This window comes from Castor canadensis, chromosome 16 (genome assembly GCF_047511655.1).
Source record: "Castor canadensis chromosome 16, mCasCan1.hap1v2, whole genome shotgun sequence".
In the NCBI taxonomy this organism is placed as follows: Eukaryota; Metazoa; Chordata; class Mammalia; order Rodentia; family Castoridae; genus Castor; species Castor canadensis.
This window is the reverse complement of record NC_133401.1, coordinates 75,840,422-76,128,779: the sequence shown is the minus strand read 5'-3', so window position 1 is coordinate 76,128,779 and position 288,358 is coordinate 75,840,422. Positions and strand designations below refer to the sequence as shown.

Sequence of the window (288,358 nt, the reverse complement as noted above, 5' to 3'; positions counted from 1 at the left end):
TGTCGGACAATGAGCAGTAAAGGAGATCAGTCTTCCATGTGGCAGACACACAAAGAGAAAGTAGAGAATAGAGAATATAAGAAATGTGGGTGGGGTGGGGGGAGATGGAGGAGAGAGAGAGGGAGATTTTCTGATATTGTTCTAATTCCACGAGGTCTTGTAATAGCTCCGTATGTAGCTTTCTTTAGCATTCCCTGTATCCTTCCATCAAACTTGAATTTCTGCTTGAACTGGCCAGAACAGCCTCTGTTTCTGGCAATTAGCCAATCCTTAATTAAGACAAAAGACTTAATGAAATAAGTCGTGGCACCATCTACCCTGAAAGGGCTCACTCTTCTCTTTATTCACCCAGCTGGCATTCCTTACCCGGGTGTGGCAGCACCGTGGGTCTAGCACAAGGGACAGAGGGATGAACAAATATTTATGGATTTGAAGTGTTTTCAAGTGTGAAACGGTCAAAGGGTTGGCTCGGTGAGGAAACAGCGCAACGATTGTCACTGGGTGTTTGAAAGGTGGTGATAAGCAAGAGGAATTAGACTTGCTTTCTCTCTTGCCAGAGGGCATAAGAGGGCTTATGGGTAGAAATGAGAAGGGGGCAGATTGAGCCTCAACATTGGGAAGGAACTTTCCAGCAACTTGACACTGTGTAAAGATGGAACAGTGCTATAGTTTGGATATTGTTGGGTGTTCCTCACAGTTCCTGTGTTCAAAACCTGGTCCCCTTTGTAGTGTGGGAGATACTATGGAACCTTTAAGAGGTGGAGTCTTGTTCCCACTAGGTCCTTAGGTCAGGTGTGTGTGTGTGTGCGTGTTGCCCTTTAAAGGGAATATTTGTTCCTGAAGTGTGATCTCTGGAAAGCCTGAGTGGCCTTACTCAACTTTTGCTTCTTGATGGCTTTGTGTCCACTTGCTCACACCATTGCCCTCATCACACATGACTCATGACTCAGCTGAGAGGCCCTCACCAGAGCTGAGCCAAAGCAACTATGTCCTGGGAGCGCCTCTCCCCAAAACTGTGAGTTAAATAAACCTCTGCTTTTCATAAGTAGCCTGCCTCAGGCATTCCGTCATAGGAACACACAGCTGACTAATACCAACAGCTTGTCTTGAGAGATGAGTTTCTCCTAACCACAGGCCAAATAACCAGTTTTCGTGGGTTTTGTGGTGTAGATGTAAGCATTAGATTAAGGTTTAGTTAGATGGTCTCTAAGGTTCTGGCCCCAATTCCTGGACTCAGATCTCACTTTGGATGCTCATGGTCTGCATTGTTTTAAACAGGTTATTTAGCATCACTGGAACTGGTTTCTCATCTGTGAAAACTGGGATAAGAGACTTTCCTGCTGTGCTGCAGTGAGGAGTAAATTATGCAGCTTAGTAAGTGTCTGGCGCAGAGAAGGGACTTGGTAAATGAATATTCTCTGTTCCTCTCTGTTTCACGTGAGGCTTTTCAAGGCTGCTGCTGGGAATTTATTTGCTTTAAGCAACTGTAGTCTGTGAACATGACAGAGCTTGGGTCTTATTCACCTGGCTTAACATAGATCAGTGCCCAGAGAAGGGCCTCAAAAACAGAGGTTTAATGGAAGTGTTAGCTAGCAGGTTCCAAGCTGAGCCCTCACAAGAATTATCTCTACTCCACCAGTTAAAATTAACACCACTCACAAGTAGACACACGTCCACACAGGCACTGACTGTACCTAGGTGAACGCACTTAGTACGCAACACTTCCCTCCCCGCAGAAACACTCGCTCCCATCCCAACAATTAAGAAGAAGATGGATGAAGAGCCGGCTTGTGGGATGAGTCACCCAGGCGGCTGGATTGAAGGGCAGGATTCAGCATCCTTGGGGAATCTTTATTTATAGCTCTGGCTGCTGGAGAGGGGGGCTGAAATCATTCCTGAGGAGTCTCAGCAATGGAGAGCGATCAGATAACCCGAAGATGTCATTCCCACCATCGTGGTCTTTTCCAGGCCGGCGCCTGTTGCTGCTGGAGCTGGAGCCTGGAGAAGCGCTGTGTCACTCCGGGGCTGCGGTCCACGGGGAGGACTTGAGCGGACTGTGTTCCAGCTGCTCCTTCTGCAGCTGCTGGGCCCATTGGTCCCCAGTGTGCAGGCAATCTCTATGCTAATCCTTGCAAATCCTCCCAGCCCAGAACAAACAGAAACCTCTCTGACCGACAGAGGCCACTGATCATGGAGGATGTAGTTTAGATTCAAAATGATACAGTCTAATCCGCCGATCCAACGGCTTTGCTTCTGTCTTGGTTTCTGTAATGAGCAGAACGAATGGCCTGGGGAATGAGCATCAGGGGACCTGACCTGTCATCTTGAGGGCAGGAGTAGGGGTTGGAGGAGGTCAATGCCTCTGAGCTGGGCTTAGAAGGATAACAGGAAGATCAAAGGGGAGTGGCTGGGCAGTGAGTTCCTTGTGTCCAGGCTTTTGGGTCTCATCCATAGTGGCTTCTGTAGCATCCACCATACGTACATTGATACATATATTGATCTCTGCAACTTCTCAGTGTATGAGGTAAGACACATGCCAGGGAGGAAAGAATATTCTCTTGAGAGCCAGACAGCCCAGGGCTCTGATACTGCCCTTTCTCTAAAAGACCTTGGACAGGCCATCTAATCCAGCAATCCTCAGTTTACTCATCTGTAAAATGGAGACCCGCTGATACCTATGGTGTTTTGAGGGCCATGGTAAAAATTAGAAATGGTACACGTGCCACCTGCAGGGAATGAGATGTTGCCGTCAGCCAATCCCACTTTAGTTGAATTAATTGGCCAGATGGCACCTGTCAGGGAAAGCGCACCCAGGACTGTCTGGATCTGTTTGGTCTATTGGTGGCTTATTTCCCAGTCCTCTTCTTGGCCTGGAGCCCTTCTCTGGGTACAAGTTCTCCTCAGCTCTTTTTGCTTTCTGTTGGCACAGTTGTGTGCCTGGACTTTGTTCCTAGTTGAGATGAGACCCGTGGACGAACAGCAGCTGCCCAGTGCAAACCCAGTGCTCTGCCCCTCCCAAGCTCTTCCTCTTGGGTCTTTGACCTTGACCTTAGCTCCTGGCCAAGAACACGGGTTAGGTAACACTTACTGCTCACTCTAGACTCTATTGATTCCATTGGTGGTCCTGACCTCCCAGACTATTAGGGTCACCTGAGGATGCCCTGGCATTTGGTCTTGTCTGATAGTTTCTTCCTTTGATTCTTGGGCCTAATTTAGTCCTGGAGTGCTGAAGGTACCAAGCTAATGACATGTAAATCTGCTCTTCTAGGTAACAGAACAAATTTCAGCCTTTGAACCTAGAGGAGGTCAGAGAGCATGGGAGAGCAGAAAGCGAGAGCAGAAAGGAGAATCAGGAGGTGGAGACTATCATATACCTTAATGGTATGATGTTCGTCCTCTATCCTCAGGATTTTAAGAACACTCCAGTTCTACCACAGAGTCACCCCAGACACAGAGAAAAATGCAGTGGGTGTTAAGAGCCCAGGCTTTTGCACTGGACAGATCTGAGTTTGAAACCTGGGTTTGTCAATTGCTGCCTGGTCAAACCCTGTGCTCTCTCCCTCCTATGCTTTTCCTCTTGACCTTTGACCTTGACCTTGGCCCCTGGTCATGAACATGGCTTAGGTAACACTTGCTACTCATTCTGGACTCTATTGATTCCAGACTTGGGCAAGTTGTACCATCTTCCTGAGCTTTGTGTTTCTTTCTTGCAAATAACAGAACCCACTTACGGGACTGTTGAGAACATTAGATAGTGGATATAAGAGCTTAGCTGAGTGCCTGGTGCACAGTAGGGAGTAAATGAAACAGTAGCTATGATGACTGTGATTTGATGGTATCTGTGGCCCCAGTGGCTACTCAGAGTCATCTGGAGGTTCTGATGAAATAAGGGATTTGAATGTGGTTACAAGCTGGAGAGCATGATGTCAACACAGAGGATTAAAATAATTATCTTCTCAGGTTTTGAAATCTGACAGTAGATTTGCTATTGGACATAGCTTGGGTGCCTAGCAGCCAGACAGCATGGAGGACTCTCCCGGACCTGGGTTCTGCTATGACATTTCATTCCGCTGCTGTGGAGGAAGGGAGCTCAGACAAAGTCCTCCTATTGTCCCAGGGCCTCCAGGGACATCAGCTTTACTCAACGCCCCATGCTTAGTAAGGTGGCTTAATAAGAAGGGTGTAACAGACTGGACCAGGAGCTAAAGCCGTGTTCGATAACTGTGTCTCAGAGTCCATGGCGCTGAGGCTGCCAGGGGCTGAGTGAGCATGAGAGGTGACAAGGGGACAAATGACAAGCCTAGTTTATGACTTGAGGCTCCCATTCCAGAAACCACACCATCAGTCCCTGAAGGAAAGAGCTCGAACCAGATAAGCTGCTCCTCTGATTGTAGGACCGAGTCCTACTTCCAAAGGCAATGTCTTCCTACACATCTCTTCGGGGAAGAAAATGCAGAGAAAGTTCTGGAACTGGGCTGGGAATCTGCTCTCTACTGACCAGAAAATGCCTGAAACACAAGCTCCAGACCTTATTGGTGAAAGGGAGGTGTGGTAGAATCTTAGTTCAGCTGGCCATTCACAGAGTTTGGTAGAAGAGACGAACAGTCCTTGATTTTGTGTATTCATACGGTATCTCTCAGCCCTTGTAGACACCACAGTAACCGACTCCACTCCACCATATGCCATGTCCCCAGCATCCCATTATAGCAGAATCTCAAGATGCCCTGTGGAATCTAACACACCTTTCATAAATGGTGGGCATTATAAACACCTATATTCTCCCCATTTTCTGTTTTTATTAGAACTGTATGCATAGCAGAGGTGTTAGAGCAGACCCCTCTGCTGCATCCAGATGAACCAGGTTTGGTCTCACTCAAACACAATTTCCATTCTTATTTGCTAGTGATTGGTTTAGGGAGGGTCATGTGGCTCAATTCTGGCCAATGGGATCTCGGTCAATGTCTTCCAGAATCTTCTGGAAAGATGCTGCTCTCTGATAAGAGAAAAACACTGGAGGAGAAATTCTGGTCTTTCTCTTCTTTTATCCGTCGTCTTGGGAGGATGTGGGGCTTGGAGTCATGGTAGCCATGTTGCCACTATGAGGAGAAAGTCAAAACACTGTAGAGAAGCCTTGACGCTGTTAAGTCATATTCTTACCCTGGAACTGTCAACTTATAGACTTGTTTAGTAAAATAATAAAATTCCTTATTGCTTAAGCAACTTTTAGTCAGGTCTACCTGTGACATACATCTCGAAGCATCTGAAAATCTTCCTCACGTGACCCTCTTTCCTTCTCCTTTCTCTGCCTTAATGGAGAAGACTCAAGCCTGCATGTCTACAGGAGTCAGGGTAGTATATGGTATCTTTTTCTTGGTGGTGATGGTTCTGGGGTTTGAACTCAGGACCTCACTCTTGCTAGGCAGGCACTCCACCAGTCTTATGGTAGCAAAATGTAAAACTGGCCTGACTTAAGGGAGGTGAATTGAAGGTTGTGAGGTCCTCTTAAAGGACTTGGTGCTGGCTACTCAGCTCCAGCTGGAGGATTCCATGCTGCAAAACCACCTACCATGGTGTGGCCAGAGCTTTCATTGTTTGAAAGAAATCAGAATTTTCAGGTGGAATATTTCAATTTTAAGATGTACATTTAAACTACAAAGAAAGATACTGTCTGGAACAAACCAAACGTCCATGCACTGTGTTAGTCTAAGGGTTACACATTTGTACTTGGCTTTCACTGCAGAGTTCTAGTTCTTCTTAGACTTCACTCTCAAATGTGAGCTGTCAGTCACTTTAGATTTTGCTGATGGGTAAGGCTGTGGTTGTAGGCTTGTGTCATTTTGGAGTAGGGCTGGAGGATGGCGGAAGAGAGATAAGAGGCTATTATTAAGGTGGAACATTTGAGAGACAACAAACCATTTCCCTCTTAGCATAGGACTTGTGTGTGGTTTTGCTATGATGGTCACTTTTGCTTTCTCTATCATGAGTCCTGTTACTAGAGCCCCCATTTTTACCCGAGCATCAGGATGGTTCAGGCTCTAAGAATTGTGCAGTAGTTTAGATCTTAAGACCTATGTGTTAAAGGCTTGATTGGCAGCCCATGTGCTATTGGGAGGTGGTGGAACCTTTAGGAGGTGGGGCCTAGCTGGAGGAAGTTAGGTCATGGGGGTGTGCCCCTGAAAGGGCTCTTGGAACCCCAGCCCTTTCCTCTCTCTTTTAGCTCCTGGCTGCCATAAGGTGAACAAGCCTTCTCCTCCATGTGCTCCTGCCATGATGTTTTGTGCCTCTACAGGCCCAAAGCAACAGGGTCAAGAGATCATGGACTAAACCCCCTGAAACCATGAACCTAAATAAACCTTTTCTCTTTTTAAGTTGATTAGCTTAGGTGTTTTATCATAGTGATGGAAAGCTGACTAACACAAATGGGTTGGAGGGAACGTATCCTGCTAAACTGCCATGAACCTAGGAAGTTGGATCCAACTCCAATTCCCATTTAACCCAGTAAGCACTCAGTTCTGTTCCGCAAACTAAAAATATCCCATGGGAAATCCAAGAACACTCTCTACAGAAAGAGACTTGCACTAAAGTGTCATCCATGCTAGTGGCATTTAGGTAAGTTTAAACAGGTCCTTCTTGGGAAGGCCTGGATGCTTTGGACACTTCAGACCTTTGCTACACTAATGTTCCATGGCCTGGGAATCTGGCTCCTGGGGGCAAGTCCAGAGTTTTTGGACTCTGTGTGAGCCAGGAAGGTTGTCTAATTTAATCTTGCAGACTATAAAAATTGGAAACCTTGTTTGCCTCTAGGCCATCATAATAAAAGTTTCAGAGCACCTTTGATGAAAGACATCAGAGAGCAACTAACACGCTCTTCATCCACTGCATTGTGTACAGCCCAATGTTGTCCCTTGATGACAAGAGAGGATGAGTCACCACTAGCTTCAAGGATTTGCAAGAAATGTCAATGAAACCATGAATAATAGGTACAGTTCTGACACCTCAGAAGGTTAAGGGCAGGAATTAGTTGGCAGGGAGGAAAACATTGTGTGGGAGAGCAGCCTCAGTTCCACAGTGTGTCTGCAGCTGGTTTTCATCTGATGGGAGGTCAGTGAGCTAAAATAGCCAAGAAAATGGGGAGGCTCTCTCATGTGCAAGGAAGAATATGGGCGAGAGATGGTGGTGATCCTTCTTGAGGGCAGAGAGACAGATGTGATGATTTCTGGAAGCCTTGCCAAGTCCTCTGGGCTCTTTTCATGGCCATGGGTGCTGGCAGTTAGCAATCAGCAAATCTGAGCCCTTCTGCAAGCATTCTGGGATCATCGGATCGGACATTCTACAGAAGGCAGAGCTATGTCTAGAGGGCAGACTCCAGCAGGCCAGACTTGCTAAGGAATGTTAGAACATGTTTGCGTTAGTCATTTTTTGTTGCTGAGACAAAATAGCTGAGAAACAACTTAAGGGAGGAAGGATTTATTTGGGTTCATAGTTTTAGATGCTTCAGTGCATGGTCACTTGGTTCCATTGCTTCTGGGCTCATGCATGGTGAGGCAGAACACCATGGCTGGAAGCACATGATGCAGAAAAGTGATTGCTTAGCTTGTGGGAACAGGAGGTAGAGAGACAGAGAGGGGCCTGGGACAAGATATATCCTTCAAACTCATGCCCCCTGGGGACCTACTTCCTCCACCTAGGTCCTACCTCCTAATAGTTCCTTCAGCAATGAACTCACCAATGGATTAACCTACTGATGAAGTTACTGCCTTCATGATCTAATCACCTCTCAATAATGCCACCAACTGGGGACCAAGCCATTAAACTATGAGCCTTTGAGGCCATCCCAACCACAACCATGTTCTGGTCCAGCTATCCTTGAGACAGTAAGAGATTCGGACACAACCTGCCTTCTACCTATAAAGCAAGGGATGAGCTTACAGAGTGGATGGTTGTGTTTCTGCAAACCTTCCAATCAATACTTTCCTAGTGATTTTTGAGGGGGGGTGGCCAGCAGAGGATGATCACCAAGAAAATGACCAAATATCACACTATCCAATAATGTCGCCACTCATCTAAATTAGCCAGAAACATCTCTGTGAGTGCAGGCCTGCAGACTGTCCAGAGACCAAAGGGGTGAAAATGCCTTCATGGTGGTCATCACCAATGCTGCCACCCCTGTTGCTGATATTTACAACTCTGTGTGGATTGACGGGTTACATGCTAAGACAAGAATGATAACAACACCAAAGCCTGCCATGGGTGGGCTTTAGCATTAGAGATGGACACCTGGGTTGGGGGAGGAGAGGAAGCAGGCCTGGGCACAGGAAGAAGTTGAATTATTGTGCTCACTAGAGTTGTTTCCCAGGGGGTCCCAATGGCTGAGCACTTGCCAGTTATTGGATATGTGCTCTGGGGAAGGGATCCATCCTGGGCAAGGTCTTGTCTGCAGCTGAGAAGGCCAAGTTCAAGCTGACAGCCAGAGTGTCTGCTGACAGCACTTGCAGCAGCAGACTCAATGAGTTCTTCTCTGAGAAGGGCTCTAAGTGGTGCATCTCCAGGACAGTCACAAAAATCTAGATCTTGAATTCAGAGAAGGTCCTCCTGTTAATCTGATAGCCATGAAATAGCCTCTCAGAAACCCAGGCTCTCTCCTGACCATGGCTGCTGGACAAAGCCAGCACAATTATCATGATGTTAGTGACAGCGGAGCATGCAAGACATCAGAGTTCAGATTCAGACCTGTTTTCAAAGTCCACACTAGCCATGTGACTTGGAGCAATTATATTACTTTCTCTGAGCTTCATGACCCACTCTTTATATTGGGGATAGTAATAGTGAGCTAGCCTTGGCCCCACTTGTCCTCAAATGCCTTTCTTTTCCCCCTCTGGGTTGTATCCTAGGGGGCTGATCTCTATAAGCTATAACTCCCAGGCTCCTATGTCAGCTGGCATCTAGATGGGTTCAGCCAATAATCTAAGGACATGAAGATTGGGCTGGCCAGGGCAGTTCTCCCTCCCCACCTGCTTTAATAAGTTCTGCAGCAACAGCTGCATCTTCACAAATGAATCTCTATGAATATGATCGATGCTAAGGGCTACATGTATAGGTTCTAACACAATGTGGACAAGCCAGTGCCTTGATAGAGATTATTTTAACTGATTAACCATCCTTCACATACAGCATGGGATATGGGAAGGGAATTTTGATTATGACATGGAGAAATAAATGTTGAACTATGTCAAGGCTTCTTATACCCTGATGCATACCCAAACTGGGGGAGGAGGGCTTCAGGGATGTCAGAAAGGGACAGTAAAGCAAAGGAGGAGACCCTGTAGAGAGGTGTTTATATAGCTGTGGAAATAAATTTGCCACTGTCACACCTCTGCAGAGAACTAGACCTTCAAAGTCATTTGAAACTTGCATTCAAATGTTAAAACAGGGCTCAATCCACTTTTACTGCTATTTCTTAGGCTTTGTAGAGGTTGGGTTGAATAGAGGATTCCCCAAAAGATAAGTCTAAGTCATAACCCCTAGGACCTGTGACTGTGGCCTTATTGGAGATGGAGTATTTGAAAATGTTATTTTAAGTATCTTTTTTTTTTTTTTTGGTGGGACCGGGGTTTGAACTCAGGGCTTAACATTTGCAAAGCAGGTGCTCTACCACTTGAGCCACAGGTCAAGCCTTTTTGCTTTGGTTATTTTTAGAGATGGAGTCTTGTGAACTATTTGCCTGGGATGACCTTGAACTGAAATCCTCTTGATCTCAGCCTCCCAAGTAGCTATGATTACAGGGATGAGTCACTCACACCCAGCAAGGATCTTGAGACGAGATTATGCTCAATTTAGGGTGGGCCCTAAATTCAATGTTGGTGTCCTTATAAGAGAAAGGAGAGGGTGATTGAGACACAGAGACTAAAGAGCCACCTGGAAGGAGCCAGGTGAAGATGGAGGCAGAGATCAGAGCTATGCTGCCACCAAACCAAGGAATGCTGGAGCCAACAGAAGCTAGAAGAGGCAAAAGAATGGAATCTTAGGAGAGGGAGAATATAGCTCTGCCAAACTTGAACTTGGGCGTCTGCTTTCTAAAACTGTTAAAGAATAAATTTCTGTTGAAATAACCATCAAGTTAGCAGTGCTTTGTCATAGTGGCCCAATGGACCAATACTGATCTCCCCAACTTCCAGCTATGTTGTCCCTAAGACCAGCTCTTTGCTGACCTAGGATCTTTGGCTAAGTTACTCTGGACACATATCATATTAATATTTAATAAATGCAAGCCTAGATATTTAGTTGGCAAAATAAAAACAGGGACAGATTGATCACAAGAGCATGGACGAGAGCCAGAGAAAGCTGAAAGTTGAGCAGCCTCTGTCCACTGAGTGGTGATCCTGCAGTACAGGATGTAGGAGGTAGAGCCAGGGCATCTGGCCATACTACGTGTGAGACCCATGGTAAACATTCATAGCTTCTACACACCATGGCCCCTCAAGACAGGCTCACAAATCCATCTGATGCACAACTGAAGCGACAGCAATTGATTTTAGAACTAGAGGAAACAGTGGCTCTATTGGATGTCTTTTGAGCGATAGGAGTCATTCTCCAATGTGGTCCCTCATTAAGGGATTTTCAAGGGTACTTTGCACTGTCATTTTCATTGCTATGCATTGATTCAAGAACCCAAATACTTGTAAAGACTGATTCCTTTGAATTCATTTTTCCCAGAATCCCCTGGCATGCTGCCCCACGACACCTTTTCCAAACAGTGCTGTCTTTATCCTTTTGTCTGTGTTGAATTTCTAGCTTCTCCAAATATTCATCCATTTCCTTCCGTCTCTCCCATGAGTCCTTGCTTATAGGAACCTGTGCACTGATCAGCCTCCCTTCCAGAGTTCTTGGATGGATGGATGAATGGATGGGTAGATGGTTAGCTCTATGTAGGATGGGTGGATGGATGGATAGGTAGACTGACAGCTAATAAATTCCTGAGATTAACCAGATGGAATCTAATGGCCAAGACGAAGAGAGGCTGTCTGTCTCACACTGCCTACTGAGAGGCCTTCATGCACAAAATGGAGAGCAGGTTGTCAGGTAACTCTGTACCCTTGCAGATAGCTGGCTTGCTTTCTCTGTGCTTTTAAAATAAAGTCAGACATGGGAGTCCCCTGCTGAGATGAGGACATATCTGTCCTGCACCTTTAATGTCTGTCCCTCAAAGAATCCTTCCTTACACCTCCCAGTCAACATGAGCACCCTCTTCTCTGCTATGGGCCATCATGGCTTCCTCTTTTTTCCTTCATACCCATTGTCACAGTTTGAAATCATATTTCTATTTTTGTTCAATGTCTTTTATGCCGCCTTACCTCCCGACTGACTTACAACTCATGAAAGTTGGATTCATGTCTATTTTCTTAATCTTGGTGATGTACTTGCAAAAGACTTTTCATAAATCACCTTTTTTCATCTTCACAATAATTTATGTAGCAGAGACTGTGATGACTCCTGTTTTACAGGTAAAAGAGCTGGGAGTGTAGGTCAGTGATGCGTGACTTCCCAGGATGCGTGAGGCCCTGGATTGGACCCTCATCACTGTGAAAAAAAACCTTTTTATAGATAAGAAAACATATACAGAGAACTGACATGCTCAAGGTCTCACAGCTAGCAAGTACAAGAGTTGAGGTTGAAAGGCAGGCATGTTGGTTCTGAAATCAGGAGGCACTTGCAAAATATTTGATGGATAAATGACAAATGTTACTTCCCTATCAGGGGACTTGGGGTTGACAGAACTGAGTGACACTTACATACATCTGGGTTAACCTCTTAGGCCAGTGCAGCTATTCTGAGTGTTAGTTCTACAGATCCTCTCAGAGTCCTGGCAATGGGAATTTGCCAACATTTCCTACTGGGAAACTCTGTTGGATGTTATTCTTACATGAGGCTGAGATCCACTTCTGTGACATCTGTGGGCACTTGTTCTGCCTCTCTAGTCCCTCCTTTGTAGGTGTGATAACACCTCTAACCCAGCAGGATCTCCAGCTTCTACCCAGACCACATTGCACTGTTTCCCTATTAATCTGTGGGGCCCACATCTGGAAGCATGGTTTTCCTAACAAGATTTTTCCAGGGTGGAGCAGAGTGAGGTTATTCATCTCTGTATCCCTGGGGACTGAAGTGTTACTTGTTGAGTTGAAATGGAATGACTTTATAGTGGTAATAATAACCTCTTCATTTTATAGTTAAGAAGTTACACAATACTTTTCTGAGCTTGATTTCAGTTGATTTTCTCTGCAATCTCATTTGAACTGTGTTACTTTTCTGTCCCGAGACTTGAGGCTATCAGAGCTGTAAGCATGAGAGGCTCTGAGGTCTGGAGAGGTTGAATGACTTGCTTAGGGTCAAGCTAAGTTTCCTGTTAAAATCAATATTTTCTGGAAACTATGTCCTTCTTACTATGACCTTCCATAAAACTGGTGAGTTTCCCAACCTCTGGTTCTTTTCAATAAGTTAATTGTAGCTAAAATGCATTGGCAATGAACTTCCTGACATTGGAGGTATACAGACCTATATGTAGATGGCTTTTGGACACAGATGATGAACTACAGTTGAGATATCTGATGACTTGGTCTAAACGATCTTTCAAATAATGAAACATCCAGTCTTAGAATTCTTTGCTCCCCATGGACTGCACAAAGTCAGGCAGAGTTTGTCATAAAGCTTTGAAGACTTCTATCAACCAAGTCATTTCTGAATGCAGCAACCCTGCCTCTAACTGTACATGGTAGGAGATAAGACCATCATTTCTCAAGGCTGAAACTACCAGAAATGGACAGCTCTTCAACATCGATAGTCTCTCCTTGTAGGACCTTCCCAAAACCCTTCTGCAAGGCTTCTAGGAAGCCTTGCTCAATCCTCTCAACACAAACCTTTCCCTTCCCTATATTTCTCACTCTCCACGAAACTTATCAAAGTCGGCCTCGTGTTATGTATGTTTTTCTGTATTATTCTGTAATCAGCATTGATTTATCTACTTCATGTCATCTCTTATTATTGTTAAGTACATGCACAGCTGAGTACTGGTCATATTTGTACCTTTTAAAAATTTTTGGTTTGGTTTTACCTTATTTATTCTTTCAATCAGTTTGTGAGGTAAGCATTTATAACATCACTATTTTACAGAACAGGGTTGTCATTTTCCTAGGATTATGCTAAAAATTGGTGCCAGAACTGGGCTTGTGAGTTCTTGAAGAACAGAGAACATGGTTATTTTAAATTTTTTAAGTTACTTCTTTTTTTGATGGTAGTAGGCTTTGAACTCAGGGCCTCACAATTGCTAGGCAGGTACTCTACCACTTGAGCCACTCCACCAGCCCTTTTTTTGTGTTAGGTATTTTCAAGGTAGGGTCTCACAAACTATTTTTCCAGGCTGGCTTCGAACTATAATTCTTCTGATCTCTGTTTTCTGAGTAGCTAAGATTACAGACATGAGCCACTGGATCTGGGCCAATTAATTTTTTTTTGAGACAGTGTTGCCCAGTCTGGCTTCAAACTCATTATGTAGCTCCAACTGTCTTAGAAATTGCCTTGATCTCCAAAGTACTGGGACTACAGGTGTGTACCACCTTACATAGTTTTTTTGCTGCTGAGAAGAGAATCTTATTTTGTTTTGTCCAGGTTGGCCTGGAACCGTGATCCTTCCCATCTCAGCTTTGCTGGGCTGCACCATCACACCCAGCTGTTGGTTGAGATGGAGTCTCATAAACTTTTTATCTGAGCTGGTCTTCCCAATCTCAGCTTCCCAAGTAGCTATGATTATTTATGAGCCACTAGTGCCTGACAACTTTTAACATTCCTTTCTTTCTGTTTTTTCAGTACTGGGGCTTCAACTCAAGGCCTACACTTTGAGCCACTCCACCAGCCCTTTTTTGTGAAGGTTTTTTTTTTTTTTGAGATGGAGTCTTGCAAACTTATTTGCCTGGGCTGGCTTTAAACTGCAATTCTCTTGAGTAGTAGCTAGGATGAACGGCGTGAGCCACCGGTGCCCAGCTACCATTCTACTGCTAGTTGCTATGGATCAAATGTTTAGATCCCACATGCAAGTGAGATCATCTTAGTTTGTCTTTCTGTGCCTGGCTTACTTCACTTAGCATCATGTCCTTAAGGTCCAAATCACGAGGCTTAATGGTCTTTTTCTGTTTTTTTGGAGCTGTGATTCTTCACTCTTCCCAATCCCTAGCATAGTACTTTGTGCTCAGTGGAGATCTAATTTTTTTTTTTTCTATTTCTTTTGCCACAGTTTTAGAACACATCAGACCACAGTCAGCATATAGAAAACCTGTGGTGCCAGAAAATGAAAGCCACAGGAATCTGCCGGGCATTGACTGGGCACAAAGCAATCTTTCGGTTGAGCAAAGAGAGCATCAAGGAGCTATGCAGTGACAGGAACCATCTTTAATCATGTGACCAAAGAAATACTAAGAATAATGAGCAGTGTTCACATCTTTGATCCCAGACTTGGGTGGAATGAAAGGTGGACATTTTGCATTGTCTTAGGAGCTGGTCAGAGAATTCTTTCTGAGGAGCGAGCTATCATAGTGGGGGGAAAAACTCTCGATAAATCTAATGGTAGAAGCCAAGACTCTGTGTATACAGTTGAGCTGCACCTTAGCAAAGGCAGCTAAGAAGAATGGATTTGCGCCTGGGAAAGGGAGAGAGAATTTTGAGAGAGGGAGATGGAAAGGATGGTAGAACCACAAGAGGGGAATTGGCTGTGGAGGGCTGCACACCACGTAATCATTCTCAGAGCTGTATGATCTTAGTGAATTCTTAAGTGCTTAGCAAAGATTCTGCACAAGTAGACTTCATATGGAAAGCAGAGAAAGGACTGTTTCTTGGGACACAGCGGTGAAATGAACCAAGTGATAAACATTTATAACACCTGGAAAAAGCAAAGATCTTAAGGACCATTTAAAGTCCCCATATGGTAGAACTGGGGCTCAAGGTATTATCACTGACATCTCTAGGGTTTTGAGGGAGCAACTCTCTGTCATTGGTAATGTCCCCTCCAGAGATCATGTAACTAGTCTGAACACAAGTGAATCAAGAATAAGTGCGCATTTCTTGAACACCTGCCCGATACCAGACACTGTGCTGGGTTAGATGTCATCTCAGGGCTGCGGGGACAAATGACAAAGTTAACCCATGGGATCACCTTTCCCATTCGTTCTGCTGATTCTTGGTTCTGCTGGCTGCTCACTAGTTCCTGTAGTAATCAACTTGTTATCCCTCCAACAATGGAACCTCAGTGTGGGGCTTTCTTTTCTTCACTTTGCATAAAACTTGCCCATATACAAAAAAGCAACAGGATTTCTTTAAGAGCATTCTGAACTTGAATTTAGGGGACCTGGGAGGAAATCCCTGGTTCCAGAACTTCCCAGGTGTTTGAGACAATGCCCTTAACTTTTAGGAGCTACTGTCATTTTGGTTTATGTCTAATGGTTTTTGTGTGCCTGTCACCCCATACACTGCAAAAGGCACAGGAGTAGGTGGCAGGTTATCTTTCACACAATAGCATGGTGCCCAACAGTCCATAAAATTTGTGGTAGGAATGAATGAATGAATGATTGAACACAAACCCGTTCTCATTACTTCTGCTAAGCTTGGAAGAATCAATGAAAATGAAAGGTTTTTAAAAAGGTAATTTATCTATTTGTTGACCACATCATCACAGGTACCTGCCACCTTAGAGATAATTCAGGTAAACCAACTGTATTTAAGAGTTCACATTTGAGAGTTTGAGGGTTACCTCTGCCGGGGATGACTTGTATTTTGCTGTGTGGGTTTTGAAGAAAAGTATTGTGTTTTACAAAGGGAGTTTAACTAACCCAGAAGACTCACATCCCCCCCACCCCCCACTGACAACCATATTGAAAATGGGATTTTTGGAGAAAGTATGGGATTTCTGGGTTTCTTCAAGCATGGAAAAGCTTCAATTGTCCCTGGAAATGTCAAGACTATAGCATATTTTCTAAGACTTCTGGACAAATGTGGTGTTGTGGTGACAGATTGTATCTTTAACTTACTCTCCAGGTAAAACCAAACACAAGGAAGCAAAAAGAACAAATGAGCAATCCACATAGTAATTGTAGGAATTAGTGAGCGACATGGGCTACGAACCACCCAAGTTACACGAAACTTCTCCCATTTCATCCCAAGTTGTGTCTGATTTCTATAGTAATCTTGTTTTTCTCAGAGCACCATGAATGATTTATGATTTTTTTGACACTGCATCCCACAATATTACATAAGGAGCAGACAAAAACAAGTGATTGAGCCAAACTTAAAAAACAAAAAAGCTAAACATTTTCAAAAAGCGAGTTTTATCTTGGCTTTAGTCAGCTGACAGTTTTGTACTTACCAAAAGTATTACTTCATTCCAAAGTACGCCCCGTTTCTGCAAGGGTCCTTCACATCGTCTTTCCTTAAGTCCAACCTAAGGGTACATCTGCCAATCATGTCCAGGAATGTCCTGCCCCGAGTCCTCCCCAATTTCCGGAAAGTGACCTTTGCAGCTGGATTTCAAAAACAGCCATTGATTTGGTTAATGTTTGGACAAAGGCATCAGTGGGTGTAATATCTGCCAGGGTAGTCATTTCTTCAACCATAGAATAATTGAATTTTTTCAGAGTTCCCAAGGATCTGGGGTCTCCTAGTTCTACCTGTTATTTGATAGATGAAGTAGTAATGACCAGAGAGGGAAAATGATTCACCTAAAGCCACACAGCTTTATCTGTCCCTCTCACAGAGGGGCGGACTTCACCTGACTGCAGACGAGTGTATTCTGTGCTTATTTCTCAATGCATTCTCATCTCCTTGTTTAAGAAGTGATAATATTGGATGCTATTTTTCAGCTATAGGGATTTCGGCACTTATAGGATGGGATTTCTTACTGCTAGTTTCTTAAGCCTGAGCCAGTCCAGGGAGGAAGTATGGCTGGGAGAAATGGCAGTGGCTTGTAAGGTGAGAGCTTGGGTTGAAGATTAGAGTGGTGGGCAGCAGGTTGGATAGGTGAGGGGTCCAAGTCACGGGGATGGAGTTTTGTTTGAAACCAGTCTGCCTCAGTGGCTTGCCTAAGTACCTGGTTTGTGGGGTTGGTGTGAGATGACAAAACTGACAACGAGCCTGAGGTCAGGTCAGGAGTCACAGAGGGCAAGGTGGCTGAGATCCATGGTCAGGGTGTAAGCTGTGATTAAGTGGGGGGCGGGGCAGATGGAGAAGATGCTGCATGTTGGTTTAACGCGGTGAGGTTGGACCATGTGGTCTCAACCTTAAAGGTAGGAAATGAAGAAAATAAGTCACTGTCACCATTTTGATAAGCATTCTTCCTTCCACTTCCTTGATTTTATCACCTCAAATTTTAACCTCATCGTGGTGCTTCTACCCCCCTACAACTACTTGACTTGGAGTAATGAGGCTAAGGCTTTTTTCTTACCTCACTTAATTCACGACCTTCACCTATGACAAAAACAGACAAATGACAGAACGATGCAGATGGGCTGAGTCCGTGTCCTCATAAATCTGTGTCAGCCCGTGGAGCGTAGGGCATCACGTATGTTCTTAACCACATGGACTTACAACTCAGAACCTCAGCTTCGCTTCTTGGCTCTGCCTTCTCTCAGCTGTAACACTCTGGGAAAGTCACCTTGCATACCATGGGGTTCTCAACCACAGAATAAAGCTACTGATGAACTGTAAAGGACTGAGATAATGTGGATAAGTCCCCGAGCCCTGTGTCTGGCACTTTTTAGACTTTGTCTTTGAAAATAAACTAAATCTGGATTTGAAACCTGGCTCTGTTATGTTAGCTTGTGGGATCTCAGGCAGGTCTCAAATTCTGTGACCCTCAGTTTCCCATCTATAAAATGGGGAACTAAATTAGGGGACTCAAAACGTATTTAAAGACAGGCAGTACCAGGGGCCTGGAAGCACCAGGAAGTTAAAATTTGGGGTGATAAAACTCAGAGAAGTGAAAGGAAGGATGCCCATAAAAATGTTGTCAGTGACTTTTATTTTCTTCTTTGGTAGCTGTCTGTGTTGTTTGAAAAACTTGTGCTTACTCTGAGGCTGTTTTATTGAAAAGAAAAAATGACTAATAAAAAACAAAATCTCAATGAACACAGATAAAACCTCCTGCTCATTTCATAATTTGAGGGCCATACATCAGAAGGGAAAGTGGAGGGTGACATCCTCAGGCCACAATGGAGACACCCAATGTCTGGAGACGCCTTCTTAGGTACAAATCACTGTGGTAACTTTAGACCCAAATCACCAGGTGGCTTTTTTTTTTTTTGATGGTGGCACTGGAATTTGAACTCAGGGCCTCTCACTTGCTAGGCAGGTGCTCTACTGCTTGAGCCACTCTGCCAGCCAAATAACTGGTTTTTATACATCACCCGATCATACTAACTGTTTTGAGGTGTAGACATGATCATAGAAGCAGGGATATCCAGATTTTAAGTCAATTGCACCAAATTACAGAATTCTGGAACTGGGTGCATTTCAGTCTCCCACCTGGCAAACTTTCTTTCTTTTTTGGGTGGGCGGGACTGGGGTTTGAACTCAGGGCTTCGAGCTTGCAAAGCAGGCACTCTACTGCTTGAGCCACATGGCCAGTCCATTGTGGTCTGGTCACTTTGGATATGGGGGTCTCAAAACTATTTCCTGGGGCTGACCTTGAACTATGATCCTCCTGATCTCAGCCTCCCAAGTAGCCAGGATTATAGGCAATAAGCCACTGATAACCTGCTCACCCTGCCTTGGACCATGGGGAGGGGGTCAAAGAACGATTTGTAGAGGGGTTACCCAATTGTCTCCCAACTGCTACACTGGTGCTCATGACCCTGACCACTCTCCATGCAGCAGCTACTTTTTTTTAATCAAGAGTACAGCTGGCTTGTCACCACACTTATGTGTGTATTGACTGTAAGATTTCTCAAGACTGAAAGACAGGTTTTCCAACAAAACTTCCAGGTTCTGTCAGAGGATGGATTCATCTAGATATTTACACTACCCTCATTCCACAAATACTGAATGAGAATCTATGAGCGAGGCATAGAGTTAAATAAAGAAGGAAGAAAAGAAAAGAAACAAAGAAAGAAAGAAGAGAAAATGCAGGGCATAAGCAAAGGGAAAAAAAAGAGTAGAATTTTATTTAAAATTTACAAAAGAAAAAGGGTTGGGAAAGGGACAAACTGGCATCTTTGAGATCTTTCATTCAATAGCCATGTGGTCTTAGGCAGTCTCTTCCCCTTTGGGCCTCAAATTTCATTTGTAAATTAAGGAGTTTGGGCACTTTGTGGTGGTTGGAATGATCCATTAATTTTCCTTTTTGGAGACAAGAAAAGGACAGAGTGCTAATTTCTACCTTGGTTCAACTCACGCAATTTTTTTTTGTTTTTTATTTTTCTTTTTAAGTCTTTCATTGAGGCATATTTGTCCATTGTTACTGCATACATTATGCTTTGTGGATGCATCTTTTTTGTCAGTGGAGGGATTACAAGAATGTTGCAGAGAGGCCAAAGAAGAGGGATTTTTTTTCTCCTTGCTTCATAAAACCAGTAGGCAGACTTGGCTGTCTCATGGTCTTCAAACTGATGTCAAACCTGGAAGGGAGGCAGCTGGTCTGGGCCTTTTCAGTGTTGGCGCAAACAGGGCTGCATCAAAGGGATGGGTGCTGTACTTGTGATTCTGATGCTGCCACAGAAAATCCAAAAGCTCCTGGAAGATGGGGCTGACTCTTTCTTTCCACATCTCTTTCCCTTTCTTTCTGTCCAGATCAATCATTACAGTTTAGTGACCTCAAACTTGGCTTCCTCTCACAAGCTTGTGTTTTTAAGTTCTCCAGGATTTTCTCTCTTGGGTACACCCTCAACACGTGTTGGGTGAGGGGATCCAGTTCCGCATGGGTGTACTGAGTTTGTCTGTTCAAGATGACACCCCCTCTGGCAGCCGTGCAAAGAAAATTCAGAGATGGTGACAATGGAGGGTGCTGACATCTCCCCTGGCTGCTAACATTTGGAGCACAAATGACAATGGACTTAGTCACTTGTGTTCTTGGAGAAGGTGGAGGTGTCATAAGTTTGCAGTAAAGCTTCTCTTCCCACAGCCTTGGACAGAGGCATCCGGGACTCAGTCAGGGCTCCCAGGTCTTGGGGAGGGTGGGAGGAAGGCTTCCGTTGTGTCTGAGCCAAGGCTTAGGTATGGCGTCCACCCTCCTTGACCCACTCTCCTGGGCTGCCTTTATACCCAACACTGACTCATGTCGTCACCAGAGAGCTGGCACTCAATTGTCCTGTTTGTAAAAAGAGAGGATGAATTAGACCAGGGCTGCCCCTGTGCTCTGACATTCCCTGTGTGTTCCTCACAGGTGTCTGTGTGTGGTGAGGGAAGGCGATTGGGCTTTGGTCTTTAAATCAGGAAACTCCTCATTAATCTCTACTACAAACTTGGAACATAAGATTTCCCTTGAAGAAAGTGATCTCTCTCTCTCTCTCTCTCTTTTTTTTAAAGAATGTTTTATAAAACCAATGGAATAAAAACATTCACTTATCCACCTTGTTTTTGTCACCAGCTGTGGGCCAGATTCTTCTATGACACTGTAAGTTCCAAGGGCATCTGTGGCCCCTTGAGGCTCTGCTCTGACCCCCGAACTCTTCACTCCTTTTCTCAACTCTATTGCCCGACCCCGGACTCTGCCTCAGCAGCCTTGGGCTGCAGCCAGGAGTTCAGCCAATGCCCAGGTCTGTCTGGAAGTGCTGGGGATGGACTTCTGTAGGTGTCGCCTGCAAGCAGCAGAAGGGAGTCAGTAGGAAATGTGCCTTGGTGGGGAAAGCTGGAGGCTGTGCTATATGGTTTCCCAGAAGTCCCACTGGGAGTACCACTCAGCTGCACGTTAGCACATCAGGTTTTGGCTGCCTTTCTCTCCATCTTCCCTTCCAAATCCCCTACTGGTGCTTTCTGGGATCACCTCCCAGATGAACTTCAGACTTGCACTTGACTCTTTGGCTCAGGGGGGCTGCCCTGGAAAGGGATGGGGGATCCTAATAAGTCCTGTGGACTTGTGTTCATTATTAGGAAATGGCCAAGGTCCCCTTCAATCCTAGCCTAACCAAGGGAGGAGAGCCAAGACCTGAGGCTGCCTTTGGCTGGGGCAGGTTCTGGTCAGTCTTTTAACCAACCTCCTGATTAAGTGGCCAAATATTTACTGAGTGCCAGCTGTGAGCCAGTGCTGTCCTCGGATCTGAGACTGGAAAATGGACCTTTACGTTCCCACCTCTAGGATCCACTGGTGTTCTCTAGATTTGGGGATACAAGGGATAGACCCAGCCTTGTGAGTATAATCCTGTAAGAGAAGAAAAGACTAAGCTATAAAACAAAGTTCTTAGGTTGCATTACAGCCCACAGGTATAAGATATATAATCTGTGTTTGTATCTTCATAGATATATCATTATTTACATACATACAGTCACACACACACACACACACCCCTTGATTACTTCCTAAAACTGGCATGTACCAGGAACAAGTGGGTACCCTCCTCAGCTTTTGGGGAGTGGGGTCTTGCTCTTGAGCCTCAGCTAAGTAGGCTGGTAGACAGGGTAGCTCCCTGGTTATGGGCAGAGGGACCCTCTTCAGTGTGCAGATCGTAGAAATCAGTGGATGTCGTATCACAAGATGCAACAGAAGTAGCAGAAGGAGTACATCTAGAAGCATCTGTTTCTAGATCCTTCACTTTACAAGTGAGATTCCCCTAGGGGAGGATCTAAGCACTGTAACAGGGTCCAGCCCCTAAGGGAACTGCTTTCCACTGAGTTCCACGGGCCTGGGACCTGTGACCCACAGAGACTTTCTCCTGCAGCAATCACGTTGACTCAGGGCCCTGGGCAATTCAGCTGCAGGTTTCATCAGCCTGGGGCAGCCACGCAAAGCTGTTATTTGAGAAACTTTGCTATGCTACAGCAGAATCTGAAGGCTACGTTGCCTGGCACTGAAACAATTGGTCCATTTGTTTGAATAAAACGGGTCAATTCGTTTAAAGAAAACAAAGATGATGTGGTTGGTTGGTTGACTAGATGAAGACCAAAACCACTGATTGAGGAGGAAGTGCTCAGGTGTCACCAGGCGGCCCTGTGGTGTGCAGTCTCAGCCTCTCTGTAGCTACCCTTGGTTGATTTTTTCTTTTTGATTGTTAATAAAATAATCTCTGGATTCCACAGCTCAGATCAAAGATGGCCGGGAAGGCTCTCTTTCTGGTCTTGGCTCCTAGCACACTCCTCTGGCACTGAGTCATGAATTATCAACTGATCCGTTGTTGGAACCGGAGAGGGGAGGCTACTTGGGTGGACAGGGGTGGCAGCCTGTTTTTGTTTTCTTAACTCTGTGTCTGAGCTTCAGCCCAGCTGTGCCTGCGCCTCCAGTCCAAGGAGCTGTTCTTTCTATCCCCACATCAGACCATGAAGAAACTCAGAGGAGGCACATGGGGTTCCTGGGAAGGGTTTGAGGTTTGTGGGTAAATCCCATGTGTCTGAATGTCCCAATGGCTTGGACAGTCCCCTGGTAGAGTTCAACTTGGTTTAACCCAGTTTCCACAGCTTTCAGAGACCAGACTGAAATACATAAGAGCTCCATCCTCACCTTCTTCTAGGGGACGATAAGGAGGTGTCACCCTCCAGTTGGTGGCAGAGTAAGGGTCAGGAGCTGGCTCTCCTGGCTTCCCCTCAGGCTCCCCTTTAGTCTGGAGACAGAAGGCACAACTTTCAAGGGAGGTGATCTCTAGGTGAGCAGATAGGGAGAAAAGTGGGGCGTGGTTCAAGCTCCCCTGCATGTCCCTCTGAAAGTCTGGCTCGTTCTTGTTGGAGATGGGTGGAGTCAGACTAGCTGTTTATCTCCTGATATTGGGCCAGATTGTCACTGCTTCTCAGAGCCTCAGATAGGGTAGCTGGCTCACATTTAGACAGGGTGGAAAAGGAAAAGTGTGTCTTTGAACTCTAGAGTTGCTGTCTTTATGCAGTGGTGGTGATGCTATGAAAAACATATGGCCAGGATGGATCACATGTCTCCGGCCTGGCCCTCGTCCTGGGATGATGGCCCATGGGTGGAAGTGCAGCTAGGACATATCCTGCTAGCTTGTTTGGTTTGCTTGTTTGAAGAGACCTAACTGAGTCTGTGTAAGGTACGTGCAGCTGCAGGGTTCAGTTTGGATCTTAAATGTTCCCCAAAGACCCACAGTGTTATTGAGAGGTGGTGGACTTTCAACAGAAGGCCAAGTGGGAGCTTCTAGCTTATTGGGGGGCATGCCCTTAAACAGGACTGTGGGGCCCTGGTCTTCTCCTTCCCACCCTCTTCCCTTTTATAGGGCAAACAGTCCTCCCCCACTACATACTCCTGCCATGATGTACTGTGCTGCCACAGGCCAAAGCAATGAGGCCAAGCAGTTATAGACTGAAACCTTCAAAACTGTGAGCCAAAAGTAACTTTTCTTCTTTTTAAGTCAATTATCTCAGGCAGTTTGTTATAGTAATGGAAAGCTGACTAACACTATGATTAAGAGCAGGAGTTCTAAAGGTTAGATCAAAAAGAATTAACCTAGAAGGTAACACCCACGCACAGGAAATCAATGTGAGTCAATGCCCTGTATAGCTATCCTTACCTCAACCAGCAAAACCCCTTGTTCCTTCCTATTATTGCTTATACTCTCTCTACAACAAAATTAGAGATAAGGGAAAAATAGTTTCTGCTGGGTATTGAGGGGGGGAGCGGGAGGGGGTAGAGTGGGTGGTAAGGGAGGGGGTGGGGGCAGGGGGGAGAAATAAACCAAGCCTTGTATGCACATATGAATAATAAAAGAAAAATGAAAAAAAAAAAAAAAAAAAGAGCAAGAGTTCTAGAGTCACACTGAAGAGATTGTAAATTTTAGCTCTGACTCTTTCTTGGGACCTTGTGTTACTCACTTAATTCTCTCTGTATGTCTTTCCTTATCTGAAAAATCAGATTAACAGCACTTGCCTTGTAGTGTTCTTGAGGAATTTACATGAGAAGGCATGTAAACATGTGTTAAGTAGCCCAACTCAGATAAATACTCAATTGATGGACAGTCAGTGACTGACAGGTCTGAGGGTTGTGTGAGGATTGACCATAAAAATGTAATGTTTCCTGGGAGTCAATAGTGTACATTTATAGAACCCTTCTAACTTGGGATGTCATGGGTTTTCCTACTCCCTTGTTTACTCCTAGTTTCCTTCAATTTGGCTTAGTTTTTTTTTTTTAATTAACCAGTTTGAATATTAAAGCAAAAACAAGGCAATCAATTGTGGAAGTTCTTGGGTTGTACAGCAGGTCTTGGGAAAGGTACACACGATGTCAGAGCTTTTCCATCTCTCCGGGTGTGGCATATGTCTTTTTTAGCCCCTGTCTCAAAGGAGTGTAACATGGATCTAACCAAGATAGAAAAAGTTGCATTGGGATATTAATTATCTAATATCTAATAATTTAGACTCATTATTATTTATGTTTAGTAAGTGTTTGAAAGCATAAAAGGCAGTCTTAGGGCCAGGTGCTGTGGCCCATGCCTGTAATCTCAAATTCTTGGGAAGTAGAGTTAGGAAGATCAGAGTTAGAGGCCAGCCAGAGCAAAAATGTTAGCAAAACCCTGTCTCAAAGAATAAATGGGGCATGGTGGTGAACACTTGTAATCTCAGCTACATGGGAGGTGGAGACAAGAGGTCACTGTCTGAAACCAGCCTCGGGAAAAAACACCAGACTCTATCTGAAAAATAAACTAGAGCCAAAAGAGCTGGGGGCATGGCTCAAGCGGTAGAGCATCTGCCTAGCAAGTGTGAGGCCTTGAGTTCAAACCCCATTGCTCCTAAAAAAATACACAATCCCCTCACAGCCCCCAAAACCCCAGACATATTTGCAGTGTATGCTTGGGCAAGTTACTCCTCTCTGGGTCTGGGCTTCTATGTTTGTACAATGAAGAGGATGAATTATTTTTACTAATGAAATCTGTTTATCCAGCAAAATCCTCCCCAATCCCTTACTCCAGTCAAACAGACAACAGCAATGACGACAAACCAAACCAAACCAAAACAGATCAAAGTGGAGCTATTCTGGTTGAAGGGCTCATGGATGGCCTAGCACTTTCTAAGTTGGGGTCCTCTTTGCATCCCCAAAGGAAAGACCTTCAAGATACTCTCTGAACCCCCTAAAATCCACCTCTGACAGTCGAGAATCTTGCAGATCTCTGCAAGAAAGGGACCAGACCTAAGATGAAATTCTGAAGTGACGGTGGAAGTGGTTTCTTAGCTACTATTTTTGGACTGCTATCTGAGAGAGCAGCAATTATTTAGTATCTTTCTAAGATGCTAATCCTAACAACCTTTTTTTGTCCTTGGGGAAACTGAGACTCAGAGAGGTTCAGTAAGCAGCCCAGGGTGACCCACCTGTGTCCAGAGCTCAGTTCTTCACCATTTATCTATCTTCCAGTTGCTGAGGTCCAGGAGAGAAATCCTCAACAGGTTTAAGGATGCTTGCTCAATTTTATTGCCTCATCCCCTAACGGTTTGGAAGTGGCTTCCAGATGTAATTTTTGTTAATGGATCTGTGTAAACTTCAACGTTATGCACGCAAATAATTCACACCTTGGATGAGCTTGATTGATGGCACGCCTGATCATCAGCACAGAGGCCCTGGAAGAATTGTGACATGTGCACTGTTGTGACAGTGAGCTTCATGGGTGACCAGTCGTCCTCTGGGGGATGGGTCAGGCTGCTTTCTCTTTTGGCTCCTGTCTTAGCCTTCTCCGGGCACTGGTCAAGTTCAGGAGCTTCTCCCCACCCAGTCGTCTCATCAGCTTAGTCAGAGGTAAATGTCAGACTGGCCATCGGCACCTGTGAATCAGGGTGACTCCAGCCAAGGGCCGAGGCCACAGCTGCTTTGACACATTAAAAGATGAAAGCGGCCCAGGAAGCATGATGGCCCTGCACTGCCCTTCTGACTCACCATCCTCTCTGTGCCTTGAATTTCTTGTCACTCGCATCCCATTTTGGGGTGTTTTTTGTTTACAAAGCATTTAAAAATACATTCTGTTATTTGATCCCCCAGTCACTTCTGGGAGTTAGGTAATCCTGGTCCTAGTTTCCAGATAGAGAACTCAGTACTCAATCGAATTCATGATTTGCCCCAAATCTCATGGCTTATTAGTAATTAGCAGAGCAACGATTCAAATCCACGTTTTCTGTCTTCAAATGATAGGTCTCAACTCTGACTCAGACTATGGGATTTCAAATCCTCTGCCTGTCTGGACTGCTACTTTATAAACTCCACTGTCTCCAACTCCTTTCTATTTCAGTGGTTGACGATTTTTTGCCTATGACCGCCCTTCCCATGGACAGCACTGTGACTCCTTTGACTTTCCAGTCTGTTCCTTCATTGTGTCATTTGGCCACAAACATTTAGTAAGCACCTGCTGTGTAGCAGGCACTGAGTTCAGGACGGGCGCTAAAGAAAGACTAAGCTTATTCTGACTTTTCACAAGCTGAGTGCTCTCAGCTAAGTTTCTTTCCTTTCATTCCTTCATTGGCTTCTCCTTCTTCTGTGCCTTAAATCTTGGTCTCAAAATTAAAATAATCCAAAACTAGGAAGAGAGCTTGAGCTGTGAAGCGTGGATCTAGGGTTCTGTAGGGCCAGGCTGGCGTGGGAACTGGGGATCAGGAGAGGGTCAGACTTGGTGCCGGAAGCTGAGAAAGGAGTGACTGCACAGGGCCATGGAGAGAACCGAGGTGCCCAGTCACACCGATTTACATATCTACACTTCCGGCTTCTCTCTCTTGCTTTTTTTTTTTTTGGCAGTACTGGGGTTTGAACTCAGGGCCTCATGTTTGCTAGGCAGTGCTCTACCACTTGAGCCCCTCTTGGCACCGACTTGGCTTCTCTTTAATGGTGAAAATATCTGGCAATCTTGGGCCTAGGTCATCAGGAGACGGTGGTTGGAGCTGAGTTGCTACCACCCCTTTGGGAGAGGGACACAGCCTTCAGATCCCCACTGTCCCCACCAGACCTGCTCTGCTGGCTCCTACTTCCTGTCTGGCCACCGAAGACTTTGGGTTTGCAGTCCTCATATTGAGAGGTGGATGGAAGGGACCCTGGAAACCGTCCCATGCCAGGGATGTCGTAGCCCTGGGTTGACCCACTTTTTCCTGGTTTTGTCAGGAATTTTTCCTCTTTGCCCAGCTCCCATTCATCAGACCTGAGTTCCCTTGGCCTTCTGGGGCAGGTGTGGGATCAGGGTGCTGTTCTGTGTCCCTGATGGCATCACGCCCACTCCCTGCTGTCCAGCAGTAATCCATGCCTGAGGAAAAGTGGAAATGAAGAGGCCTCTGGTCCCACCTGCTAAAGAGAAATGACAGCCAGTTTTGGCACCTGGATTTTAGCGTTTGCAGCCTGTCACCACTCAGACCAGGACTGGAGGACAATTTGTTGGTTGCTTTGCAATTGCCACTAGACTGACTTTACCCTGTGATGTGATCTTGTTCTGCTGAGAGCTGAACAAGGTCTTACACTTGGACCACGTAAATTCATTCTTTGTTCTCCGACGAGACGACTGCTTTCTGCCTGCCCTTTTTGCTTTTATGAAAAGTCACCACAGTCTTTTCTACTTTAGCCTGAATATGCTTTTGTGCAAGAAAAAGTTAGTCCATATCCTGCAGATGCTCCAAAGAAAACAGTATCCTGGGTTCTGAGTTGTTTTTGTGCCCTGCCCGAATTCTTTGAGAACTTTGAAAATGGTATTATTTTCCTTATTTATTTATTTAATTGTTTTGTGAGCAACGTGGCTCGTTATGGCTGAGGACTTCCATAATGCCTCAGTTCCCTGGGGCTTCCAAGGGGCAGCCACTCACTTCAAGGGGTGCTTTTTCATTTGTCCTTTCGCTGACCTTATCAACCTAGTGACCTGAACCAGTGCGTAGGGTAAAATACTGAGCTGGTGGGTTCTAGAACCACTTACTTGCTAGCTTGCTGTGTGGCCTGGGGGAAGTCCCTTTCCCTCTCTGAGCAGAGGTCTTCCCATGTAAAATGAATAGATTGGATTAGATAAGGCTTCCCAAACCTGTTAGTCAGTCAAGTATCATTTTCATGTCTTACTGAGCCCTCCCTCCATTATCTGTGCTATTGTTGACACACTATCTTTGGCTAACTTTGAAGTTCATGTCTTTTACAAATATATCTGACTTTGTTATTAAAAATGGAAAACCGGTATCATGTTCCCTAAGTAGAAATGAGTACAAAGAGAATCAAGCTATTTATGACATTCCAGGCAGATACTGTGGGCCCAATAATGGTGACTCACAGCAGCTGAGTACCAAATCTGTGTCCTATGAGGGTCTCATTTAATTCCCATGGTTACTCTCTAAAAGGAAGACTGTTATTAGACGCACTCAGTTTGCCATCAGACAAACTGAGCCACAGAGAGGTTTATTAACTCGCTAGAGGTCACACAGTCCAGTGTTCTTAGCTGGGTTTTCACCCCAGTAGGCTGTGCTATATTCCTTCTAGGCTTGGGTTTATTCTTTCTGTGGGGCCAAGGAGCTTATCTTGTGTCATGGTGTGAAAGACTCACCAGTAGTAAAAGAATTTTCAAGGGGTGCAATTAGAGATGAGGCGGGGATAGGGTGCTCACTCGTGCCTCAACGTCCCCTAGCCCTTAGCTCATCCTGTGCGTCCATTGTGTCTAAGGTCCATCCACCTGGCTGCATACCCCGCTGTACTGAACTCTTATCTCACTCATACCATGTTGCGCCCTAAGCTATTTTTCTTAAGCTAAAATTTAGAAAAAAGACACAAAATGGGATTTTTTACAGGAGGCATCCGTTCCATTAGGAGCACAAAAGGAGTGTGAGATTAGCTCAATCAACTGGGTCCTCCCAAGGCTGCAGTAATGACTTGGAATATCTTTTAATAGCGGTTCATGAATCCTGGAGGGCCAGTGTGCAAAGCGGTAATTGTCACTCGTGTCACTCAACATCTCTCTTCCATCCTGGGTTCCTTGGGGATTCGGTAGAAACTGGGAACAGCTGGTAGCAGGAAGGGGACAGGGGAGGAGGAGGTAAGGGACACAGCCCAATGTGGCCTCCCAGCCTCTCTGGCGCTGAGATGGAGCAGCAAGTGTGACTCACGGCAGGCCTCCGGCCAGACTCATGAAAATGTTTGTGTGGAGCACTTCCCCGAGGTGCCATAAAGGGCCCCAAAATGTGACACGTTTGTTGAGAGCAGCGGTGTGAACAGGCAGGCTGGCAGGTGTGGTGGCCTGGAGCTGCCTGCTGCAGAGTGGCTGCCGAGAGAGGGCTGACCTCACACTGGGGGGCTGCCCCTTCTTACTTTCTCCCTGGTACTCGGACCCGGGGCAGCTTATGGGCCAGGCACTCATCCTTCAGTCCACATTTCATCCTCCCAGCAGGGCCACGCAATTTCCCCAGGCTTCAGATGAGAACCCTGAGCAGTGACGTTCCTAGGAAGGCCTGGAGCCAAGAGCTGAAGCCAGGCAGTCTGGCCTCAGAGCCAAGGCTTTCAGCCCTGTGATCTGAGGTTGTTGGACAGAGCTGAGGGCTCACAGAATGGAGGGAGAGGAATTTCCAGTGGCCCGATGTTTCTTCAGGCCATTTGGTTGAGTGACTCAGCGCTCACCAGGCTTCAGGAGTGGGTGATGCGTTAGGGGCTGCTTTTCTGCTCCGCGCTTGGGAGGGGAAGCTGATCACAGACTGTGCCATGTTTTAATATCCTCTGCTCTGGGTTCAGCTCTGATCTTGGAGGTATTAGGACAGTGTGCTGTGTGACCTTGGGCAAATAATGCAACCTCTCTGAACCTTCGTTTCTTATCTGTGAAATAGGGACAAGAACAGTACCTAGCAGATAGAGATGTTGCAGGTGTTCTATGAGGAAATCTTTGCCAAGCATTTAGATTTGTGCCTGACACTTGGCAAGTCCCCTGGACTACTGTTAACAGTTCTGGGGATCCAGAGCCCTCTTATGAGGCTCACCTCTCTCTGTGGGCCAGCCTTACTTGACAAATGTGACCACATGGCCTGCATAGGCCTCTGGAGACCCTTGCTACTCAAAAAGTGTGGTCTGTGGACTGCCAGCCGCACTGTCACCTGGTGACAGTGGAGCTCGTCTGATGTATAGGAGAAACCCAGTCGTCCCCCCCCAGTGCCACCTCCCCCGCCAAGCATCCAAAGCAGACTCCGTATTTCCTAAGGTCAAGTTTGACAAGCACAGCCGTCCAGCTCTTAAAAGCAAGCAAGGGAAGAAAGGAAATGTGTGTGGAACCTCCTTCTCGTGGAGAGCGAGACGACAGTGTGTGTACAGGTCACAGGTGCTTGGTGGTGTGGCTCGAGTTCCTCCCATCCACGCTTTCCTCGCCTTGCAGTACCTCCTGTGAGGTCTGCAGGGCAGCCAACGTTACGTACACTTTACGGATGTGGAAAGACGATGTCCCTGGTTCCAGCCTCAGCTAAGTTCTCGTGAGGATCACCTTAGTTATTGTGCACTTGGGGTTTGAACTCGGGGCTTTGTGCTTGCTAGGCAGGTGCTCTACCACTTGAGCCACTCCACCAGCCCTTTTTTGCATTAGTTATTTTTCAGGCAGGGTCTTGCATTTTTGCCTGGGCTGGCCTTGAACCATGATCTTCCTACCCATGGCTCCCATTGTAGCTGAGATTATAGATGGGAACCACTGTACCTGGCTCTTATTCATTTCCTGTTGTGCTCAGGAGAGAGCCATCTCCATGCAGGCAGGGGCTTCCTGGTGACAGTTGTCTTGGTACAGTGACAACCACAGAGTAGGCACTTGGTAAGTGGCTATTGAATGAACACAGCTATGCTAGTTTGATTTCTTCCCGTAGGCTGTGATCCCATATGGGGATTATCCAAAATGAGTTCTGTATCCTCCAGAATTGCTCCAATCATTCTAGAATGCTGTGCAGTTAAGATCTGGCGTTCTGAAGCCACGCGTTCCCCTTAATTGTTCATTTAAGCAGTCAAGTCTTCACTGACAGCCGATCCAGCCATTGCTGTTTAGTCCCTTGGGGCTCTTATCACTGGGTGGGGCAAGCCCAGGCCCTTGCTCCTAACCTCCATCTCACCACCAGGGTCTGGCTGGAGGTTTCTGAGCAATCTGGGTCTGAGGTAAGGAGATGCTGAGTCCAGATGACACCATGGACTGACCTCCACTTCCGTGTCATTTTAGCTCCTTTGTCTACAGCCTGCTCCTGGCTCATGAGCCTGGCAGAGGCCTACAGGAGGCCAGAGCCTGTCCCTTCCCGGGACCCTTGGCACAAAGCAGTGCCAAGAAACTAGAGGAGGAATTTGTGCCTTTGAGGCACGTGCCAGCTGGGCTGTTGCTACAGATTGACTAAGAAAAGAAGTCATCCGGCCTCCTGCGGTGCACCCAAGGGCAGCCAGCAGAAGGGGGGCCCCTCAGGGGAGATCTTCCTGGGCAGGCTGAGAGCTGCCAGAGGTAATGGCTGAGCTCAGGTGAGATCTTTCTGGACAGGAAACCTAGACTTGAGATTGTGCAACTATTACTCTGGTGGTCAGGCACAGTCCTGGTGGGGGTGTTTATGTAACCCTATGTGCTGTATGGGGTGAGAAAACCCTTCTGGCTGATTAGTTGTGAGGAGCCTGCCATGGTACTTTCTGGTATCCAGTCCTGGGTGGGCTTCTTCTCCCCACCCCTCAGCACCACTCCTTGCAAGAGTCCTGCTCTTGACCCCTCATTCTCATTGCTATGGTTTGGATAGGGTTTGCCATTAAAGGTTCAAATGCTGAAAGCTTGGTCCCCAGTGCAGTAGGTCTGAGGTGGTGGAATGTTTAAGGGAGGGGCCCAGCAGAAGGTAATAGGTTGTGGGAGCATCACCCTCATTATGGGTCAGAGCTGTCTTGCAGGGGTGGGTCAGGTCTCATGGGATTAGATCAGGTCCCAGGAGGGTGGTTGTTAGAGAAGAGACCACTTGGCCCCTACACAATCTTTTGCTTCTGCTTCTTCTCTCTTGCAGTGCTCTTGTCATCTGTCATTGTTGTGACATAGCCAGAAATCCTTCACCAGAGGATGAGCAGATAGGGCCATCCAACTTTGGACTTTCAACCTCCAGAACTGTGAGGCAAATGAACCTCTTTTCTTTATAAAGTATTCAGCCTCAGGTAATTTTGTTATAGCAACAGAAAATGGACCAAGACACTCATCACCATCCAACTAATCGAATTCCCAGGAGATGTAAATAACTCTACTCTCAAGAGCTCAGCAAAGATACTTAAAACAGTACAGGCTGGGAAGGGGGCGGTCATGATTGTGAGGAGGACAGTCTCTGAGTGCAGCCTTGAGAAATGTCCCTCGGATGGTCACTTCCTGTCTCTCAATCTTTCCTCACTGGTTTGTTCTCTCTCCCTCTGGTCCTCCTTCTCTCCCATTTCCTTCAGAACCTCTTGCAAATGGCAGTGGCTTTGGCTCAGGCAGGAAGCGAGGCAAACCAGGCATCAAAATGACTTGTGAGGAAAGATGGTTTATTGGAATTTTAATTAGTTCTTGAGCTCCTTCACTTCTCTCCTCCGTCCCCATGTTAAGCAGGTGGCTTGGCCCTTTTGGGTGTCTTGGTTCAGGGATTCCTGACAGCAGAGGCAGCCTCCGGCCCACAGTTTACCTGCATCTTTTGAGGAGATGCTTTTAAGAGTTTGGGGGTTGGAGAAAGGAGAGGCAGCCAGCGAAGATCCTCTGCAATGGAAAGGAAAATGGGGGTCTGTGCTGAGGGGAGACAGGGAGAAACCAGGGCATGCATCTCCTAGGAACATTCCAGAAGAGTGGTACTTTCTGACCCACGTAGAAGTCTCTTGGGCCATGTGAACCATGTGCATTTGTGGGGTAGATCCTTAAGGAGTAAGGAGAACCTAGGGGATGGATATTGGGGTCCCCAAAGGTAGAGCCCTGGGACTGGGCTTCTGCCCCACACAGGCCGGGGAAAGGCAGTAGGGCCACTTGTGCTTCCAGTGGTCACTGAGGATGCTGGACTTGGAAGAAACCAGCAGTGTCCATGTCAGAGGCTTGTCCTGGTTCTGGAGTGTCACCTGACCGTCCTGTGTTCTTGGATGGATGGATGCTCAGTAAAGGTCTTTACCTCTCCTTTTCCAGCCTGGTTTCTTGAGACTCAGAGTAGGAAATCAGTCGATTTTAAAAACTAAAGAAAGTGATACCCCTTTCACACTTGAGTTTGGTGTTGGTAATTGGCACTTACCCTCCCAATTTCAGAGTGGAGACTCATTTGTGGGGGATAGCCGTCTTTTCCTTTGACAATATGTCCTGGAGCACTCACACAAATTCCCTGTGGTGTTTCCAAATACTCACTCATTTATGAACATTAATTGTGGCCCCCTATTTGATAGTTTCTGGGTTGAGAAGGGAGGAAACAGCGGTGCACAGAGCAGGCCTCTGTCCCCCTCGGGTCTTACAGTCTCACGGGGAAGAAAGAGATCCATCAAAGAATTCTGCAGAAACTGCTATGCGTATCTGCGCTTTGGGATGCAACAACTTAGAGAAAAATTTCCAGGGGTCGGAAGAGAGTGAGTAGTAACCCATCTGAAATAGTCTGGAGTGTGGCTGGAAGTGGAGAGGGTCAGGAAAAACAGGAAGGGCTGTCTGAGCCAAGCTTTCAAGGTGAGATGAGGTATGCAGATCTGTGTGTGTGTGTGTGTGTGTGTGTGAATGCATGAGCAAATGTGAGCATGCATGCGTGTATATATGCACATATGTGACGTGTGCACACAGGTTTATGCATATGCGTGTATAAAGAGTACTTCAATGAGAAGAGAGAACATTCTAGAAGGCACTGAAGTTGGGGAAAGAGTCTGGATGCTTCAGGGAACTAAAAGAAGCCTGTGTGGCTACACAGAGGTGAGGCCCAGGAAGGAGTGAGGAGTAAGGTCACCTGAGGCCTTGGCCATGGCGTTGGGCAGTTTGACCTTTACAGTAAGAGTCGTGGGAGGCCATTGAGGGTTTTCAAGGCCGGAGGTAATAGGATCAACTTACATTTGTAAAAATGCCCCTGACTGCTGTGTTCTGCATAGATGATAGAGGACACGAGGGAGCTCTGGCAGGGAGGCCAGAGTGTCTGTAACCACCGGGAAGATGTCCACACATTCCTAAGTGAAACACAAAACAAACACAAGTCACAGAACCACACAAGATATTACACTTTTAAAAATGCTATGAGTATATAGGCAGAATCCAGAGAGGCAAACCAGAGAGGTTTGTGCACGCTAGGCTTCTTCTCCACCCTCAGCTATTATTGACACTTCACTAAGAATGGGTGTTGTCTTGGGTGTGTGAGCCACACGTGTGAGCTGCGGTATTCACTGGCTTTGGGCATGTCTTTTAGCTTCTTGATGCCTCTGTTTTCTCATCTCTAAGATGGGAACATTGGATCAGATGAGCTCTAAACATGAAATCTTCTGGCTTTTGGATTCCTGGGCAGGAGGACTGTGAGTGTGGGAGTCTGCCTGTGAAAGTTATTCAGGCAAGTCACACACCCCAGCTCCGTTTCCACACTGCAGAGCTTAGGTGACATTCTAGAATAGTTGCAGCAGGACAGCTGGGAGTAAGAACATCTCCCGAGGTGGCCTGATGACAGGAGGAGCAGGCAGCTGTCTCTGGCCATGATTTGCCACCTGCCTGGACCAAAATAGCCCCATCCCCTGGTCTGCATCGGGAAACTCCTTCCTGATGACCATGGAATTAACTTAATCCAGCACTCACTGGATTGAGAGCTGCATCAAGCCATTCCCCTTCAGGACCCTGTGAGCCCAGGGGAAGGAGTCACATGACAGAAATGAAGAAGACCTGAGAAAGGCAGGACTCAGATTCAGTCGGTTCTAAAAGTCCTCTGTGACTGTTCTGACTGGAGTGAGGGTGTAAGTACTCATAGACAGGAGTGCAGTGCTGTTTCCATAAAGCTGACTGTGTAGGGGCCAGGCTCTCTCTTCTCTAACAACCACCCTCCTGGGACCTGATCCAATCCCATGAGACCTGACCCACCCCTGCAAGACAGCTCTGACCCATAATGAGGGTGATGCTCCCACAGCCTATTACCTTCTGCTGGGTCCCCTCTCTTAAACATTCCACCACCTCAATCCTACCGCACTGGGGACCAAGCTTCCAGCACTTGAACCTTTAATGGCAAACCCTATCCAAACCATAGCAATGAGAATGAGGGGTCAAGAGCAGGACTCTTGCAAGGGGTGGTGCTGAGGGGTGGGGAGAAGAAGCCCACCCAGGACTGGATACCAGAAAGTACCATGGCAGGCTCCTCACAACTAATCAGCCAGAAGGGTTTTCTCACCCCATACAGCACATAGGGTTACATAAACACCCCCACCAGGACTGTGCCTGACCACCAGAGTAATAGTTGCACAATCTCAAGTCTAGGTTTCCTGTCCAGAAAGATCTCACCTGAGCTCAGCCATTACCTCTGGCAGCTCTCAGCCTGCCCAGGAAGATCTCCCCTGAGGGGCCCCCCTTCTGCTGGCTGCCCTTGGGTGCACCGCAGGAGGCCATATGTTTGACTGTGAGGAAAGGGTCCTGGGTGCTGCTTCCACACCAACCTAGCACCTACGATTGTGATAGATCTGTGGTGGGTCCGTGATGGTTACAGAACTGAAAACTTCCAAACCTACTTTGTCTAGTTTAGCCCTGTGGCCAGAGTCGCACTTAGATGTCTACGTTCTTGTGTCACTCTTAGTTCCTAGTGCATGGGTCTTCCATTAATATCGGTAGAGTGAGCATAACAGCTTCAGTAGAATGGTTTCCTCACGAACTTCAAACGCTTTTCCTTTGTTCCCTGATGAAATGCCAGTGTGCATCCAGTGAAGGGCAAGTGAAACGGAGACCTAAACTCAAGGTGTTCGGATAACCAGTAAATGTCTGGTCAACCATCTGAAGTCTTGAGGCCTTGGTTTCCTTGTATTTGAAGGCAGAGTGTGGACTATGTACCAGTCAGCTTTGCAGTATAAACAAATGACCCCTGACTCTCCCTGGCTGACAGCGACAAAGGTCTATTTCTTGCTCATGTTACATGCTGGCCACAGGTCAGCTGCCTTTCTGCACTGACAATTGGGGATTTGCATTCTGGGCTCAGGTTTGAGATAAGGTCTTGTGTTTTGCCCAGGCTGGCCTCGACCATAATGGCTCTATTTTATGCTTCCTGTCATCACAGGGATGACAGGTGTCCACCACTGCACCCAGCTTTTCCCATTGACATGGGTTCTCATGAACATTTTTGCCTGGCCTGACCTGGTTCTGTGCTTATTCTGAGTAGCTAGGATTACAGGGATGAGCCGCAGTGCCTGGCTCTTAAAGTTTCTGCTTTGACAGGGCCACCTCATGTCCACTTATATCCCATTGCCCAAAGCAAGGACAGCACAGGAACGATTCCCTGCCCTGGAAGGTCACTGAAGGTCACATGACACTGGTAAAGACGGCCAGTCCCTTTACTGAGAGCCATCGTGAATACAGACACAACTACCACAGACTAGATGATATTTAAGCTGTTTCTGCTCTCGCTTTAGTATTTCTGTTTTTCTGCTAGGATGAATCTACCCTTGATGGAAAATTTTGCAAGGCTGGTTTTTAGTGGAGCTCAATGAATGGTGGTTTCCCACTTGTTGACAGCTGACAGCAAAATTGAAGAATGAGTATTTCCAGAGATGAGCAATTGGATTAAGGAGTGGTTGTGTGATTCAGCTCTGTTCTCTAAAAATCGTGCTGCATCTGTACAGCTCATTTGCTTTGCAAGGGGTTCTGAGACTGGTGACTTTGGTGAATGATGTCATGAGTATGGGTTGCAGCAGAACTGTGGTAGCATTTCTTTGGTAGGTGAGATATGTGACTGGGAAGGCTCATTGTTTCCAGGTGACCAGCTGGATCTGGCATGAGAAAGTGGAGAGCTGGTAGGGTGCCTCAGGACCCTGCACTAGAGAACCCCACTTGCTCCAAACCATTTTGTAACATCTGTGTTGATCCATAGTGCGTCAGCTCTGTCCCTCACACTCACCGGGAAACTGTCATGAATGCCTGAGGAGATAGAACTGGGGTTCCCAAGTGATCTAGGTAGGAATCATGAGCAAAATTAGTAAGATGAGGGCTGGTGGAGTGGCTTAGGTGGTAAGAGTGCTTGCCTAGCAAGTGTGAGGACCTGAGTTCAAACCCCAGTGATGCCAAAAAAAAAAAAATATATATATATATATATAAGCAAGATGAAATGAACAGGAGTGGATTTTAAAAGTGAATATTTAGGTTCCAAAAACTGATGACACAGAGTGTTAGAGAGATCTGTCTGGATAATTGCCCTACTGCTAAAAGATTATAAACTGTGGAAGTTTGGTTAAAAGTAAGCTTAATATAAGCTAATATAAAATGACTGCTAAAAATGTAGTGTGGAGCCAGGCATGGTGGCTTAAGTCTGTAATCCTAGCTACATGGAAGGAGGAGATTGGGATTGTGGTTGGAGGCCAACCCAAGAAGAAAGATCATGAGACCCCATCTCAACCAATAGCTGGGTGTGGTTGTGCATGCCTGTCATCCCATCTACATGGGGAAGCACAAATATGAGGATGGCAGTAAAATAATCAATGCAAAAATAAAAAAGAAGGATTGATGGAGTGGTTCAAGTGGTAAAATGCAAGGCCCTGAGTTCAACTCCCAGTACTACCAAAAACAGTTTAGTGTGGATAATACTTTTAGATTTTATTAATAAAGTCTTATTTGTAGGCTATAGGCTTGGAAGCAAGGGAGAAATATTGAGAGACAGAGAGGCCTAGAGAAAGACAGAGACAGACAGCAGCAGAGAGTTGGAAGTCCTCGGCGCCTTCCCCTCCCTGCCACACTGTGCCTGAGCCTGAGGTTGGGAAGAGCTGCGATTGGTTACTCTTCTCTCTGCTTTGCTGGGATCATTCCTTTGGTGTTGTCCTAAGTATGAGCACTTCCCTGCACTGAGCTGGACTCTGCTGTAGACAGATGCATACTTCAAGGTCAAGTTTAAAGTGCTTCCGAGAGGCAAGCAACTGCTGGTGCGACCCAGCAAAGAGCAGTGATCTATCCCAGCCTTGGAGGAAATCTGGAGGTGTTGAATTTCTTGAGTGGTGCCTCTCTTCCATGGTAACTTAGGCAACACCTGGCTTTTACTTAATGTGCTGACGGTAGAATCTATTTTTCACCTGAGATCTGGGGATTGATGAGGTGCTGCTTCTGCATTACAGGAATGCTGACAAGTCCAGTGCCTAAGGAGTGGGTTTTAATGTCAGTAGGACAGTTGAGGGACCTGGATGACCTGCCTGTAGAATGGAAGCTTGAGAGAGTTATGACAAGTGTCTGATTATCTGAGGGATATACTCCTTCTGTATTGTTGAGAACAGTTAGAGATAGTTTGTGGAAGCTCACATGGCCAAACATAAGAAAGGGTTTTCTAGTAATTTAGCACAAAAATGGAGGAGATAGCTTTCACAAGGTAGTGAGCTCCCTGTCCCTGGAGGTGACTTAGTACAAGCTGAATGACCATGTGTCTGAGATGTGCACAGAGGACTTTTGTTTTTCATCAAACATTCATTCTGTTTTTGGCTATCGTGCTTGATTTTCCTGTAAGAATTCTTGGTAAACACTCTACTCACAACTTGTGTGTGTTTCAAGAGAAGTTGTCAACTCCAATCTTGGCTTCAGGGATGAGCCTGTGAGATTTGGGTCTGCCGTCTCATCCTTCTAGCTGAAGTGATTGGTCAGGGAGGGACATGTGGCCCAGTGCTGGCTAATGAAATCTGTAGAGCACAAAGCATGGCTTTCTTTTCCACTAGGTTTGAACAGGAAGGATGCTCAAGTCAAGAGAAGGTGACTGTGACACCATGAAGAGCATGAGAAGGGAGGACAGAGCTAAGAGATGGAGAAGGAGCAGGTCCTGATGAGCTGTACTCACGCCTGGAGTTAGCACTCCTGCAGGGCCCATCAGGCCTAGGAGCCAACACATGTCCGTTGAGGAAGGTCAGTCTGAGGAGAGGTTTCAATACCTTCAAACTAGAGTCCTTGATAGTTACAACGTGTCATGAGGTTAAGTCTGTGCTTCATAACTGTGGCAAGTTACGACCTGCTTATCTCTTGGATGTGTCAAAGGAGGAGCCAAAAGCCAGTGCCAGCCTCCTAAGCAAGTAACCCATTGCAGATGGCTGGAGCCATTTCTCTTAAATGCTTCTGAAAGATCCCCTCTTATACCAGAGATGGGAAAAGCGGTTGCAAAAAGAAAAGGGGAACATTTAATTTCAGCATCCTTGGGTATTGACAAAGTCACTTAAAAGTCTTTGTTCACATTTATTCCTTTAGCCAGAAGTGACCTAGGTTAGCATATGTGACCCTGTAAGTGCTGTCGATGGTGGTGGCAGAATCAGCTCTGATGTGAGGGTGGTAATTGCATCAGAGAAACTTCATAAACCCAGATGTAGCAAACAGCAGGGGACAAAGACGTTAGGGAGTCATCAAAACTCAGAGATATAAAAACCCACCTTCATGAATTCCAGGCTTGGGTGACTTTTAGAGTGAGCTGAGTACACTGAGAACTGTGGGGTGAGTTCATGGCTTTAACTCCAAGGTCTTGGTCCCTTCTCTTTCATCTCTTTTATTCAGAGTGGTTGTGTATTCACTCAATAAATACTCCAGATGCAGCCTGAGAGGGTTTCAGGGCGGGAATACTTCTGGGAACAAGGTGAGGATTCTTTGGGGAAGGGCAGATATTAGTAAGTACTATGTTTTAGTTTCCTGTTGTTACTGGAATAGTCACCACAAACCTAGTGGCTCAGAAAAGTACAAGTGTATGACCTTATAGACCTGGGAAGCTAGCAGCCCAAGGTGGGCCTCACTGGGTTGAAATCAAGGTGTCAGTGGAGCAATGATCCTTCAGGAGGTTCTAGGAGAGAGACCCTGTGCCTGTGCCTTAACTCATCCTTGCTCCCATCACAGAGACCTCTGCACTCATTTTCATAGCAACTCTGATTCTGGTCTTCCTGCCTCCCTCTTATAAAGACTCGTTGATTACATTGGGCCAGAAAAATGTCCCTGTATCAAGATTCTTAACTTAAACACAGCTACAAAGTCCCTTTTCCAGGTAAGGTAACAAATTCACACAATCCGGAGTTTAGGATGTGGACATCTTTGGGAAACATTGCTCAGTCTACTGCAGTTCTTTAGTGTTGTGACGGAAAACAGCAAGCTGAAGGAAGAGTGAGTAAAGTGGGGTGGAGGACCATCTGTGGTGGTAACATTTGTGTTGCACATGAAGAGTTGCACAAGCCATGGAAACATGGCGGGGGAGGGGCTTTCAGGCAGAGGGACCAGGAGGTGGCAATCAGCTTGGGATGATTGTAGGGTAGAAAGAGGGACTTGGTACTTAAGCAGAGTGGGCAGGAAGAGTGGAGGACAATAAGATAGACAAGACAGACTGGGGCTTCATTGCTCCCACTGGGTGATTTTGTTCCAAGTCAATGAAGGGGTATTGATTGAGAAAACAGCGTGGTCTTATTTAATGATGGAGAGGTTCCTCTCTGGACTAAGGAAGCCAGGGTAAGGATAGGAGTCAAGGGACAAGCTGAGAGGCTTCTGGAGTTGTGCAGGGGACAGATGATAGCATGAGCTATGGTGTAGGATGGAGGTGGTGAAGAGTGGCCAAATTGGAGTAGATATTGATGTTAGGGCCAATAGGAATTACTGATAGACAGAATATGGAGTGGGAAGGAAAGCCATGTGTCCAGGCTGTCCAGGCTGGCACAGTGTCAGTTGATGCTACAATGGAAAACACCAGGGAGGAGTAGATTTTTCTTTTAATGGAGCCAGAGAGGGAAAGCAAAGATTTTGCTTTGGACATACTACGTTTGAGCTGCTTAAAAGACTTTTAAGCAGTGATGTTGAATGAGAAGTTAGATAATCCAAGCCTAGAGTTAGCTCCAAGGGAATGCTGGAGAAGAAGGAGGGAGCCTACGATTATTATTGAAATCCATGGGGCTGGATGACATCATCAAGAGAGTAAGGACACAAGTTGATGAGAAGAGGACCCTGGGCAGAAGAAGAGAGTCCAGGTGCTCCCCCACCCCGCCTCAATATCTAGAGGTCAGGATGAAATTGAGAGGCAGTTCAAAGAGTTGATAGAAAAGCCAACAAATGGAGGTATCACACCACCTGATTTCAAATTATACTATAGAGCCATGTAACAAAAAAGTATGATTCTGGCCCCAAAACAGACATGGAATAGAACGGTGGACCTAGAAATAAGCCCAAGTAGCTATGGCCACTTGATTCTCAATGAAGGTACCAAGAAGAGACATTGGAGAAAAGACTGCATCTTCTACAAATGGTGCTGGAAAAACTGGATATCTACATGAAGAAGATGAAACTAGATTCCCATCTCTCACCCTGTACAAAAATCAATCCAGAATGGGTTAAAGACCTCAATGTAAGACCTGAAACTTTGAAATTACTACGGGAAAACACTTCAAGATATGGACACAGGCAGGAACTCCAATAACTCAGGAAACAGTAGCACGAATTGACAAGTGGGATGATTGCATTGAATTAAAAAGCTTCTGCATAGCAAAGGAAACAATTACCAGAGTGAGGCAGCCTATAATATGGAAGAAACTCTTTATCATTTATTCATCTGACAGGGGATTAGCATTGGAATATATAAAGAGCTCAAAAAAATTAAACACCAAGAACACCTAAATAATCCAATCACTGAACATACAAATTGAACAGATAACAAAGTACAAATGGCCAATAAATACATGAAAAAGTCTCCAATATCCTAACCACATTTAGATTTCATCTCACCCCAGTCACAATGTGATGAAGAAAACACGTTACAACAAATGCTGGTGAGGATGTGGAGAGAAAGGAACTCTTACACACTGCTGGTAGGAGTGTAAATAGGGCATCCACTATGGGAATTTATATGGACATTCCTCAGAAAACAAGAACAAGAACTACCGTATAATTCAGTTACACCACCTCTGCACGCACACCCGACACAGTCAAGGTCAAGTGTATAGCAGAGATAGCTGCACATTCACGTTTATGCAGCACCATTCACAGTAGCCGAGCTGTGCAATCAGCCTAGGTGTCCATCACTTGATGGATGGATAAAGAAAATGTGGTGTATGTAGCCAACGGAGTATTATTCAGCCACAATGAAAAACGAAATTATGTCATCTGGAGGAAAAGGGATGGAGCTAGAGACCGTCAGGTCAAGCAAAATAAGCCAGCCTCAAAAAGATACATTTTCTCTCATATGTGGAATCTAGATTTAAAAAAAAAGACTTGAAAGTCAACTTGGGAAAAGAAGGGGGACCACTGGGAAGGGGGGTGAATATGATCTAAGTACTTATATACATGTATGAAGATGTCGTAAGACTCATTATTTTGTACAATTAATACGTGATAATTAACAACAGCGAAAAGACAAACCAGCAGAGGGGTAACCCCAAGTGCTGAGTGAAGACAGCATTGTGAGGAAAAGAGGTGCCCATCTGTGCCAGATGCTGCCAGTGGAGCACGTGGGAGCTATGGAGGCCGAGGCTGGCCACTTCCTGGCTGGGGACCTGGAGATGCCTGGGAGCCATAAGCAGAGTTGTTCATGTAGACTGATGGGTGGGAAGGATGTCAAAGTCCATGCTTGGGGAGGGGATGACAGTGGCAAGTGCCTTCGAGAATGTCATGGAGGTCTGTAGGTGCCAGGGAGACAGACGGAAGAGGGTAAGAATGCTAGGTGATGGGAAGGACATATCACACCTGGTCCCCAGGCCTCAGGGATGGCACTGCCCAGAAGGCAATGCTGTTCGCATGGAAGAGCGCACAGAGAAATACATCAGCAGTGTCCCCGAGTGGGAGGGAAGCAATGGGGTTCTTCACACACATGGGGGTGTTGTCTCTAGGCAGTCAGCAGTGGGAATTTGAGATTTGTGGCCTCAGAGTTAAAGGAGACTGGCCACCCTTGCTGTGTTTTCTTCCCCAACCACCATGAGCTGCTTGAGTTGTAGGAAGTGGAATTTCTCAGGACTGGGTTTTTGCCTTTCCAGAAGAGGAGGGCACAGTGGGAGAGGGGAAGAGAGTATCTACAGAGAGCAGGGTGGGAAAGCCATGTAGACTCCCGAGTAAGTGTCCATACTCCTGGCCTGCTTCTGGCTCTGGTCCTGAGTCTCACTGCCCCAGCTCACATAGGGCACTCTTTACCAGTGACAAAGGAATACCTGGCACTGTTCAAAGGCCCCACCGCCAGCTTACCGAACCCAAATCTTTGGGGATGGGATGATTGTCAGCATTTGAAGCTAGGCCCCGTTGTTCCGGCCTCGCTGGTCCAAGAATCAGTGCTTTCAGAGTATCAATTTGCTTTTTTATTTTTATTATTATTTTTTTGGTGGTATGGGGTTTTGAACTTAGGGCCTGGAGCTTGCTAGGCAGGTGGTTTACTACTTGAGCCAAGTCCTCAGATCCTTTTGTTTTAGTTATTTTTAGGTAGAGTCTCCTGTTTTTTACTGTGGCCAGCCTGGACCGTGAGTCTTTTACCAGTGCCTTCCACGCAGTTGGGATCATAGGAGCCCACTACTATGCCCAGCTTGCCAGCTTGCTTATTGAGATGGGGAAACTTTCTGTCCAGGCTGGCCTTAAATCATGATCTTATCAATTTCCACCTCCCAATCAATTTGCTTTTTTTTTTTTTGGTGGTGGTATTGGGGTTTGAAATCAGGACTTCACACTTGCTAGGCAGGCACTCTACTGCTTAGGCCATGCCTCCACTCCTTTTTGCTGTGGTTATTTTGGAGATGGGGTCTCGCTTTTGCCTGGGCTGGCCTAGACTGATCCTCCTATCTATGCTTCCTGCTACAGCTGGGATGGCAAGTGGGCACCATTGTACCCAGCCTTTTTCCACTGAGATAGGTTTTTGTGAACCTTTTGCCTGGCTGGCCTGGAACCTTGATCTTCCTGCACAGCTTGAGATGATAGGCTGGTGCCACCGTGCCCAACTATTGGTTGAGATGAGGTCTCACAAACTCTTTGCCCAGACTGGCCTGGAACCGTAGTCCTCCCAATCTTAGCCTTCCAAGTAGCCAAGGTTTAAGGCACGGCACGAGCCACTGCACCTGGCTTCAATTTGCTTTTAAAAGGAACACGTGCTAAGTCTCTGCTCTAGGTCACCCAAGCTATTCGGTTTGAAGAAAGCCCCAGGAAATCCCAATACTCCTCTCATTCTTCCTTCTCATCAGCACTATAACTTTCCCTTTTTTCTTCCCTCTTTCCTGTTTAGATTTTTACTTCCCTTTTGTCTGACAAGCTGCTACTGAGTCCTGACCACCCAGTGGAAATTCCTTAACAATGCTAATATTTGGTACTGGAGGCTCCCAGGGTGTGGGGTGTTTCGCTGAGACAGCAGAGCTTTGTCGTCATGAATAAACTCAAAGGATGTATTCTTCTCTCCTTGAACCTTATTTCCCAGCGGGAAAACCATGTTTTTCCACCACCACCCAAAGTTCCACAGTCTGAGAAAGCTTGTCAGCCTCTTCCTTTTGGCCATGAACATGTACTGTTTGGCATTACAAAAGGTTTTCTCGTGGCAGATGTACGTGATCAAAATGAAGGCTGGTGGGTCACATGCTCAAGTAGATTTGATGCCCCTGCTGGGTCCTGTGAGAATAAGTTTTTGCTCCATTGATGTCACAGGTATACTGGTCAACTTTTAGCTTATTCTTCTGACCAGACTTGTACCTGCCCCAGGGACTTTACATATGCCACTTTGTCTATCTGTAACCAGACACCCTCATTTCAATTGGCTGGCTCCTTTCCATTCTCCAGCCATTCTTCTACCCCCTCGCCAGAGGGGCTTCCCTGACCACTGTGTCTGCTTAGGTCTTGCTTCTCTCAATGTATGTTTATCTGATTCATTGCTCTTGTTAAGTTTGCAATTATTTTAGTATTACCTATATCTTCCATTAGATTGTAAGCAGCAAGAGGGCAGAACAGAACCTCATTTGTTTTGCTCATTTTGTCCCTAGTGCCTGGCATACTCTGGTCTCTCGATGTGTTGATTGAATAAGCCCAGCATAGGAAATAGTGGTACTATAATTCACAATACTCTTTGGTTCATATTCCTTCTGTACAAGCTAGGATTGGGTTCCAGTGACAGGTGACCCAAAACTAGAAACAACAGAGGCTTGAACAAGACAGAACTTTCCTTCTTCAGTAGTGAATGGTTTAGTGACAGTTGGGGAATCAGATTCGTCCCAGCCTTTAGCTCTGTAAAGCACAGGGTAGGGCCAATGTACTCAAGGTCCAAGGTGGCAGCAAGAACTCAAGCCATCACATCCATATTCTAGGCAGAAATTTAGTGGAAGAAACAAAATATGATAGAAAAAAAAAAGCCTATGTTAGCTGCCTTTTAAGAAAATTTCCCACAAGGCAAAACAGGTCCTGTCTAGGGATGGATATTAGTGGGGTAGGGGGGGTAAACAGAGACAGTAAAGGAGGAGAATATGGTTGATATTCTTTGCACACATGTATAAAAATGGAACAATGAAACCTGTTGAAATTGTTCTAAGAAGGGGGGAGAGGGAATGAAAGAGAATGATGGAGTCCGATTAAGACACATCGTAAGCACATATGTAAATGTCACAACGAAGCCCCCCTAACTAATATATGCTAATAAAAATGCAAAAGAAAAGGAAGAAAATCCCCCAGAAGCTGCTGGCACACTACTGCTTTCCTCTCATTGACTAGTACTTAGTCATATGGCCACATCTGTCTGCAAAGGATCCTGGGAAATGAAGTTCTTCTGGGAGAACACATCTGCTCTACATAAGATTAGCGGTTTTGCTAATGAGGATGATGGAGAACATAGATACTTCCACAGGCAACTGTCAGTCTCCACCACAGGTTTCCTGCTCAAAAGTGGATGGTTCCCCAGTACTTATGCCTGGGTTTCTTAATACGGTTGTACATCTAAAACATTTTGGAAACTTTCAAAAGCACATGCTTGGGCTTCAACATCTGTAACTCAGTAGATCTGGGGAGGAGTTTGTTGGCACTTCAGGAAGCCAATGCTAAATTCCACGCCTTCCTCAAGCCTGGGTTCTGCACCTTTGAGGAAAAACAAGAGTCAGGAAGCAAGGAACCAACATTCTCTTGTTCTTCCTGAGGCTGTTTGGAGAATACAGCTTCTCGGTGTACTGGGCAAGCAGGTGTTTCAATACTTCCACACCTGAGCTAGACACGCTCACCTGGCAGAGTGAGACCACCATGTGCTTCCTGGGAGCAGGGAGGGGAAGACCTTTGCCTTAGATGCCATGGCATTCAAGGACACAGGTGCCCTCAGCAGCAGGTCCACACCCACTTCCTCCTCCCAAACTCATCCATTGGATGAGGCTTACCTGTTCCCCACCCTTCCCAAAGGAGGAGCATTAAGGCAAGGGGTAAGAGGCCATGGGGGTTGTTCTGGGGTAGCTAAGGAGTGGGGAGCAGTGGGAGATCCCCAAACTACATCATAAAGCCCTTGATCCTCTGCAGGGCTTCTGCGCTCCTTTGAGATCTTCTTGGGATCTGTGGCTTCAGCCTTATTTCTTCTGTCTCCATGTTCCTTGTTCTCCAATATTTCCTCTTTCAGTGTTTTGCTCACTTGTTTTCCTACTTGAAGGGCCCTTCCTTTTAAGGAAGCCTCCACCAATTCCATCATAACAAATCCATTTTTCTCTGCTTGCCCTATATTCCTCTGACACCTTGTCCACACCCCATACACTATCTCCTCATTATTTACACTCTCCATGAAGGCGGTCACCACCCATTGCTCATCAGGAAAACAGCAGAAGAGAGACTTGTGTGGAAGGAGTGGGGCAGGCTGCTGTGTTTGGAGCTGTGTGATGGTCACTCCCTCAGATTAGACATGCAGTTGCTGGTCACCATAGGTCTCATCACACTTGGCATTTCTTGCACTGGGTCCATCTGTGATAGCTCCATTACTTGTCTGGCCCTTGTTGATGCTTGGCCCTGTCACCTGTGCTCCCAGGGAAGTGGGTGAGCCCCTTCAGAGACAAATGTTCTCCCTGGGTCAGCCCATGGCCATGGCCTTGCTAGCCCTTTCACACTTCTTTCTATAACTTGCAGGCCATGTCTCTGTCCTGTCTCTTGGGGTCACTGGGATTATGCTGACTGTCTGTACAAGACATCTTCTGACATTGCATCACTATTGTTTTGATCTGCTCTCAAGAGCAAGCATCCAATAGCAGTTGTTTTTATAAATGACATCACTAATGGGATGGGTGACTACTAAATACCAGCTATGAGCATTTTAGCAAATGAAGACAATTTTGGACAGCAAAAAAGATCAGAATGTCAGAGTTTGATGGGCATTTTAGAAATCTTTAGTCTAGGACAACAGAAAGGCTCATACATTCGTTTTGATCAGTGGACTGGGCCTGTTTGAGGACAATGTTGATTCTCAGGCCACATCTGGGCTCACTGGGAAAGGATGCAGAGATGAATCAACGATGGTTGTCAGCAGAAGGAAAGAGAGGATAGTAGGAGGGATGCTAGCCACTTGCCATCCCATTAGCTAAGTTCAAAGGCCAGTTGATAGGCTGGGTTCCATCTGGAGAAAGGTGAACATGGGATATAACACTCTTGATGTCTATTCTTAAGTTTTAAGGCTTTTGACCAAAATGCTTCACTGCTGTTGAAATCCAGTTGCCAAGACTTTCGCAGCTTATCTGTGTTTTGTTCTCTCATTTTCTTACCTCTTAGCTGCCTCAGCTCCCCTCCGAAGCTGACTTCCACGTTAATCTGCCTGTGCATCTCTTTCCTTAGTTAAAGAAAAGGGAATTACCTTGCTTCTTCTGCTGCCATTTCTTTTTGGAAAGCACAGTAATCAGTCTTTAATGAGCTTGTGACTCTGAACTGAGGTATAATAATTTCGGTGACTCTGCAGCTTCCATTGATGGCACTACATTTATTTTAGAATCTGATGACCTGTAGGAAAAGACTATTATTCTAAATATCATGATGAGGTCATGGGAGCTGATGGAGGCCTTGGGGGAAGAAGTAAGGGGAAGAAAAACAGTGAAATTAGAATTGCATACGAATGAAAATGGGCTGCTTTCTATTCTGAGCAAGAGATCCTTGTTTGTGATTTTTTTAGGGATGCTGGGGCAAAGTGTACAGAGATGGGAGACATTTCTGGAGGCTGGGTTAACCCTTTGCCCAGAGTGCCATCTGGTGACATGAGGGAAGGTGGGAGTGGGCAGCCTTAGGTCCTAAGATGGAAAACTAAAGGGTGTCAGAAATGATGTGGTTGTTGGTGATCACGATTCACTTTGTGCCTTAGCCTTGATCCTATGCTGAAATTTTACATGCAGCACACTCTTTTTACTCATAAAAGAGAAGCAAGAAACAAGTGAATAAACTAAAGTGCATAGTTATCTTAATCCCCAGCCCTCAGTCGTTGACATTCAGCAGAAACCCATATATACATGTGTGCACACGTATTCTGTGAGCGGGAGTTTAGTATAATATTCTTTTTTTTTAATCTCATTTTTTTAACTATATAGTATGTTGTGATCATCTTTCTTGGTAAACAAATATAGATCTGATGTAGTATTAGGTGTTTACTGGTTGTCTTGTAAACCACTGTTCCTTCCTCCTCATTTCTTAATAGAACCTAATCTATCCAAGCCAGGTGGTTTGAGTGAGTCATCCTACTGCCAGCTCCGGACACATTTTGATTATTAACTTGACCAATCAGCTTATCTTATTACACAGACCTTGGTGATTGGCTCAGAGATGGACTTGACCCAGTTTGGAGCAAAGAGGATGCTTTTGCTGAGGACTTCTGAGAATGGAAAGTTTCTCTCTTTCATGGAGGATTGTGAAGTTGATGCTTTCTCTTACCTTGGGTGGTACAGCGTAAGAAGGTGCTGGCAAGTTCAGTGGCCATTGTTCTAGCAGAGTGGGGAGGAAGGTGAGAATGATGCTATACAGAGTAAACCGGGAATGGCAGAAAGTATGAGTATCCAGACTCTATCAGGAACCTCTGGATCAAACCACACCTGTGGTCTTTTTCAAATCAACTGTGCCTCAACATAGAGATTAGGGTCCAGTGGAAAGAGTGATTCTGAAGGATGGGGCCACATGGCCAGGCTGACAGTAAGGATGTGAAAGAGTGAGTCAGTTGCATCCTGAATTTGAAGTCTAAGATATAAGGCACGAAAAGGGTTAGAGATTAGAGTAGCAGTTCTCCAACTGTAGACTAAGAACACCTTTTCTGGAGGTTTGTGGGATCAAAATTATTTTTATGTGATGTTAAAATGGTATTTGCCTTTTCATTCTCATTCCCTACAAGTGGAAAGTGGGCATTGTCCAGGCTACACAATGTGTGATACTCGGTACACTGAACGCAGAAGGTAATCTGAGAATCTGCTGTCTTCTATAAAGCCAGACACTGGGACTGGAGGTATGGCTCAAGTGGTAGAGTGCCTGCTTTGCAAGGGCAAAACCCTGAGTTCAAACCCCAATCTCACCAAAAATATAGTAAAAAAGAATATTGATGATAATAATAATCTAGGAATAAAAGGGAAATTCCCTAATATGAAGGAAACATAATATTGAAATAAAAACTTTAAAAAGAAAAAAAAGGCCAGACACTGAAGGGATTTGAAGAAAGGACAAACAATTCCAGTCTTCTTGTTATGGATAGGTACAAGCCATTTACAAAAGCTAGATGAATCCTCAGTATTTTCAAGAGTATAAAAGCATTCTGGGGGGATAAAGGAGAATGAATGGGTGGAGGGGGTGAGTTCAAGTATGATATATTTGATACCTTGTGAGAAGTTTTGTAAATGCCACAGTGTACCCCACCCAGCACGACAATTGAAAAAAAGGCATTCTGAGACCACACATATTGAGAACCATTAGATTAAAGGATAAGTATGATTTTCAATTAAATGAAATCTTTCAGAAGAGCAAGTCTAGTTTCCTTTTGGCTTCTGACAACTGGACCAGGTACGAATTCCCAGTGATGGATAATATAACAGCATGACTTAAACTAATCTGTACAACTTTGGTTGAAAGTTCAGTTTGGGGTAAAAATGAACTTGCTCTGTATGTTGGTGAAGTTGATCAGAAACTCATAACTACCCATTACTGTAGTCTGTAAGCACACAAAGCCACTGGAGCTGGGTACTGAGAGGTAGCTGTGTTACCGCATGTGGTAGTCAGGGTTTCTGGTGGCACGCAACAGAAACTGAGTAGCTGATTGGGCAGAGAAGAGTTTATGAAAAAGATATTAGGAGATTTCAGCATTGTTAGAGAAATGCACACCTAGTGCGTCCTGAAGCCTAGCTTCTGAGAACTATGAAAGTATCACTCCACAGACTTGGAGGGTGGGAGTGGGGGACTGCTGTCCCTTCTGTGGTCTCCTCACCAAGCCTAGAAGAAGCCACCGCTGCCTCGATGCTAAGACTTCAGCCTTGCAAACACTGTCACTGCAGAAGTTGGATTCTTTGCCACCATCTTTACCAGCCGAGTAAGTCCCCCAAAAGCCTCTTTGCTTCAGGGCTGTCTTCAGAATCAGTCTTTTAGGGGTGATCTGAATGCCAGCACCTTGGACACATGCCTTCATCTGAGCTGCAAGGGAGGCTCAGGTCGATTTGTGCCTTGGGGAGATGGGTGGGATGCACAGGGCTGAAGCCCCCTGGAACATAGCAAGAGACTTTAACAGGAACCAAGAAGCCAGAAAACAGGAGAGACCTCTACAACAAAGGCCACTGGGAACCCTAGAGTTGTGGCTTTATGGAAAGGCCAGGCAGCTCTGGGTTTGGATTCTGACTCTGTTGTGGCCAGGAGATCTGAGCTGAGGCACTTCAACTCTCAAAACCTCCACAAGTTCACTTGTCTCCTTGGGTAGTTAATTTCCTGGATATGGAGAGTATGGAATATAATATTGTGTGCACTAAGTAGGCACCCAATGGTAGCCATTAATCTGACCAATTTTCAGGCTTTCCCATAGACATTTTCTTCGTAACAGGGCAACGGGGAGCTGGGGCAGCATAAAATTTTAGCAATGAACTCCAGGACATGCTCTTGAACTCTGATTCTGGGTCCAGCTCCTGACATACTTCTTAAGCCTTATATTCTCCTCGTGAAATTACAAGGTGGAAGATGTCATGAAGCAATAAAGAAGTAATCTCATGGGGCTGCGTGTGGTGGCTCTATCTGTAATCCTGGCTACTTGGGAGGTAGGGATGGGGAAGATGGTGGTTTGAGGTCAGTCCAGGCAAAAAGTTGGCAAGACTCCATTTCAATAAACAAGCTGGGTATAGTGGCTTGTACTTATAATCCCAGCTACTTAGGCATAGGTTGGAGGACAATGTACAAGACCCTTTCTGAACATAACCTAAAACATAAATGGCTGGAGGCATGGCTCAAGTGGTAGAGTGTCTGCCTAACAAATTCCAGTATTGCTCTCCCCTGCCCCCCAAAAAAAGAATCTTAAATTAGCTCATTACATCAAGGTGGAAAGACAAGGTGAGTTATACTTGCCTTTCTTATTCTTTCTGTGTTGTTCAAAAATTTACTAATGAGTACATAGTATTAAAAATAATTAAAAACAAATAGAAAATAGCAATAAGCTGTTTTCATCCTGAGGAGCATGGATCTGTCTCAGTCTGCATTCCCCTTGATATTGAGCCTGAGATGAGGATTTGGGAGCAGGACATTCATGTAGCAGGTGACCTAAGTCTCAATCCAGGTTTTCTAATGGACACCAAAGGGGAAAATCTACAGGAAGGCTTTCCAAGTGAGCACCACTGGCCATAAGTGCGACCCAAATGACAGGTTCGGTGGTGAGAGGAGCTTGGGAGATGGTGGGATACGACCTTCTTACTGTTCGACTTCTTGGGGTGTCCCCCCGCTCATGCTCACTGGGACTCTCTGAGAGGGACATGCAGAACCAGTGCCCATCTTATCCCAGGAGGACTCTGGGGATTAATATTCTGTGGCGCACACTTCAGGAATGCTGGATGATCTCAGAGGCCACTTCAAGCTATACATTTGCTGTTTTCTATGATCTCATTTAATCTTTCCCCTCAAGTAAGCAAGGTACGGAACTATGGTCAGGTCACTCGTCAAAATCAAATAGCCTGCTAGGTGTGGTGGAGAGTGCTGGTGTAATTCCAGCACTGGGGAGACTGAGCCAGAAGGATCACCAGTTTGAAGAGAATCTGAACTATGTAGGAAGACCCCATCTTAAACAAACAAACCACGTCATCAAAAACAATCAAAAACCCAAATAGCCAGTTATTGGCATTACTGGAAATCAAATTCACTTTTTTTTTTGTCAGCACTGGGGTTTGAACTCAGGGCCTCAAGCTTGCTAGGCAGGCTCTCTCTTTCATATCTCCAGTCCCAAATTCATATCTTTTAAGCCCCCCATTTTCCCCTCTATACACACAGGATGAGGAGAGCAGGTGTTAAGTTGAATGTATCCCCCCACAAATATATGCTGACGTTCTAGTCCCCAGGATCCCAGAATGCAATCTTACTTGGAAATAACACCTTTATAGAGGTGATCAAGTTAAAATGACATCATTAGATGTCATTAGATTGGGCCCTAATCCAAAGTAATTGGTGTCCTTATCAAAAAAGGAAAATTCGGATGCAGAGATAGACACAGGGGAAGACAGGGAGTAGCCACGTGAAGAAAGGGGCAGAGATTGAGTGTTGCTGCCACCAGCCAGTGACCATCTGGGTCTCCCAGAAGCTGGAAGAGAAGGATGGATCCCCTGCAGGTTTCAGAGGGAGTGTGGCCCTGATGACACACGTTGATCTTGGATTTCTGGACCCCAGAACTGTGAGATAATACATTTGGGTTGTTGCATGGCACTGTCTGGGGTACTTTGCCACAGTAGTCCTAGGAAATGGAGGTGGCAGGTGTGACACAGCCCTGGAATGTTGTTTCCAGTCTCTCTTCAAGCCAGGCCTAGGTCTGAGGTCAAGACAGAGCTGTCACAGCTCGCCTGTAGGGAAAGCCACTGGCCTCAGCCCTGGGTTGGCAGTGCTTTGTTTAACAGTAAGGAACATAGGGCTTCTCCACCCTTGTCTTTGGCCCAGCGCCTCTCCTCCTTCCTCTTCTCACCTCAACAGCAAGCAAGAGAACTTGGAGGCCCACAAACCTTTTAAAAACAAACAGAGCCCCTGGTGCTCACTTTTCCTGTGTCTGGGCAGGGCTGCTGCTTTGTGCTGGGCTGCCAGGTCATGGAATATGACCTCTCTCTGTGGAAAGAGCCAAGAGTGAGATTAACCAGCACAGTTGGCAGGTACCAAGCTGCCCTGGGCGCAGACACCTGTTGCTCCGGTCTATTTTTGGAGACCTCCTGGGTGCTCACTGTCCCAGGCCTCCCGACTGTGTGTTACCTCTGCACTGTGGTGCTAAGATTATTGGATCACACGTCCATCCCAGTTCCTAAGGACCTAGAGGCACATAAATGTCCTGTGAGATAGAGAACTGAGAAAACTGAGGCTCAAAGTGTTGAAGGAACTTTTCCTGGGGTCATAGAATTAATTTGCAGCAGAGTTGAGACTGTTCCCCCAAACCAGCTGCATATGGAACAAGCTAGGGGCTCACTTGAGAAAATAGAGGAGTGAACAGTGGGTACCTGAGGGGCAGAGGAAGAGGTGCTGAGAAGTGAGAGTGGAGGGAGCTGGAGCTCCAGCTGTGGAGTCAGAACTGCATTTGAATCTAGGCTCTGCTAAATATTGCCTGTAGGAATAGGAAAGCTGTTCTCTGTGCCTCAGTTTGTCTGATTCCTGAAGAAAATAATTCTACCTATTTCACAAGGTTGCCTATTAGACAGGAGACAAGTGTGTTGAAGCTGTATGTTTGTTGTGCAGGAATCATTCAAAGAATCACAGGTTGTTGTGGTGGCTATCAGCAGCCTTAGACCACCCTGTGCCTTCCCTGGAGTTGACGCTATGTATGCTGACCACTCTGTGCCAGGAGGGAGCAGGTTTGGAAAGAAGACAATGTCCTTGAAGAGGGTGACTGGCCAGGGAAACAGCTCGTGGGAGTGGGGAGTGACCGGCTACCAAGCCCTCAGAGGTGACTTCTCAGTTGACTTTAAGGGCCTGTGAAGAAAACAAGATAAAATCTGGTACGTCCAAACTCATGTCAAGTGTTGCCAAGCCTGGAGAGGTTGGTAAAGGCTGAGGCCCTTGGGGGAAAGAATCCATCTTGAGCAACAGAGCAATGGAAGGACAGGCTCATCTCCCCAAGGTGCTCTCTCTTGTGCTCCTCACGGTGAGTTGCACAAACTGGAGAAGAAATAGGGATGGGAGAGAATGCAGGTTCAGGAGGTCAGCTCCACCATGGAAGGTGACTGTTAATCCCACAGCCCTGCAGGATTGAACAGGAGGGCAAAGTTTCCACTGTTCTTTCTTCTTACCCAGAAGCTTCCATTCCCTGCCTGACCCCCCAATGTAGACTGACAGTGACTCTTCCTTGCTTATGTTCCTATGGCAGGAAGTTGAAACTCCTCAGCCTGGTAGGTCCTCAAGAATCTGACCTTGGTCCATCTCTATAGCCTGTCCTATGTTGGGCTCTGTGTGAGCTCACAGACCAGGACTTGAAGTTAGTACACAGTGCAACCGTGCTGTGTCCATGGGTAAGAACAGTCAGGACACAGTAGGTGTCCCATCCATATCTGCTGAATTGAATCATACTCTCTTTTTTCTTCCTGACATCTTTAAAAACACACACACAATAAAAATAAAGACCTAGTCAAGCATGGCTGTGAAAACCTACCTTACACAGGAACGGTGGAAATAAATTCCAGATGTAGCAGGTCCATCCTGAGTCACGATCACATAGGCTCATGCTAACATCACAAGGAGCGAATGACAGCTGTTGCCCTGACCCTTGACTGGTAGCAAACAGCCTGGAATGAAATATCCACCACTATCACCAGACCACCAGTATTTGCCTCCACCCTCCACTTGTTACTCAAGCCAAAACAAGGGCACTACAAAAGGAGTCTGGAATGCCAGAGACCACGAAGACAAAACAACATTTTGTCTTTTCCTCACCTGGGGACCGATTCATGCTACATCCAATTTTGGATGTAGGATTCTCTCTTTTTTGAGGTACTTAGGCAAGCACTCCACTAGATGAGTCACACCCTCAGTCTTCACTCAACATTTGAATCCTGGACTGGAAGCCTCCAGAATGGAGAGAAATATATCTCTGTTGTTTCAGCCACCCAGTCTATGGTATTTTGGTATGACCACCTGAGCTAAGTAACACAGCCTTTCTGATTTTTATTTGGCCCCTTGTACTCCCTTTCTTACACAATAGCCAGAGTCTTCAAATTATAAATTTAACTTTTATCTACTAGTTTTCCATACCATGTTGAGTTGCATTCAAACTCCTTATTCTGACCCATGAGACAACAAACCATCTGGCTCCTACTCATCTGGTGACCTGATCTATAAACTTGTTTGTCATTTCCTCTCCTGAAACTATAGTGCATACTTAAAGTATTCTGCCTCAGGACCTTTGTTCCTGCTTCCTGCCTGAGATGCCCTTCTCCAGATCACCCATGACTCAGGTGGAGCCTCCTCAGAGATACCTTTCCTGTCCGTCTTATAGTGATTCTATGATAATCACCTCATTTAAGGTCCTTCATAGCTCTTAGCAATGTCTGAAATCGTTATGTATTTATGCACTTGTCTATGGCCACTACCAGCAAGTAAGTGCTATGAGGAACAGGACAGGGCTCCTGCTGGTCTTGCTAACATCTGTAACCCACGACATAGGGCAATGACAGACATAACATGTCTTTCTATCAAAGGTTGCAACCTCGGATATCTATAGGGGCCAGCAGGGAATATAAATGGTACCTTGTCCCTGGTGGGGTGGTGTGGACTGAGGGCAAGTCCACGTCCACAGGGCTCAAGGAACAAATGCTGCCCCATCCCAAACTTGAAGAGCTATAACCTCTGTGTTTTAAGGGAAGCCATCAATATGATTTTCTTTTTCTGTTTTTTAACTCTTTTGAGTTTTCAAATTTTTAAAATTTTGGATTTTATTTTACTCTTTTGATTTCAAAATGTTAAAGCACTCTGGCCAGAAATCAAAACAGAACCAGTTTCATCCTTAGTGAATGGATGAAAGGCTGAGGATGGTGTTCTTTCCTGCTCACCTGCATCTGTTGAAAGCACGTTCAACCTCCTACCTGTCGAAACCCCACCTCTTTTTTTGTCAACTCCTTGCATTTCCTAATGCTAATAGACTTTGGTCTCCCTCTGGCCTGAGGCTAGATTCTGTGGAAACTGTATGAAACTCCCTGTCCTGGTTATAATCTCCTTGAAGACAAGGACTGGGCTCATGCAAGCTGTCTAAATATTAGTTGGTGACTGTTGCATTGACCCATTTTGATTGTCACTCCCAGTGTTCACAGGGAGCTTGTCCTCTGACATCTTCAGGGCAGCAATGCAGTTTTTAGCAGATTAGATTTCACATCTAGTGAATTCTCAAGCAGACGAATGATCGTTCAGGCAAGAGACTGTGGAGTCAGGCTATTGTCGAGCATGTATGAGTGTGTATTCTCAGCAGAACCAAAGGAATTATGAAAGAATAAGTAGAAAGCTGCAGGAGTTGCAAAACTCCATGCTACCAATGAAGTGTGGTTTCTGATCTTCACTCAGTTGCGCTTCTAAACTAGGCTTGAACAATGTTCTGGGATGGCCTTTTGCTAGAATAATTCCACCCAAGAACAGAAAGCATAAAATTCAAGAGCTAGAAGGCAAATAACTCACCTGACTCTCCTTACTAAGAAAGAAGGAATCTGAGGCTTGTAGAGCAGTTGTCTTCCATACCACGCAACAGTCAGGGACAAATATGGCACACCCATCAGGCTTCCTGACCCTTGCTTAGCTGTTTTTTCCCCAAAGTTAGTCCCTTCCTTCCAGCAGCTCTTCTGATGCAGTTACATAGCATGTTTCTACCTGCAAACAACAGTTTCCAACTGTTCGTGTACCCTGGCTATGGAATGGGGGCCTTCTTCCATGGCTTGACCTCAAGCACATGGAAGAATAAAAGCTTCCCCTCCTCCTACCTGCTCCAGACTCCCACTTTCACCTGTCACTCGTGCCTGGAATGACACCACTGCCACAAGCTACTTTGCGTTTGGACATAATCTGTCTTTAAACCAAAGGTTGCCACCTCAGATGCCTATAGGGGCCAGCAGGGATTATAAATGGTACCTTGTCTCAGGTGCAGCAGTGTGGACTGAAGGACAAGGCCACGTCCACAGGGCTCACAGGAGTAACTGCTGCTCCTCCACAGTCTTGAGAGGTCATATCGTCTGTGTTGCAAGGGAAGCCAGCACTGTGATTTTCTTAAATAAAACTCTTGTGAGTTTGAAACATGGGCAATGAATTAAAAAAAAGTAAATCTGTCTCTGGCCAAAAATCAAAACCAAACCAAGCAAGCCTCTGCAAATGAGATTGATCTTTTATGTAAGTGTTCGGCCATTTATATACAGATTCTTTGGAATGATGATTTAGGACTAGGGAAGGAATCAAAGTAACAGCATGTTCCTGAGTGGGAAGTCAGGCCTGGGGGTGGGGGAGGGGCAACGCACAGGACTTAAACTAGGGTGAGGTGAGTGAGATGGCCATGGTGCAAAAATAAACGTTCATTTTCATGGTAGACCCCAAACTTGACCCACAGGGTGAGAACTTGTTTAAATTTCGCCACCCAGGTGCCTCCCTGGCCTCTCCCTACTCCCCACCCAGAGTGTGAGAGTAGGTAGGGCAGGGAGGAGGACCAGGCAATCTTGGCTGAAGGTCAAGGTGGACTGAGAAGCCTATAGGTGGTGCGGTGGTGAGAAGGTGAAGGAAGGCCAGTTCTGCAGACTGCGTGATTCCGTTCTGGCTTCCCTGCCTCTGAGGGAGCTGGGCACGGCATGTCCTGTTCTTATAGCCCTACTGTTTGCTTCCCTGATATCGCCACACCCTCTGGAAGTCTTGCTTCAGTCCTGCCCCAAGTGACCTCAGGGAAAAGTGGGAGAAAGCCAGGAGCAGTAATTGTTTTTATCCCCAAACCGAGCAAGGAAAACAGTTGTAGACATAGTGCCTGGCTAAAGGGCTCCTACTCTCCTGCCTGTCCAGGATCCCCAAAGCCTGAGAAGGGGAGGGTGGAGGTGTCAGTTCACTCAGAGGCCCCAGCAGTGCAGAGGGCCCAAGGGAGGAGGTCAGGCTGATTGTCCTTGAGGTACCATTCTGATTAATTCTGACAAGGGGGAGTCTAGGCCTTACAGGAACACAGCTCCCCTCCCCTGACCTCCAACAGAGCTCAGTAGGGATCTGGGGGCTCAAGACTCCAGCATCTCCTCCTGCTTCCTCTTTGGCTCTCCAGCCAAGTGTCTGTGGTTTCAGCCTAGCACTGGGGACAGATGGGTTTGTTTTGGTGTTCAAACAAGGGGGAGGGACATGATTTTTAACATCGAAAAAATAAATTGCTTTCAAGAGGGAGAGGGAGAAGGCTTCCAGCAGGAGCCCTGAAGGCTGCTTCTAATCCTGCCTGCTCTGTCCCGGAATAAAGGCTGATTGGAACCACCACTTAGCAGGCAGCCCTGGTAAATTAAAAAGCAGTGAGGTGGGAGTGGGACCACTTAGCTCCAACACACTGGAGGGTCCACAGTACCTCAGGAGGGGTTCCCAGGGCCCCCTCTTTCACATAGATGCTTGTTGCACACTGTCTGCTGTTTGAGATTCCTGCAGCAAGTGTCTGGGCCTCCAAGTCCTGTAGGGCTGCTACTTGGGGTGGGAGCGCAGGACTCTGGGTGACAGAAAAGATATGACAGCTGTGTGCAAATGTTGGACGCTGAGGAAGTGGTCATTGCCAAGGAAAGGCAATAGACGTTTCTGGAAATCCAGGATATATAATTAGGACCAGGGAATAGCACTAAAGGCAACATGTTTTCCTGATAATGCGAGCAAAATAAACAAGAAATTAACAATCAGGACTGCTCTGCAGTGGTGTCTCAGGTCTCAGTCACCTCTTCAGTGCCAGCTTCCACCAGCTTTCCCCTTCCCTAGTTATTCTGTCTCATTAATCTGTTTCTTTCTTGCAAATTACTTATCAAAGTCTGTAAATATCACTTACTGCCTGTTTTTGTTTATTTTCTGTAGGGAATCCTGACTAATGAGCTTTGTGAAGGCAAATATCTTAGTGCCCTGTTTAACATTGCTTTCCCAGTGCCTGGTTCACAGTAGCATCTCCATAAATGTTCGCTGATTGAACATCTGAGGAATGAATGAGTACTCCAGAAGGAAACAATTGTCCCACCACTGGGAGGATTTCGGCACAAGTTCAATGGCCAGTACTCAGAAAGCCTGCCTACTCCTTGCATTGGCTAAAGTTATGCTAGCTGCTGTGACAAATGAACCCACACTTTATAATAGGGCCATCATGACTTTTGCTCCTGTGGACTCCTAGCCAGATGTTTCTGATGCCAGCTGTCCCCAAGGTTGGGGACTTGGGTTCCTTTTATCTTGAGACTCTGTTGTTTTTAGCTCACCATGCTCAGTTGCATGAGGCAGATTAGAAGGGGAGGAGGGGCTGCAGCCTGGGGAAGGAGCACATCCTTCCCACACACCCCATTGGCTAGCACTCCCACCTATCTAATCACCAGACTTGGGTCATGGCCCAGGAGGAAGAGGAGACTCGTTTGGTTTCTCACCTGTGGGACTCTGGCATGCCTGCATCGGGCAGGAGGTAGGACCAGATGGCTTCTGGGAAGCTCTCCAATTCCCAGCATCTGTGATGGGTTTCCCTTTTGCAACCACTCAGCACTTAGTAAGTGTCCTTGTCACCTCTCTTTCTTCTCTTTTGCTCAAGAATTCCCTTAGGTGTTTTTGCTGTGTCATTATGGACAGTGAGATTTTGCTTAGGCAACCACAAAAGACAGACAGACCTGTCTAGGAATCCTGGCTCCATCACTCCCTAGGTAAGCGGCTTGGGGACATCACCCTTTGCTTCTCAGGAAAAGAGGGTTGTAACGGTGAAGATACCTATTTCATTACACTGCCAGCTTAAAAGAACAGGAAAGAAAGAATGCCGGGTGCCATTTATGGTGTATTTATTCCAGTTTGCTGTCTTTAGTGTTTTATTTTCGTTCTCTTATTAGTCTTCGTTTTATAGACAAGAACATGGAGTCACTGAGAAATTAAGCTGCTTGCTTGAAGTTGTGCAGTTAATAGGTTGGAAATCAGGACTTGAAGGAAGTCATCCAGCTCCAAAGCCCACAGGTGCGTATAGATGTAGCCATCAGGAGTGGGAAAGGATGGCTTTTTTGTTATTATTTGCTCTGGAGGCTGAGCCAGTCCTAAACTTACTTAGCCTATCAGTAACGATTTGTAAAGCATTTCACAGTCCGTGATGTGTCTAGTTTTGCACAGCAATTTTAAAGTAGGTTCACTGCTGTACAACTTCTATAGGGGATAAAAACGAACCCCACAAGACACAAGTTCACTGGTCAAGGTCACACAGCCAGGAACTGGTGGAGTTGGCAGTCAAGTGACTTTTGATAAGGGCATTGCTCTGGTTAAATTCAAGTTAATATTACTTGAGTACTTAGAATGCATAGTAAGCATGATATAAGTGTTTACTAAAAAATAAATTCAGTAAATATCATGCCCCATTGCGCTCTTCAACAAATATTTGATGTTACCATCTGTGAAGGGACTAGCACCCTTGCATCCCCAGTGTCCTTAGGTTGCCTCTGAGCTGGGCTGGTTTGCTTCACCATCTTCCCTCACTTTGACTGGCTCTTCTTGGCTACTTCTTAAGATCTGGGCTCCTCCCATAGTCAAACAAACATGGCTGTTGTTGTTTCTGTTCTTCAGTCCCTTGCTTGCTATAGTCTGAGAGAACTCTTTTCTAGAATGGCATTGCTAACAACAGTGACCTGATGTGTCACAGCACCCACTCAGATTGCTTATTTTCCTTCTAACAGTGGCTTTGATTAACCTAAAGGAAGGATTAGTGGCAGAATTTCAGGCACGTGCGCAGCCCTGGGAGACAAGGATGAGAAGGCTTGAAGTCACACCGAGGTTCTAGGAAGGATGGAAGGCCAAGCCGGCTCAGGGTTGCACGTGGAGTCCTTCTGGCCGGGAGCACTTCTCTTTCACTCCACCCCTCTCACAAAAGCGCTGTTGGGGTACTTTAACTTGCAGCCCACCTAGCCTAGAAATCAGCTATAACTGGCATGACCCTTGGGTAACCTCGTGAAGAGGAAGATAGCCTTGAAACAGGGTTGTAAAACATGGTAAACTGTCAATTAAAAGCTGTAACCTCGGACAGAGCTGTGAGGAATTGCCCATTAGAGCCATGCAAAAGTTCAGGACCGAGATGAAAGGCACCATGCAGAGATAAGCACCCATTCCTGCCTTTCTTTGTCTCCACTTGTAAATAAACTTTCCAAAGCAGGACTCCCCTGCTGTTCTTATCTAAACCTTAGGTTTCTATTCCACTACTAGCCCCTAATTTATGGGAGAACGCATTCCTTGTAACCTGATAAGGAAGCCTCTGGTGTTTCCCCAGTTCCCAATAAATAATATTACCCCACCACCAGGATGTGGGCAAGATCAGGAAAATGTGACCCCAGGGGCATGAGGAATTCCTATGTGAGGATGATTGATGCTTTAAAGAGTATAAGACCTGCTTAAACTTTGCTCTCAGGGTCCTTGTTGAAACCTGCTGCATCAGGCGGATGCTCGGACCCTAGCCGGCTAGAAATAAACCTCGCCGTGTGACCTCCTTTGTCTCGAGTGTCCTTTGTCCTCTCAGAAGGTGGCCGGCCTCAAACCCTAACAACGCTTCCTTAAGTTATTTTGAGAAGGTTCCTAACATTTCTTATCAAATTGGACCCAAATTATTTCTATCTTGTGCTTTTGGGTCTGTTCAGATCCAGAAGCTCCCAAGCAAGGAGGAAATTGATGCGAGAAATACCTACAGATGTCTTCAAGTCTCATTGAGCCTCTGCTATGTGTCAGAAGGTGTTTGGATATGGAGGAGGTAAACATGACCAAGTCAGCCATGGCCTCTTGTCTTCATTCATTGAGACTGGTATCATAGCCAAACCACAAATAAGGTGGAATATAACCCACAAACTTTTCTCACACTTCTGGAGGCTGGGAAGTCCAAGATCAAGGTGTGGAAGATTTGATGTCCGCTGAGGATCTATTCCTTGTAGGTAATACCTTATAGCTGTGTCCTCACATGGTAAAAGGGAAAATGAGCTATTTAATCTTATTATGTTATGGCCTAAAACTCTATATTGCCCAGGCTGGCCTCAAACCCTCATCCTCCTGCCTCAATCTCCCTCATGCTAGGATTACTGGCACACACCACGAGGTCCAGCTAACTCCCTTATTTTATAAAGGCATTAATTCCTTTCATGAGGGCACTGCATTCATGACATAATCTTCTCCCAAACGGCCCTACTTTTTACTGCCATCACTTTGGGGGTTATGTTTGAAGGGTGGGGAACATAAATATTCAGATTATAGCATTCTACCTCGTTCCCCCACAAAAACGCATTCCCTCCTTGCATGCAAATTATATTCATTACATCGCAATAGCTCCCAAACTCTTAACTCATTCCAGCATCAAATTTAAAGTCTCAGTCCAAAGTCTCACTTAAAGAGCATCTAAGTCAGATATGGGTGAGACACAGGCAACAATTCATCTGTAGGAAAATTACTCTCTTAGTTGTGAACCTGAAATCAAATGCCGTGAGCTTCCAAAATGCAGCAGTAGGGTGGTCACAGGCTACATGTACACATTCCAAGGAAGAGAAATGGGAGAGAAGGAACAAAGTCTCAGACCTTAAGCTTGACTCCAGTCTCTCCTCCACATCCACTGGGGAAGAGGGAGCTTGCCTCTGAAGCTTTTCTGGACAGGGGTTTAACCTCAGGCCAGGCTTGCCCCATAGCTCTCACTCCCACTCACTCTGGTGGCTGCGCTGGCCTGGGATCTCAGGGGTGTCCTATACCCTTGAATCTGATGGGTGTTACCCTAGTGGAGGCCCCTGCACTGGCTCTGTGTCTGGGCCCCATGGCTCCTAGGACGTTTTTAGAAATGGAGGTGGAGTTGGCCAACCCTACAGCTCGTGAGCCAGCAGAGATGGCATATCACAGATACGCCTGTAGCCTGGTTAGGGTAGGGGTGGCAGCCACTGCTGCTCCTACAGCCCAGAGGAGCCAAACCTAAGGTACCTCGGGGGCACAACCACCCAGGAGAGCAAGTTTTGAAATTATTCTGTCCCCTGGTCCTGGCACTCTTGGTCTGTGATGGAAGTGGCAGCTCCTTAATCTCCAAAATGCTATTGGGTGTTATTCTTATTTTTCATTCTTAAGTTTTTGGTGGAACTGGGGTTTGATTTTAGGGTCTTGCACTTGCTAGGCAGGTGCTCTACCACTTGAGCCACACCCCCAGTTCTTTTCACTTTCATTAGTTTTCAAGTAGGGTCTTGCATTTATGCCTGGGCATGCCTGGACCCAAATCATCCTGTTTATGCTTCTGGTGTAGCAGGGATGACAGGATGCACCATCACACCCCACCCAGCTTCCTTGAACAGCACCTGGTTTCCATTCATATCACCAGGTTGCTTGACATGTGCTTTCTTCCAAACGGACTTTCTCATTTTTTCCAAAATGGATAGGCTGAGAATCCACAGTTTAAAAAAGTTTCTGCTTCTCTTTAGACTAACAGTTCTGTCTTTGTTCCTCTCTTCTTGCATCTTGCTAACGTACTCAAGAAAGTCAGGTTGTACCTTCAACACTTTGCTTGGAAATAACTTCAGCTCAATATCCAGTTTCACCACTCACAGGTTCAAACACTAAGAGAGGAACACAATTCAGACAAGTTCTTTTGTCATTTTACAACTGGATTGCCTTGCTTCTTTGTCAGCAAACATGGTCCTCCTCCTTTCTGTTTCACACCTCATCCAAATGACCTTTTCCACACACATTTCTGTTATCATTTTGTTCACAACCACTTAGATGGTCTACCGACTCCTTCCTTTCTTTCTGAACCTCATCACAAATGCCCTTAAAAGTTTATTTAAAGCCACGTACACTCTATATAGCATTCTTCAGCAGTACCCATTCCTCTTATCTAAAGATGCTCACACGTTTTTAGATCTTTGTATAGCAGCACCGCCATTATTTCTCATAGTCTAGAGGCTGGGAAATTCAAAATCAAGATGCCTGCTGACTCAGGTAGTGCTATGGCCATTCAGAGTCTGTGTATACGAAAATTCTTCCTAGACAATGCCTTCTCATTCTGTCCACATGTCACATGAACTGCCGTGGGTCTATTTTATAGGGCACTAGCTCTGCCCTCATGACAAAAATTACTTTCCAAATGACCCCACATTTTCATACCATCACTTTGGGGGTTAGGTTACATTATATGACATTGGCGGGGTGAGGGGGGGTGAACATGCACAAACATTTGAACCATCGCACATGCCCCAAGTGAGACAGCTTGTAATATGTGATTCCACCTTTCAAGCCGAAAATAGGAGCCACTGGTGGAGTGGCTCAAGTGGTAGAACACCTGACTAGCAAGTATGAGGCCCTGAGTTCAAACCTCAGTACTGACAATAAAAGTAAATGTGAAAGTAGGAGCTGCTCCAAGTGACCTCCTGTCTATGTGGTTTCAAGAGCTCTGCTAACCTGACATACTTATTGCAATTAAAATGATAGAAAACTTACTGTTTTGCTAGTTTTGAAATCTCCTTTCTTCTATAAGTAAAGCATCTATGAAAACGGTTGTGTCCAAGACTTCCCCATTCTCCTATTCTAATAGGACCCCTGATTTATAGCTGAACACTGAATCACAGAGAGTGAAGAATGTATTTCCTATTCTTTTATTGAGCTGGGAGTGGCCATGTGACTCAATTCTGACCAATGAAATGTGAACAGAAATGTGTGTGTAACTTCTTGTCTTAAATCTTAAAGGGACAGGACATGCCCTTCCCCATACTTACTCTTCTTACTCCAGGAGTGAGGACGTGATGTTAGGCCACTGGGGAGTGAAGATAAGAGTAATACCCTGGGGACAGTGGAGCACCAAGATAGAAGGAAGAGGTAAATAGCTGTTTTTTTTGGTCTTAAACCACTGACATTTGGTGTCTACTATAGCCCCCAGTTCATTTTTTCAGCTAATGCAAAAGCAGACTTAAAATTTACTACTATAATTTTTGATTTGTTTTTGTTTGTGACAGTTTAATGATTATTCTTTCCCATTTTCTGACCTTCATGATTTCTCATAAAGAATCTCACGATTTCTTGAGTCCTTTGTCTCCTCTAGGTAATGTGTTTTACATTGGCTTCTTTCAAGATTTTTCTCTTTATTTTTTCAGTAATATAACTACAATGTGTTTGGCATATTTTTTAGCCTCTGCTTGGGGTCAGCTGGGTGTTCTGAATCTATACATTTGTGTCTTTCATCAAATGTGTAGAGTTTTTCTTATTTCTTTCCTTTTTTTCTACTTTCTTCTTTCTCTTTCTGGGAACCTTTCATTTATGTTAGACCATTGATACTGTTTTTCACAGTTCTATGAGACAATTCTTATTTTTAAAACCTTCTTTTCTTTTTTAGATTACTTAATTTCTATTTTTTGTCTTTGGTTTGCTGATCTTCCATGTCATCTCAATTCTGCTATTAAACCATGCAATGATGTTTAGATGAAAAAATCTGGACACACTCTTTCAGTGTTCAGTTTCCATCAAACTTAAAATGTTTTCCATTTATCTGACTAGATTTCCTGCTTTTAATCCATTTCAAGTGCATTTGCTTTTTATTTCATTTAGGGTGGTTATACTTGCTGTTTTTAAGACCTTGTGTGATAATTTCAACCCTGCATGGTCTTACAGCACAGTCGTCCCTAGAAAATGATTCATGTTTTTCTGGTTCTTCATATTTGAGTAATTTTGAGTTGTATCCTGGATGTCACAATTGCCACATTGTAGAGTCTGAATTCTGTTATAGTCCCTGAATGAGGGCTAATTTGTTGTTGTTGTTTTTTTTTTTTTTTTGGCAATTAACTTGGCTAGACTTAAAATATAAACTCTTGACTGTGATGCCTGGCATCTCAAATCTTGGGTCCATTTTAGCTGTAAGAAGCTATTCACCTGCTTTGTATCTTCAAGGTGTAAGGGTCAGCCAGAGACTTGGGCAGATTTTTCACAAAGTCAGGGGCCACCAGTTTGACTCTCTTTTCTGGGATTTTTTTTTTTCTTCCTGTCCAGACAGCTTTGCTAGTCTCTGTCCTCTAGTTCCTAGAAAGATGGTGGCTTTTCTTTGGTGTTTTATATGTTTCAGGTTGTACCACCCCTGTGGATTCACATACGGCTCTAAAAACTGGAAACTCACTCTGTACTCATACCCCCTTTCATGATTTTATTTTCCTAGAAAATATGCCTGCTGTTTTGTTAATTTTTTTTCTGAATAAATTTTGATAGTTTGTTTTTTTGCATGTTCTCCAGAATTTATAGTTACTACGTACAAAAGAGTCATTCTGTTAGGAGTTCAATTTGCCATAACAGAAATGAAACTCTGAATGTTTGAACTCTTTACACAGATATCTCAAACTATTTGAAAGAATCTAAAAGTCCTGAATATATATGTATAGGGCATCAATTTTATGTCATATAATGCATTCATTAAAAGCAATTAAGATTAAGTAGAAAGGAAGAAACATTTACGATTAATAAATGAAATTTGCATGGTATAAATTCATATCTTCACTTTGATTTTAGCTCTGTAACAGTTTGTGAATACATATAAACAAGACTCTTAAACTGAAAAAAGTTATTTTTAACATAGTTTCTATCCTTTATCTTAAGAAAAGCAGTTTCATTATTTGTGCAATAAATTTCAACACTGTTAAAAACAATTCAGAGAAAAGTATTTCCTCCTAACCCATAGGTCACCTTTCCATTTTGCTGATTTTTTTTTCCCCAGGCAGAAGCTTTTTCGTTGTGTGTGTTTGTTTTTGCTTTTGTTGTCTGAGCTTTTGATGAAATAGCCAAAAAACATAACTTCCAATTTTTTCTTTTATGTTTTCTTCTGGGAGTTTTACCATTTCAGGTCTTATCTTTAAATCTTTAGTCCATTCTGAATGTATATTTGTGTGTGATGTAAGATAAAGATCTAATTTCATTTTCCTTTTTACATGTGGATATCTTGTTCTCTTAACACTGTTATTGAAGGGATTATCCTTTCTCTATTATGTATTCTTAGTGCCCTTTTTCATATATAGTTGATCTTCTATACTTCAATTTACTACTGGGCTCTCTCTTCTATTCGATTGATCTATGTGTCTCTTTCTATGTCAGTTCCATACTGTTTTCTTATTATAGCTTTGTAATATAATTTGAAATTAGACAGTGTGTTATCTGGAAGCAAAAATAGGAATCTCCCTTTGTAGCTATCCTTACCTCAACTAGCAAAAACCCCTGGTCCTCCTAATTAATGTTTATACTCGCTCTTCAACAAAATTAGAGATAAGGACAAAACAGTATCTGCTTGGAAGCAAGGGGGTGGGGGGAAGCGGGAAGGGGTGGGGGTAGGAGGGGGTGAGGGGAAAGGGAGGGGGCAGGAGAAATGACCCAATCATTGTATGCACATATGAATAAAGGAAATAAAAAAAAAAGAAAGTCTGTTGTCTCCAATTTCGTTCTTTTTTTTCTTTTATTCATTTATGCATACAATGTTTGGGTCGTTTCTCCCCCCGCCCCCCCTCCCATACCCCCGCCCCCTCCGTCTCCCCTCCACCCCCTCGCTATCAGGCAGAAACTATTTTGCCCTTATCTCTAATTTTGTTGAAGAGAGAGTATAAGCAATAATAGGAAGGACCAAGGGTTTTTGCTAGTTGAGATAAGGATAGCTATACAGGGAGTTGACTCACATGGATTTCCTGAGCATGTGTGTTACCTTCTAGGTTAATTCTTCTTGATCTAACATTTTCTCTAGTTTCTGGTCCCCTTTTCCTATTGGCCTCATTGCTTTAAAGTATCTGCTTTAGTTTCTCTTCATTAAGGGCAACAAATGCTAGCTAATTTTTTAGGTGTCTTACCTATCTTCACCCCTCCCTTGTGTGCTAAAGCTTTTATCATGTGCTCAAAGTCCAATCCCCTTGTTGTGTTTGCCCTTGATCTAATGTCCGCATATGAAGGAGAACATATGATTTTTGGTCTTTTGGGCCAGGCTAACCTCACTCAGAATGATGTTCTCCAATTCCATCCATTTACCAGTGAATGATAACATCTCATTCTTCTTCATGGCTGCATAAAATTCCATTGTGTATAGATACCACATTTTCTTAATCCATTCGTCAGTGGTGGGGCATCTTGGTTGTTTCCATAACTTGGCTATTGTGAATAGTGCCGCAGTAAACATGGGTGTGCAGGTGCCTCTGGAATAACCTGTGTCACAGTCTTTTGGGTATATCCCCAAGAATGGTATTGCTGGATCACATGGTAGATCTATGTTTAGATTTTTAAGAAGCCTCCAAATTTTTTTTCAGAGTGGTTGTACTAGTTTGTATTCCCATCAGCAGTGTAAAAGGGTTCCTTTTTCCCCACATCCTCACCAACATCTGTCCAACTTTGTTCTTTATTAAGATTGCTTCTACTGTTTGTGGCCCTTTATTATTTCATATGAAGTTTAAAACTTCTGTTTTGTTTTTGTGAGAAACACCTTTGAAATTTCAATAGGATTGCATTGAATCTGCATATCACTTTGGCTGGTATAGGGATTTAAACAATATTCTTCCATGAACATGGGATATCTTCCAGTTTATTTTTTCTTCTACATTTTCTTTCACCAATACATTCTACTTTTTAATGCATATGTTTTCTGTCTCTTTGGTTAGACTTATCTCTGGGTATTTTATTCTTTTTTGGTGCTAATAAAAATGGGATTGTTTTACTCATGTACTTTTTGTATAGTTCATTGTTGGTGTAAAGACTGCTGAGTTTTTAAATGTTAATATTCTATCTTGCTAATTTACTGAATTCATTTATTAGTTCTCATAGTTTTTGTGGAGTCTGGGGTTTTGTACATAGAGTACAGTGTTTTCTGCAAAGAAGAATAGCTTTATATCTTCCTTTCTGATTTGGATATTTTTAAATTTTATTTTCCTGTCTTGTTCTTACAATTAGGTTCAAATACTACTAAACTGAATTTTGGGCAGAAAGGGAAATGAAACAGCATTTGATTCTGGGCATTGAGAGAAATGTCAGTGAACTGAGGCTTCCAGTAGAAGAATGGGAAGCAGACAGCAGCCAGGTTTGGAAACCACATGCACTTTGTGGCTTGTCACTTGGAACATACCCCTTCCCTCTGAGGACCAAGTCCTTCACTCTTATGGGAAATTAACTTCCTGTTTTAAAGACAAGTAGCTCACAGCAATTCCAAAGGTCTTGTTCTTCAGATGGCCCTCCAAACCATGGTGACAAGTTTGAGGACACGAATCAGAAACATATGGAATAGATTTTGCCTGAAATCACACGGAGACTTTAATAGACAGAGAAGAACATTCTCAAGAGAACAAGCACATTTTGACATTCCTTACCCATATCCCACATACTTGAGAGATGCTTTGCCCAGCCTCTTACAAAACAAATGAAAAAAACAAAAAACCCTTTCAAATTTCAGAACTTGAAAAGTAAGCTTTCCCTAACTTTTCTTTCCATATAGCAGAGTATCTTCCTAGTATGATAGTCTCTCAGAAGAGACATGAGACATGAAGGGGTGGAGTGGGGAGGAAACACAGCCTGTATTCAAGATCTCTTTCTTAAGGGGGCTAAGGTAGAGAGAAGAAAAATAGAGGAGATGAACCAATTCATGTATATAATACATATAAACATGGAGTGTCTCAGGGAAACTCCCTGTGTAGCTATCTTAAATAAACAAAAATGTCATTTTATTTTTCTTTTACAAAATTGAAGAACAGGAGGGCAGATCAGGTCCTGTCTGGGGGGGGGGGTGAGGTGCCGGTGCAAGGGGGAGGATATGGGGAAATACTGTGCACACATGTATGTAAATGGAAAAATGAGAACTGTTGAAACTATTCCAGGAATGGGGGACAAGGAGGATAAAGGAGAATGATGGAGGTGATGAATTCAACTATGATATACATGATGTATTATAAGAACTTTTGTAAATACCACAATGTACCCCGACCCAGCACAATAATAAAAAAGGAGGAAAAAATAAAACATCTCTCTTTTGTCATCTACCATCTCTGAGAACCAAGGGAGACTATTTTAATTGCCATAACTTAGCTCCCCATATGTCAGGTGGGGCTGTTATATGTACTTTGTGGAATCATAGATAAAGGACAACACCTAAAATGCCACTGTATACAATTTCTGGCACATAGACAGTCCTCGATAAGGCCCAGCAATAGTTATTGTTATAGTGATTCATAATTCTGCCCATGCATCGTAGAGATTTTCTTGCTCCTCTGCACATAGATGTAATTTTAATAGTTAAATTAGTATTTAATTTATCATGTGTGTTAACTGGATAACTGATTTATGTTGTTTTTATGTCACCAGATCTGGGCTAAATTTTGCCATTACTGTTCATTAGCTATACATCTTTGTCAAGGCAAAAAGCTTCTCCAAGTCTTCCTTTTTTGGCCTGTAAAAAGGAAGCAATAATGATATTGATCTCTCAGTGTTCTTGTGAACATGAAATGCAAGTCACATAAAATGTGTGACACAGCACACACATGTAATAATGGATTAAAAAATGGCATCTAATATCCTCATTGTAAATGACATATTTTAATTATTCCTCCCAATATTCTCCAAATCATCATTTAAAATAAAATGTTCCGCATACAAATGCTGGACACTTGACTTCTTTCCTTCTCTTCTTGGGTCAACTCTACTGAACAGTACTCTTCAAATTTACCCCCAGGAAGCATTTTCAACTACATATTTCTGGGAAAGATAATGTCTAGCCATGAGATCATATCAGTGAAATTCATTACCATCATGGAAGGCAAAGTGTGGATGTCGTAGTGGATGGTCATTGAATGAATCCATTTCATGCTTCTTAACTTGATGCCTGGGATTCTTCTACCATGGTTCTAAGATAGGAGCAAGAACTCTAGGTACAAATGTACTTTCTGCATTTCTGTGAGGGAGGAGAGTTTGTCAGAAGCAGTCATAGCATATGTAAAATACAACCATTGACCTTAGCGCAGTCACAACCCAAGTAGAGAATTCAAAGCTACTAAAGGCAATATTTCCCCAAAAAATAATATTTCAGACAGGGGACATAGTTTCACTTGGTCAAGGGAATAAAGGAGAGGAAAAGCTAGCGAGGCTTCACACGAGTTATCTTATTTTGTTCTCACACTGTCTTGTGACTCATACACATTATCATCTCCATTTAACAGATGAAGAAACCAAGACCCAGAAAGGTGATATAATGTCTTATGGTTTAAAAATAAAAGAATAAATGGATTCCATGATTGTCCTGAAAGTTAGACTTGTACAGAATGAAAATGATCCTTCTAGTAGAGAGCTGCAAAATGAGTTAATATCTACTATCAAGGAACAAAGTGAGATCCTTTATGGGAAATATGTTATTTCTGACTAGAATACTAAAAGATGTTACAATTCATACTGATTTCTTAAGCTTTTCCCTCTTCTTTGACAACTTCCTTAAATCAAATGGGTTTCTAAAAGAGTGTTCTTGGATATACTGAAGCATCAACCCACTTCACACAATAATACATCATCCAGTCCACGTGAGATCAGTCTTCCAATAATGTTATTAGTGACAAAAATCAACAAGTTTCTTGTCGGAACATCTTGATCATTAAAAATGCATTAACAACTCATTATTCAAGATGCTGTACTAATTCTGCTCATTTCCTATTGAAGCTTATTAAATACTGAGAGCCTAATCAACAAGAAATAGTGTTCAGTGGCCACAAAGAACGAGTTCCATTAAAGAAAAAAAAGAATCATGACCAAAGTGTTAATTATAATGCATTGTATTTATCTTGTCCTGAGATCCTGTAATGGTTTGAATGGCTTTGAAATTCATATAGAAGAGGGTTGAGGATGCAATTTGTTTGTAAAATTAAAAGGATGTTTGTGTGGGTGTGGGTGTGTCTGTGTGTGTATGGTGACCAGCCATGAGCTGTTAAAGGCTTTCCAGAATTCTCCAGAAAAGAGAGTGAGAAAGGTACTTCTGCAATGGATTTTTAAAAATATTTTAATATCTACATATGTAGATTATCAGAGCCAACTCTTGTCACTTACCCAGAATTCTCCACTCTGCTAATTAGCCATATGACTTTAGACATTTTTAATATTTTGACTCTGAGCATGTAGATCATATTTTAAATATTTTCTGGGTATCAGTATAATTATATTAAAATCATTTATCCTGCTTTGTATGGGTTGTACTAAGACTTAAGAATAATGACATGAGGGCTGAAGATGTGGCTCAAGTGGTAGAGAGACTGCCTAGCAAGCTCAAGCCCTGAGTTCAAACCTCAGTACTGCCAAAAAAAATTGATTAGCATATATGGAATACAGGCACATAGTAGAAAATTAATAGATGGCAGTGTTACTGATTCTTTCCCACTATATGAGTCCCTTGAAGGGCAGGGATTTTATCTCATTTGACTTTGTGTCCACAGAGCAGCACCATGGTTGGCATAGGACAAATATTTAGGATATATTTGCAGCACTAAACTGAAGTCCCAAATCTGGAAAGATGTCTGGTCTTTAAGACCTCTCTAGGTATCATAGCATTTTTTTTCTTTGGTTGCCCAATAAATATCTGCTTTTGATGAATCCACAAGACTGTATTGATTATTGATTAGATACTGAGCTCTGTTTCACCCTCTAGGAGCTTAAATTTTCTCTGTGAAAAGCAAGGTTCATACCTATGAAATAACAGAAGGAACTGGCTTTTGATAGATTTCCATTTTCCCTGTCCACCCTTCTGTTTCCTCTTTTCTGGCCACTGACCCTCGTTTTGGGGGAATGGCCACTCCATGCTTGCGCTCTTAGGAGCTGTTTATCATTCTCTAGAAAAAAATGCTACTGAAAGCATGCATCAGCACTGTAGTCGTTTCTGCTGTGTGGGCAGGTAGAGAGCTACTTGGGCAGTCACGTGACCCAGCCCTGACCAACTGGGCTTCACATTTCTGTGGATACCGTGATTGGTTCAGAGATGGATCATTAAAAGCTTCTCAAAAATGTGGTTTTGAACTGAGCTCTTTTAGAGGCTGCAGAGAACTCTGCATGGTAGATCTGCTCTCAGCAGGATATATCAGGAGACAACAGGTTATGGGATGTTCAGAGACTTCAGCTTCTTGAGATGCCCCAGGTTCCCATGGAAGATGTTCTTGGGTGGATGGTGTTGGAATTGTTCCCAAAATAACTCCATCATGTCCACAAGTTACGTAATGATAACCACATGTCCCTATGTTGGCATTGCAGCTGTGTAATGATGACAGTTATCTTGGGGGTCCAGGAGGAGGTGAGCACACCAGGCCTGCAAAAGGCATGTGACTCCATTGAGGTCAATGGCTCTTCCTACTGAAGAATTCTGAGAAACAGCTGGAAAAAGAGACTCTGCTTCCAGCTGGTGCTGCTCAGAGCAAAGTCTCTGAATGGAGCTGTTGGGAGCCATCTTGCCATCCTGAGTGGGAGACCCCCTCTGAGATGAGAGCCACCTACAGAAAGAGCGAGAAGGGGAAACCTCGATAAATCCTGATGCTATCATTTGAACCCTCTCAAGTCATGCTTGTAGTGAGATTTACCCCTGAACTTTTCAGTTGTGCAGCTAGCAAAATGTCCCTTTTCCCTTTTGCTTGAGGCTACTTAAATTGTCACTTGCAAAATACAGCACAAATGTGTGACTCAGATTACAAGTGAGACGATTTTAGTAAGCAAAGCAGAAACTAGTCCTACAGTAACTAAGATAACTTCTTGAACCACACGGAATAGAGATTGGTCTCTGAAAATTAGAGACCATTTGAGTTTGTGTAAAAAGGAGAATTAAACATGCTAGAAGAAATTAATAAAACAGCATGGAAGATGATTAATGAATAAAGGGAATATTGGTGTGGCAGAAAAGATACCAAACAGAGAGTCAGAGTTCTGCTCCCAGCCAACTCTGTGACGATGGTCAAACTATGTTCCTTTTATGTCAGTTTCTCATTATATCAGTGCACAAAATTAGACTCGCAGTTCTAGAAGATTCGCCCCACCTCTACCTTGGATGACTTGTCAAATCTTGAAAGGCTACTCACAGTCCTGTCTATTTCAACATCTCCTGAGTTACTTTTCTACTCTTGGAATAGAGATTCTCTTTCATTCCCCAACACCACACCCCTACGTCTATGTACACTGGACAAAGAGCAATCTCTCTCCCTTATGTTCCAAATGAAATGGAAATGGACAAGCTACGTTCACTGAAAAGCTGTGACTGTTATGCTTTGAAAGCACTTGATTGTGCCCCAAAAAAGCTCATCTCAGAGTGAGGGTGATGAAAGCAGAGGAAGGGGCCGGCTGGTTAATTGCGTGTCAGTGAAGATTAAAGGGCAAGAGAGGGCTTTCAGGCCCTTCGCTCTTTCTGAACTCACTTCCTTTGCCCTCTTCCCTTTCAGTGGGAAAGGCTTTGGCACCCAGGTCTAAATTAAGATCCCAGATGTATTGTATGCAAATCAGATACTAAATTAGCACTCCAGGGCAGCCTGTAGCATTTGTGGAAGTCGCCTCCTGTACTCCTAAACAACAATTTTCTCTTTAGAATCTAATGCAGGAGAGACAATACATCTCACCTGGTTGCATGTCACCAGTCACAGAGACTTTTAAAACAAATTAGAAATCTTCACGTTGGGTTTGACTGAGAGACTTAGGCATAAATCCCTGAAGTCCAGATTCCCAAGTCACTCTCTGATGCTCTTATGCGAATGTATTTGTTTATTCACTGTCTAGCACCACTTGGAAGGCAGGAACTTCATCTTACTTATTGCTGAATATACGGCCTGGCATAGAGTAATTGTTCAATCAATGTTTATTGAATGAGTGAATGAATGAATGTTCATAAGGATCTATGGGAGTTCTTTTAATTAACCAGAAACATAAATAGGTGTCTATCACAGTTTTTGATCAGTATGAAAGAATCACAGATACTGCACGTAGCAGATACGACTTTTAACCCCAACCTAAAACATAGTGCCAGGGATTTCTGAGACTTGGATTGGTAAAAGAACTTACTAAGATGGGAGGAGAGACAAAAATTTATTAGGACATGGTGAAAGCGGAAACAACCCACAGCTAGACAAGGGGGTGTAGTGTCCTGCGGCAGGATTGGGTGTTGTTTTATACGTTGGGTTGGGCTACTTTTGATTGGCTGTCTCCTTTCTGTGGGCCTTGTTGATTGGTTGCCTCTTCTGATTCCATTTTTGCAGGAATGGGAACATTTCCCACACTTAGCCCTCACTTCCTCCTTCCACCCGACCCTTGGTATTTTGCTCCCAGCCTGCTTCCTGAAAGGAGGGGCCCCTCCACAATAAGATATCACATTTACTTTCATTGTGGCTCCATGTACAGTATTTATCCGAATTTGGAAATTGTGGCAACAGTTCATCGTCCTGTGGTTCAGAGGATCCAGTTTGGCAATCTTTGGTCTTTCTTCACCCCTTTATTTAGCATGAGAGATAGAGGAAAAGATTTATTTTCTTAGCAAATGCCCAAGACTCCCATTTAGAGAGAGGTAGGCACTGAAACCATGTTATCAGCACAAGCCTGCCTGAGCAAGTGTCTGTCTGCAGTGTAAGCGTGCTGGCCGTCCCAAAGGCTTTTGAGAAAGAGCACAGCCTGCTTCTCTCAAGACATTTTTGGAGTCCTGGGGAAGAAGAATGAAGGAAGAAGAGTTGAGAGACCCAGGCAGCTAGGGTGAGGATGAACTGTGTGCTGTGACTCCTCCTGCTACCTCTCAGATTGTTTTCAAAGTCACTAAATCCAGAGACTCCTCGTTACACTTTTGTTTTGGTGTTTTGGATACATACAGTTTGAGCTTCTCATCTGAGAATGTTGTTGGGAGATGTGCAGGAATAGTGAAACTGGAGTTTTGGACTCAAGGCCCAAACTCCTGAGATGCCATATGCCAGATCCAGTCACCTGCCCCTAAACACCAAATAAAGAAGCATGGTGAAGGCAGGGAAAGGAGGTTTATTACACAGCTTGGGACACGCTGTGGGAAGAGCAGGGTAAGCACTCAGCTCATCCTCAGCCATCTTTGGGGTACAGACATGAGCAATAGGTTTAAGTAGACAGAAGGACTGGAGGCAGGGGACAAAGGTATGCATAGTTAAGCAGTCCTAGTCATAGGTTGGTCTGATTGGTCTTGTGACTGGTGGAGCAGTCTTGATCAGGCAATTGGTCTGGTGGTCTGGTCCAGTTCTGGGAAGTTATCACCTGGAGGGAGTAAACTGGTTTCTATTTGAGAGGATTCTTGGGATAATTGTCCTCATTGAGATAGTGGCAGCTCCAGGAAGCTCTGGTTCCTTGTCATAAAGATGTTATCAGTTCTGTCTTTTCTAGAATCCAAGGTGATTGCAAAGAATGGCTTAGAGCAAAGACAGATTCAAAATGGAAGACAGATGCCAGGCTTTTCTCCTGCTGTTAGTTAGTTTGTAGGCCCAAGAAGGCATCAGCGCTTTTCAGCAAAAGCAATTTGAGAGCCTCTTACAGCAGTACTTGCAGCTCTGAAGTCAAAGACATCCCAATAAGGCACACCCTCAGAGATTATGGTCAGATGCAGCAGCAGAGGGGTGAGCTCTGAGCTGGGGTGAGTTAGGCATCTGAGGGATGGAGGCTTCAGCTGACAGGGAGGCTGCACACAGATGAGGTATCTGGGCAACAGGACACTTGTGAAAACAAACAAAAGCAACACAACACGATAACAAAAAAGATTCTGGTTCTAGAGCCAAATTCCCTGTAATCAAGCTTGGATCCTAGTTGTCATACCAGCTGTGTGGTCCTAAGTTAGCCCAGAGTCCCAAGATCCTGCATTTCCTCTGTCCCTTCCTCAGGGGCTTGTCACAAGGGGTCTGGGAGCACAGACATCCATTAGCATTTCTTATTCGAAGGTTAAGTGGTTCACTCAATGCACCAAGAACAAAAGGGCCCAGGCAAGGACAGAAATCTTGCCTTCCTGCTACTCCACCAGCTGCCCTTCTCCCACGCTCGGAGGCTCCATCACTATTTTCAAGGTAACACACAGACAAAAGCATCAGCTTTGTGTTTTTTGAAAGCCCAGCTGCTACTTGATTAAAAACATCCAGCTCAGCCTGAGTTATAAAAGTCAGGACTTTATGACGATTTTAAATAATAATGATGAATTATGACTTCCTTCATATTTATTAGGACAACATTGTAAATGGGAAATTGTTGTGGTGTCCTTGGGGAGACAAGGAATTTAATTCCATGGGAGTCCCATTGTGGTCTCCCACTAGAGCTCTCTTTGCTGGGGAAGAATTGCATTTATCATCTGACATCTAACATAACATTTATAGTCTTGTCGAAGGTCTTCAGTGTGTTATGAGCTCAGAGCTGTGGTGAGGCAATGGGGAGTCTGGAAGGATAGGGAGTCTGGTTGTCTGGGTTTAAGAACAATTTGAGGCCAAGCATGGTAGCTCACATCTGTAATCCCAGCTATGAGGGAGAATCACAATCCGAAGGCAGTCTGGGCAAAAAGTTAGGGAGTCCCCATTTTAGCAAATAATCTGGGTGTGGTGACAAGTGCCTGTGATCCCAGTTACCTCTACAGGGGAGGTAGAGGTAGGAAGATCAAGGTCTGAGACTGGTCTTGGGCAAAAATGCAAGATCTTCTCTGAAAAAATAGTTAAAGAAAAAATGGAGTGGGGGGCATAGCGCAAGTGGTAAAGTCCCTGCCTAGCAAGCACAAGGCCCTGAATTCAAACCCTACTTCCACAAAAAACAAAAAAAGCAGAAAAACAGCAACAGAATTTTTTGTATGGTCATAGGTGAATCATTATCTCTGAGCATCAGTCAATGAAAATAAAGGATGTACAAATTTGGCTTGGACAAATTTTAAAGCCTGCCCTCAGCTGTGTCATTATATTACTTTGACAATCTGAAACTGGTTTCACAGCTGGTGAGAAGGGAAGGCATCCCACTTTGCATAGGGTCTCCTTGTGCCTTCTGTGCTGATGCCAGGTACATGGTTTCCATTCCCAAGGTGAATTTGTAGTCAGCTGAGCTCCCGGTTAACACCTTCAAATTGTCAGCCTTGTCTATTGCCCAAATCTTTCTCCTTATCCTGCCCTCTGCCTCTGGGATCTGCCCAGGCCTCAACAAGAGGGTTCAGACTTCAATGGAATTCATATTAGGTCTTCTTTGAAGATACCAGATTTCTACACTTGATCTTAGCCAAAAGGCCGAGAAGGGGTGGTACCAGATTTCTTAGAACCTCAATGAGAAAAATGCTGGACATTGTGTACGACAAATTACAGAGGTCCTCAATGATGCCATCTTTCTCCCAAGAGGACTTGGTTTCTTTCTGGCCAGCAGTGAGAGTGGGAACAGGTCATTCCTGTCCATTCAGGGGTGGAGGTAGTTTTAAGTTGAGAGTTGGTCAGTGTTGGTCTACTGCCAGTTGTCTTTATTCTTGGTCTTCATTGGATCCTGGGGTGTTTACCAGGTCCCCTCTTCCGTCCCGTGCATCTATGAACTCATCTTTGTCTCGCCTGCTCTGTGGATTTTTAAGCATTTGAGTAGCTGGGTCTGCCTGGTTTCTTGTCCTCTCACTCCCACTCAGTTTTAGGCTTCAGCAAATGGTGTGAAGTTCAAAGAGTTGCAAATATAGGCTCGCTTCTCTTTGAGTCTCTTTCCTCTGCATCTTGTACTCTCAAGTCCTGGCTGCCTTGGTTGTTCCTGGATGCTGTCAGACTGACTCTTTCTTTTTTTCACTTTTATCCAGTTTTTATAGTTGTTTTCAACAGGAGAGTTGGTCTGCATTGGGCTACTCTGTCATAGTTGGAAGTAAAAGTTATGTAATGGCTTAGTTTTAACCATGAATTTTAAGAGGCAACTGCCTGCATGCTGTGCCACTTGTCATATATGCTAGCTAGCTCTGTATGCTCAGTCATACGGAACCCAGCTGAGTGCCAATGTTGACTTTCATTTATTAATTCAGAACATATTTATGGCTTGTCAACAATACTATGAGCACTTGTGTATTTAGTACTGGGGATACAATGGTGAATCAAACATGAGGTCCCCATTCTTGGAAAGTCTCCTTGGGAATTCTATACATTAAATAATATGTCAACAAAACCTGTAGTGAGGTCTTTAAAGAAAAACAATATGGTTCCCAGTCAGAGAATAATAGGTGGAAATCATTTAGAGGAGGATGATGGTCAGACATGACCTCTTTAAGGAGTTGTTTAGGTTGAGAGTTGAAATCATCTGGAAGAAAATATAGGTGAATAGGTAAGGAAAACATGGAATACATAAGGATCCAATGACCTTGAGACCTCTTTCCTCTCCTCTCCTCTCCTCTCCCCTTCTTTCCCCCTCTCCTCTTCTCTCCCCTTCCCTTCCCTTTTTCGTTCTCTTCCCTTCCCTTTCCTTTCTTTTCCCTTCCCTTTTTTCTTTCCTTCCTCCCTCCCTCCCTCTCCTCCTCCTCTTCCTTCTCCTCTGCTTCCTCCTCTATCTCCTCCTTCTCCTTCTTCTTCTCTCTCCCTCTTCATTTTTTTATTTTTGTTTATTTCTTTCAGTTTGTGACAATGTCCTAATTTATTGATACAGCAAATCAATTTCAACTGTGATTGCTGTGCTACAGAGCAGAAGACAAGGTACTTCTCAACGCACGGTACAGTTCCATGGCATACAGGGAACATAATGTATAGGGAAAAACTACCCAACTGCAGGTATTAAGCACTGAAAAAGTTAGTGGTTTATTTGATTTATTTTATGTAACAACCTAGGAAGCTCACCGCTATCAGTGGCTCCAGTGCACTCTCAGGTGCAGTTTGGAATCCTGGAATCTTGGGGGAGCTGTTAGCATGGTGAACCTTCTGGGAAAATTACCCGTGAGCTTGTGAAAGCACGTATGATGGGGTCGCTGTACCACTGACCTCACTGGTTTCACGCTCAGCAAGCTGACCTGGGCCTCTACACATGGCTTTATTGTTCCTGATGTTAGCACATGTGCTCTTTTTGTAATGAGCGCATCAGAAGACATAACTGAACCCACACAGTGGGGGCCTGCACAGCCCCACAGGCTTTCTCCTCCCCTCCATTAGTTCCCAATAAAATACCACAAGACCTTTAGCAGTTTCTTGTCAGCCCCATGGCATGGCAGCCACCACAGCTACTGGGCCTGAGATTTCTGTTAAAACTTCCAAGTCACTGTGTGTAAACCATGTCGAAGGATCGCCAACCACTTGTGATGTGCTGGGCTCTGTCCACGTGACTGAGATCCACATTTGAATTCTCTCAGCAGTCTCAGGGAATTTCCAGTTACTTGTCTAAGGCCACCCAGGAAGTGACAGAATTGTCTCCTCTCACAATCTGGGCTCTAAACCTCTATGGAGTCTGACTTTCCTGTCACCTGGCTTCAGTGTTCCTATGTTACAAACACCCTGGCAGACAAGCACACGATTCTTTCCTTGGCCGCTGGCCTCCTGGTGACAAGTTTTGAGGCTGGTTCTCACAGCATTGTGAGGGAAAGCCCTGCACCTGGTTCTGCATCCGGGTCTTCATTTCCCAGCCTTGCCTGGAAGCCCATTGAGCACAAAAGCTGCAATCAGAGGACACGAATCAGAGCCTCCTTCCTTTCAAATGTTTTCATTTGCTGGCCACTTACGTGAGCACTAATCTATATTTATGTCACTGTGTTTCTGAAATGGATTTCAAAAGAAGTGGGAGAAGCGGGTAGGGAGATGGAAGCTTCTCTTTTCTGGGTAATTAACTGGGTTATTTACTGGAGGTTGATTTTACCCTTGGGTAATTGTGTGGCCCCATCTTCCTGTTGTCCTAACAACGTTAATTATGATTTTAACTGTCGATATTTGGGTGGTCCCTGTAATGACGAGGAATTGTGTGACGACTCTGACGCAGTACCATTTGAATATCAGAACCTGAAAGCTACTAGCAAAAACATCTTTTTTTTTTTTTCCTATTTATCTTTTATCTTTTTTCTTCTTCTTGAGGGCAGAACAGGTTCTGCTCAGGGGAGAAGGGGGTTTGGCACCAGTGGGAGGGAGGAGGTGGTGGGGGAAGAAAGGGGAAGGAGGATGAATAGGTGCAAAATACTATACTGTGCACACATGTATGTAAATGCAAAAAGCGATACCTATTCCAGGAAGGGGGAGGGCGAGAATAAAGCACAGTGGCAGAGGGGGTGGATTCAAGTATGATATATTTCACATATTGTAAGAACCTTTATAAATGCCACAGTGCACCCCCACCCAGCACAACAAGAAAGAAATAAAGCAAAAAGAACCTGAAAGCTGCTTGAATGAGGTCCCTTATACAGCTTTCATGGATGTGTGGCCATCCTCGAGCCTCCTCTCAACAGTGGGAGGGGAAATATGAACAACCTGAGGTACACAAACGACAAGGGCAAAGAGGGGAACCGCTTGTATCTGACCCAAGACTACATCCACGATCTCAGAACTGCCTTCTTAAAATGAACAATAAACACCATTTTTTTGGGGAGAATTCTTCATCTCTCTTTGTAGACTAAGAAAATAAGGCTCAGTGAGATATACAATATATCCCAACTCTCTTCTTGCTAAATAGTAGACCTGGGATTCGATCCCAAGCTGTTGCAGGCAGAGCTCGTAGACACTTGTCCACTCTATGTATGAGCTCAAGTTTGCAAGGAAGGCCATCTAAAGTCACAGGGTAAATGATTGATTAGCATCTGGGGTTACCAATCCAAATCACAACCACAGTCATTTCTCTAGGACTTAAGACAAATCATCCCTTATTAATAAATAATTAAATGTATTATTTCATTTAATTCTCACAGTGTTCCAATGAAGAGGGTGCCTACTGTTTTATAAATGAAAAAATTTTGGTTTAGAAATATGGAGAGGTTCTTGGGCCATGCCTCCAGTAAGTGATAGAGCTAGGGTTCAAAGACATGTTACTTCAGTTTCATTATTCTACTCACAGCATTGATGACTTGGAAATTTCTGAATCAGATGGATATTTAAGTTGGAGGAATTTTTATGAAACTTGAAACAATATTCTTAATAAGCCTTTGCAGTTTTCTCCCGTGTAGGTTTATGTTTTGAGGGGTGGGTTTCTCTTTAGTATCTCAAATCCATTTGGCCCTAATAAATCACACATTTCCTGGCAGGCACAGAACTTTTTGCTAACTCTAATTTTCTTCTCTGCAGTCTCAGATCACATCATTCTGTCTCAGATGCTGTTTGAGATGGTCAGTCCAGTGTGGCTCAAATGGAGCTTCATGCAACACCTGTCTCTGCCCACTTGGACCCTGGAGCCCTGTTTGAACCTCTCTCCTTCCATACCAAACTGTTGTTTGATCCTATCCTTCTCTGTCTCTCACACACTCCACAGCAAGAGCTCCAGTCTCCGTTTCTCTCCCACTGCCCCTGGAAGTCTTTAGAGGTGCACTGGAAAGAAGTGTGTGGTTCCTTCAAAGCACAGTTGAATTATTTCATCATTGTGGGGCGAAGGCCTCCCATTCCCCTCCAAGGATCTGAGTAATGTAGAAAAGTGGATAAACAGTCTAAGGATTGTGGGTTAAAGGAAAGTCAAAACAATCATTTCCTGAGATGCACAGTATAAAATATGGCGTAAAAGAAAGCAGCAGAGTGCAGCATTCTGGGTAATGGAATTTTCTGAATACTTCGGGATTAATCTTTCCTCAGTGTCCAAGTCTACTTTCCTGGGTCTGTAAGAGTAGCACACCAGTCATTATGACTCTTGGCCTATTGAGAATTTTTCATAGACCAGAGGTCATTGCTCTCGGCAGCTATGAACTTTCACAGCCACCTAGGCAAATCCAAGGTGGAATTCCCTCTCCTTGGTGAGATGTGCTGGAACTTTTTTCTTCATGGTACCTGGAAGTGCTCTATTTCCAGTAAGGCCAATACACATCTTTTGACTGAATATAATATTATTTTGACATTTCTGACATTTCTGATGTTGAGGGGACAGGGCTTCTGGCCTCAGGTCACTCTGCATCTTCACTGGATATTGACCCTGGGTCTCTAAGCAGCCCTTGCTTAGCCATCAGAGCACTGATAAAGGTGGAAGACTCTCTCATGTTACAGATTTGCCCAACAGCCCATTTCACAGAAGCAAGCAAGACCAAGTAAGGTGCTTAATTAGTTAGGTACCTACCACTCACTTCTTAATCCTTACAATACACCCGAAATCTAGGCATTTGTTATCCACAAATTGTTGCCTGAGGAAACTGATGCTCAAAGATGTTAAATTAGTTTCTCAAGGTCAGCAAGAAAGTAGCTAAGAGAGATTTCAGTTTAGGATTTTCCGCCTTCCATGATGGTCTTCCCCCTGGCTTACAATGGTTGGGATGCTAATTAATTCTTCCCTATGGCAGTGTCCTTGAGTGAAGGCTTCCTGCAAGGTCTACCCATGCCGAGTTGTCTTCGCCTCTAATCCAGGACACCTTCTGCCTGCTCGCTGCCCTCCTCAGTGAATGCACTTTCCTGTTATAAGGTCCATTTGGGAGTAATTTTCTTATCATCTTAGATGTGAGATCATTCTCCGGACCAGCGATGCCTGGCTATACAACTTGGCCAAATCTGGTCATGTTCCTGAACTTAAAATTTACCTGGCTCTGTATAGGAATGAGTATTTCCTCATGTTAGCATACAGTGTCCAAGCATATTCCCATACCTAATGGTTTTATTTTGCCTTCATAGAGTTAGTTAGTTATTTTTGAAAAGCTCCATGGCTGAGCGCTTACTGTGAGCCAGGAAGAAACAGTTTTCATTCACGTGTGGTTTATTCTCATGGCACTTATCTGGAGTAGGTATAGTAACACATTCAAAGTCACATGTCCTCAAAGTGAAGCACATGTCTAAATCAAGAGCTCAAGTACACAACTTCTATACAAAGAGGGATAAAAGGTTCTTCCCATTTTTTTCAGGGAAGAAGGCTAAGGCCTGGGATCAAGTTCATGGCCAAGTTCACACATCAGCAGAATAAAGAACCAAGACTGCCATTCCCTTAAGAACAGGGCACTTGTGGCAGTCTTATGTCTCTGCTCAAACTCACAAGGATGTAGAGGCTGAAGTGCCGTGCTGGGGAGGCCACAAGGTAAATTCTGTTTGGATGAAACCACCAGGCACTGCTCCTCTCCCTGCTGAGGTCTGGTGGCTGCCCAAGGGCCTCCCTCATGCAGTCCTTCCTCCCGTGGTCCTTGCTCGCTCCGTGAGTCAGTGGGCTCTGTGCCCATGCCCAGGTCTGGGGTTTATATCCTGGGTTGCCCTCACATCCCTGCGGAAGCACCATCACCCAGCCTCATCACCCTGGACTGTGGCCTGAGGCTAGGTCTAGCTTTTCTCAGAAGGCTTTGACTCCAATTGGCAAGGTGCCGTTTTTGGGTAAGGTGGAGTAAGGCCAGGGTAGGGGAGGAATGCAGAGACAGTGTGATTCTGTGTCCTGACTTTGGCAGAGAAAAGCATTCAGGGGAACTTGAGTTCCAGTGACCAGCACTGGAAGCTTCTAGGGAGTTTAAATTTGGACTTGCTCCTGAGTACGCCCCTGCTGAATCTGCTGGTACCACTGTTGCCCAAAACTCCAAGAATGACATGGAGACCCCCCACATGGAGACCTTCAGCCCCAGAGCCCTCTTGGATGTGCACACTGGATCCCTCCACTCAGAGACATGTCCTTTCCCCAGTGTGCCTCTCTCCAGAAGGACAGCGGGGCTGGAAGGGCAGCTTGGGGAACCCACTTCAAGCTTACAAGGATTAATGGTTCTGTTTGATGCTTCTACTTTCTGTCTGCTCTCCTTCCTTCCACTGTTTTTCTCTTTTCTCTCCTTTCCCATCACAGAGCCAGTAAATTCTAGGTCCCAATACCAGCTCCCAATATAATCAACTGTGTGACTATAGGAAAACTTCCTAACCTCTCTCTGCTTCTGCTTTTTTTAACCTGTAAAGTAGGATTGATAAATCTTTGCGGTGTCTAAGAATCAGAAATAGAGTGTACTAAATGTTCAGTGTTTAATAAATGCAATCATGAGAATCTTCATCATGACTTGTATGTGGCATGGTAAAGAAACTAGATAAAGGATCTTATTGAATCTCCAAGTGTACCAGGTATGTCACTGCAAATTGAGACTTAGGAATAAGCCCTTAATTAAGACTCCAAAGGCTTTTATAAATAAAAATGTACTTATTGCAGCTGGGAAAAATATCGAAGAGTCCATAAGGATCAATTCCACAGCTTCCTGTCTATTCCTCTGCGTCTGTCTTGGTCCCTGTATAGATGGCCCTGTCTTCTGTGATCTGTCCCTGAATGATATACACACTCACAGACCATGCTCCCCCTTAGGTCCTTCAGCCCTAAAAAGAATGGAAAAATGATTACAAGTTCAATGTCCAAGCTCTTGAGAAAGCAAGAAATGGGCTGTTATGATGGATAGGCTCAGGGACCCTGTCAGTAGAAGACCCTACTGGCCAATGAAGTTGACCACGGGGACGTGTTGGAAGTGCACTAGTTTGACAAGGGCAGTTCCTAGAGAAGCCAGCTGTCACCAGTCCCTGCTGGGAGTTTTAGTGTCCCAGATCAGAGTATATGCACAATTGCATCAAGAGCTGTGTCCTCTATCAGGTCTGTCTGTGTGCTGCATGCTAGGAATACACAACCAGATCCTAAAACTGGGAGAACCAGATTTCTAAACTGGGAGGACTTTACAAGGTCAAGGAGAAGGGGACTAAAGCAAAACTTCACAACAAACAGGCTGCATGTTCTCCATGTGTAAGACTAATTGTTTGAGCATGCTTCTAGATTGGGAATGGGGAAACTGGGCTAGGGAAGAAGGAAAAGAAAAAGAAAAAGAAAGCAAACCTTTTATCTGAAATCAAAATCCTTCCCTTGAAGAAGCGCACATCTGGAATTCATTCCCTGCAGAAGCAAGCTACAGCCCACTCTACCAGGTCCCTGCCTAGCCTCTGTGACAATGACCAAGTGCAGCCTGGGCTTCACCAGGGGCTGATAGAATTTTTCTCTGACAAATATTTTCTGTTGAAAGTTAGTTTTCGAGCCCTGTCTCATAAATATACAGTATGTCAGTGAAAAAGTACAGAATGTCCTCCTGGGGTTGACAAGCAAATAGTTCCATAAATAACCCTCTTGACACGTGCAAGATGTTAACATTTTTGAGGTTTGGGGCAGTGGCAGATGTGAGTTTAATTGCTTGATTCAGTCTGGAGCCACAACTGGACTTGGACGGTACCTCTTGGGGGCCCGTGGAAATGTTTTTCTTGGCTTGAGAGTCCTTGTAGCTTATTAACAGTGAGGACAAAGGCATCTATCTTCAGAAGATTCTGGACCAGGGCAGAGCACTGCACAGGTGACTCTGACTGGGTCAGCAATTGAGGGGTCCCTGCATGGGGACAGCAAATAAAGTGCAATCCCTTACACAAGAGGAGTGCCGGGTTGAACCACAGTATATGCTGTTGTAGAGGTATTGAAGGTCCAGTCTGCAGAAGAAGAGAGGGAGAAAGTTCCAAAGAAACCTATTTTGATAGCATTATTAAAAAAAAAAAAACCAGCAAATTTTGGATAGGTTCTGGAGTTGGTCAGATCAAATACTAAAAAAAAATCTATGGGGAATTTTAGTCTCAGAAGCACTAGTGGGTTTTTAGTGTGCAGGATAGATAGAAGTTTGTCACAAATGTGTTTCGCATTGACTCATCCTGTCATATTGCTGGAATCCCCACTTCTGACAGGCACTGGCATCCAACCTTACCATGTAGTGTTATTTGGGTGTGACAAATAAAGGCATGGCATTCGTGGGTCCATGGTAATCATTTGTGTGATGCTGTTTTCAAAGCTCTTCCATATCCACAACTGTAGCTGAACCCCAGAGAGCCCCATGAGATAACCAGTGCAGGCCCTGTCACTCCCATTCCACAGATAGGAATGTAGGAGCCAAGGGAGAAGTTGATGATTGGCCAGGGCATCTGGTAGGAAATGTCAGAAGAAGAATTTGAATTTGGGCCTTGACCTCTTGGAGCTATGTCAACCACCAGTGGCTTGGTTTACAAGACATGCTAGGAAAGCAGAGAGCAGGAGCCAAAGGAACAGGGAGATTTTGGTGGGGGAGCAAGGTGAGAAGGCTCTGGGCACATGGGGGTCAAGAGGCTCACCAGGCAAAACAGGACATCCAGCCATGCCAGTCCTCACACACCACCTTCCTGTGGCTGACACTGGTGGAAGACGCACCACCATGATGCTCTGAGGTGTGAAAGGCCCTCACAGAGCTCAGTGACAAAACATCAACAGACTTCATGATTCTAAGGATGGTTCTAAATTCACTAGTGAAGATGAGAACTTTAAGACATGTTAAAAATATAGCAAGAAACTTCTCCACCCTCTCATTTATTGGGTGTATTGTGTTTCAGTCCATTGATTACCAAGGTCTGAATCCATTTTCAATGGAAGTTATGATAAAAACAACAGTAATAACCATTGTCATCTGACTGTGAAGCCAGGCACCAGTCCCAGAAGTAAGCTCTTGATACATAGGGACAGTTCATGGAGTGGGCTGAGCTCACTGGGAGCACAAAGAGACTCCCCCTCCCTTGATGTCTAGGTAGCTCCGTACTCTGCTTTCTCATTAGTTTAGTTTAACAAGTCCTGTTCAGCCTGACTATCAAAATTCAACCTCCCACATCCCAGTCAAAGTCCCTCCCACCCCCAGTCAGGCTATGGGGAGTTAGCAGGGGTGGGAGGCACACAAGGGGTCTCTTTTCCCACGTGCACCTAAGTTTCTTTCCTGTATCTGGATTTTTCAGAGTCAGGGTAGGGGTAAGGATTAAGGAAAACAGGACTGTCCTACAAGCATGTCCCAGTGCACTTTGAGACAGATGATCTCTTGCTGGCTCACCTAGGTGTAATGCAGATTCCTAGAGGCCACTCCTGTACCTGCCTGCACCGCATCTTACTGCTGGGGGCCCATCAGGAGGGCTGGAGCTCTGCTGGCTGCTGTTGTATCCCCTTGGCCATGGGAAACCCACATATTTTTGCTTTGCCAAATGATGGACAGGCTCTTCCCTACCAAGCTTCACCTCCATACCCTACCTGGTGTGTGACTCCACCCTATCACCTGCCTCCTGCTTTCTGAAGACCAAGCTCGGAAGTTGAGAGTACCACCAAAGGCCTGCCATGTTTTGCCAACTCTCCTCCCACCCCTCTTGGCCTCTGTCCCATGTCAGCACTGAATCTTTTTAATCAATTTGCACCTTTGCAAAGACCTGGCCATCTTTTAGGTACAGCCTCTGTTCTTCCAGGCATTTCTGGTCTCTGTGAATAGCTGTCTTGTGGCACATGTGTCCTTCCTCATCTGGCTCATGAAGGAGCACTCCTCTTCCCCTGTTTCTGAGCTGAGGGGCTGGGGACATGCAACAGAGTACCTCTCTAGACTACTGCAACCCCTGTGAGCCCCTGTCTTCGATTGTGCACTAATGGGGCTGTCATTGCTGGATGCTTTCTATCCTATCTTTTACTACCTGTGTCCAAGGGAACAAGCACCTTCATGCAGCACATAGAGGTGCTCACTATCTACTGTTTAGCGTGGGGCTTTCATTGAATTTTAGATGCAATGGCCATTTAAATTTAACATTCTATTTATGCACCAACACCATAGAACAATGCATGCCAGAGAACACTAACCATTCCTGATGTAGAGGTGAGGACACCAAGGCTCAAAAGGGTCAGTGATTTTCCAAAGGACACACACAGAGCAAAGTTGTGGAAGAGGCTGAATTTTCTCCCCCTGGTTGTCTGATCCCAAAGCCATTGGCCAGGAAGACATTCCTGGAGAAAGCCATTAGCAATATGGCAGCAGACACAGCTAAAGAGAGAGGAGATGGAAGGGACAAATTTTAAATCTGGGTCCCATTCAAATTCGTTTTCTTTTGAATAGCTGTCAGTCAGTAGCCTTATAAACAATGTCCTATACCCTTGGTTTGGGTTGCCTGTCAGTGGTAGTGGGATTGAAATGTTCAGTTAATTCACATCTTTTCTTTGGGAGTGTGTGGTAGTGGGGTTTGAACTCAGGACCTCGTGCTTCTGAAGCAGATGCTCTACCACTTGAACCACACCCCCAGCCCTTTTTGCTTTAGTTTATTTTTTAGATAGGATTTTGTGATTTTTCTTGGACCTACCTTGGATCTTACTATCTTCACCTCCTTCATAGCTGGGATTACAGGCGGATATCACCATGCCTGGCTTAATTCAAATGTGGTGAAAACCCAAATGTGCTGGCCTTAATTGACAAGCAGAAATGGCTCCAGTGAAGTAGGGGATTAAAGTGACACCATTAGAGTTGACATCAGATGTATGATTAAAGATTGTGCTAACCAGCGTTCTGCCTGGATCACAGTTTTTCCCTTTCACACATTCACATCGGTGATTGCTTTTATATGCCCGCTCCTCCATAATAAAGCAGTCACACCAGGGACTGTATTATGGGCCCATTTTCACCTCAGAAAATCGAGACTCATGAAGATGAAGGGATTCCCAAGTTCCCCCTGCAGGTAAGTGTCAGAGGAAGGAACGGAAATTCCATCTCCGCTCAGATCCTTGGCTGGAGAGAGACTTCAGAAGTAAAGTAGAATCAAAAAGACATCAGAGAAGCATGGTTCCCAGCTGACTTTGAAACTGGAGTTCCTGCAGGGATGCTTCTGTGGCAGAGAGGAGGGGGCTCTCCACCTGCCCAGCCCTGCTTTGTTTAGTCTCCCTGGCTGCACTCCCACTCTGTTCTTTCTGTGGTTCTTGCTGCTGTTTGCTTGCTTGTTTTCTTTCTTAGAAGAAAGTAGGCAAGTTAAAGGGCTGAAAATTGATAGAGACCATTTTTTTTGAATTTGTGTTTATCTGATGTTTCATAGTTTTTAACATTTCTTTTTATTACTATTATTGTACTGGAGGTACATTGTGACATTTACAAAAGTTCTTACAAATTAAATTCACCCCTCCATCATTCTCCTTTATCTCCCTTCCTCCCATTCCTGGAACAGTTTCAACAGGTTTCATTTTTCCATTTTCATACATGACTGCGTAATATTTCTACCATAGTCACCCTTCTTCACCCTTTCCCTCTATCCTCCCCATTCTTACTGGTACCAACTCCCAGACAGGACCTGTTTTACCTTCCTGTTCTTCATTTTTGAAAAAGGCATTTTTGTTTAAGATAGCTATGCAGGGTGTTTCATGATGACATATCCATGTATATATGTATTATAACCCAGATGGGTTCATCCCCTTTATTTTTCTCCTTTCTACCTTAGTCCCCTTCTTATGGTGATTTCAACAGGTTTAAAAATGCTGTATCCATTATTGTATTGAAAGTTCATCAACCACATTTGCCTTCTTCACTTCCTTCTTTACCCTCCCTCTCCCTCTCCCATTACTGACCTCCCCTTAGCCTGACCTGTGTTTCATAATAATTGCTGTGTTTGTATTGGGTCTATATTCCACATATGAGCTATAACACGCAGTCTTTGGTTTTCTGAGCCTGGCTAACTTCACTTAAGATGATGCTCTCCAGTTCCATCCATCTACCTGCAAACAACGAAATTTCATGATAGAGACCATTTGATTTTGTCTTACCTATCTCCAAGGGGCCCATTGTTCCATCTCCTACACTTCCCTTCCCTCTCTCTGTGACAGACGCTGGGAGAAATAATACTGTCAGTAATGACACTATTTCGTGGGTGCTTACTACGTGCTAGGCATGGCCCTAGGTGTTTTCATAAACTTTCTCCATTCCAGAGAAAGACGTACACAATGTCTGCTGCAATACCCTCGTGGCCAGGTATGTTTTAGAGTTTGGATGTTCAGTTTTTGTCTGGTTATCCTGCTGTCCATATTACCCAACACCCTCAACAGATCCTGAGCAGGTCAGGTTGACAAATCCATTCATGGTTCTGTGGTGAAACACGGGACATAGACACAAAAGGGGGTCAAGACTCTAGGTAACTTCATGTCAATCATACACGTCAACTTTCACCCCAAGTCAATTCATGCCAATCTTAATAAAGAAATGTGTGGGTTTTTTCAGTTCTTTGGACTGTGGAATTGCAAACAAGGGAAGATGGATCTGTTATTAAGCTCATCTGACAGATGTAGACACAGACATTTAGAGACTTTCATCCCAGATACATAACTGCTAAGTGACAAGGCTCAGTTACAACCCAGACCTCCTGACTTTAGCACATGTTCCCTTGCCACAAGGCCCCCGTGAAGTGTTTGTCTCTGGAAAAACTGGCCACGAGCATTTGCCCCAACAAGCAGCTGTGACTTCTGTGCCTTGTGGGAGGGCAGTAGAACCTTGAATCTCTTGATCCACTTTTAAGAATACATGGAATCTACTCTGCCTGGCACCGTCTGCTCTAAATCCTTGTGGTAAAGTGTGGTCCATGCACCAGCTGGCTACACCAGCATTAAGCTAGGAGCTTAATGGAAATGCAGGTTCTCCAGCCCTGCGTGGGGTCTCCACATCAGAAATGCAAGTTAACAAGCTCCTTAAGTTGCTCCCTGGCACAGTCCAGGGTGAGCAGCTGTGGCTGAAAGCACTCCCCTTGTATGACTTCACTTATTGTCACAACCCCACGAAGTAGGTGCTATTGTCACGAGCACAGCACAGCCTGACTCCAGGGTTCAGGCTGCTCACACCGTGCTTTCCTTCTTGTAGCAGGCAGGAAGTGAAGTCAGTTGCACCCTCGGGGCTCTGCCTGGGACTGGTTAGGAGAAAGACAAAACCCAAGTTGCAAATTGGTGTCCCCTAAAGGAGCCTTTCCTCTTCCGTTACCCCCCTTGTTCTCTGTCACCTCCTTTATCTGACTTCCTTGACCATAGAGCTGTGTACATCCATTCTAATTTTCTTCCTTTGGGGCCCACGTGTGATTTCTCTTCCTGATCCCACGTGAACACAAGGGTCACATGGCTGCATTGACCAGTGAAATGTGAGAGGAAATGACGCGTGTAGTTTCTAGGGAGCTGCTTCTAGGGAGACAGCACAGCACTCTGAACCCTGCCATGGGGGTCCAAGAAGGACCTGTGGAAATGAAGCCTTTGTCGCCCTGGGTCCCTGAGTGATTTACAAGGGGCAGAGCCCCCATGAGCCCATGCTGGATGTAGGGCTTTTAAGCTATTGAGACTGGGGGTTGTTTGTCACCCTGGCCTAACCCAGCCCATCCTGGCCAATTCTCTAACTCATCCTCCTTTCCTCTTGAGACTGATTTACACTGCAGGAATGCCAGCCAGCAGCTCCATGGGTGGGAAAAATGTACCTGCTTTTATGTGCTCAACTTAATAGCCTCATTCTCCCTACGGCCTGTGAGAGTCTGTCTCTTTCTCCTCCTTTCTTTCTCAGTGCCAAATTTATTTCTGATTTGTTTTCCTTGTCGAACCTCTACAACTCCTTATTTTCCAAGGTTATTTTTAGTGGCTCCATTCTACCCTGAAGGAAATAGTTCACATCTTGGTGCCCAGGGCTTTTTTAGCTTCTTTTCATGGGAGAGGATAACACATTTCAACAATTCTTTTAGTCACCATGTCATTTCCCCAAGAGGCTCAGAGAAGAACAAAATGTCTCCATAAAATGAGTTTTGGATGTTAGGTTTCAACCTCTTCATCAGGCATGATCCAGCCCAGAAGGGGCTTTTAACTTTCCTCTGCTTGCTTCCTTTTGTAGGTTAAGCCTGTGTTCCTAAAAGCTGGGGATTTTGTAGGCCTACTAAATCAATCTTTTGGGCTGGGGCTCAAAAATCTATGTCATTTACAAGCTCCCTGAATGATATATCTACGAACAATGAAGGACAGGTGGTTGAGAAGTCTTGGGTGGCTCTGTAGCCTACATACTGAGGCATATATATTTGTTGTAACTTGACTGAGTGTGGTGGTACATGCCTATAATTCCAGCTACTCAGGAGGCAGAGGTGGGAGGATCGAGGTCTGAAACCAGCCCTGGGCAAAAAGCAAGAGACTCTATCTGAAAATAACTAAAACACAAAAGGGAAGGGGGTGTGGCTCAAATGATAGAACAAATGTCTAGCAAGAGTGAGGTCCTGAGTTCATAGCCCAGTACTGCCAAAAAAGTAACAATGGCTAAATAGCAATTAAAGGTACATTACTCAAGATGTTTATAGGAGAATTATTCATAATTGCCAAAACTTGGAAGCAATCGAGATGCCGTTTAGTAGGCGAGTGGATAAATAACTCTGATGAATCCCAATTGTGTAACATTACTTAATGATAAAGAGAAATAGGCTACCCAGCCATGTAAAGAAACATATAACCTTAAATTCATGTTACTGAGTGGAAGAAGTCAAACTGAAAGAGTACACACTCTATGAGTCCAATGTGACCTCTGGAAAAGGCAAAACTACAGAAATAGTGAAAGGACCAGTGGTTAGCCGGGGGAAGGGGAAGAGAGGACGAACTGATGGACTACAGGAAATTTCAGAGCGAGGGAGCTGTTCAGCATGATACTATAATGGTAGGAAAATGTTAAGTACAGTTATCAAAACACATAGCGTGCGCAGCGCAAGCGTGAACCCTTTCCGATGCTAGTGGCTCACACCTGTAATCCTAGTTACTTAGAAGGCTTAGAGATTGGGTGGATTGTGGTTCAGGGCTAGCCAGGCAAATAGTTCAAGAAACCGTAGCTCCAAAATAGCCGGAGCAAAATGGACTGGAGGTGTGGTTCAAGCAGTAGAGTGCCTGCTTTGAAAATGCGAAGCCCTGAGTTCAAACACCAATTCCACTAAAAAAAAAAAAGTGAACCTTAATGTAAACCAGTCAACCTTGCGTGATTGTGATATGTTGATATAACTTTATCATTTGTAGAGACTGCACCACTCCAGTGGGGACTGTGGATATTGAGACAGATGTCTGTATGGGCCTGGGGAGGGTGGGAGTGTAGTAAAGAGCTATTTGTTCTTTCTGCTTGAGTTTGCTCTGAACTTAAAAGTGCTCTAAAAAAAATAAAATTTCTTTGGGACAAACCCCAACATTCTCTTCCATGTTTCAGGAGAAAATTATGTCTCCTGTGAGCAAGGCTGAGGGGAGAAGTTGAACACTCCAGTGCTGAATGGACTTACCAGTTGCCGTCCAAAGTCTCCCATGGAACCAGGCGGTCCAATCAGCACAAAAGAAGGAGCAGGGGGTAGCTGTAGTTGTGTGAGAACATTTTTAGAACATGGACTGGAGTAAACACAGTGATCAAAGCTGTTTCTCTTGCAGCCGTTCTTAGCCAGACCTCTATGCTCTGTCATCACAAGGGGATGCCGGGAAGCTTTCACTTTGTATCTTGTGCTTTTGATCTTCCGGGACCATGGTCAGGATGGTTTGTGGGGATCAGGAAGAAAGCTAGGCCTGAGGAAATTATGCAAAGAGAGAGTAGCCTGTGCTTCAGAAGTATCTGGAAGTAAGAAGTCCAAACACTCTATGGGTAAATTGTCAAGAAATATCCAGAATTCAGAAGATGGGAGACCAGAAGTCAGGTGAACAGTTTGGACCGTGGACAAAAGGCAGGAGCAACTCACTGGTAGAAAAGCTTTCTAGCAACTTCCTTCTGCAAGGACAGCCAGTGTGCAGCCAAGTCAGCCACCCTGATGATGGGGAGGGGACAGAGCTGTGGTGGGAAGGAAGTGCTCAGGCTTCATGGTGCTGCTGGCTTACCACCTGCATACACTAGAGAGAGTGAGTTCAATTTCCCCAAATCTTCCAGGAAGTCAGCTGCTGAACTGAGGGTCTCCCTTCTCATCTGGGGAAGGAGAAAAATCTGGTTAAGACAGCGAAGGAAGGACATGTCTCCTTTAGACTCCAGCACTGTCTTGTGCTCATGACCCTACGGACTCCTTTCTTCTTGGTCCCAGTTCTGTTTAAATTTACTAATCATCCAAAGCTTTCCTTTGGGTACAGCTTGTGCATGTTTTAAGAGAACATTTGTTGACACTTAAAGTGAGTAAAGTTAAAAGGATCTGCTTAGCCATGAAAATACCATCTACAGTTGAGCTTAGATTTCACGAAAGGAGAAGAAATTTGTTTGATTGGTGTTTACAGAGTAGATTTAACACTAATTGTAAAAGTAGTAGTCATAATAATAGTAATAATAATAAAATAAAAATAATTAAAAGATGCTAGTCATTGCTGAATCTCATTGCTACGATCAAAGGCTTACTGCTGCACAAATCTTCCCTGGGGCAGATTTTCTGGATTCTTCTGTGGGTTTTCAGCTCTCTTTCCTCTCTGTTATAACCCAGGATCTGCAGTAATTTACACAATTGTGTGAAAACCTTTATATGTCAGTGTGATGCGCACTCTGAATCTTATTTTAATGGGACAAGGACAGTTTAAGTCTCCTGATTTTGGACTTCCAAGTGGAGGGTACAAGTTGGGGGTGTGGGTGACTTAGGGATGGCATTGGTGTGGGTGCAGCCTGGCTGAGTTTGGGGCTTGTTAGGAGGTCTTCTCACAGTCCTTAAAAATCACAGAAGTGGAAACTTTTGCAAGCTGGAAAAGACCAGAAGATGCACAAAGAAATATTTTTTCTTATTCCAGATGACAGAGAACAGATAACTAATGCCAGGAGAAGACAAGAAACAGCCAGAAGAGGCCAAAGGTGAATTAGTAACAATTTCCCAGTATTAGAAGGGTTGGGTACGGCAGAGGAGAAAGAGCTGTTCTTTATAGCTACCACAGCCAGGAAAATAAGACTAGTGTTAGCAGGAGGAAATGAAAAGAGATAGAGAATAGTATTCCATGCGGGAGAAGAAAAGAGTTACCCTCCATTTATGTAGTTGCTCAGCAAACATTGAACACTTTCTATGCAACAGGCACTGTGCTAGGTGCTGGGAGAGTAAATACAAAAGCCAAAGTCTCTGGCCCCATGTGGCGCACAGGACCACGAGGGACTGTGTGTCCCGCAAGGATAGAGGCACACCTGCCAGGCAGGTCATTACGTCCCTAGATGTCCTCAGTCCTAATAGAAGCCTAGTCGATTTGCATGAACAATGCAGAGTTGCATGGAGGACTGAGTTAGGGTTGAACCAGTGGGAAAGATCAAGTCCTCTGGGAACCTCAGACCCCTCTGTCCTCCCGGGGATGATGTGCTTGGTGCTGGGCGGTGGCTGTCAGAGAGATCTGAGACTCCACTCAGCCTTCTGCCTGAGTCCTCGATGTGCTGTGCTTGGAGAATGTTGCCTGGTCAACTTTCACATGGGCAAGTTTCACCAGTCAGACCTGAAGCGTCCCCAACCCTCCAAGCGACGTTCTTGGCTGAGCATTCATATTTAATTGTATGTTGTCACCAGTCATCTGCCGTTCCAAGAACACAGAACACTGCAGCCAAAGTAGATCCCTTTTTTGGAGCTCCCTCTCCCAAATCTTGTTGACTGCAGTCAAAACAGCGCCTGGCAGTGCAACTGAAAACTACATGTCGCCGAGTGGCATGAGCCACCCTGAGGAAGAACTGGAAGGTATCCATTCCCCGGCCTGTCTTGCTGGAGATAGAGGTTGGAGGCCTTGCAGCCTCCTTGTGTACCACCTGCACGTGCCTGGATGTCCACCAGGTAGGACAGGCAGCCTCCTTTCTGCCAGTGCCAAAGGTCCCTGGTCCCCTTGAGGGCCATCAATTACATCCGCCCATGCACAGGTGTTTGCGCCCAGAAGGGCTCCTTCCTCCCCTTGCTTTTCTTTCCATCTCAATATTTATCAGATGCAATCACAAAGGAGTCTCTTAATTAACACGCTGCCATTGTGTGGAGAATGATTGGGAAGTTTAAAGCCATTTAAGAAACCTCACACAGTTCCAGACGACAAAAACAGTGGGATGTGCCATCTGGGAGGGGACTTCTGCAGCAACAGATGCCAGTGTTTCCATGATTAAGAACCTAATATTATAATATTATAGTATGTTGTGCCATTTGGTTACGAGACACAGCCCTCCGAGCAAGTGTTCTCAGGTCTCGCCAAATCTTTCAGTATCAAAATATTTGCTCTGGCAAGGGGCCCTGGTTAATGCCCTTCCTCTGTAGAAAGTAGGCAGGGTTGGACAACTGAAAAAGCTCAGTTAGCCAGGCATGGTGGCTCATGCCTGTAATCCCAGCTGCTTGTGAGGTGGAGATCAGGAGGATGGTGGTTTCAGGCTAGTCCTGGAGGATAAAAAAGTCCCCCATCTCAATTAATAAGCTGGGCATAGCGGTGTTTACCTGTGGTCCCAGACATGCAGGAGACATAAATAGGAGGACCACGGTCAAAGGCAGGCCAGGCAAAAATTGAAACCTTATCTGAACAATAACTAAAGCAAAAGAAAAAATTACTAAGCAGTAGCAAGACAAGATCCTGAGTTCAAATCCCAGTACCATTAAAAACCACAAAAAGAGCTCTAGAGTCAGTGTGGTCACTTCATGCTATAAAGCAGGTCAGGTTACAGTTCCTGAGGGTTTGTTTCAAGACTGACTTTTTGACACAGGGTCCTGAACCTGCCTCACCTTAACCTTATCTCCAACTATTTAATCCTTTAACTTACTTTGATTGAGTACTGAGTGCTGTGTGCTAGGCACTGATTTGGGCCCCATTGAAGAATGAGAACATAAATAAGATTTATTTAAGAACTTCAAATACCTACAGATCCCCTTAAAATATCACTACCTCTTCTTCCTTTGCATAAGACATAGCTATTCATCATAGAAAGTTTAGAGAACCCAGAAGCAAAATGAAAAAATAAGAATGATCTGTGACCTTCAGGGAGCATCTTTGTCCATTTCTTCTAGACTTCCTTTCCCATGATGTCTGTGTAGGCAGTTCCTGCATTGCTCTACTGAGATCACTCTTAGTCTCATCTCCACCATGATGATGATTTCTTGCCCTTCTGGAAAAGTCCCTTAACCCCTTTTTGGCTGTTCAAATCCTATTTTGTGTAACTTCTGGGCCTACCTTTTTCTGGGAAGCTAATCTCATCTCCTTAGGAGTATCACGAGGTTGCAGACACTGTGTTTTCTGTCAGCCCATGGATCTTGGTTTGGGTCTTGGTTTCTTTCTACTTGACTAGCAGTGGACATGGCAAATCACTTGACTTCTCTGAGCCTCCATTTTTTCCCCCCTGAGATGAAGATTAGAAGCAAGCAGAGCTAATATCCAGGTTAAATGAGACGAGATGACTAATGGGAACATTGATGCTTGTGGCACCCACCTTCCTCCCCAGTTCTGTGCATACTCATAGCACTTGGAGTGTGTTACTCACAATTTTGCCCGGGTTGTCCCCATGTCGATGGCTTCCCATTGTTCCTAGGGTACTGTCTGTAATCACTGAGTGATTTGGCCCCTGCCAACCAGTCTTACTTTGTACCATATCCCTCCTCATTCTCTCAGTCACACCAACCTTCTCCTTGCCACAACCCCGAGGCATTTCCCTCTGCCTTAATCCCCTCCTATCCCTGCCTTTTTGCCTTTTTCTCATCCCTCTAGCCCTGGCTTCAATGTCACCCCATTAAAGAATCCTTCCCAGACTCTTCAGATAGAGCAGTCCTCTCCTGCCTTCTCATTCACCTGTGCCTGGGGCACCCTCATGGTGGGAATCTCACATTTATCATTGATATTTTCCTTCCCAGATTGACTCTGCAGGAGGATGGCTAGCAGGTTTGTTTTTGTTCTCCAATGGATTTCTAGCACCTATTGCAGCACCTGGTACCCGGTAGGTACTCAGTACGTAATGTTGAATAATTAAGCGAATTGTTTTGCGGTTGAATGGGTAGAAGCTGCTAACGGACCAGGGCTGTGGCTCCCACTTCCCACGTGTTCATTGTGAACCACTTCATTCCCACGCCTTGGGAGCATGCCACTAATCTTGTGATTAGCTCCCTGGTCTTTCAAAAGGGTTCAGAAAGTGCCTGAAGTTCTAGGTCACCTACTTCCCATGTTGTCCCTTTTCCCTTTCTATAAAAAAAATCTATCAACCAGGTCCAGCCTAGATACCTCCTTCACCAGGAAGCCTCCCCTGGTCTCCCTTTCCCACCAGGGTAGCACTCATTCTGCACTCTTAGGTACAAATACAGCCGATCTCCCTCTCTCCTTGCCAGTGCAGCTGGCCGGATTGCTCTCTGAAATGCTGGGCCAGTCCCAAGTCCTCAGCAAAGTTCACTGCATGACCTGCTTCTTCCCGCTCTTCCCCGGGGCCTTATGGTAACAGGTGTACTGAATGCTGCTCTGTCCTTCAAGCCACCACGTCTCTTACCTCAGCACTCAGGCTGATTGAACTTTCTTCCCTCCTCCTCTCCGTCTGCCCTACTTCCATCTGCCTAACTTTGAAGGCTTTGCCTTCAAAGTTACTTCCCCTGGGAAACCTGTCTTCTTTTTAATTTTTAGGAATCATGAATAGTACAAGAGAGTTGCATTGTGAAAACTCCATAGCTGCCTATAGTGTACTGTGAACAAGTTCCCCCCTCTATTGTAGTCTCCTCTTTTCTGTGTTTGGTGGGTTTCATTACCTGTCTGCATACACATGCATGAAATATACTTTGAGTCTCTTCATCTCCTGGTCCCCTCTCTTATCCCTTCCTCCCTCCTGCTGATTTCACCCCCTGTCCTCCCCCTTTACGTTCATGTCCCATTTTCATCATTATTATTGTTATTATTTTAGAACCTAGATTCTACATATGAGTGAAAACATGTGGTATTTGTCTTTCTGAGTCTAACTTCCTTTGCTTAACATGATAATCTCCAGTGCCGTGCATTTTCCTGTAAATGCCATAATTTCATTCTTCTTTATGGCTGAAAAATACTCCATTGTGAATCAATGCCACATTTTCTTTATCCGTTCATCAGTCGTTGGGCAGCTAGGCTGATTCCATAGCTTGATTATTGTATGTAGGGCTGTGATTAGCTTGGTGTGCAGGAATCTCTCTCGTATGTTGATTGACAGTCCTTTGGATATATGTCCAAGAGTGGGATGGTTGTGTCATAGAACAGGTCTATTTTTAGTTTTTTCTAGAACCTTCATACTAACTTCCATAAAGGGTGCACTACTTTCCTTTCCACCAATAGTGTATAAGGGTCCCCCCGCCCAGACCCCATCCTCACCAGCATTTGTTGTTTTCTTGTTGATCTGCTTCCTGAGTAGCTAGAATTACAGGGAGGATCTCCATTTTTTTTAACACTCTGCCTTTGCATTTGCAACACCAGACTTCCTTGATTTCCTTGTATTTCTCCAGGTCTTCCCCCTTGTGTTTTCTTCAGAGGAGCTCCTCTTTAAGACTGTTTTCTGCTCTCACTCCATACCATCTTCCTGGAAGATCCAAGACCACCATTCAGTCCATTTGCCAGTTGCGCTAGTGTCAGAATCTTTAGCTAGATGTCTTCTCCCTAGCCACCCTTGTTTTCTTGATGACAGCCATTCTGACTGGGATGGCATGGAATGCCAGTGTATATTGATGTGCATTTCTTTATGGTTAAGGGTGTCCAACACCTCTGCATGTGTTTATTGGCCATTTGTACTTCCCCGGAGAACTGTCTGTTTAATTCATTTGCCCATTTGTCCAATTGATTATTTGTTCTTTGCTATTTAATTTTTTGAACTCTTTGTATATTCTAGTTATTAATCATTAACCTGATGAATAGCCAGAGAACAGCCTCTCCCATCCTGTGGGCTGTGTCTTCATTCTGGGTGAGGGCACTGCGCTTTCTCTCGGTTGTGTCCCTGAGGCGACATGGCTCGCACCTTGGTGGGCCAGAGTTACCTTGCTCAACTGGCACATAGTGGGTGCCAATAACTACCTGATGAATGAGTAGACATGAAGTCCACCGCACTGTAGCCATCTTTGTAGCACTTTGTCCCTCTGCCACTGTGCTCTGCACAGGGGGCTCAGAAGTGAATGTGGAGTGGAGAGGGATGGAATGAGTTCCCCAGGCAGACACTTCTCGATGTATCAGTGGGGTAGAGACTGCTCTCAGTCACCCTTGTCACCAGCACAGACCTGGCCATGCAACAAGAATTCCTTCCATGGTGACTTTCACATTGCTCTAATTGAGTATATTGAGAGATGCGGTTGGAGAACCAGCTGTGTGGCTTCTGCAGCCCCCTTCCCTCTCTGGCCTCACTACTCCCATACAAAGCAGGGGTAAGTATATTCCTGACCTTCATGGCTGATTGAAGGTTAAGCAAATTCTGACCCAGAGAGCACTTAGCACCACACAGAACAGCCTTGTTCTCCCTTTGTCACGTGCCGCATCTGAGGATTTCTTTCTGAAAGGGGTTGGCTCTGAGCTTCAAGGGATTCAAGGAATCCATGCTGGTGGCGGAGCAAAAGGGCCATGGTCCTGGTCTTTTGCTTTCAAGTCACACCTGGCACAACCCTGCACCAGGCACCATAGTCCTGGTCCCACCCTGCCCCTGAGGCCCACGGTCCTGGAAGCCCCTGTGGCAGCAGGCGTGAGTCACTGTCCTTTTTTTAGCAGCCGGGTTGATGCGTGTGGCAATTCACTGTGGCTCCTGAGAGCCGGGACACTGCAGCTGCGCACGTCAATGCAGAGGAGCTGGGGGTTGGCGGGGTGTGCAGAGGCAACCAGGCCTATGCCCGCTGGCCAGTGTCAGGGTGTTGCTGGCCTGTGGATCTTCAGAACTGTGGACCTGCCAGGCATGAACCCTGCCTCTCTCAGGAACTCCCCACCTCTGGGCATCTTACAACAGGCGGTGGGAAAAAAGCCAGGAATCAGCCATCTGGGTGTCTGTCCATCCATCCACCCACCCATCCATCTGTTCCATCATTTATCCACTCCTCTACCCAAGCCTCTGCCTTCCCATCCAGTCATTTATCATCCTAAGTCACTTCCATCCTCTCTCCCCTTTATCCATCATCCATCAATAACCCACTCATTGATTTACTTCCATCTGTCTGTCTCTGTGCATCCCTCCATCCATCTTTTCTTCTACTCATTCATTCATTTAAATCAGATCCACTCTGATCAGGACTGCTTCTCCACTCCATCCTGTCGAATTAAGGAAGTGACAGCAGAATAGTGACAGCAACAAGAATAATTACAGTGGGCTAAAAGTGGCAATCAGGAGTAATTAAAGGGAGACAATAACGGTAATATCAGTAATCCTATTACATAGAATAATAATGGTAACACCAGTAGCAGTGTAGTAATAACACTTTCTGAGCATGGCTTGCCAAAGTGACGTTCTCAGCTTTTCACAGCAGTGTCTTATTGATTGGAGAATCCCACCAGCCCTGGGAAGTGGGGACAGGCTGGGGATCCCTTATCTGAAAGTATCTGAAACACCAGAAGAGTTTCAGATTTCAGAGTTTTTCAGATTTTGGAATACTTGCATAGACTTTACTCAAACAGGCTTGAATTTTAAAGCAGTATATGAATTAAGGATACTCACCCTATACTATTGTTATACTCAAGTTTTAGATGAAAGAAACAGGCTCACAGTGGTTAAGAAGGTTTGATGCTGATAGAGCTATTAAATGACCAAACAGGATTAGAAACCAGAGTGACTGTGAAACTAGTGTTTCTAGCCCCTTTACTGCTTGGCATTTATTACCTAGAGAGGTTCATTGGCCCATCTTGCCAAGCCTGTATTCTTCTCTGTAAAAATAGGGTTACTTATGATAGGTAATGTAAATATTTAGCCTTGAATCCATTTGCTGTGGTGATAAATTTTTATCAACAAGATGAGAACATAAAAGTGGATCCAAGGAAATCAGATATACCTGTGTTTATTATTATCCATGCTCCTTGTACAGCAATTAAAAATAATCAAAAAGAAGATTTCTCATGATTCCTTTGTTTAGAAATAACAGCTGCTAGCATATTGGTTTATATTATTTGAAATAGTTAACATCCATATATATGAATATGTGCACATCTTTAATTTGCAAAAATTAATTGCATCATGTTATACAAAATTTTAAAAATCTTCCAATCAATTTAGTATATTTTTTATTATATTTTTCTTGGTGGCACTGGGGTTTGAACTCAGGGCCTCCTGTTTGTTAAGCAGGTGCATTTACTGCTTGAACCTTTAGCATCCTTTAAAGACACCCTAAAGAGAAAAGAAGTTGCCACCTTGATTCCTGCAACCTCTTTCACTTCCTTTCTTCCTCTCCTTCTTCTCTGTCTTCCTTTCCTCTCCCTCCACCTAGACCAGAAGTTCTAGTCACAGACAAAGAATCCGCTCTTGTTAGTTTGAGTAGCAAGGGATTTATTAATAATAGATCAAAAGTGTATTTTAGATTTGTTGTTTTTGTTGGGGTATTATTACTACATAGTCATAACATTACTGAGTGGGCTGAATGAACCATCTCTAGGGCAAGCATTCAGAAGATGGTTCTGTAAACCACAGCTCAGGCCACCAAAGGAGCTGCAGAAGGAGGAAATTGCTGTCATGACAAAACAAAAGAAAACAAATGCAAACCTACACCCCACCTCTGTAAACAAAACAAAACCAAGAAACTTATCTTTGTGTGAACTTGGAAAACCTCATTGGCCAAAACAAGGCATACGGGAAAACTGAGAATCAAGGCGTGGGAAGTAGGTTCTTGCCCTTAATAGAAGGAGCTGTTAAGCTACCTGTAAAGGCAAGGGTACCAGAAGGGGTGAAGAATCCAGGCCAGGTTGCGATCCACAACGATGGGGAAGGCTTTGAGGAGGAAATGATAATTGAACAAGTTTTGAAGGGTGATTTGAAGTTGGTTGGGTGAAAGGGTGACAGGTGTCTGTTGGGAAGATAATTCAGAACAGATATACTAGTGTGTACAAACACCCATGGCCATATCTGGGGGTGACTAGTGGTCCCACGTGCAAGAGGAGAGTGGCAGATGTGGCTGGAAAGGCAAGCAGAGAGCCAGACCACGAAGGGCCTTTACTTATATCAATAAAGGGACAAACTGTTTTTCTCTGTACCATGGTCACAGAACACTTCTGATGCCAATGTATGGCTCCTGCCATATGTTAAGAAATTCTTCAGCTCTCTGGACACCCACTGATGTCCTATAATTCAATTATAGCTGTAACTACATGGAGTTGTGCAGAACCCACAGATTAAGGGCTCAGTTTCCCAGAAGCTAGCCACCCACTTCAGACACTAGACCTAGTCCCATGTTCAAGACCTATAATCTATGAATTGTGGGTTCCCAGCTACTTGGGTTCGATAATTTTCTACAACAGCCCACAGAGCTTATGATCACAGTCTATTTTAAAGGAGGCAACTGAGGAGTAGCTAAACTGGAGATGCATAGGTCCTGGCATGGGGACTTTCATGTCCTCAAGGGATATGTCTCCCTCTGAGCACCACCATGTCTTCACTAGTCTGAACAATGGCTCTCTGAACCCCTAATTTTATTGGGCTTCATTGCTTAGACAGGATTGATGAAGTCATTGGCCATTGGAGATTGAAGTGGGAGGCTGGGATTAAGAGAAGCAATCCTCTAATCACGTAGTTGGTTCCTATGGCAACCTGCCACCCAGTTCCCCAGAGTTATCTCATTAGTACAGACCCAGGTGTGGTTGGAAGGGGCTTATGATTGCCAAGACACTCCTCTGACTCCTAACACTCAGGGAATTCCAAGCATTTTAGGAAGTTTGTGTCAGGAACCAGGGATGCTGACCAAATATATATTGTATGACACTATCATGATTAAGGAATCTGGCTCTTATCCTGATAGTGATGGTGTAGTCGTGGAGGGACTTTATGAATTTTAAGATTAACATCTGTTTTGGAAAGAACACTGTGGGCAGCGCTCAGAATGGAAGAGAAGAGTCAAGGACAGAAGATGGCAGGGAAGAGCATGTGGTAGTAATCCAGATTAGAGATGATGGTGACCACATCAAGGCACCAGCAGCAGAGGTGGGGAGATGTGTTTTCTGCCAGATGTTAAGAAGCAATAGAATTTGACTATTGATTGGATGGAGGGATGAGTGAAAAGGAGGCAAGGACGGGGTCACGTTTCTGGCTGGTGTCGTGGGATGGGTGGTGGGTGGCCCATCACCAAGGTGGAGCCATCTTGATGAGAAAGATGATTTCAGACTGGGACAGTGTCTAAGTTTAATGGGTATGCTAGGCTGAATAATGGCCACCCAAAGGAGTCTATGGTCTAATTCCCAGAACCTGTGAGTGTGTTACCTTCAATGGAAAATGAAACTTTAGAGATGTGATTAAGTATTTTGAAATAGGGAAATTATTCTGAATCATTTGGGGTGGTCCCAATGAAATCACAAGATTCTTGTATAAGAGAAGTAGAAAGGTCAGAGTCAGAGAGGAGATAAGCCAATAGAAACTCAGGTTGGAGTGACTCAGGGTCATGAGCCAAAGAATACAGGCCACTTGAGAAGCTGGAAAAAATATATATATGAAAATGGATTCTCCTTTGAAACTTCCAGAAAGGGATGTAGCTCTAGGGACATCTTGATTTTAAGCCCACTGAGGCCAATTTCAGGTTTCTGCCCTCTAGAACTTGAAGATGACAAAGCTTGTGTTATTTTAAGCTAATGAAGTGTGGAGATTTGTTACAGCAGCAACTTGGAAACTAATTCAAAAGGCTTGTGGGAAATTCAGATGCGACTCACAGGAGCTAAGGAGAAAGCATCCGGGGCTAAAGATTCTGACAGTGCTGCTGGTAGATGGACCTAATAGTGGTCTTGGATCTTCCAGGAAGATGGTATGGAGTGAGAACAGAAGACAGTCTCAGAAAGGGGCTCCTTTGAAGAAAGCACAAGGGGGAAGACCTGGAGAAATGCAGGAAATCAAGGAAGTCTGGTGTTGGCAAATGCAAAGGCAGAGTGTTAAAAATGGAGGTCCTCCCTGTAATCCTAGCTACTCAGGAGGCAAAGATCAGGAGGATCAGCGTTCAAAGCCAGCCTGGGCAAATAGTTTGTAAGGTCCTATCTTGAAAATACCCAACACAAAAAACCCTAGCATGTGTGAGGCCCTGAGTTCAAACCCCAGTACTGCAAAAAAGAAAAAAACAAATCTGGAGACCGTCCCTGTCTACCACCACAGAGCGATCCAGTGAGTGACCAGCAAGCCTGACAATCCAATGTGACCTGTGAGAGGTTTCAGAGGCCGAGGAGGAGTAGAACCAGCTGAGGTGCAGGGAGAGAAGATGGGAGGGGAGGAAGCAGAGGCACAAAGGTTGACAGCTCTCTTAGGTCATGATAGATGGGGTCTTGGACAGGGTGAGATCAAGGGAAGGCAATGTTTTAAAGAAGAAAGAATGAGAGAGATGAAGAAGTTTGATGACTCCTTTGAAGAAGTCAGTTAGGGGTTGGGGGTGGCCGAAGATGAAAGCCAGAGGGAGAGTTTATGGGCAAGGTCAGGTACCCTACCCGGGGAGTGCGTGCTGGAGAAGGGTTCCATTGAGGTGAGGATTAGTCTCAGATTGGAAGAGGAGGATCCTTCCATCAGGCTTGAAGGGAGGGAGGCAAAGCTGAGTGGAGGTGAGGGGGCACTTAGATGTGTGACTGGGAGCCGAGTACTGTGGATCACACCTGTAACCCTAGCTGCTTGGGAGGCTGAAATCAGAAGAACCACAGTTTGAAGCCAGTCTGGGCAAAAAAAGTTCATGAGACCCCATCTCAACCAATAGCTGGGTGCCGTGGTGTGCACCTGTCATCCCAGCTGTGGTAGAAAGCCTAAAATAGGAGATTGCTATCCCTAAAATAACCAGAGCTCAAGTGATAGTGCACCTGTCTAGCAAGTGTGAAGAGTAAAGCAAAAGCAAAAAAAAAGGGCAAAGTCTGGATGCAAGTAGGGGACAACTTTCCATGTGCTTGTTAAAATGTCCAGACGTTTGACCTATGAAATTGTGACCATATTCCCACTACTTGTTAGGGTTAGGGTTAGGTTAGATCAAGAAAACAACTTACAGGGAGCAAAGGCACTGGGATAAGAGTCAGTGGATCAGCCTAGAAACCAGAGTCACAGCTGAAAGAATTTCTTTTAAGAATCACAATGCCATAAAATACAAGAACTGCCAGAATTCCAAGATGGCGGCTAGAGGGAGGAAGCAGAAAGCGACCCTCCTATAGTGAAATCTTGGAGAGACGCTGGAGACACACTTTGCAGGCATAATCACCGAGAAAAGGCATAACTTTGACTCCTCCACACCTCCAGCCGGTACAGAGAATCTCCACTTCACGTTAAACGGAGAACCGAGGAGGCCCCCGGGGCCGCCAGTGGCCGGCGCCCATACGGCTTGGGAAGACGCGGACCAGCTTACTGTCGATTAGTACACTAACACTCCCTGTTTATACCTTTGAAACTCTCTTGTCTGATACCTCGTTCTGCTTTCTCCCTCTTGTCTGTATATTTGTTTTCCCCTTTTCTTTAACTTCTTGCTTTCCATCTCAGCTCACTCTTCCAATCTCAATATTACCATTGTTATTATTACAAGCTAGAAAATACTTAATTGCACACAGTACAGGGACAGTAACAACACCAAGGACAATGACAGGAAGACAGAAAAAACAAGGAAACCAGTTTCCCCACAGCAAAAAATTAGTACAGGAACCAGAAGGGAATGAAGAGAACAGAAACTCAGATCCAGACTCCAACAAAATGAAGATAAACTATGCCAAAGGACCCAATGAAGCCCACAAGAATAATTTAAAAGAAGACATACTACAAGTACTCAATGAGAATTTTATAGAGATGATACTGGATAGGGTCAACCAAAATGTACAGGAGACACTCAAGAAATTCCAAGACAATAAAAATAGAGAATTTGAAAAAGCAAAAGAAGAAATAAAGGAAACCATAGAAGCACTGTATAAACACCAAAATGAAAGAGAGAACACAATGAATAAATGGATAAATGAACTCAGGACAAAAATAGACAACAATAAAGAAAAAAACAGCCAGGATATGGAAAACCTCAGAAAAAAGAATGAAACAGAACTGCAAAACAAAACGGAAGGCCAATCCAGCAGAATAGAACAAACAGAAGACAGAATCTCAGAACTTGAAGATGAAATGGTAATTAAAGGAAAAACTGAAGAACTATTAATTAAACAACTCAAGACCTGTGAAAAGAAAATGCAAGAACTCACTGACTCCATCAAAAGACCAAACTTGAGAATCATGGGCATCGAAGAAGGAGAAGAGGTACAAGCGAAGGGAATGCGTAATATATTCAACAAAATAATAACGGAAAATTTCCCAAATCTAGAGAAAGATATTCCCATACACATGCAAGAGGCCTCCAGGACACCAAACAGACCAGATCAAAATAGAACTACTCCACGACATATCATCATTAAAACAACAAGTTCAGAAACTAAGGAAAGAATATTGAAGGCTGTAAGAGAGAAAAAACAAGTAACATACAAAGGTAAACCCATCAAAATCACAGCAGACTTCTCAACAGAAACATTAAAAGCAAGAAGAGCGTGGGGTGAGATCTTCCGGGCACTGAATGAAAATAACTTCAACCCCAGGATACTCTACCCAGCAAAGCTATCATTCAAAATAGATGGAGCAATAAAAGTCTTCCATGATAAGCAGAAACTAAAACAATATGTGACCACAAAGCCACCATTACAAAAGATTCTGCAAGGGATTCTGCACACAGAAAGTGACACCCAACTTAACCATGAAAAGGCAGGCAGCACCAAACCACAGGATAAGAAAAAGCAAGACAGTAGAGAGTAACATCAAGTTAGGTACACACAATCAAACCTCCAAACAACTAAGATAACTAAATGGCAGGAATCACCACATACCTATCAGTACTAACACTTAATGTTAATGGACTTAATTCACCCATCAAAAGACACCGTTTGACAAAATGGATTAAAAAAGAAGATCCAACAATTTGTTGCTTACAGGAGACTCATCTCACCGACAGAAATAAGCATATGCTTAGGATGAAAGGCTGGAAGAAGATTTACCAAGCCAATGGCCCCCGAAAACAAGCAGGAGTAGCAATACTTATCTCTGACAAAGTAGACTTCAAACCTACATTGATCAAACGAGATAAAGAAGGACATTCCATACTAATAAAAGGGGAAATAGACCAAAAGGAAATAATAATCATCAATCTGTATGCACCCAATGTCAACGCACCCAATTTCATCAAACATACCCTGAAAGACCTAAAAGCATATATAAACGCCAACACAGTGGTTGTGGGAGACTTTAACACTCCATTAGCATCAATAGATAGGTCATCCAAACAAAAACTCAATAAAGAAATCCAAGATCTAAAATATGCAATAGATCAAGTGGACCTAGTAGATGTCTACAGAACATTTCATCCAACCTCTACACAATATACATTCTTCTCAGCAGCCCATGGAACCTTCTCCAAAATAGATCATATCCTAGGGCACAAAGCAAGCCTCAGCAAATATAAGAAAATAGAAATAATACCATGCATACTATCTGACCACAATGCAGTAAAAGTAGAACTCAACAACAAAAGTAAAGACAAAAAACATGCAAACAGCTGGAAACTAAATAACTCATTACTTAATGAAGAATGGATCATCGATGCAATAAAAGAGGAAATTAAAATGTTCCTGGAAGTCAATGAAAATGAAAACACAACCTACCGGAACCTATGGGACACAGCTAAGGCAGTCTTGAGAGGAAAGTTTATAGCCATGAGTGCATATATTAAAAAGATTGAAAGATCCCAAATCAATGACCTAATGATACATCTCAAACTCCTAGAAAAACAAGAACAAGCAAATCCCAAAACAAATAGAAGGAGAGAAATAATAAAAATAAGAGCTGAAATCAACAAAATAGAAACCAAAAAAACCATACAAAGAATTAATGAAACAAAAAGTTGGTTCTTTGAAAACATAAACAAGATCGATAGACCCCTGGCAAACCTGACTAAAATGAGGAGAGAAAAAACCCAAATTAGTAGAATCAGGAATGCAAAAGGGGAGATAACAACAAACACCATGGAAGTCCAGGAAATCATCAAAGACTACTTTGAGAACCTATATTCAAATAAATTTGAAAATCTAAAAGAAATGGACAGATTTCTAGATACATATGATCATCCAAAACTGAACCAAGAGGAAATTAATCACCTGAATAGACCTATAACACAGAATGAAATTGAAGTAGCAATCAAGAGTCTCCCCAAAAAGAAAAGTCCAGGACCTGATGGATTCTCTGCTGAATTCTATCAGACCTTTAAAGAAGAACTGATACCAACCCTCCTTAAACTGTTCCATGAAATAGAAAGGGAAGGAAAACTGCCAAACACATTTTATGAAGCCAGTATTACACTTATCCCAAAACCAGGCAAAGACACCTCCAAAAAGGAGAACTATAGGCCAATCTCCCTAATGAACATTGATGCAAAAATCCTCAACAAAATAATGGCAAATCGAATTCAGCAACACATCAAAAAGATTATTCACCACGACCAGGTAGGCTTCATCCCAGGGATGCAGGGGTGGTTCAACATACGAAAATCAATAAACGTAATAAACCACATTAACAGAAGCAAAGACAAAAACCACTTGATCATCTCAATAGATGCAGAAAAAGCCTTTGATAAGATCCAACACCATTTCATGATAAAAGCTCTAAGAAAACTAGGAATAGAAGGAAAGTTCCTCAACATTATAAAAGCTATATATGACAAACCTACAGCCAGCATTATACTTAATGGAGAAAAATTAAAATCATTCCCTCTAAAATCAGGAACCAGACAAGGATGCCCACTATCTCCACTCCTATTCAACATAGTACTGGAATTCCTAGCCAGAGCAATTAGGCAAGAAGAAGGAATAAAAGGAATACAAATAGGTAAAGAAACTGTCAAAATATCCCTATTTGCAGACGACATGATCCTATACCTTAAAGACCCAAAAAACTCTACTCAGAAGCTTCTAGACATCATCAATAGCTATAGCAAGGTAGCAGGATATAAAATCAACATAGAAAAATCATTAGCATTTCTATACACTAACAATGAGCAAACTGAAAAAAGAATGTATGAAAACAATTCCATTTACAATAGCCTCAAACAAAATCAAATACCTAGGTGTAAACCTAACAAAAGATGTGAAAGACCTCTACAAGGAAAACTATACACTTCTGAAGAAAGAGATTGAGGAAGACTATAGAAAGTGGAGAGATCTCCCATGCTCATGGATTGGTAGAATCAACATAGTAAAAATGTCGATACTCCCCAAAGTAATCTACATGTTTAATGCAATTCCCATCAAAATTCCAATGACATTCATTAAAGAGATTGAAAAATCTACTGTTAAATTTATACGGAAACACAAGAGGCCACGAATAGCCAAGGCAATACTCAGTCAAAAGAACAATGCAGGAGGTATCACAATACCTGACTTCAAACTATATTACAAAGCAATAATAATAAAAACAGCATGGTACTGGCACAAAAACAGACATGAAGACCAGTGGAACAGAATAGAGGATCCAGATATGAAGCCACACAACTATGAGCAACTTATCTTTGACAAAGGAGCTAAGAATATACGATGGAGAAATAGCAGCCTCTTCAACAAAAACTGCTGGGAAAACTGGTTAGCAGTCTGCAAAAAACTGAAACTAGATCCATGTATATCACCCTATACCAAGATTAACTCAAAATGGATCAAGGATCTTAATATCAGACCCCAAACTCTTAAGTTGATACAAGAAAGAGTAGGAAATACTCTGGAGTTAGTAGGTATAGGTAAGAACTTTCTCAATGAAACCCCAGCAGCACAGCAACTAAGAGATAGCATAGATAAATGGGACCTCATAAAACTAAAAGGCTTCTGTTCATCAAAAGAAATGGTCTCTAAACTGAAGAGAACACCCACAGAGTGGGAGAAAATATTTGCCAATTATACATCAGACAAAGGACTGATAACCAGAATATACAGGGAACTTAAAAAACTAAATTCTCCCAAAACTAATGAACCAATAAAGAAATGGGCAAGTGAACTAAACAGAACTTTCTCAAAAGAAGAAATTCAAATGGTCAAAAAACACATGAAAAAATGCTCACCATCTCTAGCAATAAAGGAAATGCAAATTAAAACCACGCTAAGATTCCACCTCACCCCTGTTAGAATAGCCATCATCAGCAACACCGCCAACAACAGGTGTTGGCGAGGATGCGGGGAAAAAGGAACCCTCTTACACTGTAGGTGGGAATGTAAACTAGTACAACCACTCTGGAAAAAAATTTGGAGGCTACTTAAAAAGCTGGACATCGATCTACCATTTGATCCAGTAATACCACTCTTGGGGATATACCCAAAAGACTGTTACTCCAGAGGCACCTGCACATCCATGTTTATTGCGGCACTATTCACAATAGCCAAGTTATGGAAACAGCCAAGATGCCCCACCACTGACGAATGGATTAAGAAAATGTGGTATCTATACACAATGGAATTCTATGCAGCCATGAAGAAGAACGAAATGTTATCATTCGCTGGTAAATGGATGGAACTGGAGAACATCATTCTGAGTGAGGTTAGCCTGGCCCAAAAGACCAAAAATCATATGTTCTCCCTCATATGCGGACATTAGATCAAGGGCAAACACAACAATGGGATTGGACTATGAGCACATGATAAAAGCGAGAGCACACAAGGGAGGGGTGAGGATAGGTAAGACACCTAAAAAACTAGCTAGCATTTGTTGCCCTTAATGCAGAGAAACTAAAGCAGATACCTTAAAAGCAACTGAGGCCAATAGGAAAAGGGGAACAGGTACTAGAGAAAAGGTTAGATCAAAAAGAATTAACCTAGAAGGTAACACCCACGCACAGGAAATCAATGTGAGTCAATGCCCTGTATAGCTATCCTTATCTCAACCAGCAAAACCCCTTGTTCCTTCCTATTATTGCTTATACTGTCTCTACAACAAAATTAGAGATAAGGGGAAAATAGTTTCTGCTGGGTATTGAGGGGGGGGGAGCGGGAGGGGGTGGAGTGGGTGGTAAGGGAGGGGGTGGGGGCAGGGGGGAGAAATGACCCAAGCCTTGTATGCACATATGAATAATAAAAGAAAAAAAAAAAAAAAAAAAAGAACTGCCATACTGTGATACATCCATGGTCCTCACAGCCTGACATGCTGTTGCCAACAGAGATCCCATGGGATGGGCACCCAGAGGCCACAGACAGGCTGTACCCTTCCATGATCGTGGTTAATAGACAAACTGTTTCCCTGTGACGTCAACCATAAGGTTAAGTATATCCCAGCATGCACTTACAGCTCTGTTATGCATAAGGATACCCAAGCCCTCTCTCTTCCTCCTCTTCTTCCTTCTTCTTCGCCATACTGGGGTTTGAACTTACGGCCTCACCTTTGTTAGGCAGGTGCTCTATCATTTGAGCTGCTCCACCAGTCCTAAAAACTCTATTTCTAGCTTACTTTGGGGCCCAAAGAGCAGTCATTTATCTTAGGAGATATCAGGTTAATAATGCAAATGGAGTGTACCTAGCACATTGGAAAGCATGACACATCGCAAACAATTCATAAAGGTTAATCTTCCAGCTGGTGTAGACACTGATGATGTGTCTGTCCTCTTAGCCTTGCTTGCTCTGTATTATCTTCCCATCTTACAGATGGGCACACTGAGGGCTCACTGAAATTATGTGACTTGATAAAGGAGATTAGAGAAGAAAAAAACTGGAGGTCAGGGAACAGATTGAAAGGTTGAAGCTTGTTAGTTGGCTTTCCATCACTGTGACAAAACACCTAAGAAAATCACCTGAAAGGAAGAAAGGGAGGAAAAATTTATTTTGGTTCATGGTTTCAGAGGTTTTGGTCCATGGTCATTTGGCTTCATTGCTATAGGCTTGTGGTAGCAGAAAATACAGTGGACAGGAGGGAGGGACAGAGGGAAGGAAAGAGAGAGAGAGAGCAAGAGAGAGAGAGAGAGAAGGTACCAGGGGCCAGATATGCCTCCAATGGCTTGCCCCCAGTGACCTACTTCCTCCACCAAGGCCGTATCTTCCTAAGCTTCCACTACCTACCGTGCCACCAACTGGCAACCAAGCCTGTAATACATGACCATGGCCTTTGAGGTACACTTCAGATCCAAGCCATAATGGGGCTAGAAGCTCAAGAAGGAGTGGTCCTGAGATGCCCTCCCCAACCCTTCATAGTCACCACCCCTCCCCCAACCCTAGGATGGCACTGGCTGGCCAGTTTCCTGTGCTCAGTGGAGGTCTGAACCCAAATCATCCAGCCCTGGCCCGTCAGGCTGACATAGACCCTTCAGGTCTAGTTCACAAAAGGATCCATTTTATTTATTCTCCCCGCCTGATGGATATGGCCCCAAAAATGTCCTGGTGCTTACTAAGCTATTTCCCAGCCAAAGCTAGCCAGGGAATGTTAATTTCCTCCTCCCCCACCCCCGCCATGAGGAATTATTGACTCCCAGAGCGTGCTATCTTTAATTGTGAGGTATTCCAGAATGAGCAGGTTATCAAAAATGTGCAAAGGGAGGGAATTTTTGTTGAGCCCTGGGAGACTGAGGTGGGAAAATTTACCCTTATTTATTTATACGGAAATGGGATGTGTTTTCTGCCAGCCTGTTTAACGGGCTCTTAAAGAGACAAAAGCTTTCTGTGGCCTAGTTAGAACGATTGGTTACCCTGCTGCCACATAAAACACATCCAAGAAGACAGTGGCTCCCCTTTTCAATTGCTCTTATTTTGGGGAGACCATCTGTGCTATTTCCATGGGGGAGACTGGGTAGTAGACAGTCCCAGTATCTCTGATTTCAAGAGAGTTACCCCTGCTCTTCCCTCAACTGTCTATTCACCTTAGTGCATTCTGTCTTCCTTCAACCTCAGTTTTCCTATCAGTTAAATGGGGATGGTTATGCTTTTCCCTAACCCAACTGAGTGAAATTAGAAGCTAAGATTAAAAAGTCAGTTTTAAGAATGCACTGATTGTATTTTGTATCTCTGGGAAGTTCACGTGATTTTCCGGAAAGCAAGAGACAGGTCCTAATCATATTTAAAAACAAGTCTTAGCATTTTCTAAGTGCTTGGCCAATTACTCCAAATAACATTCATTCCAGAGGCTGCTGGGGGTGGGGGCTGAGTCCCATGATGAATGTATTAGATAGTGAAGCAGTCAGAATCAGGCTGGTGTCTCATTCCAAAATGAGCATGAAACAGAGCACCCCAAGTCATTTTCACAGCAGCTGTTGGTCTCCCCTCCCTGCAGATGTCCGGAAACCTCTCTGGGTTTGCCCTGCTTTGACTTCTTTGTCCTTTTGGTCATTTATTCTGTACTATTCATTGAGAGCCTTCTATGTGCCAGGCACTGACTAGGTGCTGGGTAGAGAGAGTTGGGGTGGAGGGAGGGAAGAAGTTAAACTAACACAAATAATAGGCAGCTATAGTGAGAGGTAGCCTGGGGCCTTGCAGGAGATCTAGGGGAATGAAGCCAAATTGATGAGAGGCTCAGGAAAGGTTTCTTGAGGTCATTCCATTTGAACCAAGACCTGATAGATGCTTCATCAGCTCAAGACTGGGGGAGGAGCACCTCAGCAAGAGGGAACAGACTTCAGAAGGCATAAAGCAGGACAGAGTACTTGGATGGGGAGGGGTGTGAGTGCATGTGTGAGCATGCACAGAGAGAGAGGGGTCAGGTGTAGTAAAAGAGGCCAGGTAGGCTGGGTATGAACCCTGGCTCTGCTACCTGTTAAGTGTATAATCTTGGGCAAGCCATGTTACCTCTCTGAGCTCAGCTCTCATGTAAAAGGAAATGAATGACAGCTCATGAGTCAACTGAAGGTCAAAGTTCACTGCAATAAACTGAATCCTCTCTAATCTCACTATGTCGCCCAGGCTGGCCTTCAACTCAAAAGCCTTTTGCCTCAGTCTTCCTTGTGCTGGGATTACAGGTGAGTATCACCATACCAAGCTTCCTGCTCTGTTATTCAACTTTTGGGTATATATGTGTTCTAAGCAAGGTTTAGAACCTAGGGTGCATAGAATTTTAGAACAGGAATCTTAGCAACCCTTTTCTTGAATGCTCTTAGGTATCAAGTCATGGATTAGGCACTGGTTGGGACGGTGAGCCTCCCTGTGAGGGACTCACTGAAGTGTGGAGGAAGGGTGAGGGTGGGGTGGACAGTGGTTATTACTGACTTTGAGGTGGCTCAGCTCCTGATGTCAGTAGGGAGGGTGAGATTATGTTCATCCTGGCCTCTAAAGCCTACTTGGGAAGACCCTACGATTCACCAGCAGATTCTCATCCTCTCTGGGGACCTCTTCTCTAGAGGACAGAATTCTCTTACTGTCTTGCAAATGATTGCTTATGGGAAACATTTTATGCTTGATGATGGCACATACTGTCAAATTTCTTTCCACGTGGTCCCCAAGGGGGACATTGACTGCCAAGCATCTCTGCCTATGTGCCAGGCTTCAGTGGTGTCCAGGACCTGGTGGGGGTGGGGGGGGTGGTTTCCAGTGATGCTCTGTGCTCTTTCACTCATCCTGAGAACATCATAAAAGGTGTGACTGCCAGGGAACAAAGGGCAAAGAGTTCTCAGTGGTGGTCCCTCTAGTTGCAAATGTGGCCAATCTGCATCTTGCTTCTTTTGAGCCTCCTAAGCAATCACAGTGTTCTTCATCCTGATTCGATGCACTGTCATCATCATTCTTGTCATCACCATCATCATTGTGTTATCATCATCACCCTTTACATAATCACCAATGTAGTTTGAGCCCCCTCAGCTTTATAATTATCCCTTAAAAGGGGCAATTTTCTGGGTGGGGAAGCCCTAATCAATAAAATGTCCTTAGTCCAACAGAAACCACCATTGTGTTTTTCATCTGGGAAGATATTACCATTCTATCAGAATCAAACTCACAACCACAATTCTGGGAATGATGCTGTAACACTGGCAGGTGCAGAAGTGATATGTAGGTCGCTGGGGACATGTTTAGTAAGAGAACCTGGGCTATGAGTCAGAAAACCTGGGCTCCAGTCCAGGGATTTGAGTTTTAATTTGAAACTTCCATTGGGAGCATCAGTAACTTCACTTCCTTGGGTTAAAGTCAATGCTGCTATCAACTGGGACCAATAATACTTGCTCTAGTCTACTTGAGAAAATTGCAGTGGGATTTCAGTGAGTTAATTAATGGGAAATCTTTGTAAGAATTAATAAAAGGGTGTAGTCTGAGCTATTTGTGAAGTTTGTTAGATGTTGTTTTCATAATGTACTGAGGATTTTAACACTAAGGACTCATAAATGACAGAAGTCAATTAATTTGACTCTAAATGACAGAAACTCAACCAACTTTGGATTAAGTGAGATAGGCCTTGGTTGGTCTACATAATGGTAAAGCCTGAAGTCGGATTTTGCTTCATGAGCATCTGGATTCAGCGAAATGTGCTGCCAGGACCCTGTGACTGGGCTCAGCTACCCTCTCCTCTGCGTGGTGCTTCATTCCTAGGCTTCATGTGCCAACGAGGAAGCAGTTGTAGTTACAGCCTCCAAATTTCAAGTATGAATGGAAAGTGCAAATGTCTCTTTCTTCCTGGTCTTACAGGGGAAGTCCTAAAGTTAGCATGATTTCAGTCTGAGTAGTTTGGTGTAAAACACATGCTTATTCTGAGTGTGGTCAAACATGGTGGCCAGTGAATGGAACTTGCTTAGGCCTGGGTGTTAGAATACAAGTTTTACCCCTGGAGTAAGAATGGGGAACCTTTTATTGGTCCCAATATGAAAGTTAAGGGGAGTGTACTTCCGATATACACTAGCTAGAAGCCAAAGCAGCAAGGAACTCTTTAGAAAAAATAAAACTAAGCCAGTCATTCCTACCAGAACACAGTAATCTGTTTAAATAAAATCTCCCATTGTCTTCTTGCTCCTCAGAGAAAATGTGCTCAACTCTCACAGATACCATGCATTTTCTAGGAAGGACCCAAACTCACAATCATTTTCTTCAAGACTGTAACAAACATCATTCTTTCTCCATCACTCTAATTCAAAGTGCTCACTTGGCAATTAACATGCAGCAATGGCGACAGAGTTTGCATTTTTATTTGTATTGTTATTTTAACTCATAATTAAAAAACCTTTTAATGAGCTTATGGTTTGCCTTCTACACAGACAGTAATTTTCTTAAAGACTGAGACTGTATTTGATGCCTCTTTGACCATACTGTATGTTCAAAAAGTATGTGTTGGTTTTCTTTAAATATTCTAATTAAATATCCTTCATTGGCGCTACAAATCTAATTAAAAAAATACCTAGTGATATGTAAATACCAGTAGGACTTTAGGCAAGGAAACACAGTTTTGCATTAAAAGTATAACTATGGAAATTTGCTTGATTTTTGCAGAATGGGATTGTACCCATGAGAAGGTGATAAAACGATGAACTGAGTTCTACTCATTCTCCAAGCTCATAGCAGGCACAACTAATGAGACACATCACTCCTTGCTATAAATCTGATGTGGCTTGGAAATATGTCTCCATGCGGCATTTTAAGAGGGCATTACTAATTGACTAAGGCACTGGCCCAAGGATGAAGCCTGTTTTTCATCTTGCAATACTGTCGTATGCCTTGGGTGGCTGTCCTCTTTGGCCAAGCTGACAGCTTCAGGAAGCATATATAGAGTTAGAAGGGGTGAGAGGGCTATGGCATTAAAATCATATATTTATTTTTATTGTGTGTATTTAAGGTATTCAACATGGTGTTTTGATACTCATATTCATAGTAGAACGATGACTGCAGTCAAACAAATGAACACATCCATCACTATCAATGATTCCTTTTGTATGTGGTAAGAACACCTAAAATCTACTCTTTCAACAAAAATTTTTCAGTATACCAAACTATTGATGAGGTCTTCATACTGTAGATGAGGTCTCTAGACTTATTTATCTTGCTTAACTAATCTATACCTCTCAACTTTGCCATCTAAGAGTCAAATCTGTAGTAGCATCAAGTTCTCTTTGATTATAAGAACTGATCAAATGTGCTAATTCATGTGAGTATGTCTTGAAAAACTCACTCACTCATCAACACATCTGAAGTAGAAGCTACTACCTGCTACCCTGTTCAGGGAAACTGAATACCAGCAGGAAATTTTTACAGAAGAGATGACATTTCAGTTGGTCTTTGCAGTGTGTGTAAAATGTTCCCAGGGAAATGGAGTACGTATGTAGGATGCAGTCAGACTGTGAGGCAAAGAGGGTAACAACGTTGTTTGCAGTATTTGTAATATTGGCAAAGGAAAATGCATGAGTAAGGCAAATGAAGTATAGTTTCTGATTATGGAATAAAGAACCATCCCTTGTGGCTACACTGCAGGACTCACGAAGTAAAATGGAGACAGTAAAGTGATACCCGATTTTGAAATTAAATATATTTAAGTATTTGGATTGAATCACATTCTTAAGTGGGGAGAAGATGGATTGTAACTTAGATGGCCTTAGCTGCAGAGCACAGCCAAGGGGAAGGGGGCACAACACTGTAGGACATGGAGATAAGCAGAAAGAAGTCACCACAGCTGTGATGAGCACCTGAACTAGGACAGTGACCATGTGTAGAGAAGAGAAAAGAACACACAGATAGGCAATAAATTCATGAACTACGTATAAGACGAGGTGTTAGTTTATGAAGCCTTAGTGATTTCTGCACCTACTTTTAATTAGATAGACAACATAGTACGAGGGACATGTTTCAGGAAGGAGCTAGTGTGGCACAGGGCATATTGAGGCTCAGATTGTTATGGGACAACCACGTGGAGATGCCCACTTAATAGTTAGGCAAATCTATTTAATTCGCCAAAGGCAAGATAACAATGACAGTAGATATTCCGGAGTCAATATGAATGAGATGCATAGTGGACTGGACTAGTTCTCATAGAGTGAGAAAAATGCTGAAGACATAACCTGGGGGACAGTACATTGATGGCCCTGATACAAATAGAAGATTCTTCATGGAGATAGAAAAAGAGTGGTCACAGAAGTAGGAAAGAAAAATGTAATTGTGTTCTGAGACCACAGAAGATTTCCAGGAAGAAGAAAATGCCATTGATTTCAAAATGGAAGGAGGACAAGTTAATCCAGTTGCCAGATTTTATTAAGTAAAAACACAAGACATCCAGTTAGTTTCAGATAAAGATCAGATAATCTATGTGTACATACATGTGCATATATCTTTCCAAATATTGAATAAAACTATTTTATTTGTCAACCCCACACATGGACCAGAAATCATTGACTTTGAATGTGAGGAGGGTCTTAGATGTTTTATGCCAGGACAGGTTCACTACAGCAGTGTGAGAAGAATCTGGAAATTGGAGGGTGGATGAGAAAACAAAGATCTTGAAGAAGCAAGATTGGTGAGGGAATTGATTTGTTGGAGTATTTTTGGTGTCAAAGGAAGTGAGAAATTAAAAAGGAGCCTGAAAAGAAGAGAAAAATCAGGGAAGACAGGTTTCGTTTTATTTTAGAAAAAGAGGGAGACATTTATGTGTGTAGGTTGACAGGGACAAAAATTACAAAAGGAGATGAATGAAGAAAATGGAAAGAGATAGATACTTGTTGGTGTAGGACTGTAAAGCAAGACTAATTGTTGAGAACCTAGGCTAGGTTCTCAGAAGATAGGACTTTCTCATGGAGGTAAAAGGTAGGGAGGAACAATGGGTGGTGGCACAAATCAGTCTAGAGATTTAAGAGGGAAGCTGAAGGAATTTACATTTGATGGCCTCCCTTTCTTTAAGAGAGAGACAGCCCATCATTTGATGAGAGCTGGGCATCTGTGGGAGCTGGATATGGGTGCTGGAGAGGAGAAAGTTTAAAAACATCTGGTTGAGACTAAAACAGATGGGAATAGATAGAAGGAATGGATGGTGGGAGAAGGGCATTACATCGGAGGCAGAGAGACCTGGGTATAGATCCTGGCCCTGTCCATCAGACTTCCTGCCTTTCACTGGCCTGCTGTGTAACAAACATTTCCCAGATTCCAATGGCTCACAGGTGCAAATATCTGTTTCTCACAGTACAAGGTTTTGGCTGCAGGTGTTGGCAGCTTTTCTTCTGACAATGGTAGGGTTTAGGCCCACTGCTTATCGCAGAACGGAGGTGAGTGGAGCATCGGATTTGGGGCCATTTCTTCTCATGGCAGAGGGCCCTGGAGTAAGAAACCAGGCAGCACTGCACAGTCATATCTCAAGCCTTAGGCTGTGTTTGCTTATGTTACATTGACCACAACAAGTTATTTAAAAAAAACCCTTTTATTAGCATTTAATAGTTGTACAGAGGGATACACTGTGATATTTACATATGTGCTTACAATATATCTTAGAGTTATCCTACTCAATCGTTCTCTATTCTCCCCTCTCCCCCTTCTTACAAAAATTTCAACAGCTTTCATTCTTCTATTTTCATATATGGCTATGAAACACATTGGCTGGATACACCCTCATTTCCTCTTTTCTTCTGTCCACCCACCTGCCACCGGTACCCACCCCCAGAAAAGACCTGTTTTTCCCTCCTGCCCTTCATTTTTTTTAGTGTATATTCAAAGTCCAGGGGGGTTTTGCTTGGCAGTTCATGGCCACAGCTAGTTCAATGGCCATGCCTAATGCTCACAAGGCAGGAAGGTACACTTCAGCGCAGGGGAACGGGAGTGGACATTTAAGATTATTAATAGAATCTATGCATCTTCTAGAGATTTCGAAACTCTGAACGAGTTGTCCAAGCTTCCCAGGCTTTAGTTATCTCATGTGAAATGTGACACATGGTGACATCTGTTCTAAAACTGTTGGGAGGAAGAAATAAGTTGAACATGATCATAAAACCTACAACAGGTCTAGCATACAAAGATACTTCATGCAAAAAGGAGTCACCCTTATCTGCAGTTTCACTTTCCAAGGTTTCAGTTACCAAGCTTTGATAATAGTGTAAAAATATTAATCAGAATATTCCAGAAATAAATATTTCCAGAGTTTTCAATTGCATGTTATTCTGAATGCTATGATGAAATCTTCTCCAACTGCCTTGGATGTGAATCCTGTTCTCCAGCGTATCCATGCCGTGTACACTATCCATTCATTAGTCACTTTGTAGACGTTTCTCTCAGATCAGCTGTCTCGGAGTTCATGTTCAAGTTCCCATGATTTTACCTAATAACACCTGAGTGCAAGAGTAGTGATGCTGTCATTCAGATATTCCAAAAGAAGCCATAGTGCTTTCTAGAGGTATCACCTCACATCATCACAAGAAGAAAAAGGGCCAAAATAGTGTGATGGGACATTTTGAGAAAGAAAGAGAAAGACTACGGTCACATGGCTATTATTACAATATATTATTGAAATTGTTCTATTTTATTATTAGTTTCTCTTATTAATCTCTTACTGTGCCTGACATAAACTTTATCATAGATGTGTATGCAGAGAGAAACATTTTAAGTAGACAGACTGGCATTGTCTGCAGACTCAGACATCCACTGGGGTGTCTTGGAGCACAGTGTCCATGGATGGGAGGCTACTGTATACACTACTTTGCCCTAGTTCTGAAGACATAAAGCCCCCACAATCATAGGAAATTTAACTTTTTGCCCCACATTTTCCTTCTGCCAAATGATTGGATGATCTATAGGACCCTTTCTGGCTCTAAAATCCTCTGTTTCTAAAAATATTGCACTAAAGAATCAAACAGTTCCTCGCCAGGTATGGCAGCACATGCCTATGGTCCCAGCTACTCAGGAGGCAGAGGTAGGAGGATCGCAGTCTGAGTTCAGCCCAGACAAAGACAATGGGAGACCCTACCTGAAATCTAAAAGAAAAAAGGGCTTGGAGTGTAGATCAAGTGGTAGACTACCTGTCTGGCAACTGTGGGTCCTTGAGTTCAGTCCCCAGCACCACCAAAAAACAAACAAACAAACTCAAACAGTTTCTTACCCAGAAAGAAACTTCTGGCTTAAAAGGAACCCACAAGCTCGTTGGTGGTTTAATTTGGAATTTCCTCAGCCAGCTACACAGTGCAGAGCTAAGACTTGTTCACATAAACCTAGGAACCCTGGTGCACAGTAGGTCATCTCATCCATTACCAATACTGTTTAAGCTTGTGGAGGGGTGAGCTTCACAGAGGAGGATCAAGAAATTGTCACTTCCCCTGGAGGAGCTTAGCCACCTTGAAGGACAAGCTGTGCTTGTGCCCTGTGAAATCTGACAATGAGGGGGGAAACTGATGAAGAGAAAGCATTGGAAATGCCTGGAGTCTTCCCAGGTGTCATCACTGCCTTGTAAATGTGTGACGGCCTTGCAGTGGTGTCTGGCAGAACCCCAGGAACTGCTACCATATGTCACCACCTGCTTCACAGAGAGAAGGAAGGCAGAGGCCTGTCTGCACAATATTCAAGTGACTGATGATACTGATGAGGGCTCTGAGTAGCTGCAAGGTCCCAAGATGAGGCCAGAGTGGCTCAGACAAGACAGGCATTTACTTTCTCAGGTCACCATCCTTCTGCAAGTGGGCAGCCCCTGCTTCTCAGGGCATCAGCAAGTGGGCAGCCCCTGCTGCTTCTGGTATACACCAATCTCCACAGAGGTCAATGTGAGAAGATTTACCAGGCGGCATACTGAAATGTAAACTTAGAGCCATGCATGGTGGCTCATGCCTATAATCCCAGCTACTTGGAAGGTGGAGAAAGAAAGGACTGAGGTTAAGGTCAGCCTGGAAAAAAAGTTAGTGAGACCCCATGTCAATCAATATACCGGGCGTAGTGGTGCACACCTGTGATCCCAGCCAGCAAGAGGCCATAGGTAAGGGTATCCCAGTCTGAGGCTGGCCCTGGGCAAAAATGAAGACTCTAGCTGAAAAATAACTCAAGCAAAAATGGGCTGGGGGTGTGACTCAAGCGGTAGACCACCTGCCTAGCAAGAGCTGGGCCCTGAGTAGTGCAAAAAAGAAAAAGAAAGAAAGATACATGGAAGGAAGGAGGGGGAGAGAGAGAAAAAGAGAGAGAGAGAGAGAGAGAGAGGGAGAGAGAGAGACAGGAAGGAAGGAAGGAGGTAGGGAAGGGGAAAAATTAGACTCAAGGACTTCAAAGGTGCATTCCAAATTTAACTCAGTTTCAAGTGGAGCTGGTTTACCAGATGTCCAATTTTACACCTAACTATAAAACCAGTTATCTGGTTAAATGGCTAGGTACCTGCCAGAGTCTATTCTGGTTTGAATTTGGAAATAATAGAACAAAAGTCAAGAGCCAATCTGAGTTTAAAGGCAGACTTTATACACAGGAAGTAGAGTGTTGAATGCAGAGAAAAGCTGTTGAAAAATCAGAACCTTTTTTCCCCATCTTTGTCCAAACCTCTATTATTTCTGAGAATAATAGCCACCATCCTCTCCCACCTCCCAGTCAACCCAGCCTTCACATTATAATCAAAGACATTTTTAATAAACTTGAATCAGATACCACCACCACAATTAAGCCCTCTGATACTTTAATCACATTTAGAGCGAAACCCAAACTCTGTCCTCTGGCTACTGAGCAGGTTCCTCTTCTTCAACACCATCTTATATCACTGTCCTCTCATCTCTGCGCCAGCCACGATAGCCTTCTTTCTGCTCATACCGGACTAGTTCCTGCCAAAGGGCCTTTGCACTTGTCATATCCTTCACTGGGCCACTCTCCCCTCAGAGGAAGGACTAGATCCTTTCCAGACAAACCTCCCCTTCTCAGAGATCTTTTCCCTGATTGCCCTATCTGAAGTAGCTATTCCCATCTATTCATTCTGCTCTGTTACCATGTTTTTAAAGTTATTATTATCATCACCAGAATCTACCTTATTTGTGGTTTCATTACCTATGGTTGACTAAGCTCTGAGGGTAGAGCCTGGCATAGGTATGCACTCAAAAAACATTATACGATCAAATTCCTAGGTCCTCCAATCATTCCCCAAAGAGGAATATTCTCATGAGAATATTTTTTGGCAGTGCTGGAGGTTTGGACTCAGGGCCTCAGTGTTCTCCCACTTGAGCCTTGCCCCCAGCCCTTTTTGCTTTAGGTTATTTTTCAGTTAGGATCTTGTGTTTTTGCCTGAGACCAGCCTCAGTGATACTCCTACCTATGACTCCTGTGTAGCTGGGATTATAGATATGATCCATCTGGTTTATTTGCTGAGATGGAGTCTTGATAACTTTTTGCCTAGGCTGGCCTCAAATTGAGATCATGTCTCTCTCTGCTTCCCAAGTGCCTGGGATTACACACATGTGTTACCGTGCTCAGACACAGAGTCCAGAACTCTTGATGGAGGAGAGAAGTAGGCTGGGCTCAGAGGAAAGAAAAAGATTTGGATTGTGGTTGAAGACACAGTGTGGTTAGGGGTGAGGAGGCACCATCTGCATGATGATTTTGCTTCTAACTGACAACAGTGCCCACCTCTGTGCCCTGGCAGATCTCAGAAAGACCACCTGTCCTTAAGAAAATATGATCAAGGTCACAGAAGGAAAATATTGTGGCAACATCATCAAAAGAAAACTCGAAACTTGCATTGACCAAAGTAAATTCCCCAAATGAAGGGGGTGTAACCCCGGGGCAGTTCTTTAGCCGAGGATGAAGTCCAGGAGGTTCCAATGCAGTCTATGAAAAACGCCCTTTGGATAAAATCACAACTTAAAAGTAACTTCTGTTGGGTGTGTAGAGGACACTATTTAAATATTGAGGAACAGCTCAGAGTGGGCAGTGAGGCCACACCTGCGCTATTTCCCTACAACGTTTGGAAAGCAACTCCCCTTCCTTATTTACTTACTCAGAGGAAACTGACATTTTGTGGTTTTCAATGTGACAAGGGAAAAAAAAATCCAAGTTCAATGGTCCAAGATCAACAAATGCCACAGCGTTTGGAGATCGAGATGACATCCACAGAAAGGCCAAGCTGTTATCACAGTCCTTGGAGGAATAGCGCAAAGCAATCAATTTAATTGGGTGGTGATTGAGAACTGAGGCGAGGGGCTCCCCTAGGGAAAATCCAACCCCGACACCCTTGCTTTGTGAGAGTAAGCCATTTTCTTCACTTCTCTGATCCTTGGTTTCTTTATCTGTAAAATGGTGAAATCTGCATCTGTCTCTCAAGAACATTGTGTGTGGCTTAAGTGAGATAGTACACGAAAACTACCTCAATGTTAGGACACTTTCAAAAACCCTGATATTCTATGTCCTTTTAGAAGGTTGGGGAAATCAAAGAGCACAATTTGCCATGAAACAGATGTGGAAAAAAAGCCATTAGAAAGCTAAGTGGGTTAAAACAATGAGTATTTAATTAATTCATACATTTACAAGCTGGCAGACTAGGCTGGGCTCAGCTGGGCGATTTTCTGATCTAGGCTTATGTGTTTGGAAGGTGACTGACCGTTGGTTGGCCTAGGGTGACCTCAACTGTGGTGAACTTGGCTGTGTTCCATGTGTGCTGTCCTCCAGCAGGCTAGCCCAAGCATGCCCACGTGTGAAAATGGAGGGGTGATAGTGAGCAAGCCATCCTGCAAGCACTTTTTAAGACTTTGTCTGTGTTCCCTTGCTAATGGTATTGGCCAGAGGACGTCATGTGACCAAACGTGCAGAGTAGGAGGGGATTCTGAATTCCCACAGTGAAGGGTGATGATACAGGAGGGGTAAGGGATAGGGCTTTGAATGCAGTTAATTTACAGTGAGGGGGGTTAGCCAGATAAATGTAGAGATAATGGAATTTTATATAAACACATTGAACAAATATTCATATGTAATTAACATAAAAGATAATTTGTAATCACGTAAGATTTTACTGTTTCTAAAGAGCTTTCTTCTAGAATCTTCTGGCTTAATCCTCCCTTCCCCCAATTAGGGAGCAGTCATCATTGTTCCCGATATACAGATAAAAAGGGTCACCCAGACATCAAGGAGTAAAGCCTAGGCTTGAATTTTTCACGACAAGCTTCCCCTTTGCCTCACAGTCTCCTGAACTAAAAAGCCAAATGAGTGAAACCCACCCAAAAGGAACAGGGACAATGAGCTCCATGCCAAGAAGTCTTTGTGGACTGTACTCACCTGGGAGAGGGATGCACGTGGTGATGAGTTTCAGCTTTCTTAGTGTCCTGAGCCCACCTTTTCCTGATAAATCTCATGTAGAAATACCAACTATTTAAATTGATAAAAGATATGTTATAGCATACATTTATTGTTTTTAGATTCAAAAGCATGATATTTACCTATTACCAAACACATGGGCCCTTTCTGGGGAACTCAGAAATATGAAGTCAGAGACTGGTATCAATGGGAAGAGTAAAGTCTTGGGCTCCAGTGGCTCTGTTTTGTTTCAACCACCCCGTAGAGGGGACTTCTGTTGGTGTCCTACCTAGTTCCCCATTTCCCATTACAACTCCTCCTCATGTGACTCTGGAATAGCCACAGAGATGAGAAAAGTTGATGAGAGCCCTACCCATGCCTCGAAGCCGGCTGAGCATCAGTGAGTTGTTGCTGGAGGCTGTCACAGCACCACATGAAGAAGAAGAAGCCATCCCAAGGAAAGCACTGCCCAGATAGGAGGCCTGTTCAGGAGTTCATGGCACCCTGGGGGAGGGGTCTGATCTAGTTAGGGCTTACACCAGTCCCATTCCTGGGCTTTTCTGTTACAAACCAGGAATACCCCTTTCACATTTCAGACCAGTTTGCTTTAGAGTTCTGTCCTTGGTAGCCAAAAATATATCTAATATATATCCAGTATTTAGAAAATATGACTCAAACAGAGAAGTAATGATGGTTTTAAAAGTAGTTCATCTTACAATGTCCGGCAATTCTTTTATAAAAAAAGACAGCAGAGTATTTATTTTAAGATCTATAAATAGGCAAAATTCTAGGACAAATTGGTATAGACGTTAGACTCAAAAGATTAAAAATTGGTGTATAGCACATGTGGAGGTATGTTTGTTTATTACAGATTTTATTTTTTTAAAAATAAAATTTGAAGAATGTTTTCAGGACGCCTGAGATATCCTAAGATCCCTCCAGTTCTCAGGATGTAGTTGAAGAACTATTCACAGAGGAAAAGAGAAACATTCTAGAACAGTCTAGGCCTTTGACATTTACTTATCTTTGGCCACCACTACAGAAGAGTGTATCTACAATGGCCTTGCCTGCTGTTATGGGGACTCCGCCAGCGTCCTCCTTTCATCAAGAAGGGTGGGTAGGGAGTGGCTGGTCGGAAGAGAGGCTGAGACCTTTTCTTTCCCTCCCCAACAGGGTTCTAAAAAAGGTTTAACTCTATTTTTGCCAATCGTAACTAGTGAGAAGTGTTCATAAGAACAACAGCAAAACCTAAAACCATTTTCTCGTGCACACTTTTTCTTTTTAAATTTTTGACTATTTATTAGCATATTATAGTTGTCCTGGAGGTACATTGTGACATTTATAAAAGTGCTTACAATATATCTTAGTTAAATTCACTCCATCTTTCCTCTTTATCCCCCCTCCCTCCGTTCCTGGAATGGTTTCAACAAGTCTTATTGTTCCATTTTCATATGTGAATACATAATACTTCTGCCATATTTGTCCTCCTTCACCCTTTCCTTATGCCCACCCGCCTCCCACTGGTACCAACCCCCAGACAGGACTTGTTTTACCTTCCTGCCTTTCATTTTTTAGAAAAGATATTTTTGTTTGTTTATGATGGCTAGACAGGAAGTTATATTGTGACATTTCCATATTTATATGTATTATACTCTGAATTGGTTCATCCTCTCCATTATTCTCCTTTCTATGTTAGCCTTCTTCTTATGGTGATATCAACAGGTTTGAATGCTCCATATTCAGGCTTGTACTGAAAATACATCAACTATATCCATCTTTTTTTCTCTCTTCATTTCCCCACAGAAGATACAAAGTTTAACAGAAGATACAAAGTTATTATTTAGCCACTAATGCAGACCTCCAAAATTGAGAAAAATTTCCTCTTTGAATTGAACATTATTTTAGGGGTTTCTTACAAATATGAGATTAAATAAATAAAAAATCATGCCAAGCACCAGTGGTTCACACCTGTAATCCCAACTACTCAGGAGGCTGAGATCAGGAAGATAGTGACTTGAGGTCGGCCTGTGCAAACATTCATAAGATCCCATCTCAACCAAGAGTTGGGCATGTGTTGTGTGCCTGTCCTCCCAGCTACAGCATGGAAGAGTAAATATTTGGATCTTGGTCCAGGCTGGCCCAGGGAAAAATCAAGACCCTATTTCCAAAATAACCAGATGTCAAACTGCCTGGCAAGTGTGAAACCATCAAACCCCAGTACTAGCAAAAAAAAAAAAAAAATCATAACAATTCATGATGGTGACTCAGACCATGAGTTCATGAAAATGGGAGCAGTGTTTGCCACCTAGACATGTCTAATGCAATTCAGCAAAAATGGAAATTTCTTCCGTAAAACCATTTGTATGCCTGTGATGATAAAGTAGGAGGAAAGGAATCTATTCTTATTCTGGTGAACTCTAGATATCTCTAGTTCAAAGGCTTGCAAGTCTAAAGTCCAGGCACTTCTGATATCTCAAGACAAGATTAATTAAAGGAATCTGGAGGATGTCTGGGGGTTTCTTCCTGCACTGCTGGGGACCCCAAGATATTAAAGATGGGAGGGATTTAAAATCTATACTCCAACTTCTTCCTGCCATAGAAGCTTTGATCTCTTCTCTGTTTGGAAGCTCTTTCATTGGCTCAGTGTTTAAAATTACCTTTTACATTGAAGTGAAGTCAGTTGTGAAGGAATGTAGATCTTTCTCGTCAGGACACATCACTTGCTTCCACCATCAGAGACAGAAAGTGTCTTGGGCAGCTCATGAGACAGGTCCTGGTCAGACATCCATGGTTTTCCATGGATGCAGGGAGAAGTGGATATGGTCCTGAGATCGAAGGCTCAAGAGTTCCAAGAGATTTTAGAAGATGAGAATGAGGGTACCATTAGTTTTGAATTTACCCTAATATCCATATAAAAATAGACAGAACAAATACATAACAAAATCAGAAGTAAATTACGCAGACAGATATTTCCGTGAGTCCCAAAATACAAGCTGTAGGGACAAAGCAATAACTGGGCCAGGACTCACACGTGTCAGTGTCTGTGCACCAAGATGAAAGGGAAACAAAAGGGTATTGGGTAGAGCTGAGAGCAGGAGACACTCGAAATAGGCCACAGGTACTCACTGAAAAACACATGGATCAATGTGAGAGGGGCAGCTGAAACTCAGAGACATTTTACTCAAGCCAGCAGTGGGATCTGGAAAGAGTGAAGGGGCTGTGACAGTCTAGCCCCTAAGCTGACCACCTCAGCTACCCTTCCAGGACTAGAACTCATGTTGGGGAGAAATTGCTGGGCAGTAATAAAGTGAGCAGGATGTGGACAGAGATGCAGAAAAGAAGACCAGTTAAAAGTTGGGGAGGGGCATGGGGAAGAGTGAGGAAATCCCAGAAGGCAAGCCAGATAATTTGTAAGAAAAAGAGAGACCTGGGTGGAGGGCAGGGGAGTGCAAAACCTGTAAGTAGAGACATACAAGACACCTGCTAAAGAATAAGCTACAGAGTGTACTGATGCACACTGGGTAATGAAATGAAAGGGAACTCCAGCAAAGGTATTCCCACACAAGTCAAGATCACGGATACTTTTGGTGGGTGCTATGATTGATGGGACCCATTGTGGGCTTTGGAATGGCTTGGGACATTCTATTTTTTGACCTCATAGTGGCTACCATAGTATGTCTTACTGTGGCATACTGCAGTTTTGTGAGGTTTTCGGTATCTAAGTTTTATCTTACCATAAATAAGAAACAAAAGGAGTAGGGTATGAGGAAACCTCAGGTATCAACTAATACTGGTACCAATACTAATGGTAGAGGCAATGCAACTCTTATCTAATGTCTAGAATGTACCTTATTCAAGTTCTATGCTAAGTTCTTTACCACAGTGGTTAGGTGTTCTGAGTCTAGATTCAAGCAGTTCCTTTCTTTACTAGCTGAGCCTCTGTTTCCTCATTTGTAAAACGGAGTGATTATGTGTCTTAAATAAGGCTGTTAGAATGAGGTCTACATGAAAAACCCTTAACAGAATGCCTGATTTGTAGTATGTGCATAGTAAGTACTAATTATTATGATATCCCTGTGAGATGCTGTTATTACTCCTGTATTATAGGTGAAAAAAATTAAGAGCCAGGGAAGTTTTAGAATTACTCAGTGTTGAATACAGGCTCTCCACCTTCTGCTTCCCCAACTCTAACTTTCTTCTAAAGATGGCAAAATGGCAAATGACCGAGCCCTGGATAGTTCTGCAGCTCTATTTTGAAGCTATTTGGGCTCTCACTTCCTCCCTTGCCTTAACATATGGTATTGCAACTTCACCATGGAGAGTGAATTCAGCAGCACTGTCCAAAGCCTGAAGCATTCTGGGAGCAGAAGCAGGTCAGGAAGGATGCACGTGTACAGTTGTGCAGTCCTTTAAACAGAGGCATAAACAAATTCCCACTCTCAGAGGGGGCCAGAAGCCCAGTGAGGCAGCTGGCTGGGTACCACATCATACCGAGAGAAAGAAAATAAGTGGCATTCCTTTGTGCTGAAGTTCAAGTGTAAACAAGAAGCCAGTAATTTTCATGATAATTACCAAATATTAGAAATGTATCGTTCCTTCTTCATCCCCAAGACACTTCCAGGAGCCCCAGCTGGGCTAATAACCCTATGTGTGCCACTCCCAGGGCCAGAAGTATTGTTCCAAGACAAAAGCTCTTCATCTGTGTTTCTTCCTGTTTTCTATCAACACTTGAAACCTAGTTCACCTAGGATTTATTGGTGCTCCGTGTTTTGTTTGAAGCAGTAAGAAAATCCAACATCTAGAGTTCAGATTCTGGATAAGATCTTCATTCTCTGATCCCTGTCTCTCAAAGGGGGAAACCATATTTGCCTGAGATAATCAGATTAAAAAGAGGAAAGGTTTATTTGGGCTCACAGATTTGGAGGTTTCAGTCTAGGTCCATTGGTCTACTGCTTTTAAGCCCATGTAAGGCAGTAATCATGGCAGCAGTGGTGGAGGAGGACTCTTCACTTTGTGGTGGCCAGTAACCAAAGAGAAAGAAGAAGAGACGGGTCCCAAATCTTCTTCAAGGTCATGGCTCAATGACCTAACTTCCTTCAAGTAGGCTCCACTTTTTAATGGTTCCCCCACTTCCCAAATCCACTATAGCTGGGGACCAAGCCATGACCCATTGGGGGATATTTCTGATATAAACTACAGCAAAATAGATGAAGTTCTGCTTTTTATTTTTAATGTAGATATTCAACCATTCTAGCACTATATGTTGAAAAGACTATCCTTTCTCAACTGAATTGCCTTTTCACTTTTCCTAAAATTAGTTGTTCATGTATCTATTTGCTCTGTTCCTGGACTCTGTTCTATTTCATTTGTTTATTTTCTACACTGATACTAATATCACCTTTATTTGATCACTTTGTTTTTATAGTAAGTCTTGAAATCAGATAGTGCTAACCCCCCACATTGGTGTTTTTTTTATTGGTGTAAATTAATTGTACAGGGAAGTTTCATTGTGATATTTCCATATGTGCATATAATGTATTTTGATCAACTTTATCACCTGTATTTCTTTTTCTTAGCCCCCTTCAAACTTGTTCTTTGGAAAGTTGTTTGATACTGAGGGGTATAGCTCAAGGAGTAGAGCACCTGCCTAGCAAGTAGGAGGCCCTGAGTTCAAACCCCAGTACTGGCAAAGAAGTATTACAAGTTGTTCTGCCTATTCTAGGTACTTTGCATGACTATACCAATTTTAAAATTAGTTTGTCAATTTGTAAACTCTTGTAGGATTTTGATTGGGATTACATTGAAACTGTAGGTTAATTTAGGGAGAATGACATGTTAACAACATTGCATCTTCTGATCTATGAACATTGTATATATTACCATTTGTCGGTCTTTAATTTCTTTCAGCAGTGGTTTGTAGAGTTTAGTGTGTCAGTTTTATACATATTTTATTGAATATAATCCCTGTTTTGCATTTTTGTTGCCATTGTAAATGGAATGGTTTTATTTTAGTTTATTCAATGCTATTTTACATAAATACAATCTTTTATATTGATTTTGTATTCTTTAATCTGATAAACTTATTCACAACTTCTAGTAAACATTTTTTGTTGTTTTCTTGGCAGTACTGGGTTTGAACTCAGGGTTTGATGCTTGCAAGGCAGGTGTTTTACCACTTGAGCCATGCCTCCAGCCCTTTTTTGCTCTGGTTATTTTGGAGATAGGGTCTCACTTTTTGCCCAGTCTGGCCTCCTATTTTACTCTTCCCTGCTGTAGATGGGATTACAGACATGTACCACTGTGCTCTGTTGAGATGGGGTCTCTCTCAAGAACTTTTTGCTCAGGCTGGCCTCAAACCGTGATCCTCTTGATCTCTACCTCCCAAGTAGCTAGGATTAAAGGGTTGAGCTGCTCTGACTGGCTTATTGAAAGCTTGCACAGTTGAGTCTTTTTTCTTTTCTAGTACAGGCATTTAGTGTTATAAATTTCTCCTTAAGAACTGTGTTAGCAGTATCCTGTAAATTCTGATATGGTGTTTTGGTTTTCATTTAGTTCGAAATACTTTAATTCTTTTTTGATTTCTTTAACTCAAGAGTTATTAAGCCATGTTTTATATAGTTTTCAAGTATGCGGGAGATTTTTATGGATATTTTGTGTTATCACTCTCTAATCCCATCTTGGTCAGAAAACATGTTTTGTACAACTAGAATCCTTTGAGATGTATTACCACTTCTCTTATGACCCAGAACATGGTCTTGGTAAATGTTCCATTAGTGTTAACATTTTATAAGTATATTTTTTCATATTCAGTCTTTACAAAACTGTTACTATCATTCCTACCATAATATGGAAGATATTTATTTTCACCACCATTTTAAAGAGTAAAGGCTGAAGTGATTGATTTAAATAGCATATTCAATGCCAGGCAGCTGCTAAATACCAGTACGAAAATATATTCCCATCAAATGCAAGCTATTAACCATTCTCCATGATTCTACCACACCCATTCCTTTCAAACAAGCTAGAACCACTCCTGCTCAAGAGGCTGATTTCAGAGGTTAATTCTGCGAAAACCTGGGATCTGTCTCCTAAATTGCTACTTCCTAGCATAAAACAATTGCTTCAGTTGCTGATGCAGACATAAAAGTGAGTTCTGTCTAGTGGTTAGAGATGAACAAACCCCAAGTGCTGCTCTGAGTCAGAACCTTGCTACTGAGCCCTGCTGCTGTGGACACTTAGTTACTAGACCATTCTGACAATACCTAAGAACAAAGAGAGACATCAGGTGCTTTTGCTCTTCCTAGCAGGAAGAGCCCCCCACCACTCTCAGACCCCAATTATGCCTAGAGAATTTCTGGACTAGTAGTCTCTACTTACATATTTGCTGAATTTGAGTAATGGCCTGCAAGTCAATCTGGCTTGAAATGGCCATTTCCTTTCTTCTCCCTTGAATTTAACTATCAGGTTTTAAAAGCATAACCTTATTGCTAGAAAATGTGGTTACAGTCCTTGTTTACTGGGACTGATGCCAATTTGGGAGGCTCTTAGTCCAATTCAACAAAAGAGTTTTTGATCATCTGCAGCTCCAATTATCCAAGTGATACAGCCCCCTTTTTTACTCTTATTACCCCAGTAATTTGACTAGCTGTTAATGATCTTGCTGGCTGAAGCCATGCCCCACACAATGGGTTCATTTGGATGGAGGTTTTCCAGGGACATGTTCCTCTTACATACAGAGTCAATTTAACTTCCACAGTGATTTGTGGGAGCCCAAATTGTCCCCGATTGACTACCTCCTAAAACCACTTAGGCTAAAATCTGAAAGGATGGAAGTGAACTGCCTGACCGCTCCGTTCATTCCAGGTGTCATTTCTCTACCACGTGAAATTGCTAAATGGGCCAGGACCAAAGGAAGAAAACGAACTCCTGGGGGAAATTCTTTTAGCACCTAAATTTAAAAAGAATTCTTTGTCTGAAAAGTGACGTACAGTTTGTAAAATGGAGTAGCTCTGAGTCAACTTCCGAGCGCAAAGAAGCCACCATTCAAGATAACAGAACATTGCTGTCTGTTTCTGGTTTATCCTCAATGGACGTGATATGGTTGAAAGAAAGTCACCTTTCCTTGAGACCCTACAATCTTTGACAAGCCACTAATCAAGAATGGCAAATATATACACAATGGAGTTTTACTCAGCCATAAGAAATAACAACATGTGGTTTGGAGGGAAATGGATGCAATTGGAAAAAATCATGTCAAGTGGAGTTAGCCAGGCTCAGGAAGACAAAGGCCACATCTTTTCTTTCATACATGGAAGATAGATCCAAAAGATAAACATGTACACAAAAACAAGCATGAACATATACAAACTCATTTGTAGAACATGCTTGTAACAGTGGAACTACTCTGTGGAACATGGGGAAAGAGGAAAGGAAAAGAGAGTGATATAATCTTGTATAGCACAACATGAAGGTGGAGGATAGAAGAATGTGTACTGAAGGTTGTTGAAAAATGAGATGTGGGAGGTAAAGGGGTAAGGGAGAGTAATGGAAGGGGTTGAATGGACCAAAGTAAAGTACACCCAAAGCAGGGATACATTGAGAACCCCCTTTGAATATCAACTTAAATATTAATAGTAAAAAAACAGGACTGAAAAATAGGTACAGTGTGTGTGAGGGGGTACTAGTGGGAGGAGGGAGTGTGAATGAAGGAGACTAAGGTGAGGGTGTATGGTTGATGGACTTCATATACTTATATGAAATAGAACAAAGAAACCTCTTGCAATTGCTTTAAGTGAGGCAGGGAGGGAGTTGAGGGGGAGAGAAGATGGGGGTGATCTAACTAATGTAACAATATAAGCTTAATCGGAATTGTCACTTTGAACCCCCTATATAATGAATATATCCTAATAAAAATTTTTGTAATAAAAAATAATGGCAGATAACTTTGGGTTTATGTGTTAATATTATTTGGCTGGCATTAGATTCTTGGGATTCTATACCCTCAACTGATGAGAAAAAAACACATTGAGGACCAGGGATGTCTACCTTGAATCCAATCAGGAGGAACATTTGTATACCCAGGGCGTTGCACAGTATGCTGGGTACTGGTGATATAACAGTGCTCATGACAAATTGAACAATGAACTCACAAGTCCTACAGAGTGAGAATGATTGCTGGGTCGTTTCTTCTTTTATACTTTTCTTTCTTGCCCCTACTTCTATTCAAAATTCTTCCCCTCACTGAGTTGTTGTCAGATGTTTATGCTATGGTTTCAGTGTGTATTAAATTTCATGTGTTGGGAACTTGGTCCCTCAATGTAGCACTTCTAGGAGGTGGGATCTTTAGGGGGTAATTTGGTCACGTGGGCTCTGTCTTCATAAATGGATCACTTCATTCATGGATCAATGGGTCACCATGGAATGGCTCTGTTATAGAAGTGAATTCTTTCTCGCATGCTTGCTGTGTCTCTACCTTGTAATATCCTCTATCTTGTGCTGATGTTGCCAGAAAGCCCTAAACGGAAACTGAGCAGATGGGGGCGCCATGTTCCTGGACCTCCCAGACTCCAGAACCATGATCCAAATAAACTTCTATTCTTTAAAATTACACAATGGGCTTCTATTCAGCCTTAAAGAGTGAAATTGTGTTGTTTGCAGGTAAATGAATAGAACTGAAGGACGTCATATTAAACAAAGTAAACCAGGCTCAAAAAGTCAAAGGTTGCATGTTTTCTCTCATATGTGGAAGCTGGACTTATATAGAGAGATACATATATGCTCATATATTATGTGTGTACATACATGTATATATATATACACACACATATGTCTGTGTAGTGAGAGAGAAAACACAAGTCTGTCTGAGAGGACAATGGGAGGTTGAGGGAAAGAAAATGTTGAAGAAATATTGAAGCAGCCCATCTATATATGAATATAACATAATGCACTTTAAGTTGTTGAATATAGGGGAATCTGGTGATAAAGAGTAAGTGACAAGAGGGAGGGATAATTTGATTAAGACATGACATACACAGGCCTGAAGTACTAAGGTAAACTCCCCCCCAAACCATCAATGTATACTTTAAAAAATGAAGGGCAGGAGGGTAAAATAGGTCTTTTGTAGGAGTGTGTAGCAGTGGGAGGGATGGGCATATGGAAAGGGTAATGAGTGCGAGTATGGTGAATACTGTAGCAATATATGAAAATAGAAGAATACCCTATCTTTCTACCGTTCTATTTTATTCATTTAGGGCAGAAACTGCCCCATGTGCCTCAAGTCTGTCCCTTCACCAGGAATGTTCTTAACTCCCAGGCTGTGACCTGGCTGTCTCTGACAGGGCTCTCAGGTCTGTCCTTGTGACATCTCAGAGAGGTTTTCCCTGACCTCACTGTCCTGTCACTGCAGTGTCCTCAGTATCTGCGCCCACCCACAATGGTGGGCTCACCAAATTTGGTTCTAGGCAGAACTAAATCTCCAGAGGCAAACACCACCAACACAGTAGTCCCGAAAGCCTGAGCTATAAGGTCAAAAATCCAACCCCCTTCGCTTTCTTAAATGCATGCTGTTTGTGATTCCTTCACAATGGCTCCTCCTGAGATCAGAGCAAGACATGGCCCAATCATCCTGGGCCACACCCACAGTGGTGGTGGTCTCACTTTTTGGCCTCCACGCCCTTCCCCACTTTCATAAAAGGAGGACTGCAAAAGTTGTTTGTTCATGGAAGGTTGATGTTTAGGTTTTTAGAAATTAAAACTTGTAGGATGCTTCAATGTCCTTTTAGTTTCTGCTTTGAGAATCTATAATGTCTTCTTTTTTAAAACCACTTGAAGTCTTTGCACAGTGCAGATTACTCTTTGTTTAAAGTCTATATGCAATATATGCATTTTTCTTTACATTGACTGGTCTCAAAGTGACAGTAAAAGTTACCTGACACTGTAAGATAGCAATGTCCTCTTTCTAAAATACAGTAAGGTACGTTTCATCTTAATTTCCCCAGAAGAATTTGATTTCTGTTCAAAAACCAAAAGGCCAGCAGGAAATGTGGGAATTGGTCCCAGGATGATTTTCTTCACTAGGGCCCAAGGGCAGTGAGAACTTCAGGAGAGCTTCCTGGATGTCCGTGTGGCCATGAGGTTACCATCCAGGCTCTGATGGCCACATGTAGTGACAGTGTACATGGTGTGATACAAGTGGATGAGACCCAGAGCCCTCTACATATCCGCGAGATAAAGGGGAGACCTATGAGGCCAGGAGAGCGCATGGGGAGGCTCAGGATGGAGCCTGTTCACCAGCCCCCAGGCCTCATCAGAATCACTTTCTAGCTGTCAGTGTTGAACTTACATTGGAGGCAATTGGAGAGGTCATGGGTCCAGTCCTAGCCCCACTTTTGAGAGGCTTGTGGCCTCATGGAGGATGGACACGATATTGCACGCCAGAGAGAGGCAGGAGCAGAAGCGCCAGTGCCCACAGAGCTTCAAGTTTGGAGTAGACACCAGAGAACACAGAGAACCACAGAGCAATTATAGAAAGTCCTCATGTGCAAAAAATCTGAATCTCAAATGTGGAGGGTCACTGAGGCCTAGATTGGAAACTCAGATTTTGTGGACTCACACAGGACAGGAGGCTCCTTTTGCCCTCTCCCCTGTTCAGGTGCAAAACTGGCAATTTCTGAATTGGTCTTGCACCTGGGGTTTGAGCCTAACTTATCAGGAGTGTCTCAGCGGAGGTGGCAGGTGGGGTGGTCACCTGTTGCTGAGTCTTTGCCAGCCCCACCTCCAGTCCTGATCTCCCAGGCCTAGCTGACAATCGCTCTGAGCTCCCCCTTTGTTACCTCATTTAGGACAGCAACTGGTGCCCTGTAGTGTCTCAACACCCTTCACCAGGGCTGTTCTCATGTCCCAGAACCTGGCCTGGTGGCCTCTGAGAGAACTGAGAAGGCCTGAGTTCCTCTGTGACATCTCAGAGGTCTGTCCTGACCTTGCTGTCCTCCCTGAAGTGTCCTCAGTGTCCCCCATCAAAAGGCATTCTGAGGACCACAGAAACACTACTTCTCAGGTTCACAGGGCTTCATTATGCTAGTTTAGTGGCTTTCTGGGCAGCATTAGGACAGGTGATAGCACCTAACGTTCACACAGGTCCTGCTTAATGTGACTCCGCTCCTGTCTAAGTTCACGCACAGGGCTTCCATTTCTACAGCCTCAGCCTAGTCCCTTCCAAAGCACTTGCAATCATCTTTTGCCCATGAGGTGACCTTGAAAGTCCCTTTTTGACAAACTTCTAGTACTACATCACTACCTTCTGTTCAATTCCAGATGCAAAATAGAGGAGCATATGAAATTATTTTTTTCAGAGCATGAATTTATGAGTGGATTTGCAATTTGCGAGAAACAGAAGCTTATTAGGAATCATGGGTGGGAAGAAAAGGAAAAGCAGGGCAGGAGAAGTTTTTAGGAAAGTTGAGGTAGGGCTGAGTGGCTTCTGTTCTCCAGGCAGTTTGAGCGACTTTCAGATTATCGCACTTCACAGGCAGCTTTGGAAAGCCAGCGTGCGATGGTTTATGGTTGCCCTCCTGACTGGAACCCTGCCCTGTGGAGGAACCCAGCGCAGGTTGCAGGTCCTACCTGCAGCTGTTTGATCTTCCACACCTTGACATCAGTAACTACTTGAAAAAGGGAGACACAAGAAAGACTGTAAGTGACTGAACTGTACAGGACTTTGTGCTCTTGACTTTGGTCACCCTGCTGTGCAGTAGACCTCCAAGCTGATTTGACTGACTCCCCCTTCCTGTGCCCCCTCCTTCTCCAGCTCTGGTAACCATCTTTCCACTCTACTTCCCCTGGACATTTTCAGATTGCACCATGGAAGTGGAGTCTAGGAGGGGTTGACTTTCTGACTTGCCAGATAAGTTAAGCAGCATGATTTAGTCATCCACCGTGATACAGATATATAGCTGATCACGGCATTGCAGTCCAGAAATGTGCACAATTATTTGTCAATTGAAAGGACGTAACTAAAAGCATAGATAAAAATGAAAAGTAGAGTAAATCTCAAGTACATCACTTACTGGGTTCCTTGGCACCACTTTGTTTCTGGGACTTTTCTTTTGGGCTGAAACGCAACAGCACGTTTTCAAAAAACAGTTGATGATCCTCTGGCTTACTGCCTTCCAACTCCATTGCTTGGTGACAGAAGGTAGGATCCAAACAGCGGGGTGATCTCTGCCTAGGGGTCTCTGTGTGCCACAGACAGAGGATTGGTCCACACTATGGAGTTCCTGCTTTCCTTTGACAGTCACATGGAGGGACGAGATGCTGCTCTCGATTTGCCATCTGCTGCCAGGATGGAGGGAAGAGAGGACAACCTCAGGATCCTGCGGGACTTCTATGCGGGGAGTCGGGCTCCACCTCTGAAACATGAGGTGGGTCATGGTAGTCGGGGTGATTAGTTGTTGGCTCAGGTGAACTGATTGCGAGTAGCCCAGTAACTGTTGGCCAGGAGGCAAGCAGGGCATGGGGCGGAGGGCAGGCGCACTAGCACTCCTCTTTGGAGCAGGAGGAAAGGTGGAAGGAAGTGTGGGCGATGGGCAAGACATCGGCCTCCAAGGCACTAGCTTAAGTAGACCTGTGCCAGTGATACAAAGCCCCTGGCACTTCTGACGCTGGAGCATCAGGTAGATACATAAGGCCTCATCGAACCGCCTGCGAAGCAGAGAGTCCTGTATCTGACTGGGGTCGAAACCCATCTCTGTCATTGCCAGCATGATGTTGGGGTCCAGGTGGCTGGGTAGGGTCTTGCTGGAATGAATTGGTGGGGGCTTTTCTGCTGCTTCGGTAAGCCAAGGGTGACACAACACCTGCTCCATCGTGGGCCTCCGCCAGGGGATATAGTTTAACAAAGAATAGATAAGATTTCGTCCCGAAGTCGAGAGGTAGTAGGGGAGGCTGATTTTTCCTTTTAGGATCTGTGGCTTCAGCTGCCAATAGGTGGTACCATGAAATGGAAACTCCGCAGTGAGCATGAAGTATAGGGTGACCCCCAGGGTCCAGGCGTCCGCCTTGGGGCCATCGTATGGTTGGCACAGGTAAAACTCTGGACCCCGAAATGCTAACACGCCACATCCCTGTTTCAGTTTCTGGCCAGGTAAGAACCAGGTGGCCAGGCCAAAATCAGCTATCTTCACATTGCCGGCTTGGTCCAGAAGAATGTTATCGGGTTTCAGATCCCTATGCACTATGCCCCTCTGGTGACAGTAACACAACGCAGATGCCACCTGCCCAAACAGCCTCCTGGCCTCCTCCTCCTGCAGGCGGCCCGAGTGCTCTATTTTGTCCCACAGCGTCCCGCTCTTGGCATGCTCCAGCACCAGGTAGATGTAGTCCTCAGACTCGATGACCTGAAACAACTGGATCACATGAGGGTGGTCCAGCATCCTCAACACATTCACCTCCGATGCAATCAGGGAGTTATACTCACCCCTCTTCATTTCCTTCACCGCCACGTCCACCCCAGTGAGGCGGTGGTAGGCAAGTCTCACCTTGCTAAAGGCACCCTGGCCCAGCCTCCCCATCAGCATGTACTGAGTTCTGAGGGCCTCTTCCCCAGAAGAGCTAGCCTCATTGTCATGTTTGTCTAGTTCCTGAGTACGGTCTATACTCATCCTAGACACAACACTAATGATGCTATCTAAGAATAAGGGGGTCGCGGGGAACATACTTTAAAAGAGAAAAGTGAAAAAAATCCAAATTTGGTTCTGGACAGAACCAAATTCCAGAAGCAAACACCGCCAACATGGTAGTCCTGGTAGTACTGAAAGCCTGAGCTATAAGGACAAAAATCCAGCTCCTCTCGCTTTCTTAAATGCATGCTGTTTGTGATTCCTTCACAATGGCTCCTCCTGAGATCAGAGCAAGACATGGCCCAATCATCCTGGGCCACACCCACAGTGGTGGTGGTCTCACTTTTTGACCTCCACGCCCTTCCCCACTTTCATAAAAGGAGGACTGCAAAAGTTGTTTGTTCATGGAAGGTTGATGTTTAGGTTTTTAGAAATTAAAACTTGTAGGATGCTTCAATGTCCTTTTAGTTTCTGCTTTGAGAATCTATAATGTCTTCTTTTTTAAAACCACTTGAAGTCTTTGCACAGTGCAGATTACTCTTTGTTTAAAGTCTATATGCAATATATGCATTTTTCTTTACATTGACTGGTCTCAAAGTGACAGTAAAAGTTACCTGACACTGTAAGATAGCAATGTCCTCTTTCTAAAATACAGTAAGGTACGTTTCATCTTAATTTCCCCAGAAGAATTTGATTTCTGTTCAAAAACCAAAAGGCCAGCAGGAAATGTGGGAATTGGTCCCAGGATGATTTTCTTCACTAGGGCCCAAGGGCAGTGAGAACTTCAGGAGAGCTTCCTGGATGTCCGTGTGGCCATGAGGTTACCATCCAGGCTCTGATGGCCACATGTAGTGACAGTGTACATGGTGTGATACAAGTGGATGAGACCCAGAGCCCTCTACATATCCGCGAGATAAAGGGGAGACCTATGAGGCCAGGAGAGCACATGGGGAGGCTCAGGATGGAGCCTGTTCACCAGCCCCCAGGCCTCATCAGAATCACTTTCTAGCTGTCAGTGTTGAACTTACATTGGAGGCAATTGGAGAGGTCATGGGTCCAGTCCTAGCCCCACTTTTGAGAGGCTTGTGGCCTCATGGAGGATGGACACGATATTGCACGCCAGAGAGAGGCAGGAGCAGAAGCGCCAGTGCCCACAGAGCTTCAAGTTTGGAGTAGACACCAGAGAACACAGAGAACCACAGAGCAATTATAGAAAGTCCTCATGTGCAAAAAATCTGAATCTCAAATGTGGAGGGTCACTGAGGCCTAGATTGGAAACTCAGATTTTGTGGACTCACACAGGACAGGAGGCTCCTTTTGCCCTCTCCCCTGTTCAGGTGCAAAACTGGCAATTTCTGAATTGGTCTTGCACCTGGGGTTTGAGCCTAACTTATCAGGAGTGTCTCAGCGGAGGTGGCAGGTGGGGTGGTCACCTGTTGCTGAATCTTTGCCAGCCCCACCTCCAGTCCTGATCTCCCAGGCCTAGCTGACAATCGCTCTGAGCTCCCCCTTTGTTACCTCATTTAGGACAGCAACTGGTGCCCTGTAGTGTCTCAACACCCTTCACCAGGGCTGTTCTCATGTCCCAGAACCTGGCCTGGTGGCCTCTGAGAGAACTGAGAAGGCCTGAGTTCCTCTGTGACATCTCAGAGGTCTGTCCTGACCTTGCTGTCCTCCCTGAAGTGTCCTCAGTGTCCCCCATCAAAAGGCATTCTGAGGACCACAGAAACACTACTTCTCAGGTTCACAGGGCTTCATTATGCTAGTTTAGTGGCTTTCTGGGCAGCATTAGGACAGGTGATAGCACCTAACGTTCACACAGGTCCTGCTTAATGTGACTCCGCTCCTGTCTAAGTTCACGCACAGGGCTTCCATTTCTACAGCCTCAGCCTAGTCCCTTCCAAAGCACTTGCAATCATCTTTTGCCCATGAGGTGACCTTGAAAGTCCCTTTTTGACAAACTCCTAGTACTACATCACTACCTTCTGTTCAATTCCAGATGCAAAACAGAGGAGCATATGAGATTATTTTTTTCAGAGCATGAATTTATGAGTGGATTTGCAATTTGTGAGAAACAGAAGCTTATTAGGAACCATGGGAAGGAAGACAAACGCAGGGCAGGGGAAGTGTTTTAGGGAAGTCTGAGGTAGGGCTGAGTGGCTTCTGTTCTCCAGGCAGTTTGAGCGACTTTCAGATTATCGCACTTCACAGGCGGCTTTGGAAAGCTAGCGAGGTGATGGTTGCCCTCCTGACTGGAACCCTGCCCTGTGGAGGAACCCAGGGCAGGTTGCAGGTCCTACCTGCAGCTGTTTGATCTTCCACACCTTGACATCAGTAACTACTTGAAAAAGGGAGACACAAGAAAGACTGTAAGTGACTGAACTGTACAGGACTTTGTGCTCTTGACTTTGGTCACCCTGCTGTGCAGTAGACCTCCAAGCTGATTTGACTGACTCCCCCTTCCTGTGCCCCCTCCTTCTCCAGCTCTGGTAACCATCTTTCCACTCTACTTCCCCTGGACATTTTCAGATTGCACCATGTAAGTGGAGTCCACTGGGTTTGTCTTTCTGTTAGCATCTTGATCTCTACTCTGGAGTAGAGTACCTTGGCCTTTCCCCCGCTGGAGACTCCTCTGCTTGTTCCAGCCCAAACCTCTTCCTCTGTAGCCATCCTGTGTCCTCCCTCATTTAGTCAGCTATTTTGTCTGGGTCACCACACAGCTGACATCCTAAGAAAAAAGTCAAACTTTATCACTGTCAAAACCTTTAAAAGTTAATCATGAGCACTTTGGACATGCTTGGTGTCAACTGCTTTACTGCATCTGGATGTGGAGGCTGTAAAATAGAACTAGTACCGTCTGTGTTTTGTAGGCAAGGAGGCTGGGGCTGAGAGAAGTTAAGAAAATTATGGGATGTCCGAAGCAAGAGCAGGGACATGACGGCAGAAAGACCAGTGCTCTTCAGGATGGTACTCTCCTGCCTTTCGCACATCAGCTATTGGCTTCAGGATAAACGTCCATGCCTTAGCCCAGCAGACTAGGCTCTCCACCATCAAGACTTCGTTTAGCTCTATAGACTGCACCATTCTCACTGCCAGACCAGGAATGGACCAATAGCACACAGTTGTGTGGTGTACTATGCCTTACCACCTCTGTGCTCATTTATGCGTGGTCCTGTACCTGGAATGCATCTCTACTCTACAATCTGCCCTTTTATAAGGATTTTCAACTTTCCTTCTCAGTTCAGTGCTGCCTCCCATGCATGTCCTCCATCTTGCCTCTCCAGGTTCACCTTCCTTCCAGTTATTTTTGAGCAGTAACTTTATTGCCTGCCCTGAACAGGCAGGAGTTGGGTCCTAGTGCTCACGGGTTCCACGTAGGTGTTTAGATCAGAGCTCAGGGACTGCTAGTGGAGTTACACTGAATGGCTGTATGTTCTACCTTTCTACAGATACCTTTGCACAATGGGCCACCAAATACTTGAAAATTCCATTGAAGTCCTCTTCCACCTAAGATTTGTAACCTTACTTCCAGGTTTTAGTTGAAATGTAGATATCATGGCCAGGGCAGTGAATTGTATTTAACCAATTAATTTTAATTTTCACAGTACTGGGGATTGAATTCTGTGCCTCATGCTTGCTAGACAGGCTCTCTACTACTTGGGTCATGACCCCAGCCCTTTTTGATTATTTTTAAGATAGAGCCTTGCTTTATACCCAGGCAGGCCTAGACGGCAATCCTCCTAGTTTGCTACTCCTTGTAGCTGGGATGACAGTCATGTACCACTGCATCCAGCTGTTGGTTAGCATTAGCTCTCATGAACTTTTGTCCAGGGTTGGCCTCAAACCATGATCCTCCCAATCTCTATCTCCTGAGTAGCTAGGAATACAGGCTTGAGCTGGAGGGTTAATTGACTCATTAATATCTTGGGTGCAGCTAAATCATCAATCTGAGAAAAGGACTCAGTTTTCAAGGTAGGTTGTGCTTTATTTCTCAATGGGGATCCATGTAAGAAAACTCTCAGACCTGCCTCTTTCAAGAGTGAAATGATTCTGTAGTGCTGGTGGGCTCCTAGCCCATAGAGACAATCCAGCAGCTATTTACTGAGAGCCAGCACGATCATTCTTGTTCTGGCAGTGATATAGGTGATGCAGGGAATACACAATACTCTCCAGGTACTGACCTCAGAGCAGACTGAATCCCAAACAGAAGTCTTTGCTTAGAAACTGCACAATGAAGGAACTAGGAGTTGAATATTATCCCCTAAAGTCATGTCCATCTTAAACCTGAGAAGTAGGGCCTTTACAGATGTAATTTAGCTAAGATGAGGTCTTAAGGGGTTAGGATACATGTTAAATCCAATCACTGATGTCCTTATAAGGAAGAGGAGAGGCATTCAGACACAAGAGACCAGCAGGTAATACAGAGGTTAGTGGGATGTATCTAAGTCAAGGAATGCCCTGGATTGCCCCAGAAGCTGGGAGAGAGGAATAGAACAGATTGTCCCTCACTTGAAACCTCCAGAAGGAAGCAATCCTGGTGATACCTTGATTTCAGCCTTCTCCTTTCCAGATCTGGGAGGAATAAATTTCTATTTCAACCCATCAAGTCTGCTATGGCAGCCTTAGGAAGCTAAAATAGGAGCCGGCATGCACAGATGGCCTAACATGTGACAGGTGCTTTGCTTCTGCTACAACATGAAATTATTATTCCATTTTTACAGATAAGAAACACTGAGAACCAGAGAAGTTAAGAACTTATCCAAAGTCACAAAGCTGGGAAATGGGGACCCTGGGGTCTGAGTCTATGGAGCTGTGTTAGGCTGTAGGTGCTATTTTTCAGACTCTGACACCCTCTTAGTTTTTCATTCCCTGAATGCTCACTAAGTATAAGCACTTCTCCAAAAATGCATATATTGGCTTCTAGTGTTAGCCTCTTTGTCTGCTTAGTTCAGAGATGTATCTTAGGTCCAAAGGTGCATTCCAGGCACCAAATAATATCTGAGTAAGTATTTAAAGAATAAGTGTATCCGCCCCTAAAGCCCACGAGGTAAGGGTAATTATTGCACCCACTACAAGGAAGAGAAAGAAGCAGAGTATTTTCCCAGAGCTCTGGCCCTTGGCATCAGCTCTCATGGTGTGATTCATTCCTTCACCCACACACCAAATGGCACTGCCATGTAAGCCCCCAGTTCCTCAGAATTCTTTCCTCCACCATTGACATCGTCACCATTATTTACTGAGCATTGCTAGGTGATAGCACTGAGCTGTGTTTTGCAGTCTGTTGCTATAACCCGTAGGACCCTCTAGGCTACCTATTATCATTCTGCCTTAACATATTGAGAACTGAAGCGTAGAGAAATAAAGTTATGTCACATAGCTGGTAAGGAATGGGGTCAAGAGTCAAGGTCAGGTCTTTCTGATTTCAAGATTTCAAAGCCCATGCTCATAGCTACTACATAGATGGCTTTACTCTCACTTAGCAGGAGCTCGTTCAAGGTGAGCAAAGGCAAAAGGATGGAAGCAGGTGACTGGCTCAGCTATTCTGCACTCTCTGCCTCTTTCAGACTCCCTCTGCTAGACATGCAGGTGGAGCCTCTTTCTGCATACTGCAGTCCTGGAATATCTGTGCTCACTCAGTTTGTGATGAGATGGTTCTGTTCAGTCAGAAGCATATGGTCCACTTGAGAACTTCTCCCCATTTTCCCTCTTCCAAAGCCTCAGCTTGTTCACTCATTATTTTACCACATAGAAAGGGTAGGGTTAAAGATGGAAGAAGACTAGGAATATACAAAGGATATAACAGTGATAAAAAACAAAAGTACCTCCCCTGGGAGACTTAATCTGATGCTTCCTCCCTACTGGTTCCCATAAGTCCTATCTTATTTATGACCCCTGGCAACAATCAGCCTCTTATCAAGGTGGAAATTTTCTTATGCGATTCCATGGTATGTTCCCCACTGGAGCTTAGGATCTTAAAGCCAAGGTTCTGTAATGACATTGCATTTTAGCAGACATTCAGTGCTGCAAAATGATGACTATCAGGTTTCAAAGAAAAGGATGATTTCAGGGAAAAAGGTGGGAATTGCACCAAAAGGTGGGTTCCAACCCTGCTTTGAGAAAGCCTGGCTTTCCCTAGGGCATCCTACATTCCCTTTTGTCTGAGCATTTAAGAACATCATTTGAGCATGACAGTGAGAACTACAAGGGAGGAAATACAGGGAACACTGTGGCCAGTCTTTTCAGCTTTCTAATGAAGAAAATGACCCCTCCCTGACACAGTTTCATAACTGAGAAGCACCAACTGACCTTTATCCCAATACCTTCCCATCCATACCATCATTCCTCCACATCACCAATTCTTTCTGGATTCCCTTGAAGTTGCCCACAGTAGGAAAAAATGGAAGGAAACCAGGATCATCCAGGGCCTGTGCTGGAACTTGCCACTAGAATAATCAATCCAAGGTGACTTAGCATGTTTTTGGCTCTGGAGTCCATGAATAAGAAGGAGAGAAGGAAGGAGAAGCTGGGAAGAAGGGACCAAAAGGATTGGTGATGTAGGAGAGGCAAAGGAAACAAAGGTGGCGTTTAGTAGAACATGGGGTCTGCAGATTTACCACCCACTCAAGAAGCAGATGGTGAATGGGCAGAGAGTCTCAGCTGAGTCTTGCAAAGCACAGAGGGCCATAGGTGCACTTCTCTTCCCATCAGGCTGTTCCTTCTCTATAAGGTATGTTCCACCTTGAAGACAAAGCCAAGTGGCTTGGTTAGTTTAGGGCCATGTGGTAGGAGGAGGAGCCGTCTCCTCTGTCATGATGCCACTTGGGATGGATTCACGGAGATTCTAGAACCTCTTGTATGCGTCCTTACATCTAAGGTGCAATAGAGGATGTTCAACCAATGTTTATTGAGTGAGTGAGTCTCCTGAGAGGGTAATATATTAACATATTATCTGCCATTAATAGCTTCTGCAAATTAGTTTAAAATTAAAATGCACATCTTATTAATGTAGAACGTGCACAATCCTACTTACTGTCTACAGTAATCTTGAGAGGGATGCATTTATGACCTTGATTATAGCATTTAACCTTTAGTTGGTGGGTGGGGTGTTCCAGATGTTCTCCAGTTCCTTGGGTACAATGTCTAAAAGTAGGACATTGCCCCAGGTGTAACAAAAGAACTACAAAGAATAGGAAGGCATCAAGGAATAATTTATTAGCAAAAGTGCATTACGAGGAGTGAGAGGTGGGCAGCACAACTAAGGGCTGATTGCCCAGAGTTGTCAGGGCCTCAGTTTTATTATCCCAGGGTTACTAGATGGCACAAAATGGAGGTCCTCTCCTTGTGGTCCTTCCCAAATGGTTTGATGGCTATGGTGGCTGCCAGGAAGTCATATGCTAGAGCTTTTGAGAGGGTAAGGACCGGCATCTATACATTTGATCCTGTTTGCCTTTCCTTGGGCTGCCAGTGCAAGGTCATATAGCAGTCATTACATCATCAAAGCCCATGGGTGACCCTGACATGGGGAGTGTTGATGAGGGAGTATGCTCCAAAAGGAGGATTAGCAGGCCATTATATCTCCATCGTTGGTCTAGGGCGCAGGCCATCTGGGGTTTTATGGTTCCACCTCTATGGAGAATGGAATCTTGTAACCAGGGGCCTTTCCTCATTCCTGCTCTGTCTACACTAACACTTTCTTTGGCTCCATTTCCCCATCTGTAAAGGGAGTTCATTGTAGTTCTTACTTCATCAATTCATGTTAGAATTAAGTGGCACTGTCACTCGTATAATTGGAGACTCTTTCTCCATCCGTGGAAGACAGGTGCACAACAGTGACAGGATGCCAAGTCTGAGTGGGCTGCAACCCATTCCCCTCTTCTGGTTGCCGTATTGTGCCCCATGGGTGGGGCATCTCCTCACAGAAGTGGCTGGCAGGCACAACTTTAGCCTGGAATGTTGCCTTAGAAATACTAGAGCTCTTTCCTTGTTGTGTACTTCCTGTTCTCAGATTCTGTGGAACCTTCAGGTAGGAGCCAGAGAAGCTGGAAGAAGTCAAGAGAAAAGCAGCACCAAGGGCTGAGAGTCATCTGTGGCTCCTAACTTCTTGTTTTGGCTTTTCTCCTCACAAAAGTGCCCAGGGGGTTTGAGCAGGCTAAATTCCTTCCCTTCCCTTCTTCTGCAAACCCACTGGCCACAGCCTGAGGAATGGCCCTGCCTATTCAGGCCCTGTCGTTCTTCAACAACTCTATGCTGCTGATGTCTGCCTGGTCCTTTTGGGGGTCTTGATTCCAAAGGCATCAGAAGGGAAGGGAAGAGACACAGGGTATAGAGAACAGGGTATACATGAACTTGGGAGAACAAAACCCAAACAACAGCAACAACAAAAGGAACAGAGGCTGACCAAGGGGGAGGTGAGATAAGAAAGCAAGACGAGTGCCCAGGAGGGGCAGTGGAGTGGGTTCAGCCAAGGGTAAGAACTCTAACCCAGGGGCAGTTAACACCAAGGGTTGCAAGTGGCCAGACTGTGGGCTGAATCCAGTTGAACACTAATTTCAGGCCCTACATAGGGATTTAAAATGAGAAATTTCCCAGGAAAACTTGGTCATTTGGGTTCACGTTTTTTTGTGGAATCGAGCTGGGTAGCAGCTGTCCTCTTAGAGGAAGCACTGTGTAGACAATTTATACCACAGTCTACATCACAGTATATGATATTGCTGAATGTCACTCAGACCATCTACCCAGTCCCTTTGGATACCTGAGCTTCGAAGCTTTAGGTTGTATGACTCGTTTTTAGGATCAGAACCACCATCTCCTTTTCCAGCTACCTCCAAATTATACCCTTGAGGACAAAGGCAACAACTGAGAGTTGGTTTTGAAAGAAGTAGAGGAGAGTAGAGGCAGGTACTGAGATGACAGGGAAGAGAGAACTCCAGGACAAGGAGAAGGAGGGCAACAGGTGGTGAGAGCAGGAGGAATGACAATTCTCCTTTCCCAAGTGGTTCTCTTGGCCGTCTGGGTTTCCTCACACTAGGTGTCTAATTTTTGTGGGTCAGTCCCTTTCCTCATTGCATCAACATCTTCATCTTCAAAGAGTGAACTTTCCAAGGGGCTTCTCTGAGTATAAATGAGATGGAGATTCTTAAATAAATTAGTCAACAGCAGTTCACTAGTTATATTAGCTTTCCTAGATGATTGATTTAACATTTATTGAGCCTAGAGTGTTTGCTCCATGTGAAACAACATCTTTACTGCCTTCTTCCAGCTTGTATTAATTTCATAAAGCTAAGTTGTTTGGTCTCAGGTGTTTCCAGGTTTAAGCTTTCATAAAGGATGGTGGAACTGTTTTGGGAGGGGAAGGAAGAGAGAGAAAGGTAAGGTTTGGTGTTCGTTGTTTCACTAAAGCATCAATCGATCTTAAGTAGTTCTCATCTCCCTGACGACTGGAAGTTGACAACATGGCAGCTGACTTCCTTTGAAAATGCCAAAATTATTTATCCCTTCTTCAAGAAAGTTCTCTTGTGCTGAAGAGGCTTAGGACTTTCTGTTTATTTGTTTGGGTCTGTCAGGATTAGCTCACTAATCGGCTTTTTCTAACTTAGTCAAAGTAGTCTAGAAATTGCACACTTCATTTATACAACAAATAGCTCCTAAGTCCCCACTGTGTACTAGACACTCTTCCAGGTCCTGGGACAAAACAGGAGAAGCCTTACCTCTTGGGAAGCTTCCAGCCTAGAGGGCATTAAATAAGGCCATCTGGATCATAGGTAATCCCCACCAGTGTTGGAAGCCATGAAGTAACTTACACCAAGCCAAGGTGGAAGGAAGGAACCTGCCCTGGCTCCTGAGTGGTGGGAAGAATTGTGCCCTGGGAATATCTGGGGAAGGTGATCCTAGCAGAGCGATCAACAGGTGCGAAGATTTGCAGGCAAGGAGCATGCTTTGTGCATGACAGCAAAGGACTTGGGAGAGCTGGTCTTGCTGCAACCAGTAAGAAGACCAGTTACAAAATATTTAAGGGAAATGCAGCTCTGTTGCTTTTAAGTGCCAATAGTAATTGGAATAAGGCAAATAAATATCTGTGCTGAGAAATTCTTGGGGAAACTACTTTGATGAATAAAAAAGAGCTATTTGTAATTATCATAACAGGATTGTCTATAAATAAATGCTTCCAAAAATGACTAATTTGACATTTTAAAAACAATTTGTCCTCTTAGCCAGCTTAAACATTCTCTTTCCAAAATGTTAAGACCATCCATTTGCATTCTAAATCTTTCTTCTCTTCTCTCCCTCTTTCCTTTCACATAAGTTCCAAGCTTTTAGGAGCTTGGAGTTCCTCACAGATTTTTGTAAAGGTCAATACCAGTCAAATTCTCACCTGAATTATCCTAAATTCTTAATAAAGTCTGGATTTTTTTTGAGGTATCCCTAGAATGATAAAAATGATGGTTACTGCTTTGGTTATATTTATGATGTGAGTATTGTGAAAGAGGAAGGGGAAGATAAGACAACTTATACCTTGGTCAACTTTGCAGGGCAAGGGAATGGGGAGTGGGTGGTGATAAAGCTTAAAACCCAGGCTCTCTGGGGCACCTACTTCCTAGGATAGTAAGAACTCTGTACTAGAAACTATGTGGTCTAATTTCTGTCCTCTGTTCCTCTATTAATTAACTGCATGACTTTGGGCTTAACATCTCTAGGGCTTTATCTTCTCCTTGGTAAAACCGCTGCTCACAATGCCTCCTTAGCTGTGATATGCACCAGGGGCTGCAGATGCCATGGAAACGGGACGCAGGGCTAGTTTCATGGAGATTGCCATCTCATGAAAGGAATAAACATTAGCTAAAGATCCCATAAATCAATGTAAAAGTCCAAAGGTAGCAGGTGTCTGAATCACACACAGGTGGTCCTGGCCTAGCTTGGAAGTCCAGGGAAGGCAACCTGAGGAAGTGATCTTTGAGCTAAACCTGAGTGTTGAATGGAGTTAAAGAGACAATGGGGTGGAGGACTGTGTGGTAGGATGGGGGATGTTCAAAGATCCAGGACAGCCTATGCAAAGGCCCTGTGGAGGGAGGGAAGTTAACCCTTGAAATGCAGCAATAGTGCCCGGGGGCCATAGTGTTCAGGAGATGTGACCAGCCATGTAGGGGCTTCAAGGCCACCTTAGATCCTAAAAGTCTTAATAGTTCATGTCTTTTTGTTGATTTCTGCTTTTCTCTTTTTCAAGAACTTGTTTTGCTAACCCCACTGTTCTCTTTTCTTTGAAGAGAATGGAAAAACTTACTTTAGGAGTCACCATGACTGAGGGTGAGGCGTTGGTTCTGGTCAATCTTCATTGTCAACTGCCAACAGCCTACCCAAACAGGGCTCTCACTGGGTGTTTGGTCCCTGGCACCTGCTGCTAGCCAACGAACCAGCACGTGCCTTTCCAAGACTAGAAAGCCCCTGACCCTCATTCTTTGACAAAAGAGCTAGAGCTGCCAGGAAGGCGCAGTGGCCGAGATCTTGAATGCTGGAGAGGAAATTAGTTTCAGCAAAAACACAGAGCTGAATGTCAAGACCCTTAGGCTCCTTGCTTGGGATGCTAAAGTGGCTGGCGACAGTGGATGACTGGAGACAAAAGGTCATTCAGGCACTTTCTATGGCATTTCCCCTTATTTTATTTCTGAGGTGTCGGAGGATTTGGGCTGCGAGCTTGTATACTAATCAGATTCATTTCACTTTGGGAGGGAAGGCTGTTTTCTGGTGTCTCTGGGGAAATAAAGATGATGAATAGAGGGAAGTCTCCGACTTTATTAGCACGAGTGGGCAGATAGATCCCAGTAGTAATTAATCCCAGGATGTTTACAAATTTTTTCTTCTTCATCAACTCCGAGGCGGGGTTCGCTCTTGTTGCCATAGAGGAGGAAAAGAAGCTGAACGATGATGCTCTCCTGGTGGAGATGGACAGGGAGATGGTAAATTATTGATTAATTATGAAGCTGGAGAAATAGCAGTGTCATAAATGTCAAGACCAAGGACTGTAACAGAAAGCAGCTTTCATGTGTGCGGGACCCTCTTAGGAATGCTTAGGAAACCCTGTAAGATAAGCCTGAGTTAGCAGAGATCCCCTTTTAATGAGGTGAGAACAGTATATCGAATGCGAGCCCACCCCCAAAAAACCAATAATGACAAAAAAAAAATACCAGTCATAGTTGCTTAAGGAAATTGGCTTGTTTCAGAACTTTTGTGAGTAAGTAAAGGTTAGGCAGGAAAATCATTCTGTTTCAATCCTGATTTATCAACTTCTTTCCAGATCATCCAAGATTTCTTGCCTATTGAGGGCTGGAGAATGGCTGGAGACCTGGATTGCCATAAGGCTTTGAGGACGTTATTATGGGCTTCCATTCCTTTAAATCTGCTGACCCAAGAACAGATCTGAAGTTTGGTCTTGCTTTCATGAATCATGAACCATGTGACCTTGGGTAAGTCATTTTACTTCACCTCTCTGAACTGCAAAACCAAGCCACTATGGGGCTGTATGACCTAAAGCGTTTATGGATTGCAATTTAAAAGTCTGGGAATACAATCGAACTGAGGCAGGCTGGTGATAGGAAAAGTAGTCCTTTGGGACGCTAGCCATGAGAGACTTCTCAGTACATTTCATGCTAACCTGCTTGTCGCAGCCCAGTGCCAAGTTTCACCAAAGACAGAAAGCCCTGGGGAAATTCTGCTATTACCACTCAGATAAAAGTCCTGTGCTTAAAACATGAATCCCGATGGCACCTCATACATGCAATTGAAATACCTGAGAGTGAGTAGAGGTGAGTGTGCAGAGTGCCCCATGCTGCATGACAAGACCTTGTCAATCAGACCTGCCAGTCACCCTAGCCCATCCCCGAGGACTACCCAGACTTTCCCCATCATTTGCCCTTTCTCCTCTATCACTTTCACTACATCTCGCATCCTACCTGAGTTCTTCTCTCCTGGGACACAAGTACTTGAATTCTTCTGGATCAGGGTCTCCCATCTAATAACAAAACCATGACAGGCACCCTTTCTACTCTCTAAACACATTTGAATGTGAGGTAGGTATTTGTGGAGAACAGTGGAGGTAGGAGGGGATTTACCTATTTCTTTTTGAAGATTTTTGGGAAACTTTAAAAATAAACAGCCTAGAATTCTTTGTAATTGATACACTGGGTAAAGAGGTGTTTCTTCTTTTTACATTTTTTTATTATATTATTTTTGTACTGGGATACATTGTGACATTTACAAAAGTTCTTATAATATGTTATAGTTCAATTCCCCCCTTCCTTCATTCTCATTTATTCTTCTTCCCCCATTCCTGGAATAGTTTCAGCAGGTCTCATTTTTCCACTTATACAATGAGTACATAATATTCCACCACATTCAGCCTCCTTTGCCCTTTTCTATATCCTCCTCCCTCCCACAGGTACCAACCCCCAGACAGGACCTGGGCGTTATTTAAGATAGTTACACAGGGAATTTCCTTGTGACATTTCCATATACACATGTATTATAACTTGAATTGATTCATTCCCTCTATTTTTCTCCTTTCTACCTTAGTCTCTATCTTATGATTTCAACAGGTTTAAAAATTCTATATTAATTTTTGTGTAGAAAGTACATATGTACTTTCTAATTCCTTCTAATTTAAGAAGGAATTCTTAAATTCCTTCTTTCACGTTAGTGACCTCCCCTTAGTGTGACCTGTTTTTCATAAAATTGGTTGTATTTGTATTAGGTTTATATTCCACATATGAAAGAAACATTTGGCCTTTGTCTTTCTGAGGCTATCTTCCAATTGCGTCCATTTACCCTCAAACCACATCTTAAAATTCCACATTTGGCTGGGCACCCGTGGCTCATGCCTGTGATATTAGCTATGCAGGAGGCAGAGATCAGGAGGATCACAGTTGGAAGCCAACCCAGGCAAGTAGTTTGTGAGACCCTATTTCAAAAAACCCTCCACAAAAATAGGGCTGGTAGAGTGGCTCAAAGTGAAGGCCTTGAGTTTAAACCCCAGTATTGCAAAAAAAAAGAAAAAACAAAGTTCTACATTGTTTGAAACAGTTGATCTTGGACATTTAGACTTCTCAAAGTTTTGTTGTCTTTTTTTCCCATATGTATCCTCACTTTGTTTCCAAATAGTTTCCTCCTAAGCAAGGAGAGGTCAGATCCAGCCAGTGGATTGAGGGTTTACCACTGTTCAGGTCAAGGAAATCTTTTGGTGCTTCCTGGAGTTCCAAGCATCTCATCTTGGATCTTCTGAGTGCTGGGAACTCCAATCCAGTTGCTGCGACAAGAAGGGAAAAAAAAAATCTTGGGATGGATCCAAAACACAATTAGACTGCACTACCAATGGTCGTTGAGTCAGCCCTGGCCTGCGTGACTTGACACGGGTCACACCCAGCACACCACTCATGAGAAAAGAGCCCAGAAACACCCACAAGTTACAAGAGGTGAGCCGTTATGTATCAGACAGACAGACAAAGCAATATTACCAGGCAAGAAATAAAGGGAAACACAAGGCTGGTTTAAGGATGCAGTGTAAGAAAGCAAGTCATTTTCCTTATTGGTTCAACTTCCAAAACAAAAACTGGAAATCAACACACTAGTATCTTAAACCTATGAGCCAGATAAAAACCTCTGTACCGAAATGTACTGCCAGCAGAACCAGAAAGGGGCCAATATTTCATTTGGTTTCTATCTATTTATCTGTCTGTCTATCATTAGTCTATCTATCTATCATCTATCTATCTGTCTATTTATCATCTATTTATCTTTTATCTATCTGTCTATCATCTATCTATCATCAGTCTATCTATCTGTCTGTCTGTCTATCATCGTCATCTATCTATCTTTTTTGCCCCGGGGAGTCACCAATTTGATAGGCAGCATTTCTTATTTGGAAAGCCCTTACCAGTGTGTGTGTGTGTGTGTGTGTGTGTGTGTTGGTAAAATATTAGTGTTTTTAAACAACTATTTCTGATATTGTAGCTCACATCCTAGACATTTTTGATATGTGATAAAATAAAATTTTGTGGATTCACAATTTTTTTTCATCCTTTTTTTTTATTAGCAAAACCAACACAGCTATGAGTTCTTTCACGTACAATAACCCAAGATAGTTCCTGTTTGACCAGTTCCCAGATAAAAGAAAAACAAAACGAGTGCGGGGTGGTTTATCGTTTTTTTTGAAACAGGATACATTTTTCCCATGTTCAAATTTGAAAATACTGAGCTGTAATTTAATCTACCTTTATTAGATTACCCAGTTACGTCCAGAAAATTGTGGAAACCATCTTAAATTAGTAAGGTCAGAGATGAAGCACGCTGGATGTGAGAATTCCCTCTGCTCTCGCCTGACATGTCTTCCAAAAAGAGACAAGTTTTAAACTAAGGCCTTGGTTCCCTAGGGACAGACAGCTCACTACCTCTTGAGGCCCCAGGGGAAGTCTACCTTCCACTTCTGCTACGATGTCTTCCAAGTAACTCCACTCCTCAAACTGTGTGGTGTAGAGTCACAGAATAGGCCAGAAATGGTCAAGGTTTTAAAAGTTATCCTTTCCTGATCAAAAATGCTGTAAGGCCAACTACGATGGTTCACATCTGTAATCCCAGCACCTGGGAGACTGAGGCAAGAAGAAGATTGTGAGTTCCAGGCCAGCCTGAGCTACACAGTGAGACCCTGGTTCAAAAAAAAGACACAAAAACCGTTTTAAGCTTATAAAGCCCTACATAAACTTGCCAAATAAAACATACTCAATTAAATTTCTATGTCAATAAATACTAATTTTTAATGTAAATGTGGCTTGAGTATTGTAAAAAATACTTATGTTAAAATTTTTATTTTTGTTTATCTGACATTTGCAAATTTAACTAGACATAATTTACATTTTTTTTTTTTTACATCTGGGCCAATTTCAATCACCCAAGAAAGCCACAACATCTATCATTGTGGCAAAAATAAAATAAGATGAAATAATAATTCCTATAGTAAATACAAGATGAGGCAATAAATACAACATATTCAAAATATATACAATATATATCACACCTTATTTCTTGGCAGTATTGGGGTTTGAACTCAGGGCTTGGTGCTTGCTATGCAAGTGCTTTAAACTTGAGCCACACCCTGGCCCTTCTTTTATTTTTTATTTTTCAGGTAGAGTCTCACTTTTGCCCAGGTCCAGCATAGGACGCAATCCTCCTACCTCTGCCTGCCATGTAGCTGAGATTATAGAGAAGAACCACCATGCCCAGCCATCTTTATTTTTTAACTGAAAGCTAATCTACTTCCGATTATAGGGTCCTGTACCTTTCCAGGCCTCCATCTCAACCCAGCCATAGGTGTTGTCCAAACTCCAAGCTATCATGGCGGCCAGTCATGTGTTCATGGCTTGGGGCTCTATTTTGAGTTCCCTTGGGGCTGCAGGGTTTTATTTGACCACGTCTCTGCATTTAGAAGCTGTGCTTTGGCTAATGTTCCCGCCCTCATCCTAATGCTGATCTTTAAAAAAATGGTTTTTATACCAACTCCCTTCCTTTCTCCTCTGACTAAAGTCAAAGCCACTCTCTCACTTCTGATTGACCTCAAAGGAACAGTTTGTTCAGCAACTTTTAGGCTTTTATGAAAACAGGAAGAGTTGCTGCCCTCAGGTAATTCAGTTTCACCTGCCTCCGCACACATAATAATCCCCAAGGAAGTGATTCCTTCTGCAAGGGAAGAAGAAAAACGCGTGGAGATGGCACTGCAGGTTGATCAGTAAATTCTCTCTCTCTCTCTCCCCTCTCTCTCTCCACTCCACATCCACAGGAAGTGCCCTCCCACTCCTGTTGGGTTTTGCCATGTGGGATAATAATGGGTATGACCAAACTTGGGCTCCAAATGTGCTGTGTAGTTGGGTCACTGTCACTGTCACTGCCCAAGAACAGCAGACCTGGACCAAGTCACAGTTTGGAGTCAAACTCAGTGAATTCTAGTTGATTCCCAGACAAGGTCAAGAAATAAGTATTTATAAATAAATATCCACTGAGTTGTTGGATAGTTTATTGTGTAAAATAACAGACATGGGTACAGACAAAAATTCTTTTTTTGGTGGGCCTGGGATCTTAACTTGCAAAGCAGGTGCTCTAGCACTTGAACCACACCTCCAATCAATTTTGCCCTGGTTATTTTGGAGATGGGGTCTCTTGAACTATTTGCCCAGGTTGACCTTGTGTGGTGATCCTCCCATTTTCAGCCTAGGATTACAGACATGAGCCACCAGTGCCTGGCCAAATAAGAATTCTTAAAAATTTTTTTTTTGCAGTTTTGAGGATTGAACCTAGGGCCTCACAGTTTTCTAAGCCAGGACTCTACTACTTGAGCTAAGTCCCCAGCCCTTTCGTTCTGTTTTGTTTTTGTTTTGAGATAGGTTCTCACTACCTTTGCCTGGGCTGGCCTCAAATTCAAGATCTTTCTGCCTCCATCACCCATGTAGCTAGGATTACAGGTGTGCCCCACCATGCCAGGCTGAAAATTCATGTTTTGATAGACTAGTAAATTTTCTTGATACACATACAGCCTACCTGTAATATTAAAACAATTATGATAGTCACAAAAAATCACAAGGTATGAGGCTTAGATCCTCAATATCTCTCTCTCTCTCTCTCTCTCTCTCTCTCTCTCTCTCTCTCTCTCTCTCTCTTTCTCTGTCTTCATAGTATCTGGCATCATTCTCTAAGCTATTTATTCTTTGTAATAGCTAATATTCAATCAATGCCATGAAGTTTACAAAGTGTTCTCACATCCATTATCCTAGTAGATCTGCCTTATAATTAATGCAGTGGTGAGGTGAGCTTGAGATCAACAGCCCTGTTTGGCCAGAGACTGGTGACTCACACCTGTAACCCTAGCTACTTGGGAGGCTGAGATCAGGAGGATGCAGCAGTTCAAGGCCAGCCTGGGCAAATAGTTTGAAAGACCCTATCTCTAAAATAACAAGAGCAAAATGGAGTAGAGGTGTGACACAAACAGTAGAGTTCCTTCTTAGCAAGCTCAAAACCCTGAGTTCAAATCCCAGTCTCACTAATACAAAAGAGCCCTATAAAGATGAAGAGATTGAGTCTAAAGTTCTGAAAAACAAGGTTTTCTTCCAGGAATAAATCAGTTCAGTTGAGTTCCAGATGACAGCTCTGACAACAGGCACTCCAACCAGGGCTTCTAAGTCCACCATGCTGTTGCAGTTCCTAGAACATCCAACACAGGAGGAGCAAACCCCATCCAGAGCTTAGCAAATGCCTGAGGACTGGCAGAGCTGAAGCCTTTGGACCAGGGGTTGTGAGCATAAAGGCAATGCTCCCACTAGAGGGACCATCCTGTAATCTCCATTAGAGCTTCCCAAAGTGTGTGGCAGGAGTTAGAGGGGAATAAGGGTAGACAGGGAGACAGAGGTAGAGAAGACTTGGGCTGGCGGAATGGCTCAAGTAGTAGAGTGCCTGACAAGCAAGAGTGAAGCTCTGATTTCAAACCCCAGTACCTTCAAAAAGAAAGAAAAACAGAAAGGAAAGACCTGACACTATTTATCATATGGTTTAGAAATTCTGGTTTAAGCAGATTAACTGTCTGCACACTGGAAGGACTTAGCTGTAGGAGGAATGCAGTTTCCTTCATTTCTCTAACTTATTGGTTAGGTTTCCATGGAACCCACTTTGGGAAACACTGGTCTGTGTGACTTACCTGCTTTGGTTCTATACTGTGACATCATCCTCTGTGTTGTCCAGAGCTGTTTGTGCACAAGTACCCTCTGGCCCCTTTGAACCTTTTTTGAGGACTCCATTCTAATTCTAAGAAACTTTTCCCCTAAGTTGATGATAATTTGGTGTATTAAGATTCTTTCAGTGGCAAATTCAAAGGGCAGCTCTTGCTAATTTACTTGAGGATATTAAGAAAACTCACTGAATCCTAAGAGTTGTTGAACACTTAGAATTTGAAAAAATGGATCAGTTTGGGAGACTTCAGGCCTGGAACTTGCTGGAATGACTTCTTAGATAACATCCCTGTCTGCATCTCTCTTTGTGGATGTCAGCTTCCTGGAAGGGGGACTGATTGTTCTGGATTGGGGCAGATGTCCCTGCTCCTGGATCAGTTAGCATGGGGACAGAACAACCCCTATGACCTAGGCAGCATCCCAATTCATGTCTCCCACACCCTGTTGCAGGAGAGAGTGTCACATCTTTTGGGGGATGTGGTTGAAGTTGGTGCATCCTAACTAAAACTACCGTTGAATGTCCATTACATTTTCCTGCAGGGTTGCTAGAACCTACCATTTCTTCCTTTGGTCACCAAAGAGGTTTAGAGACCTTACTGTCTAAAACTTGGACTTCCAACACTGAGACTCACACATAGCTGTACAAGTAACTTTTGCAATTAGCGTCTTCTGGACACTCCCAAGCAGTTGTTGGGAGGCATAGTGGGGGGACTCCTCTGAACGTTCCCAACTCTCTCTAGCTCGCTCCTCTTTTGTCCCATCCATGAAGTTGAATTTACAGAGCTCAATGTGTACATGACACAGCTCTACTGTATCCAGAGATGGGTCACTGGGATAGCCCTAACACAGCCCATCTAAAAATGGAGGTCCTCTAGTTGGTTTACTGACAAACAAGGAGAGTTTTGGGGCCCAATATTTTTGTGCATTGTTTCAAGGGAAACCTAAACGTTTCCTTTTTAAAAATAAGTCAAAACTGAGGGGTTTTTCTCCTTGTCTTCCAAAATTTCAAATTCAGATGCAAATGAGGCAGTTAAAAAAAATGAGCTCTCAAGGGTACCACCACCTCTCCTATGCTGCTCCGTGGGGCTTTATTTCAATATGTTTTACTTTTATTGTTTTGTTCTCTTTCCTCACTGAAATTTACAAAGCAGTGTGGGAAAATGGTTAATGCAGAATAAAAGTTAAAATTAAAACCACTTTTTCCACTATATTGCTGTCTCCTTCCCACCCCCTCATCCCAGGGGGCCTGTTCAGCTGGGTTTAGTAGTACAAAGGCTACTGAGTTCTAGAACTATATTCATAATCTCTCCAACATGGATAAATCAACCCATTCCTAGCTCCAGGACAAAATGAATGATAAGATGATTTGTAGTTGGCAAGAGGGAGAGAATTGATAAATAATAAAAACATCTGAGGGTGCCAAGAAAATCCTGGGGATTCATGACATTTATTAAATGATTAAGACTGGCTCAAGTAACTTTCTCTCTGAAGGTGACATCAGTTTGGGTCCAACTACTGTCGATAGCCTAGGACATCTGACATGGTAGGGTGGCACACCGAATATTTCTTGTTTTCTTTCTGTCCACCTGAGCAATGGCATCTTACAGAAAGCAATGACTGGGCCCTAACTTTTGTCACCATCCAAGTCTTGGTTGAGCACTTACACGTGGGTCACTTTCACAACTACTTACTGTTTAACCTACACAGCTTTTTAGAAAGCGTGCTAAAATTTTACACGTGAGTATATTGAAACTCACAAGGATTAAGAATCTTCTCTTGATCAGTTTTTTTCCCCAGTATTAATGAAAATGACGATGACAATGATGAGAACAGTAGAGAAAACAGAACAGAAGGGTCACCCAGAATACAGGATTAATGTGCAGAAGTGAGGCAGTGCCCATGAGATAAGTCAGTTCAGCCCAAAGACAGCAGCATGTTGGAGGCCTGGGGCTAAGTGACGTTAGGTACCATTTTTATTGTTTTTTTTTTGCATGTGGTGACACTGGGGGTTGAACTCAGGGCCTTGAGCTTGCTAGGCAGGTGCTCTACCACTTGAGCCATGTGCCCCAGCCATATGTTTAATTATCATGTATGAAGCCCTGGGTAGTAACATGGACCCTATTTCAGACTTGGGGAAATTGAAGTATTAAGGAGGTTAAGAAAATTCTGAGTTACTGAGCACGGGTGTAAGCCATCCTGCAGGTTGAGCTGATATAGTAAACTCAACAGGCATCAGTTGCAAAGGACATTGAGAGAAGTCAGAATAGCAAGTAATGACAAGGAAGATACCCAGTAGGGTGACAGGCCTGACTGAACTTCAACAAGGGTGCAGGACTCTGACCCCTATATGTTTGGGGAGGTGACTAGAAGTACAGGCAGTTGAGGACAAGAGGCTGAGTGGCTGTCACTAGTCAGGAGTCCCCTTCTCTGCACACTTGGTCCTCCACCCAGAAGGTGCACTTGGCTAAGGGGTCCCTCGTGTTACCCACACCTTATTGTCTTTTTGGGGAAGTCAGAAATTCAGGGAGTGTGTACAGATGAGTAGACCATTGCCTCTGATCTTTTTCTTCTTACTACTTTCCAGCAAACAGAGGGATTCTATTTTTAAGTCCACCGAAACACAAGCCATGTTGAATTTGTAAAGGGATCAAAGTCTGCCAAATGAATGAATGAACTTCAATGAGTCAGTGAGCAGGTTGGTAAGGATCAAGGAAAGAGACAGTGGGGTTTGAATAACAGCATTTCTCCAAGATGCTGGACAATACTGACAGATAAACATGATAGAGTATGTTTTTATTATTTATCAATTCTCTCCCTATTGCCAACTTGAATTAAAATATGTAGGGGGAAGGACTAAGGGGTCAAAGGATAGGAGTAGTTAGGAATATAGATAAAATTAGGCCTATGTAAAATTAGATAGGTTGATAATTGTTGATCTCTTTGATGCATATGTTGGGGACTCATTACACTCTTCTGTTTATGTATGTTTGAAATTGTCTAGTATACATATATTTTTTTTCAGTACTGGGATTTGAACTCAGGGCTTTATGCTTCCTAGGTAAGCATTCTACCACCTGAGACACACCTCCAGCCCCTTTTGCTTGAGGTCATTTCAGGTGGGGTTTTGTTCTTTTTGCACACCTCAGCATGGGCACAGGAACAAGGTAAGCCTTATGAAATAGAAATAGAAGTCCACATTTTTTTAAAAAATGCATTCTTAGGTATAAGAGTGAAATTATGTCTGTGACTTACTTTATAAATAAAACAAATTAAAATTTAAAACTCCAAATGTCTTAAGGAAAATGTGAAACACAGAACAAACGTGATAGTGTAATCTGTATGCTGACCTCTTTTTTTCTGACTAATTTCTACTTATCACTTGGGTCTGAGTTCAGGTGTCACTTCTGAGGGACCTGCTCTGACCTCCCCTGTTAGCATCAGCATCTTCTCCTTCACTGGGAATATCTTTATTGAGCACACAGCGCATGCCAGGAACTAGACTAAGTACTTTCCTTGCATGGTTGTGTCTAATATTACAGTAACAAGAGTCATTTGTCAGTCACTTTTTGTAAAGGGGGACTTGGAAGTCTAGACAGACTGGACATCTTATCCAAAACCCCACAGCTAGTGGGTAGAGAAAGTCCCAGGACTTGAACCCAGGAAGGCTGACTCCATCATCCTTTTCATTTGTCCCCTGCTTTCATGGCCACGTGGCATTTCACTCTTTTGTATCCTTTGAAGTTAGTGTCGTGCCTAGCACAATGCAGGTGCTAAGAATTTTTTGTTAAATGGAAGTTAATGGCTGAATTTTACTCAGTTTTCATGATTGCTTTATCTTCTCTTTAAGTCTCTTGCAATCAGTCTGCCATTGCTACTCCAAAATAACCCAGGAGGACGACAACTAAAGGGAAGGTGCATGCACAGCCCCTTCAGCAGCTGAAGTGCAGCACAGCTATGACTGTGTTTGAGACTCACTGACTTTCAGCACACTGTGATATAATTTTTTGTTATATAGAAAAAAACCACTTGTGTAGTCATTGTGTAGTCACTGAGCTCTGAGAAATCAGGGGTCAACCTCCAGTGTTAGGACACAGTGTTTGGTACACCTTGGGCACACTATTAAATTTATTGACTGAATAAGCAAACAGGAGCTGGAATTGAACTCCTCTTACCCTCTGAAGCTGGGCTCAGATGTTGTTTCTGGAAAAAATTTCCTGCTGCCTTCAAAGTGAATCTCCCCTTTTCTATGCTATTATTGTACCTTACGTTCATTTAGAATTCCATTTATATTGCACTGTACATTATTTGTTGTTTCTCCAACCTGACTGGGAAATTTGCAAAGCTGGGGCTGTGCTCTGTCACCTGTGTCACACTGAGGCCTAGGAACATACCTGGCCCAGAGTAGGGGCTCAATACCGATGCAAAACTATCCAAACTACCAAGATGCAAAGTTACCAGTATATTCATGTGTTGTTTTTAGCAGATATCAGAAATAAAGGAATATGGCATTATCTGGGGCCTTCATAAAAGAGCTCAGATGTGACTTTTGATGATTTAGGATTCTGCTTCAGAGAATTACATTACCTCCACTGTTGCAAATCTTCCTGTCACTCTCTGTCGCTTGCCTTTCAGACATAAGCTGGTCTATACCACTTTGTATTTATGGTGCTTTTGCTCTGCTAACATTGCAGTTTGCCTCACGACTATTAATTTAATTGTTATTTTTCAAAAGATTCCTGGATAGGAAGTTTGATTGCCGTAGCAAAGGAGATGAAGTGGGAGAAAGAATACAGCAAATGAATGAGGGATTGTGGGAAAACTGCTTTACTGAATTTTCTTAAAGAAATCTCAGTAAAAAATATATTAGGTTTTTGGAGCACCACTAATCTTGGGCACTGGGAAGGACATGTTTGACCAACGGATCCTGTCCCATGAGATGAGAGACTAAACCTGACATTGCACTTACCTTCTTATTTCATACAGGCATGGGATGATTGGTAACTATTCTAACCACTAGGTCTGCCATGTAAAAGCAAATATAGGATGGAAAAATAAAAAGTCCAAGACCAATCTAAAAAGAAGGACAAAGAGAACACAGATAGCCTTCCTACCCCATCCCTGCTGTAGCCACCTGCAGACATGTGGCATTTGGACCTGGCACTCCCGGCTGCTGTGTGTGGCAGACATCACTAATTGATTATAGCACTATTGTCTTCTAAGACCAGACTGGGAATGCTTCTCAGCTCAGTGCATTTGATTGAAGTTGACATGTGGGCTGAAATCTTTTTTTGCCAGACTGGCTCACATTTCTTCCTGATTAAAGTAGAGAAAAGTAATAAAAAGAGGGTTGTCATTTAAAAATAGATAAGGGGCTTTAGTCAAGACACCTGCTTTGGATACTGATTTATAAAGAGAGAATTCTCAGTTTCTCCATTTAAACATTCTGTGGTTTTTGGAGTCTAGAAATTCTTATCTCCTTTTGAGACAAAGAAGCATCTATTGTGACCCTGTTATCCTGACTTCTTCATGACAAATTAGGATCCAGGCCATCTAGACTATGTGTGGACACATCGATATGTGATAGCCTTAGGTGTCCACACAACTGCAGGGGCCATGAGGTATCTTTTGTTAATCTTGCCCAACTTCTAGACACATTCTCTGGGGCGAGAACAATCAGATTAGACCTTGGTGACAGTGTCAAAGAAAGCCCACAGGGCTGGCATCTGTTAAGCAGTCATTGCTAGCATCTTCCTTGGCAAGAAACTGCTTTTCCTTGTCTTGTTTCAGGCTTAAATTGCTTTTATTTGTCTTGGAGCCTAGATCAATAATCTCTCTCTCTCTCTCTCTCTCTCTCTCATTCTCTCTCTCTCTCTCTCTCATTCTCTGTTTGTATCTCTCTCTGTCTCTCTCTCTTTGCCTGTCTGTCAGTAGATCATATATCATTTTTGATGGGAAAAGAAAGTGGAGTGATGGCAGAGCAGTAGAAGAGGGACAGATGTGTAAGAATGCAAACAGAAAGAATAATATTTATTAGGTAATTTCTGTGCACAAAGCGATGTTATCACATCTAACCAGGACAACTTATGACAACCTATTACTAATTGCCATCTTACAGATGAGGAAATTTAGGCCCTAGTGGGTTAAAGAATTTCTCTAGAGTCCTACCATGAGTTTGTAGGACAGGAACTCTATGAGTCACATCTGAGTTCTGCCAGACCACTCTGCCTCTCCCAATCCATCAGTGCAGGACTTCCCTCAAACTGCCCAAGGCATTAGTGAATTCTCGTGCAGTGTAAATAACAGAACCTGTTAGCATCTATTGTCTCTGCTCTTGGCTCCATTCTCCTTCACAGTGACAAGGTGGCTGCCATTGGCACCAAACTTAGATCCTATACCTTCAGCCATCCCAATAGGAGAAATGATGGTCTTTGGGGGCTAGCTTACATTGAGTTCCCAACCCTGAGCTATTGCTATGAACAACTAGAAAGAAATTACTTGATTTCTCAGAGCTGGGTCAACTGTCCACCCCTGGTACTAGTGGGAGAAGAACTCATGTAAACCTCAGGAGCTGAAAATTGATTGGATAGTCCTCTACACAAAGTCAGGTGTAGTATCTTGATGGAAAGTGGATGGATATCATTAGGCACCCAAAACAGTAGATCATCACTTATTAAACTTTTATCTTATGCAACAGCACAATGTTCTCAAACAACTATCTTTGTAGTCCCATTTCATGTATCAGAAGCTTTGTCCTGGTCAAATTCCAGGAGTTTAGACCTGTGCCTGGTACTCAATCCTGGGCCCTGGTCTAGTATGTTACTATTGTCATCCTTGGAAGTCCCTCCATTGTCCTTCTTCCTCTTTACCAGCACGTCACAATGGCCCCATGGCTTCCCAGACAGTAGAGGGTAGGTTTCTCTCCTCATTTTGGCAGAGGTTGCACCTTTGCCCTCAGAAAACTTTAAATATTGCTTTGTATCTAGGCTAGGTGGTGGAGGGACCCTAAACTTCCCTAGGGACACTGAACTCTCAGGTTAATTCATTGTTCTTCAAATCTCCCTGTAATTCAAGCTTCTCCAGGAGACCTCTTCTAATCCTTCCACTATAATACTGACAGATTTCTTGCTTGATCAAACTTCGGTCAGGCATCTGACACTTCTTCATGGTAGTAAAGATCATAGGCAGGATTCCTGTCTCGGATTGACCCTTACCAGTTGTGTGGCCTTAATTACATTCTTTAACCTCTCCAAGCTTCAAGTTTTTCATTTATCAGATGAGAATAACAATGGTATTTACATCATAAGGTTGTAAGGTGAATTATGCAGTATATTGAGAGCTGTTATTCAGCCAGGCTCTTAGTTTACAAGCAGGAAGTGTTTCCTGTTGTTATTATTCATCTTCATATTTTAAAAAATACCAAACTGACTAGGTTCTTATGATTTTGTGGCATAATAAGAAGTAAAACACACATTTGGTCGTTGATCCTAGTTCTTTCTTTTTCTCGGTAGTACTGGGGTTTGAACTTGGGGCTTCATGCTTGTTAGCCAGACACTCTCCCACTTGAGCCACTCCACCAGCGCTGGTCCTGGTTCTTCACACACAGTTTCTAAAACCCTTAGATTGGCTGGACCTAGGAGAGCATCTTTTTGTGTGCTAATGAGATGACTGCGGACTGGGGAGGAGAACCAACTATTTGATAAGAGGCTTGGAAACTTCAGCCCCACCCCACGTCTCCTGGGAGCCCTGATAGGTTCAGTTGATCACCAGTTGTCAAAAATGTAATCAATCACACCTGTGTAATGGAGTCACCCACCCTAACGGCTTAAATCTTAAGGACGGGGTTCAGGGAACTTCCAGGTTGGTAAACAAAAACAAATTTGCATGTGAGGCCGGGCCACACCCTAACTCCACAGGGTTGGAAGGTTCAGCACTGTGGACCCTTCTGCACCTTGCCTTATGTATGTCTTCATTTGTATCCTTTAACTTACCCTTCGTAATAAATGGGTACCTGTGAGCAGCGTGTTGTCCTGAGTTCTGTGAGCTGCTTTAGCAAATTAAACCTGAGGAAGGGGGTCATGGACCCCCAATTTGTAGCCAGATGGGGAGAAGCACAGGTTGCAATCTGGAACTCTCAACTGATGTTTGAAGTGGGGACAGTCTGTGGGACTGAGGTTATGTCCTGTGGCTGTGGACGCTATCTCCAGGTGGCTAGTGTCAGAACTGAGTTAAATTACAGGACACCCAGTTGGTGTCTGCTCATGAATCTGGTGTCAAAAGTTGTTACGGTTTGAGTCTTAAATGGCCTCCAAAGGCTAATAGGCTAAGGGCTTGGTCCCCAGCCTGGTAGAACTTTTAGGATATGGGACCTAGTGGAAGGAAGTTAGCTCACTGAGGGTGTGACCTTGAAGGGAACATTAGGAACCTAGTCCTTTCGTTAATCTCTCTCTCTCTCTCTCTCTCTCTCTCTCTCTCTCTCTCTCTCTCTCCTTCATGGCCACCATGAGGCAAGCAGCTTTGATTCACCCATGACATTGGTCAGCTCCATGTTGCTGCTTGAACCGTGGTTCTTGCCATGATCTCTGCCTCACCACAGGTTCAAAGAAACAGGACCAAGTGACTATGGATTAAAGCCTCTGAAACTGTAAGCTGAAAGAAAAATGTCCTCCTTAAGTTATCTTAGGTATTTTGCCCCAGCAAGGGAAAGTTGACTACCACTATGTGTGTATTGAGTGACTGTGTAAGAGAGTAGAGAGAAACAACCAACTTGCTTTATTCCTTTGGAGTGCTCAATAAACTTTTTAAAAAAATCAGTGGATCAAGGAATTTGTAGTCAAACTTCTTAAGTCTCCTTGCCTAGTCCTGCTTCAACTGTGACTTAGTTGCTTTTTCCTGATCTGGGTCTTGTTCATCCCCAGTCAGGATGCTGTGCATTTGGAATCAAGTCATCCTTCATTTCTTGTCACTGATCTCTATTAATTTCAGGGTTGAACATGTTTTAATCAGGAGCCAGATCAGCTTCTTGCAGAGAGGAATTTCTGTCAGCATTTTTCAAATGTACATCCAAAGGCAGAGTTCATGCTAAGACCCTGGAAAAAAAGTAGTAATCCTGCTCTGGTTTGTTCCCAGGTCAAGAAACTCACTCTGGGAAGAGTCCCATGAAAGTCTGAAATCTAATGCTACTTGCTCAAAAATATCATTTGGATCTAGTGCTCCTTGCAGGAGGCCTGCTCACGTGATAACACTGGCAGTCTGAATACTCATTTTGCAATTTTACAATGGAAGCCTGAGAGAAAGAGTCAGCAAAAGATGAAAAAGCCTGGAATAACATCCTTGCAGACAATGTAGGTGGAGCTCAGCTATTTCGAGTTTGTCAAGCAATTGCTCCCTGGGCATGGATGTACCTTTGGATGAGTGTGCACCAGCATTGCATGAAAGAAGGAGACTCCAGTCAATTTATTGACCTGTTTTCCAATGGCAAATTGTCCTGCTAAGTTGGCACACAACAGTGTTGACTCAGGATGGCCAGAAGAGTAGAGAAATTAATGAGATGGTACCATCTTTGTTTTTCTCTTGTAAGCCACAATCATGATCTTTGCCTGGAGCCTATAGACAGATCTTTTCATCCCCATGACAACAGAACTCTAACCTGAATGTCCTGTTATTAGGAGGACTTGGCTTTTCTCTGTCTTCATTCTTTTGCCTGCCCAGTCTTCTCAGAATTTGGCTAAGACTGTTGTGAGTTGTTTGGGGTCAAGGAGTTAGCTCAAAGTTGGTGAGACTTGGACAGTTCTGTCCATTTCCTACACCTCAGGTAAGGGGAGGAAGAGAGAGCTGAGGATGCAGTCTTGCATCTGTGGAAGAGAGAAGAAGAGGTAGAAGGGAGAACAGAAGCATTGAAGAAAAAGACAGCCAATGGCCCAAAGGCACAGCTGGGTTGGAAAAAAAACACCAATAGAGGGTAGTGGTTTAGGTGACCAAAGGATGCCCACATCCTTTCTTTGCTCCTTACTGCCTCTGACTTTTAAGAAGTTATTTAAAGCCTGTGAGCCTCACTTTTCCCTCCTATAAAATGGAAAAATAATGCTCACATTGGGGTTTTTTTAAGTACTTTTTTTAATCAGAAAGAATTTATTTTATAGTGTTTAATTTTTTTTTTTTGTGGTACTGGGGTTTGAATTCAGGGCCCAGCACTTGCTAGGCAGGCACCCTACCACCTGAGCCACGCCCCCAGCCCACCTACATTGGGTTTTGCTGTTTAAAAAATACAGTGCACAGCACATAGCGATACTTCAATAAATAATGACCGTTATCATGATGGCCATTCCTCCCTCCAGATCAGGCGCGCTTGCTTTTCTAAGATGCGTGCTGCACGTCATAGATACCAGTGTTGCCATAGGGATTTTGGTGGTGTTTGGAGGAGTCAGAAAGACCATCATCCCTGGGTAACCTTGTGAAAGGGGCCTGGAATGCCATTTTTGAAGTTGATAGTGGACTTTCTGTGGGGTACTTATTCCTCGTTCAATGTAACTGTATGACCCGAGCTCATGTGGCAATATTTTAAGACCACTAGTCCTAAACCAGTACATTCCATAACTATAGGTTGTTTGGTGCTCTCTCTCTTTTGTGGGTGAGGAGTGCTTTCCTGGTGCAGACAACATGAAGTACTGATCACGTAGGTCCTGACATCACTTTCACTGCATCCTGAGGGTTGGATGAGCTAAGCTCCCAAATTCCCTCCTGTCTGTCACCCGCTCCACGCTCAGCTAGGGAACGGCATGGGGGGGTGGGATCAGCATCTGTCTTTCCCAATCTTCACCCACTTCACAGCTGCTTCTACCCACTCATGTCCCTGTATCTGGCTCACATGACCACCCTGGAATTGATGTTCTGGAATTTTCTGGGTGTTCAGGCAAAGCCCAGCACAGTGACCTCTCCTTACTTATCTCACCATGGACTCTCATCAGCCTGAATCTTGCCCTTCTGAATTTGGTCTCTGCGTGTGGCTGTCGAGCCTCTGCCTATCTTTTAAGCCTCCTGTGCCCAGTTTAGAAGGAAGTGGGGGACATAAGATGCATACAATCCTCTCCAAAGACAACCTCGCCCCCCTCTTTTACATCCTTGCTGTGAGGGAACATTGAGTCACCTAACCAATTCTCCAGGGAAATTTCTGCATCACGGTCTCCACCACTTACTTTAGCATGTGAAATCCATTGTGTCTAGAAGCCTCAGTTAAAACGTCTAGTTTAACATCTGATTACGTAAACCTATTCCCCAGGGCACCGTGATGAACGTGGGGTGTGGGAAGAAGAGCAAATTCTTGAATGAGGCGTGTGCAGGCCAAGGGATCTGAATATACTGGCTGCTAAGAAATTCAAATGGAAACAGATCATATTGTGAAGAAGCAAATTGAATGCATTAAAGTACAACGTGGGGGTTGAGAGGAGTGTCTCATCTATGGTGATTTTTTTTTTATCAAAGTCTCCAGCCCACCTCCACTCCCCACCTACCACGAAGAGTAAGTGGTCACACCTCTCTCTCATTCAGTTTTTGCAACTGCATGAAGACACCACCCATGATAGCAACTGAGTCACTCAAAAGCTGCACTGACCTACTAACATTCATTATCACGTCTTCTGCAGACATATTAAATTATCAGGGATGTGAAACAGAGGAATAGCTCGTTGCTCTGTTTTCTGATGGCATACAGCAAGTTATGCACAGAGTATACAGAACTTCTTGGAAGAACACGGCAGTCCCCAGCCACATTGGGCTACAGAGCCCTCAAAATGTGGTGTGTCCAACTGAGGTGCATAAAATACAGCCTAGGTGTCAAAGACCTAGTGTTAAAAAAAAAAAAGAGGGGGAAGTTGATTGCATTGATTCCATACTGAAATAATACTTTGGATATATTGAGTTAAATAAAGTATATTATTGAATTTAATTTTATCTTTTTAAGAAAGCCTTCTAAAAACATTTAAATAGATAATTAAAAAATCAAGTAGGTGGCTAGCCCTTGGGTACTGCATGTTTTCATTGTACAACTCTGACTTTAGATCATCTAATCAAAAAATTGTGGTCCACAAGTCAAATTTAGCTTGCTGTTTGTTTTTGTAAATAAAGTTACATTGGAACACAGACACACCCATGCCTTGCATATTGTCTATGAGTATTTTTAGACGTTAATGGCAGAGTTGAGTTGAGAAGGAAATGACTTATCCCAGGGAAAATGAACATGTCAAGATAAGAGCAGGGATTTACCCCGTCCCTGCTCTGTGCACTCCATTGTGCCTCAGTTTACCCAATGGTGATAAGATGGAGAAAGATAGTCCATGTATGAGGGCAGGTTTAGCCTCCACCTAAACTGAGGGAAGTGGGCCATTGCTCTCCATCCCAGGCCACAAGAAGGCTCTGGAGATTGAGAAGGCACCTCTCTCTAGGGAGCCTACCTTGGTGAGGCCAGAGGAGGGTATCTATGGTTAACCTCCTGTTATATTTTTGTCATATATTATTTCGCAAATCTCTTCAATGTGTTAAAATTTGGCGCTAGCTCCACTGCATTTTAGAGAGTTGATACAAAAGCTCTATTTAAAGAATATTGCTGAATCTTTGCAGAGTCTTTTCAAAGTCATTGAATATTATCCAATGATTTTTAATAAGGATAAGCCACGTGGCGCGTTTCTTCTGAGACTTTGTGCCAGGAAAACGCTGTCTCTCCTGATGAACCCGCGTTGGTTTTTAAATTGTAGAATGAGGCTCTTGCTGCTCTGTATTGCCTTGCTGTCAGTCTTACTCGGCGGTAAAGTCTTATATTATTTGCTCAGTTTTAGCAGCCCGTTTATTTTCGTACTCACTCTGCTATCTCTTTTATGCTTTTTTAGAATTTTTGGGTTGACTAAGAGCCATATCCTTTGGGATACAAAAAAAGAGTTTTCTTTCTTTTTTGGTGTGGGACTGGAATTTGAACTCAGAGCTTGATGAGCACACTTGAGCCACACCTTCAGTCCATTTTGCTCTGGTTCTTTTTGGAGACATGGTCTTGTGAACTATTTGCCCAGGCTGGCTTGAATCACAATCCTCCTGATCTCAGCCTCCCAAGTAACTAGGATGACAAGTGTGAGCCACCACCACCCAGAACAACAAAGAATTTCTATTCTCAAGGGATTGCCAATATGAATATCGAAGTGAGGCAAAATGATGCAGCAGTGCCAGACAGGATTATGGGTAGAATAGGTTACACTCTACATTGTGATTTTATGAACCCTCCAAGCTCTCCAAAGCACCCCAAATATCATTCTCCTCCAAACCACAATCAACACTATAGATGCATGATTTTAAATGGACACCCTGAGTCCTGTGTCCCTGGAAAACATGGCTAATGTAGCTCGGCATTACTTATCACTAATCCGTTACCTTCAGATTGTATTACCAATCAGTCATAGAAGGATCCTAAATGAAATCTACATACTAACTCCTAAAGAGTCACACTTGGAGGATGATTCATGGGAGTAGAACTGCAGCTTCTTTTTAAAAAGTAAGTAATTATGGGAGATGCAAGGTTAGATAGAAAATAGTATCAGCCATTAATACTTTAGTGTGAAGTAGATGATTTCCCCACTTTTTGTTTCCTGGTAGTAGGCTTATGCATGTCAGTTGATTGATCTTAAAACCCTTGCCACCAGGGGAAAGAAGCAAAAAGTAGACTTAGGAGAGTTCAGAATAAACTACCAATGACACCATTTTGTGTATTGCACTTGACAATGAAGAAATTCCAAACTCTCCCGTTGGCTCTCAAGGAAGGATAAGACTTCAGCTGTAAAGTGCTTCCTCGTTCCATTTCCCTTGACTCTCTGTCTTCTTTCTCATTTCTAACTGTAATTCTCCTGAACACATGTGTATTTAAAGGAGATTAATCATTCAAACACCGTAATTAGTTCAAGAATTGTGTCTTTTCAAGATAGAATGAGCTAATTATTTTTTTTCTCCCAGAGAACCTGTTCTCAGATGTGAGCTAATTAGTGAGCTGCACATCAAAAGAAGTGAAGTGTACCCTGTAAATAGGATTTCAAGTGAACAGATCAAAGGGAGATTTACGCAACCGACCCCCATCCTGTGAGCATCAGGCAGTGGCGAAGAGAAAGAGAAGTTTCCAGCATGATAACCAGAGCTCCAGAGGACAACTGCAATCCCCCAAGTCAATCGGGAATGTGACGAGAGACCTAACTATATCCAGATATAGAATTTTACTTCTTGGCACTTTCATGTTTGGCTTTCTGATGTAGGCTAGGAGGGAAGTGATCTGTGTTTGTGATCTAGTGAACATCTTAAGGTACAGGGTGAGAAGTAAGGTCTCTAAACTTGGTTCTTTCTGCCTAGTTGGCTGTGTGACCTTGGGCAAGTTGCTGAATCTCTCTGAGCTCACTTCTGTCGTCTGTGTGAATCTTAGTCCCTTCTCTACCCATCTCCCAGGAGACTTGTGATGCTCAAGTAGGATGATTAATGTGACAAGGGTTTGGAGAAAAGTTTAAAATGGCTACACAAATATGAAGCATTTTTGGCATTATGAACAAGGCTCCATAGGCAGAATAAATTAAAAGAAAAGGAAAGTTTCCCAGATGGTTTTGGCCAAAATTCCAGCTCCTGAGGAAAACAGTCTCCCAGTGGGCTCTCTGCAAATCAACCGCACGGCATAATTCCTGAAACCTTTTTTCTCCTGTGATTACACTTGGAAATCAGCTTCCACAAAGAAACAACTCAAACGAAGAAAGGGGATGAAAAGGTCTTTCCGTTTTCCCTTGAAGTTCTAGATTTCTGAACATGGCAGATTTCACAAGAACAATCTTATTTATCCATCTAAAGTTTAGTCACATGTCCATGAGTCTAGAAGGATGAATGGGGCCAGAGCAGCTGGTGATGGACAAGGAGAGGGGCCTTGACTTTAAATGGCAAAATGACACCAAGGAAATCAATAAATATATTCTTTGCTACTAAAATAGTTTCATGTCATTTTTTTTGGTAGTTGTTGAGCCCTAAGAATTTTGAAATGGATGAGGAAGTGGTAAGATGTCCTCCAAAGACATCTTTGAGGGCTACCTATCCCTCAAACAAGAGCATGGATGCAGACAGAGGCGAACTTTGTCAGCTAATGGCAGTGACTTGGGTTGCAGTTGGTGAGGGAGGGGCAGCTCTGGGCAACGCTGGGCCTTGGGCCCTGGGAGATAGTACAGCTGGTAACAATAGAATCTGGGAGTTACTGGCTGGGTCTGTGGACACCCTGAAGACAGAGATGAAAGTCTTCTCAACCTTTCACCAACCTGGAAAGCAAACCTCTTTCCACAGGGAACAGCAAGGAAGAGGGGAAGGGAGGCCTCAATGGGACCCCCATGGCTTCAGGGAAGGTGGAAGGTCCCGGGGCTGGAGGGAGGTGCTGGTAAATTAGTACTGCACTGAGCAATGGCACTCAGAAAATTATTGTACTTGGCAGAAGCAATATGTTTTACCATTATTTGTTTTATCAAGGTAAAATTCATATGATATAAAACTAACCATCTTAAAGTGTCCAAATTGGTGACATTTAGTTTATTCACAAAATTGCACAACTGTCTGCGGAATCTAATTCTCAGACATTTCCATCATTCCCAAAGGGGACTCCATATCCATAAGTAGTCACTTCCCACGCCACTCTCTCCAGAGGCCATATTCTTGTCAAGGGCCTTTCTGTTGCTTCCTCTCTACCCCAAACTCAGTGCTCACTAGATTCCTTTGTCAGGCCTGGTATCTAGTGAGCACTGACTGTGACTTATTGGCTCTGGATCCATCTCAAGAGCAGAACATTTCTTTTGACCAACTAGATTTCCAGCTGGATACAAGCCTTTGCTTGACAACATTGCATCTGCCATTATGTTCTCACAAGGCCACCACAATGTAGCAAGAGCTTGGTCATCAGTGTGGAATTACTCCATATCAGGTAGGAGTGATAAGTGTCTGCTCTGGGCATCATCAGAGCTGGGTTGGATTCTTGCCTCTGCCCCTGTGCCCTGGTCCTTGGTGCTTCTGAGTCGTACAGTTCCCATTTGCAAAGGGAAGTCATGATCATAACTCTCCTTTAGGGTCACGGTAAGTAGTGCTAATGAGCCAATGGCGAATGCAATAAAATGATGAATACAGCTTCTCCCACTTCGGAGGCCTCCACACCCTGTAGGAAAAACAGTGCAGATCTGAGAAAGAGGGCTAGAAGGCAGATGGCACTGTTGGAAATGTAAGGAACAAGGCTATTGGGTCAGATAGAAGGTTATGGAAGGGTTTCAAGTCAACAAGCAGGAAGTGACACATAGCCTGTCACTTCCCAAGTCCCAGTGACATACTCTCACAGCCTCTCACAGCTGGGGGCCAGAAAACAAGACTGATGGGGTCTATCCAAACAAGCAACCCAGTCTTTGGCCCTGTGTATCCTTGCAAAACTAAAACAATGACCTCTCCCAGCTAACCTTCTGCAGTAAGAATCAAAGGTCCCACGGAGGCCCTGGTAGCCCGGGTGACGCTCCCTGCCTGGGGTGTGAGAACAGAGTCTGTGTTGAGCAATGAGAGGCAGATTCCCAAGTACCAAGAGGAGTTCGTATTAAGATGCAGAGTTACATTCCCCATGCATATCTGCAGTCCCGAGGGAGGCGGGACACAGATCTCCCACTCCATGTATGCCCCTGAATTCTTCCTACAGCCAGCTAAACAAACTGTTGACCTAGGCCAAACTGTTTCTGCTTCACCCAAGTAGATCACTTCCAGAGCCATGGTACTCCCTGAAACTAGCCATGTTGGGGAATGAAAAATATTCTATTTTGGAGCTCTGAGGGGTTTAGTTAAGACAGGATCTAAGAGCCGAAGAACAACAGTGTAAGGAGTAGTGGTAGCCATCATGGCGACCCACTGAACACGTCTGTCCTCCGCTCAGTAACGTCAGAATTACACCTCCCTGGCTCTTTTGAAGTTAGGCGTGATCGTGTGATTGGCTCCGGTTACTACTGTGAGCAGAAGTGAGAAGAGACATTTATCACTTCTTCCCCTTGCCAAGGTATTCATGGAAGCACTTACCAAGAATGGGATCCTATCATTTGTAGGTAAATGGATGTGACTGGAGATTGTCATGTTAAGTGAAGTAAGCCAGGTTCAGAAGGACAAAGGTCATGTCTTCATATGTGGAAGCTAGGCCTAAAGGGTGAGCACATGCATTAATATGTACATGCTCATATGTAACATACACGGTATGTGTGTAATAACGGGACTGGGGGAGGAGAGAGAGGAAAGGAGTGCTACAGAGGGAGTAATATCCAAATACATTGCTTCTGTGTATGAAGATGGCAAACTGAAAACTTAAAAATGGAGGGAGGAGGGGAAAGGAAAGAGAGTAATAGAGGGAGTTCATTTGATTAAATTAAATGTAATCATCTGTGAGGTACCACAGTGAAACTGCTTAGAACAATGAATATAGTATACCCAAAAAAATTGAAGGACAGGAACGTAAAACGGGTCCTGTTCAGGGGTGGGGCGTCAGTGGGAGGGGGAGGGTAAACAAGGGTGCAGGAGAGAGAACATGGTCAATGTTCGTGGTATGATTGTATAGAAATAGAACGACGGGACCTGTTGAAATTGTCTTGAGAAGGAGGGGAAGGGTGGAGAAAAATGAGGGAGCGGTGAATCTAACCACAGTACATTATAAATACATATGGAAACGTCACAGTCAAACCCCTGTACAACTAATATATGCAAATAAAATGTAAAAAAAAAAAAAAGATGTCATCCTTATCAGCCTCTCTCCCTGAGTAAGCATTTGAATACAATGTCCCTGTCCCCTGTTCTGGATGGTGAGAGCGATTGAGAAATGAACATTTGTTGTGCTAAGGTTTTGAGTTTGGGAGGGTTTTGCTTCCATCTAGCCTAACCCCTACTAGCTGATATGAAATAATTCAAGTTGTCTGCTGTGAAAAATTCTGTCATCACCCCAGGAGACCGCAGTTAATTCAACATGGCTCACTGATGCTTTGATGCAGGGAATTCCTTTGGGAAGCTCCGGGAAGATGCAGTGACTTAATGTCTGGGTTTCTCACATCTCCATGTATGTATCTACTATTTTTGTGTGTCATCCTAGTTTATTATTTTTGATTTATCACCTAATGTAACTTACTTGTGATTTTGTTCAATATGTTCTTTAAATATTTGAGGACCCTAGAGGATTTTTTATTTACGAAGGGAGAGAAACATGGCCACTGAATCTAAAAATTTTTGCAGAAAATGGGAACAAAACCTCAACACCAAACAAAAAAAATCCAATAATTTACCATAATCATAAGAAAGAATTACTTGAGTGACATTTACTATGATTTTTGAAGGGCTCCCAACTAATTCTATAATTTTAAAACATTATTTCCTCATTTCTTTTAAATTTTTCATGCCAAATTTCTTTTCCCTGCTCATTTAATAACACCACTTGATATAAATTCCTCTACATTGGTTATTTCACTTGATCCTGTAGATAACTCTCCTTTGATATGACAAAGGCAGCTATTATTTTTTCACTTCATGTTTTTATATCCATTTTCCTTATCCCACTCATCCAACAAGTCTGTGAGGTGAGAAATGCACCTGTTCCTATTCCCATTCAATAGACAGTGTCACTGAGCCCAAGAGAGGTCAAACCACACAGTGTGCTAACACAGAAATAGAAAAAGGCCCAGAAATGAAATATTCTGGCTCAGAGCATTAATCGAAAAAGCAGAAAGACCAAGATCATTACATATTTTAAAACCCTACTTTCAGGAAAAGACTGGATAGAAATATAAAATCTGAAATGAGTTGGGAAAGAGGGCTGTGATTATGAGTGAGTCCTTAATGTTTAATGCATCTTCTTTAATGTCTTTGTAATAGTGGTGTAAATATGGATAGAAACTGGAAATAGAAAGCTTGTTGGGATAGCCTTATCTTTTATTCTCTTAATAGAGAGTAGACCAATTTCAGTTCAAATATTTCTTGAGTTCAAGATTCAGACTGTCGTTAAGTTTGTATTTAAAAATCTGTCAATTAAAATGATAGCAAATATACATCAAACACTTACTATGTCCTAGGCATTGGGCTTGGTGCTTTACATGGGTTTTTTAAAATTGTTTCTTCTAGAGCAATGAGATGGTTTGAGTGTGGTTGTTAGTTTGTTCAGTTTTACAGATGAGGACACTGAGCCTCAGGGAGATTAAATTACTTGCTCACAGCTACATGGCTAGGAAACTATAAAGAACAGGACTGTATCCAGCCAGGGACACCAGTGGTGAAGCTTATAACCACCTTGCTGTGTTGTCTACAGCTGTCCTATTTGTCATTGTTAGGAACGTCTGAAGACATAAAGCATACAACTATTTCCCTGGAATATGGATTTGTCCCTTCCCCCTTATACCTACTTATATTACATCCTTCTCGTAACTGTTCAATGCTTTTCATGCTCAGGATGAAGAGTGTGATTCTTATTTCCACCTCCTATAGATTAGGAGTGTCTGTCCACAGTGTGGTATTGACAGGCATTTGAAGGCTACAGAAGCATGACTATTGTGATTTGTAATGTTGGCCTTGAGCACCGGAAGGAATATGGTAACCAAGTGCAAGCAATCAGTCTGCTGGAATGGGAGGTGGGTGAAATGAAGCTTTGGGGTACAGGCATAGGGCTATTGTACTTAAAACTTCACAAGATACTGAAAGCAATGGAAGACATTTTGACCCTAAACCACTTAAAAGAGAGAACCCAACCCACAAATCTCAGGTTAGTGACAGGGTAGTGGCACATAATAGGACTTCCATTGTTTTTGCCCCTGATTAGCAGCAAAAGTCTTCCTCTTTTTCTCTGTCATTTATTTATCCAGAAAATCTCAAGGGTCTACCACACACCAGCCATTCCTCTAAGTAATGAGGAAAGGGCAGAGAACAAGGTAGGCAAAATCTCTGTTCTCAAGGGTTTATATTCTAGTATGGAGAGGAGCAATAAAATAGTAAATATGCAAACATTTAATATAATATTTCAGCATTAGGTGCTGTGGAAAAGTAAAGCAAACCAGGTGACCCAGTGTGACAAAGCAGAGGAGGTGGTGGACACCTTAGGTAGATGATGGCTGGGACAGCCTGGCTGTCTCATGGTCACTCTGAGTGAGTGGCTTTGACCTGTCTTCACCGTCAGGCTCTTGGCTGAAGTCAGTTGCATGCAAACACTAGCAGTGGGGCCCAAAGATGTTTTACTTCTCAAAGACTCACTGCCAGGGCTGGGATGTAGCTCGGTGGTACAGCGCTTGCCTAGCATGCGTGAGGCCCTGGGTTCGATCCCAGCACCAAAAAAGAAAAGACAAAAAAAAAAAAACCTCTCCTCAAAGACTCACTGCCTGGGCTTCTCACCTGGAGTATGCTTCCATTCCTTCATCTCATGCGTGGGACTCACCATTCATCAAGATTCTGGTTGAGTCATGCTTGGTCCACTCAAGGAGAGCTTGGTATCTCTTGCTGGGGTCGCTATGATCCCTTGGATTTTTCTTTTTGGGTGTTTCAGTGATAAGCACAGAGACAAATGAAGCCTCATCTAGTCACTTCCAGCTTCCCTTCCTCCAGGAATCAATGTCCTTTGCAGCCCCAGTGCCTAATCCAAGCTTGTTATACAGTGAGAACCCAATAGTACAATACTGGAGGAGAGGATGGCTGGCTGGCTGGTCAAGTCCATGGATTTGCACACACTTTTCCCTGGACTTTCCACAGATTGCTTTAGCTCTCTGAGCTGTAGTTTTCTCATCAATAAGGTAGAGATAAAAATATCCAATTAAAAACATCCAATTATGAAGATTGAATGAGATGAGTCATATAAAACAATCTGTAAAACATCTGACCCAAAGTTAGCCTGGATAAATGATAGTGTTTGGCAGGAAGTCTCAAACTGAGTAATTAATAGTGGTAATAGCAGTGATCTAGTTGGTGATTAGCGAAAAATGGATGGATGGAAGGATGAGTGCATGCTTCTGCATTTGTGGTTGTACTTGACTTGGAATGACTGTTCTGTTTTAAATTCCTCTGGCTTGGTGTTCTCCTTGCACCCTTCTGTCTCCAATCTTAGTTACCTGGTTAGGGCTTAAAAGTCTATGTATTAGTTCACCATGTTCAGGGCTTTACATGATATCTAGAGATTTATTAAATATTGGACTGACATCTGCCTCATGTGCAGCTCTACTACTGTTTACTCCTTCCATTCATCTTCTTTTTCTTCCATCTACACATCAATAACTAGTCATTTGGGTGCCATTTAATGCTCCATAAATGTTATGAGCTTTGTGCAGCACTAACTCAGAGGGATACAGGAAAAAGAGTTTATTTGCTATTTTAATCAATTTCTCAACATTATCCTTGGGCTTCCTTCCAGTGGCTTGAATATTTAGGCCCAGCACCCAGGGATTTGACAAGAAAATTGTTATTGATGTGTGGAGTTAAAAAGGCCAGAACAGTAAGTTTCTTACTGTGCTAACTGGTCACTCTGCATGCCTTGGCACGAATCATGCTTGGAACTGCCTGTCCATCATGGTTTTATGCTCACTGATGTGTGACAGAGGCTTGGGCCCTCCCCTGAGCCTGTCCGAGCCCCAACCTGCTCACTGCAGAACCCAAATGACTTTTGCTCATGGGCAGAAGGACAAAGAACTTCAACGCACTTAGGCTTCTGATGTGTGTGACTTAGGGTCTTCCTGTCCCAGGAGCCCAGAACGGGGTAGGAGATGGTAGGAGATGGTTGTAGGGCCGATCGTCAGGGTCCTGAACACCAATCAGAGGCCATGCCTACCTGACAACCTTTGGTGTCCTTCCTGCCTCCAGAGCAGAAGGTGAAATCAGGAAATAGGCCAAGCACTAGGAAGTACACAGAAGCTGAATGGAAACGTGCATATAAACACACACATGTACATGCATGAGCAAATATGTGTGTGCACATATTGTGCTGCCATTAAAATTATGTTTTCAAAATATTTAACCCTGGGAATGCTTATGATGAGTGTTAAAAAGATAGATAAAATTGTATATTATATACGATGTTACAGGCAAAAACAAAATCAATAATTATCACATCAAGTTGGTTGCATTACACCAAGCTTTATTTTCTTAGTGATCTTTTTGTATTTTTCCAAATTTCTATAATATTCTAATATTGTTTTTTAAGTTATTATAACTTATGGGAAAGTGGTAACAGGAGAGACAATCAGAATGAAAGGCAATGGGAGGGACGAAGTATTTCAGACAAGTTTCAAGAGATAAGAATCTAGCTTCAACTGTCTAAGTAGCAAACACAAATATACTGGGTTACTTAACCCAGGATCCAGGAGCCCTTGGCTCAGACATGGCGATCCAAGTGTTTCAGCAGTGTCCTGAGGCTCTTTGTCTATCTCCTTCTTCTCTGTGGCTTCTCTTCCTTCTCCTTGAAGTACTGCCAGAGGCAGCAGAGAAGAGCAGTTGAGCATGAGCTCAGGAGCCAAGCTGCATGAATTTAAGTTATGCTTTATACAATAGTGATCATAATAGAAGGTTTACAAAGGTTAACTGAGTGACTTCAGGTAAGGCACTTAGAATAGGTCTTGTTTATATGTAAGTAACACTCAGCAAATGCCCTCTGTCATTACTTCCACCTCACCCCCATCATCACCAATAGCATTATCTCCATCTTCACCACCACCACCAGCATCACCACCGTCACCAACACAACCCTCACTTCCACGACCATCACTACCTTATCACCACCTCCACCTCCATCACCACCATCACCATCCCCCCACCATTACGACCACCACCATCACCCTCACCACCATGATCACCACTACCCCATCACCACCTCCATCATTATCATCACCATCATCACAACCACCATCCACCACCCGTCCGCCATCACCACCACAATACTACCGCCATCACTTGTCTTTGCTGACATTTTGCAGCTAAGACCCCACCAAGTGACAAAAGAGCAACCTACAGCTTTTAAACTTAGCATCTGTGTGAGTCAGTTTCTCACTGCTGTGACAAATACCTGACAGAAACAATTTAAGGGACTAAGGATTTACTTTGGCTCATGGTTTTGGAGGTTTCAGTCCATAATCAATTGACTCCATTGCTTTTGGCCCATGGCAAGACAGAGATATCATGATGGAAGGAAATGGTGGAGGAGAGCTGCTCACCTTATGGTAGTCAGGAAGAAAAGAGAGAAGGAGAGGGCAAGGATGAGGAAGAGGGAGAGAGAGAGAGAGAGAAGAAGCCTAGGACAAGGTACTTCTTTCCAGGGCACGTCCCAGTTACCTACTTCCTCCAACTAGACCCCACCTCCTACTTCCTACCACCTCCCAGTAATGCTGTCATATCATGAATCCACCAAGGGGTTAATCCATTAGCCATGTCAAAGCCCTGAGGGGGCAATCACTTCCTTAAAGCCCATCAGCCTGTGAGCAAGCCTTTAATGCACGAGACTTTTGAAGGGCACTTTATATCCAAACCATGAGAAATTCACAAAAGAGGATTCTCCTACATTCAAATATGAGTACTGGAAACTTTAATTGGTCTCACTTGGTTTTGTGCCACTCTTCAACCAGTCAGTCCCTATGGCCCAGGAAGTGGGGTACACAGCTTTCCCAGACTGAGTCACAGCTCTTTTCTATGATAGAGCTGAGACACTATGATTTACATGTCCACCAGGGCCTTGGAGAATGACATGAGAATTCCTCAGAAGCAAAAGGAAGACTGAGAATAGGCACTCAAAAAAAATATTGCTATCAAAGAGGGATTTCCTCAACTTGAGAGTTCTAAACCTCGTACTGTCATAGAAACCAGTGATTGAGTCAGTGGTGGCTCTAGTATGTAATCCTAGGTGTCTAGGTGTTCAGGAAGCAGAGATTGAGAGGATTGAGGTTTCAGGCCAGCCCAAGCAAAAAGTTTGAGAGATCTCATCTTAACCAATGGCCTGGCACAGTGGTACATGCCTATCATTTCAGCTACAAGCACAGGGAATAAAGTGAGATTCTATCTCAAAAGTAACCAGAGCAAAATAGGCTGGAGGCTTGGCTCAAGTGGTAGAGCACCTACCTAGTCAAGCACAAGGCACTGAGTTCAATCCCCAGTACTGCCCACAATCTGCACCGCTCCCCCCCCAGTTTTTTCTTCCAGCTGGAGTAAGGGCAAGGCAGGAATAAATAAAGAAGACTAGTTAGGAAGCCAGTGCTGTGATCCAGTTGAGTGATTTCAGTGTCCCAAACCAAAGAGAATGGATAGATATGAGAAGCAAAGGGGTTGACTCTTTAGGACTTTGAGATCAGGAGCTAGGAGAGAGGAAGTAAAAATGCTCATTTTTCCTCTTTGGTCAAGTGTTTGGGCATCATTTAATGAGATGGAAATAAGCAAGGAAGAACAGACTGGGGACAATGGAGCACAGAGAAGAGATGAAGCCACCAAGGCCACCCACCATCATGAGGTACCTAGTGTCCTTTTCTCAGCAGATCCTGGTGGCAGCACTGCTCAAAGGATGTTCGATGAACCATGGCCATTTCTGTTGGTTGATGAAACACTGAACACAACTGTTCTGTAGGCAAAACATGTTCATGCTGGCTTTAAGGTCACCAAGCATTTCTGAAGGTGGCAAGTCAGTATCAAGGACTGCACAATGCATTTGCAATGTTTCCAGACTCAGGAGAAAATCTGTAGTTTTAGTGATCCATATGATCAGCCCAAACAACCAATTTACCTTGTTGTAATCGGTGTAAATTACAATAGTGAGAATATTCTCCATCTTCTGCACCGTTTAGTGGAATGCCTTCTCTTCTATTATTTAATCTCCTGGGCCTCAGGGAATTTTTCTACACTGATCTAATAGAGCAGAAGCCAGTTTTATTTTCAGGATTTATTAGAAATGATACCACTTGCTCCCTCTTGGCTATGAGGTTCACATTATGGGTGAAAAAAACAGATCTGATGATCCTTTAAAAAGACTGGAGGACACAGGAGTCAACATATAGCATTAAAATCACTCGCATTGCCAAGGCCTTTTAAGATTCATGTGTTAATTTTAAATTCAAGCATTAAAAAGGGCACAGAAATATACTGAAAAGCAGTGGATCCTACTTCTTATGTGTCAGACCGTTGGAAGGGCACAACACAGTCTGCTTATGGATTATCTCATCTCCATCTACTGATCCCGGGTCAAGGATATCTACTGTGATTCTTACGACCTCTCCTTCCTATTGTTCTCCACTTAATTGTTGGCAATGAAGATGACAAGTAATGTGACTCTATTTGGTGAGTATATAGTACATATTTCTTGTTTTTTAAGAGACTCATACACAGCACCTTAAATGTTCAGAACACAACTGAGAACCTAGAAGGAAGCAAGATAACAGACAACAGAACAGCTCATGCTAAAGCTGGTGAATTTTATCCAAAGAGAATCACTCTGCTGCCCACAGGGTCCTATTAACACTTATTTCTAACAAAATTCCATGATCAGCTCTCTGATTTCCTACACAATAGCAAAACAGAAGATGGAAGATAGGTTACTACACGGATCACTTCATGAACTCAGTTTGTAGAGAACTGGACAAGGAAGGAGAAAACAAATTCCCCAACATATTTATTGAGGACCTGCTCTAAGCTTGATCTTGAACTAGGTGCTATGCATAGAAAGATGGATAATTTTAGTTTTATTTAGGAGTTGGGGATTGCTGAGGAAGAAATGTATAATTACAGTACAACATGGTGAAGATCTATGCAAATTTTGCTAGGTTGAGAACAAAGGAAGAAACATTAGGTTTTGCCTAGGAGCTGAGGAAGACCTTGGAATGATGGGAACATCTGGGTTGGATCAGAGTTAAAGAATCAATGCTGACCAGCAGCCACAGGAATGAATGAATTTCAACCCAATTGTGTATGGACAGATAGGTATGGGCAGACATGATAGGCAGGTGTGTAAGAGTGCAGATGGATAGGCAGATATGAAGGGATAGCTGTGGAAAGGAGGTGTCATTGGGGCTGCGGTGACTGTATAAAACATGGAGGAAGCCTTGCTAGTATAGGAGACTGGTGTCACTCTGAAAGTCATGAAATGCAATGCCAGGATATTTGGACTTTTCCAGAAAGGCAAAGAGTAGTCAGTAGAGTTTTAGAAATTAGGTTTGGTTGATGAAAGTTAAATGTAGCAGAAATTTGGAGGATGGAATACAGCTGATGCTGACCAGTCTGGCAGTCAGGAAACCATGACAATGGGCTGAGTGAAAGATGGTGATAACCAGACAGGGGCAGTACTGGGGAAGACAATAGAGAAGAGTGGGAATGTGGACATATGACAAAGGGAGAGAGGGGAAAGAGAGGGAGAGTCTTTGTATATGTGAGAATATTGTCTGTGCATGTACTGGTTAAAAAGTGTCATGAACTAAAATCTTCAGGCCTTGATGGGGGGCAAGAAAGAGGAAGAAAGTGGAAAGAAGCAGGCAATGAGTCAGTAATTTTACGATGTATATAAGTGAGTTAGTCAGCTTTATGTTACTGTAACAAATATTGGCAATAATCAGAATGTGAAGAGAAAAGATTTATCTTGGCTCACAGTTTTAGTGATTCCAGAGCACCATTTGTTGGCCCTGCTGCTTTGGGGCCTGTGGCAAAGCACCATACCATGGCAGGAAGTATGTAAGGGAGCAAGCTAGTCACCTCATGGTGGCCAGGAAGCAAAAGTGAGAAAGAGGAAGAGACTTTTGTCCCATAATCCCCTTCAAGGACATGCCCCTAATAACCTATAACCTCCCCTTTGCCCCATCTCTTAAAGGCCCCACCAAGACTAAGCCTTTAACATGTGGGCTTTGATAGATATTCCAGACCCAAACCAAGATATTTAAGCACAAAATCTACATCTTACCCCAACCTCACAAATTCTGATCCTTGGGGGTATTTGGATGGGGTGGATCTAAAGTTTGCCTTTGAAATAGCCAAGAAAACTTTATCAAATGCAAAACCATGGCTTTCCACATGGAAATCACCTGGATCTTTGTTAAAAACAGAGATTCTTCAGACCTTACCCCAAGCTTCCTAAATGTCTCTGAGTGGAAACTCAGGGAATTCCTAGTTGGAGGACAGTTGAGCAGCTGGGACGGGAAGCCAACGCTTTAAACAACTCAACTACCAGTCGTTTGAAAAAGGGTGTCCAAACACTCAGGAAAGCAAAAGATTCGTGTGCCGTTCAACCAATGCTATTACATTTTCATTCTATGAAAAGGCAAGCTTCTTTACTTAATACTACTTTGGAGAAGTCATCTCAGAGTCATTGCACATGCTTAAGGATAATTCATTGCATTTCTTTAAATCTATTCCTTAATTAAGTCTCTCCAGTATTTTACCCTCAGCCCAATGGTTTGATAGATAGCTCTGAGTAACAGGCCAAACTGAGGTTAAGCAGCCCACAGAAAATCATCAGCTGTGGTTCCCGTTTCCTTTCTCTTTACCTCCTGCTCTAGGTGAGCTCATCCAGACGGTTGTTTAAATATCATCTATGTGCCGATGACTCACAAGGTTTTATCTTCAGCCTGGGCCTCTCATCTGCACTTCAGGTCATCTAACCAGCTGTCTCCCTGTCATCTCTACTTGGAGTCTCACACGAATTTCAATTTTAAGACAAAATGTATTGAACTTTTACAGTCATCTACCAAACCTGCACTTCCCTCAGTCCCAGTCTTCCCAACCTCAGCAAACAGCACCTCCATGTATCGTGTCACTCTGGCCAAAAATCTGGGAGCAATTGTGTAAGACCTGCCCTTCCTCTAACCACTCCTAACACTGAATCTATTTCTAAATGCCGTCAGTGTTTCCTCCCAAAAGCCTGTCAAAACTGCCCACGACTCCACTGACATGAACTTGATCCAAGTGACCACCATCCAAATGGACTTTTTCTGCTCCAGTCACCTTCACCACAGCCAGAATTGTCCTTAAAAATTACATCACATCATTCTGCTGCTTAAAAGCCTTGAGTGGCTTTTCAGTGCACTCAGAACATATCCAAATCCCTTCCCCCAAGACCTAAATAATAAGTTATGGGTTAAATGGCTCTCCCTGCTCTTCCATCCAGGCCCGGTGTCCTTCTATCACCACCCTTCTTTCATATAGACCTTCCTCCAGGTCCTTAAAAACACCCAATTCATTCCTGTACTGCCCCCTCCCATATTCACATGGCATAGGAATTGCTCACCTAGCTAAATTCTCCTCCTGCAGGTCTGAGCTAAATCTCGCCTTAGAGAGATCTTCCCTGACCATCTAAGCTGGAAGTCAACGTGGTCTCTATAAAAAGCCACATAGTAAATATTTTAGGCTATGTGGCTTATGAGACTCCTGCCACAACTACTGAATTTCAGTTTGGCCATTGCAGCAACAGCAACCATAGACAATATGTAAGTGAGTGAACATGGTTGTGTTCCAATAAAACTTTATTTATAAAAATAGGCAGTGGGTCAGATTGGGTCGTTCAGCTATGATTTGTGGCTGATCTAAGCCAAAGTATGACTTCTTGTTATTCCTTCCCAGAGCTTTTTCAAAATTCTCCCAACACCCATTGCCTGTTTCTTGCACTAGTCTGTTAGATGCAGGAGGGCAGGAGCAAACCTGAATGCTTGTTTTTGTTAGAATATATAGGGTCTAGAACAGTGTTTGCTGCACAGTGAGGCCTTAGTATAAGCATATGCTGAATAAAGGAAGAAAAGGAGAGAGAAGGGAAGGAAGGAATTCTTCAAGGCCAAACAGTAGCAGCCATGACTGGCTCCTATGTGTTGACTCCATCCCTCTGTCAGGACAGCACCAGGGTGGTTCCTTTTAATTTTGTGGCTTTCTCATTCATTCCTCCAGCCATCCCCTGCTTCAGATATTCTCTTTATAGTGAGACCTGCACTAAGGAAACTGACCTGCCCAGGTTCTTCTGAGCATCCAGTCCTGCAGGCTGAGGGCTCATCCCAAATCCCAGTTCCCAGAGCCTTCTTTCTGGGTTATTTTTGTTGGGAGGCCAGGGGAAGATTCAAGTTTTGTGGAGTGCAATCAAGAGGTGCAAAGCAATTAGCAAAGGCGGCCAGCAGAGGCAGCTCTCAGCTGTGGGGAAGCCCACCCTCTCCTTCCAGCCCTTAACATCATTCTCCACCTTGGCAGATGAAAAGCAACTAACTGGGCACCCCAAAAGTTTAACACCAGCATTCCTTTGAAAGAGATGTCTCCCCACGGATTAAAGACTCACTCCGATCTCTTTCTTTCCCCATCCCTGCTCCCATCCTGCTCCCATCCCCTGCCCCGCTCCAAGCTGACTGGGACACCAGTGAAGAAGCTGAGAAGCTGAGCAGTCATTATTAAAGATCATCAAGTAGAGAGCTCTTCACCAGGCGGGAGGAGGTTTAATAGACAGCAAGACTATTCCTGCTGGCTCCTGTTAAGGTCTCATCAAAACTGTGCCTAATTAAAATCCTCAATTTAATTATGCTCCTTTGCATTACAAATTTTGATCCAATTGGTTTAATTTGGTGCAAGGAGAGATGTTTGGTTCACACAAGAACGAAACCCACCCTGTAGCTAGATCCTGTGTTTGGCAGTCTCTTGGGACCCTCTTGGGATCCCCCCTTCCTTGTAGCATCCAGATTGCCTTTGGATCTGGTGACTTGGAATTGGCAGTTGGTACTCTGCACACATCTGCGGGAGCCATCCTGCAGCCACACTGAAGCTGACAGCTGTCTTCCCCCCACCCATCTCCCCCAGTCTCGTTTTCCTCCTCTGCTTTTGAAATGCCCCCATCTCAGGGAAAAATCACACCCAATCTGTTGGTAAAAGATGCTGAAAGATGGAAGTTCTGGCAATCTGTTTCCACTCAGGAAAGAAATTTCAGCCTGTCAGTAATTCTGCAGAGAGCTTTCCCAAGTCTTTGGTTCACAGAACCCCAAAGCCAAGTGCTGTCTTGACCATCCAGCAGAAGTGGTCATTTTCCTCTTCTTCCAAGGTCAGTGGACACTATCAACACTTTCTGATCCCACACTTCACCCCATCTTATACAGATCCAAGACCTGATGGGCACCCAGGCAATCTCTCCTGGCAACCAAACTTCTTGATAGTATCACTGTCACCCACATCTCCCTGCTGGGTCCCATCCCTGTTAAGCCCTCCCTTTTTGGTAGGTGCTGATTTGAGATTGGAATCCCTGCTCCTTGCTGAGGCCTCCCTTCTCCATCCACTGGGAGCTCCCCTTCAGGTACATGTGCCCAGGGTGACTTGCCCTTGTGATGCCACAGGCTAAATGCCACCAGTCATGCTGTTGGGTTAGGTGTACCGAAAGGTAAGTTAAAATCTTATTCGTATACTCTAGGATAGGATGGAAGCCTCAGATGGTGTTTTAAAGCAGAACAGGAGACTTCAAGGGTCTCCTGTTGGAGTCTCTTGGATCTCAGCCAATTTTTCCCACCTTGGGCAAAGATGCCTATGCAGCTGGGCCAGGGGTTACCGACCCTGATCAAATGTTAGTCCTTTTATGGGGGACTCTGATGCCCGATGACTTTTATTGAAGGTGTGGCCATATTCTCTGGGAAGGATGTCTACAATTACTTCTGCCTGTCCTTTCTCAACTTGGTTCCCAAATTGCCAACTGCTTGATTGGACATTTTCAGTTGCATAACCCATCGGGGATGACCTTGAAATGTACTTACTCACTCCAAACCTACCATTCTCTACCAGCTCCATCAGACCAGTATCTCTTAACGGTATCCCAACTTCCCCAGGCAATGGTTTGGAAACAGCATCAGTCATCAGTAAATAAATAGCTGTTTTTAATACTTCAAAACTATCACATAACATCTTCACTGGTTCTTGAATGGGTTAAATTGACTACATCTTAGTCTAATTTTTAGATTTTAAAGAAATATGCTTCTGGTTACTGAGTCTATTTGAGCATGTACTCCATCATGATTTAGGGATAGACATTTCACCCCAGCTTAATAATTCTCTATCCCTCGAATAAGCAAGGCGACTGCCAGATCCCACCTGCACAAGGTATGGGCTCAGTAAACATTTGATGGAATTAATAGCAGATAAAACATATCACACATGGAAAACTCACCCCTGTGAGGTACAGAACTGTCACATGAATGAGAAAAAAAGGCTGCAGACAGTCAGGACAGAGGGACAAACAGACCAAGGAGATTAGAGAGAGGCTTAGGAAACTGAGGCCTGCTTGGGAGATAGACCAACCAGTTTCCTGAGAGCTCGTGTCTGATGCTTCTTTGGCAAGAAGACACCGAGTTAAGACAAAAATCCAATAGAGGGAGGGAGAGGTGGGTGTCAGGGCAGTGGCTGGCATGGCAGAATGCCAGAAGGGCCTGAAATAAAATGTAAGAAAGGCGCTGCAGAGCAGGCACTGGAGTACTTATGGTCTGAATTAATTCTAATGATATAATGTCCGCAGCGTTTATGGTGTGTGTGCTCTGTGCTGAGCACGCACCACTCAGTTAATCCCTGCAACATCTCCACAAGGGGCTCTTGTTATTCCGGTTGCATAGGCGGGGGACAGAGCCCCACAAAGGTTAAGTAACTTGTGCGTGGTGGCATAGCTAATCACGGGGTGGGTCACCTAGGGTCTGACTCCAAAGTCTGAGTGCTCCATCACACCATTTTTCTTTCTCTAGCTTAAGATCTGGCATTATTGTTTAAATTTGCTCTCTTTTTTTCTTCCGAGAATGCACCAATCCCACATTCAGTCTCTGAAGGAAGCAGGGTCTCTGTTCTTTGAATTCTATTCAATGACTCACCATGTCTTCTGTACAGTGAATACCTAATGAGTCTTACTGATTTATGAGTAGAAATATTTGTTCCTGGAGCAATGCTGGGAAAACCAAGCATGGTAGCAGACATAGGGGAACTTTCTGGAAAAAAAGCACTCAGTGACTATGTGGTGAAGCCACTGTACTGAGTGCAATGGTCTCTTCTCACCTACACCATTGTACTGGTTCAATTACCTTGGACCCTCTTTTCTTGTCTTCCCCTTTCTCCTTGTTTACTGTTTCCTATCCTACAAGGCCTCAGCATAGATGCCTCTTCCTCCAGGAAGCCTTCCTGAGTGGCCTAAAATTTGGGTTAGAGTTTCCCACAGAATCTTATACTTCTCCCATCATAGCATTTACCCCAGTGCATGGCAATTGTTTATTGACTCTTTAGCATTCTCCAGCTAGACCATTGCTCCCTGAGAACTGGGTTGCCCTCAGCAGAATTCTATGTACATGGTACATATTTTTCAAGTATGCACACACACACACACACACACACATCCATGCATATACATGCATACATGTGTACATTTGTTGAATATGTAACCCGACTTTGAGTAGGACGTGATTACATGGTCTACCTCCCTCTCGGGAGATTGCCGTACAGATCCACTGCGGGTGAAGCAGCACAGGGCGTGGTCCTCAGCGCACGCCGGCTAAGTGTCAGATGAGGGTTACGTGGTGTTGGAGTGTAAGATTTTCCACTTCCACTGGTATACAGTGAGTCTTCCTGAGCACATTGGTGTCACTGGTGTATTAGCATGCAATTAACATATACAAGCAATACTACAAGTGATATGTGCAATTCATCAAATGTACCAAGATGCCCAAGGCTTGGAAGTCAACTTATGTCCTGGTTGGCAAACCCAGGTTAGGCTGGCTGATCACAACATGGCAGGAAGCACTCAGGTTTCCATGGCATTCATCAAGGTCTTGGATGTGTGGTTCAGAAACATTCCTCACTCCTCATCTTCCCTCGAATTCGGTACACATGGCCAAAAATTAAAAAACATAGAAGGAGCCATGAAATTTAGATTCCAATGAAATGCTCCTGAATTTTTCTCAGTCATAAATCTTTTTATGACAAGAGGGTGGTGAGTAAATTGCCCTCTTAATTTTTTAAGCAACGAGCAGCTCTGTGAACAACAAACAATGCAGGCTGTGCACTCAACAATGAAGTTTGAAGTTGTGATCAAATAAATTAACAACAAAATGAATCTGACATATTTAATGACAAATCTGATTATTATGCTGCATGGTAATTAGACAAAATGAGAAGTTCACATAATGGCTATAATTATTTATTCATATTACTTTCATATTGTCAAACCCAACTTTTATGGATTTTTTTCCTTTTTATTTTATTAGTTCTGCATCTATAAAAAGCCTTGGTGTCAACTGTTTTCTCTGATACAGCACAGATTTAAATGGAATCCATATACAACAGACATAGGCACACTCACACATCTGTCTACTAAGACTCCGTCTCCAAGTTTTAGCTCTGTGACCATCTGGTTCCCACCCAGTGATGTCCAAGCTCTTCTGCATCTCTCATGCTCTCCCGAGAGAAGAGGTTTTGGAGAGGAAGAGCATTCCATAGAGGTGTCACTGATGTCATTTGGTGACATTAGGTCCTATCACAAATAGATCCCCAATTGCATAAAGGCTCAGCCATAAGAGGAATGGATTTTTGTCCACTTCAGTCTTGTTGCTGCTTGGCATGAAACTCACCTCTGTTCAGTGACTTGATAACCCAGGGCTGCTTCTGTCTTGGGGCTCCACTATTCCCTAGAGGCTTGTCTTCATTGCCTATATTGAGGTGGCAAAAGGAGAGAGCAAGGGTAAGATCGCTCTACTGAAAAACCTTGGTGTGCAAATTTCAGCCACTGCTACCATTAGCACTTGGCTACATAGTCACCTACCCAACTTCAGGGGAGCAATGAGGTGAAGAGGCTCAGGAAGACAAAGTAACAGGCTTGGGTGTAACTTGTAATCTCTGCCCTTTCCAAAGTCAGCATGGGAATGAGGAGTCCCTAAGCAAGATTTCAAATGCAGATAGGGTAGGCAGCGATGGGAGGGGATATGAGAAAGAACAAAACCGAACAAAAGACATAGATTTCATTATTGAGACAATATGGCGTAGAATAGTATTATATGAATTCTGAATTTCCCAAGTATGCTAATTATAGTGTGTTGGAAAGGAATACTCTTATTCTTAGGTGACTTCCAAAGAAATGTGCAGGGATGAAATGCTATGGTGGGTTCAACTTAACCCCCAGTGCTCCTGCAAGTGTGCGTGCATGTGAGTACACGCAGAGCTCACACACAGAGGCAGCAGGGAGAGAAAGCAAATATGCTGAAATAGTAAGTGAGTCCGGTGATATATATGTAAAGGAAGGAAGAGAGGGAGGGAGGGAAGAAAGTAGAAGGAAGGGACGGAGGGAAAAAGGAAAAGAAAAGAAACATCACAAAAAACTGGCCTCATTTAAAATGCCATGGTGATAATGGGGTTGGAAATTGACAAGAACAGGCCTGGCAATGGTATCAAATCAGAAAGGGCTGTAAGGAACATGGTGGGTTCACCTTGAGCAGACTGAGCTTGGGGTGCCAGGTAGAGCTGTCCAGCAGAAGATTAGCTAAATGAGCCTGAAACTTGGAGGTAGGCTGGATTTACATTGAGACTTGTGAACACTCAACATTTAGATTTAGATTTGAGGTGATGTCGATGCTTAAAATACACCAGCATTTAGAGAGGGGGCAGAGAAACTGGAGCCCACTTCAGACAACATCAGAACAGATGCAAATAACCAAGAGATCATAGAGTAACCAAAAGCTTCGGGGGTACAACTTTTTTAGAGTTCACCTATACATGAAATTGTGTGGTATTTGTCTCTCTGCTCCTGGCTTAGTTCACCTAGCATAATATCTCCTGGGTTCCACTATATTGTCACTAAGGACAGAATATCCTTTTTTTTAAAGCCTAAATAGGCTAGGCATGGCGAGTGGTGGGACACGCCTGTAATCCCAGTAATCGAGAGGCTGAGGCAGGAGGATGGTGAGCCCAAGGCCAGCCTGGGCTACAGAGACCCTTACTCATCAAAACAAAAAAACTCACAAGAAGGAATACAGGATTTTTTTTAACCTGTTTAAATCACCATAAGAAAGGGACTAAGGTAGAAAGGAGAACAATAGAGGGGATGAACCAATTTGTACATGAAAATGTCACAATGAAACTCCCTGTATAGCTATCTTAAACAAACAAAAATGTCTTTTTTTTTCAAAATTGGAGAACAGGAAGGTAAAACAGGTCCTGTCTGGGGGTTGGCAACAGTGGGATGGGGAGGAAATAAGGAAAGGGTGTACGAGGGAGAATATGATGGAATATTATGTACCTGTGCACGAAAATGGAAAAATGAGACCTGTTGAAATTATTCCAGGAATGGGGGAAGGGAAGATAAAGGAGAATGGTGGAGGGGGTGAATTCACCTATTATATAGTGTTAGAACTTTTGTAAATGTCACAGTGTGCCCCTAGTACAACAATATCAAGAAAAGGCTAATGGTATTCCCATGTGTGCACCTTTCTGAATGTACACTAATTTTTATGCGCTCATTGATTGATGAGTGCTTTAGTTGTTGGAATAATGTCACAATGAACACGGGAGTGCAAATATCTCTCCAACATACTGATTTTCAGTTCCTCCAACATACTGATTTCTGTGGAATCACTGATCATCTGCAAATTCTATTTTTAGTTTTTGGAAGAATCTCTGTACTGTTTTCAAAATAGCTACGTCAATTTACAATGTCACCAATGGAGTGCAAGAGCTCTCTTTCTCTACATCCTCACAAGCACTTGATAGCTGTCATCTTTTTTATAACAGTCAATCTAACAGGTGTGAGGTGATAACTAATTGTGGTTTTGTGGTTTTAATTTACATTTCTCTGATGACTAGCTATGTTGAACATTTTTTCATACATCTTTTGACCATTTGTACGCCTTCTTTTGAGTCTTTTTTTCCCTTTTATCGTTTTTACATTTACTTAAGTGTACATACATTGTTTGTGCCACCTTCCCTCATCCCCCTTCCCTCACTTCTGGGCAGAACCTGTTCACCCTCTTGTTCTCCTATATTGTTGAAGAGAAAACATAAGCAATAATAAGAAAGGCAAAGTGCTTTTGCTAGTTTTAGATAAGGATAGCTATACAGAGAGATTCCTAGCACTGATTCCATGCACAAGTGTATTACAACCCAGGTTAATTCATCTCCACCTGACCTCTTCACTATTTCCTGGTCACCTTCCCATATTGACCTCTGTTGCTTTAAGGTTACTGTATTAGCTCCTCTGCAGTGGGCACATCAAATACTTTCAAGTTTTGGGTTTCCTCCCTTTCCCTATTCCTCCCGTATGTAATCTCCCCTTAGTGTGTGACCCATGTCCAATAATATTACTGCATTTGTTTTAGGTCTACAGTCTGCATATGGGGAGAACATAGGATTTTTGGCCTTCTGAGCCTGGCTAACTTCACTTAAGATGATTTTCTCCAGTTCCATCCATTTACTTGTGAATGACAAAATTTCATTCTTCTTCATGGCTGAGGAAAATTCCATTGTGTATAAATACCACATTTTCTTGATCCATTCGTCAGTAGTGGGGCTTCCTGGCTGTTTCCATAACTTGGCTATTGTGAATAGTGCTGCAATAAACATGGGTGTGCAGGTGCCTTTGTAATAACCTGAGTCACAATCCTTCGGGAATCTCCCTAGGAGTGGGATATGGCAGATCTGTGTTTACTTTTTTAAGAAGCTTCCATATTGTTTTCCAGAGTGGTTGCACCAGCTTGCATTCCCACCAGCAGTGTAAGAGGGTTCCTTTTTCCTCACATCCTCGCCAACACCTGTTGTTGGTGGTGTTTTTGATGATAGCTATTCTCACAGGGGTGAGGCGGAATCTTAGTGTGGTTTTGATTTGCATTTCCTTTATGGCAAGCATTTTTTCATGTGTTTTTTGGTCACTTGAATTTTTTCCTTTGAAAAAGTTCTGTTTAGTTCAGTTGTCCACTTCCTTATTGGTTCATTGTTTTGGGGGAGTTTAGTTTTTCGAGCACCCTGTATATTCTGGTTATTAGTCCTCTGTCTGATGAAGCTAGCAAATAGTTTCTCTCACTCTGTGGGTAGTCTCTTCAATTTAGACACCATTTCTTTTGTTGTGCAGAAGCTTTTAAATTTCATGTAGTCCCATTTGTTTATCCTTTCTCTTAGTTGCTGGACTGCTGGAGTTCTACTGAGGAAGTCCTTACCTATTCCTATTGTTTCCAGGGTAATCCCTGCTCTTTCCTGTACTAACTGCAAGATTTCGGGTCTGATATTAAGGCCCTTACTCCACTTTGAGTTGATACTAGTACAGGGTGATAGACATGGATCTAGTTTCAGTTTTCTGCAGGCAGATAACCGCTTTTCCAAGCAACATTTGTTGAAAAGGCTGTCTTTTCTCCATCTCATGTTTTTGGCACTTTTGTAAAAAATAAGGTGGGCATAGCTGGGTGGATTCATATCTGGGTCCTCTATTCCATTTCACTGGTCTTCATATGTGTTTTTGTGGGGCTGCTGGTTTTTGGGGCCCTTGTGTGTGTTTGGGTGTATTTCTGCTGCTGTTGTGAAGGGTGTTTGTGTCAGGGATTGCAGGGGGCTGGGGGGTTTGTGCAGTTGGCAGAGTAGGCTAGTCAACAGGTGGTGAGTGTGTAGGAGGGAGGAGTAATGTGGTGACAAGTTGGAGGAGGACAGGAGGGGAAGGTGAAGATATCGGAGAGAGTGGATGAGAAGAGGCAGAAAGAGTAGTTGGAAGGGAGAACAATGGATTGTAGCACAGGAGAAGGAGGGAGAGTGAAGAGGGTGAGAATAAGGATAGAGAATAGTGATGCTGAAGTTAATAATACAGGAATAAAAATGAAAAAGAAAAAAGAAACACAATAAAAAACACCAGGTTCGGGAGCCACAAAAAGTTCAGTCTATTGATAAAAGTTCTGGAGTTATTCCTTAGGTGTCCAATCCTGGTATTGGTGTTCAAACAGAAGCTCTGATGTGGTCTCAACAGATGACTGGCTTGTGAGAGGTATTTAGTCCTTCTTTCCATGAGATTAGTTGGAGTTGTGAGTGAGGTAAGACTGCCAGGGAGGTCAGAGCTGTTGTTTTCACCATGCAGCAGTTATGTTGCCCTTCATCTGTAGCTGTTTGGTCAGCTCCTCCCCCAGCAAGATGGGGCAATTCAGTTTTGAATGCTGCCCTCTGTCCCTGAGATGGACTCTGGGATCCGCCTCCTACCCTGCTTTGGGAGGTTGGCCTGTCACCCCATCCCCACTCTCAACCTTTGCTGTTTTATGCACTTGTCACTGAGAGTTTAATGCTGAGAGTTCAGCTCCTTGCCCCACACCTGTTCTCTGGGGCAGGGTCAGTGTTCCACCCCCACCTCTGATGTTGGTGTTAGATTACAAATCACTGTTTATGTTTTTCAGTTTTGCTGCGGGGGGGTTCAGTCTGCCCAGGGGCTGCTGGATTCTTTTCCTGAGGGGAGGGGAGAGGAGCCACACGTGGTGCCTGATGCTCACCTGATCCTTCTGCAGTTTCACGCAGGCGCTTTGGAGCCAGCTGGCAGGGAGAAATGGTGCTGTTGTTTTCAGTTGGCACAGTGGCATAAGGAGGCTTTCCAAGGGCTAGAGGTCCAGCATGTTGCAGAGTTTGATTCTGATTGATGCTCTGTCTTCTGCTTGTTGGGAGAAGAAAGAAAGAAAAAAATGGAGAAGCAGCCAGGGGCCTTTATTCTCAGGGCTGGAGGCCAGACACGCCTTGCTGGCTGTGCTGGGTGGGATTTTTGTGGCTGTTAGGTGCAATTAAAGGCTAATTTAAGGGTCAGTCTTTGAATTTTATTTGCACCTAATGAGATGGTGGTTATTATTTAGGCTAGGAGCAATCAGAATTACCCAAGGGTAGCTCCAACGTCCCAAGGAGGTTTTCAGAGTCATGGAGATTAGGGGATCTGATTCCCTACCTTAGCTGCCTTTTTGGATCTCTCCTCAGCCTTCGTCTTGTGGAAAATTCTGCTATGCAGAAAAGATGTGATGGTTACATAAGTCCTCCCCAACGAATCTCCTTTAAACCCTGGGGAGACCTGAGCGCGCAGAGTCCTAGAGTCCTCTTCTCAAACGAGTTCTTCTTTTGAGTCTTATTCAGGCTCTTTGCCCATTTTTTATTTGTTTCTTATTATTGAGAACTTTGAGTTCCTTATATATTTTGGATAGTAACCCCTTATCCAACATATGGAATTGTGGTTGCAAAGACTGGGGTGGCAGCATGGGTTTGGAAAGGGGAGATATTGGTCAAAGGGTACAGAGTTTTAGTTACACAGGAAGAATAGGTTCTGGTTTATTATACAGCATAGTGACTACAGTTAATAATAGAAAATACTCAAAATATCTAACAGAGTGGATTTTAAATGTTCTTGCCACAAAAAAGTAGTAAGTATTTGAGGTGACAGATGAGTTAATTAATCTGATTTGGTCATTCCACAATGAGTATATGTATTAAAATATCAGATGCGTGTGCACACACACACACACACACACACACACAGTTATTGGTCATTTAAAAATAAAATGTTGGGCTGGGGATGTAGCTCAGTGACTGAGTGCTTGCCTAGTATGCACAAGGTCTTTTATTTGATCCCCAGCCACCAAAAAAATGAAAAAATAAAACATAATATCAGACTTTCCTTTTTTTTCCCTAAGATGCTAAGTGGGTAATGAGGGAGGAAAAGGAAAGTTATGGGGAAATATTCAATGGATCACCAAAAGAGAATGCCATGGACTGTAGTACTTAGGCTGTCACTGGGACCTTGATGACAATAGTTCCTGCAAAGATGTGGTGCCAAAGTCAGAAACTGGCTACGTGAGGACGTAGGAAGGGAAGATAGAGGGTATATTCATGCTTGTGGGGAGTTTGGATGACAGAAGCCTGACAGATTGGGTCTTGACTTGAGACAAGTCATCTCGTGACTTATCCATTGTACTTGTTTGAGTATATTTTGTGTGTCAGTCACTAAGTCCAAAACTTAATAATTAAGGCCATGACCTGCCCTCAAGAAGATGTGCTCAGAAGTGATTTTAAAGCTGTATTCCACTGAACTGTGGGTTCTAGAGACACCATTTGTGAGGGTGCCAAAGAGTTGTTGGGCTTGGTGACGTCTGTCCTGCCCCACTTCATCTCCATATTAGTCCAGTCTTTGGGCTTCTGCATTTGAAATACTATTCACAAAAATGCATTCTGTTGCTGAAGAAAGAAGTCTGTACAGCAGTGCCCTACAATACCCAGCATTCTTGACCAGGAAGTTGACAAACTTTTTGTCTGAATTGTTTTGATTTTCAGGCTATATGTTCTCTGTTGCAACTGCTCTGCTGTTGTAAGGTGGAAATAGCTGTAGAATGTATTTATGGGTGTAGCTCTGTTCCAATAAAACTTTATTTACAAAAACAGGAGGCAGACTGCAGTTTGCCAATCCCTGTTCTGTTGATGATGGACAACAGGCGCACCTGTGTTCTACCCATCCCAGGTTTTCTTAGTTCTCCTGTTCTCTCACCCTCAGCTGCCTGAATCTGATGTCTCCCCAACTGGAATGCTGGTTGCTTTCCATCTCCTCTAGACACTGCTCAGATTAGTCTTTTCCTAGTCTACCCTTCCATATTTATACTTTTAATCTATTGATCTTTTTATTTTTCCTTTCAACTTAAAAGAAAAAAGGTTTTTTTTAAAAAAAAATCTCTCAAACCAAGCAAAAACAATCCTTAAAAAATGTTGGCTGAAAGCACACCTCCCTCATCTAAACACAGTACTCATGGCCGGATTTTCCCTAATGGCATTTTGGGAAAACATTGGCCTTGAGAAGCCCAGTGTCACACCAGAAATTAGGAAAACAGAAAAACAGGGCCCCACGCACCAGGCCCTGCCCAGAAGGGAGGCCTCCCCATCCTTAAAACATGGCCTGGGGACATTAGGAAATCTATGGCAGCTATCTCAATTCAGAGCCCACGTGAACACTCTCCGGAGCTAGACAAAAAATGATGCAACCCTAGGGGGAGGACATTTTCCACGTGCAGGAAGAAAACATCTTGTTTTTAAAAGTAGAAGGAGGGAGGTGCTTTACATTGGATTTTGAATGTTCCCCCAAAGGCCCATGTGTTAAGGACTTGGTCCCAGCCTGTGCCACTATTGGGAGGTGGTAGAACCTTTAGGAGGTGGGGGCTAGTGGAAGGAAGTTAGGCCATTGGCAGTATGCCCTGTTCTCTCTCTCTTCTCGCCTCTCCTCTTCTTTTCCTTTCTCTCTTTCTCCCAGCTGCCATGAGATAAACAGCTTTGTTTCACTGCACACTCCCCACCATGATGTTACTGCGTCACCACAGGACCCAAAGCATCAGGGCCAAGCAACCACAGACTAAAACCTCTGAAACTGTGAGCCAAATAAACCTTTCCTCCTTATAAACTGATTGTTTCAGGTAATTTGTCACAGAGAGAGACAAGTGAGATGAAGGCAGTCAGTCAGAAAGACCCACTGGCCTGACTTGTGACGGGCCTTCCTCTTTGATCTGGTACCAATGACTGATATTTCTCTACCGGAATTCTCTAGGAATGCCTTGATAAAGTGACAAAATGAAAAAAACAATCTGTTAAAGATCAACACTAAGTCTTGAGAGTGCTAACACCTGTATCAGACACCTTCTAGTTAATTTGTCTTGAGCAAAGGTAGCTTGAGAGCAGGCAGGAAGGGAACGGGCTTTGGTGGAAGGATATGACCAGTGGACAAGGCCTCAGGGGTGTAGGTGTGTAGATGAACTGGCCAGAGGGGTGAGTAAAAGGGCAAATTGGATAAAAGAAGAGGGCAGGGCAGAAAAGGAAGATCTGGCCACAAGACACTTTTGTTTCTCGGGGCCAAAAGTAGTACAAAAGAGGCCAGGTGAGGCCCCCAGCTGGTGTTACCACCCTGCCCAGTGACATCGCCACTCTGTGTGAAGAGTGACCACGACTGCATTATCACAGTGGACCCCCACCCACACCTGCAAAGATTCCCATTCAGCGAGGAGTCCAGATGCATTCCTGGTGCGTGTGTGCAGCAGGTGACTCCCAAACCGCAGCCTTCAGGGCTATGCGGACTCCACTGGGAACTAGTCTATGTACCATGACTCACTTCCTGTGGTTCCCTGAATAGGCAGGTTTGAGTCTGGGGTTCTGAGGGTGAATACACCATCACTGGATTGAAGGGAAAAGACACTGCCTCTTGCTAAAAACTTGTGACTTCTCACAAGTCATGTCTTACACAGCTATTTCTCATTTGATCCTCATGACCCAATGACGTAAGAAAGGCATGAATTACAGCCCATGTTCTGTACGTGAGCCACTGAGCCTCCCAGTGACATTTGCCCAAGGTCCTGTGGCTAATCAGTGACAAGGGCTGGAAACTTGACCTTTGAACCACTCATCCGTTGTCCTTCTCTATGCCCTGCTTCTCTCCCCATTTAGCAGATAGAGGCCACAGAGTTAGCAACTCGCTCACTTGGATTATAATCCACCCCGTGACTTTTACACTTATGAAAACTGCACTTTTATTGCAATAGATGTGAATTAGAATCACCAAAGATCTTATTTAAGACACAGATTCCCTGACTATAGCCAGGAAATTCCCTGAATTATAGAACCTCAGAGGGCGGGGCCTGGGAAGCTGCAATTTTATGAAAGTTCCATGAGTGATTCTGATGTTCAAAGGTTTGGGAACCAGTACAATAAACTAAGCAAAGCCATGGTAGGGATTTCCTAGTTCAAGATCAACTCTCAACTCTTCCTGGACTCCTTACATAAGGAGTAAAAGGCTTAGTTTAGATTCTGCCCTTAATTCCAGCACTACCTCCAGCACTGTGTTTTCCTTTTCTTTTCTTTTTTATTTGAGGGATGGGGTGCCCTTAGCAACCTCTCTCAAGGGAAGAGAGAGAAAACACAGTTAAATTAGTCTCTCAATTTGGGAGTGCTTCCTTATAAAAGGAGACTGAAATTCTCTCCCTGACTCCCGAACTTATGGATAGTCTATCAGAAACCTTAAGACTATAAGAGTGGTTTTGAAACTTGATTTTTTTTTTTTTGAATCCTGAATTGAGCAAATTGCGGTCGATGTTTCAAACATACACCTGGCATGATTGCTCATTCTGTGAGCATTCTGTATGGAAAAGATCAACCCGTTCTCGAAATAGAATCTAAAGATACGATGAAATCTGCACTAGACTCACGTATTTGTATACAATGCAGTGTGGCCTCTGATGTTTTTAGTATCAATCAGAAGAGGCTTGTCACTGTCAGCCATCTGCTGAGTCACTGCCCGGCTGCCATGGCTGTAGCTTCAAAGGAGAAACATTGTTATAATCAAAGTCCCCCAGCTCATGGAAGAGTCACAGAACAGGGAGCTGACTGGGACCTGTGAATGACACCCTTCAGCATCCTGAAGGACCCAGTCACAGTCTACGTCAAGAAAACTCACCTACACGCTTGAATCCTTAAAGAGAACAAGTAACGATGACATCAGGGGGAAGCTATTATGTCTGTTCTGTTCTCATGGAGATGTTCAATTTCAAAGTGGTCTCTGCAGTCCCATTAAAACCAGTGTCCCTGCCTGTCCCCACCCCCCTGCTGATTTTCCGCAGTCTAACACAGGCTTCTGAAAGAAAAAAATGATAGCTAACATGGAATTTTTCTCCAGAGAGTCAAAGAAATCCTGACACTGACTATTGGCCTTACATCCGAGGACTCATCTTATTACTTCTTCTGTTCTGTATGTTTTTAAATCAATGTACAAAATTCTTTATGTGGATAGAACATTTTCTGATGTTACTGTCTGACTACCAAGTTCATAAAATATTTCAAACTCTTTATTCCACATTTAATCCTGTTATCAGAGGTGCAAGAAACAGAAAGTCTCATCCTACACTGGACATAGGCTGTGCCAATGAAGATCTGTAACCTAAAATAAAGGATGTAAGAAAATAGCACTTAAAACCAATTATGAGGGGGGAAACTGCTCAGTGGTAGAGCACTTGCCTAGCATGCTCAAGACCCTGGGTTTGATCTCCAACACCATAAAAAAAATAAATATACTTAATAAACAATTTAAAAATGATAATTCAGCTAACACCAAGGGGAAAGGTATTTAGAACTGAGGTTAATTAAGGAAAGCAGATTAGGAGAAAATTATTTTGAGATCTGGAAACAGCGATGAATAGGCTCCAAAGGGAAAACAAGTAAGTAGGGGGTGGGACTTTGATAGGTGTTGGTTGGTGAGGACAAGAGTGTTGTCAAATTCTTGCAAATATGCAGTCTGCCACGGGGAAGGATAGTAGTGATCTCAGAGGGTCTAAATCCATCCTGCAAATGTTTCTTGGCATTCGTACAGAGTAAATCCAGGACAAAATAGGTGGGGAAATGCAACAGCTATTTCTCTAGAAAACTATCCCAGATTTGTGGGAGGAGGTCAAGGAACAAGCAAAGGGCTTGCCCATTTCAGGGAAATAGTCAGCATACCCTGGCGTAGATAGCACGCCATTGATGGACTGCACTCCATCCAAACTTGGAGCCAGACAAAGAACTCCAACTTGAAGCTGGCTGGGCTTAGACCAGTGACTATGGCTGCTGGTTCCTGTGAGTCCCCAGCCTATCACAGCCTCAGGCGACCAGGAGCACTTCCTGTTTGTATGGCCAGATCCCTGAAACCATTGTACCGCCAGAGTTTTCTGCTTGTTTTCCTTTGGAAAGAACAATTCTAAAGTCTATTCCAAGTCAACAGCCAGATCTAATCTTTTTTTATGACTATTATTTCCTTATGGTAATCATCCAGAAGCAAAAGAGTAGAAGTACAAAATATCAACTGTGCAATTTTAACTGTTTTCAAAGGAAGATAAAATAAATGTCAAATCCAACAAGGTTGTGTGCCCCTTCAGCAAATAATTGCCTCCACGAGCCTCTTTTGATGTATTGAAACTGAGGTAGTTTGTAAATGCCTTTCATTTAGAGGGGAACTCAGGGCTTTGCAACACTATATAGAGTCTAAAGCAAGCCCCCAGGCATAAGTCACTCTTTCAGTCTAATTTTCCAAAAATAGGGATGGTTTTCCAACTATCTTTTATAAGAGGCTGAAAACAGGACAATAGAGGTACCTTCTGTGCCCATTCCATAGACTCTCTGATATTATTTCTTTTCTTCTCCAACCTTTCATGTTTTTATTAAAGGAAAAGAACCTTGTATTAGAGGTTAAGAAAACTGGACTGTTTCCCAACTTGTGGATTAATCAGGACTCTAGTTCTGCATCAACAGAAACCCACTAAGGCCAACCCAGAAAGAAAGTATAAGAGGGACACCCATGGGCTCAGTGGAACCGGTTTTGCCAAAGATGGCTGTTCTAAGCCCTCAAGTAACCACAAAAGATGATTCTAAATTTCCTGTAGAGAAAATATGGTGAACTGATGTGGTGCTCAGTGTCTTCCCTGTTCCCATAATCAGAATAAAGAAGTACAAACACGGCTGCCACACCTCACTGATTGATTATGCAGAGGCATTCAGGAAAGGAGTCAAGCTGGAAGAAGGTCCAACACAGAATCATGCTAGAAAATGCAATATTCAAGCAATAAGGTACATGCTATAACTGAGGTAATCATGGGGAAGGTTCTCTTAACCTTGGCATTCTTGACATTTTGAACTAAATAAATCTTTGCTGTGGGTCTGGTGAGGGGTGGGGCTTTCAAGGATTTCAGAGTATCCTTGGCCTCTGCTCATTAAATGCTGATGCTATGCTTCCCCCTTATTTGTATGACAACCAAAAATGTCCCCATACACAGACAAATGTCTCCTGAAGAGGAAACAAAACTTCCTCCCTGATGAAAACCACTGCATAGACCAACAAGAAATCACAAAGAGGAGACCTGGAACTCTAGAAAAGCAACGCAGAGAAGATCCACTGAAACAGAACGTTGGCACTCTCGAGAGGCAAGTGGAAACTATTAGAAGGGCTGGTGGTATGGGGCACTGCACAGGGAAGCCATGTTTTCGAATTCATAGGTCAATGTTTTGTTCTACACCAGGGTTTTCCAGGGTGTCAGGACACTATCCTTCAAAGTTCTACTTGACATTCACAGAATGTCACAGAATGGATGGACCTCTGTGACCAGGGATTTATGTCCTTCTCTTGGAAATGCTAGGATATTTTTTTCCAATACATTTTAGTACAGTACAGGCTCTGAGAAGTCTTGGGACAAGGCAGTCTTTAACTTTGTAAGCACTCTTTGACAGAGTATAAGCTTTGGAAAGAAATTCCCTTGATCTGAGTCCTAATTCTTCTGCTCATCAGCTGTTTGTCATTGAAAAGCCTACTTAACCCATCAAAAGCTTATCTATAAAATAAAGCTAATCATAACAGGACCTGTCATTGAAAGGATTAAATGCGATAATACATTTAAGCCGCCTAGGACACTTGTCTTCTCTCAGGTGCCCCACCACACCAAATGCTCCATGTTTAAACGTGGTATCTCTCCAAAAGACCTTGTCCACAGACGTGTGTTTTCGTTCTAAGAGACACATATTAAAAGCCCTGCCAAGATCAAAGCCAGTCCACTCTCCAGAGTCTGACTTGACTTCTCTATAGCACACAGAACCCTCCTGACTCCCTGGGAGGTGTGAATGGAGAACAGCTCAGGAAGAGAACTTCACGTGACATGTGTGCAGATGTGGGAGCAGCCAACCCACCCAACCACCACCGAGGCTCCCTCCCTGCTAACAGAATTCTGACTTTGCTCCAAGAAGCAGTGTCCTGCATCAATAACTAGATCAAGGTGGTTTTAAACCAATTTGGTCACTTTTTTCACTTTTACTAGTGAGCTTTTTCTAATAGTGGGCTTGAGCCACTCAGGATATACGCATAATTCTGCTGGGGGCTTTTTGGGAAAAAATTCATATCTGTTAATAAAAAAATCCAAGTGATTGGAAAGCCCTTGCTAGTGCTACTCCACCTTAATTCCTGCCTTGGACACAGATACGATGCTTTGAGCTACAGCATCACTTTGTGATGGTGAGTTATGAGGACACAGCTCTCACAGTTATGGATGATGGAGAGAGTAGAAAGATAGCAAATTATGTAATGAATTGCTGAGCTGATGAACTCACTCAGGAATTGTCTGCCTGTAGGCTTTACTATGAGGTGAGGTGATAAATGGCTTTATTGTCTCACTCACTGTTCATCTGGGATTCTGTAACTTACTGACAAAAAAATCCTGACTGTTACAGCATGAATGTGAAAGTTAGTTATTATAATTTTTCTTAGGAATTATTTTTCTTTTTGGCAGTGCTGGGGTTTGAACTCAGGGCCTCACGCTTGCTAGGCAGGCGCTCTACCACTTGGGCCTCACCTCCAGCTCTTTCACTTTATTTTTGATATCAGGTCTCACATTTTTTACCTGGGGCTAGCCTCAGATTTTGATCCTTCTACCCTTGCCTCATCCCTCCTACTCACATAGCTGGGATTACAGACTTGAGCCACTGCACCCAACCTAGAATTCCTTCTAAACCAAAATTGGGAGTGTATGCAAATGATAACTGGATAGTTGTGAGCTCCTGACAGAGTATTTGAGAAATCTAAAAAACGCAAAACATATGGTTGTAAGAGGGAAGAAATACTGTAACTTCCTCCAAAATTCTCAGACCCCAAGAAAAAAAATTTTTTTGTCCATATTCTTTTTTTCCACATCATTTTTGTTCTTTCTTTGTGATTTTGCCAGGGGTCATTGCGCAAAATGATAAGTACTTTCTAATTGCTGGAAACTTCAGGAAACTTATTTCTCCTGGCCTTTCTCTAGGCAGCTGGAATGAGGCACCTTGCAGAGAGGCTCTCGCTCTCAGCAGATGTGCCTGTCAATCAGAGGAGACAGGAAAAACTACATAGAAAATAGACAGCTTGCTTGTTTTGAGTATAAAATTGGATTTCCTGAATCCCATGTGTTGCTGGATTCAGTTTGCTAGTACTGTGTTGATTCAGCCTGGCGCCAGCAACTCATGTCCTTAATCCAAGGCACTCAGGAGGCAGAGATTGGGGGATCACGGTTCAAAGTCAGCCTGGGGAAATAGTTCACCAGACCCTATCTTGAAGAAAACCCAACACAATATAAGGCTGGTGAGTGGCTCTAGTGGTAGAGCACCTGCCTAGCAAGAGTGAGATCCTGAGTTCAAAACCCCAGTACCACAAAAAGAGAACTTATAAATTACTCTCTTGCTTTCCAGTCTTGTGATGTCTTAGTATGGCTTTCATACAAGATTAAAATGAATTGAGAAGTGTTTCCTTCTCTTTTGTTTTTGGAAAAGTTTGTGGAGAGTTGGTATTAATTCCTTAAATGTTTGGCACACTTCAGAGGTTAAGTTGTCTGGGTCTGGGCCTAGCTCTTTGTAGGTAGTTTTCATTTGGTTTTAATTATTAATTCAGTCTTCTCTTTCACTATTGGCCTATTCATACCATCTACTTCTTCTTGAGTCAGTTCTGTTCATTCCTACCTTTCTAGGAAACTTGTCCATTTCATCTAAGTTATTTAATTTATTGGCATATAATTTCCCATAGTGTTCTCTTTTTTGGCAGTACTGGTATTTTAAACTCAGAACTTTGCATTTGCTGAGCAAATCCTCTACCCCTTGAGCCATACCTCCAGCTCTTTTAGGTTTAGTTATTTTTTTTAATAGGGTCTTGCGTCTTTGCCTGGGCTGGCCTGGACTGTGGTCCTCTTATTTACGTCTCCTGTGTAGCTGGGATGAGAGCTTATTAGTTGAAGTAAGGATCTCACTAACTTTTTCTCCAGGCTGGTCTCAAACCATGATTCTTCTATCTCTCCTTCTGAGTAGCTGAGATTACAGGTATGAGCCACCTTGCCCAGCCACAATAAAAAAGTAATAATCCTTTTTATTTCTCTAAGATTAGTAATAATGTCCTTTCTTTCATTTCTGATTTAGTAATGAGTCTTCTCTCTTTTTTTTCTTGGTCAATCTAGATAAAACTTTATCAATTTTGTTTATGTATTCAAAGAACTAGTTTTTGGTTTCATTGTTTCTTCTCTATTTTTTATCTATTCCTCATTTCATTAATTTCCACTCTAATCTTTAGTATATTCTTCTTTCTTCTTTTTGTAGGTTTAGTTTGCTCTTCTTTATCCAAAGTCTTAATGGAGAAGGATAGGTTATTAATTTGGGATTTTTCTTCTCTCTTACCATTGGTATTTATGATTATAAATTGTCCTCTGGGCTCTGCTTTAGTTGCATTTTATAATTTTTGATAAGTTTGTGTCTTCATTTTCATTCTTCACAAAATATTTTCTGAATTTCCTTTTTGTTTCTTCTCAACACAAGGGTTTTAGGGATGTATTGTTTAATCTCCATATATCTGCAGAATAAATTTCTACTTGTCTCACTTTCCTTACTGAATTTTCATCAGTTTTCATGAACAGATGTTTCTCCTTTTGTCTTATGCCCCTAACACCTTTTCAAGGACTTTTTGTTTTATATTTTTTCACTAGTTTCATCTACTTTCACTGGGAAGTAGTTTCATGGAGCTCCTCATACTGTCTTTCTGGAAATCAGTCTCGTTGACCATTTTTCAGATCTTTGTATTTTGTAGATTTAGATCTGGAATAGGTGATATGCCTACTCATTATAGCAGGTTTAGATTAGTTTTCAAAGAACTGATATTATTCTGTTTTAAAACTTTTGTTTTCTTGGGGTAGGGTGCCTGCCTAGCAATTGTGTGCCTTGCCTGGCTAGTGAAGATATCTTGTTCCATCAGCAGCTCAATTGTTCATTCAATGAATTCATGCCAAATGTCCAGAAATCCTCACCATTGTTCTAGGTGCCGGTGATCCTTGGTTTAGAAGCAAACAAACAAAAACAACCAAGTTCTTTTCTTGGAACTTGAGGTCTAGTGGGTGATGACAGACAATAAACAAGTGAAGAGGTAGGTGGAAATTCTGGTAAGTGACACGGGGGAAGCAGGACTACCCCATGAATGTGGGGGCTCTAAGGTGATGGTCTAGCTGCTGAGAGTGAAGAGATTAGGAGGAGCCAGGCATGAGCAGAGCCACGAGAGAGCTTCCCAGGTAAAGGAACCTGTGAACAGGTTCCTCTGAGTCAGGACAGAGCCCAGTTTGCTCAAGGAACAGAAGTGAGACCATTGTGGCCAGTGGGACAAAGAGGAGTGTGGAAGGAGGAGAGGCTGGGAAAGCAGACAGAAGCCAGGTCAGGCAGCAGCTTGGAAAGTATCACATGGGTTGAGTTTTAGTCACTTGGAGTGGAAAACCATTGGGAGTTTCAGGTGAAGAGGGAGGACAGTGATATCAGAAACGCTGTGGGAAGCAGGCCTCAGAGGTTTAAAACAAGAATTTCCACCACTGTCCTCTACTCTCAGCCATGAGAGAGGCTCTGGGCTCTGTTTCCTAAACCTTCTTGTCCCTAATGTGAGTTGATGTGGCATTTCTCTACTTCGCCCTCAGGGTCAACTGTACATTTGATGTCATCCTGTTGAAGCTCCCACTTTAATTCCATCATAAACTCCTCTCAGCTCCCATGGACAGAATGGCAGCGGTACTTTCATCTTTATAAAGGAAGCCCTCTTGAATTTGTTCCTTGTAATTTAATCCTTTCCCCACTACCCCTTTCTGTCCCTAGGTATTCCTGCTAGGATACACCTCCAAAATCTATGGTTTTACAACTCCTCCCCAGGCCCCAATAAGAAATACCTCATCCTAATTTCCTGATCATCACTGGAGGCTAAACATTCCCTAACACTCTGATTGAGTTTCCCTGTCTCTGCCAAACCCCCAAGTGAAGTGGTAAATTTCTGTGAACACAAACACTTAAGTGCTCCTGGTGGAACGCTGGGCTTAAACAACACTGTGTCCCTTCTGCAGGGAAACACAAGTGCTTTATGGCTTCAGATTTTCCTTTATGTGGTTTTCTTCAAAGCTCACCCCGAGCCAGCATTTTCCGTCTGCCTGATCCTATGATAATGGTAACAGAAGCTGCAGAGCCTTGGTTGACAGTATGGCTTTGAATCCTTGGGGCCAAGTCTTGGCTGAACCACTTCCCAGTGGGTCTTTGGATGAGATGATCTCTCAAAAATTCCCATGGTTCATTTAAAAAATAGGATAAAATAGTACTGGCCTCACAGGGCTCCTGTGAGCATTAAATGATGCAATGCTTGGCTTATGGAAGGCACTCGTTAAGTATCACCTTCACATAAGAAAAAGCGATAGATCTGTTTATTGACGTAATAAATCCAAATGCAGACAAAGATTGTGCCGCACACCTGTAATTCCAGTACTCAGGAGGTCGAGGTAGGTGGAGCATGAGTTTGACACTAGCTTGGGTAGCATAGCAGGATCTTGTCTCGAGGAAAAAAGAAAAGATGACAGAGAAAGAGAGAGGAGTGAGAGAGAGAGAGAGAACACAATCCCCACATTCCACCCCCATGTGATATCGTGACTCTTGTTTGGGAAGTAAGACACAGATGCCAAGGCTGATGAGAAATGAAGATTAGTGAGGCTTCCAGAAGCTCTGAAACACAGTCTCACCTCAAGCCCCTGGCAGACAACAAGGCTGGGGAATGCAGTTTCCCCACTCTGTCCAGAAAACCTCAACTCAGAAGGTCTTTGCCACCCAAAGGGACGGGCTGCTGAATGGGATAGTGGTTCAGGCATTTTACGTATTTATTACACTCCTCAGAAAATAGCCGCTCCTGTTAGGCATGGCAGTAACGGTCGGAAGCGAGAATGGAGAGCCAGCATAGGAAGGCAGAAGACGCAGTGGATTCATTATGGGGAGGAGAGGAGCTTAACATCCTAGGCCTGCCTCCAGCTGGAAGATTCTCATAAACTCCCGTTCCCCGGCTTCATTTTCTCTTCTGGGTAATGGGACGTGGGATAGGTGATCTCAAGGACACTTTTTCAGTTCCAATAGTCTTTCTGTGATGATGAAACATAGTTGTTCTCATTTTCCCAAATTCCCTAGCAAGAGAATTGGAAAGAATTGGACCGACTAAGACAGGAAATGACTAGGAAAAGCCTTGCAGAATTGGGAGGTTAGCATCTCACTTCTTGTGTCCACCCTAGAAACAAAGGAACTAAAATCTAAACAGAAAGTAGAGAGGCTAGAATAAAAAAGACAAGTGTTCTGAAGAAGGTGGAGAGACTGGCACTTTTGTGTTACTGGTGGGGATGTAATTAGTACAATCCCTTTGGAAAACCGATTGGCAGTATTTCTAAAACTGAGTCATACATGTACTCAATGACCTGGCAATTCTACTCCTAGCATCATCCCAATAGTAACGTCCACCTATGGGCATCAAAAGACAAACAGGGCTCCAGAGGCTCACACCTATAATTATAACTACTTGGGAGGCTGAGATCTGAAGAATCATGGTTCAAGGCAAATAGTTGGCAAGCCGTATCTCAAACAGTAGCTGGACGCAGTGCACCCACCTGTCATCCTAGCAATGGTGGGAAGCAATGGTGGGAAGGATTGTGGCCCAGGCAGGCCCGGGAAAAAAACCAAGACCCTATCTCTGAAATAACCAGAGCAGAAAGGGCTGGAGGCTTGGCTCAAGCCATAGCAAGTGTGAAGCCCTGAGTTCCAATCTTACTACTACCAAAGAAGAAGAAGAGGAGGAGAAAGAGGAGGAAGAGGGAGAGGAGGGGACACTTAGAAGAGTACTTATAGCAGCACTCTATGCAATAATTCCAAACTAGAAATGAGCTACATGTCCACTTAGAATACAGTGAACACACAAATCTTGGCGTATCCATACAATGAAACACCTTACAGCCATAGTCAGCAAAGAACAGCTACACATGAACCTTTGATCACACCCCCCAAGCAGGTGAGCAAAAGAAGTCAGGCATGAAAGAGTCTATTTGGATCTAGTCCATTTATATAACACAACAAATGCATGGCAGGTCAGGAGAGTGACTGCCCTTTGGGAGGGGATTAATGTTGGAATGAGGCAGATGTTAGATGTCTGCAGAGCTCGTAATGTCCAGTTGTTGTGGGTCTGGGCTACACAGGTGAGTTTATTTTGTGAATATTAATTGAGCTGTATACTTTTCATTTGCATATATGATATACTTCAATAAATTTACAAAAAAAAACCCCACTTGACTATGCAAGTTGTATCTGAGCTTAAGACCTATCTGAGAAGAGAAAAGAGTCAAGAGCCATTTTCCTGCTGCAGGTATCTCTCTTTCTCTCTCTCTCTCTCACTTTTTTTTTTGGCAGTACTGGAGTTTGAACTCAGGGCTTCAAGCTTGTTAGGCAGGTGCTCTACCTCTTGAGCTGCTCCACCATCTCAGGCACATATCTCTCTCTGCACAGCCTTGCAGTAAAAAAAATCCTTTTTTTTGTTTAAACTGAACTTCATAAGCAAATTCTAGGCCCCTCTTCTTATTCTGTCCCCCATTCATGCCCCCTTTCTTCTGGGAGTGGAAGCAAGATGACTCAAGCCTGTCTCTCCTCCCCGGCTGACATCTGGGCTCAGTGGTTCTGGACAGGCCAGAGTGGTGCTGAGGAGGCTGGTCCTGCAGCCATAGCTCATCCCCCAACTGCCATGCACAGAGGGGACCAGGCTCCCATCAGTCTGAGGTCATTTGCTCACCAGTTCACTGCTTGTCCTCTTTGTCCCTCCATAAAGCTTCTTCTCCTTCTCTCTCTGTAAACTCAAAACCAAGATCTGACTTGTGCCTTGTCTTGAAGCCATGAGAACCAACACCCACTTCTCCAAATATGGTGGGAGGGAAGGGGTGGTTATAGATAACATCAGGGAATCCCAGCACTTAGGAGGCTGAGGTGGGAAAATTGCAAGTTCAAGGCCAGGCTGGGCTATCTAACCAGATTCTGTCTCCAAAAGAGAAAAGAAAAGAAAAAGGAAATAGGAGAAAATCACAGATCGATATTGCAAAATTACAGTGTCCTCCTTTTCATCTGATAAACATGGGGCTCATCTTGGCAACTGATGCCATGTATTTGTGAACAGATTTCCCAATGGAGGAGGAACAAGAGGTAATCCAGGATAGGATGGTGTGAAAGGAGAGGATAACGGGTGTCCTGGATTAGCTTCCTGAGGTGCCGAACAGTGGGTTAGAAGCAGTGCTTTAGGAAAGTTTTATTCTCTCAAGCCTCCAGAAGCTCTGAGTATGAAGTCAAAGGTATTGGCAAGGTTGATTCCTTCTGGGAGCTCTGAGGGAGTTCCATGCTCTCCTCTAGCCGTTGGTGGTTGCTGTCAATCCTTAGCATTCCTTGGCTTGTACAAGTGTCACTACAATTTTTCCCTCCATTGTCACATGGCATTCTTCCCTGCGTATGTGTCTCTGTGTGTACAAGTTTCCCTTTCTCTTAAGGATATCAGACATTCCATGAGTGTGCACTGTGACCCAGTGTAACCTCATCCTGATTTCATTACATCTCTGTACTAGTTTGTTAAGGCTGCCATAACAAAGTACCACAAACTGGGTGACCTAAACAACAAAAATTTATTTTGCTATGGTCCTGGTCACTCCATCTCCAAAATCAAGCTGTCAGCAGGTTTGCTTTCTCCAAAGGCTGTGATAAAAAGGATTATCTTAGAGCTCTCTCTGACTCCTTCAACTCCACTGCATGCTAGGAACTATTTGGAGTTCCTCGTTACTAAGTGTGTCATTCGCCTTATAAAACACGAGCAAACTGACATATACAGAGAAGTTCGTACTTCTATGTCCTTGGTATTTTGTCTTTACTTTAAAAGAATATTATTTTAATTATATAAAAAAAAACCTCTTTGCCTTACAGATGACCCTCTGTCTCTCCACTTCATCTTCCCCCTGTGAGTGTCATATTGGATTAGAGCCCATCCTGTGAACTACATTTAATTTAATTATCTGTGTAAAAACCTTATCTTCACCAACCCTCTTTAAACTGTTCCACGAAATAGAAAGGGAAGGAAAACTACCAGACACATTTTATGAAGCCAGTATTACACTTATCCCAAAACCAGGCAAAGACACCTCCAAAAAGGAGAACTATAGGCCAATCTCCTTAATGAACATTGACGCAAAAATCCTCAACAAAATAATGGCAAACCGAATTCAACAACACATCAAAAAGATTATTCACCACAACCAAGTAGGCTTCATCCCAGGGATGCAGGGGTGGTTCAACATATGAAAATCAATAAATGTAATAAACCACATTAACAGAAGCAAAGACAAAAACCACTTGATCATCTCAATAGATGCAGAAAAAGCCTTTGATAAGATCCAACACCATTTCATGATAAAAGCTCTAAGAAAACTAGGAATTGAAGGAAAGTACCTCAACATTATAAAAGCTATATATGACAAACCTACAGCCAGCATTCTACTTATTGGAGAAAAACTGAAACCATTCCCTCTAAAATCAGGAACCAGACAAGGATGCCCACTATCTCCACTCCTATTCAACATAGTACTGGAATTCCTAGCCAGAGCAATTAGGCAAGAAGAAGGAATAAAAGGAATACAGATAGGTAAAGAAACTGTCAAAATATCCCTATTTGCAGACGACATGATCCTATACCTTAAAGACCCAAAAAACTCGACTCAGAAGCTTCTAGACATCATCAATAGCTACAGTAAGGTAGCAGGATATAAAATCAACATAGAAAAATCATTAGCATTTCTATACACTAACAATGAGCAAACTGAAAAAGAATGTATGAAAACAATTCCATTTACAATAGCCTCAAAAAAAATCAAATACCTAGGTGTAAACCTAACAAAAGATGTGAATGACCTCTACAAGGAAAACTATACACTTCTGAAGAAAGAGATTGAGGAAGACTGTAGAAAGTGGAGAGATCTCCCATGCTCATGGATTGGTAGAATCAACATAGTAAAAATGTCTAAAAATGTCTATACTCCCAAAAGTAATCTACATGTTTAATTCAATTCCCATCAAAATTCCAATGACATTCATTAAAGAGATCGAAAAATATACCGTGAAATTTATATGGAAACACAAGAGGCCACGAAATAGCCAAGGCAATACTCAGTCAAAAGAACAATGCAGGAGGTATCACAATACCTGACTTCAAACTATATTACAAAGCAATAACAATAAAAACAGCATGGTACTGGCACAAAAACAGACATGAAGACCAGTGGAACAGAATAGAGGACCCATTGTCTTTGACAAAGGTGCTAAAAATATATGATGGAGAAATAGCAGCCTCTTCAACAAAAACTGCTGGGAAAACTGGTTAGCAGTCTGCAAAAAACTGAAACTAGGTCCTTTATATCACCCTATACCAATATTAACTCAAAATGGATCAAGGATCTTAATATCAGACCCCAAACTCTAAAGTTGATACAGGAAAGAGTAGGAAATACTCTGGAGTTACTAGGTATAGGTAAGAACTTTCTCAACGAAACCCCAGCAGCACAGCGACTAAGAGATAGCATAGATAAATGGGACCTCATAAAGCTAAAAAGCTTCTGCTCCACAAAAGAAATGGTCTCTAAACTGAAGAGAACACCCACAGAGTGGGAGAAAATATTTGCCAACTACACATCAGACAAAGGACTGATAACCAGAATATATAGGGAACTTAAAAAACTAAATTATCCCAAAACTAATGAACCAATAAAGAATGGGCAAGTGAACTAAACAGAACTTTCTCAAAAGAAGAAATTCAAATGGTCAAAAAACACATGAAAAAATGCTCACCATCTCTAGCAATAAAGGAAATGCAAATTAAAACCACACTAAGATTCCACCTCACCCCTGTTATAATAGCCATCATTAGCAACATCAGTAACAACAGGTTTGGTGAGGATGCGAGGAGGGAAAAAGGAACCCTCTTACACTGTTGGTGGGAATGTAAACTAGTACAACCACTCTGGAAAAAAATCTGGAGGCTACTTAAAAAGCTAGACATTGATCTACCATTTGATCTAGCAATACCACTCTTGGGGATATACCCAAAAGACTGTGACACAGGTTACTCCTGAGGCACCTGCACACCCATGTTTATTGCGGCACTATTCACAATAGCCAAGTTATGGAAACAGCCAAGATGCCCCACCACTGACGAATGGATTAAGAAAATGTGGTATCTATACACAATGGAATTCTATGCAGCCATGAAGAAGAACAAAATGTTATCATTTGCTGGTAAATGGATGGAATTGGAGAACATCATTCTGAGTGAGGTTAGCCTGGCCCAAAAGACCAAAAATCGTATGTTCTCCCTCATATGTGGACATTAGATCAAGGGCAAACACAACAAGGGGATTGGACTTTGAGCACATGATAAAAGCTTTAGCATACAAGGGAGGGTTGAGGATAGGTAAGACACCTAAAAAATTAGCTAGCATTTGTTGCCCTTAACGCAGAGAAACTAAAGCAGATACCTTAAAAGCAACTGAGGCCAATAGGAAAAGGGGACCAGGAACTAGAGAAAAGGTTAGATCAAAAAGAATTAACCTAGAAGGTAACACACATGCACAGGAAATCAAAGTGAGTCAATGCCCTGTATAGCTATCCTTATCTCAACCAGCAAAAACCCTTGTTCCTTCCTATTATTGCTTATACTCTCTCTTCAACACAATTAGAAATAAGGGCAAAATAGTTTCTGCTGGGTATTGAGGGGGTAGGGGGGAGAGGGAGGGGGCAGAGTGGGTGGTAAGGGAGGGGATGGGGGCAGGGGGGAGAAATGACCCAAGCCTTGTATGCACGTATGAATAATAAAATAAAAAAAAAAAACAAAAAAAACCAAAAAAAAACTCTTATCTTCAAAAAGAGTTTTATTCTGATGTTCAGAGGGGTAAGACTCCAATATATCTTTTTTTGGGGGGTAGGGGTGGTCCAACACATAACAACCTGCAAAGACCCTATTTCCAAATAAGGTCACAAGTACTGGGAGTTAGGACTGCAGCATAACTTTTTGAGAGACACAACAGTCAGCTTCCATGAATCTCTGAGAACTTCCAGAATGGTGACTTTACCACCTCCAGGTCAGGATATGATTCTGGGGAACCTCTGTTTGAGTGTGCCCCGGGCTGTCTCAGGAGTCCATGTGTACCTCTATCATAAGAAATACTACACCATGTTGGGCCTGTGTGAAATCCATTGACGTGTCTGTTATTAACCCTTCTGCATGCACACTGCCCAGGGATGTGAGATCTTCCTGGATAGGGACTAAGTCTCACTATTTATCTTTGCTTTCCCAGATCAGGGGTTGGCACAACACAGGTGCTGAATAAGTATTTGTTGCACTGAACCGAATTGTTTGCCTATCATTTACAAAAATTGTCTTTTTTTCATTCTTTGCCATCAATCATGAACAAATAAGCAAGCCAAACTTCCTCTGGGATAATTGTGAAAATCATTCAATCACAGGCTGTCAGAATCCAGAGCTACCCTAGACATTTTCTAACCGAGCAATGGTAGATGGCCATTAGAATCGTCACCATTCCCAGCCCTGCACCTGTGGCAGACATCACTAATCTATCCTGGTGTCCTTCCCCATCAAGCTTGGATAGAACTTCAGAATCATTCTCAATATGGAAGTCCAAAAGATGAAACCAATTTGCTGTTTCTAAGGAAATTCAACCCCATTCCTTCAACTGACGAGAAAAATTGAGCCTCATCATAAGGAATTAAGTCCAAGCTGGTGCAGAGATGGTGGCAGAATGCTTTTAACCTCACACGTTAATTTCTGGGGCCATGTTTCTTTTGTATTCTCCTCTAGGGTTTTCAAAAATGTTCCAGTAAAACTTGCATCGTTGATATATCATTGCATTAAACCATACTGACTCACCCAGGGAGAAAAATTCATTCTGTTTTCATGCTTTCTGATCATATCAAAGGAAAAGTTCCAGTTCGGTATTATTAAGTCTTTATAACGCTAACTTTATTATTTTTTTAAGTGAAAGCGTTGTCCAAATCCAGGCTCTTCAGAAGGCAATGGTATCCAGCTAGAATTTAGAACGACCACATTGTTTTCTTTTACTTATGCTTGTGATTACAAGCCAATCATGACAACCTTCCCACATGTGGCAGTGATAAAATCTTCCTTTTGAAGTAAATTTATGTTTTTCAAAAGTCAGTGCAAGGAAGAAATATTAGCGAAATACAATGTCAGTAGCACAAAAAATGTGACAAAATAAAAACGTGGAGGAAGTCTTGTGCACATCTTCATTCAGGGCTCTTCGATTCTCTCCTCGCCAAGACAAATGACGCCTTCTCCCGTTTCTCTACTGGAAAATATTTCCATTTGCCTTGTTTCTTGCCTCTTACATTTATGTCCTGCTCCCATCCAGCCTCGTCCCTCGGTTCTCATCTGCCAGTCCCCAGTCGCTAGACTCAGTCATTTTCAGCACAGCTCCCTCCGTCTGCCAAAGCCTAGTCTGCCTCTGCCTCTCTGTAAACCATATGGCCTGGCAGACAAAGTAGGCTCAATGTTGATCCAAGAGTGGAAAAGCAAATCCAGTTCAGCCCCATCCTCCCTTCTCAGCAGAAGGGGAGGCAAACTTGGTTGTCCTCCTCTTCTGTCCACAGTCTGAGGAAGGCAGGCTGCATGTGCACGGTGCCTCCTGCCCCAGATTCTTGTGTCCCTCCTACAGGGGCTGGTCATAGATCTTCCTGGACTCTGTCCCAAAAAGGAGCGTCGTTGGATGGACTTTAAGCAGACAAACTTTCCATTGGGACAGGTGGCCTCCCTCAGATGTAGGGCAGGGCATAGCCCAGGCAGTGCTGTCTTGGTAAACCAGGTAATTTCCCCTGGAGGCCAGCCTCCGCAAGTGTCCTCTCCCCATGGACATAACAAGGGAAAGCCACACAAGCCCATCAAAGAAAAGGAAGGACAAAGAAAGAGGAATGAATGGGAAAAGGAAGAGAGTAAGGGATAATTGGAAGGTGGAAAGGACCCACCCAAAACTAGTTAAGTTTTCTAAGATCAAATGAAAAGAATCAGAAAAAGTCGCCCTAACTGTAAGTAATAAGCCAGCCATGGTAGGAAAAGGTGCTGACTGGGCCCCACGGTGTGGGACTGGCTTTCATCCAACAAATATTGAGTGGCCACTATGTGCGAGATGCTGAGGTGCTAGCAGGGCAAGTGGCAGACAAATCTTTGCCCTCCTAGAGCCAACACTGGACTGGCTTGGTAGAGTTGTAGTGATCCCATGACCACTGGACTCAGGGTGCCTCAGTTTGGAGCTTGCTGCCCCATATCTCAGCTGTGTGACCTTCAGTGTTCCCTTCCAGCAAGTAAGTGAAATGGGAAAATAGAGCCCCACTGGAAGAGACTATAAAGGTTCAAAGACAGCACAGTTGGTGTGTAGTGACAGCTCACTGTGGTTGTAATTTGCATTTCCCTAATGGTGAGTAATGTTAGCATCTTCTTGTGTGTTTATTTGCCTTCTCCATATCTTTTTGGTAATGGATCCATTCAAATCTTTTGCCACTTTTGGCTGGGTTGTTTTCAGTACTACTAAACTAGAAAGGATTATTATTTAATCTGGATGTAAGTCCTTCATCAAATGTATACTTTGCAAATACTTTTCCCCAGATGGTAGCTTTTTCTTCTCATTTTCTTAATATGTGCTTAAAATGAAAAAAATTCTTAATTTTTGCCAAGTCTGATTTCTCAAGTTCTTTTAGTGATTGTGCTTTTGATAGCATATCTAAGATTATTGAAGTTTTCCAGCATTATTTCTTACATTTTAGCATATGATACATTTTAATATTTTGTGCACAGTGGGAAGTAAGGGTCAAGGCTTATTTTTTGGCATAAAGGTAATAACATTACTTAGGATTTCCCTCTCCCAGATACAGAAATGAGGCCCAAGTAGGCCAGGTGAGGATCCCTAAATCATGAGTTTAACCCCAGGTCTCCTGATTCCACAGAGTTCTGTTCTCCACATTTTCTTTAAGCCCCAGGCTTGGAGACAAACAAACTCTTTTTGAGTTCTAGCTCCAGTATTTATCCTTGAATTTAGAAGCCTCCATTTTTTTTTCATTGGTAAAATGGACTAATAAGAATACCTTCTCATGAAGTCTTTGTGAGAACAACTTGAATTAATGCACATGAAGTCCGGAACACGGCGTGGCATTTAGCTTGTGCTTGGTTCAAGTCCCTGTGCTGGGATAAACGACCTTCTCTGCTTCTTGGCCCTTCTCTTGACTGCAGCTGCTACCTAGCCTCTTCTGGGTCTTGGTACACTCCAAACTGACAGAGTGGATTGGGGGTAAACTTTCTGCCATATTAATCCACTGCCATTGTCCTCTAAGACTTATTTCATTTCAACAGTAGACTAATGTATTTGTCTAATAGACATTCCACTCTGACACTGTCTTAGCAACTCCACCCCTGACCCCCAAGCTGGAGGTACACATCAATTAGATTAAAAGCTGCGGCAGACAAACTCTAAGATGATCCCCCATTATCCCAGTCTTCTGGTATTCGTGCCCTGGGTCATCCCTTCCTTTTGAAAGTGGCCGGAATCAAACCAATGATGTATGGCAGTATTACTTCAATATGATCACATTACATAAGACTGTAACACCAGACTATGAAAAAGATTCTTGTAGGCTTTGGTGGAGAAAGTGGCCATATTTAGGAGGTCCGTGTGGCAAAGAACTGAGAGAGGCCTCTGGCTAACAAACATCTAGAAGCCGAGGGTAGCTTCCATCTGTCACCCGGCAAGAAACTGAGACCTCAGTCCAATAGGCCGCAAAGAGCTCAAGTTGGCCAACCTCCAGGGGCACCCAGCTAAGCCCTGTCTAGACTTCTGACCCACAGAAGCTTGAGGTGCTGAGTGCAGTGGTAGTTTGTTAGGCAGCAGTAGATACAGATATGGAAGCCAAGATAAGAGGCAGCAGGATGCAGGGGAGGAGAGCAAAGGAGGCAGAAGCTCTAGGGAAGGGGTTCTTTCATGCCTGTGGCAGAACTCTCCCCTCCATCCTTTTCAATATGGTGACTTGTGTCTTGGAAGAAACTCCTCATCTTTGGGCCTTTTGGGTTCCCTGACAAGCCCCTTGCAGGAACAACCTCCTCAGAAATAGAGTCCCTCGTGAGATACAGGCAGTTGTGGGATCCTCTAAAAAGTGGAGGACGTAGGACCAGTGCACTCCAGAACTTTCACCTCTGCAATTGAAAGCTGAACATTGTTCATTTTTCTACCTTATTGACGCACAAGTAGGAGCTTCTGCTACCCAACTCCTGACTGATCTGAAGCACAACTAATTTCACCAATAAAAAATGTTTCTAACATTCCATATGCTAATTAACTAACCCCAAAGTATTGATTCAGCTAAGGACTCTTGAAATACTAATTAACCACTCATTCCTAGAGTGCTGATTACTGCTAACATGCACGCATGCATGCCGCACCACTTACACTGAAGTATTTTAAAGTAAATTGCCAAGCACACAACATAGCACGAACAGAAGTCTGATTTTGTTTGGGTTGCTAAGTACACAGCCCTAAGAGATGAATTTTGTTTGGTTTTGCTAATTTAATCATGGCAAACTGGCATATTTTGTTAGATCCTTTTCCAGTCTCTCTCGTGGTACTGGTGTCCATGTGACTGAGTAGTGGTCTATGAAAAGGAAAGAGAACTGAGCCGAGAATCCTCTCTAAAAACCAGACGAATGTGAGGCAATTTCATGGTGTTCTAACTGCATTTGTTTCCTTATCTTTGTATAAAGTCAGGAGAAAATGTGATGCCCTGTGGCTGAGACGGCTACCTTGCTATAGAATGAGAATAAAAATAATACATACCTGCTTCAAAGGAGCTTTCTTGGGATGGAATGAGATAATACACATAGGGCACTTATAATAGCAGCAATGAAATAATACAAGCAACAAAATGAAGCTGAGGTGAGATAGTAAGAAATGGTCCAAGAAAGGAGGGAATGTGTGGGTTTGAAAAGGAAAGGGAAGACAGGAAATGGAAGGGAACAGGATAATTCCTGGTGAGCGGGACAGCTTGCCTGAGGCTCTGATGTAGAGACAGTGACTAATGGGGATAAAGTGGCTTTGTGAAAGTTGGAGAGGAAAATAGGAAGAGCAGGACTGAGAGAGAAAGCCACAAGCTTTTTCATGCCTGTCTAGTCTACCACGGTGGGTTAATATAACCCATCCCTATGACTAGACATACTGGTTGTTTCAATTTCTTTCAAAAACACTGTTGTGATGGACTCATCTTGCACATCTGATTGTTTCCAAAGAACACCATTCTAGAAGCCAAATGTTTGGATAAAAGGCTGTGCCCATTTTGAAGCTCTTTGACCTGTGCTGCTAAATTGTCCTCCAGAATGCTATTGCAATTTGTCCGTCCACCAGCACATGTGGCAACAGCCATTGTTTGGCCCAATAGGCACCAAATGGCCTTCAACTGGGTGTCAGCATTTGCCCTGCATCTTTTTATTTTTAATCACCAACAGGACTTAACAATTGTAGGGACAAAAGAGACAGAAAAGTTAAGAAAACAAAAGGAAGAGAAGGGAAGGCAAAGGAATGGGTGGGTGGGGGAAGAGGAGCAGAGAAAGGAGGATGGAGGAAGAGGACAACAAGGAGGAGTGAGCATCAAGGGAAGAGGGGGGAGAGAAAACTGTTAGCAAGTGAAACTGCACCAGGTGGAAATAAGGGCGAAGGGACAGGAACCAGAAGGGACCACTCATTTTCTTTCCAGCAGGCATCACTAACTTCAGGGGACCATCACTCAAATGTACCTCTTCCCACAGAGCACAATGCTGTGTACCTACAATTTCACCAGTTGGGCCCAAGCTGCTCTGAAAGCCTGGAAGCCAGCTTTTCACCTTAGGGTAGACTCATAATTTCCATGACAAACAAAATCTTTCCCAGGAAATGGGACAGAGAAAGTAACTGAAATGGCCCTGAAGTGGTGAGATATTCAGAGTAACTAAGCATTCCACGTTTGTAAGTCTGTCCTGTGCTTGTTACTCCCACCCAAGAGGTGCCTGAGGGTCCTATTTTTGAACAGAGGACCAGAACCAAGTGTCAGAGCATGTAGCCTCATTTCCTAGTTCCTTCCTGCTATGCACTGGATCCAGAACAAGTAAATCGACTCCTAGAGCCAACACCGTAACTGTTCAGCCCACTCCTCCCTCAGAAGACCTCTCTCTACTCGCCCTTCAGGCTCTTTGGCTGGGATCTCCACACCACCTTTCTCATGCATCCTCTCTCTACCATTTCCTTGCAAATGCCCATAAAGATTTTTGCATTAAAATAATAAAATGATACATGGAAAGAGCCAAGCAGAATTCCTCAGGACATGCTGCAACCTGCCACTTAATACACATAATTACCTTTTCTTCTCCATCTTTAAACTAGGCCTGTGCTATCCTATCTTAGCACTCTGAGGAGGCAGGGGAGTACGATCTCAGAGTTAGTTGGCTTTGGGCAGTGTAGATGAGAAGAGCCATCTGCAGATGCATTATAATTTGATGAATCATTAATCACCTCATTTTAAAAAGAAGTGAGTTGCCAAAGGAATCTGATTCAGACTCAGGAGTTTTGCTAACTAGTCAGGATGTAGGGGTTTATGAAAATCATCCTACTAAAATAGCAAAACTAAAAGGAAGAACTTATTTCTTTTTAAAGCCATTGAAGGCTCTGCATGCAAACAAACAAAAAAGCAGTCAGCTACCACTCTACCACTCTATCCATTCTACCTCTAAGTATAGCCACAGCCCTTGAAGGCCTTTCTGAGTTTAGAGGGGAAGACAACATCTCAGTCCCTAGGAGAGGACCAGAAGGAGCCCCCTCTGAAGGAAAAGCAATCCTGCCACAGGCAGAACTTTGTGGGAACAGAAAAACCAGTCAGGCCTGGACTGGCACAACAGATGAGAATCAGGATGAGCCCCAGACTCTGAGTTAGCTCTCTCCGTCCTGCGGTTCTCTCTTAGGGAGTTGCATCCCAAAAGTGGAACAATCAGAAAGTCTGGAGTAAAGTCTAGAATGCAGAGAACAAGACCTCATAGTGGTATGGTGCTAGATCCCAGAGTCCTGCAGAAAAGGGGAAGCCTGGTCTTCCCCTAGACTTGAAGCAGAGGTGAACTGACACTGTTAATCTAGCCCTGGTAATCCAGCCCCAGTCCTGCTCAAGTATACATCAAACCAATGAGCTTAGACCTGACAACAGCTCATGGCAGACCACAGGGTGATCCCCTCTGCAGGAAATTAGAATCTACTTCGTTTCTATGGGCTTTTCAAACACTCTGCAATTCAACCAAAAATAGATATGAGAAGAAGCAGGGAAATATGGCTTGCAGTCAAGAGAAATAAAAGCATGTTGATAGACTCAGATCACCCGATGCTCCAGAGGGTCACACTTCAGCAAAGGGTTTACTTGTAAGTATTATGTTAAAAAAAATTAGAGGAAAGGAGAGCCAGGATGAGCTAGTGCATGTGTGAGATGCTTTTGTTTTATTAGGTAAGTTTATTTAAAAGGAATTCCTGCTCATTGTAACCAATAAAGCAATGTGGTCACCTATAAAGAGAATTTAATCTCACTTCTTATTCAGTTCCTTTTTTAAAGAGGGAACCAGCTGGGTGTGGTGACACATGTTTATAATCCCAGCACTAAGAGGGCTAAGGTAGATCAAGAGTTCAAGGCCAGCCTGGGCTACATAGCAAGACTCTGTCATAAAAAAAATCAATCAATCAATCAATAGATGTAAAAACGGAACCAAGTAAATCTTAGCCCTTCCCAATTCAAGAAAATACAGAGGGTCTCCATCATCTTATTCTGCAGGGTGGGACCATGAACTGGGTCTTTCCATTCACTGACTTCTACTACACTAGAGAGCACGATCCCCCTCTAAATGTTCTGACATAGGCCTAGAGTTAGGAAGCATATCAGCCACCTTAAAAGGATAACAAGACAGTAATGCAGCTCTCAAAGTCAGTCTACACTCTCACATTTGTGTCATCGAAATCTGGTTCATTTGCTACTCTTGCTCCTTTTCCTCTTGCCTCTTCTTTACCATATTTTCTTTTTTCCTTTACTCTCTCCCCTACTTCCTTCCTACAATGTATGCTTGCAAAGCATATCTATTCTTATTTATTTTATTTCTTGAATAATGTTATACAGTTCTTATTTTTTCTCAGAGAGGTGAAATGAAACATCTTACATTTTCTTTCAGCAAAGTAGAGTGAATTTTTACTGTCCTTTATATTTTCATGTGTCCGACAGGTCTTTGCTTTAGAACAACACATTACACGCAAGCTTCTTTTCTGAAGAAACTCCAGAGTGTGCCTGTACATTTTAAATGAGGTCAAGTTCCAAGCTCTGTATTGCTCAAAATAAATTTGTAAACTTGCCTAACTTCATCTCTGAAATCAATGCCTTGTAAATGTCTGAGAAAAAAATTAAAAACTAGGAAACAGAATGTGGGAAAAATATTGTATTTCTCCTGGGGAAGAATTTGAGATATATTTCAAATGGCTCATTCATATAATTTGGAAATTACAATTGCTTGCTTATTTCAAACACCTGCCAGCGTGCCTGTGCACACGTACATCTGCATATGTGTGTGCACACGCACACTGTGAGATCTTTCAAAGAAAACAGCTAAATATATCTTAAATTCTTCCTTGCAAATCAGAACCATAATATCAGTTTCTCTTCTCTGAGGGGAATTAACTCTTCTTGTCAGCCACATTTTCCAGAAACCCAAGGCTGCCACACTGGTATCCTCTGTCATCAGGAAGTGAGTAGATCCAAGAATGAGGTGAGCTGTCATTTGAGCACCACATTAGCTTCTGGAATATCCTTTTTATCTTCCTGGCACTTCACCTTGGCCATTCCACGGCACAGCTGCTGTCACTTTGGCGTGGTGTGTGTGGAGTTGTCCAAGCGCACTCCAAGTCTGCCTGGAGACTTGCCGGTAGTCCATTACCAGGAGAACACTCTATTTGATTTCTACTGAATTAAGGTTCAGGAAATATTCATTTTGTGGTGAGTCCAAATTTTCTGTGTCACTGACCCTTATTCCTCACAGAGAACCAATGTGGAGAAAGCTTAGCTATTCATAAACATAGCACATAAATTAATTGTGCTTTGGTCCTGAGGTCTTTGGGGTTTTTTCCAATAGTAAAAAGGTCAAAGCAAATACCATGACATGGTCATCTTGCCATAATGAACAGCTGTTTTCTTTCTTAAGAAATGTCTTTCCTAACAAATTTCATCCTGTAATAATTTTTATCATTTATAGATTGTTCCTTACCTGATAGGCAATGTGCTATGGTCTCACAAAATTATTTTATCAACACCTCGTCACCCTAGAATATAAGCACCATTATCTGTTTTTTTTACAAATGAAGAAACTGAAGCTGGGAGCTTCAGTTACTTTTATGCTGTTCTTGACAAAAGCCAGATTTGAAGTATAATTCAAAGAAATCTAACTCGTGGTGCTTTGTCTTAATCATTATTCTTGTCCACTTCCCATTTAAAACACACAAGGAAGTGTTCGATGCAGAAAAACAGATTCGAAGTTAGTTTCTTTTATGCAATTTTTTTTGTTTTTGTATTGTTTTTAATACAGGGTCTTTCTATATAGCCCAGGCTGGCATGGAATTAGCAATCCCTTGGCCTCAGTCTCCTGAATGCTGGGATTAGAGAGAGTCCTTTATACATTTTAAAACAATCTTTGCTACCTAGTGTTAGCACAAAGTGAAAATAAATTGTACTATACTTCACAACTATGAATGACCAATGGAAGAAAATCCACACTGAGAAACCAGAGAGAGCGGGGTGCTTTTCTGCTGCAGAAGGCCACCTTTTCCCATTCAGTGCCATTGCCACTGTGACTGAGTCAGAACTCTAACGTTCTACACAGTTAAAGCTGTGTGCGCTAACTGGTCAGTGTCACTGTATCTAGCTTGCATTATGAAAACTCACACTGTTGGAGAAGTACCTGCAAATATAAGATAGAGTTTTCAGCTGTGAATTGGTCAGGCAGTTCTATTAGGAAGCCCCATGTTTTGTTTTGTTTTTTTCTGTGTCTGGATCCTAAGCTTCACAATGTATGGCATAAACCACTGAGTTCATTCTATTGACTCTTTGTTTGCAACCAACTGAGGCCTAGCGGAATGGTGTCCTGGGAAATAGCCATAGGACACCACCCCACCTCCTATGTCTCTTGCATAGGAGTGGAGTCTCCTATGTGGGGTCTCTTTCACAGCAGTTAGATGGATACTCAATGTATTCCCAGATTTCTGCAGTGAAAATGCTATATAGCAACGATGCTCCTCCCAAGTCTCAATGGCTAACAAACAGAAGTATCTATTTGTGTTAGTCTGCTTTTCATCACTGTGACAGAATACCTGACAAAAACAACTTAAAGGAGGAGAGATTTATTTTGATTCACAGATTCAGAGGTTTCAGTCCATGGACACATGGCCCTGTGGTTGTGGGCTTGTGGTAAAGTAGAACATCATGGTGGAAAGGGGATGGTGAAACCTCATGGCAGCCAGAAATGAGAGGGTGGTGGAGGGGAGAAGGAAGAGAGAGGGCAGAAAGAGGGGAGAGGGAGGAGAGAGAGAGGAAGCAGGAGACAGGAGAGAGAGAACACGAGGGACTGGGGACAAAATATAACCTTCAAGGACATGCCCCCATTGATCCTCTTTCTCCTGCCAGGCCTTAACCTCCGACAGTCTCTACCACCTCTCAATGGCCCATTCATCTATAAAATAATCAATAGATTAATCACTCGATGAGGTAAAAGCCTTCATGATCCAAATACCCATGAACACTGCTTCACTGGGTACCAAGCCTTGGACACATGAGCCTTTGAGAGACATTCATGTTTGTGGGAACGTAGGTTGCCTGTGAATTGACTTGGCTCAGTCTGCACCAGGTTAGACCCGAGTGTGTGGTCCCACTTTGTCTTCTTTGTCCCAGGATTCAGGCCGAAGGAGCAATTGCTACCTGAGACATATTCCTTATGACTCAGGCAAAGGTTTGAGATGTGTGACAGAAATCACTCTGCTTTTACGTTTCTACTCAGGACTGAAGCTTTGTTATTTTACTTCTGCGTATATTAATTGGTCTCACATGGTCTCACATGGGCAAGATTAAGAAAGTGGAGGAACTGATGTAGATGTTACTTATTATTGTGACCAGCACAAGAAAGTATGTGGCAGAGGGTATGCATGTATACTTTTTTATATCAAGGAATAGAATTGAGAACAATAATCCAGTGCCGTTCACTGGCGATTTTGTACAGTACATTGCACATTTCAATTTTATAGTGACTATTGTATTTTATTGCAATTGTGTTTATAGATATGATTCTGCCAGTAGACTGTGTCTAGGTATTCACTCATCGCAACCCAAAGGCCCAGGTCATTCCTTGTCACTTTAGTAGATATTCAATAAATATTCATGTAGTGAGTGTATGAATAAACACACAAGTCAAGTATTATGGATGTATGTTCAATAATTATTTAAATCTCAAAATAATGTTACACTAAGGTATCCTCTACAAAAAAACAATAAACCAGTAGAATAGAAAGTTATATAAGAAAGAAGTCTTATTTTGAAATGCTGCAATTTTGGATCATTTTATCCATTCATAAAACAATGTGCCAGGTTCAAGGATATAAAAGTGAATAAGAGACACAATTACTATCCTCAACAAGCTAGTGGGAAAGAGAAAAATAGGAAATTATCACACTGTGTGATAAGCATCAGGATTATGAAAAGACAAGTGTATGCTACCAGTCCTGGGAAGCTAGCAAAGGCTTCCAGACACAAGGACTTAACTAAACAATAAGTAGAAAGGGAAGAAGTGGTAAGAAGAATAAGATCTAAAGAAGAAATAGTGTGTGACCCAAAAAACATGATTGTATTTGATGTCCTCAATGCAGAGGAACTAATGCAGAAACTTTAAACTGACACAGATCAATAGGAAAAGGGGACCAGGACCTAGAGAAAAGGTCAATTCAAGAAGAATGAATTTAGAATGTAACACATATGTACATGGAAGCAATGCTAGGAATCTCCCTGTATAGCTATCCTTATCTCAACTAGCAAAAACAATTTGTCTTTCTTATTATGTTTATACTCTCTCTTCAACAAAATTAGAGATAAGGGCAGAACAATTTCTGCCTGGAAGCGAGGGGGTAGTGGGGGAGAGGGAAGGGGCCGGTGGTAGGGGAGAGAAATGGCCCAAACATTGTATGTACATATGAATAAATGAAAAAAAGAAGAAGAAGGAAGAGCGTGTGAGCAAAAACTCAGGGATAAAGCTTAAGTTTCAGAGATAAGTAACTGGGTGAATGATAATATAATATTTACTAAGAAATACAGAAGAAAGTATACTAGTTAGATAGGGTTGTAGAGTGAGGATAAGGGTGTATTTCTGAATATTGAAAGATTGGTGGTGTCTCCTGAAAAAGATATACAGAGATATCTGACAGTCTCAATTTCAGAAGAGAGATAGGAGCTAAGATAGAAATTTGTGATTCAACCATATATCTGTGTCTGATATAATAGAGGGTAGGTATGGCCTTTGTTCCACCCAAGTCCTAGCACAGAGCTTCAAAAACCTTCGAATTGTCAGAGTGCTGATGACATCTTCGTTATGCTAATGAGGCAATTCACTATGAGCCTGTAGGTAGCTTTAGGGTGGTGACTGGTCACCAGGAAGATCAACCCCATGATCAGAGATTTGGAGTTACAGACTACCAACCCAATCTCCAGTGAGAGGTGGGCTGGAGATTAGTTCAGTCATGTGACCAGTGATTTAATACACTATGCCGACAGAGTGAAGCCCCAGTAAAAACCTTGGACTCCTGGACTCAGAGTAGCTTACTGGTTAGAGCATGCATGTGAGGGTGGTATGCCTAGATTGCATGGGGAGAGGACACAGAAGCTCTGTGTCCCTACCATCCTCCCAAGATCTTGTTCTACGTATCTCTTCTATTTGGCTGTTCTTGAGTCATAGCCTTTACAATTAATATAGAAATGTGAGTATAGCATTTTGAGAGAGTTCTGAGAGTTGTCCTGATGAATTAGTGAAGCTGAAGGGGTTTGGGACTTCTTGAAATTGTAACCAGTCTGTTAGACATGTGAGTGTCCCCTGAGACTTGTGGCTGGTGTCTGAAGTGGGGTTATCTTGTGAAGGATTTTGCCTTTGCTGGGTCTTCAGTAACTCTGAACGGGTCAGAATTGAACTAAATTGAAGGACATCCAGTGGACATGAGAGAACTATTGTTCTCTCATTGACCAATGTGGATATTGAAACCATATATTGGTTACAAGTTTGCCCATAGAGAGCACATAGAGATCACAGAGGGCAGAGCACCAAAAGACGTGGGTAGTCAATGGAATATTTCCCCAGATATCATTTCAGTATCATTGCTAAGCTGAGTTTAGGTGATATAGAAATAGACTTGTATTGGGCTAGAAGTGTGGTCAAGTGGCAGAGTGGTTGTCTAGCAAACACAAGGTCCTGCGTCTAACTCCAGTACAACCAAAAATAAATATTGTGTTTATTTAATAGCTATGTGTTAACTTGAATGTGCTGAGACATACTTTTCCTTTAGAGAAAATGGTACTTTGTTCTATTAGCAACAGCAATTTAAAGTTTCCTTGGAAAGGCATTAATTTGAGCTTAATAAATGAAGTAATTAAAAATTTTAAATTGGCAAAAACTGTAAAGATAATGCTCAGATGACTAATGTTATTCATTAATTCAACAAATATTTATAGAGCACCTGTTATGTGACAGATATGGGAACCCATGAGTATAAAAAGACCAAAATAAATCCTTCTGCCTCTGGTGTTTATATACTAGTGGGGAGAGGACAGAAATAATCAAGATAAATAAAATATGTATCACAGCAGAGAGTATAAGTTCCAAGGAGATGAGAAGGCAGGAATGTGGATGGTAAGTTTAGAGAAGGTGTGTTGAAATTTTAGATTTCAAGGTCAAGGAAATTCCTACTGAGAAGGTAGCAGTTGAGCAAAGAACTGAAGGAGGAACAGAAGCATGGCTTGTGGATATTTGGTAGAAAAGCATCCCAGCAAGAGGAGAGAGTGTGTTCAAGGGCCCTGAGGCAAGGCACACCTACAGAAGCAAGGAGGCCAACGCAGACAGAGGAAGGAGCATCAATATCACAGATAGGGAGGAGATGATGAGCACTGCCGATCCTGAGGACTCTACAGTCTTGTAAGAATATTGGCTTTTATTTGGGTGAGATGGTACATCAGAGAAGTGACTCCACCCATCTTACATTTTAACAGAAATTTCTGGTTGTGATGAGATGACACTGAAGAGGCCAAGAGCAGTTTAAATGCTGCTCGAGGCTAAGTGAGATCCGGGGGAAAGACATGACCAGTGGACATAGGAGCTTTTGGTGACCCCAGAGAAAGTGGGGTTTCGATGGATGGAAAATTATTGGGTTGACCATGGAATGGAGGCAAGGAAATAACAATGCAACTGCTTCAAGAAGTGGGTCTACAAATGGCAGGAGTAGATACTATTCCACTGGAGAGGCCTGACATTGAGTGAGGGCTTTTTTGTCTGATGTTCACTATGGGAAGAGACTTAGCATCTTTAATGCAGATAGAAGACAGCAACAGGGGTGGAAAGGCTGAAAATACACAAGAGCAATAATTGCTGAAAATCAATTGGTCCAAGAGCAGGAGGGGAGGAACGTGTGTCTTAGACAAGAAGGGTGGCTTCCACTGGGGCAGGTGTAGCAAAGTCCTGGTACCAAGTAGGTGCTGTTGAACTATCATTGGGACACCCAGGAGAAGGTCATCTTCATGTTTCTAATTTTCTTCCTTTTAGGCTCAACTGCTCCTCAGGCAGCTATCCAATAGCTACCCAAGGACCTCCCACCTCCACTGACCTCATCCCAACAAATTTCATTAGCTCTTTATTCGCTTTTCTTGTTTGTTGGTGCCCTAGTGCTTTCTAATTAGCAAAAGAGCTCTACTCATTTGCATTGCTTAACCAGCATTTACCTACCAGAATACAGGTGATATGCAAGTCACTAGAACAGTCTGTAGATCCCAGAACTGAGGTAAAAGATCTATGAACTAACTCAGTCTCCTAGGCCTCTCTCCTTTTCTTTCCTAGGACTGCCTTCCAGCAACTTCACCCATTCTGAGAGGTCATGGTGGAAGACGCCCACTTAGTATAACAGGAGTTACCCTAGGTCGCTGCTGATTGGTCTATGTTGAATGAGAACCTTCTCCTTTGCCACCCTCACCAGGGTTGATTGGTCCAGGGTCAGGTGCCTAAATTAGGTCTGACCAATCAGAGAATTACCACATGCCTTGGGGAGCCTATCACCAGTATGAACCCTGAAATTACCAATAGCTTGTCCTTCTGTCAGTCAGATATAGCTTGCTTGCAAAAGTTAAAACCTATAAGACCATGGGTTCAATCCCCAAGACAGCAAAAACAAAACAAAAAACCAACCAAACAAACAACGAAAAAAAAGTTAAAGCCTGGATGTTGATAACTGTATACTCCCATCTGCTGACCATCAAGTTATAACCTATTCCTGAAATTGAGGCAGGGGTCTAGACCAGCAAGGCTCAGATCCATGTTGACACTCCAGTCAACTCTGGGCTCATTAGAACAGTAAAAAACACACCCAACAATACCATGTCAGATCTGACCATGCCCAAATTGGGAAGAAAAGATGTGGCACCTCCCTGTCAATCTCCTCCCACTCCTGTGAAAAGCTCTAATGACACCATGCACACAATACCCCTCCTAGCTTGGTCCTAGGAAAACCCAGAGCCCAGACCTGCCCAGGGAGAGGGCCTTTATGGCCTGAGCTCTCTCTCTCTCCTCTATTCATTGACCATTGGATACAATTTCCTATCAGCCCCCAGAACTGTCTGGTTATATGCAAATGGTTCTGAGTAGGAAGAGAACTTGTCAATTCCTTTACAGATTCACAAGTCATTATCTTTCCAATGGCCAAAGAAGAAAAGGTAAAATCCAGAAATCTTGGACGTTTTTCTACCATGTGGAGAATGAGCCCAGTATGTAGGGAGGAGCAGATGTGAGAGTCAAGCTCCTGATATTGCTGGAGGTTTTGCCTCCGTTTGCCCCCAAAGCCTACATGTGGCTTTCTCATGTAGCCCTTCTCATGACTGGATAGTCATACTTATTTTCTGGGATTAATTAATTCCCTGTTTGCTTTAGTGAGTTTGGAAAGGGTATCTATCACTTGCTATAGAAAGAATTAAATGCAATACTTCTCCAGGAAGCCTGTACTGATAAAGACCTGAGGATTACAGAGTATTTGTTAATTGCCTGTTCACCATTTATTGGCTGAAGTCTTGCTGAGAGATCTGTCTTGGGAAAGTATTGACTCTAACCAGGAGATGTAACCCCAGGCAATTCACACCTGCAGTACTTGTGAAATTCAAGTCCACTGACCAGCAGGAGAGGAGAAAGTGAAAACAAATTAAGGGGCCTGTGTTAGGAGGGGGAGAAATAGAGCCAATGACAAATTTGCCCCAGGATAACACACTTCAAATGCTAGCAGGGAAAAGGAGTGGGGAAGTGGTAGTCTGGGCTAAGAATCAGAAGACCTGGATCTTCGTTGTGGATGTACTGCTGACCAGAGTGGGACTTTGGGATGATCACAGAACTTCTTTGGGTTTGGGTTTTCTCATGTATAAATAGAGAAATTAGAGGAGAAAACTGCCATCAACCTTTTGAGATGGAAAAGCTGAGGCTTCCCTCCTATTCTAATCTGAATTGTTTGTGTCCTCCTGGAATTCAGAGGAAAGGTAGTCACCAAGGTAACAGTATTAGAAAGTAGGGTTTGGGGAAGGTGATTACTTAGTAGCTCGAAAGGCTTTGGCCTGGTGAATGGGATGAGTGCCCAAACAAAAGTTTCCCAGAGAGCTACTTTGTCCTTCTACCATGTAAATGATGACACATATAAGGTGCCACCTATGAAGAACAAGCCCTCACCAGACACCAAATATACTAACACGGACTTCTCAGTCTGCAGAAACGTGAGCAATAAATGTCTGTTGTATATAAATTATCCAGTTTAAGGCATTTTGTTGTAGCAGCACAAATGGACAAAGACAGTTCACCTTTACTCATGCAGTACTCTTCTACTGATGCTCTCATCTCAAGGGAGTCCTGGCTTTCCTGTGTCAATGTGAGGAAGCCATCAACCATCTCTTGCGTGCCAAACCATGAAGGTAGCAGTCACTGATGTGCTGCTGATCTGTTGTCTGCAAAGGGCAGAGATATTTCTTGGGAATGTCCTTCCTTAGAAGGAGCCCTGGGTATTGCCAGGAAGACTAGAGACTGTAGGAGAAAGAAAGGGAGCCACTGAACTTACCAGGGAGGAAAATCTAGACTTCTAAATCAAGGTGGCAGATTGGCACGCCTGCAGGAACAGAGAACTGTGCCAGGGAGAAACAGGGGCCAAATAGAGAGCAAGTACTTGGTCCTGCATCATGTGTGATAGTGAGGCCTAGGGAACCTAGATCTTCTGATTAAAGAAACACAAACCCAGAAATTAGAGTGTCATGTGGAATCTCATTATTTTAAAATTGGTTATCAATAACAACAGCAGCAACAAAAAAACTACCATGAGGGCAAAAAGAACTCAACAGCAGCTAAAAACCTATGCCACCCCAGTTGGATCCTTGGCTTCTGTATAGTATGGTGTATATGTTAAATTATGACACCAAGTCCTATAATACCTTATCATACCAACCCTTTGGAGTTGCCAGTGTCCCAGTGAGAGGCACTGTATCAGGATCAACATAACAGAGCTGCCTGATTTGTACAGAACTAAAGTCTGAAGGCTTGGTGGAGTAGTAGAGTCAGCAAATGTTAGTCATACTAATAGGGACTTACTGGGTATAAGAACCCTGAGCTACCATGGCTTTGTGACACTTGCTTTTGCTATCCTGTGCTTGAGGGTCTGGTCTCAAGTTGGGTGCTCCTGGGACTCATCCCAGATCCAATCCCCAGTGCCGGTCCAGGTGAGAGAGAGGACACTCAGAGATCCAACCCACAGCCACATGGACCACTGGAGTTCCTTGATCAAAAGTTGGGATACTTTGGCCTCCTGGTCTCCCAAAGGGCTGCTGTGCATATGCTTGTATGGTAGTGTATTTAATAAGGAAGTATGGTTTAATCAGATTAGTTAATTTTATATTGGATAATATTTTGTTATGTTCAGTAATTTTATAACAAATATGAGTCATTTGGAAGGCCTGCCTCTAGTGAATTTTCCACTTATTACAACATACGTTAGGGAGTGAACTGACTCACTGAAGGCCTTAGACTTCCAAATCTAAATTGAGTCTCCTAAAAATGACACGTCATACCTCAGAGGACATTCTGATTCCCAGTCACTTGCTTTTTCTTGTACCCTTTCTCCCTCTGTCCTGAACACAATTCTGTTTCCTTCCTGCTCCAAGGTCAGAAGACCCAAAGGAGTCGAAAGTCACTACCCACAGTCTTTCTTCAACAGCAGATAAAGTGGTAAAGTCAGAGCACAGCCATCATAGTACTCAGTGGTCACTCACCTATACTTAATTCTGTTGGTTCTTTAGCTAGTTTAACATTTATTTTTCATTTATCTGTTTGTTTTGCTGATTAGGAAGCAAAATTCAGACATTTTAAGTGTCTAAAAGGAAAGGATACTCCAAGCACCATCTTAGATAAGCCCCTCAGATGGCCAGACACATACCTCAAGCTCCATCAAGTGGAAAGCGATCCAGGATTTTGACTGCCTAAGTCTGGATGTTTGGGCTATCAGCTCTAATCATTTGTCTTGTTCTTTATCCAGGGGCCTATCTACAGCCCAGATTGGCGCAATGTCACAGTTTTAGTTTGGAGAATGTGAAAGGGTACTTAGGGAAAAGAGCATGCTGGAAGACTCCTCTGGGAAGTTATCCCTGATTCCTAGTGTGGAGCATTCCTGTCCTCTTCTCTGTGGTCAGGTGATACTCAAGGATGTTGTCCTAAGCAGCTGATGAGCAATTAAACTATCAGTCAACATCTTGCTTGATGTTCTAGACCCTTCTCAGCCTAGGGCTGAAGGCTATTTAATAAATGTAGAAGTATATCAGCCAAAAAGAGCAAAGGAGGCCCTACAGCTTGGATGACCCTAAAATCATCTACCCAGCTTGAAGGGGGGAAAAGAGCACCACTCACATTTATGCAAGGACAACACGCACAGGCTAGCACTGTCCTATGTCGTCACCATCTTAGGAATTGAGGGCATTGGTCACACCCTGTTTGGGGGAAGGGTCCCTTTGGAATGAAATGCAATTTATGGGCCTTCTTCCTACAGATTCATACATCATTTCACATAAAAATTCAGGAGTTCTGGAAGCCCCTTTTATTCCATCCATCCCAAGCTAGGAAATCTTTTATACAAAGACAGTAATTACAACCTACAAATCTACCTCCTCCCCAGCCTACACTAACAGTAGGGGTAAAGTTGGAGCCCTGTAGCTCCATGTGTTACTGGAAAGAACCCTACTCACATCTCACCCCAAAATACTGTCTGCTTTGACATCATTAGGTCAGTGCTAATCTCTTTAGGACTTTTACTCCAACTTCCGTCAGTTCCATGGGTGCCTATGTACCCGTGCCATGCCTTAGGCCCAGGGCAGAACTCACACTGCCATTCTGCCATTGTCCACCACTATGTCCTGCTTATTTTCCTCTAACTACTCACTTGTACTTAATAGCAATTGAATTGTATTTGTCTGATCTCTTTTATTTATTTATTTATTATTTTATTGTTCATATGTGCATACAAGGCTTGGGTCATTTCTCCCCCCTGCCCCCACCCCCTCCCTTACCACCCACTCCGCCCCCTCCCTCTCCCCTCCACCCCCTCAATACCCGGCAGAAACTATTTTGCCCTTATCTCTAATTTTGTTGTAGAGAGAGTATAAGCAATAATAGGAAGGAACAAGGGTTTTTGCTGGTTGAGATAAGGATAGCTATACAGGGAGTTGACTCACATTGATTTCCTGTGCGTGTGTGTTACCTTCTAGGTTAATTCTTTTTGATCTAACCTTTTCTCTAGTTCCTGGTCCCCTTCTCCTATTGGCCTCAGTTGCTTTTAAGGTATCTGCTTTAGTTTCTCTGCATTAAGGGCAACAAATGCTAGCTAAGTTTTTAGGTGTCTTACCTATCCTCACCCCTCCCTTGTGTGCTCTCGCTTTTATCGTGTGCTCAAAGTCCAATCCCCTTGTTGTGTTTGCCCTTGATCTAATGTCCACATATGAGGGAAAACATACGATTTTTGGTCTTTTGGGCCAGGCTAACCTCACTCAGAATGATGTTCTCCAATTCCATCCATTTACCAGCAAATGATAACATTTCGTTCTTCTTCATGGCTGCATAAAATTCCATTGTGTATAGATACCACATTTTCTTAATCCATTCGTCAGTGGTGGGGCATCTTGGCTGTTTCCAAAACTTGGCTATTGTGAATAGTGCCGCAATAAACATGGGTGTGCAGGTACCTCTGGAGTAACCTGTGTCACAGTCTTTTGGGTATATCCCCAAGAGTAGTGTTGCTGGATCAAATGGTAGATCAATGTCTAGCTTTTTAAGTAGCCTCCAAATTTTTTTCCAGAGTGGTTGTACTAGTTTACATTCCCACGAGCAGTGTAAGAGGGTTCCTTTTTCCCTCCTCGCATCCTCACCAAACCTGTTGTTGGTGGTGTTGCTGATGATGGCTATTCTAACAGGGGTGAGGTGGAATCTTAGTGTGGTTTTAATTTGCATTTCCTTTATTGCTAGAGATGGTGAGCATTTTTTCATGTGTTTTTTGACCATTTGAATTTCTTCTTTTGAGAAAGTTCTGTTTAGTTCACTTGCCCATTTCTTTATTGGTTCATTAGTTTTGGGATAAATTAGTTTTTTAAGTTCCCTATATATTCTGGTTATCAGTCCTTTGTCTGATGTGTAGCTGGCAAATATTTTCTCCCACTCTGTGGGTGTTCTCTTCAGTTTAGAGACCATTTCTTTTGTGGAGCAGTAGCTTTTTAGTTTTATGAGGTCCCATTTATCTATGCTATCTCCTATTTGCTGTGCTGCTGGGGTTTCATTGAGAAAGTTCTTACCTATACCTAGTAACTCCAGAGTATTTCCTACTCTTTCCTGTATCAACTTTAGAGTTTGGGGTCTGATATTAAGATCCTTGATCCATTTTGAGTTAATATTGGTATAGGGTGATATACATGGATCTAGTTTCAGTTTTTTGCAGGCTGCTAACCAGTTTTCCCAGCAGTTTTTGTTGAAGAGGCTGCTATTTCTCCATCGTATATTTTTAGCTCCTTTGTCAAAGACAAGTTGGTTATAGTTGTGTGGCTTCATATCTGGGTCCTCTATTCTGTTCCACTGGTCTTCATGTCTGTTTTTGTGCCAGTACCATGCTGTTTTTATTGTTATTGCTTTGTAATATAGTTTGAAGTCAGGTATTGTGATACCTCCTGCATTGTTCTTTTGACTGAGTATTGCCTTGGCTATTTGTGGCCTCTTGTGTTTCCAAATAAATTTAACAGTAGATTTTTCAATCTCTTTAATGAATGTCATTGGAATTTTGATGGGAATTGAATTAAACATGTAGATTACTTTTGGGAGTATCGACATTTTTACTATGTTGATTCTACCAATCCATGAGCATGGGAGATCTCTCCACTTTCTATAGTCTTCCTCAATCTCTTTCTTCAGAAGTGTATAGTTTTCCTTGTAGAGGTCTTTCACATCTTTTGTTAGGTTTACACCTAGGTATTTGATTTTGTTTGAGGCTATTGTAAATGGAATTGTTTTCATACATTTTTTTTTCAGTTTGCTCATTGTTAGTGTATAGAAATGCTAATGATTTTTCTATGTTGATTTTGTATCCTGCTACCTTGCTATAGCTATTGATGATGTCTAGAAGCTTCTGAGTAGAGTTTTTTGGGTCTTTAAGGTATAGGATCATGTCGTCTGCAAATAGGGATATTTTGACAGTTTCTTTACCTATTTGTATTCCTTTTATTCCTTCTTCCTGCCTAATTGCTCTGGCTAGGAATTCCAGTACTATGTTGAATAGGAGTGGAGATAGTGGGCATCCTTGTCTGGTTCCTGATTTTAGAGAGAATGGTTTCAGTTTTTCTCCATTAAGTAGAATGCTGGCTGTAGGTTTGTCATATATAGCTTTTATAATGTTGAGGTACTTTCCTTCAGTTCCTAGTTTTCTTAGAGCTTTTATCATGAAATGGTGTTGGATCTTATCAAAGGCTTTTTCTGCATCTATTGAGATGATCAAGTGGTTTTTGTCTTTGCTTCTGTTAATGTGGTTTATTACATTTATTGATTTTCGTATGTTGAACCACCCCTGCATTCCTGGGACGAAGCCTAATTGGTTGTGGTGAATAATCTTTTTGATGTGTTGTTGAATTCGGTTTGCCATTATTTTGTTGAGGATTTTTGCGTCAATGTTCATTAAGGAGATTGGCCTATAGTTCTCCTTTTTGGAGGTGTCTTTGCCTGGTTTTGGGATAAGTGTAATACTGGCTTCATAAAATGTGTTTGGCAGTTTTCCTTCCCTTTCTATTTTGTGGAACAGTTTATGGAGGGTTGGTATCAGTTCTTGTTTAAAGGTCTGATAGAATTCAGCAGAGAATCCATCAGGTCCTGGACTTTTCTTTTTGGGGAGACTCTTGATTTCTGTTTCAATTTCATTTTGTGTTATAGATCTATTCAGCTGATTAATTTCCTCTTGGTTCAGTTTTGGATGATCATATGTATCTAGAAATCTTCCATTTCTTTAAGATTTTCAAATTTATTTGAATATAGTTTCTTAAAGTAGTCTCTGATGATTTCCTGGACTTCCATGGTGTTTGTTATTATCTCCCTTTTGCATTCCTGATTCTACTAATTTGGGTTTTTTTCTCTCCTCATTTTAGTCAGGTTTGCCAGGGGTCTATCGATCTTGTTTATTTTTTCAAAGAACTAACTTTTTGTTTCATTAATTCTTTGTATGTTTTTTTGGTTTCTATTTCGTTGATTTCAGCTCTTATTTTTATTATTTCTCTCCTTCTATTTGTTTTGGGATTTGCTTGTTCTTGTTTTTCTAGGAGTTTGAGATGTATCATTAGGTCATTGATTTGGGATCTTTCAGTCTTTTTAATATATGCACTCATGGGTATAAACTTTCCTCTCAGGACTGCCTTAGCTGTGTCCCATAGGTTCTGGTAGGTTGTGTTTTCATTTTCATTGACTTCCAGGAACCTTTTAATTTCCTCTTTTATTTCATCGATGATCCATTGTTCATTAAGTAATGAGTTATTTAGTTTCTAGCTGTTTGCATGTTTTTTGTCTTTACTTTTGTTGTTGAGTTCTACTTTTACTGCATTGTGATCAGATAGTATGCACGGTATAATTTCTATTTTCTTATATTTGCTGAGACTTGCTTTGTGCCCTAGGATATGATCTATTTTGGAGAAGGTTCCATGGGCTGCTGAGAAGAATGTATATTGTGTAGAAGTTGGATGAAATGTTCTGTAGACATCAAGTAGGTCCATTTGATCTATTGTATATTTTAGATCTTGGATTTCTTTATTGATTTTTTGTTTGGATGACCTATCTATTGATGATAATGGGGTGTTAAATTCTCCCACAACCACTGTGTTGGTGTTAATATATGCTTGTAGGTTCTTCAGGATATATTTGATGAAATTGGGTGTGTTGACATTGGGTGCATACAGGTTGATGATTATTATTTCCTTTTGGTCTATTTCCCCTTTTATTAGTATGGAATGTCCTTTTTATCTCGTTTGATCAATGTAGGTTTGAAGTCTACTTTGTCAGAGATAAGTATTGCTACTCCTGCCTATTTTCAGGGGCCATTGGCTTGGTAAATCTTCTTCCAGCCTTTCATCCTAAGCATATGCTTATTTCTGTCGGTGAGATGGGTCTCCTGTAAGCAACAAATTGTTGGATCTTCCCTTTTAATCCATTTTGTCAAGCGGTGCCTTTTGATGGGTGAATTAAGTTCGTTAACATTAAGTGTTAGTACTGATAGATATTTGGTGATCCTGTCATTCAGCTGTCTTAGTTGTTTGAAGGTTTGATTGTGTGTACCTATGTTGAGGTTACTCTCTACTGTCTTGCTTTTTCTTTTCCTGTGGTTTGGTGCTACCTGTCTTTTCATGGTTAAGTTGGGTTTCGCTTTCTGTGTGCAGAATCCCTTGCAGAATCTTTTGTAGTGGTGGCTTTGTGGTCACATATTGTTTTAGTTTCTGCTTATCATGGAAGACTTTTATTGCTCCATCTATTTTGAATGATAGTTTTGCTGGGTAGAGGATCCTGGGGTTGAAGTTATTTTCATTCAGTGCCCAGAAGATCTCACCCCACGCTCTTCTTGCTTTTAATGTTTCTGTTGAGAAGTCTGCTGTGATTTTGATGGGTTTACCTTTGTATGTTACTTGTTTTTTCTCTCTTACAGCCTTCACTATTCTTTCCTTAGTTTCTGAACTTGTTCTTTTAATGATGATATGTCCCGGAGTAGTTCTATTTTGATCTGGTGTGTTTGGTGTCCTGGAGGCCTCTTGCATCTGTATGGGAATATCTTTCTAGATTTGGGAAATTTTCTGTTATTATTTTGTTGAATATATTACGCATTCCCTTTGCTTGCACCTCTTCTCCTTCTTCGATGCCCATGATTCTCAGGTTTGGTCTTTTGATGGAGTCGGTGAGTTCTTGCATTTTCTTTTCACAGGTCTTGAGCTGTTTAATTAATAGTTCTTCAGTTTTTCCTTTAATTACCATTTCATCTTCAAGTTCTGAGATTCTGTCTTCTGTTTGTTCTATTCTGCTGGATTGGCCTTCCATTTTGTTTTGCAGTTCTGTTTTGTTCTTTTTTCTAGGTTTTCCATATCCTGGGTGGTTTCCTCTTTAATGTCTATTTTTGTCCTGAGTTCATTTATCTGTTTATTCATTGTGTTCTCTGTTTCACTTTGGTGTTTATACAGTGCTTCTATGGTTTCCTTTATTTCTTCTTTTGCTTTTTCAAATTCTCTATTTTTGTTGTCTTGGAATTTCTTGAGTGTCTCCTGTACATTTTGGTTGACCCTATGCAGTATCATCTCTATAAAATTCTCATTGAGTACCTGTAGTATGTCTTCTTTTAAATTATTCTTGTGGGCTTCATTGGGTTCTTTGGCATAGTTTATCTTCATTTTGTTGGAGTCTGGATCTGAGTATCTGTTTTCTTCATTCCCCTCTGGTTCCTGTACTAATCTTTTGCTGTGGGGAAACTGGTTTTCCTGTTTTTTCTGTCTTCCCGTCATTGCCCTTGGTGTTGTTACTGTGTGTACTGTGTGTAACTGTGTGTAATTAAGTATTTTTTAGCTTGTAATAATAACAATGGTAATATTTAGAATGGAAGGGTGAGCGGAGATGGAAAGCAAGAAGTTAAAGAAAAGGGAAAAACAAATAAACAGACAAGAAGGAGAAAACAGAACAAGGAATCAGACAAGAAAATTTCAAAGGTATAAACAGGGAGAGTTAGTGTACTAATTGACAGTAAGCTGAACAGACATTAGAGAGACAGAGAGAAGATTGAAAATAAAAAAAAAGATTAGAATAAAAATAAAAAATAAGTAAATGAAAGAAATATCTATATATAAAAATAAAATAAAGTGAAATGAAAAATAGAAAATTTAAAAAAAACCAAAAAACCAAAAAACCAAAAACCTCCAAGTTCAAATGCAATGAAATTTCAGTCTTAATAATTTGGGTGTCTGTCTCAGTCTCCAATCCTGGAGATGGTGCCTCAGATGTTGTTCTGTAGTTGTCTCATCAAAGGGTATGCATAAAGTAGAACAAAACTACACACACACACACACACACACACAAACCCCACCAAGTGTCCCAAGTTCAAATGCAATAAAGTTTCAGTAAGTTTTTCAGCATGCAGGTGTAATTTGGTTGTTCTCTCATCAAATGTAGGGAGAAAAAGAGAAAAAAAAAGAGTCTGGAGACAGTTCTGAGAATGGTATCTGCGGCTGTGGCTTGCCTGCCTGCTGCTGTCACCCTGCTGTTGTTGGAGGCGTTGTTTATGCAGATCTCTGGGGTGAGCTTAGCACTCACCTAGCCCTGCAGGCTTTGTTTGTTCAGAGTTCTCCTGTGTGGGAGCCTCTGCTACAAGCTTTCCCCTATCCAAGCGCACTGGGGAAGGTGACACTGCATCCACTTTCTCATGCCTGCATGTTTATTTACAGCTCACATGGGAAGTGGGTCTTCCCCCCTCTCCTGTGGAGTTTTCCTCTCACCGCCACTTTCACAAGCTTTCCTGCTCCTGATTACTGGGCGGTGCTGCTGCTCCTGCCAGCCGCCATGTTTGTTTACAGCTCATATGGGAAGTGGGTCTTCCCTCCTCTCCTGTAGAGTTTTCCTCCCTCCGCCACTCGCACAAGCTTTCCCACTCCTGGTTGCTGGGCGTGCACCCCCACTCCCGCCGGAGCCTCTCCTGCCCGCCCAGCTTGTTTATTTACAGTCCCAGGAAGGCTTCCCTTCCCCAAATCTTCAGGGCTCAGTGCACCCCACCCTCTTTCCCACGTGTCTTTATTGTTCTTATTGCTTATTAGTCATTTTCTCTTTTTTCCCTGGGTGGCGGTCAGTCTGTCCAGGGGACTGTGTTGCTCTGGCTCAGGGTTGTCTGTGGGAGTACTGTGGTACCGCTAAGCTCACCTTGTCCACATCTTCCCAAACCATCTGGGCGCGGGAGACTTCGCGGCATGGGGGCCCTCCTTGTTTCTCTGTTTAATGTGAAGTGGAGATTCTCTATGCCAGCTGGAGGTGTGGAGGGGTCCAAGTTTTGCCTCTTCTCAGTGATTTTGCCTGCAAAGTGTGTCTCCAGCGTCTCTCCAAGATTTCACTATAGGAGGCTTGCTTTCTGCTTCCTCCCTCTAGCCGCCATCTTGGAATCCCTGTCTGATCTCTTTAGGAATAAAGGCAGGGATTCCTGTCACCCCACCCACGGCTTTATTTTTAGTTCATAAAAACAATGCTAGGCACATGAAAGAAACTCCATAGACACGTTTGGAACAGAAGCCTGAAGAAAAGAAACCTAACACTATTGAGCACTGATTCCTTGCCTGCATACAAGCACTTTTACATACACTACTTCATCTCATCTTTGCAACAACCAAGTAAGGAAAATATTATTATGACCTTTATTTTACAGACAAGGAGGCTGAAATTTAGAAAGGGAATGGAATGAAGCCACAGAGCCAGCAAGCAGTGGAACCAAGATTCAGATCCAGGCACTCCAGTGTCTGTGCTGCTGAGTCCTGAGATTTTACTGTGGCTTAAAATCATTATATGAAATATCCTCAGCCGTGTGTTATTCTGTGTCACGGATGGGATGTTTGACCTCTGCTTGCTTTGTTTTCCTGAGCTGTGTTTTCTGTTATTCTAACACATTAGGAGATAGATAAACTCATCTGTTCACACACACACACCCCATTTCTTCTCACAGCAAAATCATAATGAAATTTGGAACACTGGACCTTGAAATATTTGATTAGAACAAGTACCTCCACTAAACTACAGGGCATTACTCACTTTCCACCACCCCCGCACAAACACTATCCGCTTGATGGAAGCACAGGTGGGAAAAAGCCAGCGATTGCAATTGAGCATTCACACCATGTTCCAAGTATGAGCCAAGGAGCCTGCTGCACACCCAGAGTGACGCATTGCATCTGCAAGCCTGCAGTAGCCATTCATTTCTCATTCATGAGGAGAAGGGGACGCTTCTAGAAAGAATGGTCTGGGGATGGACCAAAAAGCAAGCAGGTTGTCAATTTGAAAGGAAAGGGTCCCCTTCTAAAATAGAGACCTAACTTTCACTGTCTCCCATGCTACAGCCAAGAGACTGATGTCAGGAGTGGTGGGGGAAGAAGTGAGTATCTAAACCATAAAGCAGAAAAAATAATGATTGGTTCAATATTTGTATTAACCTCCACATTCCTGCAAATGCCAACCATTTGTGTGCTAAGTATGGTCACCCCTTACTTATTTGTATTAGGGCAACTATTGAAAGTTCAAATATAGAGCTTCACTGTACATATTAAAATCTTAAAGTTTTCTGATAAAATTCACTCACTTCGTATGCACGGGCATGCCAGGAGTTGGAAAAGATATAAGAAAGACCAAAAAGGAAAGGAGAAAATCAGAGCTATCATCATTCTGAGACTGGACTCTGAGTGGAACAAGTATATTTTATAAGGCAGTAAGACTGAATTGACAAGCTGGGGTGCTTCTGAGTCATCCAGCAGGCCCACAGACCTGGAGGTGGGTAACCCAAAGCATGCAGCTACATCAGGCCTGATTGCACAGGTGAGCAGCAGGACCTCAGGTGTCACAGTGCCTCCCACTGGTCCTAGAACACCTGGGCCAGCATCACCTGAAATGCAGGGTAACATGCAGATGCCTGGGTCTTCTCTAGGGACTATGAAATCAGAATCTCCAAGGGCTAGGCCCTGGGGTGTACATGTTAGCAATCTCCCTGGAAGATTTGACCCCTGGCCTGGGGATCACGGGTCTAGCCTCTTAAAGCTATAATTGGGATGAAAGCTATAATTGTTGCTATAGATTCTTTTTCATATTGGTGATTTTTCTCACTGTGCTAGTTTAAAACCCTCTGTTTAGGAGTTCGTAGGGAATTTATTAAGAGCCTAGGACTTATAAATCAGGAGAACCATGTCCAAATCCAAGACTTAGGAGCCAAAATAACTGTGGATAAGTTACTTAGTTTTTTAAGTTTCAGTCAACTCATGTTAGGTGTCGGGGGAGGGGCAATACCTACCCTCGATGCTGTTGAAGGGATGGAATGTGATAATGGCTGTAAGGTGTTTAGTAGAGTGAATGGCATGGAACAAGGTAAATGACAAGATGGCAGTGTGTGACACTGGGCCCCAGAGCTCAAAGGATGGAGGACAGACAGACCCAACAGAAGTCCTGATCTTCAGAGTCTCAGACCTTGGCAGAGTGACATAGAAAGTGGAAGGGGATGTTCATAGAAGCATGTTTATCAGGGACAAAGACAGCACCCTAGCTCCAGGATATTTGGAAACCACAGCCCTTGAATCAAATCCATTCTGCCATATGTTTATAAATAAAGTTTTATTGGCACCCAGCCATCCTCTTTTGTGTACCTGTTGTGTATGGCTACTTTTAAGTTACAAAGGCAGCACTGAGTAGTTGTGACAGAGCCCATCTGGCCTAAAGACTCTAAAATATTTACTATCTGGTCATTTTCAGAAAAAGTTTGCTGATTCTGACCCTAGTGAGCTGTAAAGGAGGACTTTTATTTTATACAGGAAGAGGGACCCAAGAGAAGACTGAATAATGAGGAAGACAAAGGTACCAGCTGTACTGTCTTGTGTTCCCAACAACAACACACACACATTGTACACACACACGCATGCACACACACTCACACAACACACAGTACCTGCTGTGGTTGGGACGAGTGTTTCCCAAAGGCCCAGAGTCGAAAGTCTTGTCCCCAGGGTGGTGCTATTGGGAGTTAGTGGAACCCATGAGGCCTTGCAGCAGACACCTAGGCCATTGGAGAGGATTGTGAGACCCCAGCTTGTCCTCTCTCACTTTGCTTTCTTGTTCATGAGTGATCAGTTTACTCATGGCTCTCTCATAACTTGCCAGTGGCCCAAAGCAATGGGTTGTCCGATTGTAGACTGGAACCTCTAGAACTATAAGTCAAAACAAACCTTACTTTATAATTATGTCAGGTAGTTCACATTACTCAGTGAAGCTGACTGACACACAGCACCCTTCCATCACAACTCCATGTCCTCAGGACTTGCCTGGGTTTTTCTTCTAAGGGTTTCTCAGGAAACTCATCTTCCAGCCCAGCCAAGGAAAAGGAGCCCAAGGATGGGAACCAGGACACTTAGACCCAGTCCTAGATCTGCCACTAACCAGCTCTGTGACCTTGGTCAAGTCAGAGCTTCAAAGTCCCATCTGTAAAATGAGGACATTGGACTTGTGTGGGCCATTTACAAATGCTGTACATACCGTAAGCACAGGACTCCCATGCAGGGAGTATTGGTCCTTGTGTGTCTGTTAGGGACCAAGGAGTAGAGAGGCAAGGAGTAGGCTGTACTCCTGGGTATGGTTCCTTCAGCATCAGGTTTCAGGTTCATGCCTTAGGAGTGATATTCTTCATCCCTACACAGTTTTGGACGTGGCTCATAACTAAATTTTACCCCTTTCAATTCCTGTGTTGAGGCCCTGTCCCCCGGTGAGATGGTATTTGGAAACAGTGTCTTTATGGAGATGGTTAAGATTAAATAAGGTCATAAAAGTAGTGCCCTATTCTGATGGAATTGGTGGCCTTACAAGAAGAGGAGGCCCTGAGATCTTATTCTCTCCCTCTCCCTCTCCTTCTCCTTCTCTCTCCTCCCTCTCAACCATGTGAGGACAGTGTGAAGACATCCACCTATAAGCTGGGAAGAGAGGCCTCAGCAGAACATGACCTTGATCTCAGGCTTCCACTCTCTAGAACTGTGAGAAAATAAATCTCTGTTGTATAAGCCACCCAGTCTCTGGCATTTTGTTACGGCAGTCTGAGCAGGCTAACGTAACTAGGTTTTAGGTTGGATGTTGTAAGAAATAACACTGACACAATCCTTGGCTCAAATAGCTTCTTCGGCATGCAAGGCTTAGGAAGGACAGTGGCAGATGCTGAGTAGTTCTGTAGTCACCTCCAACATCTTTCAGGTTCATCTCGACAGTTTTTAGTCTGTGGGTTGGTTCTTTTTATGACATTGGGAAAAATGGGCCTTGAACTCAGGTCTTCATTCCCATCCCGTTTCCATGGTATTATGCAAATCAAGTCTAGTTTGAGTTCTGAGGTTGATCACACCTAAGGTCAAAATCCCCCTGTACTTGTGTGACAAACCCTTCTAATGGACAGTTTCTTCATCTACAAAGTGAGAATAAAATCAGTAACTTACCAGGTTGCTGTGAAGATTAAATGCAAGAGAACATGTAAAGACTCTAGTTCTAAGGCCACAGAACTGGACAAACATAGCTGGTGACAAGGCAACTTACATTCATTATCTTTTGCTTTGTCACAAATTACTCCACAACTTAGCATCTTATACCAGCAATCACTTCTTATTTCATATTTTCAAAATTCTTTGCATAGCTTAACTTGCTGCCTCTGGTTTTGAGCTTTCCTGTGGGGAGGCCAACATGACAAGGAATTGAGAGAGTTGATGAGAAAATGAGGCCCTTAATGCAGCAAGAAACTGAATCCTGCCAGCAACCACAAGAGTAAGCAGATCTTCCCTCAGCCAAGACTTCAGATGAGACTGCAGCCCAGTCCAACACATCAACACATTCATTGTAGCAACACGTGTGTGTGTGTGTGAGAGAGAGAGAGAGAGAGAGAGAGGGAAAGAGAGAATCCAAGACGCAAGCTATTATAGTCTTGTGCAATTGAATCTTGACTTGAAAGTGATATCCTGTTACCTTAAGAAATGTTCTATTCATTAGATGTAGGTCATCGGTCCAGCACATACAGGTCATGATGACTAAGGGATCACCAGGGGCATGAAGACCAGGAGGAAGGGGTCACTGGAGGCCATTTTAGATAGAGGCTATTGACCACCGCAAATGAAAGTGTGAAGGAAAGCAAACACACACTGTGGAATAAGACACAGTTCATCCTCATTCTTCATGGTTTCCATACTTGTGAGTTTCCCTGTTTGCTGAGTTACTGGTAACTCCAAAATCAGTGTGTATGGCACTTTTGCTGCCATTTGCACATTCTCAAAGCAACAAAAACTTAGAGTCACTCAACATGCATATTCCAAGCTGAAGTGTGACAACAAGGTGACACTCTGCCTTGTTACTTCAGCTCTCATGCTGTGAACAAGTGTCCTTCATGCAGCCTATGTAGCACCATGCCTTTTTCATTTTTGTGCTTTTTGTTGATGATCTTGCTGTTTAAAATGCACTCCCCCCCCAGTACATTGAAGTGCTGCCTGGTGAGCTGAAGAAAGCTGAGATGTGTGTTTTGATTTTTTATAAGTAGGACTGGGGTTTGAACTCAGGGCTTCATACTTATGAAGCAGGTGCTCTACTGCTTGAGCTAGACCCCCAGTCCATTTTGCCCTTATTTTTTTTGGAGATGGGGGTCTCATGAACTATTTGCTTGGGCTGGCCTCAAAGTGTAATCCTCCCAATCTCAGCCTCCCAAGTAGCTAGGATTACAGGCGTGAGCCATTGGCACTGAGGCTTACAGCCTAGACCTCTGGGGAGGATAAGCTATAGTGTTCCCAGCATAGGGTCTGGCCCATGGTAACAATGCCTGATCAACAGATGCTACTGAACTATTAGGATATGAGTTCATTTTTATCTCAATTATACTAAATGTTCTGGAAGTTTCTCTCCTGTTCTGGGACAGGGTTGGATGCAGAGCAGGCACTCACAAACAACATATTGAATGAGAGGAGGAGATTTTGGCTCTATCAGGTTGGATATCTATAGCTGGAGAAAGCAAGGGACCTCTGTACCTGGTCCCTGGTTCCTGGTTTTGATGTCATCCTTAGGGCTGGTGGACTGGGAGTGTATGAAGCATTCTTTAAAAAAATAAAAATAAGAAAGCTCTTGCATCAGAATCTACAGCAAGACACTAAGTTCATGGTGTTGAAAGTCTGTTGACTCACTTCCCTTTGGAGCCCAGAGAAATGCCCAGCAGACGGAAATGTACCCAAGACACAGCAGCCATGGTACTTGCTCTGTGTCACCAGGCACGAATCCAGAAGTGGATTTGGCTGTAGTACTCACCAGGATCAGTCGTCTAAACAAGTCAAGTTGACTTCTCATCTCAAAACGCTGAGCCATCCTCACGGGAGCCGAGGTGTGGCGTGTGCTTGCCCTCTGGGTTTGCCATCCGACCTTGTTTTTTACAGGTTGATTTCTAAGCTAGTGGCCCTGTCTTCCCCCAAAATGCAGACCATCTGGGAGATGTCCAACGTCCACTCCCTTGGGGAGAGGCAGAGGTGGACTTCAAGGGCCCTCTCTTAGGAAGGCAGGAAAGTTATTTGGGAGGACGTGCCTTACATCCTGTTAAAGGCATCTTGATAAAGCTATGTGACTCAAGACCAATCTTTTCTGAGATTTTGTTTGCTCATTTGAGGAATACCACTTATTTTGCAAAAGCTTTGGAGACTCAACTAGTTGAAGGAGAAACTAAAAGGTATTCCTATCTCTTCCCAGCATTTAGCAATAACTAACAATAGTAAATTTTGATTGAGTGCTTATTATGGCCCAGGCATTATAGCCTATTCCTCCCCAAATCCTACCATGACCCCATTATACAGATGAAGAAACTGAGATACAGAGGTGAGAAATAACTTGTCCACAGCCACAGAGCTAATCAGAGGCAGAGCTGAGGTATACCCCAGGCCATCTGACTCCAGAGAGCCTGTGCTAATGGCCAGCAGCTCCCCTTGAAGACACCTATATTTGAACGAATGTGTCTTGCGGATACCATTTGAACCTAAGAACATGACAGAAGTTTCAGGTTGCTAATCAGTTGGAAGAAAGATGTGGTGGGAGTGGGGGAGACAGGCCCTACACAGCCTCATCCACAGGCACAAGGGATTGGGTTATCTTAACCTGAACTTGAGAGCTTGACACCTAAAAGAGGGGTGAAAATGAGCTCCATTCATCTATTTTTCCTTCCCAGACATCCTCAATCTGAAATAAACTCCTGTGATCAGGTTAGTGTGTTAAAAGAATTTTGGGTCTCAGAGCATAGGTGAATGAGAATGAAGCACGGCAGACCTCCAAACTCCACAGCCTCCACCCCACTTCCTTTTTAAGTAGATACCATCTACCTGCTTTGTGCCAGGGACTGGGCTCAGTGTCTGGCAGGCTTTGTCACTAATCCTCTCAACAACTTACAAGCTAGCTACAAAAAGCCCATTGCACAGAAAAAGTGAAGTCAGAGCGGTTCTGTGACCACGCAAGACAGACAAGCTGCCATAGATGGAGCTGGGGTTTGTGTCCAGGGCTACTGGCTCCAAATTCAAACCTCCCCCCTCACTGCACTGCAACCTCAGAAGGCTTCCTGATGCCCCAACCTTGCTTCCTGAGCCCAAAGCTTCCATTCATTTCGTTGCTACTGGGTGGCAGCACAAACGACCAGGATGGAGAAAAGACTGTCGACAGTGGCAGGAGATGGATGTGTCCCATAAAACTAAAACCTCTTTGGACACAGAGATGCTGTGGCCTGGAACACCAGCCAACATACATCAGGGATAAAATGTGACTTAGCTTGTAAATTACCTTTTATCACACCAAGGAGAGGTAGACCCAGAAGGATTCATGTGCCGGGACTCCTACCTGGGGTGTCAACCATGGTTTTGAAGAGTTCTTTCTCTATCACAAAAAGGCCAATGTATAGCCAGCATTACAAAAATCCCTTCAAACATGGAAAATCTTTCAAGTGGTGACATTTCGAGCTGGAAGGGATGGAGACTAAAAATAAAAAGATGCAGGGCAAATGCTGACACCCAGTTGAAGGCCATTTGGTGCCTATTGGGCCAAACAATGGCTGTTGCCACATGTGCTGGTGGATGGACAAATTGCAATAGCATTCTGGAGGACAATTTAGCAGCACAGGTCAAAGAGCTTCAAAATGGGCACAGCCTTTTATCCAAACATTTGGCTTCTAGAATGGTGTTCTTTGGAAACAATCAGATGTGCAAGATGAGTCCATCACAACAGTGTTTTTGAAAGAAATTGAAACAACCAGTATGTCTAGTCATAGGGATGGGTTATATTAACCCACCGTGGTAGACTAGACAGGCATGAAAAAGCTTGTGGCTTTCTCTCTCAGTCCTGCTCTTCCTATTTTCCTCTCCAACTTTCACAAAGCCACTTTATCCCCATTAGTCACTGTCTCTACATCAGAGCCTCAGGCAAGCTGTCCCGCTCACCAGGAATTATCCTGTTCCCTTCCATTTCCTGTCTTCCTTTCCCTTCTCAAACCCACACATTTCCCTTTCCTGGACCATTTCTTGCTATCTCACCTCAGCTTCTGGGTCCTTTTTAATTTTACTTTTATTTTGTGGAGGTCCTGGGGTTTGAACTAGGGCCTTTATGTTTGCTAGGCAGGCTCTTTACCACTTGAGCCACCCGTCACTTTTAGTTTTTCTTTCAGATAAGGTCTCACTTTTGCCTGGGACAGGTCTCAGACATGATCCTCATACCTCTGCTTCCTGCATAGCTGGGATTACAGACATACACACAATACCCAGCTTGCTTGTTCAAACAGGAGTCCCACCAACTTTTTGCCCAGGATGACCTTCAGTCATGATCCTCCTGATTTCTGCCTCCTGAGAAGCTGGGATTACAGTTTTGCACTACCATGTTCAGCCACAAGGGCCTGTTTTATGTTTTGTTTTTTTTTTTTAGATTCACTCCCTGATGCTCCAGGCTAGGTTACACCCTCCTGTTATTCAAAGACTCAGTAATTGCCCTCTGTAGAGCTGGTCACATTTAAGATTAAAGAATTCTTCATGCAGTTGTGTGCCAGTATGTCACTTCTGCTAGAACCAAAGTTTCATGAGATAAAGGATTACACCTATCATTGATCATAATTATATTCCTGGTGTCTGACATGGTGTCTGATACAGACAGATGCATTCTGAATATTGGTGAATAAACAATCATACAACTAGGGCAAAAACTGTACAGATCTATACTAGCATGACTCAAGCAGTAGAGCACCTGCCTTGCAAGCATGGGGCCCTGAGTTCAAATCCAACTCCCACCAAAAAAAACTGAAGGAGTTGAGTATACCAATCATTGTTATCATATAATTTTCTGCATTTCTCAAATGTTTCACCATGAGTGTGTGTTACTAGGACACTTAGAAAAATCATCAATGGAGAGAGAGAGACAGAGACAGAGAGAGACAGAGGCAGAGACACAGTGAGAGAGACAGAGATAAAGACAGAGAGAGAGACAGAAACAGAGGTAGAGAGACAGGCAGAGAGACAGAGACAAAGACACAGAGAGAGGCAGAGAGAAAGACAGAGACAGAGAGACATAGGCAAAGACAGAGAAAGAGAGGCAGAGAACGAGGGAGAGACAGAGACACAGGGAGACACAGAGAGAGACAGAGGCAGAGACACAACAAGAGAGACAGAGATATATAGAGAAAGACAGAGACACAGAGAGAGGCAGAGCCAGAGAGAGAGAGACAGAAGCAGAGAAAGAGAAAGAGACAAAGACAGAGGCAAAGACAGAGAGGCAGAGACAGAAAGAGAGGCAAAGACAGAGAGAAAGACAGAGACAGAGAGAGAGGCAGAGAAAGAGAGAGAGAGAGAGAGAGAGAGAGAGAGAGAGAGAGAGGCACAGACTTTTTGCACACCCCACAGCTGGATCGCCATCTTTCTTCTGCTTGTTCAGAGATACCTAATTAACCCTTCCTCTTTTCCTACTTTGCCAGGCACTGTCCTGTGCACCAGGACTGTGACTTGACTCAGGTCACAGGAACACGATAACAGATGGACACTAGCATTCGCACACCCGCACTGTCTAACTGGCCCTCCCGGCTTTCCAACTGCAAGTTTAGGAAGGGGTTAAGAGACCAGTTGCTGCCACCTGAGTCCACAGGCACCAGCAGTTTTGTGATGCAGGAAGCGTCTATGCAGACAGGAAGTGTGACAGCTAACTTATTTATTTCACTCACCAGTAGCTCAGCTTCAAACATCTGGTCATTTCTATGCCAGGCTGGTCTCCAAGTAGTACTGCAGAGCAACAGGCCACATGGCTGCCATGTTCCTGTTTATTCATCCAGTAATTCCCCCTGCATTCAAGAGGAAGCCAGAGAAGATGATACTAATTATTATCTCCAAATAGCCATAGCATTTTGGTCATTTTTTGAAAGCATCTATGTGGGTGGGAGGAAGAGGGGAGCCAATGATTGGCAAAAATGAGTGGGTTATGTAAACAGTGGTAGGACAACAAAGAAGTAGAAAGTTTATCCCTGCTCTTGATTTTTGAAGTTCCAGACTAGATGGACATTCAAAGAGTTGTGTTACCAAGATAAGCAGCCACACAGGTACGATACATAGCAGCCCTAATTGTCATACAAAGGAGACTGACAGTAAGTGACCTGGAGGTCACACTTCCCCTACTTCCCCAAAGTCAAGGTCATTACTTCACATTCTTAAACTTCATGGTATACCAGAGTGCTGTTGGCTAGGAGTAACAGAAAACCCCAGCTCAAATGGATTAGGAAATAAAGCACTGCTTTGTACTCGATGAAGTCCAGAGGGGTGGTTGCTTAGCAGCTCACAGAGTCATCCAGAATCCTGCTCTTCCTATCTCTTCACTCTGCCATCAATGGTTCCTTCAACCTCACACTTCAAATTGAAATGGTGGCATCAATTTTAGGCATGACATCTTGACACCAAAATCCTTTCTCATGGCTTTCTGTTAGGAATGAGGAAACTTTCCTTGGAAAGCTCTAGAAGATTCCTCTGGTGTTCTATTGGCTGGACATGAGGGCATTTTCCCCTGAAGCCAATTTCTGGCAAAGGGACAGCGATGACCCTTGGACCAACTAGTCCCTTCCCTGGAGCTGGGTGTCTAGTGGGCTTCTCCTAGAACACATGGTTACAGGGGAGATGTAGGAAGGAGGGAGGGTTGCTAAGTAGGCAACCAATGATGTCTACCACTCACGGTTAATCCCAGAGGTGAGAAGCATTTTGTATCACTGCAATGCTCTTTGCTCTTTCCAGCTTCACCCCTCACTGTGCTATCCTAAATCACACACACATGCAGAAGCACACGTGCATGCATGCACGCACACTCTAGACTAGCCAGAATGCACTGATCTTAGTCCTTCAAAAGCACGGTGCCTTCTCAAAGGATTTCTTTCTGTTTCCCAACCCTACGCTAATCACACGTTGCTGTTGTCTCAGAGCATTCTTGGTTTACACCGCCTTGGAAGAATCACTAATTGTGATCCCTCATTCTCCTAAGAATTTCAAGTTGGATAAGGGCATACAAAATATTAAGAGAAAAGTTTAAAAGATAGGGTATGGCTAGTCAAGGAGAGAGAGGAGTCTAGAATGATTGCCAGGTAGTTGACTTGGGAGGGTGGGTAGGTGGTAGAATCAGTCATCAAAACAGGGAGTTTTGATGGGGGGAGACAATTTGGGCAAATTTGTTAACAAGTTAAATTTGGGACTCAGAAGATAGCTAGGTCTGGATGATTAGGTAAAGCTCAAAATTCAGGAGAGAAAGACTTTACTTGAGAGGTGGAAATTCAAGAGTCAATAATAGCTGGACATCTGAAGTCATGAATATGGAAGATTTGGCTCTAAAGGGATGTAGAATTAGAATGTGCCCATGGCAAGCCAATGTTTAATTGCTGTGCAAAGGGAGAGGAGGCAATGGTGATCAGAGAAAAAACTGGAAAATCAGGAGGCAAGACTTATGGGGTCCCAGGAAGATAAGAGTTTTGCAAGGAAAGGAATGGTTGGTGACAGCTACATGTTTCAGGGAGTTCAAATAATGTGAAGTCCAAAGAGAGTTTATTGACATCAGGAATTATTGGCCAGTTTTCCTGGAACACTCAGAGCATAGAACAATATAGTTTTAGGGTAAAAGAAGACATCTTCATGACCTAAATTTCTTTTAGGTGCTGAAGACCAAACCCAGGGCCTCTTGAACCCCGATGCCTATGCTAGGCAAGTGGCATCACTGAGCTATACTCCAGCCCTTGACCTAATTTTTCATGAAAAACAAAAATTTTCATGAGATTGGTTAAGACTTGGTAGCAGAGCCTGACTTAAAATCTTTAACACCTAATACCGTTCATGAATTACCTACATAGTTTGCTGTCATTCTCTGTGTGCTGAAACAGTAGGTGGGCAAAAGTGGGGGGCAGGCAGGAGTGCTACAATGAGTCGCCATCAATCTAGGTAAACAATGGTACTTCCTCGTTTCCCTGTTTCCACGAGCGCTGCCTTGGTCACTGCCTTGGCCACTGTCACTATCAGACAGCTGCAGTCACCTCCTAAATAACCTCCCTACCACCCCCAGCCCGTTATTCTGACATCAGGAAACATATCATGGTAATTCTCTACATAAGCACTTTGAAGAATCACTGAGACAGTTCAAAGGAAGATAGGAACAGGCCCTGGAATGACTAGACAAGCATCTGAAAAAAACAAACAAACAAACTCACCCTTCAATGACCAAAAATGTAAGTCAAGGTGAATCATAAAACCAAAAGTAAAACATAAAACTGAAACTGTGCTGATCTAGAATAAAACTTAAGAAAATAATTCACAACCTTGAGGGAAACAAGGATTGTTCTATATACAAGCCAAAAAGCACTAACTACAAAATAAAATAAAAATCAAATGTAATTTATCACAATTAAAAATTGGATGCTCATGAAAAGAAAAAATTTAAATAATGAAAAAGAACAAAAGTTAGATTGGGAAGAAATGCATATGCACATATATATTTGTATTCAGAATAAATTAAAAAATCAATAATTAAAAGACAAAAATCCTAATTAGAAAAGCTTCACAAAAGATACTCCACAGAGGAAGATGAATGAAAGCTCAAAAAGCAAATAAAAAGGTGCTTTAAGTCATTAGTTATCAAAGAAAGGCAAATTACAATTATGAGATCCCACTTCATACCCATTAGATCGGTTATAATTAAAAAGGACAGACAACCCAACTGACAAGTTTTAGAAGCCATTGAAACTCTAACACATTGAAGTTCAGAGGATAAAATGGTACAACCACTTGGGAACACTGGACATTTCCTCATAAGGTTAAAGATACAATATACACCTATCAAAACGATGATAACTGGAGGACTCACACTGTGCACTTTGAGGATTTACATAATACTATTTTAATAAAAATGTGACAATTATATAAAGAGAACAATGGGAGAGAAGAGAGAAGCCAGAAAAAGAGCCACAGAATATGGTAGATCAATTGTTCACAAAGGGGCCAAGGCGACTCAGTGAAGGACACAAGAGTCTTTTCAACAAGTGATGCAAGAATAAGCGGATATCCACATACAAAAACAAACCTTGACTGTTGCCTCATGCCATACCCAAATTAACTCAAAACGGGTCAAAAAACAGAGCAAAAGACTGAAACTATAAGACTGCTGGAAGAAAACCTTGTGACTGGGTTAGGAAGGATTTCTTAGAAAATAAAGCACGAATATAAATGAAAATAATTGACAAATTGGACTTCTCAAAACATTGTTTTGTAAAAGATACTACTACAAAACTGAAGCTATATGTTGTAAACTGGGAGAAAATACCAGTCAAATAGAAGATTTGCATATAAAATAGTAAAGAATTTTAAAAACTCACCAGTAAGAAAATACATTACCTAAGTTTTATAAAAATGAAAAAAGATTCAAGCAGACATTTCACCCAACAATTTATAAAAGTAACATATAGTTGTGTGAAAAGTACCAATGCTATTACTCATTAAGGAAATGCAAATTAAAACCAAATGAGGAAAATGGCAGAATAAACATCCTGAAAATTCTCTCCTTTATAAAAACAATGAGAAAACTTGCAAAAATGGTCAAGGTCAGAATCAACTTTTTTTCTTTTTTCTGTGATACTGGAGTTTGAACTCGGGGTAATGCACCTGCTAGGTAGGTGCTGTGCAGACTGAGCCATGCCTCCAGCCCTTTTTGCTCTGGTTATTTTGGAGACAGGGTCTTGATTTTTGCCAGGCTGTTCTGGACCCCATCCTCCTATTTTATGCTTCCTGCCATAGCTGGGGTGACAGACGAGTAACCACCAGGCCTAGCTATTGTTTGAGATGGGGTCCCTGGAGCTCCCTGACAGGGTTGGCCTTGAACAGCAATCTTCCTGTTCTCTAAGAACAATGAGCTTTGACCATTTTAATTAGCTCTACCTCATTCCCACTCTCCAGCTTCACATACAGTAACCTTGAAAACCAAAAGGGCAAAGTCACAGCGAGCACCAGCAGCCTGGCAGCCACTGGAAGGGGCAAAATGGAACTGGGACCCCTTGCTGCAAGCAAGGGTGTGTTTATTTGCCCTGAGTCATTGTGTGACTCAGCTCCCCTGGGGGCATTTGTCAAAAATAGTGACAGACAACTGCTTAATATCAGGGCTGTCTGAGGTCGTGGGGAAGAGCTGGAAGAAACAAGAGACACCAAAGAGCTCAACAGGAAAACCAGGGGCGTAAGATGTCCTAAAGGGGTTGGTGATGCTCTAGCCTCTCCCGCCCCCAACATCTGAAAGTTCACACACATGCCTGAGGCTCTGTAGGAACACAGGAAAGACCAGAGACGACCCTAAACTCTTACCTCAGGTCGATCCTGAGGCTCTGTGTGAGCAGGCATGGAGGGTTGTGTGTACCAGGAAAACTCAGGCACTCACACACAAACTGGATTAGTCAGGATTCCCTGGGGAAACAGAACCAATAAAATCTATATAATTATAAGAGGGAGTTTATACAATCAGAGGCTGAACAGTCCCACAGTGACGTCTGCAGGCTGGATCATCAGGGAAACTAGTAGCTTCTTAGTCCAAGACGCCGGAAGGCTTAGAGCAAGAGAGTGGGTGACACGGCCTCAGAGTGAGGCTGAAGACCCTCAAGTCCCGTGGGAGTCGTGACCACCCGCACGACACACCCAGAGTGCACATTACCAGTTTGCTGCGTGTGCACCGTGCGTGTGTATGTGATGCTCGAGTTTGAATTCAGGGCCTAACAACATCATTTAGAAGAGCCCAAAACCTGGTGCATGGAGGGGAGAAGCCTTTCAACAGGCAAATGGAAAAACTACTTATAGCAAACTTTTTTAACCCGTTTTATTTTACTATCAAATTGCATTTGGGGGTACATTGTGACATTTACAAAAGTTCTTACAATATGTCATATTTGAATTCACCCCCTCCATCATTCGTCTTTATTCCCCCACCCCCCACAACATTTCCTTATTTCCTTTTTTATGTTTTATGTTTTTCTATTTTATGCTGCAGTTTGAACTCAGGGTTTCACGCTTGCTAGGCATGCCTTCTACCACTTGAGCTACCCTGCCAGCCCAACATTTCTTAAAATGTATAAGTTGGGTGAAAAGGCTTAAGGAACCCTTTCTAAAACATGTACAAAATGATGATGGAAGAAAATATACATTAAAAAAGTAAAAAAATATAAAATCCACATAATAAAGTCACTTGATACAGAAAACAATATGGTAAAACCTTAAAAGCAAGAACCTGCCACACACCACCAGTAGACAAAACTGCACAATTACTAAAAATTCACTCAGCACCAGTGGCTCCCATCTGTAATCCCAGCTACTTGGAAAACTGAGATTGGGAGGACTGCAGTTCAAGACCCATTTCCAAATTACCAGAGCAAAATGGACTGGAGGTGTGGCTCAAGGTGGAGGGCACCTGCTTTGCAAGTGTCAAGCCCTGAGTTCGAACCCCAGTCCCAAACATACAGCAAACTTATGCACCAAAATGTTACTTAGGAACAAAAGAATCAACAGTGTGGATAAATCTCGAAAACATTCTGCTGAGTGAAAGCTAGACGTGAAAGAACACAGAGTATACGATTTAATTTGTACAGTTAAGAATAGACAAAACATGACATGGTGAGAGATAGCCAAACAGTCGTTACCTGTTGGGGCTGGTAATTGTTGGAAGGGGATATGAGGGGGCTTTCTAGAAATATGGGAATATTCTATTTTGTGATAAGGGAATGTTATTGGGTGTGTGCACTTGTTACTCCTGGTAGAACAGCACACAGATCCCTATTTTCAGTATATGTAAATTTTATCAACTTTAAAGAATTCTTATTGCGTGAATTAAATCCAGTCCCTGTAGAGACCCTCAAGGTCCCAGCTTACCTCTCCAATTTATCTTGTCACACACTGTACTTCCCCTCCATCTTCCAGGCACCTCCAACTTCTCCCAGGACCTCAAGCACACCCCAGTAATCAAGGCCTTTGCACAAGCTGTGCCCTTTGCCTCAATGCTGGTCCCTGTGCCTTCACATGGCTGGGTCATCCCAATACTTCATGTTTCAGAAAAATGCCAAAAGTCCAAAGACTTTACCTTGACCACACCCAAAGTAGCCCCACCTGGCTGTTTTCCTTTGCTCTTTGCTTATTTCACTTATTGCCCTTATTAACACTTCCTGCTCTTTTAGGGCATAGTTTCTTCTTGTCTGCTCACAGTGTAAGGTGCTATAAATTGGGTCTTATATGCCCCCAAATGCCCATACGCTGAAGTCTTCATCAACACCTGTGGTGCTCCTGGAGGTGGTAAGATCTTTAGGAGGTGGGGCTTAGTAGAAGGAAGTTAGATCATTGGGGGTGTGCCCATAAAGGGGGTATTGGAATCCCTGACCGTTCTTTCTTTCTCTTTGCTTCCTGGCTGCTGTGGGATGTGACAGCTTCCTATGTCATGCACTCCCACCATGATGTTTTGCTGAGCAAGGACCCAAAAATAACTGGGCCAACTAACCATGGACTGAAGCCTCCAGAAGTGTGAGCCAAATAAACCTTTCCTCTTTTTAAGTTGCTTTAGCTCAGGTATTTGTTACAATAGTGGAAAGCTGACTGATACACCAGCTCTATCAATAGTAGTTCAGAGTTATTATTTTTCTTTGTTGGAGGGGGTAGAGGATAGAGAGCTAAATTTTGTTTTAATTAAAAAGTAACACACAAGCTGGGTGCCAGTGGCTCATGCTTGTACTCCTAGCTACTTGGGAGGCTAAGATTAGGAGTTTAAGGATGGCCCAGGCAGGGAGTTCTCAGATCCCATTTCAACCAATAGCTGGGTGCGGTGGTGCCAGTGAAGGCAGGAAACTTTAAATGGGAGGACCACAATCCAGGCTGGCCTACCTGGGCAAAAGTGAAGCCTATCTCCAAAATAACCAAGTAAAAAGGGCTGGAGATGTGGCTCAAGCATTAGAATGTCTGCCTAGCAAATCCAAAGCCCTGAATTCACCTATCGAAATGCATTGTCTGTGTAAGTAGAGGATGTAACAATGTGTACTGAAGCTGCTGAATAGTGGGGGGTGGAGGGAAGGGGGAAGGGAGTGTGAGAGAAGGGGTTGAATGGTCTCAAGTAAGCTATAGTCACAGCTGAGATACATTAAGAACCCCCTTTATACACTGACTTTGGAATTAAAAATGAATGATAGGTCTATAAAATAGATCCTGTGATGGGGTGGGTTCTTGTGGGAGAGGGGGGATGAATGGAGGGGATGAAGGAGGGTGAGTATGGCTGATGTGTTCTGTATACATATATGAAATAGAACAATGAAATCTTTTGAAATTGTTTTAAGTGGAGCAGGGAGGGGAGATGGTGAGGGAGACCTAAACAAGGTACAATGTAAGACTATTCAGAAATGTCACAACAAATCCCCCTGTATAATTGATATATGCTAATATAAATGAAAAATAAATTTGTGCTATTTATAAGTCACCCAGTTTATGGTATTTTGCTGTAGCAGTTCAAACAAACTATGAATTTACTAACAGTCCTCTTTAACCCTCAAAAGTGTCCACATTTGCACACTCACTTTACATGGTCACCCTGCCTATCAGGAAACCTTGTTGACACAGTGGCACAGAGAAGTAAGCTTTGGCGGGGTTGAGGGACAGCTGGGTGAAGCAGATTCACAAGCCCATAGGAAGTGTCAGGTGTGTAAGGAGCCACAGGAGTGACCAATAGGGAGCAAGAAAAGAAGTCAGGTAACAGGCAATCCAGAACAGAAGCCATCCAGACACACTTCACCCCTTAACAGTGCGGTCAGGTGCAAGTCAGTGAGGCCTGCATACTCAAACACACTTACACTTCCTGGAGACACAGGTGAGCAACACCATACCTGTCCAGAAGAAAATGAATACACTTTAGCAATTTATAGTCAACACCATAACCTTTGTTTATTCTAGAAAAGGAGGTAATTGCTTTTCTTTCAACACTTTAATTGTTTAGTGGAGTCATTCTGTAACAGTAGCTAAAACAGTATACCTGAGGGATCGGCTAAGGGGAAACCCCTCCTGGAGCCGGTGAGCCAGTCTTGGTGCAGAGCTCCTGTTTCTTGGTCCCTCAGGGAAAGTTACTTAATTGCTCTTACTGCCTGCCTGGAGGTTCTGTGGCTTGGCAAGTCCCCTGTTAGCATCTCTTAAGCAGGGCTCGTCTTCAGAGAAGGCTCCTTTCCAGATTGATCCTTCCCAAGCCTGGAAAAGTTTCACTTTTTTACTGTCATCTTTTGCCATAGCTGTTGTCAGGAGATGTGAAACCCAGGGTCCATCACCTGGTAAAAAGTTTTTAATCGAGGTCAACCATCCAGAGGCTGAATTTGCCTTTGTGTCCCCATCTCTGCCAAAGTGAGAAGATCAAAGACGGCCCCACCCAGGAGTTGTTTTTCATCCCTGTTCCTCATATACCACATGAGGGGACAAAGTCATGGTCTTTGTGAACTGTGAAACTTGAACCCACAATATGGTCACTTGGCAGCTTTTTGGAGCCCCCCTCACTTTTCCTCTCTGGCTGGGTTTTTCCTTAGAACTGTTTTTCAAGTGGCAGCTTGTGTTTATTCTGCAAGGCTCTTGGAGAACTTAGGAAAAGGGGAAAAAAATCAACAAAGTGTAGTTATGCACATGGAAAACCATATGCTTTGTGAAACCGCATATGCGCAGTGTTTGCCACGCAAAGGAAGATATGCAGAAATAACTACCTGCCAACTTCACAGCCTACTTCCTTTAGAAAATCCCAAAAGCCTATGCTCAGAAGCAGAAAAATATACTGCAGTACCAAGGCCTTAAATTCCACAGATTGTTAAATCTGAAAGAGCTCCCTCAAGAATTGCAAGCTCCAAATCCTACAGGAGCAGGTAGGTAGTATAGATTTGCAGAGTGGGCCAGATGGGTCCCTGAAGAACTGGGTGTGAGGACCCTGCCTAGGTCCTCCCTCAGGCAATCGTTGCCACAAGGAAACACAAAGAAATCCAGAAATCCACATTCTTATGTGAAATCCCCTGACTTTTTTGATGTTATGGAGTGATTCAGATTTATTTTTAACACATTGCTTCAGCCAAATAACACACATTTAGGGGATCTGATCCATGGGCCTTCATTTGGGGAGTTTGTTTCTAGCATAATTCCTGTAGTAGATGGTAGCTAAGAGGTTGGATATAAAGAAAGAGACTTCCTCCTAGTGATTCTGATTATGAAAGACAGTGGGGTCACCAGTCCCCCTAACCTCCATCCTACTTTTTCTCTCCTAACTCTGCTATTATACAACCTGCTTTTTCACTTGGCAGTTTTGTTTACAGGTGTTCAGATGATGGATTTCACTGTGCATTTGTTCTGGGTTAATTTTCATTTGCCTGTCATTCTGCACCCTTCTTCATCTGTGTCTCAGGGTGCTGAGACACACGGAGGAGGAGGATGCTCTCTGGCTCTCAGCTGAATTAGCCAATGGGAGGCCACAATAGGAAATCTGGAGGGAAGGCCTCAGCTGAAGTCCCCAGGTAGACCTTCAACATTCTTCACAGTGCTTACTTCTCTGGTTTTCAGTCACTGCATCCTCTCCTTGCCCCCCCCACCCCAGGCTTAGGGGTGGTAATGGTTCCCCGTTGTCAGCTCCAGGCATTGTTTATAGTTGGTTTCCCCAAACCCTGAGCAGGAGTTGGTAACGATTGCCTTTATTAAAAACTCTTCACTCAGTTGAAGTTGGGTGACCAATCATCCCATTTGCCTGAAACGTTCCCTACTTTAGCATTGAAGAGCTTGTGTGATAGGAAATTCCTCAGTCCTAGGCAAACACAGAAAACTGGTCAACGTGTGCATAATTTCTATTTCTTTCTTTCTTTCAAATTGCTGGCTCTTTTATCATACTACTCCCCCTCTTAGGTCTTTAAGAATTTCAAATCTTATTTTATAATCTCTTAAAGATACTTACATTATTTCAGATTCTTAGGGTGCTAATGATTTTTTTTTTGGTGGTACTGGGATTTGAACTCAGGGCTTCATGCTTTGCTAGGCAGGGGCTCTACTACTTCAGCCATTCCGCCAGCCCTTTTTTGTGTTGGGTTTTGTTTTTTTTTTTTTTTTGAGATAGGGCCTTCTGAACTATTTTGTTCGGGCTGGTTTTGAACCTTGATCCTCCTGATCTCTGCCTCCCAAGTAGCTAGGATTACAGGTGTGAGCCACCAGTGCCCGGCTTGCTAATGATTCTTTGCTTCATTAGCTATCTCTTCTTCTTGGTGTGAGTCTTTTGTGCCTTTTGTAAAAATGCCCCAACAATTTAGTTTTATAGTTATTTCTATTAGATCCTAGAAATTCCATGGACTTGAACAGTTTATACTAACTTAGTAATAAACATTTGGATATCACACCCAGGTGCAGCACAGACCTGGGGTTTCAATTTATTTTTATTTCTTTTTAACCACAGCCCTAGATAGGTATCAGGCTTTCCTATTTCTTTCTTTGAATCAAATCTGGAGTTTTTATAAATACCATTCCACAGGCAGTACAACTTTTCAAGGCTCCTGACTTTACCCTGAAGCTCATGTCTAGTTTCCTTTCCTAGCTAGGGTCTGAGGCCACATTTCCTGCATCCTAGTGAGTGGTTAAGTCCCCATCTTTGGCTCTTATGGTCTATATCAGGGTCAGAAATTTTGCTAAAATCCTAGCTCTCCATCACTGTCTTGCTTTGATTTTGTCCTTCATTTCTTACACCTGGAGATTTTTCTTTCATGCCAGAGTATTTTTTTAAAAATTCTTTTCTGTTTTTCATCCAGCCTTCCCACAAATTTGCTCAGCCATATTGTCAGAGCCAAAGATTACTTTGAGATGGTATGACTTCTACCCAGCATAAACTTGATACAGTTTCAAGTGTGGCCTCGCTCTGTTCTTGCACAGTCAATAACAGAATTTAGCTGACAAATCTAGGCCAAGACAGAGCGAGTCTGAAGGGGCCAAACTGGGATACCTCACCATGGGTGAGTCACTTCTGATATTAATCTAGTCTCATTTAAGATGAATGGCACCATGATGCAAGAGGGAAATGAAAATATTCATTGCCCATTCAATATTACCTAATTTGTATGTCCAAGTGTTGACAAAAGAAAAGCCTTTGGCGTCTACTTTTTGAGTAATTGTAAATTAATATGCAACCCTGCGCCCATTCCAGGGAGAAGAGAATTGGTTGGATTTGCCAACTGCTCAACAGCATGGCCTGTTTTCAACTGCAGATGGCACCCACACTGGCCCACTGCCCCCACTGCTGGAAATTCAGAAGAGATAGACTTCCTGAAAGAAGTGGCATACATAACATTGTAGGGCTGGGATCTAAGAATCTTGGATCATCAAGGGGAAAAGCAAACTTAAAGATCATCTTCTAATTTAATAGATGAGGAAGATGAGGCTGAACTTGTATTTCAGATCTAGATCTTTCCCCAATCTCTCCCAAGGACTTCTGCTGCCCTGTCAGACATAGTCATTTTGTTCTGGCATTATTTTCACATTGTGTGACTTGCTAGATTTCATTTTTCCTTTTTCACTTGAAAAATTGCATCCAACAGGTCCTCGAGTGTTCAATACTGACACAGATCTAGCAGGTGGCACCAGAGTGCTCGCTCCATCCTTCAGCATGACTTACAGCCCCCAAATGGTATCTTTTCCTTCATTTTCTTTAGCACGTTGGGCCCTGAGGTTTTCTGAGGCTCCATTAAGAAGGATGTGCTCAAGACTTTGACACTTGGCAAGTGTCAACTTGAAATTTCAGACATTTCTCCAAGCTTGTAGGCTGTCAACATAAGAATCATGGCCTCATGGCACAACACAGGCACTTCCACTATTCCCCTTCCAGATGCCCTCTCTTAGGGGATTCAGCTCAAGTTGAAAACTAAGGGCACAAAATTCCCTGTCTAAATCTAATTTCTTTATTTAATAACAGGGGCAAGAGCCAGTGGAGTGTATCTCAGAGGAAAAAGACTATGTATGGGTAAAGAACAGGGGAAAACATTACCGTAAGTAGAAAAGGGGGACACAGTCAAAATGCAACTACTGAGTGTTATGTCCTTTAAGCTCATTATCAAAAAAAAAGAGAGGACACTGTGAATGAAATACCAGTATGAATCCTATTTCACAGGTGAGAAAACTGAGGTGCAAAGCAATAGATGGAAGTCTAGCTGGCCAATGGTAGGACTAGAATTTAGTGCAGGCTTTCTGGCTCTAGAGCCATCAGTCTTAACCACTGTGTGTGTGTGTGTGTGTGTGCTGTGTCATCAGTTCTGAACAGCACATCATTCAAACAGTGTTTACCTGTCCTTTTGAGTTTTCTTAGGTCTCTCCCTTCTCTTACAGTTTTAGGTTTTAATAATAACAATATTTTCTGAAGACTTTTTATACTAAAAAACCATTGGATAAAGCACCTTAGATGTACACATTATCTCATGTTTTCTTAGAGCCCTGTAATCAGTTATTAGTCTACATTACTGATAAGACAGCGGAGGTGTCCATGGAGGTGGTTAGACCACAGCTATTCAGGTACCAAATGGCAGAGACTAAATTCAAACTCAAACTTTCTAATTTCAAAGTTAGAGCTCTCCTCACTGTGACAATGGACTTCAGCTTCAATATGTACCCTGGGAATCTTTTAAGACAGAAAACTCCAGATTCTTACTGTCAGCTTCAGAAGAGTAGATCTGAGTATTGTCCTGAAGTCTGAATTCTTAAAATACTTAGATGACTGTTGCCTACTGCTTGAAGAATCTGCTTCACCAACGCCCCACTTCTCGATATAACCATGTGACTAATAAAAGGTCAAGCAAACTGGTCAGTTGTACTTTAGCCATAACTAAATAGCATTACCAGATTCTTCTCTCCTCAGCCTGTTGGGTTTTAACCCATCGGGTCAGATGCTATTACTCACTGTCTTCGCCCCTATATTGTAGAGGTCTCTTTCTCTTCTCTCTCCATATTACTCTGAGTAGTAAGGTGGTTGCGTTAGTTGGGACATCTCTCTTGACAAGTGAAAAAAATAATTAAAAACAACTAAAGCAAAAAAGAGGAATTTGTTACCTTATTGGATAGAAAAGTCCAGGGAGAAATCTGTTTCCAGGTAGATGCCACTGGGCATCCATCCCTGTCTACTTTTTGAACCAAACCCTATGGCCAGAGGTAGAATACTATGATTGACTAGACACTGGTGAAGTATCCACCCCTGAGGAAGACAATCGCCCAGTCATCACCATATGGATTGGTAGTAGGGAACAGGGGAGAGCGAAAGGTATAGAGGAACGGCTAGTGAATGGTGAAAGATACCACAGTCCTGCACATTAGAGCAGGAATTCTGGTTCCTGGAGCACAGGTGGCCATCCTGATGATGACCTTCAGTAAGTTCCATGCCCACAGCTGAGTTAGGCTGGCTCAGGGACTCAGACCTTCTGTAGTAACAAAACAAAACATGCCCTTTACAACATTGTAGAAAGCATCACAGAATTTTAGGGTTGAAAAGAACCTTAACCATTCTCCAGTTCAACCACTTAATTTTGGCATTTAAAAAAATTAACAGAATTAAACATTTTGAATTTTTAAGAAAATCAATAAACCATTCACGAAGCACACAAGGAAGGAGCACACTTGTTAATGATCATGGAGGCAGCACCAGAAGGCTTGGAGTCTTGGATTCAAGTTTCTGATGAAAGAGGGAAGTTTCTTAAGTAATGTGGTACCCACTTTCTCCAGCTGTTAACCTATAAGACTTTTCTCATGTTGCAGTATCAGACTCAGAACTCAAACCCAAGTCCCCAGGCCTAGAACTCTCTTTCCTCTATATAATTCTTTGTGGAGGTCCTCTCCTTTCCCTGTCTTGGTCACACTTTCTTTTCTCTTCACTATGGTTATCGTTCCCACCCATTAAGAGTTTCCATCATTCACTTAGCCAGTATTTACTGACTGCCTCCTGAATCCCTAAGAGTTGTGGGAAGGTACCAATAAGGAAACAGTTGGTGCCAAAAAGCCTACAAACTTTTCCAAGCTTCTTGGAAAGTGCCCCTTTCTGCATGTTTTGTTCTTTAACCTCAACAGTGCAGGGCCATCCCTGGCCTCACTCATCCCTTGAAATCCCCTTTCTCAGGAAAGCTGTGTGGAGACAGACTGACTGCTTTGTTCCTGTGCCCTCCCTACCCACAGGCTTGGAGTAACCTTTCTCAGAGCTCATTCTGTCCCACCTGATGCCATCCATTAAAATTTCACAGCAAGTACTTAGCAGAAAGATGACGAGCTTTATTGGCAATTCAAATCAGGTTATTGGGTACCATCTGCCTTCCTTCAAATTAATGGGAAGAAGGAATGGATCCTTTAGGCTTTGCTTATTTTTAGATTATCACAAAGAAACCCAGCAGGCTACTTCTAGATCGTCTTAATCTCTGCCATAAACGAGGCCAAAATATCACACTGGATAATAACTGACCACAGGCCTCTGTTCACATGCAGCGGTTGTGGGAAAAGCAGAGTGAAGTGTTGTCTTCCTGTCATCACCATCCTGTTGTCTACACTCCCCGTCAATGGACCAACAGAGAAAAAAGCCAGTGGCATTATAACCCCAAGAACGAAGACCATTGAGACGTAGCTTGAGTTAACAGGAGCACAGCAAGAACAGTCTCTTTCTTCCCATATCAAATTTAGGCCAAGTCACCAATTCCATCCCGCCTTAAATTTCAGCCCGAGAGAAAAGCTTTTCTGACCAATACTAGCTGGGTCAAGTTTGGACTTGACTGAGCATTTCTCTCCATGTTGTGCCCCTCTCCCAGGCTTTCTTCTCAAACTCCTCTGAAAAAGCAAGCAGGTTACCCAAGAGGTGAACCAAGAACTCATTAGCAGGCATGCAAGATGCACCACTGTAGTCCCAGGGAAGAGCCCAGGGCAGAAGAGGTCAGAGGAGCCAGAAAGGCCTCCTGGTAGCAAGGATGTAGGGAAAGAATAAGAAGGGGGAAAGAGATGAGGACAGCGAGCATCCAGGTCCTAGGGGCTCGGGGGGGAGGATGGAGTATTGTCTGGAAAAGGGGAGAGAGTTGAAGTCTTAAAAATGGGGCTGGGGGAGAGCCAAACATAATTTTTGTTACCCATCTGCTTTTCTCTAGAACATTTTGCTCAGGGTTCAGAAGGAACTCATCTGTGATACACTAACAAGTATGGTGGGGGGGTGTTTATGTTCATAATATTGCATTAATACATTAATAAATTAAAATGATCTTATAACTCCAATTTGTTTTGTAAGTATATTATAAAGTAAGGAGATAATTTCTGAGAATTTCTGGCAGTAATTATTTCATTTGGATGTATTTTTTTGCAATCTATTTAATGAAATTATGCACTATTTTACAAAATTCCCATTGGTATCCTATCAGGATTTCATAATTATAAAAGTATTTCATGGTTCAATAAGCTGAGTGCTTTAGGCTCAATCTTCAATATTTCCCAAAGACCCATGCATTAACAGCTTGGTACCCAGGGTGGTGCTATTGGGGTGGTATTGGAACCTGTGGGAGAAGCTCCGTGAAAGGGCCCTAGGTCACTGGATGTGTGTCCTTCCGTGGGATCATGGCTGTCCAGCCCCTTCCTCTTCCTTTCTTCTTCCTGGCTGACGAGTGAATAGTTTTGTTTCAACCATGTGTTCCCCCACCATTGCCATCCTATACCCAATCCTAGAACTGAACACGATGGGCTCATCTGATCACAAACTGGAACTTCTAAAGCTGTAAGCCTTTTTCTTCACAAGTTAATTATCTCACTGGTTCTCAAACTTCAGTGCACATCAGATTCAGCCACGGGTTATGAAACCACACCCCGCTCCCAGGGTTTCTGACTTAGGAGATGTGAGATGTCAGTTTTCATATGCTGCAGGAGAGCCACACTGGAGAACCACTGGCCTGACCCTCCACTCCTTGTCCCTAGCTCTGACTCCTAGAATGATTAAGCAAGTCCAGTTTTTTTCCTACTGTGTACAAATACTCAATACTCAAGCCCAGCTTCCTACAGCAACGTAAACACCACACGGGTAGGAAGGGCTCAGCTGTGGCTCAAACAGTGCTGACAACTCGGTGTGCACACAATAGAGGGCTATGTGTTGAAGTAACTGTTGCTCATTATTCTTACTTCTAAGGGAAAAAAGGTCTCACAAGTCAGACTTTTCCTTCTAGAGGGCTGCAAGCCATGTTTCCAGACCTCAATAGAACCTAGAATCAGGGAAAACGTTTACATTGTCCTATGTAAAGGGTTTCTAGAATTTTCCATATGCAGGCCTGGTAGGATCTTATGTTCCTTATTATTATTATTATTAAAGAACGGGTTCACAAAGAGGAGTGGTGGATATTCTTACCAAGGATTTCTCTTTCAGAGTGGAAGAAAATAATGGAACAACGTAACTCACCAATCAAATGTGAGATAGGAAAACAAAGCCAGCAACCCAGAGTGAATGGTACAAGTCCAATGTCCCTTATATGAAATGCTCAAGACCAGAATGATCTTAGATTTTCAGATTTGGGGATATTTACGTAAACATAATATAGTATCTTAGGAATTGGACCCAAGTCTAAAGACAAAATTTATTTATTCCTTGCACATACCTTATACAATATTTTAAATAATTTTGTGTATGAAAGAAAGCTTGTTTGAACCTTCCCAGGTCAGGTGTGGAATTTTCTATGTGTGGCATCGTGTCAGCACTTTTTAGAATTTGGAGTAATTTGTATTTTGGATTTGCAAGTTAGGGTTACTTAACATATAGTAATTTAGCCTCATATTCAAACCCAACAGCTAGAAAAGAGCAAATACATGGTCACGCAAAGTGAGTAGTAAGTCTGTGTTCCCCGCCTTCCCGGGGAAATGGACTTCTCTTGGGTCTCATCAGTCACTACTGGAATTCCTTTCTTAGGCTTGGTGGCCATCGCCACCTATGCAGTTGGTTTGTCCCCTATAGCTGGCCTCCTTGCTTCCCTAACGCCCAGCAGGGTCAACTCCTTTGGAATAAATGATTCTAAAAGCAACTCATTTTTACCCAAAGGCAGAAGTAGATTGAGTCAGGAAAAGGTACTTTTCAGAGTTCTTCCCAGCCTTAGGAGCAAGTTATTCTAAAGCCATCTCAGGCAACTGCCTCAGCAAAGAGACAAAACCAGAAGAAACTATTTCCATAATTATGACTAATGACACCCTCAGGATTCCATCTCATCTCCACGTAAGCTGTTCACAGTTGGAGAGTCACATTGGTCCTCTGTGTTCAAGCCAATTAGATATTTTGGTCCAATCCAGAATGCTTGCCCAGCCTCTGCCAGAATGGAATTGTGTTCAGAATTTATTTTTGTAGCCTCCAAGGCATCCCATATTTTAACAGGACATTGGAAGCCATCCATTTGTGGCACATCTGCTTTACCAATATCTATAAATTTAAAAAAATCATTAAGAACTTAATACCGAAATTCTTTTTTAACTTTCTCCTCTAAGATAAGGGTTGTTTTTTAAATATTCAAGTGTTCAGATTTCCCTGACAAAAAATAAAATGATTCCTAATTAATACCTTGGAATCTTGATCCAGATAGGTTTAGAGGAAAGAGATGACAAGTGACATCTCAATTTTAGGCACCCCATTAGTGAAGGCGACTTGATTTCTGATGATTGCTCTTCTAATTGACCAGCAGGCTGGCTGCTTCTGTCTGGAGTGAGAACTCCACGAATCCAGCCTCCAGCTCTCCAGGGGTTTGCAGAGCTTCTGGCCTTTCACAGCCTGAGGGTCCTTGGGCCTGGAAAAATTCCCACTGATGCAATCAGTCCTCCGTCACTTACTTAACCTAGAATCTGAGGCAAGCTACTCACCCCCTCTGGCCCTCCTCTTCCATGGGGTAGAAAATGAACAAAATCTTACCTGAAAATTTGCAGTTGAGGATGACAGCAGGTGGTACTCTGGGGGCCTGGCAGAGTCAGTGCCCAACCAAACTGCTTATTTGTTTATTCAGCCAGAAGAGAAGGCACAGCACGAGAGTGACCATAGGACACACGGGCTTTGCTTTCCTGTCAGTTATAGTCTGCTGGGGAAAACAGATACGAAACAAAAAACCATGCAGATTAATTACAGAGACAAGAACATTACAGGGAGGAATGCGGTTCTGTGGGGCTCAAAGCAGAGAAAGGGTTGGCTTAGAGGGGACGGGAGGAAGATTAAGCCAGAGAGGGGTTAGGGAAGAAGATGAAGTGCCATCCAAAAAGAGATCTGAATGATGAGACGAGGGGGAGCCACCAATTGTAGGTCTTGGGGGGTGGGTAGAGGCAGGGAAAGAGGCCCTGTGTAGTGTAACACAGATGGAGATGGGTTAATCATTGGCAATTTACATAAATTATTCACAAGCTTTATCTCAGACAGGAGTATAAAGAAGCTTGTGACTTGAAGGAGAAACTCTTACAAGTAGGTCTTTGGAAAAAACTTTCAATATTGCCATGATATAATATTCAGTGACAGGAGTAATTCCTGGCCAGTTCACTAATTTCTATGAAAAGATGTCTAATTTATGTGAAAAGGGGAAAAAGGGACACACATGTAGTTATAATAGTTAGAGTTTACATATAGTAGACAGGTAACAGAACATAAGTGAATGGGTGAATTATAATTTCTCATAAATTATAAGGAGAAATGGATGTAGAGTGGCCGAATCAGCTGAAATAGAATTTTGCTCATTACTCATTATCTTAAGCAAGTGTTACCATTTCCTTAGGGTTTTCTCCATGCTGGGCACTGTGCCATGTGCTTACACAACACCTGTCACTGGGTTTTCACAATCACTCGTTGAGCCACCCAAGTTCTCCTTATCATCATCCTCGCTATTATCAGAGGAAGAGACAGCCTTACCTGCCTAAGCTTACACAGGTAATAGATAACCAAGTTGACACCTGAATCCTAGCAGCTTGCCCTAGAATCTGCAGTGGTAAAATTGGTGTCATTTTCTCTGACCAGCCTGGAAGATGATAGTCAAATGGAAACAGTCATGGAAATCCTTCATCCAACTTGCAAGGTCTCACTGCAATGGCAGAGGCCACCAGGGTGACTCTCTGCTTTCCTGCCCTCAGATTCAGACCCTTTCAAGTTTACCCTGACTTCATTCCAACCATCCAAGGCAGAACTTCAGAAGCAGTTTTCTTAGCAGGGTACTGCAACTTCCCATGGTCCCCTGGGTCCACTGAAATCCTATGCAAGTGTTACATGCATGTGCACATGGCATTCTCCTTCGGGTGGGTTACCCCAAATGCTTAAGAGCTTCTGACAAGAGGAACCAAAATCCTGACTCAGTGATGTTGACTTGGATCACTGAGGACTGGGAGTGGGGAAGAGATTTTTTAATGCAATCTGGTCTCAAAGAGGAATCACTTGCTTATTAAATACTTCAGGTATGTCCATGATGTACCAGTCCAGAGGTGTAGCCATAGCTGGACTCTTTAAAACTTAATCCAAGTTTACTCGCTTTCGAAAAACTTCCTGATTCCTCTATAGAAATGTGCATATTGTAGGTGACTTGCGTGGAGGGGGGAGGGGAGAAGTAAAATGTATTAAACTCTGAATAATCTGCATTTTCAAATTCAGAGTTGCAACTAGTATATATGTTCTTCTTTTCAAAAATGGCATTTCGTATACACATTTCCATGCATTGGTGTAGCCCACTACACCATTTTAGGAACCTGATAGCATTCCATTCTGTTAATGTATCTTGAATGCATTTAAATTAAAAAAATAAACTCTATTTTTGACGTTCAACTCCTTCATTTTTGCTTCATGATTTTAAAAGAAACCAACATGACGTGGACATGCTGGATCACATCTGTAATCCCAGTTACTTAGGAGAATTGGGAAAAATTGAGAGTTAGAGACCAACCCAGACAAAAAGGTATCAAGGCTCTGTCTCAAAACCAAAATAAAAACAAAAGCGGTAGAGCTCTTGCCTAGCAAGTAAGAGGCACAGGGCTCAATCCCCAGCACTGCAAAAATAAAAGAAAGAAAAAAAAAAACTCATATGAGAAATGCTAACCATCTGAAACGTAATAGTCTCGGGACGTAAGCTTTGGACTCCAAAAGACCTGTCTTTGACTCTCATTTCTACGTCTTGTAAGTACTATGACCTTGAACCAGTCACTTAAGCTCTCTGAGTTCGATTTTCCTCTTTATGGTACAAAGATAATAGTAATATCTCCTTCTTCAAATTATTGCAAGAGTTAGCAATATTGGATGCCTACAGTGTTTGGCGAGGCACCTGGTGCAGGACAGAAACTTAGTAAGTGATTGTTACTAGCATAAGAGAAAAATAAAGAATAAGACTTACCTAGAGCATTTTCTTTAAGAGAGGTGAAAACATTTTTCCAAGGTCACAGGAAAGGAAATCAAGAGAAACAAGGAACAGTCTGAAATGACCACATGTTGGTGCAATTTATTTGCCAATTCCCAGTTGGGGTGTCTGAAAGGAACGTTTTCAGTGCTAAAATAAGGATGGCCACATGGGGCCTGTGAACATGAATAATTACAGTCAGAGAAGAAATACTCTCGTGTGTCATTTGTACCCTGCATCCCCCAGCCTCATGCTGCCACCTCCATGCAAAGCAGATCCTTCCAAGAGAAGTCAACCCTCCGCCACCACCAAAGATTTTCTATACCTTTCCTGACCAAATGTCGGGACATGTGAGCCACACAGAACCATGGCAGTTCTCTCTTGCCTAAGGCAGTCACTTTATAGATCAGAATGGAAGGCTCAGGCAAGAGAAATGAATACCTAGAGTTGCAAAAGTACTTCAGTGCAGGACTGGTGTGCACAGAACCTGGTCACTTGTCATCGGGACAGATTTCTAACCAGCCATGTGTGTTTCACATTCCTGACAATTTAGTCAGCCGTGAACCTCTGTTATGTACTGGATCTTAAATGTCCCACAAAGGCTCCTGTGTTGAAGGCAGTTCCCCAGGCTGATGGAGTTATTGGGGGGGAGGGAGAAATGTTAGGAGGTGGGGCTTTGTTGGGGGGAGTGGGTCGTTGGAGGCGTGCCCATGAATGGTATATTAGGACCCTCAACCCTTCCTTTCTCTCTCTTTAATTCCTGGTACCATGAGGTAAGCAGTTTCCTCTGCCACATGGTTCTGCCATGATGTTCTGCCTCACCATAGGCCCAAAGTAATACAGTCAAGTGATTGTATTGGTTCTTGGATGGAAACCAAGAACCAAAATAAATCTTCCCTCCTTTTAAGCTGAATTGACTTAAACCACTTTCTACAGTATTATTTCCTCAGTTTTAAGCTAAGGTTTTTCTTTTTATTTTTTTAACTAAAATAAAACTTAAAAGGAAACTATATGACTGACCATTAATTGAAAAAAACCCAATAATGCTTACATAAAAGATAGTCATAAAACTAAAGAGCAGAAGTGATATTAAATTTCAGCTAAAAAGCACAGTGGCCTGACAGAGGAGGAGGGCTGTGGTGAAGCTCTCATCCACAAGAAGAAGGTCAGCAAAGTTCAACAAAGGGCAGAACCAGTCGAAGATTCCATCAAGTGGGAAGTCCATCAAGCTTGAGAAGATGAAAAAAGAATGAAAAGAAAGTAACTCAAATGGCTTGGGCGATGGTCAGTCTTGATGGCCAGTCAACTTGATTGGACTGAGAAGTACAGAGGACATTAGTAAAGCACACCCCTGGGTGTGTGGGTGAGGGTGTTTCCATAGAGGAAAGATAAGCCCTGGACGTCGGCAGCACCACCCCATACCCTGCAGTAAAGCAGAAAAGGAGAAAGCAAGTCAGCCAGGCATTTTCTGTCTCTCTACTTCCTGGTCACCATGACGTGAGGACATGGTTTAGCCATGTCCTCTTCACCATGATGAACTAAAACCTCTGAAACCAGAAGTCAAAAATGAATCCATCCTCCTTAAGTCGTTTATGTCGGGAATTTTGAAAGTGACGAGAGGCCAGACTGACACTGGGATGAGGGGTGTGAATTTGGGAAATGCCAAAATGTGGCATCTTTGCTTCACTTTCTGGACTCTTCTACATTATCTTCTACCTGCCACTCACCTTAGAATGGTTTTTGGAAGCTTTGCCTTTTGAGATTGATTCTCAGTTCCAACAAAACCAAATACTGCTTTGCTTCCTTTCACATCGTCAAGCCCTGTTCGAATGCTCAGCAACCCCGTGCAGTTCAGCTGTTCGTGACATTGTTTGCAACGGATCTACCTGTAGATTAGTTTTGTGCATATGAATTCTCCTATGCAATCCCAACAATATCTTCTTAAGGAGATTTTACTCCAATTCCCATCTTGCAAATGGGGAAATCAAGGCATTGAAATATTATTCAACTTGTCCATGTCCTTGGCTGGTAACTTAGAGCAACCTGGCTCCATATTCCACACTAGGAGTCCTTGATCACTCTGATTTCTGTCTTTCACTCTAACTTAAGTTTATTTAATCTGCTCCAAACACATTTACTGATTATTTCATCGATGGACACAGCAGAATAAGAGCAAGGAAAGAAGGCTACTTATAACTCAGTCCTTGGCCTTGAACATATGTCATTAATACATTCAACAAATACTAATCGGCCTACTGTGAAGTTGCAATCTTGTTGAAGCAGCAAGACATAGACATATGAAAAAAATGCACACCTCAACGATATAATCAAATACCCAAATGTACAGAATGATTAGCGAGAGTCATGTGTAAATGGTAAAGACAATGGGTATTCTGTGATCTTGCATTATTGGGAAGGCTTCATGGGAGACACAATCCTTGAAACAAGAGGGAAAAGTGACAGATCGCACTGAGCATTGGGACATCAGGAGTTTCCTTCTCTCAATTCCTGAAAAATGAGCAAAAGTAAGAAAACAAACAAAACAAAACACTGGGCGGCACGGTCTCACCCTTCTAGCTATAATTTTCAAGAATAATCATAATAAACTCTAGAGGGAACAAAATTCCTCCACTGCTAAGAGTGGCATCATTAGTCAGAAAGGAGCTGTCCCCAAGGACGTTTTAGATTTCAATTGTGTGTCCGAGAAAGCCCTGCAATCGGCGTGGCCAGAATACCAACCCTTGGGCAGGAAGCTTTCAGTCGGCCTCAAAGCAGCAGAAGATGAGGAAGAAGATGGACTTGTTAGAATTGTACGCCCTGGAAGCCTTGAGGTGCAGGGGCGAGGCCAGAGTTTAGGAAATAAGACTTGCTCCTCCCAGTTAAGTGCCCAGTGCTATCAATGACTGAGGGCTGGTTCATGGTGGACCTATTTCAACTGATCCTCCACAGCCCACAAGTCTCTTTTCAGAGGCTATGGACACCTGAGGAGGGCCATTCCTTTTCCGGTCAGGATTAAGGGGAGACCCATCTATCTTTAATCCCTAGGCTCACAGGATTCTTCTTATTGAGAAGAATTTACTATTAGAAGCGTGGCATTTTCAGATCTCTAAAATGTCCCACCTCCATTTTGCCACTTCCTAATTAAACAACCTGTCCATCAGACCTTCTGTCCATCTTCTTCAGTACATGCTGAGTTTCTAAAATAGTCATCTATGTACTCACTTACCTGTGCATTAAGTGAACCCACAACAGAAGGTTGAGGTGTACTCACCTGTAGCTCAGGAACACTTTTCTATTTGGGGTGTGGCCCTTACCTCCATCTCTAGCCTCATCTCAACCCTACCCTGCTCCTGACACTCTCAGCCTCAGCTCCTGACACAGTGAGTGGCCTGGGCCTCCTCCTTCCCCCCAAGCACTCACACATGCTGACCTTCCAGCAAGGACATAGAACAAATACTCCTCTCTCCGTCACTGAGTCTCCTCTCCCCATCCTTCAGCTCTCAGCCCAAGCCTCGCCTTACCTCCCCAAAGCCCTCTCCCACAGCACAGCAGCATCTTGAGTCACAGGCAACTGAACATCTGCCTTCTTGCTGCTCTGTAATTATCATAAGGGCAGAATCTTGTCATGTTTTGCTTCCCAGCACCCAGCACAGTGCCTGGCCCAAAGGAAGCATTGAATATGTAACTGGTGTTTGGAAGAATGAATGAATGAACAAATGTGATCCTTCCTCTAGGTTCTGTCGGATCCTTAAAGGTCACCATGGCATCTCATGTTCTTACTGCCTGGCCCAGTGTCTGGCATATGAGTACCTGATAAGTGTTTGTTGAATGAATGAATGAAATTCCCACATGCAATTTACCACTTTAAGGTCCAGTGAAGGACCAAGAGCAAATAAATGCACAACCAAAAGCCAGGCACATAAATAACATCTCAAGGAGCTTTCAGAAAAACAGAAAGGGGCAAGTGCACAAACCATGAGAAAAATGGTGAAAAGAAATAAATAGCCAGGAGAAGGGCAAATGAGAGGGCCATGGAGGGTCAGGGTATGGGGAGATCACTTCTGAGGAAGGAGTGAGGACAGATTTCAGGCGCCAGGGGGCCTGGGCGTCAGTCGCAGGTCTGGTCTTTACCTGGGGGCCATGTGTGTAGTGCTGTGTTGTACAGAGCTATTCCTGGACCTCTCTTGGGTAGGCCCACTTTCTGAAGCTTTTCTCTGCCTCCTAAAAGCTCAGAGCAAAGCAGACAACTGCAAATCTTGCTGGATCTGCAAAGCTAAGCTAACCAAAGGACACCATGACCAATTCCAAAGCATACTCCCTACCCAACCAGGGTGACAACTGCTTCCTGCTTACAGCCACTTGTCCTGTGTGCACAAGGGCTCCAGAGAGTGATGCTTTTTCCCCACAGGAAAATACAGAAATCCAGATTCTTTGTGAACTCTTCCAACTTTTAAATGTTGGCAAGTAATTCAATTTTTTAGCTCAAAAAAACAAAACAAAACAATGCCCCTGGAGTCCAACAATACACATCTGTGGATGACATCCAGATAACAGGCCTCCTCCAGCCATGCACAGCTGGGCCACGACCTCTGGCCTGAACTGGTTAGACTCGTGAAGCTGAAACCATCAAGTTCCACCCACAAGATTAGCAGATGCTAAGAAATCCGATAAAATCAGGTGTTGCCGAGGGAGTGGAGCAACGGGAAGGCTCACAGGAGGCTATGGGGCTGGGGGCTGGGAGGTTGGAACAGAGTGGCTATTCTGGAAAAGAAAGAAGGTTACACAGACCTTGTTACCTAGCCATTCTATTCCTAGACATATTCAGGAGGGAAATTGTTGCAAATGTGCCCAAAGAAATATAGAATGTTCCTGGCTACATTGTTTATTATAGCAAGAAACTGGAAACAAACCAAATGTCTATTGACAGAAGAAAGACAATAAAAAGAACTCAGGTCTACCAGCTAGCATGAATCTGTCATCCTGACGGGTTAGGCACACCCTTCCATGTCTTCCCTCTAAGGCCGTTAACATCTTTCCTTCTCTAAAGCGAGATAGTTCTAGATCTTACTAACCCACTGTGAGAAAAACTGTTATTCGTTCAGCAACCATTTTCTCTGCACCCATATGCCAGGTCCTCTGCTAGGTGCTGGAGGAGCTGTGGTGAGCCAAGCAGATGATTCTATGAGGAAGTGTTAGGGAGGAGGGGCATAATTAAAATGGACCCAGGAGGAGTATGGAGGGCTACACAAATCACATTTGAGACCAGAGAAGTTAGCCAGAAAAACAGAGCAGGCTGGCAGAGTGAGTGGTTCAAGTGGTAGATTGCCTGCCTAGCAAGCGTGAGGTCCTGAGTTCAAATCCCAGTACTATCAAAAAAAACCAGGGAGGGGAGAGAGCAGAAAAGAACACACAGGTTGATGGCTCACACCAGTAATCCTAGTTACTTGGGAGGCTTAGATCAGGAGGATCATGGTTCGAGGCCAGCCCAGGAAAATAGTTTACAAGACCCTATCTCCAAAAAAGACAGTGCAAAATAAACTGGAGGTGTGGCTCAAGCAGTAGAGCACCTGTTTTGCAAGTGTGAAGCCCTGAGTTCAAATCTCAGTCCCACCAAAAAATAAAAAAGAATACACCAGGCAGAGAGAACCATTCTACAAAGCCCTGAGCATGGGAACGGCTTGCATTCTCAGAGGAATTGGAGACACTTGGTGTCTTGGTGTCCTTGAAGCATGGAGCGTGGAAGTCTTGCTAGCAGGGACAGGTAAATCTGAGTTCATCCCCTCACCCAATTTTCAAGAGGGCAGGCAAGCCAGAATCATGCATGACGGCTGAAGGACAAAGCAAAACTTAACTTGCTAGACTAACCCACAAGCTCCTACTGTGCTGCCATGAAATTCTGGTTTGAACCAGCCAGAAGGAAGTAAATGCTCAGGTCAGCTGTCTCCTTTCTGCCCCTTCAGCAGGACCAAGGTAAAGTTAGACACAGACACTCAGGAGTCAGAGCTTATCATCCCAAATCTTTTCAGGTGCTGAAGACAGGGCATTTCACATGAGAGACTCAGGTCCATGCAAAAAAATAAGTTTTACAACCATCCAATGATTGCTTTCCTGAGGTTTCTAATTCACAAATTGTTGCATCGTGTGTGTGTGTGTGTGTGTGTGTGTGTGTGTGTGTGCACCCAAGCATTATGTACATATGTGTATATGTGTGTACATGTGTACATATGTATACACATAGGTAGGCATGTCTCCAAGCCTACACATATACCACGCATACACATAAATATTTCAGAATGTAATGTAGAAGTTTTCTGCCTTTGATGGTTGCTTTGCTGTTTACCTCCCTTCGCCAAAAATTCCCACTAAGCACAGCTCTTAGACTATAGTTAAATTTTTAAATTTTTTCATTTGCTAGTAATTGTGAGGGGGGGGCGATAACAGGACTCTTGCAACAGCCCACGAAAGGCCTCACAAGAGGCAGTGCCTCCTTTTAGAAACAGGTGAGCAGCATTTTAATTTCAGTAATGGCCTTTGCTAAAAGTCAGCCATAACTAATTTTGCAGTCAGATGCCACCAGACCTAGTCAGAATTTAGCTAAAGCTTATGGAGCATCTCATTTCTCTTCAATTTTTCATTAGTTTGAATTAAAAATAAATAACAAGCATGGCTTGCATGGCTATTTCTAAGTTACACCACACCAGCATTCTCACTCCTTCTGTTGTTTACAGAGCCAACCCCTGCTCTCTTTTCTTTACCCCCAGTTGGAAACCTCTCCAGACCACATTCAGTTTGGCAGTGCCATCTCTGTGCCCCAGGAGGATGTGACCTGTCCTTGTTCCGAGCAAGAGACGTGGGGATGGCTTGTTCCCCTCCACACAGGCGCACGGGTTTTGTGGTCACCTTCATTTTTGCAGTTACTTGATTTTCCTGGAGCACTTGCATCCTAATCTCACACCAAAGAGCTCTTGTTGTAAGACGTCGCAATGGAACTTGGAAGTGAGCAGACTTGGGGTTCAGGGAGGAGGCAGAGTACGGATGTCCCAAAATCTTGGGCAAATGAGTTCTCTTGCAGACAACTGAGATAGCTGTCTGCAAAACTGCCTACAAAAAAAGACGGAAAATTGCATGTCGTCTGCTTACGTGACCACATCAGACTCATAAAGGTCCAGAAAGTTGTCGTCTGCTGTCAGGTTCGTTTTGAAATTGTGAAGTCAAATCTGCCTTGAGTTTGCCGAGACTGCCTGCCCTTTGATCTCCCTCTTCCCTAACCACGTTCATTCAGTCATTCATTCTTTTGTTCATTTGTTTGTTCATTCAGCCACAAATACTTCTCTTAAGTGCTAGAGACGTGCAAGGTACTAGGGTTACCTTGCTGGGAGAGGCGTACACCCTCGCCCACTGCTATGGGCCTTACTGTGCATCCTAAGGGTCACTGTGAGAGAGGCCTTGTGTCAAACTTTGGTCAATGGAATGGGAACCACGCCTAGACAGAACCTCTTAGAGACAGCAGTGTCTCTACTCCTTCCTTCCTCCCTTCCTTCCTCCCTCCCTTCCTCCCTTCCTTCCTCCCTTCTTTTTTTTTTTTTTTTTTTTGTGGTTCTTGGGTTTGAACTCAGGGCCTGGAGCTTGCTAGGCAGATGCTCTGCCTTGAGCCACACTCCCAGTCCTTTCTGCTTTTGTTATTTTGGGGATAGGGTCTCGCATTTTCACCTGCACAACAGTCCTCCTATTTATACTTCCTGAGTAGCTGGAATGATAGGCAGGGTGTGCACCACTACACACAGTGATTGATTGAGATGTGGGGGTCTCTCAAACTTTTTGCCCTAGCTGGCCTAGAACTGTGATCCTACCAATCTCCACCTCCTGACTAGCTGGGATTACGGGAGTGAGCCACCACACCTGGCTGAGAGACATCCGTTTCTATAGAGCTCTTGCTGCCACATCATTGATGGAAGGTGTTCTTTCCACCAGATCTCAGAATGAGAAGATGTGAGGAGCAGACTGATGCCCTGATCAGCCACAGATGACCTGCCAAGGAGCATGAGTGTCACAGAGCGAAAAAGTAACGTTTGTCACTGAAAGCCACAGAGATGATTGGGTAATTTGTTGCTGTAGCAACCCTGATGAATACATTTATTAATGCAGAAAAATGGATTTGATCCCTGCTCTTATGTATCTTTATGTCTAGACAGGGGACCCAGACAATGAACATATGAACCAACCAATAATTACACCCTATTTAATAACATCTCCTCCTTTTGCGCCAGCTCCTTTTCCTCACCTACTGATGATTTGGGCTGAATTCTCTCCCTTGACAGTTCCACCCATCTATCTCATAGCTTCAAGGAGCAAATCTCTCCAAATGAGCCTCAAATCTCCATCACACAAATGCCAGGTCAATATCCCCAACAGTTAGCAGGATAGTGTGTCTGTAGGATCCGTTTGCATAACTAAACTGTACATGGCCAGGCTTGATTACCTCTGGTACCTCTAGTGGTTTCTGTGGGTCAGAAATTCAGAAAAGACTCCACCAGGTGGTTCTTCCCTGGGATCTTTTTAATAAGGATGGTGTTAAAACAGTGAGGGACTATAACCCGCAACTCTCTCTCTCTCTGTCTCTCTCTCTCTCTCCCTAAAGCAAGCCCTAATCAGGTTACATACCCATAGAGTGGACAGCACATAGTAGGTGCTCTTTAAATATTGAATGTGTTCTGAAAAATCTTTGAGGACTCGCCCTTACTCAATGCTCTTTCTCTCTCTCCCACTCTCCTTTCCTCTCCCTCTTCCTCTCTCTCTTCCTCTCTGTCCCTCTCTCTCTCTCTGTATGTGTGTGTGTGTGGTCATGGCCTTTCTCCACGATCTCTCCATGGGGGACGTTGGGTTTCCTTGTAGCATGGCCGCCTCTGCTAGTAACTGAAGGCATTGGGGTGAAGTTATTCTAGACAGCAAGGCAGAAGGTAAGCCACTTTTTATGACTCGTCCTCAGAAAGCAGGTGGCATCACTTCCACCATATCCTCTTATTTACAAATAAACAGCGACCCCTCTCAGATCCCAGAGAAAGGAATTCAATTTTATTGTTTGATACAGTGGGAATGAAAGTGCTGCTTGAATCATCTTTGGATGACAGGATTTGACGTACCACCTCTCAGCTCCTGCTCCCACCATCTTTTCTGTGACCAGTTCCAACTCTTGCCACTTTACCTCCATAGCTGTCTCAATTTCGAGCCTCACAATACTTCCTTCAAGATCAAGTTCAAATAGCTTCCAATGTGGGTTAAGCGTGATGCCACCTGACTCTCCACTCCAATCTCTCTTCTTTCCTCTGTACTGCTGCTTAGTCTGTCTTCCTAAAGCAAGCCCTGACCTTGTCACACATCCTCAGAAAGGACGGCACATATGAGGTGCTGTTTAAACATTGGATTTGTCCTGAAAATCTTTGCGGACTCTCCCTTATGCATTCAGTTAGGTGTGATGCACTTGATCTGACATTGGAAGGCTTCCATAATATTTATTTATTCTATAAATCCATATTGAACGCTCGCTCCAGACCAGACACTGTGCGGGTGATAACATGGAGACCACTCTAAACAGGTTTCCTGCCCTCAACGTGCTTGCATGGAGTGGCAGAAAAGAGTAAACATTCATTCATTCAAAACACTATTTAATGTTGTGAGCACACAGATATTCATCAGACCTAGTCCGAACCCATTCTAGGTGGGAAGACATTAATCAATATCACATTAATACTTCCACATTGTGTCTTATTTGACATGACCAATTTAATTTCCTGCTGTTCTTCCTCTCGAAATACAACTCTGAATAAACTGGACTATCCATTTATTTCTCTTTTGTGTCCAGAAAGTTTCCACTTCTACATTTTAGTTTGGTTTCTCTGTCCTTGTTCTTTCCCAGGCTTCAAAATCTACTCAAGTCACATATACTCTAGGAAATACCTTCCTCTACTTCCTGAGTATAGACTACATCTCCTGCACACCCTCACAACATACTGTTTACATCTTCCTCAGTTTCTCCTCAAATTCTTTTTAGAACAGTGGACAATTAGGCATGAGCCTTGGCTTCTCTACTGGACTCCTGGACCCTTGAGGGCAAGGACTAGGTCCTGCATAACTCTGTTGGCACTGTTGTAAGCGTGGGTCCGACTACCTACACTTACAGTAGATTCTCGACATTTTTCTTTAGTGGAATAAGTGAGAGGACCAGTGTCGTCCTGAATCTCCTCTTCTCCTCTATCAATGCTGCTCTTTCTCAGACAGGCCCTCAGGTGGCCATCAGGCTTCTGTCCTCTGAGCTTAGCAACCCCTTAGGAAAGAGAGTAACCCTTGCTAAGTTCCCAGATTGAGCATCTTTGAGTTACCTGTGTTCACATGCTCAGCCCTTGGTCAATCAAAGTGGTCCTCTGTACCACCACATCCCAGAAGAGATGGGGGCCATAGAGGCTCCTGAGCAGCTGTCAAGTGGTACTGTGAGAAAAGCAATCTTGTTGCTGTGTGTGTCTGAAATGGCACAGAACACTGAGATGAGGGCTTCAAACTCCCTTTTGCATGAAGGATCAGTCCAAGTGGACGAGTAGAAAATATTCTAGACCTGCAATGAAAGGCCAAGGGCAATGTAATTATTATCCTTGGTTGTCAACTTGACTGCATTGAGAGAGGTCTAGAAAATTAGTGTCTGTGAGGGTGTTTCCAGAGATCATTGGAAGTGGGTCAGAGAACTGGGAAAGACCAGGCCTGAATGGAGGTGGCACCATACAATAAGCTGGGGGCCCAGGTGGAACAGAAAGCAGTAGGGGAAGCTAACGTGTGCACATGTGCTTGACTCCTCTTGAGCAGGTGTGGTTTGGGCAGGGGGAGGGGAGGGGTGTTGTCTGTTTGCTGCTGCCATCATTCATAGACATTAGTCCCAGATTCTTCAGCCTTTGAACACAGACTTGCACCAGAGGACTTCCAGGCCTTCGATCTTGAGCTGGAGCTCTATCATTGTTCCTTATTGTTCTGAGGTCACTCTTGTTCTTGGACTGAACTATTACTGGTTTCCCGGCCCTCCGACCCACTGTGGGACCATCTGCCCTCTGATCATGGAAGCCAGTCTAGCAAATCCCCTCTGATAATTACGTATACATCCTGTTGGTTCTGTTCTCTGGAGAGCCCTGACTAATCCAGGAGCCTCAGCATAGGACTGAGCTGCAGGTTCAAAGGCAGTGAGGAAATCAGTGGATTGGCGACAGAACAGGAGTCAGGAAACTTGGGTTGTCTTCTGGCTCTGCCACTAACTCTTTATATGACCTCTGACAAATCAAAAGATTTAGAGGAAATCAGTTTCCTCTTTTCTAAAATAAGCCGAGAGGGCCATGTGGTCACTGACTTTCTTTTCTGTCTGACACTCTGCACTGCTGTTTCTGATCCGGGTATAACTGATCCTTGCTCATGATGCTGGAATTCTCCTCTCTCTGCCTAGTGGTCTTGGTGTTCACTGTCATTCAAAGTGTGAGCTGCTTTACTTAGCAGCTGTAGGATCTTGAGTTACTTCTCCCTTTGTCTCTGTTTCCTTATCTGTAAAATGGGGATCCTAGCAGTGCCTAACCTTTCAAGGTTGTTATGAAGATTAAATTAAATGAATATATGTAAACACTTAGGACAATGAGAGGCAAATTTTAAGGGCAAGCAGAACTGTTAACTATTGCCAAAATCGTTTCTTAAGCTGTTTTCTGACTGCATTTAGGATGAGGGGCTATTGAAGCCAGGACAGATGGACAGTGTTTGACAGATACATCCCCCTTGATGAGGCACATAAGACAGCAATGGTCACAAAGATAGTCTTCTTTGAACTTAAAGAATCAAAGCAGTGTATTATAGTAATGGAGGCTGTATTTTCAAAAACTCAAATTAGACCATATCATTTTGTAAGCCTGATTACACTCGTTAGGCAAATGAGAAAGATCACTTGAAACAAAAACTGTTCTACTTTCTTGCCATAATGACAGGAAGATTTCATTTGCCAGAATCTACTGGGTCATCCTTTCAACAAATGCTTTAAC

At 43.4% G+C, this 288,358-nt stretch overlaps 1 protein-coding gene and 1 long non-coding RNA gene across 4 annotated transcripts; one reads left to right on the top strand and one right to left on the bottom strand.

Moving 5' to 3' along the window:
* The first annotated feature begins 65,207 nt into the window (after positions 1 to 65,207).
* On the top strand, positions 65,208 to 284,400 carry LOC141418000 (uncharacterized). Of its 3 annotated transcripts, none has more exons than XR_012442618.1 (3): positions 65,208 to 65,303; positions 154,413 to 154,581; positions 284,274 to 284,400. It is a non-coding gene; the product is annotated as an uncharacterized lncRNA (long non-coding RNA). The 3 variants fall into 3 exon arrangements; XR_012442616.1 differs by lacking the exon at positions 284,274 to 284,400 and adding an exon at positions 174,862 to 175,828; XR_012442617.1 differs by lacking the exon at positions 284,274 to 284,400 and adding an exon at positions 170,002 to 174,846.
* LOC109681030 (sperm motility kinase Z-like) lies at positions 140,871 to 142,165 on the bottom strand. Its single transcript, XM_020155619.2, has 2 exons — positions 141,145 to 142,165; positions 140,871 to 140,992 (listed from the first exon to the last, which is right to left on the bottom strand). Exons 1-2 carry the CDS (start codon positions 142,163 to 142,165, stop codon positions 140,871 to 140,873), a joined length of 1,143 nt encoding a protein of 380 aa, XP_020011208.2.
* Positions 284,401 to 288,358: the final 3,958 nt, after the last annotated feature.

Excerpts from the sequence above, each read along its gene's own strand:
- LOC109681030 (XM_020155619.2), bottom strand. The coding sequence starts at position 142,165 with ATGAGTATAGACCGTACTCAGGAACTAGACAAACATGACAATGAGGCT. Across the intron at positions 140,993-141,144 it reads TCAGAAGTGCCAGGGGCTTT|TTACTGGGCTACTCGCAATC; the intron begins GTATCACTGGCA and ends CCTGGCCAACAG.